The sequence below is a fragment of the Ptychodera flava genome, chromosome 1, assembly GCF_041260155.1.
Source record: "Ptychodera flava strain L36383 chromosome 1, AS_Pfla_20210202, whole genome shotgun sequence".
Classification (NCBI taxonomy): Eukaryota; Metazoa; Hemichordata; class Enteropneusta; family Ptychoderidae; genus Ptychodera; species Ptychodera flava.
This window is the reverse complement of record NC_091928.1, coordinates 60,108,306-60,381,662: the sequence shown is the minus strand read 5'-3', so window position 1 is coordinate 60,381,662 and position 273,357 is coordinate 60,108,306. Positions and strand designations below refer to the sequence as shown.

The 273,357-nt window shown below is 37.1% G+C and overlaps 4 protein-coding genes and 2 long non-coding RNA genes across 7 annotated transcripts in view; 4 read left to right on the top strand and 2 right to left on the bottom strand.

The window, feature by feature from the left end:
* Nucleotides 1–1,985, top strand: part of LOC139142198 (uncharacterized) — an 11,535-nt gene extending 9,550 nt beyond the window's left edge. Inside the window, exons 6-7 of the mRNA XM_070712057.1 lie at nt 150–446; nt 1,395–1,985. Of these exons, the coding sequence (XP_070568158.1) occupies nt 150–446; nt 1,395–1,738 (641 nt within the window). The 3' untranslated portion in view covers nt 1,739–1,985. The remainder of the gene's footprint in view (nt 1–149; nt 447–1,394) is intronic.
* Nucleotides 1,986–4,910: 2,925 nt separating this feature from the next.
* Nucleotides 4,911–14,686, top strand: LOC139142181 (perforin-like protein 1). 2 transcript variants are annotated; one of them, XM_070712044.1, is made up of 9 exons: nt 4,911–5,000; nt 5,777–5,889; nt 6,546–6,749; nt 7,232–7,273; nt 8,391–8,602; nt 9,388–9,477; nt 11,002–11,343; nt 12,756–13,052; nt 13,749–14,686. In XM_070712044.1, the coding sequence occupies exons 2-7, from the start codon at nt 5,778–5,780 to the stop codon at nt 11,077–11,079; spliced, it is 738 nt and encodes a 245-aa protein (XP_070568145.1). In that variant the 5' UTR covers nt 4,911–5,000; nt 5,777; the 3' UTR covers nt 11,080–11,343; nt 12,756–13,052; nt 13,749–14,686. The 2 variants fall into 2 exon arrangements, with proteins under 2 accessions (XP_070568145.1, XP_070568137.1); XM_070712036.1 differs by lacking the exons at nt 4,911–5,000; nt 5,777–5,889; nt 6,546–6,749; ... (1 more) ...; nt 8,391–8,602; nt 9,388–9,477 and having other exon boundaries at nt 11,065–11,343.
* Nucleotides 14,687–18,686: 4,000 nt separating this feature from the next.
* Nucleotides 18,687–23,326, top strand: LOC139146292 (uncharacterized). The gene is made up of 4 exons (XM_070717703.1): nt 18,687–18,961; nt 19,872–20,015; nt 20,967–22,475; nt 23,079–23,326. The coding sequence occupies exons 1-4, from the start codon at nt 18,736–18,738 to the stop codon at nt 23,324–23,326; spliced, it is 2,127 nt and encodes a 708-aa protein (XP_070573804.1). The 5' UTR covers nt 18,687–18,735.
* A 6,541-nt stretch (nt 23,327–29,867) lies between these two features.
* LOC139142172 (synaptonemal complex protein 1-like) lies at nt 29,868–61,221 on the top strand. Its single transcript, XM_070712027.1, has 10 exons — nt 29,868–29,967; nt 49,346–49,682; nt 50,309–50,779; nt 50,893–50,975; nt 51,483–51,543; nt 51,847–52,101; nt 53,361–53,840; nt 53,974–55,207; nt 56,244–56,552; nt 57,802–61,221. The coding sequence occupies exons 2-8, from the start codon at nt 49,346–49,348 to the stop codon at nt 54,738–54,740; spliced, it is 2,454 nt and encodes an 817-aa protein (XP_070568128.1). The 5' UTR covers nt 29,868–29,967; the 3' UTR covers nt 54,741–55,207; nt 56,244–56,552; nt 57,802–61,221.
* A 10,072-nt stretch (nt 61,222–71,293) lies between these two features.
* Nucleotides 71,294–154,498, bottom strand: LOC139144771 (uncharacterized). The gene is made up of 3 exons (XR_011554857.1): nt 154,231–154,498; nt 153,787–154,070; nt 71,294–72,268 (listed from the first exon to the last, which is right to left on the bottom strand). It is a non-coding gene; the product is annotated as an uncharacterized lncRNA (long non-coding RNA).
* A 21,049-nt stretch (nt 154,499–175,547) lies between these two features.
* Nucleotides 175,548–263,626, bottom strand: LOC139144708 (uncharacterized). The gene is made up of 3 exons (XR_011554847.1): nt 263,287–263,626; nt 262,826–263,111; nt 175,548–176,493 (listed from the first exon to the last, which is right to left on the bottom strand). It is a non-coding gene; the product is annotated as an uncharacterized lncRNA (long non-coding RNA).
* Nucleotides 263,627–273,357: the final 9,731 nt, after the last annotated feature.

Here is a 273,357-nt window from a genome sequence, read left to right as displayed (position 1 = left end):
CGTATCATTATCGGTGTCATGCAGCTTAATCCGTAGGCATATCATCGTTTTAGAACACTTATCGGTGTCATGCAGCTCAACTTGAATCCGTAGACGTATCACATTTGTTTTGACTCGGACGAATCGATGAAAATTCTTATTATTTTCAGATCCATCGGTGCAAACTCCAATCACGTGGCCAAGCGGCACATACGGTCTTCCAAAACCAAACTATGGTTGTCCATTTTCCTCTGGATTCAGTTGGTATTCTGGATGGCGTAAACACGATACAGAAGACATTGGAGCCAGCAATGCATGGTCTAATCCATATGACTTGATGGGACCCTACACTAGAACTGACATGCATCAGAATTTCTGTATGAAAACAACAACCCAAGGCACATCGTACGATTGGAAATGGACAAGTGGGGAGTATTGCATCTTCAAGAAAGGAAACTGTCCATCAGGTATTGTCCTGGAAATTTCTCACAATGAATTCTTGAGTTTCTTTCTTTCCATGATCATTATTGACACATACATCACCACTTCCATACCTGACCATCCTCATAGTAATTCTTGCCTCGAAATTGAAATACAGACTTTTGCTCAAACTTTGAATCATTCCCTTTCGAAACCAAGAATTAAAAACACTGAGGGCTCGGCTTGCAAAATGTGGTTCTTCAGAAACTAATTGGCAGATATTTACGGACATTTGAAATTCAAAATGGCCACCAACCTTTGTTTACTTCATCAGTGAAAATACATTTTTCGAGTTCTACAAAAATAAACCGGTAAAATCGTTAGTTACTCTATGAGCTTAAAAATAAGCCCACACAAGTCGTAAACTCAAGGATATCGTAAAATTCCGAGGCGCATTCTAGCTATATACATGATATATTAGATATCGTCCTCACATATGTACGGCCAATATGTTACATACCATACGAGAACAATCAAGCGTGGGTAACCTCATCGTAAAAAACGACTGTTTCATAGTTGATAAGACAGTAGCCGTTATTCAACAGTTGCAATTACAAAACTCAATGTACATACACAGGCCCAGTAGATTTGATTCCCCGTTTTTCGATGGCCTTTGACCTTTCAATACTGACAGCAGACAAAGTGACCTGACAGTTCCGACGTACTAGGACCCACTGCCCCACCCTACTCTTCGTGCGATAATTCATCAAATTTTGTGACGAGTTTTTTGCCGCAAATACTCATGTTCAACGCCAACATGATAAATTTACTTCGTACTAATATAGTTGAGATATACATTCACAGGTTTACGTGAACTAATTATACGCTGATCCACGTGTCGAATAAATAATGAAAGTTTTGTTTTTATCAGTTCCCTCTAGTAGATATCATTTTTCTGATCAAAGCTGATATCTTTCGTATTCTCTGTGTTCTAGGTTTTTCAAGTGGTTGGATATACTGGGACGACGAGGACGCTTTCAACGCGAACGATAAAGGTGGTACATTACCGGACGGTACGTACGACAGTAACACACTCATTTACTACTGTTGCCGTCAGGACGGACCGGCAAACAAACTGATGTATTTCCCGACAGACTGGCCATTCGTCCTGATCAAACGTACCCAAAGCTGCCCTAACGTGTATGGAATGTCTGTCAGTCATCAATGGTTCTATTGGGATTGTGAAGATGTCTTCCCAGCGACTGACAAGGGTGGATTTCATCCTCTGGAAGATGGCGGGAACGATGATGTACGCGTACATTATTGCTATTACTACTGAAAACAAAACACTGTGATGTCTGTGATTACTAATGAATACACTGCTTCTATGAAAATTCTCTGGCATTTTTTGACAAAAGGATTTTTCAATTCCAAATCTCTTCATAGCTAAATGTTACAGAAAACCTTGAAATAACTGTCACTTCTAGAAAACGTAATCGTACATTAGTCAGTCATCACGTGTTCACCTATGAATGTGTAAAATATTTGGAGAGCGTACTTATCAATAAAAATCAATAACAAATCCATCTATTAACACATCTATTAGTTGACTGAAACTACCGCTGCATATTGGTGTTCCTGGTTTAAAAGCTGAGATGAGTGTGTGAGAGTGTGTCAGACGAGCCGGTGGAACAAACAAACACCCAACAAACAACCCTATGTAAAGAGCGGAGTATGTAGTTGTCTGCATAGAAACCCTAGTTATCTGACTTTATAAGAAATTATGAATTGGAGGAGAAAATAGGGACAGTTTTTTCCCAATTCCTTCATAAATTGTTTTGTATACTTAAACTTACGGAGGAGTTAGCTTACATTTCGATAAAGATTACGAACACATGTCGAGCGTCGAACAAGCCGTAAACTCTTGATGTATGTCATCAATCATCTGTACTTGTGAACAACTACTTTTGAAGTCTGTTTCTATTTCTCTCCCTCTCCCTCCTAAACATTCGCTCAGAAATCAATGATTGAAGTGGTATCACTCACAGTGAAAGTCATGGTGTAAAAAGGTTTTGTCAAGGTCAATTAGAGACAATTTGAATGACAAAACAAGACAAACGGATACGTATTGTTTGAATCATTGAGAATCAAATATACCTCATACACGAATTGTTAATTTTCACAGCAGAATATTACACAGTCGTGCATAAAAGCCGATTGAGTTTTATGTAAAAGACATCTCCAATTACACCAGAAGATCTTTCCTGATTGTTCGGAATTGACGATTGAAGACCAAACAAACAATTAAAAATATTTGTAGCGCCAAATCTATAATCCATGTTGTTCTAGGAGGCGCTGTTGAATTGAGTCAGTAAAAATGAGTATTTGATTTATGCTTGAACCTGTTCACAGTGGAAGATTGTTGAATGTCACAGTGGTTAGGAATTTTAAGTCGTGGAGCCACAGATTAGAAAGGAGCCACTACCGTTAATGAAACTTAGATACCACAATCCTGAAACTCAAAGGTACATGGATTGTTGAAGTCTCGCGAGATCTAATGACTAGTGATGAAAAGTTTATCTATACCCACACGCCCGTTCATTTGGTCTTCAGCAACACATCTCCTTGGCAACGTTCATGATCCATCTTACAGTTTGACTTCTCAATAAACTAACTTTTCTAAGCGAGGTCCTCAGCTTGCTTAGGTCTGTAAGCCTTGGCAAGTATCAGTACAATACAGTCGAAACCAAGGCACTCACTACAGACCCCCAGGAAATTAACTAGAGAAATAAATGGATTCATGTATTTAAATTAAACGTTATTTCAGCGAACGGTGTTTGTTTATGCTGTCAGGTCAATATCAGCTATTATATCCACACCCCTATGTATGCTGACATTATGTGGTTGATGTAATGTCTTCAGACTTTCACAGGTCAAACTTAAAATAAATTATCATTAAGGGCGAGACTGAGATGTCATCTGTACTTTAAATGGTCCATATCGACCTGCCGTGTTAACATTCTTGACGTCATAAAATCTATTGCGACATTTTCTGTCATTGCGTCGGGAAGTTGACAAAGATTTTTCAACTGCGATATATCCCAGCCAGCGCTACTCTATTCCACAAACCTGAAATTTTCAACTCCATCCGTAGCGGCGTCGTTCAGAAATGTTACAAACCGTGTCGAATATGTCACACTTGTTTTTTGCCGAGAATTATGGCATTTATAAATATTTTTTGCCGTGTACATATGGAAAAGTGATCCATAAGCTTAACCAATTGGCAGTCATTCTGGTTGCTGTTTTCATGGCAACGACTCTGATTTCAGCGACTAAACTAATCTTTAAGTTAATGTGACCGTCTCTCCACTGTCAGACGTTTGGCGTTCTTATGGACGATATGATTAAAATAAGGTGGGTTAATTTGTGCATGTCCTGTGAGAAGGGCGTTGAGTCAGGTCGTACAAACACTACGTCACATGACAACTTTACCGTATCAAATGACAATCTTGTCTTATCGAACAGTTTATGAGAAATGGAAGCTGATGATGACAGTCATATAACTAACATGAAATTTAACCAGTTGTGGATGACAGCTTTTTGCTGATAATGTTATTGAGACACTAATATCGACCCACAAAATCGCCAGTGAATCAAATATGCTTGATAAAAAGCGGCAAGCTGTAAGATATGACAGCAATCAATCACTTGATATTGACACAAAGGTGATAATAATAATTTATCTGTGAAGAACATCGACATCCACAGCTCTGCTAGAATTTTGGTACACGGTATTTCGTTACAGCTCCTGTAAAATTGAAGTATGTTTAATTCATTTTGTTCTGTTTGAAACACACAGTTTCTTGTTCTTCTCCCAAAAATAAACAAATAAACAAATAAATAAACAAAATAAATTTTAGATAGATAAATAAATAAACAAATAAATAAATAAAACAAACTGTATTTAACCTTTGATGAAAGTTTATATATGTCTGTTATCGGCTTCTCATGCAACTTTCCCGAATTAACAAACAACCGTTGTGGTAAATGGTTTTATTTTACTTCTGACTCAGTTGATGATAATTCTAATGATATGAAAAACATCACAGCCGGAGACAGAGTCTCTGTGAATAGACATTTATTATTTGTCTGATAATAAAATGTCATTATGTAGTATTTTATGATAAAGCATTTAAATTGTCCTGAATGTCCTTTATAAATATCTTCATTTATCTGACGAATTGACATGGCATCGTAGAATGAAACAGGTATGACACCCTCTGTTACTGTATTTCAACTTTTTTTTCCCAATTGAGCATCGCTGTTTGGAGTTCACCGTGATTGTAACAATGAATACACACCCGATATTGCTGCAGTGTACGTCATGAACAGCAGTTAGTGATACTGACTGTACAATATAGAGTCACGCCGAGGCGTTTTCCCACGCGTGATAAAACGATAAGTTGACAGCGAATCAGAATGAGGCATGTGACGTCACAATTTAAATAATTTGGGAAAGTTGGGTGATAGTGAAATGTTATAATCACTTGAGACCAAGTATCGACAGACGAGTTTCATTTTTTATCAAGACGTTTCAACAAGTAAGTAGACTTATCTTTTGTAAAAATGAACTTTTGACATAGTCAAATTTAGATCTTTTTGAAATTTAAATTTCTACAAAAGTGCAAAGGTCTGCAAGTGCGAATTTCAAAGATGTCGCTTATTCGGTTTATACAACTTGAAAAATTATTTCCCGCGTTAACGGTCGGGAACTGGCTATACACAGTGACGAGTACTTTTAGTCAGACCTTTAATTGTTGTGACAACGGAAGTGAGATATCTTTTATAAAATATGTTGTCATTTGATGTCCAATCTAAAAAGCAGGCGATGGTATTTGTTTTCTATTTCGTGTATTTCCATATTTGTCTGTGGTCACGTCAATGTGTAACTAACTCCGTGTTTGTGTATTTCCATAGTTGTCTGTGGTCACGTTGATGTGTGCCCGACTCCGTGTTTGTGTAATTACCTTATCTTTAAAATACATCTCCATGTAAACTAGAAATGGAAAATCACTTTGAAAATGTTTATTCAATTTCTGTTTATGTTCATTTGTTGAAAGCTAATCCTAACAGAGTGTATTATTAGCAATAGTCTCCAACTTACGGATGCCGATTGACCTAACCTTTGTGACGTCATCAAGGGCTTGAAAAAACGCAGCATCATGGTTTTCATGTTCATTCACAGATAGATGTTTTAATTGAATGATTGACATACATAGATTTCACGTTATTAATCTCTTCATGTCACGCACATCACTGCATTTAACTACTTTCGGTATTCTCGTTACAACTTTGTTTCGCTATTTTGCACGTAAAGGATGCTCCGGTATCTAGCATTCCTTGTTCTGTTGTGGCGCGTGAGGGCGCAACTGCCTGAAGCAACCAATTACCTTGGAGTAGGCTATAATGCTATACAAGGTAACCCAGAAGGTAAGTTAGTATCCAATGATTTTAAAGCTAAGGTAGAACGCGCCCCGGGGACAGATATTTCGATTCAAAATTTCTACAATTCCTTTCTAATCTACCACTTGTTGGTGATTATTTTACTGCTCTTGGAGAAAGATAAAATTTTCACCGTCTCAGTATATCATGTATATAATGTATTTTTCACCATGCAGTTAACACAGGGTTGGCGGCCATTTTTTATTTTTAAATATCGCTAAAAGTTGAGCAATTTGTTTCTTTCGTTAAAAAGTCTGCACTTTGATTTTTCTCCTTGACTCGATAAGATAATGGTTGAAAGTTTCATGAAGAAAAGTTTGAGCAGAAGAAGTCTTTCACTTTCGAGACGCATACTACCTTAAAGAAATCTTCAGATATTCTTCCAACTACACTCTTGTTACTCTCTCAATATCTTGATGTTTTCAGAGAAATGATTTCACATTTTTGTGATCCTTGTAAGTGCTTACTTGCAATGCTTACTCGTGTGATAATTTAATATCCAGGAAATATAAATTGTTCAAAAATATGACTTGATGCACCATCACAAGACCAAGTATATCAAATTGATACACGTTATATTATAATGCATTGGTTTCTATCGAAGCTAGCAAGAAAACTCACAAAGGAATGCATTTTTTCTAAAGGTCGGCTTGGCTTTGGAGGTGGATTGGATCCAGGACTGTTAGGAACACGTGTTGTGTTTTTGCTGACATACGATAACGATGGTGTGAATCCTGACCAAGCTGAGACTTACTTCCCAGGAGGTTGTAACACTACTATTTTCAACGATGCTTCGGAAGGAACTGACAGATATCAAGAACAATTAAGTCAATACGTTGTAACTTCAGGTACGATACATCTTTCTTTAAGAAGATAGACGTCATCAAGAGACAATTTGATGCAAATGAATCGACGCAGTTACTAAAATGAGAGAAACAGAAGCGCATGAGGCTATTGTCAGAACGAGAAACAGTTACAACGTTCTCGATCACTGATATGAACGCTGTAAAATTTCATGGTGATTTTCTGAGCTGGAGAGATGTACTCTTCAGAAATGTCATTATCCTAACAATTTATTTTTAACTTCGTATGAGCATCGTTGTAAGATTGATTCCGATAAATGTATTTGATGATCTTGGATCATAACTTAGCTTAGAAAGAGCTTTAGGCCGAAACCAAACTATCCGCCATAAACATTGCTCAGTTATCGTGACCCGTTATAAATTATTACGTCACAAAGAAAGAATGAAGTGGTTTTAATGAGATGGAGATCCTATCTAAGATAAAATTTTCGTTTGCTTCATCAAGTGCATTTCTTTCGTTTATACAGCATCCTCTGGAGTCGACGGATTCAACTTTGTACAGAGTGAAGGTAAGAATAGTAATATTTCTGTTATTGTGACGTCACAACCGACTAAATAATTTCACTGAACAAATGCTGTATGAGCAAATGATACTCGGTTTTGTTGTAATTAGACTGTATCGTCATCGTATCAACACCAGTATTAATATTGCAACGTATTTCGTTCTGACTTTTCGCCATCTAGTACCTTAGGCCAAGAAAAATAAAAAGTTTGTTTCTCATCCTAGACATATTGCAAAAATGATGCAGTGATGCGATTTTTTTCTTCTCAATATTTTTTTATTCTTCAACCAACAGAACGCGCAAAAACATGAAAACAACATAGGAATGCACGCAGAGATAAATGCACAGCAGTGTTGCTTTAGTATTTTTGTGCAATTCTGTGGTTTGACATTTAGTGCACAGTTTTGACAGCTTAGTATAACAGTGACATATGTGTATAGTTCTGAATGGAATGTCAGTGTCAGCTATTTTGTTTAACCTGTTTTATACAGCACTGTGTTATGCAATCGTGTATTTTTGCGTTTTTTTCATTTTATTTGCTTATGAACAGAAAAAAAGTTGACGCTGCGGGTCTGAATTGACGCGAGCGAGGATGAGAAACAAACCTTTTTTATTTTTCTTGACCTCATTGTCCGTTCTTGCCTTGAAGAGTATTTGATGGTACATACATTCTAATCTAAACTGCTGTTGAGCTATTTTGATTTGTTCGTAGTTTCTTTGTCAGACAAAGATAACATTTCTAACAAGTTAGATATCTTTGAAAGGCCAGATGCTCTGGGGGAGAACCCAGCACGACGTATAGTTGACCTTGGTCATGATTAGGTCGATAATCGAACATTCAACGTAAAAAACTAATCTCCAAAGCCTACAGCTTGGTTGGTATACACCATGCAGGAAAGTGAATGGTAACATATTGTAAATATGCATTATAGAATGTCGATGTATCGAATATTGTGCTATGTCACATTACAAAAACATTCACCACAAGTAACGGTTCACCGTGACCAACAAGCCTATAGAGTCCTAAGGTTTACATTTATATTTTCATAAACAAAGCCATAAATGTCACGTGACAGGATTTGCCTGATAACTGCAAAGCAACCACTCTACACATTGTCTGTAGGATACGGCTACATTGACGAGACTAACAACAACCAGGGATTGGTCACTTACGATGACGTACAGGAGGACAAATGTGGTTACACACGTTATCGTACTGAAGATGCTTCAAGTGAGGAATTTCCACTGTCCGATGCATTTGCCAGCGCCGTCTGCTCCTTACCGAGGACTTATGACGAAGAGGTTTACATGGATTTCATTGACGACTGGGGCACAGTGAGTTACTTAAAAACGATCGCTAATTGAAAACAACAGAAATAAACAAAGAATTAATGTTCGTGTATAAATAAATTATAAATATCAAACGGCTTCCCTCGGTCATAAATTGTGTAGATACATCCTACCAATGTGATACCAATATGATAGGGTAATGTCCAACATTCTAAAAGCACGATAATGATAGGTATTCCTGCAGATATACATTCTATAAATGAATAAATTGATTTTGATCGTTAATATTTGTTTCTCCTGCCTGTATTTCCTGTCTGCCCCATTCCTGTGATCAGCTTCGTGTTTGCATACATTACACTGCTCCCCAACATCGACAACAACATACAATAACTTGTCCAACCCTTTAGCCATAATGAGGCTGATGAAAGGTTATGTCCTTTTTATCAGCATGACCTCAAATACAACATAGCTGACTTACGAGCGTCGTTGTCAATAATTCCATGAATTGATGCATGGCCTGATTGGTAAACGAGGTCACAGTTCAGTCTTGTGACGATTACTGCTATGGATTACTATGTTATGATGACGACAAAACGATACGAGGATGAGGTGAAATGACGTCACACCATGCTTCATGAAACTAAATAAAATTAAGCAATTCAGGCAATATAGATGGTCAGATACGACGTCACACCACATGACAGCGGCAACACAGACCAATCTTTTTTCATAAAATGAACATATCCTGTTAATTCGTGTACACTGTAATGACACTGAATATGATATATGACATTTAATAAATGACACTTATATCGTTTTTGTCTTTACAGCATGTCGTAATTGAAGTGACGTATGGATCACGTGTTACAAAAAGATACATGGATGAACGACCCAATTTTGTTTCTTACGCACAGAAGGAGGTAAGTCATTGCAATATCGTCATCATTGTCTGTCTCATACGTCATCATTGTCTGTCTCATGCGTCATCATTGTCTGTCTCATACGTCATCAAGACACACTCCATCTTTGCACCCGAGAAAAAGTGCAAACACAAGAAAAATATGAAATTAAAGATTTCGTATCGGCAAAAAATAAATCAAAGGTTTTTAGCAATATTGCTGTCACCAGCGAGAGTTTCAACTCGGCCAACCTAAGGGAGCGTTCAGTTATTATGGCCGGGGGTGGGCCGGCAAATTCTTCCTGCGCATCAGTCAAAATAAGTGAACCCCCCCTACCCATTGCACCAAAAAATTGATGACCCCCTTTTAAGATGACAAAAATTTCATGACCCCCCCCCCATTTTGCTTGCGTAAAGCTGCACACACAAACACCTCTGGAGGGGGGGGGCGATAGAATCAAAAAAAAATCTCAGATTTTTTCAAATGACCCCCTTACAAACTCACAAGGTGTTTATGTTCAAATTTCCCCTTCTGACTTGCTATAATTTTGACATTACCCCTCAAAGGGATTGGATAGAAATTACAGGTGGATTGCAATATTTTTGCGCAAGCGTGTGTGTACAAAATTTTGATATTTGGATTAAATTGATAATTAGCTGTTGATAATGTTGATTCACTATACATGGTAGTCTATAAGAAAACTATGAATAATTTTTTCCCAATACAAAACTATCTTAATCTGTGTATGTATAGACATTTGATAATTCATTATAAAGTACTTGGTTAGACTAGAATGCTTAAAGGTTGATATCTGTGCAAGAAATTGGATTTTTTAATTTCACCGAAATGTTGATTCACTATTCATTGGAGTCTATGAGTAGAATATGAATAACATTTTTACAATGCTAAACTAAATTAATTTGTGCTTTTATAGGTGTTTGACAATTGATACATATGAACTTGATTTAAACAGGGTATTTGAAAGTTCAGATGTTGACAACAATATTTATATTAGAATTTCACCTAAAAGTATCATTTCACTTTCCATGGTACCAGTAGTCTACAGGTAACTGTTTAGTAATTTCCCTGACAAAACTTGCTATATCTCTAATATGTAAGTAATAGGAATTGTACATTGCCCTCAGTGAGCTCAATTTACAATAAGACAAGCCTCAGAATTGCCAGGGCAAGATGTTCATGTGACAGATGATTATGCTTTTGTTCAGATTTACAGTTAAATGACTTCAGAGAATGAAATCATGCAGCGAATCATTTTTATCTCCCAGAATATTTCTGAACACTGAAACTGTTTTTTGACGGGACGGATACTTATGAAACTTAAGTGACCCCCTCTGAGCTGTTTGAAAAATACATGACCCTCCCCCTTTGCAGTTTTCAAATTTAAGGTGACCCCCCTGGATTTTGCCGGCCCACCCCGGCCTTAATAACTGAACGCTCCCTAATGAAAGTGTCTTGGATATGTCTCACACACAATGAGGGCAACAGATTCGGTAGCTTATATTTTTTCTGTCACTAATTCTTCAGTGTCCAATGTGCGTCAGTGAAGGTGGACCTACGGTTCGCACAATTCCTCCTTACTGGTTGACATGGACGCATTTATAAACAATATGGATGAGGAAACTGAATTTGGTGACGAAAAGGCTGTCATGGAAACAGGAGGCAATGGCGACATGACTGAACCTGTTGGACTTGTCATCATGCCGATATCAGACGCCCTTGGTATCAGCTATTGGCGCAGATTCTGTTTCTACGTCACCGACAGTTTGTGTCAGCTGGAAGATCTAGCAGACTTGTCAGCAAGACAAGGTTTCATGAGTACAGCTTTGAATAATTATGCACAATACAAAGGACTTGCATCACCCTCAAGTGAGTATAGTTTATTATCCTCTCACTGGCTAGCGATATATTTATCCTGATCCTTGCATCATTTAAGAAATTCTATGTTTAAGCAATAAAGCACACCCAGCGATGGTATACCACGAGATTTTGACCAGTTCACTTCATATATGCACTCGCTATCGCTCGTGCATATATGAAGTGAACTGGTCAAAATCTCATGGTATACCATCGCTGGTGTGAATTTATTGCTATTATATCATAACAGTATATTGAAATTCTTGCATAGAACGCCAAAAAAGGATTTTGGCTCTTGCCGAGAGCTCGCGCGTGTGCCAGCCGTGGTATATCGCCAATATACCACGGTTCTTTTCTCGTCTCGACCAATCAGATCGCTGCATTTGCGCGTTCATATACTGGTATGATATAATAGATAATAGCAAAGTATGACAAATCAATTCCCAATATTATGAGTGAAATCATTCATTGCTTTATCATACAACAGTAATTTGATAGTTTTTGCCTAATTTCACGAAATTTGTCATTTTTTGTGAACCTTGGCGGTTATAGCATTATATTAGCAGGGTACACTTACCCATTCCAGACACCTAGTACCAGCACTTAGCAGTGGTTCAAGAAGACACTTTTGTATTGTCATTTTCTGTTTTATTCTCGGACCTGGTAAATTATTTGCCTCGAATTGTATTAATTATTGGACCGGTTATTTCATATTTGCCCGGCTAACAAATCCACGTTCATCATTTCCGGGACTTGTAACTGTGTCTTACTTCTTAAAATACTTACCCTCTTTCTTATTTGATACATTGCCGTAGTTATGACATTCTGTCAACATAAAAAAATCAATCTTATCACTAGAGAAGGAAGAAATTTTAGTGGAGATAGTGTAAACGATGATTTAACATTGAATGTGACCAGAAGCAATTGTAACACAATAGAAGACACTCTTACAGACTGTTTTGACATGTGCCGACGACTTTAAATATAGTTTAAGTATGAGTGCGATGTGGGTAGAACAGATATATTTCAAGTGAACCACTCAACAGTCAATATATGACTTCACCTTTGGATGACTACAGTTGTCCTGTTTTGAAGTTGATGACGTCAGACTAGATGACAAGTGAGTTAGACTCCAGTATGGACATTTCCTTACCTGAGTGTGTGTGTGTGTGTGTGGTGGGGGGGGGGGGGGATATCCCAGTAACGGAATAGATATGACTGCTTAAGATTGGAACAATGCATGCATGCATTTGGCTTCTTCAAATATTTCTCCATAAGAAGAGATTTCATCTTATTTATGATTGTTAAAATGATCAACTGATATTTAGACCAACACTTATTTACCGGCAAAATATAAAGTTTAAAAACGTCTACCACTTCTGATGGCCGCCCGATTGTAATTCTATGCAAACACTTTGTTTTAGATCCTATCGTACAAACTCCAATCACATGGCCCAAAGGAGGATACGGCCTTCCAACGCCTCTGGATGGATGTCCAAACAGTGTTGGCTTTGCCTATGAGAGTGGTTGGCGTTTCCAAGACAACGAAAACGACGGTCTTGGTAACCAGTGGAGTTCTCCGTACAACCTGGAGGGACCTTACACTAATACCGACTCACAACAGAATTTCTGCATGAAGACACAAGAAATAGTAGCAACAGAAGACTGGGTGTGGGGACCTGGTGAATATTGTATCTACAAAACGGGGTTGTGTCCTCAAGGTGAGTAGCCATGGCAACACAAGGTAAAAGTTACTGCAATCTAGGATATTTATAATTTATCATTGATAGTGCAGTCATAATTCCATGGAATATCTACATCCAGTTTATGTACATCATATATCCTTTGTCAAGTAAGTGTTTCTCAAAAATGCCCCATCAAGTGTATTGATAGAGTCTCATTGAACTACAGCTGTGGCTGTGACAATTGTTCTTAGGTTTGACCAACATCCAATGTACAGAATAATGGAGATGATGTTATTGACAGCGGGTAAATTGAAAGCGCTCTCAAACATGCTGACAGCTCAGACTTTGGAGGCTGAACATGTCTGATGATACATTGGCGTTCCATTATGGGACTGATTCATGGTTAAAGAGAGAGCGCCCTCATACTGTAGATGAAACACCACTGTATCAGTTGCATGACTCCTTACTTTCTTAGACCTCCCCACACCACTGCTACTCATTAAGTTGCACTTGGTGTTGTGCCTTTTGTTATTCATATTAAATCACCTTGTATATTGTTTGTATTTAATGTGATCAGGGGCTTAAATACGAAAAAATGTTCATTTTGAAAACAACAAACAGCAATTGCAACAACAACAACAACAACAACAACAACTACTACTACTACTACTACTACTACTACTACTACTACTACTACTACTACTACTACTACTACTACTACTTTAATTGCAGGCTTTGCAGCTGGTTACGTTTTGTGGGACGATGAAGATGATCTTCCACAAGGCAATGCTCTGGGCGGCACCTTACCCGATGGAACATACGACAGAAACACGTTGATCTACTACTGTTGTCGCGAAGATGGTAGTCCCAATGATCCACTCTATCTACCAAAAGAAGTGCCATTTGTCTTGATTAAACGTTCCGCAAACTGCCAGGCTGTGAACGGCATGTCTGTCAGTGAAGAATGGTTTCTGTGGGACAATGAGAACATCTTGAACGAGGATGACGTCGTTGGTTTTGCCCCCTATAACACTGGTGGATATGCTCAACATCAGTTGCACTATTGCTACTATTATTAGCATAATTGCATTATTGCTAGTATCATTACCATAACATTGTTTACGAGAAAGTTGGCGTATAATTCTCTTAATTTGTTATTATTGTTACCATGACGACAAGTTAAAGACAAGTGAAGTAATGATCCAAAAAAGTCAATTACCAAAGAAAGTCTTAATTTTTTTCGAATGTATCTCGTTTGAATTTGATCCAGATAGAAAATGAAAATAAAACATGCAAGCATACAAGACTTGTTGCTTTATGAATAGACGATAATTTGTGGGTAAGGGTACGAGATATAGATTAATGTAGAGGCAAAATGTGGAAATAATTAGATCTTATCCGTTCGGAGTTTAATAAAAAGTCGACGCCTGTGATCAATCAATTTGTGTTCAATTTCGATAACGTGGGATTGAGAAGTCATAGCCTTGACAGCTAACCAATGGATATATCCATGATTTTCAACTCAATTCTCTACTTTCACTGTTCAAATCTTGACTCCTACAAATCAGATGTATTCATGTTACATCGAGGAGTGTTTCTCTGTGTATGAATGGAAGGAATGCATGTGAAGTGTAAACTTATATTATAAAATAAACAAACTTTTAAAAATGTTTCTGAAGTTTTGAAGGAATCACTTTTGGCAAACTGAAATAATCACAGCGACATACTGTCAGAGTTCTCTTTTTCATTGCCTTGGCATGTAGTGTTTTTGCAGAAAAGGGTATGTGGTTTTTGATATCATTTTAATTATCGTGAATAATGTCTAAATAATCGTTGTCGTCTGAACGACTTGAGGTTTCAGACAACGCATGCGCGATGCTCATGGATATGCTGATCAATGAATACACTGGGTATGTAGGTTGCCTTGGAAACCAAGTTTAAGGGCGTAGCTTATCTTCAGTAGTACATAGCAGCGTATGTCCGTGACGTCACTGACCAGATGATCGCCGAGATCAGTGAGTTTGAATTTTAGCCCATGCTGAACGTCTGGAAAGGCGCGGTAAATATGCATCAGTTGCAAAAAAAACCCCCAAAACAAAAAAAAAAACAAAAAAAAAAACAAAAAAAACAAGACTCGAAGAGAGTATACCGAGGCAATGTTTGGTACGGAAGACGATGACAGAGATGTTAAGATACATCCTACATTTGGTTCACGTCGTTGATTATGAGAAATAAAATCAATTCCTTAGGTTACAACGTAGTGATGATATTTTTATGTGAAACGCTTTAAGAGAGATGAACTAAACTCAGTGGGACCAGAACTTCGCTGTTTTCGCGTGTGATCGTGCGATGCATTTGCGCACGCGTGGAGTGAACGCGATCGTCAGTGAGCAACCATAACATCGCGGTCAGAAAACAGTCAAGATTTCTCTACTAAATCGCATTCACCAAAATATTTCATAAACTTGAGTCAAGTCTAGATATACCCGTATTCCAGTAATAATTTTAATGGTGGTTCTTTGTATTTTAATCAACAAAAGAAAGGTTTCAACTGCAAAATACTATACAGTAGTTTCACTAGATAATACTAAGAACAGATAATGATGCTAAGTATTTCATAATATTATTGCAGCACACATTATACATCAACTGATGGCGATAAATTTGTTTTACTTGCGTTACCATGCCAACTGAAGTACACAATCCAATCACATGTCTGTATTGGTAAACATGTTGAGTCATTGAACATTTGACGGTTTCCTTGACTACCTGGTAATGTGGGAGAAATATTCACTTTACCCCGTCAATGACACTGATTACTCGAGGCGTTGTGATACCAAATAATTTGCCCAAAAATAATTCAAATCATCAAAGTACATAATGCTCTTCGCCTGTTTTACAATTTCTTTGATGTTGATGATTCAGACTTTCACAGTGTTTATAATATGGGTTTCATTTGTCACGTTAAGAGCAGTCTTTGCTTTCACTGTATTTTATCAACAGTGCTAAAGAAAATAAAAGAAGAAAAAAAATACAATTACACAATAACGCCATATTCCGCATCAGATTAAACCACGTGACCAGTGAAGTCAATAAGGTCACGTGAACTTTGGCAAAGAGCGTCGTTGACCGTTCAGTCTGTACAGAGTTGAAATCAATGTAACGCCGTTGTCACGGGATTCCTACTTCTATTTAAAGTCTCATGTTGCTATCATTTATCAAAGTACAGTGGTCTCTACGTCTCAATTGTTTTACAAACTTTTACACACTTGTCTATCCTTCGTTCAAGAATAAAAATCGATAATCAATGACATGCATTAAGTTTTTTCTAATGTCCTTCACTCTTTGTGTCATGTGAAGTGCAATCTTAAATATACATGATGCCCGATTTTTTGAAAAAAATTACCTGAAATTAATCCTCATTTCATAATGTGTATTTGCTATAGCATGATTAGCATTGACGATAAATACACTATTGAAGACAATACACATTTCAAGTACATGTACATCACATAGTTAGAACCTAGATTACTTTAGTAAATGACGTCTGCCATAGTGTCTGCGACAGTCTTTGGTCATCGTTGTCGACAGACGCTCGCAGGTTGTACCATTCAAGAATGAAACAAATTACTGGCTCTGCTACTGTTTCCATTGTACGGCGTGACTCGGCATTTCGGTGAGACTATCGGCTCACATACTGCACATAGTTACGGTGTATGCCAGGGAGAGCAACGTTTGTTGACATGTGCAATCGCTTTGATCAATTTGAACGAGTCCTCTGTCCGTCGTACCGAATACCTGTGCCAAGTATCACTCATAACCAGAGCTGATGATGAGTGACGTGTACAGAGCTCACATCGATACCTGGAAGGTTTACTGACAACTTTGTCAATTTGATTACAAAAAGCCGCGTTCAGATTTGATAAAGCTTCAGACGCTTATGAGGGTAGCAAGGCGAAACCATTTCATAAGAGGGAAAGAAGGAAATGGTCGTCCAAATCTCTCAGTTACTCTGCCAACATTTTCACGACCCGTCAAGAGAAGAATTGATTATAACTGTCCACGTGATCAAAGCAGAGTAGTGAAAATTTGTCTTCATATTATTCTTTTTCATCTTTTCTAGACAAACGCTTCTCTGATTCGATGTTCAGATATTACTATACGATAACGAGACCACAAAGTCGTTGGCAGCAATTTGTTGTCTTGTCGCATCATATATCATTGAAATATACGGCATTTACCTCAACCACATGGTCCTTATCTAAGGGGGATCTTTATGTGATTTGAATATATTTTGATGCTGATCCGTTGTAATAGAGTGTCTCACTGGTCGCATTGCACCGGGGACGTTTAAACACCGAGTAAAAGCAAGGAATGTTGATTATGCATTTGTCGAGATCGGAGAAAATTATTAGTCAGCTATGCAATAATGGAATCTTGACTCATGTAATTCTAAATATGCACCTTGAAGAGAGCTAGAAATGTGATATAAATGTTACAAAATCAACCTGAAGTTGGCACACCCTTGGCTCAGATTCAAGTCAATATAAAACGTCCACAATGTCGCTGCCTCTAATCCAGCAATTTGTCATTTCCATGGGTAGAAGGGATTTTTTTGTCCTCTTAGATTGTTTTCAGAAACGCTGAAGCTCTCAGTACGTGTCAGGGTTCGGTTACTGGTACAAAATTGACGAACAGTCCTCATGGACTGTACTGTAAGGTGTGTTGACACACTGTATTGACCCCACAACTGTTGATTGATAGCGCTGCCATATAGCATTCTGAAATTTGCATAATATATAATTTAAACCTTATGAGCGTCGATGAAGTTGTTGTTGACAAGCAACACAATGTTGCGTAATTCATAACTCGTATTCATCATCGCAACACTTTAAATGCTTTCATCAAAAGTGATGTGTTCACCAACCATAATGATGTCAATTTTGAAATTAAGAATTTTAGACAGTTTATCATTCATATTTTTAATTCTGAATAAGATCCAGATCTACTAACATCATGACACTAAGTCAAAGTTCAACCCAGTCAGAATTTTACCATTGTCATAAAAGGCACGCAAAATATATTTGGCCTTTCAATAAAACCTTGTTGACAGTACTTCAAACTTAAAATACGAGTAAGTCCAGAAGATTAGATGCAGTTTAGAATCGGTGGATACTGGAATGGTCGTCGTACAGATCCAGGACTGATTGGTAAGTGTTTCATTGAAGTGTTTTCATGGTAAACGTTGAGAAATAAGAAAGATCAAGACAAAAGCATTCTAATCACTGTTAAGTTGAATGAAAACCTTTTTACAACTTGACGTATATTAATATATACAAACTTTGGAGTATCCTCAACGTTTGTACCGTAAAATGCAAATTTTGACGTGTTTTCATCGTACGATCATAGGCCGCTTTGATTTGAGGTGTGTTGGAAAGCACAGAACATTAAGACATTAAGTCCAAGGACACAAGAAACGTGCACATCAGAATATCCATATCTCACTCGGCATCCAGTACTTTAACAATACAAAAAAACTATAAGGAACGCCAGGAAACTGTTCAATCATATGTTAAGGCCTTTACAAATTTCCCAAAAGAGGAATATAAATTCTGATATTTTTCGTGAATGTACTTCAACAGAGTAGCAAGACAATAGTTATCTAGGAAGAATATAATCGTCATCAAGGTGAAAGTGTTCATTGCATGACGTCATCACAATGAACCCACAACAGATGATGCAGATGATGCAGATGATGAAACCAGTTCCAGATGGAGGCTGGGGATGGGTCATCGCTGTTGGATCATCTATTGTATTTTCAATGTGTGTGTCACTCACACAGTCTCTGTCTCCGATGCTACTGACCATACAACGGTATTTCCGAGTCAGTTCCACTGCCGTGTCTGGAATATTCTCTCTTCTTCTCCTCCTTATGTTCTTAACAGGTCAGTTATACAGCTATCTTATTCATTCAAAGTTATTCCAGTTACAAACCAATTGATATACACTGTCTATTAAAAGGCTGTACAGAAAATCTTAACAGTACCTTCGGAACTAATTTCCACACTGATTAAAAAATTCAACAGTTTTCATTGGACTTCGTGATGGAAGTGTTGTTGAAGTTCAAACCAAGATTTCTGTTTCAGTCGCTCAGCAGAAAGTATGTGCACAAGTGTGGGCCTCACAAGGCTTCGTTTCACAATCAGAAAGAAACATTTTTAACATAAATGTAGTGAAGTAAACCTTTCGTCTCTCTGCTTCTTGATATTACACCGGACCGGCTTTAATTACTGTCATGACAAAACTAGCGTTATTCACAAACTTGTACAACATAAGCAAGCTTAACAGCGGTATTTTCAATGGTGAATTGTACTATAGGGACAAGGTGAACACAATGAATGATACTCTAATCTCAGACAATTCTACTAACTACGACTGTTCACTGCCATATGTAACTACCACCTCACAAATATTTTACAACTGCTGGACCGCCACTCAACTTAAAAATGTCCGTACGTTTGGTTATAAACTGACATTAACTCAAGACATGACAAAGCTGGATTTATTATTGTAGGGTAAAGGCCCTCTGTTCAGTGGCCGTTATCTCGTATTCATATTCTGGAAGAGGTCAAAGGTTACAACCAGTGTGTTACCAGGTGAAAGATCACGCCTTAAGTAGGAAAATATTTGATCTCTCGATTAGATGTCGTCGAGGCGTTCTTGCTTGTTACGCTAGATACGAAATAAATTCTAAATTAGTCATTTAAAAAATAATGCAATTTTCCCTAAAGTAAGCAATGCGTTGATCCTAAAGTCGAACCTATTTGAAACTAACTTAAGGCTTCTTTTTGACAGGTAATATTGGAGTCGCGATATCCCGTATACGAAGTCATCGGTCGGCTGTGGTGATAGGGGGCGTCCTTTCATCAGCCGGTTACTTCATCAGTTCATTCGCACCAAGCATTGCTGTTCTGTATCTTACTCTTGGTGTTCTTGTCGGTAAGTTTGATTTTGTAACTCAGACTTTCTCCAAGTCTGTGGGTATATAGGTATCAAAACATAATAAATTGAAGGACTGAACATCAGTAATTTGTCTCGCTAAGTAGTAGGCTGTTGCATAGATGGTGGGGTGAACGCTGCCGAGAGAAGCCAAGCGTCTGGGGGCCAATCTAGTCTGCATTATACAATACATTGATCAAGTTTTGTGCATTTTGTAAATATTTTAACGACTTAAGACTGTGTTTATCCTTTTTGTTGTAACAAATATGAACTTACATTCTACCGTAAGGATTTCTACCATATTTTATGTTATTGAGTGCAAAGCCATGTGGAGTATTTCACACGTAATATAAATGTATAAATGAATAAATGAAACAACTGTAACAAAACAAAAACGTGGTTTTAATGACAGTGCCCCGCAAATGTCGGTCTCAGGAGGTTAGAAACTTATATGAAACAGTTATTATGAATTACTGTGAAATGTGCAAAGTAAGGATATCATTTTGGAGATAAACAGAGATAAGATAAAATTTCTAAAATAAAACTTTTATTTAAATTATTGGATTGATTCCATTGGCTAATCTCAAACCTATAACAGAAAGAACTGTAATACATACTCACTGCTAGTTTTCAATCGGGTTCGAACCCACAGCATACGGCATCAGTCGCCTGGCTGAGAGGCCACAGAGAGAACCGCTCGGCTAAATCTCCACTCCCAAAAAAGAGTGGTTCAATACTTCATGATGCAGCAGCCTTTTGTAGAAATTAGGTTCATAAACTTTGTAATTGTTACTCATTTGATATTTAATGTTAAAAGTTAGTGATTTCGCAAAAAGCCTTTATTTAAAAAAAAATGAAAATCGTAAAAACGTTAAGGAAAACATCTGATGGTGACGGTATTATTATTGATGTCCAATAATTGAATTCATTAGAATGTCATTTAACTTACAGGGATTGGATATGGTATTGCATTTGGATCAGCTCTTGCAATCTTTAATGTATACTTCAGGAAGAAGCTTCCCAAAGCCATGACAATTGCTTTAGTCATCGCAGGGCTCTTGCATTTTGTTCTTCCTCCGTTGCTGTCCTTGATTGTTTTAAAATACGGCTGGAAAGGCTCCTTTCTGATTATTGCCGCTTTGAATGCAAATATCTGTGTGTCAGCTGCTTTGTACAGAACACCTGCAAACAAGGGTCCTCCCCTTATGGGTCCTCCACCACCACATGTAATGGCTGCCATGATGGGAGGTCAAATGCCGCCTGGAATGATGGGAGGTCAAATGCCGCCTGGAATGATGGGAGGTCAAAGGCCACCTGGAATGATGGGAGGTCAAAGGCCACCTGGAATGATGGGAGGTCAAAGGCCACCTGGAATGATGGGAGGTCAAAGGCCACCTGGAATGATGGGAGGTCAAAGGCCACCTGGTCCAATGGCAGTACAAAGCCCACCCGGGATGATGTTGGGACAAAGACCACCTGGACCTATTCAAGGTCAAAGACCAACAGGTGCAATTGGTCAACCTGGAATGGCAGCAGGACAAAGACCACCTGGACCAATGAATGAACAGAGACCACAAGGTGTAATTGGAGGGCAGGGTTCGCCTAATGTCGGCAGAGGGCAGGGTCCACCTGGGGTGATGCCAGGACAAAGACCACCCGGGCCAATGGATGGCCAGAGACCACCTGGTGTTATTGGAAGTCAGAGTGCATCTGGTCCTACTGGAGGGCAGGGTCCCTCTGGATTGATGGGAGGGCAGGGTCCACCTGGAATGATGGGAGGGCAGGGTCCACCTGGAATGATGGGAGGGCAGGGTCCACCTGGAATGATGGGAGGGCAGGGTCCACCTGGAATGATGGGAGGGCAGGGTCCACCTGGAATGATGGGAGGGCAGGGTCCGCCTGGAATGATGGGAGGACCAGCTATTGGCATGATGGGAGGTGGTCCACCCATGAAGAAGCCACCCCCTCACGTTATGATTTTAAAATTATTCAATTTCCCCTTGTTCTGTCAATGTCCATTGCTGTTACTAGTGTCAGTTGTAGGTTGTCTATTCAGTATGTTGTTCTATGGTAGCATTTTGCACATGATGCCGCGAGCATTGAGTATAAATCCACGCAGTGGACTTAAGGCAGTCATCTTGGTATCCATCATCGGTTTCTCAACTCTGATTGGCAGAATCTTACAGGGTGTTCTCATGAAGCGTCAGATCGGTAAACCTATGAAAGTAATTGGTATATCTTCCTTCATTTCTGGAGTACTCGGTCTAATATTTCCTCTGGGGAATTTTTATCCTGGTCTGGTCGCCTGCTGTTTCGTATTTGGTGTTTGTAATGGTTTAATACAGGGCTTTACGCTGGCATTTTTGAGAGAGGCAGTAGGACTATTAAATCTGATGACAGCTAGAGCACTGTTCATGATATGGTACGGAATTGGTGGATTTCTAGGCCCACTCGTAGCAGGTAAGGATGCATCTCTTAAAGTGTCACAAAAGGGTCTGTATGCTGTTCAGGCTCTAAACAATGTCATTATCGTCACCAAATCTTGTGTAAATTGCTGCGCAGAATTTCTGATGTCCGTGCCATTAATTTGTGTGCGAACATGATTTTTGTATCAAACCTGTGCAGTTACATCAGAAATGCCAACTGCATAGCAAGTCACCGGCTCATCAAACATAGAGGGCGATGTTGCTCAGTAATTTTGAACGAATGACCGATAGTTCTGGAGATTTAAAAAGTAAACGACAGCAGAAGTACTACAATGTCACTCTGACTACACTGGATAAAAAGCACTGAATCGCATATTATTGTCAAAATTAACATTGTACCGAGCAAGTACATCAATGACGATATGTAACAGAAATTCTGCCATAAGAGAAATTATGTCAGTCGCAATAACAGACGAGTTCCATTGAGTTATAACTCAACATATTTCACAAAGCAAAATACATGAACGCGTCGAAAATAATAAACTTATGTAAAAAGTTAGTAATTCGTTGATCTGTATCTGATATGGACAGGCATCAAGACGCTGTGAATTATAACTTTTGCGTTGTTGACTTACAGGACTAGCCTATGACCATAGCGGTTCCCATATGATGTCGTTTTGCATTCTTGGAGGCTGTTCAGTCCTTGGTGCAGTACTGTGTTTGTTGACACCACGTGTTGCAATGAAACAGAAGCAAATCACTGAAACAATTCAACAGAAAATGCAGGCTGCTATGAGAGAAAGGATGGCCAACGCTGAAAGACCAACTCCGCCTGCAAGAGAAGATGAAAACACAGTTGTAGATGCATGTATTTCATCAGTCTAGTAAATACATTTACTGATTAAACTGTTATTACATTTTCAGACATACCAATTGTTTATTTCACATATGTACACATATATTCCAGTACTGGAGACTTGATTTTGCCCTGTCAGGATAATCAAAATACTGTTAACAAATTGAAACAATAAAATGACTGGTTTCTATAACAACGATGACAATTTTTACGACTATGCTAATTGTTTTCAACGAGTTATTTCACTTTTACAAGCTACAGATAGAAGACCAGAAATTCACTTCATAGTTCTGGTGAAAATAGTACAGACCTTGACTTTTGGTACCTGCATTGGTTCTCGTTCGGTTTAGCTTAGATTTGAAATATTTTTGCATTTTCATTGTATACCTGAATAAAAAATGCAGATTGCTGTGAAAGATGGCTTCAGCATTCTGTGGTAATATAGGGAGTTGTAATCACTAGCTCATAATTTCGATGGACTTGCTCGCGAGAAAAATTAATCACTTGCTAGGCTGACATTGACCTTGGCACCTGTCCAGAGGAATGTACCACTGAATGTTGTAGAATAGGACAATTTAACTCAACGCTACTGTGGTGGCCCATGGGACTTTAATTACAGGTCTTGTGTCTACAGATACAGCTAAAACTTACAGAGAACACTACATTAACCCGTCAAGCCATTTAGCAAAATGCCTGGTGAGACAGGGAGTCTTTGGCCAGATAACAAATAATTGGCGATTAACTTCACTGGTTGGGTACAGCAATTGCAAACACTAAAATCAGCGGGTAATCTCAATCGGTGTCAATTGTGAATTATTCTTCATTCGATTCAGTTTATTTTCTAAGATACACCATAAGAGAAATGGCTTGCACCACTGTGCGATATTTACGCAGCCTGTAGTATCAGTATCAATTTTATGGCCAGAGTTGGGCTTCCTGCTGACTTTTGTATTACAATCGCTGTACCAGACCACTGAAGTTGACCGCCAATTACTTGTTATCTGGCCAAATGACTCTCTGTTTTACAAGTTCTTGCTAAATGGCTTGACGGGTTAAGTGGCGTTCTCTGTAATTAACTCTAATATTTGGTGAATTTCTAGTATTTTTGTTCTGTCTGAAACGGTTTCTTTTTCTTTTCCACAAATAATTAAAAAAACCCTAGTGTTTAAACGTGTAAATACGACCTGTATGTGTCTAATGCTTCTTGTTATTGTTTAACATTGAATTTAGGTGTGTATTAGATTTCATTAGTCGCCTAATTGTATATTGCACGTAGTTTATTGCCTTGGCAGGACTTACAGCAAAAAACAGGATGGTTGAACAGTCTCATATACATTACGTTTACTTTTTTGTACGTGGCACACAAGTTTTGTAGATAACATAATGATTGTAGATAAAAAGAACCGACTCATTTGAGTGTCTGGACTGAACACACAAGGGAATTGCTAAATTACTGAGTGTGTTGATAGTAGAGACTGAAGTTAATTAGTACAGCACTCTGGCTAAACAAACCATAAAACAATGTATACCTACTGAAGCCAATCTGTTGTTATAGACATACAAGGATAAACAGTGGTGGAGTGTTACATGATTAGTATTTTACTCAAATGAGTCGGTTCTTCTTATCTACAATGTTATCAACAGAACTTGTGTGGGACATTCAAAAACGTAAACGTAATGTATATGAGACTGTCCAACCATCCTGTTTTTGCTGTATACATTCTACAATAGTAAACTTTAGGATAAAATAGATAGTGTAAGTTGTATGGAACACAATGAAATGTTCTTCTGCTTTGAAATTTGTATACAGTTTATCAATTTGTGATGAGAAAATGCAGATAACAAATCTGATAATAAGAGATAACCAGCCTGTCTATATCAAGCATATAAGAACAGTGTTATAGCGGACAGAGATAATATCTTTCAGTTTTATTCTCTGACCGTTAACTTCTATATTCAATTCACAACTTGCAATGGACTGTCACCAATAATCGTCACTGCCTTGAGTAGACGCTCTCACAGTACGTTCTAGGTAGACGCTCACGCATTGCTGAGTACACAACTGGTGTATCTTATCTAAACCTATGTATGACTTGCACAGTGATAAGTAAAAGGTCAGTGAACCAGTGAAATGGCGTGATAGTGGAGTGCCAAGCACAAGTCATAGGCCCCGTATTTACCTGGTTAGTGTGCTATGTATACTTTTATATAATAAACGGTACAGAAACCTAGGTTCTTTGATTGAGTACTGCAAAGACAGAAAACACAGAACAAAAGATAGAGTGAATCATCTCCCATTTAAACAGACAGCTGCTACTGTTAGCTACAACTACGAACAAGTCTCTATGCCTCTGACAACTTCCAAGTCAATTTATCTTGTTTATACATCAGTATGTTTGTATGACACGGCTGTTCTTACATTCATTGACAACGTTTGTTCCGTATCAAACATGTCTGCCTTGTCCAAATATTATTAACCTGACATATAGATACTCAGCGGAACAATGTAAAATAGACCCGGATGAGGGGCAACACCATTACTGACTCAATGCCCTTGACCTCAAAGAGAATGTTGAAATACCCAAAAAGTACAAATTCATCGCTCTATTTACAAGTGATGAGGTCATCCCATAAAGACTATTGTCGTAACATCATTGCCATAAGTAGACTGCATAAAGTCATTAGGTTTAATGGGGTCAGCATATTCAAATTCAAATGATGAGGTATGCGTACTTATAAATGATCAACATAAAATATCAGCTCATGGGATGATAATTGTCCCTGATTACACTACTATTCTAATGTATTATTTTATGACATTTGAGTCAGTGTATAAATAAATGATTTAATTAACTCATTTAAATGTCATCAAATGTCTAATTTTTGCGGTACACCATAGTCAGATTGAAGAACGCGGCATTGTAGGATATATCGTTGAGTTATTAGGAACCATGTTTTGGAGTGCTGTAGGGTGCGTCTTAGAGTATATCTTATGAATATGCAGATATGTCAATACATATTTATAAAATACGAACATTCGATGTATTGTGTATGAGCAGAACGCCTGCGTACTTAAATATGTCTTCTTATCATCAAACGATCAGTTGATGCTGTTGTTTAAACAGATTGGATGAGAAGCCTCTTTGGACAATTGGAACAACGAAAAGTTCCAAATTCCCTTGAAGTGTAGCAAAGAAACTCGAACTCTCAATGAGGCTTGGCAGGCACAACATTGCATAGAAAAATTTACCCATAATGCAGTTTGTCTCGATCATCACTCTATATTACCTTATACCTATAGTCCTTGCTTGGTTTACCCCGGAGCAAATTGTACATGGATGATTTCCATAAGTCCTACCGCTACCCTGTTTATTTCGAGCAATTTCAAGCTAAAATCACAGGCCAGACAAAAATATTGTTCCTTCGTCTTGGCTGGCAAACCCAAGAGATGCAGCCAATGATGAGTCGATGCATTGAACCAGAGAGAATCGCGCACGCGCAATAAACGTTGTTTTCGATGCATATGTTCATTTCTTGATGAAATCAAAACACCGTTGCTGATGGAGTGTGTGATTCAAAGAGATAAGTAGCTAAAACTATTGACAATATTTACGACAGCTTTTGTCCCGAAAATGCCAGAGATTTGATCCAGGGATCAATTTGTTCTAGTCTGTAATTATAAGAGGATTATGGATGTGTCATGGCTTTTTGTTTGCCATTAAAAATTGAAATTTAGTAAGTAGATTTGCTCGCAAGACAATCCGACGCCTGACACTGGCCTTCAAAATTCCCGTGAATCTGAGCCTAATGATGAACTTTATCACTTCACCTTGACCCTATGTGTCAGCCTGTCTACTTATATCTTGATACAGTTTACAAAACCGTCTAACAACTGTACCATCACCATAAATGACACTCTAAAATGGAAACAACGGGTATTCAAATGGTAAAGTTACTATTTGTTGCACTGTTGCAGGTATCTCAATTGGACTCTTGTAATTTGCGCTTGTAGTACAACAACGCTATTGTGAAATTCATCTTTGCTTGGAAGGAGGCAGAAAGTATAAATTCTCTGAGGTAAAATATGATGAAAACATGAGAAAGCATATGTGTCTAAAATTATCTCCGGCAAGTACCGGTATTATACAGTATTAAAACATACATATTTGAGGAATATTACAAAGTGTAACTTTAGTTTTATTTCTTCTGACATTAACTTTGAACTTGGTCGTTTTAATCGTAATGGTATGTTAGCCTTGTAAATGGAATTGAGACGTAGCGTATTGCGCTTTTAAGAAATATAATAAATCTTGGCAATCACCTCAGTGTGTAAAAAGGTCACATTAACATAACACTTTGATCAGAAACTTTTCAAAAACAAACTGTGTTAAAGAATTTCCCCATTCAGCCGTGGAAATCATTTGACGGAAACGAGAACGCCATTTTAAAAATAAACCATCAGATCATTTGGCTTTTGACAATTTTTTAATTGTTGACGCTGTTCATATTTTGCAAAATTTGATTTTTTGTTAACCGATGTCTCTGATTCTCTGTTTAATGATTGCCGCTAAAGGGCGTCCTTGACAGCCCCGCCCCTTCGAAAACACATACAGTAAACAATGATGCAAGACTTATTGTATTGTAACAGGTCTCATGGAGTGATAGGCGATTTCGAAAACCGTATTTAGTCAGTGCTGATTATAATAATTGATTTGAAAGAGGATGGAATCAATTATTATAATGATGAACTTGACAAATTTCACTGAATCTCACCACGACAAATGTATCGCTGAGGTCACATAAAATCCAGTGTCGTCACTTTTCATAGAGATACTATTGACAATCTGTATGCCAGGCATTAAATGCTCAGCATACATAGCGAGTCCTCTTCAAAACAAACGTACTGAGCAAAGACACACACACAAGCAAACACCAAAAGACTCGTGCCATAGTCCATTACGCGAGCCACATTCACTAGCGAGCCATGAACGTGCCAGGATCGTTGTTGTTCCCATACATGCAAGTCTTTCCTGAACATTTTACCAGGGATAAAGATATGGCTAGTATCTCAAAGTTAAGGTTTTTCTGTTTCTTTGTCGGATGAATTCTTTACGCTAAGCATCGAATTTCCGTTGATATATTTGCAGAGGTCCTTGTTTTCGCTATGTTTAATAAGCGTCTGTTATCATATAAGGTTTGAATTTCTCTGTTGATACTTTCATACTTTTAAATTGGAATAAATTATCTCAGCGTCTGGATGGCATTATTCTAGTCAATGCTGGTAAAGACATGGCAGGTTTGGTGCCTGGTCCTTCAGGGTATCTAGTTTGGGGGTGTTTTGATTGCATCATGACTCTGCGGTTCGTAGAATTCGTCCGTCGTTGTTGTACGCTTTATCTTAAGTACATCTTACAAAATATTGACGTCCAGACCATTTCTTCACGTGAGATGAAAGGTCATTCATTATGGCTATAGTTGTGCTGTCTCCATTTTGTCACGATCTGTACAAGCTGTCAAAGCAAAATACACAAACTATGAAATTTATCAACAAATCTGTTTGTTTCATTAAGATACCAAGTGGAGTTTATTTACTCACAGTAACTATTACTCAGATCTTTTTAAAATGTTTTTTGTTGCGTCTGTAAACCATACCGCTCGGATCAAATTGTTATGCTATTTCATGTGTGATCACGTCGTAAAAATGAACCAAAGAGAATATGTAGCTGTAAGCTATTTGGACCTACTACGTTGACGTGTTTGGTTTTGAGAGTGGAAAATTAGACATTTGCTTCGACTTTAATGGAAAATGAGATATTTGCCACGATTTTAATGGAATGTTCAAGCTTGCAATTGGCATTCGTGTAGATGGTAGATGGTAGATGTGCACTTTATAACTGTGAATTCTATTCACTATTGACAATACAAATATGACCAGAATAATTTATGGCTGGTCGGAACATTCATCACATGTAAACTGTCAAAAACACGACCATAATTTATCAAACACTTAGGCAGCTGTACCTATACAACTGTTACTATTTCTAAATTTAATCTTTTTTGTCAACATTTGTCATTCACTTTTAGTGTCCATCGATTTGTTCGGTTTCTCTATTTAATGTCCGGCAATCACTTTAATTGCAATAAATCTTGCTTCTCGAATGTAGAATCCAGCGGACCCTGCAAATGCTTGTAGAGGCGTACTTGACATTGAACTTTACTGTTGACCTTAATAGTGTCACTTACTTTTAATTCATGCCATAAAATATGGAACGATATCACCAAGCCAACTGTACAATTTTAGTGTTCATACATTGTAATTTGAACAATAACGTGACCAATGTGACGAGAAAGGATGAAGGTAGTGGATGGCAAAGTTTACGCAGGTAATATGTAACGTACAGAAGAAAACGTTTTAACGAGAACATGTGATGTAAACCAAAGCCAAACACTCTTTAATTCATATCAAATCACATCCATCAAGGAGCAGTATGATATCGCAGAGTTTAGCACGCACGGTTCATGTGACAATTTAACATTTGACCCAAGGTGACACACAACACTGATCTAGTTACATTTCTTTTGGAATTCGATCAGCTGTGTATGGGACTCAAGACTCTCTCAACAATCATTGAAGGGCTTACATTAACGAGATAGACAAACACAATCCAAGGTAAGTATTCTTACTAATTCTTTTTTGACATCTATACACCAGAAAAAGTTTTTTCAAATCAAATTCGATAATTGTTAACACACAAATTTTGAATGAGTTTCTACGAATCAAGTTTCTTGATATACAACGCATCTTGGTTCCACTCAGGTCAACTTGTTTTCTTGGCCTGAATCATTTCAATTGGCTTGCTATATTCGCTAGATATTATACTTAAGTTAATCCCCCTTAAGAAATTGGACTTGTCCTTGAAAGATATTCGTCGAATGTGTTTTTTGCCAGCATGATCTGTTTTTCTCATCTCCACCATGTTGATCGTCATGATGATCAAATACATCTGTTCAGAGTCTTTTGCTCAGTCTTGATTGACAGTGGAGTTGTATTGTCATCATTCATTGCGTAGTTCAAGATCATTTTCTATGATGAGAATGAAACTATCACTCAACTTAGAAAGGAAGTTAGAGGTCGTACACGTAAAATTTATGACGCCTTTGTCGGAAAATAAGCGGTGATATGAACGTCCGAAAGTATTCAGTCATACTTTGGGAGGGGTGTCAGTAATTGGGAGTTAATTCATACTTGGGGAGGGGGTGTCAGTAATTGGGAGTTCAGTCATACTTGGGGAGGGGATTTCTGTAATTGGGAGTTCAGTTATACTTGGGAAGGGGGGTGTCAGTAATTGGGAGTTCAGTCATACTTGGGGAGGGGGATGTCTGTAATTGGGAGTTCAGTCATACTTGGGGAGGGGGTGTCAGTAATTGGGAGTTCAGTCATACTTGGGGAGGGGGATGTCTGTAATTGGGAGTTCAGTCATACTTGGGGAGGGGGATTTCTGTAATTGGGAGTTCAGTCATACTTGGGAGGGGGGGGTGTCAGTAATTGGGAGTTCAGTCATACTTGGGGAGGGGGATGTCTGTAATTGGGAGTTCAGTCATACTTGGTTGTATTGTCATCATTCATAGCGTAGTTCAAGATCATTTGGTATGATGAATATGAAACTATAACTCCACTTAGAAATGGAAGTTAGAGGTCGTACACGTAAAATTTATGACGCCTTTGTCGTGAAAATAAGCGGTGATATGAACGTCCGAAAGTATTCAGTCATACTTTGGGAGGGGTGTCAGTAATTGGGAGTTAATTCATACTTGGGGAGGGGTGTCAGTAATTGGGAGTTCAGTCATACTTGGGGAGGGGGATTTCTGTAATTGGGAGTTCAGTCATACTTGGGGAGGGGGGTGTCAGTAATTGGGAGTTCAGTCATACTTGGGGAGGGGATGTCTGTAATTGCGAGTTCAGTCATACTTGGGGAGGGGGTGTCAGTAATTGGGAGTTCAGTCATACTTGGGGAGGGGGATGTCTGTAATTGGGAGTTCAGTCATACTTGGGGAGGGGGTGTCAGTAATTGGGAGTTCAGTCATACTTGGGGAGGGGATGTCTGTAATTGGGAGTTCAGTCATACTTGGGGAGGGGATGTCTGTAATTGGGAGTTCAGTCATACTTGGGGAGGGGTGTCAGTAATTGGGAGTTCAGTCATACTTGGGGAGGGGGATGTCTGTAATTGGGAGTTCACTCATACTTGGGGAGGGGGATGTCTGTAATTGGGAGTTCAGTCATACTTGGGGAGGGGGATGTCTGTAATTGGGAGTTCAGTCATACTTGGGGAGGGGGATGTCTGTAATTGGGAGTTCAGTCATACTTGGGGAGGGGATGTCTGTAATTGGGAGTTCAGTCATACTTGGGAGGGAGATGTCTGTAATTGGGAGTTCAGTCATACTTGGGGAGGGGGATTTCTGTAATTGGGAGTTCACTCATACTTGGGGAGGGGATGTCTGTAATTGGGAGTTCAGTCATACTTGGGGAGGGAGATGTCTGTAATTGGGAGTTCAGTCATACTTGGGGAGGGGATGTCTGTAATGGGAGTTCATCATACTTGGGGAGGGGATGTCTGTAATTGGGAGTTCAGTCATACTTGGGTAGGGAGATGTCTGTAATTGGGAGTTCAGTCATACTTGGGAGGGAGATGTCTGTAATTGGGAGTTCAGTCATACTTGGGGAGGGAGATGTCTGTAATTGGGAGTTCAGTCATACTTGGGGAGGGGATGTCTGTAATTAGGAGTTCAGTCATACTTGGGGAGGGAGATGTCTGTAATTGGGAGTTCAGTCATACTTGGGGAGGGAGATGTCTGTAATTGGGAGTTCAGTCATACTTGGGGAGGGGGATGTCTGTAATTGGGAGTTCACTCATACTTGGGGAGGAGATGTCTGTAATTGGGAGTTCAGTCATACTTGGGGAGGGAGATGTCTGTAATTGGGAGTTCAGTCATACTTGGGGAGGGGATGTCTGTAATTGGGAGTTCATCATACTTGGGGAGGGGATGTCTGTAATTGGGAGTTCAGTCATACTTGGGGAGGGGATGTCTGTAATTGGGAGTTCAGTCATACTTGGGGAGGGGATGTCTGTAATTGGGAGTTCAGTCATACTTGGGGAGCGAGATGTCTGTAATTGGGAGTTCAGTCATACTTGGGGAGGGGGATGTCTGTAATTGGGAGTTCACTCATACTTGGGGAGGGGATGTCTGTAATTGGGAGTTCAGTCATACTTGGGGAGGGAGATGTCTGTAATTGGGAGTTCAGTCATACTTGGGGAGGGGGATGTCTGTAATTGGGAGTTCAGTCATACTTGGGGAGGGGGATGTCTGTAATTGGGAGTTCACTCATACTTGGGGAGGGGATGTCTGTAATGGGAGTTCACTCATACTTGGGGAGGGAGATGTCTGTAATTGGGAGTTCACTCATACTTGGGGAGGGGATGTCTGTAATTGGGAGTTCAGTCATACTTGGGGAGGGGATGTCTGTAATTGGGAGTTCAGTCATACTTGGGGAGGAGATGTCTGTAATTGGGAGTTCAGTCATACTTGGGGAGGGAGATGTCTGTAATTGGGAGTTCAGTCATACTTGGGAAGGGGGGGGTGTCAGTAATTGGGAGTTCAGTCATACTTGGTTGTATTGTCATCATTCATTGCGTAGTTCAAGATCATTTGGTATGATGAATATGAAACTATAACTCCACTTAGAAATGGAAGTTAGAGGTCGTACACGTAAAATTTATGACGCCTTTGTCGTGAAAATAAGCGGTGATATGAACGTCCGAAAGTATTCAGTCATACTTTGGGAGGGGGTGTCAGTAATTGGGAGTTAATTCATACTTGGGGAGGGGGTGTCAGTAATTGGGAGTTCAGTCATACTTGGGGAGGGGGATTTCTGTAATGGGAGTTCAGTCATACTTGGGGAGGGGGGTGTCAGTAATTGGGAGTTCAGTCATACTTGGGGAGGGGGATGTCTGTAATAGGAGTTCAGTCATACTTGGGGAGGGGTGTCAGTAATTGGGAGTTCAGTCATACTTGGGGAGGGGGATGTCTGTAATTGGGAGTTCAGTCATACTTGGGGAGGGGGTGTCAGTAATTGGGAGTTCAGTCATACTTGGGGAGGGGATGTCTGTAATTGGGAGTTCAGTCATACTTGGGGAGGGGGATGTCTGTAATTGGGAGTTCAGTCATACTTGGGGAGGGGTGTCAGTAATTGGGAGTTCAGTCATACTTGGGGAGGGGGATGTCTGTAATTGGGAGTTCACTCATACTTGGGGAGGGAGATGTCTGTAATTGGGAGTTCAGTCATACTTGGGGAGGGGATGTCTGTAATTGGGAGTTCAGTCATACTTGGGGAGGGGGATGTCTGTAATTGGGAGTTCACTCATACTTGGGGAGGGGATGTCTGTAATTGGGAGTTCAGTCATACTTGGGGAGGGAGATGTCTGTAATTGGGAGTTCAGTCATACTTGGGAGGGAGATGTCTGTAATTGGGAGTTCAGTCATACTTGGGGAGGGGGATGTCTGTAATTGGGAGTTCACTCATACTTGGGGAGGGGATGTCTGTAATTGGGAGTTCAGTCATACTTGGGGAGGGAGATGTCTGTAATTGGGAGTTCAGTCATACTTGGGGAGGGAGATGTCTGTAATTGGGAGTTCAGTCATACTTGGGGAGGGAGATGTCTGTAATTGGGAGTTCAGTCATACTGTGGGAGGGAGATGTCTGTAATTGGGAGTTCAGTCATACTTGGGGAGGGAGATGTCTGTAATTGGGAGTTCAGTCATACTTGGGGAGGGAGATGTCTGTAATTAGGAGTTCAGTCATACTTGGGGAGGGAGGATGTCTGTAATTGGGAGTTCAGTCATACTTGGGGAGGGAGATGTCTGTAATTGGGAGTTCAGTCATACTTGGGGAGGGGATGTCTGTAATTGGGAGTTCAGTCATACTTGGGGAGGGAGATGTCTGTAATTGGGAGTTCAGTCATACTTGGGGAGGGAGATGTCTGTAATTGGGAGTTCAGTCATACTTGGGGAGGGAGATGTCTGTAATTGGGAGTTCAGTCATACTTGGGGAGGGAGATGTCTGTAATTGGGAGTTCAGTCATACTTGGGGAGGGAGATGTCTGTAATTGGGAGTTCAGTCATACTTGGGGAGGGAGATGTCTGTAATTGGGAGTTCAGTCATACTTGGGGAGGGAGATGTCTGTAATTGGGAGTTCAGTCATACTTGGGGAGGGGGATGTCTGTAATTGGGAGTTCAGTCATACTTGGGGAGGAGATGTCTGTAATTGGGAGTTCAGTCATACTTGGGGAGGGGGATGTCTGTAATTGGGAGTTCAGTCATACTTGGGGAGGGGGATGTCTGTAATTGGGAGTTCAGTCATACTTGGGGAGGGAGATGTCTGTAATTGGGAGTTCAGTCATACTTGGGGAGGGGGATGTCTGTAATTGGGAGTTCACTCATACTTGGGGAGGGGATGTCTGTAATTGGGAGTTCAGTCATACTTGGGGAGGGAGATGTCTGTAATTGGGAGTTCAGTCATACTTGGGGAGGGGGATGTCTGTAATTGGGAGTTCAGTCATACTTGGGGAGGGGGATGTCTGTAATTGGGAGTTCAGTCATACTTGGGGAGGGGGATGTCTGTAATTGGGAGTAGAAGGAAGGTGAATTTAATCTAGAATCTCATTCCAATCATCCCTCTGATACATTTTGGAGGCTCTACTACTATATGTAAGGAATGCATCTCCATGACCAATAGTAATTATTTCTGTGCGATTAGTTCATTTACTTCACGTATACACGGTCAAATACAGCTGATGATAAGGGCACTCTGTCCGTGTGTATGTTTATGTGTTAGTGTCCCGTCCAGGGCTGTACATAAAACGAAAAGTTTTTGTGCGATTCTGTACTTGGGAGATTGGGGACATATTTGTCTTGACCAAATTTGAGTGAATAATTTTTAGCAAGCATGTCGCTCTTCAGAATAAAAACCTCAAACAATGTGACCTAAAAATTTATTTAATCATACTCTTGTTATATTACCTTATATTTAGGTTACAGTTGGACATGTTTAAAAAATACTCTATCATGATCATTTTCACTATAAGGCCATACAAGTCAACATTAAATTATTGCGTAGATGGCGATGTAAAGCATGTTCATACCAAGGTCTAACAGGCTTTTGTGAGAAAAATAGCTGCTGCTAAAACTTCATGACAATTTCGGCAACTGATCAAACTCTGATCAGCTCCAGCCGTACTAACTGAGCATCGTTGTATAAAAGTTCACTACATTCTATTCAGATTTTGTTGAGTGTATTGTGCTCTCAAATACCGGTACACGCATTGCGATGCTGTATTACAATATATGACCCTTGAAAAGCACGATAGCACACCATCCGGGATCAACCTGTCACAGGTATTGATACAAGCTCAAGATTATAAAATATGGTCTGTAAATTTGAATTCAATGCCGTCATTGTTGACTCTGTAAAGATATTTTGTCCGTTTTGCTGATTTCGAATTGGCTGCATATTCCTAAGTCGTTAAATTGATCCATGCAAAGTAGTTAAACGAGTAAAGAAATTTGAATGTTAATTACATTTCATTAGAGAAATTTCATCTACACTGGTAACATTCTGTAACAGACAATATCAGCCTTCACGTGTTCCAAGTGTAGGACTGACTTCCACTCTCGTATTGTATGGCTTGTTCAGTGACACTCTACATCGACCTCATTCACCAGCCTGAGCATACTCCATGGTATCTCGGGACTGATGAATGCTAACAATTTATGCAGGTAGTTTAAGGGTGGACCACTTGATATCCTTAAGGGGGGGGAAACATTTTGAAAAACAGATTCCAAGAGGCTGCCTCTAGAAACAAAACGTACGGCCAAGATTGGCAGCAAAATAATCCCAGTAGACTTGAAGTAAAAAAATCAGCCACCGATAGTTACTTTCAGTTAATACTTTTCATTTTCTGTGCGCTGGCACCTCATTTGACACCACCTTTCATTTCCGACGCGTCCTTCAAGCGCCCTATTTTTTTAAATCCCCACTTTCAGCACACCTACCTTTCATTTCTTTAACGTCCTGTTATTATTAATATTTTAACTAACACCTGGGCTGTTGTTTTACAAATAGCCAGTTTTTCAATTTGACACAGTAAGTAAATTAAGGTTCTGCTACAGTTTCTCATCCTCATACCTGAAAATATTTTGAAGAGCTTGTCCCCATTGCCTGCACTGGATATTCTGTATCCATTGCTTTGTACAATGATATGCAAGGTGTGACTAGTCAACAAAAGTATCTGTTGCACGTAAAGGCGTTGCCGCAATCATCCACATACTAAATATTTCCAGAACTTCTCTTTTCAATTTCAAGCAATATTTGCAATGCAATTTGATGAGGGTTAGACAAGGGCGCAAGAATTTGCCTTCAAATAGACCATCTTAAATTGTCTTATTGTAATTCTTTAATGATTATCGTACGACACATCTGTTAACATCTAAAACAGAAGCTACACTCCAAAATGAATACCCCAAACTTAAAGACGTTTACCCTATAAACTTTTGAAAAATCAGAAATACCAAACACGTCTGTAGCCAATAGACGTTCAAAAACTATAGTTTGGTTATTTCTTTTCATTAACAAAAATTGCTGAAGAAGTTTCGGCGTGTCAGTTGCAGTGTCAAATAAAAACTTTTTTTATAATTTTAAGGATATACACTGAATACCTCTGTTGACAAGGTAATAATGGGAATCATTTTGTTTAATATAATTGTAAGTCTTCATAAATTACTTGTTTTAAACACTCACAATGACCACTAAATGACACAATTTTTATGTCTAATGTTTCTCAAATTTTCTGTATCAGGAAGGGTTCAACGCTCTCTAACCATCCCTTAGTAATTGGATTAAGTTTGTCATTTCAGTGTATATAATTCTACCCCCTCTGTTCATTGTGTTGTCTTTCAAATCCTAAGAGGGTTTTTGCTACATTAGATTAGCGTATTACACACAGGAACACAGAAACACACTAACCAGCCCGGGAATACTACCTAGAAAAAAACTTAATCACTGTCAGTGGTATTGTACAGATTGATGCCACGATGACTTCTTTTTTCTCATCAGTAGTCTTGCTGCAGTAAAGTTGGCTTCCATCCTCTTTCGAACTTTTCAGTTTCCTGAAACAGATACGCTGTCTGCCTTAGTTCCATGTCGACCTGTGCTGCTGTACATTTCTTTGCCAATTCACGTATTTCTTTCATATCATGTAAAGAACAGCATCTCATGCAAGAGAACAGGAAATGTTGAAATTTAAGGCACGCGTATGCTGGGACGGTTTTAGTCGGACAGATAAAGCACTCCTGAAAAAGATTCCTCTGAAAGAGCAAAGTGAAAAAAGTTGCTAGAATTCGCATGTCGAAAATACAAATTCTGAGTTAAGCTTGGAGAGAAAAAATTCTTAAAGTGGCAATAATCCAGACCCCTTCCCCGCCTGCCGGATATCAAAATGGTCCACCGGTTACTGCAATATGCCTGTAAAGTCGACGAATTTGATCGACAGATAAAGCGGAGTATTTTTGTAGCGACCTCAGTCCACGCCCTCCTTACTATTTTGTGTGTCCCAAATTTAATGATTCTTATGATGGCGAGATTAGCTGCCAAGAAGAAGCGATGAACAAGTAATTGTGTCTATTGCATCAGTGCTTAGCGCAGCAAACGTAGACAAGACCGGAAGGTCACTCGCCATCCCTTAAAGGACGGTTTGATATAACCCACTATGATGGTGATATATTTGCGCATGCCCACTGTACACGGCCCAGATTCAATAACACACTCAGACAAACACAGACGCACACTGACAATCACACATAGACAGATACCAAGACAGAGATACACACACAGAAACACACTCAAATCATGTCGGGAATAACTTTCCTTGTGCCTCACCTCGGTGACAAAATTTGTCCAACATGTCAGAAAAACCGAACAAGGACTTGCGGTTGTATCGAGAGTTGCATCCAGGTATATGTCAAGGGATGTGAATGTCAGTAGTCTGAAAGATCAGTTAATCGTAGATGTCAGTACTTGAGATCTATTGAACGTAGATGTCAATAGCCGGAGATGTCAGCTGGTCCATCAGGTGCAATTATCCACAACCTCTTCATTTGTATGTATGTAACCATCAGGAAATTTTCCATATATTATACACTCTTGGCCACGATATCCTGTTTTTGTCGTTCATTGAATCCCCAAAATCCACTACAATCCTTTTGTCTCATGCAAATTAGCAACCCGCCACACTTTTATTCATATGCTAAACATTAAACCCAAAACTTTTCTAGATAAAAATTATTAGTTTATCGAGAGAAGTTTCGGTTTTACTGAAACGTCTGGCGGTGTACTAATCTGTACATGAATAAGTAATGCATCACAATAAGTTGCGTAGAAGCACACACAAGAACATTTTAGGGCAAATATAAAATTCACTTGTTTATGGTCATATTTTCAAAGATGCTCACACAAATAAAAATATCACAGCATTAGTACATTAGTTATCATCTCTCCAAACTATAGATTCTACTTAGAAAAAACCAGTATACCGAAAACATGACTCACTTGCTTCAATATCCACAGTAAGAACAAAGCATTTTGTGTACATATTTCACTACTGAACAAGTTATACATTGGTTTCTATCGCGATCCCAGAATCCCACACTGAGACACCATTTCTTGGTACTCGTGAATGTTAGATTATAGCTAACTTCTCTACGCTAAATGACTTGGCAAATGTGGCAGTTCTTGTACTTTTTAAGTTTAGAAATCTTTTTGCAAGTCTTCCTCTATGGAAATTATCAAATTGGAATATGATAAATTGGAAAACATACAGGACAACGTCACTAACACTGTGATGTTGACTGGTATGTTATATTCACTTTTCGAAATGTCAGAAAAGTATATCACATCAATCCTTCACGAGAGTTTCGACTCCAATAAAACAAAGAACGTGTACATGTATTTTAATAAAAGCAGGTGTTATTTTAAACGAACCAATCCGAACAAAAAGATTCCTCATAATGCAGATATTTTCTTCTCTCGCCACCACTGACTAATGTGTAAATTAGTTTGATTGTTGCTTCCTGTGTTGTCATTTACCGGGATCAGTCGGTATGATCAATTTTATATTGCAAATGATATCATCCGTGGTATAAGTCGTAAAGAGCACTCGACCTCGCGAAGTTTTACAAGTTAATCACCAAAAGTAAGGTGTCCATTATAAAACCACCCTACTTCATGTTATTTCCTACACTTATTAAGTGTTACACCACAAACTTGGCTTCTGAGAATATGTCATCCCAACGTCAGGTTTGTCTAGACGAGCCCCCGTATCTTTTTACCGACTCTCTTCAGTTCTTACTACCTGTTGTTGTTGAGACATTGTAACGAGGAGTGGATTTGTTTGTACATGTAAGGCAATACGTGTCCCGAAACCCAAGGTGTTGATTTTTACTTTTACTTCGCTTCCAAAGAAGGGATTTTAAACCAATCTCTTTCGTAATCAAGAATAAAAATTATGACAGATCGAGTCAAAGTGAAATTCAAAATGGTCGATGGCCGCTTTGCCCTATACTAACTCTGCAAGTGTTAAAATTTCCCCGTCCTCTAATGCGTTATACACTGCCCCAAACAAACAAACAAACAAACAAAAAACAAACAAACACGAGACCCGGATCGCTCAATGTGAACTCAAGCTTCTGTATCAAATTTTGAGTGACAATAACCTCTTTCCCGAACTTTTGATAAAATATTCATATATTTTATATACCTTCAAGAAATTATTAATTATAACACAAACTCCTGAAGATTTTGGAGATCATAATAACTTTTCTCAGAAAATCACCAAAATTAAAATTTTCAATGGGCGTAGTCACCCTGACAATCAGAAACATGCCTTCCTGATCTGTGACTTTGTCACAGTGCTGAATGATACTTGAGTAACATGGACCTATCGTTTATTTGCCGCTGCTGACTAGTCATATTTGAGACAAATATCAGAAGATATTTTTCTTTTCAGAAGGGAGGGCTATACCCCGACAATCCAAGGGAGTGCTTTCCTATCTTTACTATTTGATGGAGCAAGATGGCCAAGCAGAGTGTCATGAGGTAGCACAAAGCTTTCAAGATGGAAATATGAAATATAAGTACATTCTTTAGACGCTTGTCAAGACGACACCACATTGCGTTATCAGTCCCGGCAGTCAGGTTGAAAAGCTAATGACGTATCTAAACCTATCGGCAGAACAATCAACACATTGACTGTATTGTCTTTTGTGACGTTTCCAGTCTATCTAGTAAGTGAATCCGTCAATATCTCAGATCAAGGGTACACTGCTTCACACCAGCCCCTCCCATCGATGAATTTTGTTTCATTTTGTCAAGTGACATTATTTTTAAGAATTGGAAATTTTGTGTGCGATAGAACACCGGGTACTTGCTGGAGCTATTTTACTGACGTGTCGAGTCGAGTCGATCGAGTACGTTAATCTTTGGTCATTTAGTCGGAAAGCAATTGGCAAATTTACATAATCGAGACTTTTCCTCTAATCGGCAATGAATACGTAACGTCAGTATTTAGGAACGTTACTGCATTAAGGGGAGAACCATTTGATTGGGGGTGGGAATGGGTATGGCAACAATTTTTCCCGCCATTGTGGCAGCAATTTATTTTCTATTGTCTGTCTTGCATCAATTTTTCAACATGTGGAAGCAAGCATTTGTCTTTCGTGATTACCATTTTTTTAATCCGCAATTCTTGAGTTAATGACATGTCACTGGGGTAACAACTGCACATCTAAAAATAATGAGTAGTATTCTATGTGAGCACAGGACAGATGGCATTAAATTGGAGGACAGAGATTGTGTTAAACAAAAGTAGTGTAATGAATCTTGTCATGTGTTTTAAATTTTCACTTCACTGGGCAAGTCCATCGAAGACGTCTCTATTTAAGTTTTGATCATGACAATGTTTATTGCAACATAAAATATGAAATGTGTTTGCCAGGACGTAGCCATACAACAAAAGCCTTATGTGGAACGAGTTTTGACCTAATTTCGTTGTGTGTTTACACGAATAACGGCAAAAAGGCATTGGACTCCTCAAGTATATTTTGAAAATGTTAGCGCCCCCAAAAGGCGGCGCACGTCAAGAGAATGAGAGAATGAGAGAGTAAGATTTCCCAAATTTTGTATTACTTTTTTTTTCTGTGGTTTGCCATGATCATTTTTTCTCTCAAGATATTACTTGATAATATTTTGTTCTTCTTCACCTGCCGACACAATTTTTTTTCCAAAAATCCTCCATCTCCCCCCCGAAAAATCAAATGGTACTGCCCTAACTCTGGGACAAGAATCCAGGGTCTATAGTTAATGGGACCGAGATTTGACACATACCTTAATTGGCAACTATACCTTATCAGCGATCGAAGCATCCTGTCGTTCCCACGTCATCCTGTCGTTCCCACGTCAAAGTCACGCGGTCATCAAAGGGACACCGATGTGATATACATCGATAAGAAACACACTCGCACTCTCAAAGGAACACGACTAAAGTGTATCACAGCTTTAGTCATTGCAATCACGGTTTGTGATGGGGCTGTGTTTCAAAGGCAGTTTTGCGATGTGCAAGACAAACGACTTCAGTATAGAATGTTCCAGCTATGACAATCAATATTCAGAATGAAGGCTAAACGATAGTGACCTGCACGAAAATCAAGATATCCATATATACTTAACGTGTTATTTCGAATAAACATTTGTGATTTTTATCAATGGCCTCCATTCTCTGTACTTAATTGCAGTCTCTGACCACTTGGCCATACACTGTGTGTTTGTCTGTAATCGTATGGAACTTTAATAGAGGTTTAAATCAGCCGGTCAACATCAGGCGACTTACTGATGACGCCTTCAGTATATTCATTGAGAGATGTTAATCGACATATCTAACCCCTGACAAGGTCAACTCAGTAGTTCATTATAGGCAGTGTGTGGTCAAGTGATCAGAGACACCAAGTGTCAAGCATAGTCCATCCACAGTGTGTCTAGTAAAGGAAAAGAGTTCGTTTTATACTAGTATACTATAGAAAATACAGTTCTTTAATGGACATATCACATATACTATCAAAGGATTACGTGAAATTCGTACTTCTCCCTGTGGCTAATCTTAACCCCCAATGTTCCATTGACACGTGATTTCAGGCCTCTGTTCAGAACGAAGCACTGTCCTCTGACTCACCTTCAAACACAGGTATCGTCCTAATTTAGAGATTTGTGGCACAGCACCAATCTGTTACTACGTGATGGCTGACCGAGTGTTAGAGATCACTTCACCCCCACTCCGTAACGAACCTTCACGTGTAAACTGCACTCAGAGTGTTTCATTTGAAAGAGGGCAGCTTGTGAACGCGTCAGTGGATACCATTACCAAATTTGATCGTTGATTGTCCAATAGTTGATATATGAATTAATGTCTCAGTTTTCATCACCTTGAATCGCTGATTTAAACGACTCACTGCGAAGATTCTGAGAGCTTTTCCGCAAAATCGAAGACGTACATTTACAGCCACAGTATAGAGATATTAATTGACACGCGAACAATAAAATTGCAAACGATCATTTTACCAGAAATTCTGAAGAAAATAAATGTTCATGAAGTTGCTGATAAGTAAGTAAAATTAACATTTATGCCACAAATACAATTTGACGGTCAAATTCAACTTTGTATTAGATCATTGCGAAAACGACAAGCTATCGCTAGCTCTTATCGGAAATTGAAATTACAGGAAAGCATTTTACGAGACCGCTGCGTTTTCCTGTTTCTGTTGAGGCAGCAGGCTTCTATCGTCGGTGGTTGAATCTCGTACAAACAATGTATGTTTTACCTTGTGGTTGGAAATATTCTTTAGGAATTTATCGAGATCCCCACCCCCGAGGCCAAGACTATCAAGAAAATCCCCTTCCAAAACAAGCAAATCCCCATATTTCCCCAATCCCAACACTATGGGTACGTGTAACCATGGTAAAACAGATTACGGACACTCAATGAGATAATTGGCAAATACAAGGCTAGGTTCATGGCAAATCGCGTGGAGTATCCAATTTGTCCCATGGTACTAGAGATAGCCCCTTTTGTGTCGTAACACGCAACATGTTGCTTAAACTCGATCACCCGATATGTAGAGCGTATGGGCGGCAACGCTGTAATGTTTGCTTTTTGATAAATCCAACAAAATCATGCAGAATATTTCATAAAGTACAATGGACAGTGTTGATATATTATGACTCAGTCCAGAGTATGAATCAAAAATGAAAAAAAAAACCAAACTGCCGACCAGAAGAACCAATAGCACTGTCTGACCGCTGGCCTAGATCTCTCATCACAGCGGTGGGTTTCCAGCACCCAAGCAAGATAAACTTTCAAAAATGTACGAATAACTTGCAGAATTAAAAATCCACTTTTTTTCTCTATCTTTTATATAGAGAAGTAGATTACGATGTAAGGCTGTTTACGTTACGCTTTTGTTTTTATTACCAACAACGTGGGTTTTGACAAATGTTTATGCACTACAGCATTGAAAAATCCAGTACATTCAGTGAAGAAAACTGTTTCAATACTCAAGCTGCGATTTCACACAGGTGGGTCAGAGTTCATACCAGATTTTCTGTTTGTTGTGAACCAATGCAACCAGTCTACGACGCTTTTTATAACTAGTAATGAACTGAACATGGTCACGTGTTTCAGAAAGAAATGTTCTGATAAGAAATGAGAAAACGAGAGCTAGTCTCTTCAAATGTAATTAACAGTCTTGTAATATACAAATCAAAATTAACGCCATTTGTGACAAAAGTTTCGAGAAATTTTGTCAAAGTTTGTCAAATTTCGGACAGTCATCGTCAACCATAGACGACAGAAATCAGTAAGTACACGTATAAACACAGATTATCAGGCCTTTGCCAGTCCAGGTCATTCCAATTCATTGAACGCAGTAACGATAAACCTTTACATCTAATTGCAATTCAATCTTATCGATTCATTTTTTTCAATGTTTGTTCGGAAATCACAAACGTACGGACAGACTGACGGAGAGACAGAGACAACCCGATACTAGCTCCCTTGTATAAACACTTGCGGTAAAATTGTGGTCAAGTAAACATGGAACAATAACCAATCTATCACTTTAACACCAAGGTAAATTTGAAATGTAGACGCACACACAACCACACCTGAAGGTCATGGAGTGTCAGACAGTAATTTACGACCATAAATGACATCATTGTTGGATGTCTTCAACAAGAATAAATCTCGCTGACACGGATGGTGCTGGTCTATATATATGTATTCCTCCTGAAAGATTATTTTGATCTGTGTATGCTGGTTGCGTTGCTGTATGGATTTGCCAAATCCAAAAAAGCCTCCATGTTTTTTTGTAAAATAACTGATTCAGATAATTGACTCCCTACCATTGGAAATAAAGTCACCATGTAAACTTGCCGGCTGTCAGGAACGCGAAAAATATGCTATTGGTACAAATCAGTGGAAGGGAAAACTTGAATTGTTTTCCATGGATGGAATACATAGAAGTCATTTCCTCAACGGTAAAACGAAACTTTGAACGACAAAGAAATTCATAAGTGCATCCGAGCACTTGGTTTTTTCGAGAACTTATATTTGGTGATTCAAGCTTCTGCACTTATTGTAGTTTTTAATTTATTAAAACAAGTTAAAATTTTATTAGGTGCAATCTATATTCTTGACTGACGTTTATATAATATAGTGCCGAGTATTTTTCTTTCATTATTACGTAGCGAGCCAAATTTGAAGGCTTCAAACTGCACTACACTACTCCACCTATTGGCTAGAGTCTCATTGGAATGCAATAACCATGCAAGATACATTTCCTTATGTTTTCTCAAAAGTTGGCCAAACACTGAATCACTTACCGATGTCAGAGAAAAGAGTGTAATCAGTTTTAAATAATGTAAAAGAGATAGACAGAAGATGGCTGTGACGCAAGCTCGTAATACGAATAACCAGCAGGGTATAAAAGCACTAGCTGTGAGCGGAAGATAAAAACATAAACGTTTAGGGTTCAACCCTTCGTCAGCGTTAAAACGACAAGAAACACCACTAGAAGAGTTGAACGCAAAAGAAACAAAAGAGAGCCTCCTCTCAAAAATCACTTAACAGAAAGATCAAACTCACTAAATTGAGGCTATGCACGACGAAACCATCTTTCTCAATTAGATAGCATGATAAAACTTACAAATTAGTGAGCATCAAAATAGGCATTCTCAGTTACTTAGTCAAAATCAATGTAACAGAGTCAAGAAATCGTGCAAGAAATGAAAGAAGTTGTGCAATTGTCACTGCTGATAGCTATATGATAGTTTGCAGGACAGAAACCTGTCAATATTTAATCTGAACAAAGGAATATGGTGGAAATAGGATATAAATTGTTGAATAGTGTTACGACAAAGAAGCCGAGTGTGCCCGCAGTTTAGTTTGGGCCGAAGCGTTCTGATTTGGTGCTCAACGTCACGAAGACGACCTCGTCTGAAGAATTTGAAAACTTTGTTTTGGCATCATGGTTTGCATTTTGACTGCAACGTTGTTCATTTATTAAAATGCTTTGGGTTGTTTGATAAGTAGTAATTGAGGCTATGCAAACAGAGTATGTTTGTGTAACCTAATTGATAGTAGTTTTCAGGTCAGACCAATATGGGTACACGACAAAGAGTGTACATTTGTATGCATGAGTGACACAAAACACAAATCAGACTCGATTTCCTCCATTGGAACGGTATTTTGTTGGCATGAATCCAATCAGTCCGATATACCTACATTTTGTCAGGCTTTATCAAGCGAGAAGTGGGAAGGTGGTTAGATTACGGATTGCATCTCATCCATATCTATCAATCCATCCATATCTATCAATCCATCCATATCTATCAATCCATCCATATCTATCAATCCATCACTTTATAACCTCGGTGCAATCACGGTTACTGGTTTCGATAATGATGATTATGATGTTGGCTTCATAAACATGCCAGTTATTTCTGCGATGCATAGAGGATATGGTGTTGTCGTTCGGTTGAAATTATGTTTTCGAGATTTTGGGTTCCCTCCATCTGTGATTCATGTGTGATTCAAACATGTCAGACCTGATTTTGATCAAATTCAGTTCAAAGACAAAGTATGCCACCTTTATAAATTGATAGGTTAAACACACATAAACTATCCAAACGGTATAAAAGCACTGTATAGTGTGATTTGTATGATAAAGAAAGTGAAAACAGGCGGAATCACATATCTGTTCGTTTTATATCGACAATTATTGTAACATGTCGTTACCTATTTTTGCTATTCCGTCCTTTTTCCATTTATGACATAACTAAGCTTTGATGGATTAAAAACAATAAGTTGTAAAAAAAGCTAGTCCGCTACCTTGAAATGAAATTTTGTGCTCACTCTTAAAATAAAATGTTTGATCAAAGACGCATGCGTATAGACAGCAGCTAGCTATAGTCTGAGATAGCATGAATCCGTTTTAATGAAGTGCATTATTTAAATCTAGTCTCATGGATTGATTGACGAGAAAAGTTTAAAAATAAAGTCAGATTCACCTGATACATTTAGTATAAACAACCTAACATTATGAGATAGTGATGTATCGATGATATAGTGAGAGTCTTACAAGGGAAGCTATAACATATCGGTGATACGCTATTCTAACATATTTTGAGCGTAAATTGAAAACTTTGAAGGGAAAATAATAGCTCATTGTCATATCTATTGCCCTTTTATTGGAATTTCTACCCAATCCAGTTTTCTCCACCCCAAAAAAGTTTTCAATTGCCCTTTTCCTTATTCCAAATACAAAAGTCTAAACTGCCATCTATTTACCACACGCCTTTGCGCCCCTATTGGCAACTTCACAGAAACAATCGATCACATGACCGACCTGGCGATGGGGCACTTTCAAGTTGCCTGCCGAGCAAGAAAATGACGTTTTGCAGAGTGCTAATTAGGAAACTTGCCCAAGCAATGTCGAGGAAATCACTAAATACGAAATGTCTTTTGCACAAACGGTCTTGTTAAATGCTCTTTTACACTTATTTGAATAAACAAATAAATTGGAAAGGGTAGGTCGGATCTGATTTTTACTTAACGCATCGGTATCACGACGAGTGTTTAACAGAAACTGACTTTCAACGAAGGCTGCACATTAGGTCTCTGTAGTGTAATGTTATCTTATTTATTATATCAAACACACAAGAAAGTTAAAAAAATTCATAAAAACACCAACAGTTATGTATTGCGTCATTATCAATGACGTCAGCGTGATGCGTTTATTTGCACGAAAACACACACCTACAGATTCCGGATATTTTACGAATCCCACATAACAATATACCGAAGCTACATATTAATCAAATTTAGCTCCACGATGAATTCACTAGTCTTTTCAATGTTACACATAGAAAAATTCTCCACGCATATCAACGGCAGAAAATCAAGTCAGTTCTCCCTTCACAGTTTTTCCCCTGTAGTTCTTCCGTCTTGGTTTCCACATTTTGTTGTCTTTCTGTTCTGGACGAATACGTACATTCTATATCGCATCATTTTAATCTAAAGATAACATCTCAATACGGTGATTCATATGTTATTATTTCTTTTTTAAATCATTTATTAACTCCTCAGCCCTGCAGTTCCGCATTTCTTCCTATATTGTCACGTGACCTGAGAATAGAAAACAGTGCGAGAATCTTTATGTGATTTCGACGTACGCACAATGAAATGAGCTCGCACGTCTTCTCACCTAGACGAAGATATTATGTAGTCGTGCATCAGATTTTATTATCAATGTTAACACTGTATTTTAACCCTGGATTTACGCCAGTATGAAAGGGCATATTTGGTAAATTAAATTTAGTGTCATTGACATTGACATGGCATTGCATTATATTCTTAGTGGTTCCAAACTAGTCTTACATAATTGCAAGTATTCTATACATGCAGGTGGTTGAATTCTCTGCTGTGTACAATGCATCACGGTACAAATTCAATTTCTAACATCAGTGATGCTTTGCTTTTTGAGTAAAGGTAAAAGGAAACTGTAGGTTGACTACTACGCAATCTGTAGAGTTGTTCACTTGTTAGTGGGATTTCACTGATGTGTACCTAATGTCTTCATCGATATTGTAAGCTATAAATTATGTTAATTTTCTTTATAAGAATATTAATTTCAGTTTTTTTGGCATTGTTTGTCTTCATAACGGTCGATTTGACTTGTGACAGTATCAATTTTATATATCCTCGTTCTATTGAATGTAGCTTCACTGTGAAATTTATTTAATGACCTCTTCGTTAATTTAGTGATATGCTAAGTTTTGCCAGGTAGTGAGTCATGGAATGTTGCCATTGGATGATGTAGTTTTTTGGTTTCGTGTAATGGCAGACCTCTAATACCTGTTTGTTCTTTTATATTTGGCCTTTTTTGCAAGACTAAATTAAGATATGTGACATAGTAAAGCCTTCGAACAAAAGTTGAATGTTGCTGGCATTGTGTTAATTTACGCTGACCATTTGTGAAATGGTTGTCCCGATCCAAAAATTGCGATCTTCATATCTGGACTACTGTATTGTTCTGTTAGATTATTTTCATACCAAAGTCATCGTGAGTACTGTCGGCTATTGTTCGATATGTTTGGTAATTAGTCGATTACACAAACGTCAAAGTTTGCACGCAGTGATAATTCTCACCAAGATGACGACAATAAGATAACTTTTCAGAACTGTAAAATGCTTATGTTCTCCTAGACTTGACTTTTTTCCAGTGAATGTGCTGAAGGGGCGATACTGTCAATGGAGATCGAGAGATCCAAAGATTTCAAACAAACCATTTTTTCGGGGTAACTAAACAAAATTGCATTGTTGTCCACTTACAGATGATGGTAAAGGAAGAATATGAGATGCAAAACTCAAAACCATGGCAGACTGTGATAAAGGCGATGGATGAGAATTCTGGGACACAGACAACTACACTTACACAACCTGAGTCCATAGGTGTAAAGAAAACTCAAGGAACACGAATGAACAATCAAACATTGGAAGAGATTATGGCCAACGTTGAACCTGAACGAAAAGAGTCACAGAAAACTATATCTACACATTCGACCAGAAAAGAAGGGATCAGTGCAAGTGTGGAAGTTACGCAGCCACGATCTGAAGTGGTCAGTAAATCTGGAAAATTCAAAATGTCTGAAAAAGAACAAAGTGGCAAAGGTAAGTAAACGGCATTCTAAAGAACAGAGATTTTGTCTTTACAAAAGAAATGAATACTTAACCTATAAGTACCGTCGATTGTAGAATATTGATACGTCACCACTCTTCTGAGCAGCATTTCTATTTTGGAGAAAACATTTGAAATATTACAATAACACACCCCTCTTCCTTCATTACATGGAACAAAAGATTATGCTGTTCCGATAACCCGACCTACCCTATTTTTTACATGCCGACCCTAAACTTTTTAGAGCTAGCTAAATACGGAAGTAAAATAATGAAAGAAAAAAACCAGTAAAATCAAGCGTTCGTTACTTGGCATTTGATTTTTGCTTGAACGAGGATGTCTTTTATGTTTTTTTTCCTTTTATATGTATGGTACATTTTTCTGGAAATGTTGTGGCCAGTGTTTGACCGCCCGGAACCCCTGAAAAATGCATATTTAAAAATAAAAGTATTTTGGAAAAGAAATTCCTGCCGACCTACCTACCCCATCTTTGAAAACCATGGTATCGAAACAGCACAATTTTTTTCCCTTATAATCTGAACATTCAATATAGCGCTGTATTAGTGATTGCGTCCCCTCTCTATGATTAAGAGTTCTGTTTTAATTGACATATTAACAGACTCCGTAGCTGTACACGTAGGACTGGATGACACCGTTTATGACAAACGTCTCAGTGAGCTGCAAGCCATGTCAACACATCAAAGACAGGAACAGATGGATGAAGAGATGAACGAACTCAAGGATGCATGGAAAGACTGTAAACAGGCACTTACCAACTGGATAGGAGAATTAATAGCTGATAAGGACCGCTATCAAGGACTAAAGAAAGTCTGCAAGAAAAATCTTGGTGATGTGGTCACATTATCTTTAACAGCCAAGTCCTTAACAATCTTGTTAAAGCTCCTCACACTTTATAATATGTACAGGTTAAAGCAGACCTGTAGATGTGGCAGTCTGGCCAAGGCATTGGAGCTACTACTTATAACAGATGAAATGAGAGAGATTTCTGCCAAAGTAGGAATGACACTGCAACTGAAGGCGACCTACGACCAAAAAAAGTTGGAAGAAATTGAGCTTTTCTTCATCAAAAGTAAGTATGATGAAGCACGAAACTATTTGTAAAGGACGTTTGTGACGTGACTGGATATGTAGATTTAGTGAACTATTTTGACTTAACTCATTGTATCATTCACTTTCTTTCAGGAGATTGCGGTGGAATTCAACCAATGAGAATCTATGATGTCATGACAGAAGACACTGTCGATGAAATCCAGGTTCGTTTTGAAGTGAGTAAAATCATGATTCTATATCATCAAGCTACGAGTACGACACTCTCTGTAATGGCAGGTTGTGCCAAAAAATGGTATTGTTTTAGAGTGAATTAGAAATTTATTGCTTTTCATGTTTAAAAATTACCGCGATATAGAAAGAAACTAGGATCTCTTGTCCCTTCTTTTATCAGCTTAGTACACCTTGTGCTGAAATAAACAAATTTACAGTAAAATTCTTTATCTAAGGAATTGAAATTTTCTGTTTGACTTAATTCTGCTTGACATACATCCATGAAGATTGATGTGGTAACAATTACACTTTACAATTACACTTCAAAATTACTCATATTCAAACTTCGTTGACTTTGAATTTGCTGTATGAATCATAGAATAAGGAGGCAGGACTGTCAACACATAAATATCATATTTGACAAAAAAAACTTGCTGTCTAATGTCATAAGCAAGATTGAACGTCTTCATTAAGCAAATATGAGATAAGAAGTAACGTTTGTATTTTTTAAGGTTGGAGAAACATGTGTTGAAGAAAAACTGACAGACATTGCACAGGATGACCTTGGACAGAGTAAGTACTATCTTTGCTGGTTTGGTTGTGACACTATAAATCACCAACATTTCTCTCTAAATAACTGAGATATTTCAGTCACCTATTTTGTACATGAACCATTAAAAACTTGTACTTATTCTACAAAATGAACGGTCCCATAGTTTTTCAATCGCATTCCAGGTTGTTAATCTAATACCTAGCATCTGGTGCACAAATAATGATGACTCGTAAAAATATCATAAAGTGTGGCAAAATTGGAACAGATGACAGTATACCTTTGACTTACCCCTTTTAATACCTGATATTTATTTTGTTTTGCAGATGAAGAACAAGTGAAGTTGTTGCTGATAGGACTTGATCCTGATCATGATATCAAGTCATCTACTGTGCGTACACTGTTTAAAGCTGAGAAGTGTATCAGACTTAAAGGGAAGCAGTTTGATATATTCAAAGTGATGGTTACAATGACAGACACAGTTCAACATATCCTATCCTGTAGACAGGATGTCTTAGCACTACTGGGTGTTACAAGGTATCTCTTGACTGTTGCACCAACTCAGGACCATGATACTCAAGGTAACAATGTCTGCTTTTTTGATCATCCATAAAGATTCAGTTGGCATTTAACTTCTATATGTTTACGATGGCAGATTGTTCAAATTGAGTTGTCTGCATTCTAAGAAGAGATGCATAATTTACTGCAGTTATTATATGTGCCAAAAGTAAAGAACTAATTTTGGGATAATTTGACAGTGAAGTAATGTCGGTTTAATGTGCAAATGTAAGCTCATCTGCTTTTTTAAACAATACACTTGTTTTAATGAGTAATTTGTAATGTTGAAACATTCAGCTTTACGGCACCTAACACTTTTGAAACATTTGTCCCAAATTAGTTCCAATCGGTAATTCTATGCAAATATACAGAGGTTTTCCTCATGGCTATCAAGTCACTATTTCGTTTTCATTGAACTAAAAACCATAAATGTTGAAACTATCAAACTGGTTTGTAAAGTCCTGAATCTAGGTCAATTTTGTGTTTGATATTTTGTCCTTTAAAAGATGTAAGACCCTAATGTTTTACTTTCCAATATAAACACTTCTATCCATGTTTTTTATCAATCGAAAATACAATTCATGAGTTTCAGGAGAAATGCTAGAGGCTAAGTTCAAATTACTTTGAGTACATTTCTTGTACTTTTGGGATATTACATTGATGTTATTATTAACTAAATATAACATATCAAATAACAGATCATGTAACAATCTTTCTCTTCTAATTTGTCTCAGCCAGGCTTTCTTTAGCATTCTCAAAATGTTATTCTTCAATATGAGATGATTTTTGACGTTTAATGGATTATGATGTATAATGATGACGCCTTTCATTAAGCATACATTTTATTGTCCCTGTAATTAGGGAAAAAGGTGGAATGGAAGTTGTCTCCTTATAGTGAATATTCTATTTGCTGTATTTATGAATGGAGCAACACTTCTCCCAATGCAACCACGATGAGCGATGAAAATTTAATTTATATGAAAAGTATTGATTAGTAGTATTCTAAAAATAGTTCCAAAAGTACAATTTAGTATTAACAGGCAAGTAATACTGATACATGTAGGTAAGTAAACAAACGCTTTACAAAGTATCACACCCAACATAGAGAAGAAAGGCTGCACCACTGTTTATTTCAAATTTCAAAAGTGATATATCATTTTTGATTTAATATGCTTTCAAGGAGTTCATGGAATCTTTATATGTCATACCGTAGAGTGGCTCCCAAGAACGCTTACAGAAAACTCTTCACTTACATGCAGTTGTCTTTTGCCTTTTCTTGCAGAGCTTGAGGATCAACTCTTTACAGATGGACAACTCCTTTCTCAACCAATAACCGACGAAAATGTCAGTTTAGTTGCTAGAAGTTTACTTCCGTATCAAATTAGCAACATAAAAATTTCAGAGTACAAAGCAGACCGGCTGTTAACACTAATAAGTGAGAAATACTCAGACATAGACATTCAAAAGTCAGTTATAAAGAATCAGCTGGTTAAATCTAGACAGGAAAAGGCTATTGTGGAAAAGAAGATTATAGAATTGACAGAAAAGTTAGATAGAACTAAAGAGACGTCTATCAGACAACGTGTTGGAATAGATTCTCTGAGAAAGAAATATTCATCTGAACTGGAACAAAAGAATGAAGTAATTAACGATCTCCATGCAAAGCGTTTGGACTTTGAACAGACTCAGACAGAGCTCAGACGACAAGTACTCGAAGACATCAAAACTGGAATATATTCCAAAGACAGAGGAGATATTAAAGGTGACCTTTTCCATTATTCATGCTCAGAAGCATAAAGAACATTGATGGGGCTAATGTTTTACATATTATAAAGCAACTGAAACTTAAAGTATAGCAAGAAAAAAATTAACTCAAAGTATCTATTTTTTGTCAGTGATCAAATTCCAACAAGACAGTGAAGGTGGTAGGAAAACAATGACCAAACCATCACAACCTGAGACAGCTGATAGAGATGGAAGTGAGATGAGGAAAGGCAAACCAACACAACCTGAGATGACTGGCAGGGAGGGAAGTGAGATGGAGACAGCCACATCAACACAGCCTGAGATGACCGGCAGGGATAGAAGTGAGATGGAGACAGCCACACCAACACAACCTGAGATGACTGGCAGGGATGGAAGTGAGATGGAGACAGCCACACCAACACAACCTGAGATGACTGGCAGGTACGGACGTGAGATGGAGACAGCAACAGAAACACAACATGAGGTGTCTGCCAGGGATGGGCGTGAGGTAGAGACAGCCACATCAGCAAAACCTGAAATTACTGCCAGAGATGAAAGGAAGATAGAGCCAGCAATCTCAACACAACTTGAGATGACTGATAGTTATGGACGTGAGAGGGAGACAGCCACACCAACACAACCTAAGATTACTGTCAGCGATGGAGGTGAGATAACAGCCACACCAACACAACCCAAGATGACTGTCAGCGATGGAAGTGAGATGGAGACAGCCACACCAACACAACCTAAGATGACTGTCAGCGATGGAAGTGAGATGGAGACAGCCACATCAACACAACCTGAGATGACTGGCAGGGAGGGAAGTGAGATGGAGACAGCCACACCAACACAACCTGAGATGACTGTCAGGGAGGGAAGTGAGATGGAGACAGCCACACAAGCACAACCTGGATGACTGGCAGGGATGGAACGCGGGCGAGACAGCAACATCAACACAACCTGAAATGACTGCCAGGGATAGAACTGACATTGAGACAGCCTCACCAACACATAGGGATGGAAATGAGAAGGAGGCATCCACATCAACACAACCTGAGATGACTGACAGGGAGGGAAGTGAGATGGAGACAGCAACATCAACAAAATCTGACATGACAAACAAGGAGGAAAATGAGATGAAGACAGGGTCATCAACACAAAGGGATATGAGCTGCAATAAAGGAAGTGATATAGATACAGTCACACCAAGACAACCTGAAATGAATGGCCGAGAAGGGATCGAAATGCAGGCAGTTTCAGTAGCAGAATCTGAAATGATTAGGAAAGAAATTTGGAGAAAGGAATCACCAACAACATTTCTAAGAGAGAAAAGAATAGTTGAGAAAGAGGAACTAAATAATGCAGAAACTGAAAACGTGAGAGGTAAGTTTTAATGTACGGCTTTTCTTATTGGAAGTGATAACTATGGTATATGGCATTTCAAGTCATTCCTTATTCAGGCTGTGCCCTCTAATATTCATGGTTCAGGGTTTTTTCTAAAATTCTCTGAGTCAACCTTATAGTACTTACTGAATACTATTTTGTAAAAATTATCTCGAGTACAAGGGAAATGGGGGAGTCAATGGAGTTTCAAAGTTGCCCATAGATCAACTACTTATAATTCTCTTCAAGATGTAATGTCAATGACAGATCTAGGTGAATATTAGCAAACACATATCAGAGCAGAGTTACAGGATGTATCAGTGTAGCAGCCAGAATGCACCCTTGTGACAATGTCCCCAAAACAGCTAGAGAATACATTGTCTTGCATTTTCACATACTTTGGCTCTCCTCTGGTCAACTGTGTTCAATGGGTGTAGTATTCAAGTAATATCTGATACTGACTATGATCTTTGTTTTGCATGATTATTTTGAAATTCATATTTATGTTTCAGAGCTGCGATGAGGCGTATCTATAATGCTGCATTTCATATAACTTATGTTTAGTCGGCCTGAACAAATACTTGCCTGAAAATAAAGCATAACAATGCAGTCCTTAAATTTTGTGTTGTGACACTATTTTGATACTAAATAACGTAAACTTTGACTAATAAAATGCATGTTGTACCTAATGTACAAAATGTCCCCGAAATAAATAGTGATGGGACACAGTCTCCCTTATTGAAAATTACTGGCTGCAACACTAATATATGCATTGGGAAACTAGCTTTATATGGATAGAGTACAATATTATGGATAGTATGACTTGTATAGATCATGTATGGAGCACAGAAAGAGAAGTAAGAGTCCATCTATTTGGACAGAGATAGGAAAAGATCAGCAATAGCAGTCTGAGAGAGGTCCCTTTATATGAATCAAATTTTTGGAACAAGTGATCTTAAATTATAAGTCCTGCATTTGCCAAAATCATAGGTCAGATATTTCTCACAGTTGACACAGATTTCTGATCAATCCTCAGGGAATGAAGATTCTGAAGGTGTTCTGAGTAAGATCTTCAAACGTCTCCCCTGTCGTAAATATAGGAGCTTTGCATGTACAGTAATGCCGAGAGGTAATGATGGACATAGTGATTTAGTTACTACTGGTAGAGAAGAATTGTCAAGTGGTTCTGTGTTTGCTGACGAGGTGACTGCTTGTGTAGTGATTCCTGGTAGTGCAGAGGGACAAAGTGGTTCAGATAGTGATGATAGTGAGACGACAACTGATTCAGAGTACTTAGATGAGATGTCTGGTGATATAGTAACTCTGAAAACTACATGTTCATCAAGTAAGTATCAACAGTCTCAATTAAATTTATGACTCTAGAATTTTGACTTTCTGAATCTAAACAGCTCTTCTGAATAATTCTTTGATTTTAGAAAGTCAAGCGCTCTTTGGTGTCTCCCAAAATTTGGCAGACCAAAATGACCCTTCAAATGTATAAATTGAACCCACATGGATCAATCTATTGGCTATATTGACCAAAAGCAACACATTACGGTGCAAAGCTGGCAAAAAGCTGCATTATTGCAACTACAGGCCACTTTTGGCACCAGGTACCTACATTACCATTGACTAATACATGGCTACTCTACCCCACCACGGGGTTACAGTGACAATGGCGGGACAAGAAAAAACTCCTATGTACAAGAATGAAAAGCAAAGAGGAAGGGTGGACCATTAGGAGACCATCACTATTTACTGTTGTGGAATCAAAGGGACTAAAACATGATGAACAGTATGGGGGTATACATAAAAAGTGACAAACAAACAGGGATAGTGCATAAATGTCACGGTACATGACGGTAATTGTACCACCAAATATGAATTTGATTGCCAAATTGTCAAAAGTGTTCTGCATCAGGAGAGACTGACTTACCCTAGTTCATGGTGTTACCAATCTGGTACCCAAACACACATATCAATATCGGTTACTGTAGTAACACCAAACGCTACATCTTGCTTCAAATTTTCCTTAACCTATGCAACTTATTTGAAAGAAATAAAGGCAGTTTTGCAGAACTTGTAAAAACTGTATTCTCTTTAAAAAATTGTAGACTGATTTGTCAAATGGGAAAAAGACAATCCCAAATATATCCAAATACCAAAAGTTAACATATGCCAGATTTGGATAATGGGCGCCAAACAGTCATCAGTCTGATAAGCTCCATGATGTACCTGATGTTGACAGCAAAATTGAAAATCCACAGAAACATGTATGTATTAATTACTGAAGCAGCTGAACTTGATTTTCCGTCACCATAATTCTTGTTTCATTTAAATTCTGAACAAGAGCTCAGTGATGCATGTTTGTACCAAATATTAAGCTAACCCTAACCTCTGCACTTGTTTCAATACTGATATACTTGTACTGTGACGTATGGTCATGCATCAATTATTGACTTTTGAGCCTCAAAACAGCTGTTGATTCAATTTTATAGAGTGAAAATCAGTAGATCTTGAGTTGAAAGCCTGATTTTAATTGTGCTTACTTCACATTGACTACCTTTATCAAATTTTTACTTTTGACTTTTCAGGGTATTGGTCTAAAATTGTTCTGGAAGGTACTCAAGAAGAGCAAAACCAATTCCAAAATGTATGCGGACTTGCTTTCCATAATGATAAACTTTTTGTGTGTGACAGAAACAAGAACATTGTGCACATACTGAATCCAGACTATTCATGTGATAAGGTATTGGGCAGTTTTAGCGGTCAGTTTACCAAGCCATTTCGGCCAGTATCCATTGCCGTCTCTCAGGACAACTTCTACTTCATCCTTGATGACAAAAATTTACAAGTTGTTGTTTGTAATCAAGATGATAAAATCATCAGATTAATCAATCTACCTGAAGACACAAAACCCTGGTGCATAGCTCTTGTGAAAGAATTTGTTTTTGTAACAGAGGTCATAGGTCACCGCATCCTCAAGTACACCCAGGGTGGACAGTTTGTTGCAGAAGTTGGTGGTCAAGGTCATGGTAAAACCAAATTTAACTTCCCCTACTTTATTGCTGCAAGCAGCAGGGATGTCATCATGGTGTCTGACTATTGGAATCACTGCATTAAGTGTTTTGATACTGAGTTCAATTACCTGTACCAATATGGTCAGTATGGTGGTGGTGATGGTTGGCTTGGTAATGCACACAGCATTGCTGTTGATGGCAATGATAATGTTTATGTTTGCGATGAAGGCAATGATAGGATTGCTAAGTGGAGTAGTGATGGAAAGTGGATCTGTAATCTATTTCAATATGAAGTGAGATGGCCCTTGTACATAGCAGTCACTCCTGCTGGTGATAGGATTGCAGTTAGTGGACAACATGGGGATAAAATTGTAGTCTTTTCTCAGTAGACAGACAAACAAAGATGACATCATTTATAAAAATTATGCAGACTGTTGAGGTGCTGTTTGTTTGTCTTGTAGCTACTGGCATTTGCCTGTTTCCAGAAATGGAATGTTGTTATTGTGATAGACCAAACTTTACATATCAAGCATATATATTGATACAATTTTCTCCAATTTTTTATGTAGATTTTGTACTGAAGGAAAACACATCTTCTGTTAATGTTAAATGCTGCCACATAAACAACAGAAAAAATAGGCAGAGAAAAATGCAGTGGTACATTTCTGTGTAGCATATACAGAGAGCAGCTGTCTATGTCAATAAGAAAAATGAAGGCAAATTTTGTGGAGTTTCACCAACGACCAACCTCCACCTCTGCAAACTTGAAATAAAGAGAAAAAAAAGGATACTACAATGAATAAACGTCCTTGTCTGACACACATTTGTCACAAGGTAAAATATCACCACTGATTCATAAAATTCCAAGCTGCTGCATTGACATGAATTTTCCCTTCTTTTACATGGAATTCAATGGCTGTCGCTAAAAAGGAAGTCTTGCACTTTGTAATTTCATGGTTTTATATCCCATATAAACAGTAAATGTTGACTGGAATAATGCCGGAAGGGTAACCAATCAGAAGAAATGCCTCGCAAACATAGGAAACCCAATACAAAATCACTGTACAGTGTAGGCAAACATGACTGCCGTTTTACTTCTCATTATAAGTGTTACAAATGTGAAATGTCAGAAGTTTAAACGTTTTACAAACAGGAGGAACAGAGGGTGAAGAACATTTTTTGTGAGTGAAAACCTGTCAAAATGTGGCAAAATATTTAATGTAACATATTTCTATACATGCTTCATGCCACCTATGTTTGCATGACATTTCAAAAACAATTACCACTGACGTCTTGAATTTAGAGCTAATATTTCGGAATAAATATTTTGACTTTGCCAATTGTCTCCTGAGCATGGGTTGTTTAAATGTGGTCATTTTTGACACATTTTCATGGTTGAATTGATTTTCTTTGACAAGAAGTGTAAAGAAATCAAGTGTGATTTGTTTACAAAAACATATGAACATCATGTCAACAAATCAATATGAGAGTTATCTTTTGCAGTATGAACAGAATTGTACACCAAAATGTTTTTATTCCAGCCATATTATCTCCGCAGGAGCAATACTCAAAGAGTGAGTTGTTGTGAAGATTTTTCAGATATTTTGGTTGCTTGAACAAGAGGTGGTATTCAACATATCATACATGTTATGCAGATGAAAGAACGGATGGACCAATAACATCTCAACTGGCAGAGAACAGCTACAGCTAACAGTTATAATGACAATGATCCTTTGTGTTTTCAGGATTATGATAATCAGTGTAATCAATGTAAAATTAAATCAAATAGAGCTAAAAAATTAGATCTTTTAATTTCGAATTTTAACAATAAGATTAAGTTTTATGAAAATAAACTACACAGTAAGAGATCAGAGTCGTGTCATTTTGGGTATGACCAGATCGACAGTGACAGTAAATGTAAATTTACACGGGCATTGAAAACAAAACAACTTTTGAGAATTTGTATGGCCAGATTTCAGGAAAGTTTCCCAGACTTAATTACTGGAAAAGGCCCTAATAAGATACCTTTAAAGGTGCGACGACGTTTCATCAAACCTCCCAAGACGTTCGGTATATCAAGGAAGTTGTCCGGGAAAGATGAATTTTTACTTGTATTAATGAAGTTAAGTTTAGGCCTTCTACATAGGGATTTAGCGTACGGATTTGGCATTTCTGCTTATACTGTTAGCAAAATATTCTAACATGGCTAAAATTTTTGTTAAAAGAATTGAGAGTTATGATTTTTAACCCCCCAAGACATGTTGGTTGGCAGCATCTTCCACAGAAGTTTTCGAATGTTCAGTTTAAAGATTGTCGCCATGTCATTAATTGCACCGAGATTTTTATTGAAACACCGAGAGATTTGCAAATTCAGGCTGCCACATGGTCAGATTATAAACACCACCACACAATCAAATATCTGTTGAGTATTATACCAACCGGGCATTCAATTTGTATCATGTGGGTGGGTGGGCGTACTTCCGATATTCATACTGTAAAACAGTCGGGTTTTCTTGATATAGTGGAAGAGCAGGATATGGTAATGGCTGATGGGGGTTTTCAAATAGGGGATGAACTTCTCATTCGGCATGCGCATCTGTATATACCACCAGGTCGTAGGGGGACACAACAAATGTCTAAGGCGAATGTCCAAAAAACAAAGAAAATTGCAAACCGTAGAATTTATATAGATATGGCCATAAGGAGGTTGAAAACGTTCAGAATATTAAACATGACTTGCAAGTTTACTCTTAACATTTAGATGACATAGTTTATTGTTGTGCTGCTCCCTGTAATTTATATCCGTCTCTGTGTAAATAACAAAAAAATTGTACTTTTTATTACATTATTCTGTTGAACCCGCTAGACTTTTACCCAATATACAAACGCCTATAAAACGTATCAGCTGCTTCTGCCACTATGTACATCATATCTGCAAATAAGATGTACACTGTACTGTTTTATTAAATGTAAATAAATTCTATGGTATGTTTAAATTCATATGGTACAAATCTTTTATTTCACTGACATATAAAATGTAATAGTTTTTATAAACATTATTTACACGATTTCTTCCGAGTTTGACATAATTATCACATGACTTCGTGATATGACATCAAATAGTCCTAGGCCAAGAAAAAAATGTGTTTCCGGTAACCCGACCTACCTAGTGTACCCCCCGACCATGAAATATTTATAGCCTTTAAGAAGAATATCCTGCTAGATTACGCGAAATTTGTTAAAATATGATATTAAACGTAATTTTCATTTATTTATACAATTCCGACACGATTACTGCCCCAATCTCATTGCAAACATGTTCCTCGCATGGTAACATATTTTGTTATATTTTCTTTAGGCCGAGTCATAATAAGAAAAAAAATAAAAACACATAAAAACCCTAGCTACCCTATTTTTGAAGCGCATGTTACAGATAATATATATTTTGGCCCTGAACATTCAATATTGACGGCTGAAAGTCCACATGCAGTCATCTACAGAGCACGTTTCACTTTGCCAGTAATTAGTTCTACAGCAATACTTTAATCAAGTCTTTGCAGCATATCAATCCAGTAACTTTGATCAAACTCAATTCTTTCAAGGTGGTAACCGGGGATGTATTTACAAAAAATCACACCATATATGTCCAGTTACTCCCATCTGTCCCTGTATCTGGGCGTAATAGCTATGGTTGTGTTTCAATGTGACTTTCTCATTTTCCGTCACCAGATAATCAGGACTCCCAGCCCCTAGAGCAATGTGAGCATTATTCGAGGACACTTAATTTCAACGTGACCTTGGCGCATCACTCGCATGAAATCAACAAATCAGGGTGGCAGCCAAGTAGGGTCTATTTCTATCGATAAATATACCACATTCCTACTTGTGACATTTCTGTGGTTCTGAATTAAAATACTGGTGTGTTTTGTTTTGCGACTGGTTCCATGTTGCGGCCTTGTTTAATAAGAGCAGGTAAGTCTCGATTTACAGGTCTGTAACCCATCAACCTAGCCACTAAGCTAGTCGTGTCTTTAGAGCGATTTGATTTGTCATTTCGCAGTGTATTAACTCTAGTGTATACAGAATAAAAATTAGAAGAAGTAATTCTTCCAGCTCTAATGTCATGCCACAGTACACTCTGATTTTGTAACCTTGTATAACTTTCGATCATATTAATATCATCTTCTGAATATTTTGGAAATAAAGAAAGAAAAGACCTTAAATTACTTTCTAAACTACGATCTTCATTCGTAGAAGCTTCAGCTAAACTAATTAAATTGATTGCCTCTGTGCACTGTAAACTGCTACGCGGTCATCTAGACCAGGCAAATCAGTGTCATTTTCTGAATTTGGAATAGCTGATATTTCAGCTATGGCTCCGCAGTCCGGGATAGTTGTGTTATCACCATGTCCTGCTTCGGGATCATCGCTAGTCATAGATGGCTCTTCAATCCATGGTGAATAAACGTGACCTTGGAACAGATTCGCGGAGTTGTTGGTAAGATTTTGTTTCTCAGCACTTGAAGTTTCATGTCTCGCATGAACAGAAGAAAATAGCCGTTTTTTTTGAGTCGATAAGTTTAGTCTTTTCATCTCCTAAAAGTATTTGAACAACGGATTAAAACGAACAGATTAAAACAAACCTGAAAGTTACAGACATCAGGCTTTTTAATTGAAAAAGCACTATATGTTATGTAGAATAAAGTTAATAGCTAATGTTCGAATATATTTAGGTCAGTTTCAATTACATGTAGTGACATACTAAATATAGATTCCAGCCGTTGATATACTCACTGGTGACATCACGCACATGGCTATTATACTTTAAGATTTCCCATAAGCAGACATTTAGTGTTAAGTCATTATACATTTATGAAGCTATCAAAGACATATCATATAAAGCAGTCATAGTTTACTGACCTGAAGCATTGTATTTGGCTTGTTTAAAATCCATTTCTTTCACTCTAAGAGGGATTATTTCTGTTTTCCTCTTGGGTACATCCATTTGCATTTCAATTCTGTACATGGAAGGTTTGTCATACCAGTCCTGTTGACAGCTTCCACCCTGAACAGCATTGTTGTCACGTGACTGCAAGTCTCCCCTGAGCTGAGAAACATAATACAGAATAATATTAAAATTGAGTTTTGTTTCAAAATACTTAAAGTAGCAAATGACCACTCTTATTTTAAGTGTCCCCCGATTGACCGCGAAAGATGAACCACAACACCATCCTTATGCTGAAAACCGATACAGATAGATAGATATATAATATTTTATTATAGTGACACGGTTTCATATTCAACACAAGATTCTTATTTGAAAAAATACAAGAAATTTGTTTGAAACCCAAGCCGAGTTGTCAGCTTATGAGTCACTGGTTCCTATAAATTAAACTAACCGCACTGTGCGTCTAGATAACATATTTTACAGTATAACATAATTCATAAGGAAAGTATATTAAGTATTTGAAATTACATTTCTCCTTCTGATATACATTTCGTGAATACACTTAGCAAAGTTTCTGACATAACTGTGTGAGAAAAGTTGAACAAGTTTTTCATTTGATGGCAAATCATGAAGAACATCTGTAATCGAGGTGCGAATATCGTCGTACTGTTCGCAATCAAATATAAAATGAAATTCGTCCTCAACAATATTACAGTTACAGAGTAAACATATTCTCTGATCAATTTGCAAGTTAGAATACCGACCAGTTTCAATCCTCAAAGGTAATGTCCCGTTACGTAATCTTGCCATAACTGAGCGGTATTTATACGGGATATTAAGACGACTATGAATAAATATGCCCACTCCACCAAGCCGCGTATGGCTCGCCTTGAAATAAATTTCCTATTCTGACGAAAAAAGGTGTAATTATTCATTTTGAGAGTTTCATCGTCCCGCAGAAATGTTTCACAAACACAAATAATATCTAAGTTCATCTTCTTCAGCACAAGTTCTCGATATTCGGAAGAAACGTCAGACTTCGACCACCCGTTTACATTCCAACAACCAATATTGATACTCGACTGGTCTATCTGCTATTCTGTCTCTTTTCTATCGTCGTGTACCACTCTGCCGTATTTCCATTTTAATTTATGGTCGTCACCAATGGCTCGTAATATACTGCGGAAATTTGCATGGATTTGACGGGTATCTCGAGAAACGTCATTCTCAATATACACGGATTTGTAGTCAATGGACTTACGTAAGGATCGCTTGGCTTGGAAATAGCTCGTTTCTGTTCCATGGACTCCAAAGTTACCAACACAACCCCTGGATTCTTACCGTACGATTTCTTACGAGTAACATTAAGGCAGTTGGTATCAGTTTCCTGTAGTTTCAATCCGTCTCGAAATAAGGCTTTCAGTTTCTCAGCGATATTTTCCTCGACACGTTGTTCCAAGCCACGGACTACATTCACGCACCTGTTGGTATTCTCACCACTGCCTGTAGGATTTTCAAGGCTGTTAACTCGTTTCACAAGTCGTTCGAAGTCACCTCTCAGCTTTGATACTTCCATCGTTATTTCATCTCGGATCTCTCTTATAGCAGTATCGATAGATTTCGTAACCTTTGCTTCAGAAGATTTCATTTTTTGTGTCAGGTTTGTTTGTACACGTTGAATCTGGGCACTCAGGTCAGCCAGAGTAATGTCTTGCTCATGACCGGTGTCATGGCGGGTGTCACTTCTTCCATCAGCGGTGTCTTGACTGTTTGACAGAGCGCGGGTCTGTCTTTTCGCAATATTTCTGCTGGCCATACTTGGCAATTGTGTAATACAGATATGGTAATTCCGTTCAGTGGAAAATTTTGCTACGTCTTGGGTTTAGAGGAGATAGAAGTATCCTCAAGAGCGACTGCAAAACACGTCGCACACGTGCGTGTGACTATAAAACCACAACTCGTTAGCTTAAGACATGATCATATATATATATATATATATATATATATATATATATATATATATATATATATATATATATATATATATATATATATATAATTAAATATAAATTAGACAAGTAGAAAACCTTTTATATTCAATTTTATTCCGCTCTCTACCCGTACATTGATATGTATATCACAGGAGAGAGAGAGAGAGAGAGAGAGAGAGAGAGAGAGAGAGAAGAGAGAGAGAGAGAGAGAGAGAGAGAGAGAGAGAGAGACTGAATTTATTCCCAACTTGTTAGCTTCGAACGGCATTATCACGACGACGCTTGTTAAACGAGATTCACAGAAGACGGGTACCCTATTACTTTCACGGTGAAAGTCAACATGATGACGAACAATCACTATAAAATAACTTGGAAAGCTTACCCAGCAGTACATGTACAGTATGCAGAGTGTATTGAACCATCTCTCTTTACACAAATCCAACAATGATGAGGTGGACAACCTATTCTCTGCGATGGCGTGCAGTTCGCACATAGAAACACGTATTCAGTTTTAGCGGATGTATCTAGTAGAAAGATTTTCGTCATCCACTCAGCCTGAAATACCCCTACGCCTTGCCCTCCTTCATTAAGCATTCGTTTGGTGATGTCACCATTTGATGTCACTATTTCTGCCCGGGTGATCAACCATCACAAATTGGCATATGTTATTGAAATATAAGCTTATAGGAGGCCACTTCTTCACTCCACCCTCAGATTCTCCCACCCACCCATCCTTAATGAGAAGGGGATTTGGTAGTTGACCCGATGGGGTTGACAGGAGAGTAGAAACTCTTTTTCCTTTTCTTTAGTAATTTCCTGTTGTGTCTTCTTCAAAGGTATTCCCGTTTCCCATGCGGCAAATGCTCTCGCAACGAGCATAGCTTATGTCCCGTCTTTTTAGTCCCCTCTTAAACACATAGTCCTGAAGCGCGCAAATGTCCAGGTCTGGAAAATTTTTGGTGTCATGACTTCTTTGCATTCACGGTGCTCCGTATTTTTTCTGGTGGAAAACGGTAACGTCATATGTAGTTTATAAAAAATCCAGAAAGTCAAATAATCGTGATTGAACTTCGGAATTCAAGCTTGTATCACAGTCAAATTACTTTTGACCTCTCCCAAATAAAAGTATGTTATTCTGCGACAAAAAATATATGACTGTGTATATTACTAATCTACAATAAGCATGGCTTTACCGGCTACATTTTCACCGTACACTGTTTCTCTGTACGCTGGGTAGGCTTACACGATAGTTTATCGCAGCTTTTTTCACTGTAAACAAAATGTATTCTGTGACATTAAATGTCCTCCCACTCTCCAGGTCAAAAGTAGATTATGTCAGTCGGTTACGGTACACTTTTGATTAAAAATATAATTTGTTTGTTTTCTTTAATGAGCATACCGTATATTGGCGTAGCCGGCACTGCCAGCGTGAATGAATGAAACAAAGCACACAACACGAAGGCGTCGCAATCTGAAATGTCACGGTGCAAAGGAAAATAAATTTGGCTTGGATTCATAAAGAAAGTATTCAACAGGGGAAATTATGTTCGATATATCTGTTGTCATAAGAATTCCTGTCACGTACTGATAAATTATGAAAGATACTTTGCCTTGACGCAGTTTGAAGTTCAGCGGAACGATGGCGCCGCTCTAATTCTCTAACTGCGGATGCTGAGAGCGTCTTTGGCACGAATGACCCCGTGACTCCTATTTTATTCACCGTATTACCGCGCCAGCTGAAAGTAGTGGGTGCGGGGGATATAAACATCGACGCCTACGGCTCCTCGCTGCCATTTATTGTTCATGCCCCAGCACCCCTCATCCTCAGGACTGTCACACTACACTAAATTAGTGGGTTCCAATTACCAGTGCCTGCAGCTCCTTACTGTCATCTGTATATTTCTTCATACATAAAAGTCAGTAGGGGCTCCATAATAGCAGCGCCTGCAGCTCCTCACTACCATCTGTCTGGTACCACCCTATAGTTGCCATGTTCAAATTTCTTAAATTTAAGTAGGCCAATCAAAGGGAGCCAGTTACGGTGCCATTAGTTCTGCGTACTGTGCGGTGTGTTCCCGGCGTTACACGGCCTGGTGGTAGACTCTCTCACAGCCCCTCGTCCGCTACGCAGCTCTATCCTCAACCATATGGTGATGCGCCCTCAACGGTCTTTCTAGCAAGCAAGGCTCACCAAGCCAGCCGGGTTATAGCGCAGCGGAACTTGGGGCTGTTAACACTTGTTTTTTCGATTTTTTTTTATTTTTCTGATTGGCTACTTGCAGACGGGTTTTCCGTCCAACGTAGGGCTTTCTTTCCACCCATATCGTGACTGACAGGCTGTGCTATCTATCGAACGTAAGCATGACGCAGCTGTGAAGTTAATTAATTAAGAAGGACAAACAACTCAGTCTCCTTATCTAAACATAGGAGCTTTATAGTTGCCAGTCTACGTAGTCATAGTCCAGACTGTGATACCATTTTACATCCATGGTGATACTACTGCAAGAGCTGTGCATAGTTACATGTTAGAGCTACTTCTCCTCAGAGATGGATACTTTAAATTTGCGTCTTTTCTGTTCAATGACAGTCCTTCGATACTCCAGTTCTGTCTACTCAACTGTAAGTGTTGGTTATATAGAATATACAAACGTTGCATAACATTTCCTTGCAAATTTTGACTAGTCACTGAGTGAGACAGTTCAAGCACAGGCGACCCAATAAGTTCTGACTTTTTCACACTGTTTTCTCTATCATTTTCTCTTCTTTCTTCATGCTCTGAATGATCGGAATAAATAAAATAAATGGTTTATATAACCTAACCTAGCCTCTGTGACTCTTTATTTATTTTACACTCCATTACAAGGACGTATATCTCTCATACACACATGCTGTAATTAATTAGTCAACACAACTAATTATGCTAATCCGTGGACTTATCAGAGGTTGGTCAACATCGGAAAGATAGTGATGTTAATGAAAAAGGGGCGTTTTAGTAACCATTCCTATCTTTCGCGATGTTGACCAACCCGTAAAATCCCTGATAAGTCCACGGATTAGCATAATTAGTTGTGTTGACTAATTAATTACAGCATGTGTGTATGAGAGATATACGTCCTTGTAATGGAGTGTAAAATAAATAAAGAGTCACAGAGGCTAGGTTAGGTTATATAAACCATTTATTTTATTTATTCCGATCATTCAGAGCATGAAGAAAGAAGAGAAAATGATAGAGAAAACAGTGTGAAAAAGTCAGAACTTATTGGGTCGCCTGTGGTTCAAGGTCCAATTCAGTTAATGCACAACTTCATAACAGTCCAAAAGTTAGCAAATAATTCATGTTAAAATTCCAATTTAATGGGTCCACCGTCCAGTACTATCAATATCGACAACTGTCTAGTCATCAGCAATCATTGTCAGTGCTTGATTACTAAATTTGTATTTATATATTTCTGTCAAAACTTAGAATCTATAACATATTGTCATGTGCAAATAACCAGTCAGTCAGTCATTCAGCTGAAATACTGAAAATGTTTTAATAAATTTACTGAATTTACTGCCATTGGCACATGATGACAGGGCTTCTATTAAATTGCTTGTCTCACAACTTCCCGATGTGACATTTAAATTTTGTCAATGCACCGGCGTTTTCAACGCTTCACTGTAGACTTTTTGAGCCATGAACATTCCACCCCAGTGACTATAATAGCACAACAGCTAAAGTTAGTATCTATTTCGGTAATTGCGTAATAGTACAAGCCTAAGATATCTAAGTAGTGTGCTACCAACACTGATATCACTTGTTATCTCATAGGAGGCATGTCTGTCTCGAAAGCTGGTCCAATGGCAGGCAAAATGGAAAAAGTATGGGTGGAGTTTTGACAACCAATCAAAAAAATCGAAATAAAATCGAAAGAACAATTGTTAACAGCCCCTCGCCGGCTTCGCCGGCTCGCTGAGCCGAGCTTCGCTAGACTCACCCTCTGAGGGCAGTATTATGGTCAGAGGTGAAGCAGGCGAGGGGCTGTGAGAGAGTCTAGGCCTGGTGTAACACCGGGAACACACAGCAGATTTAGCAGGGCTACGGTGCCACCTATTACTACTTTTGTAACCTTGAATCAAGAAGGTATATCAACAGTTAAGAGGCCAAGGGTGTATTCTAGATTTATTTAAATCGTGCTTTCTTAGTATTTGCAAGACATTCATGAAAGTTTAAAACTTCTAATATTACAACTAAGGGCTGATAAACACAAAATCCATGTACAATGCACTCAAGGTCCTATTCACCTAATTCACCGCGGATCTTAATCGAAACCGATAATGCGAGTGTGTTAGCAAGTTGATGATTTTTTGTATTATCGCGGCATTTACAATTGACCAGTATGGCTATGTTTTGACACAGGATAGGACCAACAATCGCTGGCACAAGATCACTAATTCACTTCCGTTCGGCAGAAAATAGTGCAGACCTTGAAGTTTTGATATCTGCATGGATGCTTGTTTAGTTTGAACTTTAACGTCAAGAATTTTTGTAAAGATATTTTTCTGCCTGAATCAAAATGCAGACTGTTGTGAATAATGGCTGAAGCATTTGGTGGTAATATGAGGAGTTCTTGGGCTAATAGAAATCATAACAATAAGCCTGAAATTTGTCAAAAACACCACTGAGGGCGCTATTTTCATCGCTATCTCAAAATTTCCGTGGACTTGCCCACACGAAAAATTAATCAGTAGTCAAGCTGACATTGATCTAACACCTGTTAAGAGGATTCGTGCCGCTGAATGTTTTAAAATAGGAATCGAAAATCGAGCTCAACGCTACTGTGGTGGCCTATGGGAAAGGAATTAGTGGTCTTGTGCCCGCTATAAGCATATATCTAAGATTATACCTGGAAATACGGAAAAGGGACTTGAAGCACGATATATGCAATGCACTGAATTCATATTGATAAAGTATTTCACTTGACTGATGTAAATCAAACAATCTCTGGAAACAGACGTGAAAATTTTGTGAAAGCTTTACTTGAAATAAAATTATTTTTTCGTTGGGAACTGAACATAAATGCATTTGGTGGACGTAAAGCACTTCCCTTTTTAGGATGAATCCTATCGTATATCTTGTAAACACAAAATCGCAGGAGTAAAATTCGAAAAAAGTTACAAGTAAAAACCTTTCACAAATGGAGACATAATTTCTTTAAAATGAAATAGCAGTTAGAGTAGGAATACGGTATTTAAAATGGGTGCAGCAAGATTATAGTGACTATTTTCCTTTCGGTACGGTCATGCAATCTTCAATTTTGCATTATTTTCACAACTTTTATTAGGTTCTTGGGTTCTAGAAGTAATTTAACTTATTTAGGTTCTTGGTTCTAGAAGTAATTTTAACCGACAGAAAGAGCCAGGTGACTTTCCTGATTGTAAATTTTTGTGACTAGGCTACGAGCCCATACGTAGATATACAGCATTTTTAAAACCCGACAAAAAGGGAACGAGGGGCTTATAAATAAGCAGAGGCTATACTTAGGCAAATACGGTATACTGCAAAGGGTAACAGTGTCATTTTGCTAATAAATCACTGCCATGAAGTAAAGTGAAAGGCTTTGAAAGGTTTCTCTTTGGGGTTTGACCTGATGCAACACAAATTAAGGAGAAAGATAAATCTCTATAGTATTGAGCTTATTTCATAAGTTTACACCAGAATATTGCCAGGAGGAATCATTTGAACTTAGTGATCAACCCGGGCGACCAAAAGAAAGCGGCAAATATGGTGTTTTAAGAATCGATATTTGCTGAAATTCTCAGACGATTCTAATCAGTCAAGTGCCACTTTGCGTCTTGTGCTATTTGGCTATTTCAATGGCATGGCGTGGCTATTAAACGTGTGAAAATATTTGGTTCCTTGATTGAAATTTGCTTTTATTATATAGTATGACGTGCACTTCATACATATCAAGACGATATCCTCTAAGTGTAACTAAACGTTTGTAGTAAATTCAATGAGGATCGGTGCTTCAAATAAATCCTTGCATTCCATGAAATATCTCACACAGAAAAGCAGTGGGATTTGTTCCATTCATATAGTCACAAAAAAGGATGGAAACATTATTTTGTTCAGATTTTTTATTTTGTCGAACTTAGATATTGTAATCAACTCACCTAAGAATAAGATATAAAGGTAGTTGAAACCAATATAAAAGAAAGTAACAATGGAAAGCATTCTTTTTACTTGTATGTATGTAACATTTATGAGTTTATATGATTTTTATCTAATAAGGTAACACTAATTTAAAGCATGCCAGTGAAATGGTAGAGACAATACAAATGTCAAAAGGAAGAATATTGGGCCAATAGGTATAATGTGCATATAAACTGTAGGTAGAAGATAATTGTTATACTGTAAATTAGCTTGATCTAGAAGCCAGTGGACAAATGTCTATAAAAGTAGGCTAGTGTAGGTGACCAGTACACAGACGTCCGTCTTCCTGGAAGAGATTTCTGTGGTTTCAAGTAGATCAATAGCTACGTCCTCTCTCTCTCTCTCTCTCTCTCTCTCTCTCTCTCTCTCTCTCTCTGAAAATTTCCCTTGCAGATCTCCTGAATGTCTGCTGAAGAACGTCTGCGGGTACTTCTGTCGTCAGTAGATACAACAGTTCCTCAAGGGGTAGTACAAGACATCAGAGGCACGAGCTTTAAAGAATTATCTTCCTTGTCATATGTTTACAGTAAAAGTGAGTGTTCGACGTCGCGTTTTTGTGGCATATTATTGATGGCCTTTTTCTTAGTTTTGTCTCTTTTTCCATTCATCGCGAACTTCATTACCTTCGGGCGAAAATATGTTGAATTTACCACCATCCGTCAGTTTAACTATAAAGTCGTAGTTTGCAAATGCTGTGCAGCACGCCTCCGACTTCTTATCGCCGTCGACGTCCTTAAGCAGGGACAGTGTATTACTACCCCAGGAGTATGTATGCAAGTGATTTCGTCTGACTTGAGGGTTATTGTTGTATTGCGGTTGTCTGTATTAGTCAAAACCATCTCTCTGGTTATCCTTGTCTTGTTCCAATATAGCTGTAGTTTGCACCCATGCTTGGCAACTTCGTTGCTAAAAAACAAGAATCGGGAAAAATGATCGTCATGGTGAACTGATTTGTGACAGCTCGTATGCATTGCAAAATTTATTGACCTCTTTTAAGATTGTCAGAGATGATGCATTGTTTATCTGAACGATTTGATTGACCTGCATTTTCAACCAAGGATCTGCGATCTTCTAGAAATTGCGTCTATTCCCTCCTCGCGGTTATTTTACTAAATCTTCCAGTCAGAGACCTTTTTCGGCATGCGCTTTTTTGCTGTGGATTGCACTGCCTTTGGAAATTCGCTGCATTTGTATCATAAAATGGTCAATCTTTTTGCTCTTATTAAATTTCGGACCTTAGATTTAACTTAGCTCTATGTTCAAACCAACCCCAAGTCCAAATTCATTTCAAATGTTTATAGAAGATAAGAAATAACTATCCTCTTCAGAGGGCGCCAGATTACATTATGGAAATTCATATGTAGTTCTTTGGTGGAAAATGTTAAAGTATGATCAGCATAAGGATGTGCTCGGGTAGAGATGGCAGTTCTTGCCTGAGAATCGTTCACAGAGTGGCGGATGAACTTTGAAAACATTTTACAGAATGGCACGCTTATCTTCCAGGTATTTACAAACATCAGAAAACTGATAACTATGAATTTACTTTGGACTATGTACATGATGTCACGTGAATAAAATGATACAGTCAGCGCTGCCAAAATTTCAAATGAAATTTATCGTAGTATTGTGAAAACAGTCAGTCCATCTACAATTTTGAAGTTATGAGTGGAGTTTGGGAACACACAGACCATAGCAGACGTGTACAGTACAGAGCGAGGTAGTTCAATCGATCTCCAATCTTCAGAAAATGTTGTTAAATTATACCGACAAGTCTGAGAAACGTCGGTATTATTCAATAAAATTTTCTTCTGATTAAACCCTGATAACAATAAAATGTATATTTACAGTTACAAAAACTACATAAAATGAGAATAAGGTTAATTTTCATAGATGCAAAGATAAAGCACAAAACAGTAATACATGCGAGGCGTAATTATCTTTTGACAAAATCTTGCTATACTTTGAATTTTGCTTCACTGAATTACGCGTAATTTATTAATGCAACAATTTTTGAAGTAGGATACCACTACATTACTGCAATTATGTTTCGTTGATATGATATTGGGAAACAGTCTGATGATGAACGAAATACCTCTGTCGTTACTGTTCACGGATGATATGTCCTCTATTTAAACAGTATATTTTTGGATAGAAACCTGCGAAATAATTGTACTTATGATTTTACATCGATATTTCGATTCATATACTTTAGACTTAACCTTTTAGCGTGCAGAGTTTATATGAATGTCGGAACCCAAATGTTCCTTTTCCTTTGTGCGTGGAACATTCTGGGCGATTTTAAACTGCATGTCTAGTTCACTTTTGAAAACGCATTTTATAGCTTCACATCAAGGTTGTTTAAGCATTAACCAGTGATTGACTTTGGATCGCGCAACTGAAAGTCAAATATAAATTTCATATACAACGAAAGGAAACAACAAAATCAACAACAAACAATAAAACAAACCATGACAGGTGACTGCATTGACGAACAAGATTATGGGAAATGGATTTAGAATGCCGAAGGATTACTAAATAATGATTAACCCTTTATTTGTCTTCTGTGTTTTATAGACCAGGGTCGCGTTGAATAATTGCCAATTTGAGATATTGTTAGTGTATCCTCAACTAAACAATACAAGCATTCGCATAATAGTGCACCAAACGACAATAATACAGCCGAATGCTCGCTAATTGTGTTGCCTATTGGATTCTTGAATGTATTTATTTTGTATATTTACTATTCCGCCATTACACATCACGAGAATACGACACGGTATCGCCCAAAATTCGTGTACTAACCCCTTATCATACATAAATACTTTAGTTATGACTGTTTTCCTACGGACGCTCCGAACTTTGCGTTGAAATCAACTGAAATCCATCTTGCTTGCTCATGGCTGTACTTATAAAGAGTTGGTTGCTAAGGAGTGATCAAAACCGTATGAGTTCTTGACATTATTCCGCTATTGGGCCATTCTACTTCAACTTCAAAGGAGGGTTTATGGAGCACTTTTAAAGCGAACAATTTAAACAGTACGATGTCAACACAGGTTTGCACAATTTGAAGAACATTTATTTTTAGTTTAAAAGACGATGGACGTAAAACATAGGCTGGAGTGTGTTTTCGTGTTTTTATACATACCCTCATCCCTGCATGACAGGTATGAGGACGCCAAAATCGGGTCAAAATACTCGCACCACGCCAGTGTTCGATTTCTAACTCGATCGAGTATGAAAAGCTTAGGGCATAGAGCAAGCAGCTCTGCAACATCTATGAATGCACAGTGGATATAATAACCGTACCAGTCAGTTTATCTCAATCGAATTATACATGTCCCCAGACGTCAAATATGCCGAATTTACCATCTTAGAAAGGGCTTTGTGAGCGGATAAGAGACAACTTGAAGTGAGTACACCGCAAGCTGTAGTGTCGTAACTTATTCGTGAATTTGTTACTGTAGGAATAAAACATTTCAAAGGTATTTCCGTCGTCTGCTCGTATATTTTCGTTCCTGGCTTGCTTAAACACAACCAAACTTCCTTTAACAACCTTAACAAAAGTTTGACTTTCCCTAGATCTTACATTATATCTGGAATCTGCACCGGTGCCACCAGACACGATCATGAGCTGTGAATCTCACTGACAGGTACAAATCGGAAATATTATGTGCACTTCAACCTTTAACGTTCAACAATGCTCACCAAGTTCATCAACAGGAAACCTGTCGTAAAGCGGTTCTATCATTATGCTCTGCCAACTGGTATCTTAATCTTCAGCAGCGTAGACGACATGAAACACTGCACTGCATGGGACCAGCCGTGAACGATGACAGGTGTCGGCAAATGATACAAATTTTCAATACGTTTGTTTGTATGTGTTCGGTATAACTTTACTTGTGCCTAAGTGCACTGCCCATGAACTGACTGCAAACAACAAAATTTTGGCCACAATCATAAAACATTTCGGATTACATTTGTCTTATTCTCTCAGCTTTCTTTTATGTACATATACCAATGAAGTTCAAGCACTCCAGCAATGGTCACACGTACGCGTAGCTGTAAGTAGTTCGATTACAGTGAAAATATAATTCGTATTTCAACATGTTAAAATACGGGTCAATATCAGTAGCTGTCTAAAACAATAGGAGAATGGCAATGCAGGCATAGCATGTATGATAATAGCTGTGACTATTATGGGGTTTCATGCAGTATAAGGAATTCTGCATGCTTCCAATGACATCATAAATTATATTTGATGATGGACCAATTCACGCATCGCAAATGAAAACAATAGCAGCAATTGTTGGCACCTCTAGAACATTTTAATTGATCTAAAAGAGCAAACCGAATTCCATGGTGTGACAAAAACCATCTTGAAGGCAATTTCATGACTTTCCCACCTTACGCTCAGAGCCACATACTCTTATTACAAATCAACCACACACTACATAATTTCTCAAACAATGATAAAATTATGATAATTTTTAAAACACGAGAAACGAGTACACATTTACAACTTTGTTTAACAGGTCCAATCTTTAGTCATTAAAGTACTTCTTCCAAAAATCGAAAATGATCAAATATGTTAAAAAGCCAGTCTCTCTAAATATGCTAAGTTTTACCCTATCGCCGCCAATAGCGCAGGCTATGTCGAAGTGCGATTTTATACTCTCACACCCTAGACTTTAAGAAGTAAATTTTACATATGAGACAAGAATACAAATTCCGTCAAAGACGTCTGGAAGAACATTGAGTCAAAGTATATCTTATCAAAACGTGCATAATGTATACTCTTATCTGTTAGTAATAGAACATTTGTTTTCTTCATTGAAACATGGAAATCGAATCGATGAGAAGCTTAAAATTATATTGCCAAAAAACGATTTATAACGATGCGTTGTTTACATAGAAGATATCTTTCCAGAAGAGCCTATCCACGCTTTTCATAAATATACTCTCAACGTGATGTGTGATTGTATGCCTTAAGTGGGAGCTGATATAGTAGCCAACACCAACACCTCTGTTTTGTTTTAATCTACAGCAATACGAACACAAATCAAAATTTCCTTAGATAGAAGATAAAACATCCAACATTATCATTTTATTCCTAGTCAGCATACTGCGTGGAACAAAAATATCAATTACGATGGGTTGTTACGTTATTAGGTGCAAGCTTTGCAGCTTTAGACCTCTGGCTACATTTGGAATTATGTTATATGCCATTGACGGCTTGCAAAAATAAGGTGATGGCAAGTCTGAAATACTTTGGATGCTACATTGTTTCAATATCAAGATAAACCAGCCCATTAGGTTTCGTCAGTTTGTATGTTTTACGGTATCAGCAATGAAAAATATTAGCTTTTACTATTTGATCATCGTAGCAAATATCAGACAAACATTAAAATCGCCCGACGGATGTCTTCCCTATCGATGGATTGTTTTTAGCTCTCGGTCAATTTTGCAACCTTCTGAAAAAACGCGCTACTGTAGACATTGAAATCGAAAATGCATATTTCGTGAATAATGCATTCACACTCTTCTCAAGACAACAGTAGAAAACAACAGGTAGGATTATTTTCATTCTAAGTCACATAGAGGCTGAAACTTACCAGCGCTTTCAGCTGAGTCAGATAATAGGGCGAGATCTCGAATGAGACAACCTTATTCGGGACACTCTCTCTTCAGGTGTACTGATTCTCAGAAGAGTGATATGTCTTTAGAGATTTCATAAGAGGAACCAATACACTCGCATAATGAGGGTTTTCATGCGTAAATAATTGTGAGTAAAAAGAGAGCAACCATCTGAAAAAGGGGTTTGGTGTACATGAGAGGGAATGGATTACATTGGACTTTACCTCTCAAGAAAGTAAAAGGTTATCACTTCAACACCAGAAAGTGCTGCTATTAGGCAAACTAAAAGTTTATGATCATTAGAATACTTCAGCATTTTAGCCTTCTGCAAAATGTATCAAGAGAGACAACATGCGTGGCTTTTAGCTCAAAGGATATATATCTTTTGAAGTACAAGCTATGAAAAGTAAATTTCTATGCTTGTGGCTGACCAAGTTTACTTAACCTTCCTGTAAATGGAATGGTTCAAACCATCCTGAGCAACGAATCAGAGCGATGCAAGGAAAACTGTCAAAATTGTTTACGGACCATTAAGAGGAAACAGAGCAAACAATGCTGTCAACACTAATGGTAGTATACCATAATAGTAAAAGAAAATGATCGCTGAATTTGGAAACCTTTATAAATTTGCATTCGTGTTAATGCTAGTGTTTTCTCTTCTAACAGGGAAATAGAATAGAGAAAGTATATGAGAAAGAATGACGTAGTTGGCGGAGCAAATAGAAAATATACGCATATTGTAAGCTAGCCTGGGTTTGGGTCGAAAAGTGAAGAGGAAACTTTTTACGATAGCACTACATACGAAAACAATACATGGATAATATAACTTTATATTGTGTATGACACTAAACTTTCTGGTTTCTGAAAAAATTAGCATATTTTCAAAGCGTTTAGATAAACTTATCTGAGTATTACTAAATATAATCGCGGTCAACAACACAAATGTATGAGTGAAGGGACGGCTTGTGCCCTTTAGACAAGCTAATGTGGCTGTAAATGATCTGAAGTTTGAGAGACATAATGTTAATATTAATTAGACCTCGTTAATCCCCCATTTCAAAACGTCTTCTTTCATGACAGCTCTGCGCTCACACAGAATTTGACGGGTTGCAAACCGTCAGCCTGGCCTGAAAAGACGTTCTGCACCCTGTCTATTAGTTATTCATAGTTTACTCTATTACTCTAATGGAAGATGCGATTGGCACCTTCAGATCGTCTTACCAAACGATCGGCTGTTCCAAATATACGGTTTCCACTGGATTAAAATTTACCAACAGAGCCACTGTCTCAAGGCTTCAGAAACAGCCAATCAAAATGTGACATTCCACAACAAAGCATAATCGCATACAAAAGAATAAAAAACATGAGTGAAGGCAAAACTTGACAAATTACCAAACAGAAACGACACTTTAACAGCGTCTTCGACACAAGGTTCCACCACAGACAATGCCAACAAGCCGGGACAGCGTTTTTAAACACTTTTTAAACATTCTAACAACACTGTAAGCAGAGCACAGCAATCTAGCATGAACCTAGAACCACATAATGTCAAGCGATTGATGGTCAATATATCTTGATCAACACGTATTCTTAAACTACAAAAGTCAATCAACGAGAACAAACAAACCAGAAAAAACACGCTAGTGAAGGCAAGACCTCACAAACTAACAAACGAAAGCAACGACACAGTGTTAGCGTCCCCTGCACAAGCTTCAGCACGTCAAAATATAAACTAACAACACTATTAGAAGAGCACAGCAATCTAACATGAACCTAGAACTACGAAAAGTCTGGCGAATGGTGGGCAACATATCTTGATCAAAAACACGAATTCTAAGATTACGAAACTCGATCAAAAAGAAGAAACAACAACATAAAGGATACATTGGTGGACTGAAGACCTCATAAACAAACAAACTAACACCAAGGACACGATGAAAGCATCTTGAACACAAGCAACAACAAATTAAAACAAGACATTCTGAACAATATTTGTAGAAATGTAAACCTATCAAACGCAAACCAAAAACTACATTAACTCAAGCGACTGATGAAGAGACATCTCAGGGTTCCGAAACAAAGCATCAAAGGATACCAATCCGGCTTCGTCTTGCCATGGCACACTCGTTTTATGAATTGCCAAATCACCGTATAATGGAACACAATCAAACAAACAAACAACAAAATGGCAAAGAAAACAGTACACGCCAAACACTCAGCAACAATATTTGTGTGGCTGCAGGGCTAGAATGTTATACGATACATTATATTGTCATTTTAAAGTTTCAGTCAAATAATGTAATCGTCCTGTTGTTATCGAATGATAATGCTTACTTTCAAGGGACGATGAAGCCCTACGCACTTCAATGCCAAACTTTAATGCCAAACTTTGCCAGTTCGCCCTTGTGCGTGCTGTGCTTGTTTGTTGGATGTTTTCGTCAATTAGCGTAGATATTCAGAAGGCGTGGCCATTTATTTGTATTGTACATGCTATACTCTATCCTGGGGCGCATTCTAGCCTACAAAATGTAACAAGACGTGTGTCGTTATTGTGAACGAAGGGGTGGAATGAAAGCAAAGAATTTTATGAATACTTTTTTGTCTGATTTGCTATAACTTTGAAATCCTAACCGCACCCCTCAAAAAGATAGAACAAACATTACTGGTGGGTTAAAATTTATCGACAAATAGAATGGTTCGTCCGAATCATATAAGAGTGTCAAGCTAGTAATCCTTCACTTCTATCTGAGGATGGCTGGATGCATGAAACTTATGTAATAGATTTCATTACTTTGTATTTGAAGTAATCTGTTTATATATATATATATATATATATATATATATATATATATATATATATATATATTACACACACACATATATATATATTAAACACACACACACACACACACACACACACACATATATATATATATATATATATATATATATATATATATATATATATATAATATGTTTGTGTGCGCGCGCGTGTGGGTTTGGAATATTTACTTCTAGGATGAAACCAGTACCTGATATAAAATAATAACTCTCTCTGTACAAGTACAATCAATACTGAAAATGAAGGTAAATATTACACCTATTTTCGCTTTTGAGATACACATAAGAAAGGTTAGCAAACACGATGACTTCCATATTTGTATAGAGGGACATTAGTTGTACCATTTGACAAATGAATCAAGTTGGTTTTGTTTTTATATGTCGACTGCAGCTTGTTGTCTTACTCCCACGACATGCTAGAATAACGAAATTCTGTTTGGCAAATACCGTATATGCATGTGATAAGACTATAATCATTTTATTGATGACAAATGAATTCTAGTTAGGACGTAAATTCAATTTCAAACAATAATATAGCTGCAAAGCAGCAATTACCTGGTTTCGAGACATCTCAGTGCACAGGGCCAATAAGAGATATATATTCTTGAACCTAATTAATCAAACTTGACTATTCTTGCCATCTTTATATCTCCTTTAAAATGGTTGGGTGGGTAATTTGGAAAGCAACATTGTAATTAGAAGTCTCATTAACAATTTAGCGAACACACGAAAATGACACATTACAATTAAACTAGGGGAACGCGGCTCCACACATCGAGTATTAGATTATGTTTGGGTCGTGTGGTTTGACGTTCTGTTGTATGTTCTGATTGTGGACTAGTGCAGGACGGATGTTCAGGTATTAGGCATTAGCCATTAACCAGGGAAGACGAATCAGACATATTATGTCTAAGACACTGTGATCCTTTGCTTTGACGCTTTCGTTTCGGAACCCTGAGCAGATCCTATATCAGTGACTTGATTTATGCAATTCATATAGATCATGTTCGACTGCTTTGCTTATTAAAGTGTTATTAGGATACCAATGTTTTGATTTGTTAAAAGCAGGGAGGTAAATTTTTTACGTCCATGGTTGAAGCTTGAGTGGAAGACACTGTTACCATGTCGTTGCTGTCATTTGTTTGTTTAGTCTTGCCTTCAGTAATCTTTCTTTTATGTTCTGTTTCTTTTGTATGCGATTATTATTTTTTGTGAGAATTTGTTTCAGTATTTCATGGTATATCTTGGCATGATCTACTCACTCAGGCATTAAGTTTAATGTTGCTTTACTGAGTGAGTGTGAATATGTCTTCAAAAGAGGATTCGCAGTTCAGTTGATGTAGTATGCTTCAGAAAAATTAAAAAGGAGAGTTCATTTTAGACTACTCTCGGTCTTTAAACCGTGGACTTCTGTCAACGTAGGTGATATCTACCTTGCTCTCTGTGCGTCTCTGTACATATTCCTTACACTATTGTACCCTCCACCACAATAGAGGGATCACCGTACACGAACTTAGGTAGCTGCAAATTTTGTACCCCTTTGGAGTCTACACGCGCACAAGTCCTCTCTGGTGACAGGGCTGATACGGCTACGGCGCAGTCATAGCCGATTAATCTTGACTGATACCGGCCGTAGGGTTGATACCGAGACAGAATTTCCCTTCGACTTCATATGAGTAGTAACCGCCGTGGTTATATGTTTTCGGTCAGGCGTATGCTAGTCAATGAAGGTAAAATAATTCTCTTCTACCTCCATGGCTAGTCCTTCGCTACGATCATGGAGCCATAAGCAGAGCTAGTACCTTTTTGCTATATTGCACGAATTGTGAATATTTTTGCCTTTACATGCTCACTCTGTTTCGATTGTCGTTACAAATGACTTTGCTAGGTCTGCATAGTTTTCCCTGCTTGATGAACGTAAGTGTTATTATTACATGCAGGGACATTTGTTACACTAACACAGTTTGTCTTCCTTAATTCGGAATCGCAACTGTCTTACAAAGAATATTTTTAAACACTGCCAACGTGTGGGGTTGTTTATATGATGTAATAGCCATTCCCCAGATTTCAAATCGATTTGAGTATGTGCGTGAACGAAAAAGTTTACTCACGAATTTTAATAGTCATTGTGGGTATGGCCGACTTGCATATCAGCCATACCCACCATGTCTAAAGCTTTGCTGGGAAAAGTTGTGATCGTCTATACAACACAGGTCTTCTTGTTGAGAATATAACACTGGATCCGGCCAATTAGATGACCATGTTTGAGCTAGGCATATTATGATGTTAAATTTAATACTTCTTTCATCGAATTACTTGAAACTTTGCATAAAGCTTATTATTTGTATAGAAGAAGTATTCATTGAAATTTCGAAGGTCAAATGAGAAATGTCAAATAAAATTAAAGCTGCAAGCAGTGGTGTTACGGGGCCTAAGCAGTTGCCCTGGTTCCAGGTGCTTGCAATAATGATACTATGTGCAAAAATTGAGTTTTCAATGGTCTTTTGGTTCTTGTAAAGAATTCTGAACATCATTTCATGGTTATTGTAGGTTTCGTATGATAGTCATACATTTTTCTCAAAAACCAATTTGGCCGCCATACCACACGATGGGTCCAAGTGCCCTTCCGAAACTTAAAAGTGGTTGCACTAAGGATGAGACGAGTAAAATTTCAATCGAATCAGTGCTTTGGTTCTGGAGGAGAATAATTTAAAAGATTAATTGCGATTGCGAAAAATCCTATATGGCCGCCAAACCACGTGGCCAGTCCAAATGCCCTTTGCACTAAGGATTGCATGAGAAAAATATAAGTTCAATCGGTATGTTAGGTACGGAGAAGAAGATTTTTAAATTTTAAATTTGAATTTTTGCAAAATCTAATATGGTGGCCAAACAACGTGACCGATCCAATTGCCTTTCGCAAATTTGAAAGTGCTACTACTAGGGATGACACGAATAAACTTTCAGTTCAATCTTTAATTGGTTCTTGAGAAGACTTTTAAAGATAAATTGGTACTTTTCGAAAATCCAATACGAATGTATTGGTCACGTGGCCGCCCGTGGTTTTGTTCGCAAATTCATAGGATCTCAGGTCATGCTTGCTATATAAAAATAATCAAATTAGCGAGACCCCTAGGTCATCAGGAGAAGCAAAATTTAAGTTTTTAGAAAATCAAATATGGCCACCAGGTCACATGACTAATCAAACTTTCAAGGGTCACGAGCACGAGTACTCATTCGTGCGTAATAGCTCTGCAAGTTTGAGAAGTTTTCGTTCAGCGGTTTAAGATATCTATGTCGACAAAAAACCAGCGGAAGAATAAGAAGAGGAAGAAGTGGAACTCGAGCAATAACAATAGGGGCACCAGCCTGCTTGGGCCCCTAAAAGTTATTGATGGTGATCGTTGTTTCTTGCAAACACTATCCAAGGGTCACTACTTTTTGCACAGCATCATTTGGAAAGCACTGGCTCCCTTCCCTACGACCACCTCTTGCCTTATAATTTCCATACAATGCCTTAGCCATGTAGGTGTGCTGTCCTAAGGGACAATGAAGATAGTGAGTGGCCAAAGTGATACATAGAATCGACAGTCTGTTTCGGTGTTTGTCGAATTATTTTTTGTATACATTTCAGTTTCTTTATTTGTTTGAATTTTTCTCCTCTTTTGAGTTTTTGATTTTTTCATTTCACAATTTCGTCGTTTATAATTAGCGTCAGTGGGTTTTCTAAATCAAGATGTGCATTTAGTCCCGTAATTGTCATTCTTTAACAGACGAGCCCTTTCGAATCTCATTTGGCAATAATAATATATGACTGCAGCTAAGCTGTAATCTTCTTCTAAAAAACGACAGGGTCAATGACCTTGCAAATTTGTATTACCGTCTAAGCCTTTAAAGTTTGCAAAACCCTTGATATAGCTGCGCAGCAGGAATGAGTGTGTTTCGAAACATATCAGTACATATGTGCAATAATAGAAACAGATATGCACTAAGCTAATGAGTTATGGGCGTATTTGTAAAATTGAGATCTAAGGTTCTCATTATCACATGACTTTTTGGCAAAAGACTTTGCTGCCATAGTTATCTCCATATACCAACCAGATATGAACTGAAAATTGCTCACGTGTTTCATTATATATTGCATTTATGTGCAAGTTTGAACCTTTGCTACATGCTTTGCTACATTTAAAGTGTTATGATCAACATAATGAATTCACCACAGATCAATTCTAAAGGTCATTAAGTATTCAAATATGTAATTAGCTGAAATAAAAATAATTAATTTCTTCGAGTACTGTCATTGTATCACAATATCCATGTGTAATTGCCTTTGGTCAAGTCCTTCAAGCTCTATATGCCAAACCGTAAAAGCTTGTTAGCTATTTATGCAAATTATGAATTAGCTGACATGAAAATGCAAATGACTTTCAATACTGTTATAACCCGGTATAATGATCAATGTACACAGAATGTTTCGCCAACTTTTATCAAGTAAATGCCAGTATATATCCCTAATTTGGAAGGTTCATTAAATATGCATATTGGGAATTGGCTGAAAAAAATGTCAAAAGACTTTCAATAATCTTGTATCATAGTATCTTTATGTACATAGCAAGTTTTGTCAACTTTGGTCAAGTCAATACAGATAAATATCGCTAATTAAGAAAGTTCATCAATATGTAAATTAGAAATTGGCTGAAGCAAAAATTCTTCACAAATTTCAATAGCATGTATTATAGTATCTGAAATATATGTAGCAAGATTTATCAACTTTGTTGAGTCAATTCAGATATATATATCCTAATTAGAAATGTTCATTACATATGCAAATAAGGAATTGGCTGAAATAAAACTAGTTAATGACTTTCGATAATGTTATATCATAGTATCTTCAATGTACACTATGCCATCGTGTGGGCCAATCAGGTGGCCCACTTTTAGGTCCTTGGCAAACAAAAAGGCTTCCAGCAATACAGATTTCGCATACTCAACTTTAACGCTTTGAGACAAAAAATTTCATCGGTGGCCAAATTTTCCCGCATGCAGAAAATGATCTTTGAACTCTTGCTTGCAAATGGACCGCATGGTTTTGATTTCTACTGTTGTTTTCAGGAGTTAGAGGTGATCTTTAAGGGCGCAGTACAGAGAAAGATATAGATTTACATTCCCACGGCTTCCAATCCTGGAAAAACCTCTCCGATAAGCAGTGAAAGCAACTAAAAATGACAACAGAGTTGAAATACGGGTTTCTTGTAATCTTTCTAGTGGTCTCATGCCTTATGTGGGATATCGGACCACAGGCGGGCGAAGATTGCATTTTATTACACCTCACTCATTCAGCGTGCACTGCCATTGGTTAAACACGACTCACGTGACATGTAAAGAACGTGATGATGCCCTCTGCGAACGTGATGATGCCCTCTGCGAACTTGATGATGCCCTCTGCATTTGATATTACATGGATGACGTCATTTTACTTACTGCGCATCCTTTCTGCGCATAACAAATTGTCGTTCGCTTGTACTTGCTACTATCGCTGCGAAACGTCATGCAGAGCTGTCACCGGCACAGTTAGACGATATTTTGATGCAAGTAAACAGCAAACGAACGAAAATGGCAACAAGGAATGCAATTTCTGTGTTCAGCGACTATGCAAGCAACAAATTTGGATACGCGACCGAGGAGATCGGCAAACTTTCAGCGGCAACCCTAGACTTGGCACTGACAACATTTTACGCTGAGGTCCGGACTCATGCAGAAAGGCGAACTGTACTCGAAGAAGTTTGTTCGGTGTAATAAAAATAATAACACATGAGAGCTAGGGCAAGATCACGATTTTTTGCCTGCCCAAGGGATGGTGGTCATGATCGAAATATTGATGATGCCCGAGCCGTAGGCATCATCAATATTTCGATCATGACCACCATCCCTTGGGCAGGCAATAAATCGTGATCTTGCCCTCGCTCTCATGTGTTATTATTTAAATAAGCGCGCCAACCCAAACTCACTGCATGGACATCACATTTACGAAATCGAAGTCCAAAGTCAACTACGTCATTGTTAGAATAAGAGAGGTTTTCTATCACACGGGAGCATACCACCACAAATTTTGCACAGATAGCGTTGCACTGGCATTGAAAAAGGTGCATGGGAGCATGGGAACACGGGCAGTTTCCCTCGCTATGGGAAGGAAATGCATTGAGCAAGACACACTTCCGGGTTCGCAAAAAAACGAGGATCCCATTAAGGGCGCTCAAATATAACTATTTGCTGTGATACATAGCAGAGGCGTATATGTTTGTGATGCTGAGAATAACATCAGTAAATAAATGACGGGTTTTAAAAGTTGACGTTTTTTTTGCGATGAAACAGACTTCTGAAGGTAGCTCGCTTGGGGAACACGTCATCCCGACCGCTGTCCGCTTTGACCCCAGTAATTCACACTGGTTTTGGTCGACCCCAGGTACCCAAGTCACTTCGACCCCGTCACACTTTTAACGTTATGTGACATTTTACTGAATATTTAACGCAACTTGCTAGAGAGAATCGATGGTGTTTCTTTGATAGAACTGTTTGCTTCGAAACGATAATTTGGCCGCTGAATGTTTGCACCATGGCCTAGTGCCTACATGTCCACGGAAACGATTCAACAGGTTCCACAACAAAGCCAAGACAAAAATTGAAAATATCAATAAAATGGCTTCACAAAGGCTGAAATACACGATACTCGATGAAGTATGAAGTTTATGAAATGAAATCAAAATTGACAACACAATGTTTGTCTCGGTAGTACCACTTGAAGTTGAACTATTCTACAGACTGTTTTTTTCCATACAGTGCAGTATTTGTCAGTGACAAATTAATCTTTGCAATACATTTTTTTGCGATGAGCTGGAAATTTGATTAATATCGAGTTAATGTACATAAATATTCCGTTATTTACTGGGACACGTTTATTTTCTCAATCCGCTATCTGTGGACTACGTGCTGAAGTACATTGACTGTTCATGTCAACGATCGTTTCTCCCTCTGCAGAGTTTCTGTATCCCGTTCAACAACGCTTCGTTTCTTCGCTTCGATAAAGTGTGTATGTGCGATGTATGATAGTGAGCATGCGTGCGTGAGTGCTTCACGAACTCTACAACGTGTTGAAAGGTCTCAGTCAGAAAAATGTAACAACTTAGCCGGCTATTGAACCACTCTTTTTTGGGAGTGGAGATTTAGCCGACTGGTTCTGTCTCGGGCCTCGCAGCTAGGCGACTGTACCTCGATCACACGATAGTGACGCTATGTAGCTGTGCAGTATTGAAACTTATCATAAAATGGCCACCTCGTCTAACAGTAACACGTATTGTCGGGATTATCGTACGGAAAAAAGACTGCAAAAGTAAGACTTATGAATCTTCATCGGAATTGAACACATCATGATTGTACATGAGTATCAACCGTGAATGCACGTTGAGCTCGGCAGTTACACAAGCATGGTACGCTACATGTACTGCCGCGATGCCGATCGTATACATTCCAAGGCCTATCCCGGAATTTGTATCACAAACAACCTCACCTTTTTAATGGACACAGTCAGAATTTGAAATGGTTACAAAGGAGAGCAAACATACTTTTATGGACAATGGCGAGCACGTTTCTTGGCGAAGCAAAATCAAAACACGGCAGAAGTACATGAAGTAGGTCATGGCCTTGGACTCTGTGCACGAACCTGATTGGACACTTCAATACCTTTGACCCAAAGTTATTATTCATCAGCACTTCCATATTTAGGGATCGGGGCGAGTGATAATGCCATGCCATGAGGCTAGGTAGAGAACATATGTACTCATTTCTGGCAATCGAGCACCGAGAGAAACAATCAATCACCAAGGGTAAAGCTTATTTGCTAAACGATATTTTATCTTGATTAGTGAGTTGAATGAGTAATTAAATATCATATTTTTAATGTTCAATACGAGGTTGAAACATGGAGGGACCGTGGTTGAAACCAGAGCTATCCAGCTGTAGCCAACCTGGACCAGCTCATTTCACAGCGCCCTCAAACAGTCCATTGTTTTCGTTGCGTTATAGCAAAGGATGATCAATTACTGAAAAAAAACTAAGCAAAATTGGACTATATAAACACCAGCATCTTATGCAAAATGGCTATGACACTGAAGCTAGAGCGAGACGGAGAGAATTGGTGAAAAGGCAAACAGGTAGCTATATCACTTGTAACATGGGGAAAAGAAACCAATTAAATCTGAAAAAAGCACAGTTATGTTATTGACAGAAGGCAAGATGCGAGGTGCATGAAAAATCTCAACCGAATAGGAGAAAACAAAACAAACTTCCAAAACAACAAAACAGCTACAGAAATTTGCAAAGAAAAAGAACAAGAACACCTTACATCTTGCAGGAAAATGCCGCCTAACCGCCAATGAGAAGGAACATGCCAATTAAGAATTTTCTCAACCGACTAATCCCTCTCAATCAGTGAGGAGTACGGTGCCCAGGACGAGTTAGGTTTACGCAAAAGGGAAAGTGTGCTTAGAGGTGAAAGCACACAAAAGAAAGAAGTGTTCATAACAAAATTAAATCAATAGTAATTATTCCATCAGTGTATACGGAGGCAATGACATCACTAACACACCAAACGTTTTTGAAAGCACCTATGTTTGAATTGTGCGTGAAGTAGTTGTATTCTTCTAAAATGCGTGAACAAACTCGCCTTTTAAAAACAGAAACAAGCATATTACTGATTGAGGGATCATGACCATTAATTGCATTTCGTCTCGTCACATAAATTGCAATTTTAGCTTTCTTAAAAACAAAATTTAAAAGCGCCAAAGTATTCTTGTCCATGTACGATTTATCAAAGGGTGGGCCCAAAACAAACCACCAGTATAAAATCTTACATTCCTGACCAAGAAAACTGTGGCAGAGTTTATGAAGGAGAATGAACAAAGGAGAAAGACGAGGGCATTCTAAAAATATATGTAAAAGATCATCTTTGGCACTACAGAAAACACAATCAGAGGATGAGCTATAGCCAGAATGGAACATAAACGAGCCAATTGCATATGACCATAGAAAAGACGCCATTGAAGATCTCCTTCTTTTTTGGGAATTTGACTGAGATAACAAGAAGTGAACAAAAGGTTTAATATTTTCAGGAAGTGAAAGCAGATCTCTCCAAACTGTATCTTGACGTTTATTGTTCCCATGCTGCTCTCCAAACTGTATCTTGACGTTTATTGTTCCCATAAAAATTGGACATAATCAAAAATTTATATATGTAACCCTTTTCAATTTATACAAGGGACAATCCAAATAATATGGTCATCAGTGCCTTTACATATAAGTTCAAAAGAGTAGGAAGGACGATGATAAGAATTTACGTCATCCAAATCAATTTCCTCTTCAAAATAACTTTTGATTTTGTTTTTCCAATCACAGGGAATAGAATCAACCAAAGTCTTGTCAGTATTTGTTAAAATTCTATCTGAATGAATAGAAACAATGTTTTTAAACTGGCTTGAGGAGCGCCAAGGTTTTTGGACAGAGTATAAAAGATCACCAACTTTGTAATACCAGCACTGATAAAGTGATTAACAAGAGTACTCGCAAGAGGATTTGTAAAACTAACACTATCGTTGAAAAAAGGGCTTCATGGAAAGTATCTTTAATTGAAAGGGGCCACCTTTTCTCAGGAAAGTACATGACTTCCAGACTTTCAAATGAACGTTTATTACTAAAATTAAACTCGTGTACAGAAAAGTACATATCAAATCAATTCAAATTTTGAGACGAAAAGCAAAAATGAAATCAGACAAATGCGTTATAGCAAATGATGGTCAATTACTGAAAAAACTAAGCAAAGTTGGACTCTATAAAAACAGCAAAAACTGCAAAATGGCTATGACACTGAAGCTTGAGAGAGACGGAGAGAACTGGTAAAAAGGCAAACAGGTAGCTATAACACTTGCAACATTGGGAAAGATACCAATTAAATCTGAAAAAAGCACAATTTTGTCATTGACAGAAGGCAAGATGCGAGGTGCATGAAAATTCTCCATTGAATAGGAGAAAGCTAAACAAAGTTCCGAAACAAGAAAACAGCAACAGAAATTTGCAAAGAAATAGAACAAGAAACATCTTACATCTTGCAGAAAAATGCCGCCTACAACGACATGAAAAGAAGTCGAGCAATAACAATGGTAACTACCCTGGGCCCGTACAAAACACTAGAACTGAGAAATAACAAATGGATCTCGTCTATTTTGACTAGGGCCCCTAAGAAGAAAACAATATTAGATTCGCTCGAAGGTGCCCTGACTTTCTGGGTGATATGCGGAGGACCTATACTGTTTAATGCCAAACTGATCCTTGACTTGTATAAAAATTCCAGACATAAAGTTGGATCCTCGTTCGGACTGGACACATTTAGGAAGGCGAAATAAAGTGAAAATTCTGACTACAGCTCTAACTATAGTCTTTGTCTTTATATTTCTCAATGCTAGGAACCGTGTAGATGTACACATCGTTGTCAACATGTACTCATTTACTGATCTTCTTTTTTGTACGGGTCCAACACAGTCTTTGAGTATCCTTCTAAATAGGTCTTGAAATGCAAGAATTTGTTGTAAAGGGGTCTTTGGAATGGTCTTATTTGGTTTTCCTACCATTTGACATGTGTGGCAAGTTTTAATGAATTGTGCTAAATCCTTCATGAGACCAGGACCATAAAAATGACTGAGAAATTATGAGAGGTCTTCCTGGCTCCAAAATGACCGGTCCAGGGGGTTTCATGGGCCAGTCGCAATATTTCAGCACGATAGGTCCTTGGAAGCACAATTTGATGTTTAATAACTCAATCGTCATAAACAAAGACATCTTGAGGTCTCCATTTGAGCATGAGAATACCAGACTTTGTATTGTAATAATAGGACTCTCTGGAGCTCCAGTGCCGTCAACAACTTTGTCAACAACACAAAATATCTGGGTCTTTGTGTTGTTCTGCAATAAGATTTAATCTAGAAAATGTTTGACCTTGACTAGCAAAAGTTTTACTGGAAGTTTCGAATACACTTATGATAACGGAATGATTCGTATCAAGCACCTGACTTGGAAAGGTGTCATTTAATTCAACATCTGTGACATCATTTTGAGACTATTTGATTGTCAGAAGTTTTCTTTAACATGGCTTGAGGATACAACACTGGAGTTTCCTGTTCAATTGGCTCTGGATCCTGATTTAAACTAGGCCTATTAGTCACAAGTGGATCAGTAATGAACTTGTCCCCGGCAAGGTCATTTCCAAGAAGTTGAATTTCTTCAAAAGGGCAAAAATGACCTGATACCTAAAGTCACTGATCCAGGAACATAGTCCGAAGACAAATAAACATTATGGAGAGGAACAGGAATATATTCACTACAAACTACCCCTTAATGAAAACTTTAGAACCTGAAAATGAATTTTTAGAAAATGGCAGGGTATCTGCCAACAAAATGGACTGGAACGCCCGGGTAGCTCTTAAAATTTTGACAGGGGTAGTGGAAGACAAATTACTAGAAAGTGATATTAAACCATCATGAATAAATGGTTCGAAAATACCCATAATTCTTCTTGAGAAGAATTTACCTTGACCTCATTAATTAGGGATGATGAAGAAATAAAGCCGGTGGGCTATAAAGATGACTTTGACCACTTTAACTTTAACGTCTCCTTTAATTTTTAGGCAATCTGACATAAACTGCCATCTTTCTTACAATAATGACAACAAATAGTACCTATATTTTGCCAGAAGGGGATTGAGACTCGGGATCTGATGAAGTGGGAGTGTTACTGAAATTTGTGAACAATTGCCATTTTAATTTCTAGTCTCCTTTCAAAAAATTTTGATGAAAAGTAGGAGTTAAATTTCTGTGCATTGTTTCGGTATGGAAAGGACTTGGATGGTTTGCTGAAAATGAAGATTTATGAGTCAATGAATAATCATTGGCCTTACGTGAAGCAGCCACTATTGTATCTGCCTTTTGTTCATCGAGAATGTCGTTATGTCACTTTGAATACACCTTTTAAATTCCTCAATCAGAATGAATTCACTGAACTTTGTATGATCCTGACAAACATTCTCAGAAGAACACTGACGATCAAACAGTTGTTCTTTTGTTCGAGCATATTCAACACAAGTTTGATCCCTCGCCTTCTCACAATCCCTAAATTTCTAATGGTAAGCTTCAGGCACCAATTCATAGCCCTTGAGTATCAATTCCTTCACACGATCATAATCTGAAGCCTGCTTTACTGACAACTGAATGTAAATTTCTCTGGCTTTACCCACCAAATCACTCTGCAAAAGCATTGCCAGGACTTCCTGGGCAAAGTCAAACCCTTGAGCAATTTTCTCAAAATGAAGCAAATATTTTTCAATATAATTTTCTTGAAAGGGGAACTATCCTGAAATGGTTAGTGATTTCAAAATTGTCAGAAGGGAGAATTGTCCTGTATGTCCGAGCTCTAAACGTTTCTCTTTTAACTGCTATTGATGTTTTTTCTAATTGTCTATCCCTTTCTTTTTCATCTCCATTTTTTTCTCATTGTCTTTCTTACATTTCTAATTCTCGCTCTTATTGTCTTTATTCCATTTCTTTCATCGCTGATTCCGTCCGTAATTTTTCATTTTCTAATCCCAGTTTCTTGAGCTGTAGATCTGCCCGCATTTCTATTTTTTTAGTTCTATAGTGGATTGTGGCACATAATCACGTAATGTGGATTACTCAAATTTTCCTGTACTAACTAACGGTTTCACAATATTGTACTGAATTTCCTTCTTCATTTTTGGTCAGCAATCCTGGTGAAAGCTATGAAAGATTTCCACCTTCCTCATCTACATATGTGTCACAAATTGTTACTGGTATTTTCTACTAAACAAAGTGCAGCTCTATCGACTGAAATCATTTTAATGAACATTTTAATATTAGTATTTGATTTTAAAGAATTGCTACAACAGGATGTCAGATTTTTAACTTGTAAGGCATTTTGTTTTCCCCTAATCCATGTGGCCAACATTTTCGTAATCTGCTATAAAGTGACTACATTGTCCCTCATCGTTTTGACATAATGAGTAAAAGTCCCTGTCTCAAGGGATGTAAAATATCCTTATTAAAAGTTTAATATTTAAACAAATATAACCCTGTCATTTCAACGCTGGTTGAATACCACACAATGTGAGCATGTAAATTTTAGAAAACTATAAATCATTTGCTCTAATATTGTTTTACCATGGAGACTGAGATACTTTTCTATATATATGGTTACGTAAATTTCAAATTGTATGTAGCAGATCCTCTGAATGATTTCACTGATTCAGACATTAGATGGTGGAAAGCTTTATAGAATAGTTTACGGAGGCACCGCGGACTAGTGGTTAGGGTAACAGACTCACTATCGGAGGATGGTGGGTTCGAGACCCGGTTCAAGTCCCGGTAGATCCAGAGTAGCGGATTCACTGTCGGAGGACGGTGAATTCGAGACTCTAGCTCGGTGTTGTGCCCTTGAGCAAGGCACTTTACTCCTAAGTGCTCCATTGGGGTAGTGGGTTATGGGTACCTAATCCTGTAAATGGGCTAGCGCCCGTTGGATGATGGACTAAATAAAAAAAATTATTTCAAAGTCTATTATAAATGACTATTCATGAAATTTGAATGAATATGAACCATCTAATGCTAGAAAATTTGCACTTACAGTGTTTGCAATGTTATCCAAGGAGATAATAACGATTTTGAGAAATGTTGACACAAGATTTTTCAGTACATGTATGTTGCCATTTTTGATTAATTGCTATTTCCATAGTTCAAATCAGTGATCATGTTGTATCACTGGCGATGACATGAATCATACTCTATATATGATTTCAAAAACTCTGTCCCTGTTTTGTTTGTGTTCTTTTTTCAATGTAGATAAAACAGTACATGCTGTGTATTAATACACTAGAGGTTATTGTAATTCAGTTTCAAATTCACAAATTGACTTATCACCTTTATTCTATGATATGTACATCGTTGGTTGGGACTTATTCATGGCACTCAGTATGCATTTTTCATAGCATCAGAAAGAGTAAAAGCTTTTCACAGTAGTTTGTGAATGATACTGTTGAATGACATGTAGATGATTGTATGAAAAAATCAAAAGCGAAGGTATTTCTCTTCAGTCAGTATTAAAATTCATTTTGACGGGCTTATACTACTTTCTTATCACAATATTTCCTGAGATTTCATTTTGTGTTGAAGTTTGAATTTTGTATATGAAGTCACGTTGTGATAACTTACATTCCTGTTTTCAGTTTGTTTTATTTGAATTCATGGTGACACACATTTCTGCAATATGTTGTGTTTTGTCAGGGTATTTCTCAAATTCAGTATCACGGTCAGTATGCTAAGGCTCATTTGTATCGGTATCAATACTTAAACTGGAACAAAAGGACCTAAATTCATTTGATTCAGACCAACTTGTTTGAGGGATGAAAACTTGTGAATACTTAACTTCATTTAAAGTTCTGTACTATGAGTATGGTGTTTCAATTTTCTCAGAATATTTCAGGTGATACACTACGATCATTGGTACGCCTGTATATGACATTAAACTGTTCCAAAAACCATTTCCATTCAAGTAATACATTATCAGGTCCATGTGACATTTGTGATTTACAAATTTAAGTAGACCATCCTGAACCACTAATAGCTAGTGGTTCAGCAAAGTATTAAAGCTGTGTATTGTGAGATTATCTTGTTACTGCATACTGATTTTGTACACGGATCACATTCTTATCCCCGGTCATCAGGACTGTCATTCTAGTTACATAAAATGTATACTTTCAGCTTCCTCAAATGTAAGATTTCATTGAGTCCTCTGCTAGGTCGAAATACATTTCATTTGTAAGTTTTATTATTTAGGGAAAAACTTTTGTCATTTATTTATCATTGCCTGTGGTTGTAGGAACATCATGTTGACTGTATACTGATTTCTCTGGTACAAAGTATAAGAGATATTGGTATGGTATATAAAAGCTCCTTACAAGTTTTTATACAGTATAACATTTGTTTCATCTCTTTCATGAAAGTTTGAAAATGTGTGTGTGTGTGTCTCAAGTGTATTGTGACTATACTTAAAGGTCTTGGGAAGGTTAAAAATGAAATCTTTATTGCTTGTTTAATTTGACGAATAAATGGTCAAAAAAAGATCTGCATTGGAATTTTTCAAAACTGCGCTCCCAGTTCTGAATAAGGCCCTAGCGACGCCCATGGCAACAAAGATACAAATCTTCGGTAATCTTCCGATCTCGAAATCCATCGTCAAAACTTGTAACAGTACCTAGACGTTGTGTCGCTATGCATTGTTCTCATTCAGTATCAAATTGTTTCAATGGCCGAAGGATGAAGATCTGGCCAGAAAATGGACCAAATTTGCATGAGCAAAGCGGGTTAATTTTACTCCTGTAGCCAGGAGCGTACTTCGCTTCGAACACTTCACATTCGATTGTCTTGCCGACCTCATGGAATACGAACACAGATTTTTTCAGAAGGCAGCCCTGATTTATGAGATTATTAATAAAACTACTGATTGGCATGATTACTTTGGTGATGTAGTCCTACTCCACGTGTTCTACGTATTAACCAAAGACGACGAACGAGTGCTGTGATTGCTTTGTAAGCATGTCTATGTGGCCAAACCATGTGTTACGCAACATCGTAAAACCATGTACCTTACGGAGAAACATATCTACCGTTCGACTTGATGACATATTCAGTGTACAATTTACAACTACCACAGACCTAAGCTTACATTCTCAAAAAAAATTAACCTTCGAAAAATATGATTACTTCAAGGCTGCATTAAAAAACGTAAGCAGTAGGATGATTCATTGAAAAAAAACTTTATGTGCCCTACCTCGGCATGCCTAGCCTGGCAGGGCGTGACCTTTGACACAGTACAGAAAGTCCATCAACGTTTTCAGATCGCTGGGAATAATATAAAGTGAGATACTGAGACAGGATTATGTTATGGAGAACACAATTTTCCACGTCTTATACGGGCACAAATTTGAAGGCTCTGACTCTCACGTCAAAACTACGTCAAAGATTCGAAATTGTGGGTGTACATGATTCGAAGACACCGCAGCTCACGCAATGTCTTGCAACATATCATACATAACTTTTTAAGGGTGTGTAGATGTTTTGGCACTTGTAAGTTTCAGCCCGAATTGTTTTTGCTGGTAATTTTCCCAAGCCCTGTTTAATCGCTATGACAGTCTAGCCGTTGCGGCCTTTACCAGCGGCACAGCCTATAGCCCATATCATTTTGTCAGGACTGATATGGAAGACAGTACGATGGATAATATGGCCAGTGCTAGTGAGCGTATTGTCAGCACGACTGACATAGCAGTGGAAGACAGTACGATAGAGCCGGCCAGCGTTTTGTCTGTTTGACTGACACAATTTGCTAGAGACCTACACTTTCCATTTAAAACGAATTTATTACGAAAATAAAGCTAATTGCTAAGTCAGGGATAGAATACCAACTGAAAAAGTGTACAGGCTACGTATCTCAGCTGGGACGACAAAGCTCCAGTCTCAGAGTTGTAACAGTCAGTCGGATGAATGAACAGTCATTTGGCTTGCAGGCTTGAAGTTGCACAGTCCACAGTATAAATCCAGCGTTGGCAGTGGAGGTTTTGAAAAGTCTTGAAGTTAATACTGTGGGGTTTCCAAAGAGTTGATTTAACACACAAGAGACACGATCCAAAAATGTCTGACGGCAAGGTTTTAGGACTGAACATGTTATTTTTTGATACGAGTTTCAAACGAAAAGTTGGATGCATTTAAAGTTTGTTAATGTGCGTGTTGAATTCATTGAACATGTGTGTTGCATTTCAATAAAGAAATACTCAGTCTCGGAATCTCAGCAAAAAGATATTTATTACACATGTGTCTGTATTATTCTTGTTTCTGTTTTGAGAAATTTAATGACAGCTATTTCCGGTGAAACTAGAAATCGCGTACATAGTCCCAGAATTCATTGTTAGCTTCGGAACTGTTTTTCTCTAATTGATTTCTAGCATGGCTGGCATATTTTTGTATGTGGTTTCCCGATCATACAATCGTTAGGTAACTTTTCCTGAATGAATGCCCTGTTGACCTGCTCTTCCAGTTGTTGCTAACATTTCCTTATGTTATCATCAGCATTTAGAGCTGCTGTTCCCCGATATCTTTCATATGTTTAATTGCTATCTTTTTATTTTAGATACTATTATCGATGCCTTGCGTTCTGTTCATGTGATTTTTCTGTTTTTAAGGGGATATTGACAAGTGTCAGTTTCTTAGCTTTCAGATAGTTATCAAACCTTTAAGTTTTCTGTTGTTTTGTGTGGTCGAATCCGATTTCAGTATGAAGGGGAGTTTCATGGTTTGTTTAAGGCTCGTAATATATCGAAGTATCTTTTTTCCAGATGTGCAAGTTCTTGTCGTGTTACATGTTGATTCTGTTGGGTTGATTAGGTCTTTGAACTAATTGTAAAACATTGCTGGGCTAGCAGTTTTCAATTATTGTGCATGTGTGTGTTGATAGCTTATCCAGGAGTCTGACATTATTTGAATAACGCCCAGGTTTATGTGTTTGGTCTTTATTCTGCGTTTTTAATAGCTTTGGCGTGTTTATTGTATTTTTGCTTTTACATGTGATGACTTCTTGCCTATCATCTAGAGGAATCAACTAAAGATAGGGTTCAGTCTAAATTGAAAATTAAAGATTTTGTACACGTTTCTTTTTTTGAGCGGTAAACATTACAGATTACATTGTTTGACACTGTAAACACCCATGCAAATTGCAAATAATGCCATACACAGATGAATCGTACGCTCCGTTCAGAAAGAGAATATATTATTAAGACGACTAAAAATCATTAACGGATTTCATAAAGTGAAAATAAAAAAAATAATTTAAATCGCATACTTTCTACATCTCAATAGTAAAAGCGCATCACATATACTTATTCAAATCATTTTTAAGTCATATATAAGTCCGCTAGATATGCTCTAATATTCTTAAAAAAACTATATTTATGGAGTATTTTAACATATTCAGGTATCACAGACACCTATTAAATGAAGTGTCTTCTTAAATGGATCGTCATTATAAACAGATTGGTAACATATTTTTCAAATTTTAAAAAAGATGACTAAGGACTTAAGATTTTCTTCTTGACAGTTTACAATGCTAAAAATTATATCAGGGAATTATTTATTTAAAAGCTATTAAACAATGGGGCATTAATTTGACGGCCATACTTAATTTATGCAAAGTGTAAAAACGCCTTCTTAAAACATTGAACCGCCAAAGATGTTTCATCATGCCCAAGATATATATTAAAATTTTAAAGTCACTGAAATAGCTGGTTAAAACATGGTTGTATGACCCAAAAATAACCTATGTAAGCATGTTGGCCGCCATATTAGATTTCTACAAATCAATAAGGTGCCTATGTTAAACATTTTACCTCGAAAAGTGTTTGTCCATGCAAAGAAATATACTTTTAAATTTAAAATCACTGAAATAGCTTGTTTAGTACGTGGTACATTACAGACAATGACTTTTGTAGCCATGTTGGCTGCCAGATTGGAATAATGCGAATTACTGAAGTTCCTATATAAAAAATGAATATCTCAAAAATGATTATCGTGCCAAATAAGTAAATGATCTCCGTGCTAAATAAGTAATGTTAGACTTTAAAATTACTGAAATAGCCTTTTTGACATATGATATATGACCAATTATGATATTTTGTCGGATGGTGCTGGCAGCCATATTTGATTTGTGCGAATTAGACATATTTCCCAAACCTTGATTGGAGCAAACTTTTAATATGGATACCTCTCCAAAATGCATTCTGAAGAAAACAGTTCTGTTGCAATGTGTGGTGGGTCTCACCCTATTTTGATTGGACTGGTACCGTACCTGCTTAGATAGCGTATACAAATTAGGACACCAAACTTTCTTCTTCTGAATGTTGCAGGTTAGCCTGTTTGACTTTGGCGAATGACGTAAAGAAACAAATGCGCATACCCTTATCGATAAAATATTTTTATATTAAGTAACTATATCTTGTGGCATTGGCTTAGATATCGAATAAATTGAATTGAAGTCAAGCCGTTAGCTTGCTAGTCTACGTTTCGAATGTGATCAGCTGCGGGGAGACAAGTATGAAAGGTCAGGTTCAACGTTCCTGATCTAAATTGGGAGCGATCGCGAAGCTCACAATACGCAAAAGAGCTATCATTATCGTTACGCAGCAGGGTGGAATTTATTCAACATTACTTTGAATACAATGTATCTGAGTGAAAAGTTAGACTCCGCAATTCTTGATGAGATCTACTGCAACATTTGGCGTTGATTTCTGGCATCTATTAAATCGTTTCATTGGTAAAATTCAAGTACGTTGTGTCGCTTCTTTATATTGTGCCGTGTTCTTTTATTTTCGTGGCGATCACAGCCCTAGATTGACTGTCGTCCTCTATTATTCCTCTGAATATACCAGTGTTTCAATCAAATTATCCAAAAAAATAACAAAAGAAATAACAAAAATCCCCCGCAAAAACGAAGATTCATTTCCTGTTGACGAACATGTCTTACTTTTATTACTAATGCAGTAAAAATATATCCTCAAGCAATATTAGTGGCCCTGCAAATCCGCTAATAAATTCCTATTCTTCATTTTGTTCCTTTTCGCTGAAAATGTAGATTCAACTGAATTCAATGAATTGCTTAATTTTACAATGCAAGTCACGAAAAGCGAAATTTGGATCAAGAAAAAAAGTCACAAATTGATCTTTCAAAGTAAATAACAATAACTACATCGACAAAAAAACACCAACGGCGTAAATATTGTCGAACGCAAGATAGGATGGTTAGTATCATTGATTATGAATGGACGCAAGTTCGACATAATTTTGCGCAAAATAGGTTTGGAATGCATTGGAATGATTTAATTAGGAAATAATCTTTCATGCCATGTTCACTTCTGTTTTCTTTACAATTAGGTCTCTTAATCATTTGCTGTGAATTGTCTATGATGTCTTTTAATCTTCGTCAACCAATTAAAACTGAGTGATCACATTGTATTGAAGCTTGAAGGAGAACTTTCTAAAGTTTACAAATTCAACAGTTTGTCAACAAGTGTCTTAAAATCATGTTAGATCCTGATACCGAAAATGAATAGACTTTAGTTCGACTTATTTCGGCGCCAAAATATTTGGAATGCATGGAAACTTTGTTTGACGACATAAATCTGTCATGCATTTTGTCTACACCAATATGTTTTTACAATTTAAGTCTTTTAGCGTTCGCTATGAATAGTCGATGGTGAATTTTGACCTGCATCAGTCACCTGTTAAACTGAGTGATCACACTGTGTTGAAATTTTAAGGAGAACGTCTAACCTTAGCGATTCAACAATGTGTGACTAAGTGACTTAAATAATGACAGAGCATCATACAAACAACCTTTTCAATTCACGGATTTATAAAGTCACGGCTTATCAGACTTACGACAAAAAGTACCGGCTCTATAATTTTCTGATGATTACTTTTCGCAAGACAGTTTGCCTTAAATACGTTTAGAGAAAAACAATCTTAAAATATATCGCTTACTTTTTATTGAAATCAAGCAAATTAGACTTTTGCTCGAACCTTAAGCGTAGAGTGATAATTCTCCTCACTTACCATTCTTACTACTTGACGATGCTACCGGGGGTTTTCTGAAATGTGCAGTCTTTTTTCACCCGTTCAAATTGATTCCCTCTACACAGGTCAGTATATAAAACAATGTTTTCAAAGATATAGGATCAAGATATTGTAATTGAAGAGCAATAGGACCATATGAAGACAAGCGTGCCGATGCCATTTGTGTTTTCATAAGCCCATACGAGATTTTTTTACTGTTATATCAACGATTATCTAATGGAGGTCAAAGTGCTCTATCTGCAATGTTGAGAAGTACGCCAAGTAAATGCTTTCAGCCAAAGTATAGTACAATCAACTGACACAATAAACATGACATATTTAATACGATTCGACTGACAAGTGTTAACTGCACATTTACATCATATTCGAGTTCTGTTACGTGCACAGCTTTGTTGAAGCAAAGTGTTGTACATTTTGTAAAGAAAATCGGGCAGGCGGCTGAATTGAAAAGGATAATGCTAACAACTTGCAAAAATGTACTCGTTTTGTGTCAAGTTGCTCCATTGAAGCGTTAACACTAGAATTACTAGTTGTTCGTTATACTGAAGAGCTAGGCTTTACTGTTTTTGCATTGTCATGATGAAAAATACAGACTGCAGTTCTTTTCTATCCACAAAATTGAGGACAAAAGACACTTTTTCGTCAACAAATGAAAATGCGAGCAGCTGGTAACAATGATTTTTGAGAACCGCAGCGCTATACGTTTTTAGCAGTGGAACATTTCCCTCGTGTAACCAAACCATCAGGAATACACAGTGATCGTATTAATATTTTTCTTCTTTCTTTTAGTATTCTTACTGACCATATTTTTGGTATTGTCCATGCAACCACTGCTTGATTGGATACAAATGATATTGAATCAGTCTGTCAAACAGTGCAGCTTGGTAGGGCGTGTCATGGTGAAGGACTTCGTCCCCTGAAACGGTAGCGTATCTGCTTAGCTACCAAATACAAATTAGGACACTACTCTTTCATCTTCTCAACGTTTCAGTTTGGTCTATTTTATGTAGCAAATTTCATTAAGAAACAAACGCGCATACCCTTACCAAAAATATTTTTCAAGTAAGTAACTATCTTTTGTGACACGGTATTCGATAATGAACAAATTTAATTGAAGTTAAACCGTTAGCTTGCTAGTCTATGATTTGAAAAAAACAAATATGATTTGTCAGGTTCAACTTTGCTGAGATAATTGCAAGCCATCGAGAAGCTCGGACTACGCAAAAGAGCCACTCTTTTCGTTACGAATCAAGGTGGCATAGATTCAATATTGCTGTGAATAAAATTTATTTTTGTGAAAAGTGTAGGCTAAAAATTGTTGATAAGTTTAACTGCAACATTTATCGTTGATTTCTCGCACCTGCTTAATTGTTTTATCGGTAAATTCAGGTAAGGTGTCTCTGTCCTTCATATAGTGCTCTGTTGTTTTGTTTTCTTTGCGATCACAGCTCCACATTGACTGGCATCCGTCATCATATCCCTTGAACATACAGAGTTTAAATCAACTTTGCAAAAAAGCTAAAAACAAAACGACAATTCATTTAATGCTGATGAATATGTCTTTACTTTTATTTAGTAATGCAGTCAAACAAATATTCACAAGCAATATTAGTAGCCTTAAAAATCCTCTCATACATTCCTAGTCTTTACTTTGTTCCTTTTTGCTAAATATTGAGATTGAATTACATTGATTGCATTTCAAAGAATTGCTTATTTTAACAATACAAATTACGAAAAGCGACGTTTTGATCAAGAAAAAAGTCAGAAATTGATATTTCAAAGTAATGAACCATGGCTACATCAACAAATAAAAACCAACGGCGTCAGTGTCGAACAGTAGACTAGATTGTGAGTATCATTGTTTATGAATAGACGCATGTGCGACATAATTTTGCTCAAAATAGGTTTGGAACGCATTGGAATGTTTTAATTAGGAAATAAATCTTTCATGCCATGTTCACTTCTGTTTTCTTTACAATTAGGTCTCTTAATCATTTGCTGTGAATTGTCTATGATGTCTTTTAATCTTCGTCAGCCACCTGTAAAACTGAGTGATCACATTGTACTGAAGCTTGAAGGAGAACTTTCTAAAGCTTAGCCATTGAACAGTGTGTCAACAAGTGTCTTAAAATCATGTTAGAGCCTGATACCGAAATGAATAGACATAAGTTCGACTTATTTCGGCGCCAAAATATTTGGAATGCATGGAAACTTTGTTTGACGGCATAAATCTGTCATGCAATTTTGTCTACACCACAGTGTTTTTACAATTTAAGTCTTTTAGCCGTTCGCTATGAATAGTCGATGGTTACTTTTGACCTTCAACAGCAACCTGTTAAACTGAGTGATCACATTGTGTTGACGTTTTAAGGAGAACGTCTAACCTTGGCGATTCAACAATGTGTGACTAAGTGTCTTAAATTAATGGCAGAGCTTGATACAAACAACCTTCTCATTCATAGATTTATAAAAGTCACGGCTTATCAGATTTACGGCAAAATGCCGGCTCTACAATTTTGTGATGTTCACTTTTCGCAAGACAACTGGCCCTAAATAAGTTTAGAGAAAAACAATCTTAAAGTATATCGCTTACTTTGTTATTGAAATCAAGCAAATTAGACTTTTGCTCGAACCTAAAGCGTAGAGTGATAATTCTCCTCACTTACCATTCTTACTACTTGACGATGCTACCGGGGGTTTTCTGAATGTGCAGTCTTTTTTCACCCGTTCAAATTGATTCCATCTACACAGGTCAGTATATAAAACAATGTTTTCAAAGATATAGAATAAAGATATTGCAATTGAAGAGCAATACGACCATATGAACACAAGCGTGCCAATGCCATTTCTGTTTCATGAGCCATACGAGATTTTTTACTGTTATATCAGCGATTATCTAATGAAGGTCGGAGCGCTCTATCTGTAATGTTGAGAAGTACAACAAAGTAACTGCTTTCAGCCAAAGTATAGTACAATCAACTGACACAATAAACATGACATGTTAAATACGAATCGACTGACAACAGCAAGTGTAAACTGCACATTAACATCATATTCGAGTTCTGTTACGTGCACAGCTTTGTTGAAGCAAAGTGTTGTACATTTTGTAAAGAAAATCGGGCACATGAGAGAAAATGCCGAGAGAGTTGACCGGTTGACCTCGCTGTTAATTTTATGCAGGAATTACAATAACAATGCTTGGTCGAATGACGCAGTGCCTTGAGGGTGGGATCACCAGTGGTATATGGGGAGGAGTACCTTCCCGATGGTGATAAGTGGTGCAGATTACCGTCGCCTAGGTGACTGGCGTATACGCGTGCCAAAAGACACCTATGTTTGATTTCCTGTTGACCAGTCGGATGGCAGAGTTGCAAATACCTGGACTGAACCATTTGGTTTTTTGTGGGTGTCGGTGGTACTTTGACAATATAAGTAAAAATGCACATATATTGAGTTTATTGTCTTGTTTATGAGCGGCCAGTATTTCCAACAGCATAAATTATGTGCATTTGCCCTTGAAGGAATAAATAATTTTCGAATAAAACATCGCGAATGTAACTACATTCCTTAAGCTCGACGTACACTTAAGTGCCCCAAAGAACCATGAAATCGCCCGACTTTCGATTGAAGAGATGAGTTTTGCCAAACCGCGTATACAGAAAAGTGGCAGATGACTTTATTTTTAGAATCATAGACAGTATAGCGAGATGTAAAAAATGTGAAACTGGCTCCCCACCTAACTATCCTAAATGTTTTTGTGTCGAGTTTGTGTTTGATTCGTTTCGAAAATGTGTTCCTACATTCTTATCCGATTGTTTGTGTTAATGAAATGTTTGTTTCGCTTTGGATATTTGTAGAGAAGTTTGGATTAGTGTGTGCGGTAATGTTTTGTTTGTGTGGGGAAAGCTTCTGGCGAGACGTAGCCGGACCTATGTTGTTACAAAAGTTGATAGAGTCGCCCTTTGACGCTTGCGTTTCGAAACCCGAGTGTGGTTTCTCATCAGTCGCAGTGTAGATTCTTTCCTTAGTTTGTGTTTGTGAAAATTTATTTTAATGCATTTTAGTGGTCTTGCTTTCCGATTAGCGAGGCAAGTATATTAATTTTGGTCACGTTGTGAGTCCGTTTGGTGGTTCGGTTGTTTGTTCTATATTTCTTTACTTCGGTAAATTTTGTTTTGACTGGTGTGTCTTTTAGATTTTTGCGGAGGTTTGTGAATTTTTAGGCAATAAGTACCACTGCGGGGTACGGATTTTATGTTATTGGATCAAGATACTTACAAGTATCCTGGTTGATGTGCTTGTTCTCGTACATTTTAATTAATAGTTCATTTACTTTGTTTACTGTTTGTTCTGGCTTGTTGTGTATAATACTGAGTGTTACGTAATTGCCTTTCGCATTCGAGTACGTAATCGTTTGTGTTGACAATAACGAAAAACCGACCCTTGTCGAAGGGTTATTTTCCCAAAATTTGTCCAATGTTTGCAAGCTGGTTTATCGCGATTCTTTTGGCACGCGACATGTTTTGTTTCCTTGTTTGAAAGGGTATCTCTAGAAGTGCGAGTTTAGCAGCTTCAGATAGCTTTCAAGTTTTTGTTTTTTTGTTGTTCGTGGAGTCCAATTTGACTTTTCTTTGAATTGGTGTTGTTGCGATTGTTTGTGTCTCACGATGTAGCGTAGTCACATTATACGTCTTTATTTGTTGAAATCCTGAGGTGGTTTTATTCTGTTTGGTTTTGTTGGTGTCCGAATGAATTTTAAGGCTTTTGCCTAGTACTATTTTTCGGAGTTTCATAGTTTGAGCGATGATAGGTTGTTGTTGAATTTCATGTTGTTGTCGGCTTTTCTTTGGAAATAGCTGATTTATTTCCACGGCCATGTTTTCTGTTACGTTACTGTGATTGTTTATTTTGTATTTAATTTTGTGTTTCAGTTGTTTGTTATGTGTACGATTTTGTTATTTCTTTTAAGTGTTTGTGTGTTCTATGTCATCTTATCGTATTTTTTGGTAGTTCCCTTTTTGGAGTATTTTGTGGCCCTGAAAAGGGCCGCTTGGTATGGGTTTTTGTTAGCGCTTGGCGCGTTTGTTTTGGCGATAAGCCTAGCTTTTTATGCTTCTTTTCGCCGATTCGATGTGCTTGGTGAGTAGGTTTGCCGCCTTCTTGTCACTGTGTGTGCTTACATGGACAGTCTGCATAGCCCTTGAATGTGGTCTCGATTTTGATCAAACTTACAATTTAGGAGTATATATCAAAACTGATAAATGATTTATGTGATTACTGTAGCTATAGATAGGCTACATTCAGGACGGGCAGCGACGGGCAGTAATTAGTAGGCAAAACAGGTGGTTTTCACCGGGCAGAACTCGGTGCAATGATACTGAACATTAATAGTAAGCCTGTCACCTTGAAGGTAATGCTGTAGGTGAAACAAGGACACACGATGGTACAAACACCACCACAAGTGAAACGTACACACAGAAATACACGCGTTCCTACGTTGTGCCCACCCGTGCCACGCGATTAAAATATGACTGATACTGCTGGATAGTGTTAATTGGGTCGGTAAACAGTCAATTAATAGTTTAATTGACTACCTGGGTGATTGGCAGGTCGTGTCCAACGACGCATATGCAAAGCAGGCCAAAAGACAAAAGCCCCCAAAGTTATTGACAGCTGGCCAGGGGTCACCATGAATACGTAATGAAGCTTCACTACGCAGAAACTGCGTAGTCAAGCCCTTGAAACTGCGTAGTCAAGCCCTTCTTAACCGGTCAAACTCTCTCGGCATTTTCCGGCATGGGCGGCTGAATTGAAAAGGATAATGCTAACAACTTGCGAAAATGTACTCGTTTTGTGTCAAGCTGCTCCATTGAAGCGTTAACACTAGAATTACTAGTTGTTCGTTATACTGAAGAGCTAGCTTTACTGTTTTGCATTGTCATGATGAAAAAACAGACTGCAGTTCTTTTCTATCCACAAAATTGAGGACAAAAGACACTTTTTCGTCAAGACATAAAAATGCGAGCAGGTGGTAACAACTGATTTTTGAGAATCGCAGCGCTATATTTTTTTGCAGTGGAACATTTCCCTCGTGTAACCAAACCATCAGGAATACACAGTGATCGCATTAATATTTTTTCCTGTCTTTAAGTATTCTTAATGTCCACATTTTTGGTATTGTCCATGCCACCACTGCTTGATTGGATACAAATGATATAGAATCAGTCTTTCAAACAGTGCAGCTTGGTAGGGCGTGTCATGGTGAAGAACTTTGTCCCCTCAAACGGTAGCGTGTCTGCTTAGCTACCGGATACAAATTAGGACACCACTCTTTCATCTTCTCAACCTTGCAGTTTGGTCTATTTTATGTAGCAAATTTCATAAAAAAAAAACAAACGCGCACACCCTTACCAAAAATGTTTCTCAAGTAAGTAACCATCTTTTGTGACACGGTATTTGATAATGAACAAATTTAATTGAAGTTATCAATAGCTTGCTAGTCTATGATTTGAAAAAAACAATATAAATTTTCAGGTTCAACTTTCCTGAGATAATTGTCAGTCATCGAGAAGCTCGGAATACGCAAAAGAGCCAATATTTTGGTTACGAATAAAGGTGGCATAGATTCAATATTGCTGTGAATAAAATTTATTTTTGTGAAAAGTGTAGGCTAAAAAATTGTTAATAAGTTTAACTGCAACATTTATCGTTGATTTTTTGCACCTGCTTAATTGTTTTATCGGTTAATTCAGGTAAGGTGTCACTGTCCTTCATATAGTGCTCTGCTGTTTTGTTTTCTTTGCGATCACAGCTCCACATCCGTCATCATATCCCTTGAACATACAAGAGTTTAAATCAACTTTGCAAAAAAGCTAAAAACAAAACGACAATTCATTTAATGCTGATGAATACGTCTTTACTTTTATTTAGTAATGTAGTCAAACAAATATTCACAAGCAATATTAGTAGCCCTACAAATCCTCTCATACATTCCTAGTGTTTACTTTGTTCCTTTTTGCTGAATATTGAGATTGAATTACATTGATTGCATTTCAAACAATTCCTTATTTTAACAATACAATTACGAAAAGCGAAGTTTTGATCAAGAAAAAAGTCAGAAATTGATATTTCAAAGTAATGAACCATGGCTACATCAACAAATAAAAACCAACGGCGTCAGTGTCGAACAGTAGACTAGATTGTGAGTATCATTGTTTATGAATAGACGCATGTGCGACATAATTTTGCTCAAAATAGGTTTGGAACGCATTGGAATGTTTTAATTAGGAAATAAATCATTCATGCTATTTTGTTCATTTGTTTCTTTCTTTACAATTAGGTATCTTAATCATTTGCTGTGAATTGTCTATGGTGACTTTTAATCTTCGTCAGCCACCTGTAAAACTGAGTGATCACATTGTATTGAAGCTTGAAGGAGAACTTTCTAAAGTTTAGCCATTCAACAGTGTGTCAACAAGTGTCTTAAATCATGTAAGAGCCTGATACCGCAAATGAATAGACTTTAGTTCGACTTATTTCGGCGCCAAAATATTTGGAATGCATGGAAACTTTGTTTGACGACATAAATATGTCATGCATTTTCTCTACACCACTATGTTTTTACAATTTAAGTTTTTTAGCCGTTCGCTATGAATAGTCGATGGTTACTTTTGACCTTCAACAGCAACCTGTTAAACTGAGTGATCACATTGTGTTGAAGTTTTAAGGAGAACGTCTAACCTTGGCGATTCAACAATGTGTGACTAAGTGTCTTAAATTAATGGCAGAGCTTGATACAAACAACCTTCTCAATTCATAGATTTATAAAAGTCACGGCTTATCAGATTTACGACAAAAATACCGGCTCTATAATTTTCTGATGATCACTTTTCGCAAGACAGCTGGCCCTAAATAAGTTTAGAGAAAAACAATCTTAAAATATATCGCTTACTCTGTTATTGAAATCAAGCAAATTAGACTTTTCCTGCAACCTTAAGCGTAGAGTGATACTTCTCCTCACTCACCATTCTTACTACCTGACGATGCTAGCGGGGGTTTTCTGAAATGTACAGTCTTTTTTCACCCGTTCAAATTGATTCCCTTTACACAGGTCAGTATATAAAACAATGTTTTCAAAGATATAGGATAAAGATATTGCAATTGAAGAGCAATAGGACGATATGAAGACAAGCGTGCCAATGCCATTTCTGTTTCATGAGACTCTACGAGATTTTTGTACTGTTATATCAGCGATTATTTAATGGAGGTCAAAGTGCTCTATCTGCAATGTTGAGAAGTACGCCAAAGAACTGCTTTCAGCCAAAGTATAGACCAATCAACTGACACAATAAACATGACTTATTTAACACGATTCGACTGACAGCAGCAAGTGTAAACTGCACATTTACATCATATTCGACTTCTGTTCCGTGCACAGCTTTGTTGAAGCAAAGTGTTGTACATTTTGTAAAGAAAATCGGGCAGGCGGCTGAATTGAAAAGGATAATGCTAACAACTTGCAAAAATGTACTCGTTTTGTGTCAAGTTGCTCCATTGAAGCGTTAACACTAGAATTACTAGTTCGTTATACTGAAGAGCTAGGCTTAACTGTTTTGCATTGTCATGATGAAAAATACAGACTGCAGTTCTTTTCTATCCACAAAATTGAGGACAAAAGACACTTTTTCGTCAACAAATGAAAATGCGAGCAGCTGGTAACAACTGATTTTTGAGAATCGCAGCGCTATACTTTTTTTAGCAGTGGAACATTTCCCTCGTGTAACCAAACCATCAGGAATACACAGTGATCGCATTAATATTTTTCTTCTGTCTTTTAGTATTCTTACTGTCCATATGTTGGTATTGTCCATGCAACCACTCCATTGAAGCGTTAACGCTCGAATTACTAGTTGCAAGTTACACTGAAGAGCTAGGCTTTACCGTTTTGCATTGTAATGATGAAAAGTACAGACTGCAGTTCTTTTCTTTCAACAAAATTGAGGACAAAAGACACTTTTTCGTCAACAAATTAAAATGCGAGCAGCTGGTAACAGCTGCTTTTTGAGAACTGCAGCTTTATAGTTTTTAGCAGTGGAACATTTCCCTCCTGTTACCGAACCATCAGGAATACACAGTGATCGTATTAATATTTTTCTCCTTTCTTTTAGTATTCTTACTGACCATATTTTGGTATTGTCCATGCCACCACTGCTTGATTGGATACAAATGATATTGAATCAGTCTGTCAAACAGTGCAGCTTGGTAGGGCGTGTCATGGTGAAGGACTTCTTCCCCTGAAACGTAGCGTATCTGCTTAGCTACCAAATACAAATTAGGACACTACTCTTTCATCTTCTCAACGTTTTAGTTTGGTCTATTTTATGTAACAAATTTCATTAAGAAACAACGTGCATACCCTTACCAAAAATATTTTTCAAGTAAGTAACTATCTTTTGTGACACGGTATTCGATAATGAACAAATTTAATTGAAGTTAAACGTTAGGTTGCTAGTCTATGATTTGAAAAAAACACAAATATAAATTGTCAGGTTCAACTTTGCTGAGATAATTGCAAGCCATCGAGAAGCTCGGAATACGCAAAAGAGCCACTCTTTTCGTTACGAATCAAGGTGGCATAGATTCCACATTGCTGTGAATAAATTTATTTTTGTGAAAAGTGTAGGCTAAAAAATTGTTGATAAGTTTAACTGCAACATTTATCGTTGATTTCTCGCACCTGCTTAATTGTTTTATCGGTTAAATTCAGGTAAGGTGTCTCTGTCCTTCATATAGTGCTCTGTTGTTTTGTTTTCTTTGCGATCACAGCTCCACATTGACTGGCATCCGTCATCATATCCCTTGAACATACAAGAGTTTAAATCAACTTTGCAAAAAAGCTAAAAACAAAACGACAATTCATTTAATGCTGATTTTATTTAGTAATGCAGTCAAACAAATATTGACAAGCAATATTAGTAGCATTACAAATCCTCTCATACATTCCTAGTCTTTACTTTGTTCCTTTTTGCTGAATATTGAGATTGAATAACATTGATTACATTTCAAAGAATTGCTTATTTTAACAACACAAATTACGAAAAGCGAAGTTTGATCAAGAAAAAAGTCAGAAATTGATATTTCAAAGTAATTAACCATGGCTACATCAACAAATAAAACCAACGGCGTCACTGTCGAACAGTAGACTAGATTGTGAGTATCATTGTTTATGAATAGACGCATGTGCGACATAATTTTGCTCAAAATAGGTTTGGAATGCATTGGAATGTTTTAATTAGGAAATAAATCTTTCATGCTATGTTCACTTCTGTTTTCTTTACAATTAGGTCTCTTAATCATTTGCTGTGAATTGTCTATGATGTCTTTTAATCTTCGTCAGCAACTGTAAAACTGAGTGATCACATTGTATTGAAGCTTGAAGGAGAACTTTCTAAAGCTTAGCCATTGAACAGTGTGTCAACAAGTGTCTTAAAATCATGTTAGAGCCTGATACCGAAATGAATAGACATAAGTTCGACTTATTTCGGCGCCAAAATATTTGGAATGCATGGAAACTTTGTTTGACGACATAAATCTGTCATGCAATTTTGTCTACACCACAGTGTTTTTACAATTTAAGTCTTTTAGCCGTTCGCTATGAATAGTCGATGGTTACTTTTGACCTTCAACAGCAACCTGTTAAACTGAGTGATCACATTGTGTTGACGTTTTAAGGAGAACGTCTAACTTGGCGATTCAACAATGTGTGACTAAGTGTCTTAAATTAATGGCAGAGCTTGATACAAACAACCTTCTCAATTCATTGATTTATAAAAGTCACGGCTTATCAGATTTACGGCAAAAATGCCGGCTCTATAATTTTCTGATGTTCACTTTTCGCAAGACAACTGGCCCTAAATAAGTTTAGAGAAAAACAATCTTAAAGTATATCGCTTATTTTGTTATTGAAATCAAGCAAATTAGACTTTTGCTCGAACCTAAAGCGTAGAGTGATAATTCTCCTCACTTACCATTCTTACTACTTGACGATGCTACCGGGGGTTTTCTGAAATGTGCAGTCTTTTTTCACCCGTTCAAATTGATTCCACTCTACACAGGTCAGTATATAAAACAATGTTTTCAAAGATATAGAATAAAGATATTGCAATTGAAGAGCAATACGACCATATGAACACAAGCGTGCCAATGCCATTTCTGTTTTCATGAGCCCATACGAGATTTTTTTACTGTTATATCAGCGATTATCTAATGAAGGTCGGAGCGCTCTATCTGTAATGTTGAGAAGTACAACAAAGTAACTGCTTTCAGCCAAAGTATAGTACAATCAACTGACACAATAAACATGACATGTTAAATACGAATCGACTGACAACAGCAAGTGTAAACTGCACATTAACATCATATTCGAGTTCTGTTCGTGCACAGCTTTGTTGAAGCAAAGTGTTGTACATTTTGTAAAGAAAATCGGGCAGGCGGCTGAATTGAAAAGGATAATGCTAACAACTTGCGAAAATGTACTCGTTTTGTGTCAAGCTGCTCCATTGAAGCGTTAACACTAGAATTACTAGTTGTTCGTTATACTGAAGAGCTAGGCTTTACTGTTTTGCATTGTCATGATGAAAAATACAGACTGCAGTTCTTTTCTATTCCACAAAATTGAGGACAAAAGACACTTTTTCGTCAAGACATAAAAATGCGAGCAGGTGGTAACAACTGATTTTTGAGAATCGCAGGGCTATACTTTTTTTAGCAGTGGAACATTTCCCTCGTGTAACCAAACCATCAGGAATACACAGTGATCGCATTAATATTTTTTCCTGTCTTTAAGTATTCTTAATGTCCACATTTTTGGTATTGTCCATGCCACCACTGCTTGATTGGATACAAATGATATAGAATCAGTCTTTCAAACAGTGCAGCTTGGTAGGGCGTGTCATGGTGAAGAACTTTGTCCCCTCAAACGGTAGCGTGTCTGCTTAGCTACCGGATACAAATTAGGACACCACTCTTCATCTTCTCAACCTTGCAGTTTGGTCTATTTTATGTAGCAAATTTCATAAAAAAAAACAAACGCGCACACCCTTACCAAAAATATTTTTCAAGTAAGTAACCATCTTTTGTGACACGGTATTCGATAATGAACAAATTTAATTGAAGTTATCAATAGCTTGCTAGTCTATGATTTGAAAAAAACAAATATAAATTGTCAGGTACAACTTTCCTGAGATAATTGTCAGTCATCGAGAAGCTCGGAATACGCAAAAGAGCCACTATTTTGGTTACGAATAAAGGTGGCATAGATTTAATATTGCTGTGAATAAAATTTATTTTTGTGAAAAGTGTAGGCTAAAAAATTGTTAATAAGTTTAACTGCAACATTTATCGTTGATTTCTTGCACCTGCTTAAGGTAAAGGGCGACGAATTCGGACGCGCACACGCTTAGAACGTTTCTGCGCAGATTTAACTCCAGCCTGCCGCAAATGGGTTATTTTGTAGCGCATGTATTTAACATCACCTGTCATTGTTGAAATTGCGCTTTTACCTAATTTTTTGACCCAGTGTCTTAGAAATACATGTGACCTATAACCTTGCCATATTTTGACCCCCTAGGAAGCTGGTTTTTATTCAATATGAGCGAAAAATTAACATTTCTCTCCCATTTATATGGCGCAAATTACCCATTCACCTGGAGATATTGTAAAAAGTAGCATGGTGACACCCTTTTATTAAAAGTGTAAACTAAATGGTATTATGTCAGGAGTTCATTAGCCAAGTTTGGTCAAAATGACACCATTCAAAGCGACAGGAACAAAGTTCGAAAATTATGTAGTGATATAATTTTGATATTGTAATTTTGTAATCGATACTTATGTTAAAATAGTTTCCCAAACATCATGAAAACTATGCATTCGATAGATATGGATCTTAAGTCTTGGTATTTATTAAAATTAACTCATTTGCTAAGCGTTTTATAATTGCTTTCTTTAGTTTAAATGAATTATATCATTTTTATTTATTTCTAACGACGCCATTTTAACGTCCGTTTCCATGGAAACGAGCGTGGTGACCCCCATTTTTTATTTCATTTTTGCACATGCACACTTCCAAGAATATTTGTGCAAAGTTTCAAGAAAATGACACCACAACTTAATTTTGACGTAATTCGTAGTACTTCACCTTAATTGTTTCATCGGTTAAATTCAGGTAAGGTGTCTCTGTCCCTTCATATAGTGCTCTGTTGTTTTGTTTTCTTTGCGATCACAGCTCCACATTGACTGGCATCCGTCATCATATCCCTTGAACATACAAGAGTTTAAATCAACTTTGCAAAAAAGCTAAAAACAAAACGACAATTCATTTAATGCTGATGAATATGTCTTTACTTTTATCAAACAAATATTCATAAGCAATATTAGTAGCCTTACAAATCCTCTCATACATTCCTAGTCTTTACTTTGTTCCTTTTTGCTGAATATTGAGATTGAATTACATTGAGTGCATTTCAAAGAATTGCTTATTTTCACAATACAAATTACGAAAAGCGACGTTTTGATAAAGAAAAAAGTCAGAAATTGATATTTCAAAGTAATTAACCATGGCTACATCAACAAATAAATACCAACGGCGCCAATATTGTTGAACAGTAGACTAGATTGTGAGTATCATTGTTTATGAATAGACGCATGTGCGACATAATTTTGCTCAAAATAGGTTTGGAACGCATTGGAATGTTTTAATTAGGAAATAAATCATTCATGCTATTTTGTTCATTTGTTTCTTTCTTTACAATTAGGTATCTTAATCATTTGCTGTGAATTGTCTATGGTGACTTTTAATCTTCGTCAGCCACCTGTAAAACTGAGTGATCACATTGTATTGAAGCTTGAAGGAGAACTTTCTAAAGCTTAGCCATTCAACAGTGTGTCAACCAGTGTCTTAAATCATGTAAGAGCCTGATACCGAAAATGAATAGACTTTAGTTCGACTTATTTCGGCGCCAAAATATTTGGAATGCATGGAAACTTTGTTTGACGACATAAATCTGTCATGCATTTTTGTCTACACCAATATGTTTTTACAATTTAAGTTTTTTAGCCGTTCGCTATGAATAGTCGATGGTTACTTTGACCTTCAACAGCAACCTGTTAAACTGAGTGATCACATTGTGTTGAAGTTTTAAGGAGAACGTCTAACCTTGGCGATTCAACAATGTGTGACTAAGTGTCTTAAATTAATGGCAGAGCTTGATACAAACAACCTTCTCAATTCATAGATTTATAAAAGTCACGGCTTATCAGATTTACGACAAAAATGCCGGCTCTATAATTTTCTGATGATCACTTTTCGCAAGACAGCTGGCCCTAAATAAGTTTAGAGAAAAACAATCTTAAAATATATCGCTTACTTTGTTATTGAAATCAAGCAAATTAGACTTTTGCTCGAACCTAAAGCGTAGAGTGATACTTCTCCTCACTTACCATTCTTACTACTTGACGATGCTACCGGGTTTTTCTGAAATGTGTAGTCTTTTTTTCACCCGTTCAAATTGATTCCCTCTACACAGGTCAGTATATAAAACAATGTTTTCAAAGATATAGGATCAAGATATTGCAATTGAAGAGCAATACGAACATATGAAGACAAGCGTGCCAATGCCATTTCTGTTTTCATGAGACTCTACGAGATTTTTTACTGTTATATCAGCGATTATTTAATGGAGGTCAAAGTGCTCTATCTGCAATGTTGAGAAGTACGCCAAAGAACTGCTTTCAGCCAAAGTATAGACCAATCAGCTGACACAATAAACATGACTTATTTAACACGATTCGACTGACAGCAGCAAGTGTAAACTGCACATTTACATCATATTCGACTTCTGTTCCGTGCACAGCTTTGTTGAAGCAAAGTGTTGTACATTTTGTAAAGAAAATCGGGCAGGCGGTTGAATTGAAAAGGATAATGCTAACAACTTGCAAAAATGTACTCGTTTTGTGTCAAGTTGCTCCATTGAAGCGTTAACACCAGAATTACTAGTTCGTTATACTGAAGAGCTAAGCTTAACTGTTTTGCATTGTCATGATGAAAAATACAGACTGCAGTTCTTTTCTATCCACAAAATTGAGGACAAAAGACACTTTTTCGTCAACAAATGAAAATGCGAGCAGCTGGTAACAACTGATTTTTGAGAATCGCAGCGCTATACTTTTTTTAGCAGTGGAACATTTCCCTCGTGTAACCAAACCATCAGGAATACACAGTGATCGCATTAATATTTTTCTTCTGTCTTTTAGTATTCTTACTGTCCATATGTTGGTATTGTCCATGCAACCACTCCATTGAAGCGTTAACGCTCGAATTACCAGTTGCAAGTTACACTGAAGAGCTAGGCTTTACCGTTTTGCATTGTAATGATGAAAAGTACAGACTGCAGTTCTTTTCTTTCAACAAAATTGAGGACAAAAGACAGTTTTCGTCAACAAATTAAAATGCGAGCAGCTGGTAACAACTGATTTTTGAGAACTGCAGCTTTATACTTTTAGCAGTGGAACATTTCCCTCCTGTTACCGAACCATCAGGAATACACAGTGATCGCATTAATATTTTTCTCCTTTCTTTTAGTATTCTTGCTGACCATATTTTTGGTATTGTCCATGCAACCACTGCTTGATTGGATACAAATGATATTGAATCAGTCTGTAAAACAGTGCAGCTTGGTAGGGCGTGTCATGGTGAAGGACGTCGTCCCCTGAAACGGTAGCGTATCTGCTTAGCTACCAAATACAAATTAGGACACTACTCTTTCATCTTCTCAACGTTTTAGTTTGATCTATTTTATGTAACAAATTTCATTAAGAAACAAACGCGCATACCCTTACCAAAAATATTTTTCAAGTAAGTAACTATCTTTTGTGACACGGTATTCGATAATGAACAAATTTAATTGAAGTTAAACCGTTAGCTTGCTAGTCTATGATTTGAAAAAACACAAATATAAACTGTCAGGTTCACGCAACTTTGCTGAGATAATTGCAAGCCATCGAGAAGCTCGGACTACGCAAAAGAGCCACTCTTTTCGTTACGAATCAAGGTGGCATAGATTCAATATTGCTGTGAATAAAATTTATTTCTGTGAAAAGTGTAGGCTAAACAATTGTTGATAAGTTTAACTGCAACATTTATCGTTGATTTCTTGCACCTGGTTAATTGTTTTATCGGTTAAATTCAGGTAAGGTGTCTCTGTCCTTCATATAGTGCTCTGTTTGTTTTGTTTTCTTTGCGATCACAGCTCCACATTGACTGGCATCCGTCATCATATCCCTTGAACATACAAGAGTTTAAATCAACTTTGCAAAAAAGCTAAAAACAAAACGACAATTCATTTAATGCTGATGAATATGTCTTTACTTTTATCAAACAAATATTCATAAGCAATATTAGTAGCCTTACAAATCCTCTCATACATTCCTAGTCTTTACTTTGTTCCTTTTTGCTGAATATTGAGATTGAATTACATTGAGTGCATTTCAAAGAATTGCTTATTTTCACAATACAATTACGAAAAGCGACGTTTTGATAAAGAAAAAAGTCAGAAATTGATATTTCAAAGTAATGAACCATGGCTACATCAACAAATAAATACCAACGGCGCCAATATTGTTGAACAGTAGACTAGATTGTGAGTATCATTGTTTATGAATAGACGCATGTGCGACATAATTTTGCTCAAAATAGGTTTGGAACGCATTGGAATGTTTTAATTAGGAAATAAATCATTCATGCTATTTTGTTCATTTGTTTCTTTCTTTACAATTAGGTATCTTAATCATTTGCTGTGAATTGTCTATGGTGACTTTTAATCTTCGTCAGCCACCTGTAAAACTGAGTGATCACATTGTATTGAAGCTTGAAGGAGAACTTTCTAAAGCTTAGCCATTCAACAGTGTGTCAACCAGTGTCTTAAATCATGTAAGAGCTTGATACCGAAAATGAATAGACTTTAGTTCGACTTATTTCGGCGCCAAATATTTGGAATGCATGGAAACTTTGTTTGACGACATAAATCTGTCATGCATTTTTGTCTACACCAATATGTTTTTACAATTTAAGTTTTTTAGCCGTTCGCTATGAATAGTCGATGGTTACTTTTGACCTTCAACAGCAACCTGTTAAACTGAGTGATCACATTGTGTTGAAGTTTTAAGGAGAACGTCTAACCTTGGCGATTCAACAATGTGTGACTAAGTGTCTTAAATTAATGGCAGAGCTTGATACAAACAACCTTCTCAATTCATAGATTTATAAAAGTCACGGCTTATCAGATTTACGACAAAAATGCCGGCTCTATAATTTTCTGATGATCACTTTCGCAAGACAGCTGGCCCTAAATAAGTTTAGAGAAAAACAATCTTAAAATATATCGCTTACTTTGTTATTGAAATCAAGCAAATTAGACTTTTGCTCGAACCTAAAGCGTAGAGTGATACTTCTCCTCACTTACCATTCTTACTACTTGACGATGCTACCGGGGTTTTCTGAAATGTGTAGTCTTTTTTTCACCCGTTCAAATTGATTCCCTCTACACAGGTCAGTATATAAAGCAATGTTTTCAAAGATATAGGATCAAGATATTGCAATTGAAGAGCAATACGAACATATGAAGACAAGCGTGCCGATGCCATTTCTGTTATCATGAGACCCTACGAGATTTTTTTACTGTTATATCAGCGATTATGTAATGGAGGTCAAGTGCTCTATCTGCAATGTTGAGAAGTACGCCAAAGAACTGCTTTCAGCCAAAGTATAGACCAATCAACTGACACAATAAACATGACTTATTTAACACGATTCGACTGACAGCAGCAAGTGTAAACTGCACATTTACATCATATTCGACTTCTGTTCCGTGCACAGCTTTGTTGAAGCAAAGTGTTGTACATTTTGTAAAGAAAATCGGGCAGGCGGCTGAATTGAAAAGGATAATGCTAACAACTTGCAAAAATGTACTCGTTTTGTGTCAAGTTGCTCCATTGAAGCGTTAACACCAGAATTACTAGCTCGTTATACTGAAGAGCTAAGCTTAACTGTTTTGCATTGTCATGATGAAAAATACAGACTGCAGTTCTTTTCTATCCACAAAATTGAGGACAAAAGACACTTTTTGGTCAAGACATAAAATGCGAGCAGGTGGTAACAACTGATTTTTGAGAATCGCAGCGCCATACTTTTTTTAGCAGTGGAACATTTCCCTCGTGTAACCAAACCATCAGGAATACACAGTGATCGCATTTTTTCCTGTCTTTAAGTATTCTTAATGTCCACATTTTTGGTATTGTCCATGCCACCACTGCTTGATTGGATACAAATGATATAGAATCAGTCTTTCAAACAGTGCAGCTTGGTAGGGCGTGTCATGGTGAAGAACTTTGTCCCCTCAAACGGTAGCGTGTCTGCTTAGCTACCGCATACAAATTAGGACACTACTCTTTCATCTTCTCAACCTTGCAGTTTGGTGTATTTTATGTAGCAAATTTCATAAAAAAAACAAACGCGCACACCTTACCAAAAATATTTTTCAAGTAACTAACCATCTTTTGTGACACGGTATTCGATAATGAACAAATTTAATTGAAGTTATCAATAGCTTGCTAGTCTATGATTTGAAAAAACAAACAAATATAAATTGTCAGGTTCAACTTTCCTGAGATAATTGCCAGTCATCGAAAAGCTCGGAATACGCAAAAGAGCCAATATTTTGGTTACGAATAAAGGTGGCATAGATTTAATATTGCTGTGAATAAAATTTATTTTTGTGAAAAGTGTAGGCTAAACAATTGTTGATAAGTTTAACTGCAACATTATCGTTGATTTCTTGCACCTGGTTAATTGTTTTATCGGTTAAATTCAGGTAAGGTGTCTCTGTCCTTCATATAGTGCTCTGTTGTTTTGTTTTCTTTGCGATCACAGCTCCACATTGACTGGCATCCGTCATCATATCCCTTGAACATACAAGAGTTTAAATCAACTTTGCAAAAAAGCTAAAAACAAAACGACAATTCATTTAATGCTGATGAATATGTCTTTACTTTTATTTAGTAATGCAGTCAAACAAATATTCACAAGCAATATTAGTAGCATTACAAATCCTCTCATACATTCCTAGTCTTTACTTTGTTCCTTTTTGCTGAATATTGAGATTGAATTACATTGATTGCATTTCAAAGAATTGCTTATTTTAACAATACAAATTACGAAAAGCGACGTTTTGATCAAGAAAAAAGTCAGAAATTGATATTTCAAAGTAATTAACCATGGCTACATCAACAAATAAACACAAACGGCGTTAATATTGTCGAACAGTAGACTAGATTGTGAGTATCATTGTTTATGAATAGACGCATGTGCGACACAATTTTGCTCAAAATAGGTTTTGAACGCATTGGAATGTTTTAATTAGGAAATAAATCATTCATGCTATTTTGTTCATTTGTTTCTTTCTTTACAATTAGGTATCTTAATCATTTGCTGTGAATTGTCTATGGTGACTTTTAATCTTCGTCAGCCACCTGTAAAACTGAGTGATCACATTGTATTGAAGCTTGAAGGAGAACTTTCTAAAGCTTAGCCATTCAACAGTGTGTCAACCAGTGTCTTAAATCATGTAAGAGCCTGATACCGAAAATGAATAGACTTTAGTTCGACTTATTTCGGCGCCAAATATTTGGAATGCATGGAAACTTTGTTTGACGACATAAATCTGTCATGCATTTTGTCTACACCAATATGTTTTTACAATTTAAGTTTTTTAGCCGTTCGCTATGAATAGTCGATGGTTACTTTTGACCTTCAACAGCAACCTGTTAAACTGAGTGATCACATTGTGTTGAAGTTTTAAGGAGAACGTCTAACCTTGGCGATTCAACAATGTGTGACTAAGTGTCTTAAATTAATGGCAGAGCTTGATACAAACAACCTTCTCAATTCATAGATTTATAAAAGTCACGGCTTATCAGATTTACGACAAAAATGCCGGCTCTATAATTTTCTGATGATCACTTTTCGCAAGACAGCTGGCCCTAAATAAGTTTAGAGAAAAACAATCTTAAAATATATCGCTTACTTTGTTATTGAAATCAAGCAAATTAGACTTTTGCTCGAACCTAAAGCGTAGAGTGATACTTCTCCTCACTTACCATTCTTACTACTTGACGATGCTACCGGGGGTTTTCTGAAATGTGTAGTCTTTTTTTCACCCGTTCAAATTGATTCCCTCTACACAGGTCAGTATATAAAACAATGTTTTCAAAGATATAGAATAAAGATATTGCAATTGAAGAGCAATACGAACATATGAAGACAAGCGTGCCGATGCCATTTCTGTTATCATGAGACCCTACGAGATTTTTTTACTGTTATATCAGCGATTATGTAATGGAGGTCAAAGTGCTCTATCTGCAATGTTGAGAAGTACGCCAAAGAACTGCTTTCAGCCAAAGTATAGACCAATCAACTGACACAATAAACATGACTTATTTAACACGATTCGACTGACAGCAGCAAGTGTAAACTGCACATTTACATCATATTCGACTTCTGTTCCGTGCACAGCTTTGTTGAAGCAAAGTGTTGTACATTTTGTAAAGAAAATCGGGCAGGCGGCTGAATTGAAAAGGATAATGCTAACAACTTGCAAAAATGTACTCGTTTTGTGTCAAGTTGCTCCATTGAAGCGTTAACACCAGAATTACTAGCTCGTTATACTGAAGAGCTAAGCTTAACTGTTTTGCATTGTCATGATGAAAAATACAGACTGCAGTTCTTTTCTATCCACAAATTGAGGACAAAAGACACTTTTTGGTCAAGACATAAAAATGCGAGCAGGTGGTAACAACTGATTTTTGAGAATCGCAGCGCCATACTTTTTTAGCAGTGGAACATTTCCCTCGTGTAACCAAACCATCAGGAATACACAGTGATCGCATTTTTTCCTGTCTTTAAGTATTCTTAATGTCCACATTTTTGGTATTGTCCATGCCACCACTGCTTGATTGGATACAAATGATATAGAATCAGTCTTTCAAACAGTGCAGCTTGGTAGGGCGTGTCATGGTGAAGAACTTTGTCCCCTCAAACGGTAGCGTGTCTGCTTAGCTACCGATACAAATTAGGACACTACTCTTTCATCTTCTCAACCTTGCAGTTTGGTGTATTTTATGTAGCAAATTTCATAAAAAAAACAAACGCGCACACCCTTACCAAAAATATTTTTCAAGTAACTAACCATCTTTTGTGACACGGTATTCGATAATGAACAAATTTAATTGAAGTTATCAATAGCTTGCTAGTCTATGATTTGAAAAAACAAACAAATATAAATTGTCAGGTTCAACTTTCCTGAGATAATTGCCAGTCATCGAAAAGCTCGGAATACGCAAAAGAGCCAATATTTTGGTTACGAATAAAGGTGGCATAGATTTAATATTGCTGTGAATAAAATTTATTTTTGTGAAAAGTGTAGGCTAAACAATTGTTGATAAGTTTAACTGCAACATTTATCGTTGATTTCTTGCACCTGGTTAATTGTTTTATCGGTTAAATTCAGGTAAGGTGTCTCTGTCCTTCATATAGTGCTCTGTTGTTTTGTTTTCTTTGCGATCACAGCTCCACATTGACTGGCATCCGTCATCATATCCCTTGAACATACAAGAGTTTAAATCAACTTTGCAAAAAAGCTAAAAACAAAACGACAATTCATTTAATGCTGATGAATATGTCTTTACTTTTATTTAGTAATGCAGTCAAACAAATATTCACAAGCAATATTAGTAGCATTACAAATCCTCTCATACATTCCTAGTCTTTACTTTGTTCCTTTTTGCTGAATATTGAGATTGAATTACATTGATTGCATTTCAAAGAATTGCTTATTTTAACAATACAAATTACGAAAAGCGACGTTTTGATCAAGAAAAAAGTCAGAAATTGATATTTCAAAGTAATTAACCATGGCTACATCAACAAATAAACACAAACGGCGTTAATATTGTCGAACAGTAGACGAGATTGTGAGTATCATTGTTTATGAATAGACGCATGTGGCGACATAATTTTGCTCAAAATAGGTTTGGAACGCATTGGAATGTTTTAATTAGGAAATAAATCATTCATGCTATTTTGTTCATTTGTTTCTTTCTTTACAATTAGGTATCTTAATCATTTGCTGTGAATTGTCTATGGTGACTTTTAATCTTCGTCAGCCAACTGTAAAACTGAGTGATCACATTGTATTGAAGCTTGAAGGAGAACTTTCTAAAGCTTAGCCATTCAACAGTGTGTCAACAAGTGTCTTAGATCTTGTAAGAGCCTGATACCGAAAATGAATAGACTTTAGTTCGACTTATTTCGGCGCCAAAATATATGGAATGCATGGAAACTTTGTTTGACGACATAAATCTGTCATGCATTTTTGTCTACACCAATATGTTTTTACAATTTAAGTTTTTCAGCCGTTCGCTATGAATAGTCGATGGTTACTTTTGACCTTCAACAGCAAGCTGTTAAACTGAGTGATCACATTGTGTTGAAGTTTTAAGGAGAACGTCTAACCTTGGCGATTCAACAATGTGTGACTAAGTGTCTTAAATTAATGGCAGAGCTTGATACAAACAACCTTCTCAATTCATAGATTTATAAAAGTCACGGCTTATCAGATTTACGACAAAAATGTCGGCTCTAAAATTTTCTGATGTTCACTTTTCGCAAGACAGCTGGCCCTAAATAAGTTTAGAGAAAAACAATCTTAAAATATATCGCTTACTTTGTTATTGAAATCAAGCAAATTAGACTTTTGCTCGAACCTAAAGCGTAGAGTGATACTTCTCCTCACTTACCATTCTTACTACTTGACGATGCTACCGGGGTTTTCTGAAATGTGTAGTCTTTTTTTCACCCGTTCAAATTGATTCCCTCTACACAGGTCAGTATATAAAACAATGTTTTCAAAGATATAGGATCAAGATATTGCAATTGAAGAGCAATACGAACATATGAAGACAAGCGTGCCAATGCCATTTCTGTTTTCATGAGACTCTACGAGATTTTTTTACTGTTATATCAGCGATTATTTAATGGAGGTCAAAGTGCTCTATCTGCAATGTTGAGAAGTACGCCAAAGAACTGCTTTCAGCCAAAGTATAGACCAATCAACTGACACAATAAACATGACTTATTTAACACGATTCGACTGACAGCAGCAAGTGTAAACTGCACATTTACATCATATTCGACTTCTGTTCCGTGCACAGCTTTGTTGAAGCAAAGTGTTGTACATTTTGTAAAGAAAATCGGGCAGGCGGTTGAATTGAAAAGGATAATGCTAACAACTTGCAAAAATGTACTCGTTTTGTGTCAAGTTGCTCCATTGAAGCGTTAACACCAGAATTACTAGTTCGTTATACTGAAGAGCTAAGCTTAACTGTTTTTGCATTGTCATGATGAAAAATACAGACTGCAGTTCTTTTCTATCCACAAAATTGAGGACAAAAGACACTTTTTCGTCAACAATGAAAATGCGAGCAGCTGGTAACAACTGATTTTTGAGAATCACAGCGCTATACTTTTTTTAGCAGTGGAACATTTCCCTCGTGTAACCAAACCATCAGGAATACACAGTGATCGCATTAATATTTTTCTTCTGTCTTTTAGTATTCTTACTGTCCATATGTTGGTATTGTCCATGCAACCACTCCATTGAAGCGTTAACGCTCGAATTACCAGTTGCAAGTTACACTGAAGAGCTAGGCTTTACCGTTTTGCATTGTAATGATGAAAAGTACAGACTGCAGTTCTTTTCTTTCAACAAAATTGAGGACAAAAGACAGTTTTCGTCAACAAATTAAAATGCGAGCAGCTGGTAACAACTGATTTTTGAGAACTGCAGCTTTATACTTTTTAGCAGTGGAACATTTCCCTCCTGTTACCGAACCATCAGGAATACAAAGTGATCGCATTAATATTTTTCTCCTTTCTTTTAGTATTCTTGCTGACCATATTTTTGGTATTGTCCATGCAACCACTGCTTGATTGGATACAAATGATATTGAATCAGTCTGTAAAACAGTGCACTTGGTAGGGCGTGTCATGGTGAAGGACGTCGTCCCCTGAAACGGTAGCGTATCTGCTTAGCTACCAAATACAAATTAGGACACTACTCTTTCATCTTCTCAACGTTTTAGTTTGATCTATTTTATGTAACAAATTTCATTAAGAAACAAACGCGCATACCCTTACCAAAAATATTTTTCAAGTAAGTAACTATCTTTTGTGACACGGTATTCGATAATGAACAAATTTAATTGAAGTTAAACCGTTAGCTTGCTAGTCTATGATTTGAAAAAACACAAATATAAACTGTCAGGTTCACGCAACTTTGCTGAGATAATTGCAAGCCATCGAGAAGCTCGGACTACGCAAAAGAGCCACTCTTTTCGTTACGAATCAAGGTGGCATAGATTCAATATTGCTGTGAATAAAATTTATTTCGTGAAAAGTGTAGGCTAAACAATTGTTGATAAGTTTAACTGCAACATTTATCGTTGATTTCTTGCACCTGGTTAATTGTTTTATCGGTTAAATTCAGGTAAGGTGTCTCTGTCCTTCATATAGTGCTCTGTTGTTTTGTTTTCTTTGCGATCACAGCTCCACATTGACTGGCATCCGTCATCATATCCCTTGAACATACAAGAGTTTAAATCAACTTTGCAAAAAAGCTAAAAACAAAACGACAATTCATTTAATGCTGATGAATATGTCTTTACTTTTATCAAACAAATATTCATAAGCAATATTAGTAGCCTTACAAATCCTCTCATACATTCCTAGTCTTTACTTTGTTCCTTTTTGCTGAATATTGAGATTGAATTACATTGAGTGCATTTCAAAGAATTGCTTATTTTCACAATACAAATTACGAAAAGCGACGTTTTGATAAAGAAAAAAGTCAGAAATTGATATTTCAAAGTAATGAACCATGGCTACATCAACAAATAAATACCAACGGCGCCAATATTGTTGAACAGTAGACTAGATTGTGAGTATCATTGTTTATGAATAGACGCATGTGCGACATAATTTTGCTCAAAATAGGTTTGGAACGCATTGGAATGTTTTAATTAGGAAATAAATCATTCATGCTATTTTGTTCATTTGTTTCTTTCTTTACAATTAGGTATCTTAATCATTTGCTGTGAATTGTCTATGGTGACTTTTAATCTTCGTCAGCCACCTGTAAAACTGAGTGATCACATTGTATTGAAGCTTGAAGGAGAACTTTCTAAAGCTTAGCCATTCAACAGTGTGTCAACCAGTGTCTTAAATCATGTAAGAGCCTGATACCGAAAATGAATAGACTTTAGTTCGACTTATTTCGGCGCCAAATATTTGGAATGCATGGAAACTTTGTTTGACGACATAAATCTGTCATGCATTTTTGTCTACACCAATATGTTTTTACAATTTAAGTTTTTTAGCCGTTCGCTATGAATAGTCGATGGTTACTTTTGACCTTCAACAGCAACCTGTTAAACTGAGTGATCACATTGTGTTGAAGTTTTAAGGAGAACGTCTAACCTTGGCGATTCAACAATGTGTGACTAAATGTCTTAAATTAATGGCAGAGCTTGATACAAACAACCTTCTCAATTCATAGATTTATAAAAGTCACGGCTTATCAGATTTACGACAAAAATGCCGGCTCTATAATTTTCTGATGATCACTTTCGCAAGACAGCTGGCCCTAAATAAGTTTAGAGAAAACAATCTTAAAATATATCGCTTACTTTGTTATTGAAATCAAGCAAATTAGACTTTTGCTCGAACCTAAAGCGTAGAGTGATACTTCTCCTCACTTACCATTCTTACTACTTGACGATGCTACCGGGGGTTTTCTGAAATGTGTAGTCTTTTTTTCACCCGTTCAAATTGATTCCTCTCTACACAGGTCAGTATATAAAACAATGTTTTCAAAGATATAGGATCAAGATATTGCAATTGAAGAGCAATACGAACATATGAAGACAAGCGTGCCGATGCCATTTCTGTTATCATGAGACCCTACGAGATTTTTTTACTGTTATATCAGCGATTATGTAATGGAGGTCAAAGTGCTCTATCTGCAATGTTGAGAAGTACGCCAAAGAACTGCTTTCAGCCAAAGTATAGACCAATCAACTGACACAATAAACATGACTTATTTAACACGATTCGACTGACAGCAGCAAGTGTAAACTGCACATTTACATCATATTCGACTTCTGTTCCGTGCACAGCTTTGTTGAAGCAAAGTGTTGTACATTTTGTAAAGAAAATCGGGCAGGCGGCTGAATTGAAAAGGATAATGCTAACAACTTGCAAAAATGTACTCGTTTTGTGTCAAGTTGCTCCATTGAAGCGTTAACACCAGAATTACTAGCTCGTTATACTGAAGAGCTAAGCTTAACTGTTTTGCATTGTCATGATGAAAAATACAGACTGCAGTTCTTTTCTATCCACAAAATTGAGGACAAAAGACACTTTTTGGTCAAGACATAAAATGCGAGCAGGTGGTAACAACTGATTTTTGAGAATCGCAGCGCCATACTTTTTTTAGCAGTGGAACATTTCCCTCGTGTAACCAAACCATCAGGAATACACAGTGATCGCATTTTTTCCTGTCTTTAAGTATTCTTAATGTCCACATTTTTGGTATTGTCCATGCCACCACTGCTTGATTGGATACAAATGATATAGAATCAGTCTTTCAAACAGTGCAGCTTGGTAGGGCGTGTCATGGTGAAGAACTTTGTCCCCTCAAACGGTAGCGTGTCTGCTTAGCTACCGCATACAAATTAGGACACTACTCTTTCATCTTCTCAACCTTGCAGTTTGGTGTATTTTATGTAGCAAATTTCATAAAAAAAACAAACGCGCACACCCTTACCAAAAATATTTTTCAAGTAACTAACCATCTTTTGTGACACGGTATTCGATAATGAACAAATTTAATTGAAGTTATCAATAGCTTGCTAGTCTATGATTTGAAAAAACAAACAATATAAATTGTCAGGTTCAACTTTCCTGAGATAATTGCCAGTCATCGAAAAGCTCGGAATACGCAAAAGAGCCAATATTTTGGTTACGAATAAAGGTGGCATAGATTTAATATTGCTGTGAATAAAATTTATTTTTGTGAAAAGTGTAGGCTAAACAATTGTTGATAAGTTTAACTGCAACATTTATCGTTGATTTCTTGCACCTGGTTAATTGTTTTATCGGTTAAATTCAGGTAAGGTGTCTCTGTCCTTCATATAGTGCTCTGTTGTTTTGTTTTCTTTGCGATCACAGCTCCACATTGACTGGCATGCGTCATCATATCCCTTGAACATACAAGAGTTTAAATCAACTTTGCAAAAAAGCTAAAAACAAAACGACAATTCATTTAATGCTGATGAATATGTCTTTACTTATATCAAACAAATATTCACAAGCAATATTAGTAGCCTTACAAATCCTCTTATACATTCCTAGTCTTTACTTTGTTCCTTTTTGCTGAATATTGAGATTGAATTACATTGATTGCATTTCAAAGAATTGCTTATTTTCACAATACAAATTACGAAAAGCGAAGTTTTGATCAAGAAAAAAGTCAGAAATTGATATTTCAAAGTAATTAACCATAGCTACATCAACAAATAAACACCAACGGCGTTAATATTGTCGAACAGTAGACGAGATTGTGAGTATCATTGTTTATGAATAGACGCATGTGCGACATAATTTTGCTCAAAATAGGTTTTGAACGCATTGGAATGTTTTAATTAGGAAATAAATCATTCATGCTATTTTGTTCATTTGTTTCTTTCTTTACAATTAGGTATCTTAATCATTTGCTGTGAATTGTCTATGACGTCTTTTAATTTTCGTCAGCCAACTAAAACTGAGTGATCACATTGTATTGAAGCTTGAAGGAGAACTTTCTAAAGCTTAGCCATTCAACAGTGTGTCAACCAGTGTCTTAAATCATGTTAGAGCCTGATACCGAAAATGAATAGACTTTAGTTCGACTTATTTCGGCGCCAAAATATTTGGAATGCATGGAAACTTTGTTTGACGACATAAATCTGTCATGCATTTTTGTCTACACCACTATGTTTTTACAATTTAAGTTTTTTAGCCGTTCGCTATGAAGAGTCGATGGTTACTTTTGACCTTCAACAGCAACCTGTTAAACTGAGTGATCACATTGTGTTGAAGTTTTAAGGAGAACGTCCAAACTCGGCGATTCAACAATGTGTGACTAAGTGTCTTAAATTAATGGCAGAGCTTGATACAAACAACCTTCTCAATTCATAGATTTATATAAAGTCACATCTTATCAGATTTACGACAAAAATGTCGGCTCTATAATTTTCTGATGATCACTTTTCGCAAGACAGCTGGCCCTAAATAAGTTTAGAGAAAAACAATCTTAAAATATATCGCTTACTTTGTTATTGAAATCAAGCAAATTAGACTTTTGCTCGAACCTAAAGCGTAGAGTGATACTTCTCCTCACTTACCATTCTTACTACCTGACGATGCTACCGGGGTTTTCTGAAATGTACAGTCTTTTTTTCACCCGTTCAAACTGATTCCCTCATGTTAAAGTCTGATACCGAAAATGAATAGACACAAGTTCGACTTATTTCGGCGCCAAATTTTTTGGAATGCATCGAAACTTTGTTTGACGACATAAATCTGTCATGCAATTTTGTCTACACCACTATGTTTTTTACAATGAAGGTCTTTTAGCCGTTCGCTATGAATAGTCGATGGTGACTTTTGACCTTCAACAGCCACTGTTAAACTGAGTGATCACATTGTGTTGAAGTTATAAGGAGAACGTCAAACCTTCACGATTCAACAATGTGTGACTAAGTGTCTTAAATTAGTATGAGACCTTGAAAAAAAACAACCCTCCCAATTCACAGATTTACAAAAGTCGCGTATTTCTGACAAAAATGTCGGCCCTTTAATTTTCTGATGATCACATTTCGAAGACAGATGGCCTTAAAAGAGTGTAGAAAAAATGCATTCTTGTATAATATCCTTGACTTTCGTATCGGAATCATGCAAACCTCGAACCTTAAGCGTAGAGTGATACTTCTCCTCACTCACCATTCTGACTACTTGACAATGCAACCGGGGTGTTTCTGACATGTACAGTCTTTTTCGAGCGTTCAAACTAATTCCTCTACCCAGTATATCAGACAATGTTTTCAAAAATATAGGATAAAAATATTAAAATTGAAAAGTAATAGGACCATGTAAACTTAGCGTGCCAATGCCATTTCTGTTTCCATGAGCCCCTACGAGCTTTTTTTACTGTTATGTCAGCGATTATCTAACGGATCTAAGATCGCTCAATCTGCAATGTTGTTCGCCAAAGTAATTGCTTTCAGCCAATTTATAGTACTGCCAATGACACAAAATCATAACATGTTTCATACAGTTCGACTGACAGCAGCAAGTGTAAACTGCATATGTACTTCATATTTGAGTTCTTTTATGTACACAGCTTATTCTTGAAAAAGAAAGTATTACACATTTTCGGAAGAAAATCGGGCCAGCAGCTCCATTGAAAAGGATAATGCTAAGAACTTGCAAAAATATAATCGTTTTGTGTCAGTTGCTCCATTGAAGCGTTAACACTCGAATTACCAGTTGCAAGTTACAATGAAGAGGTAAGCTTTACTGATTTGCATTGTAATGATGAAAAGTACAGACTGCAGTTCTTTTCTTTCCACAAAATAAAAGACAGACACGATTTCGTCAACAAATTAAAATGCGAGTATCAAGTAACAACTGATTTTGAGAACCGCAGCGTTATGTTTTTTTTAGCAGTGGAACATTTCCCTCGTGTAACCAAGCCATCATGAATACACAGTGATCGCATGGATATTTTTCTCCTATCTTTTAGTATTCCTACTGACCATATGTTGATATTGTCCATGCAACCATTGCTTCATTGAATACAAGTGATATAGTGTGAGTATTTAAAACAGTGCGGCGTAGTAGGGAATGTTATGGTGAAGGATGTTGTCGCCTCAAACGGCAGCGTATCTACTTAGCTACCGTAGACAAATAAGGACACCGCTCTTTCATCTTCTGCATAATGTAGGTTAGCCTGTTTGACTTGGAATCATGCAAACTTGACTTTTCCTGCAACCTTAAACGTACAGTGATACTTCTTCTCACTCACCATTCTTACTACTTGACGATGCTACCGGGGGTTTTCTGACATATGCAGTCTTTTTCAAACTGATTCCCTCAACATAGGTCAGTATATCAGACAATGTTTTCAAAGATGTAGGATAAAAATATTGCCATTTAGGAGTAATAGGACTATATGAGCATCGGCGAGCGAATGCCATTATTGTTTTCGTGAGCCCCTATGAGATTGTTTTACTGTTATATCAGCGATTATCTAACGGACGTAAGAGCGCTCTATCTGCAATGTTGAGAAGTACGCCAAAGTAACTGCTTTCAGCCAAAGTATAGACCAATCAACTGACACAATAAACATGACATATTTAATACGATTCGACTGACAGCAGCAAGTGTAAACTGCACATTTACATCTTATTCGAGTTCTGTTACGTGCACAGCTTTGTTGAAGCAAAGTGTTGTACATTTTGTAAAGAAAATCGGGCAGGCGGCTGAATTGAAAAGGATAATGCTAACAACTTGCAAAAATGTACTCGTCAACAAATGAAAATGCGAACAGCTGGTAACAACTGATTTTTAAGAGAACCCAGCGTTATACTTTTTTCTAGCAGTTCAACATTTACCTCGTGTTACCAGACTATCAGAAGTACATAGTGATGGCATTAATATATTCTCCAATCTTTTAGTATTTTTACTAACTATATTTTTGGTATTGTCCATGCCACCACTGCTTGATTGGATTCATATGATATAGTGTGAGTCTTTCAAACTGTGCAGCTTGATAGGGCGTGTCATGGTGAAGGACTTTGTCCCCTCAAACGGTAGCGTATCTGCCTAGCTACCGTATACAAATTAGAACACCGCTCTTTCCTCCTCTGAACTTTGCAGGTTAGCCGTTTGAGTTAAGCGAATTTCGTTAATAAACAAATGCGCATACCCTTATCGATAAAATATTTTTCAGGTAAGTTACTGTATCTTGTAGCATTGGATTTAATATTGAACAGAGGTAATTGAAGTCAAGCCATTAGCTTGCCAGTCTACCTTTTGAATGTAATCAGCTACCGGGAGCATAATCATAATCATAATTATAATCTTTATTTCGTATAGAGGGCATTACATATTTAAATATCTCAATGCGTTTTACATTAAAAACAAACAAGAGAGTGACAAATAATAACAGTAAATTTAAAATGTTTAATAAAGTAAAAGCCGGTACAACTCAAGAAATGGTTTAATTAGATCAACAAATAAAAACTCAGGTGTAAAAATGACTTAAAAGGGTATAAAACTCATGTATAAAATGACTTAAAAAGGTTAGTTTTTAACCCGACTTTAAAATTATCGAGTGACTGAGATGCACAAACGAGGCGCACATATTGAAAAAAGCCCTATCACCATAGTAAGCTGTGCGACCAATGGGTTGATCTAACTTTATTTCCCCATTTGAAAATGAACGCAATGTATGACTCGTACTACGTCTAATCAAAAGCTCATCAAGGTAAGATGGTACAGAACTACAAAGTTCTTTGAAAGTAGTACACAGAATTTAAATTATATACGTTGTTCAACAGGGAGCCGATGAAGGTCACGAAGAATGGGAGTAATGTGATCACATTTTCTCTTCTTGGTAACAAGACGAACTGCCGAATTTTGAATTGTTTGCAGTTTTCGTATTTCAAATGAAGGGAGGCCGAAAAGTAAACTGTCGCAATAATCCAAGCGAGATGTGATAAAAGCATGTACGATTTTCTCAGTTGAAGGCTGATCAAGTATATTACGGATTTTACCAATCTTCCAAAGAGCATGAGAGGCCGATTTACACACATTGTCAACATCTGCTGACATACTGCCACTAGAATCCATCGTGACACCAAGATTGCGAACAGTGTCAGATGGCTGAACAATGACATCAACATTATAATATCACAACAAGGAACAGGACCTGCACCTGTAAATTTAGAAGAAAATGAATGACCTCGGTTTTACTATCATTTAGAGCGAGCATATTGTCCTGCATCTATGCCCTGGTTTCATTAACACATAGCTCAATTGAAATTGTTGGGACTCGATCTGATTGGCAAGTGATTTACGATTGCGTGTCGTCAGCGTACATCATGCAATGTAACTTACGCTTGAAAATGATATCCTCCAAGGGTGCTGTGTACAGATTGAATAAAATTGGTCCGAGAACAAACCTTGAGTTACACCACAATCGTGAGATTGTGCCTCGGACACGACTGACCCAACACACACTGACTGCGTTCGCCCCCACAGATAGGATTGAAACCAATTTCACACTGTCTCCGTGATACCAAATCACGCAGCCTGTGTAATAAAATATCATGATCAATCGTGTCGAAGATAGCAGATAAAACGAGTAAAATTAAAATAACATCTTTGCGTCTATCAAGAGCACGTAAAATATCGTTCCGGACTCTCAGAAGAGCAGTTCCTGTACTATAGCCTGTTCGATATGCTGATTGACATTTTGCAAACAAATTGTGATGGCAAAAATAAGCATTCAATTGACAAAAAACAATGCACTCAATAAGCTTTGGAAGTAAAGGCAAATTCAAAACGGGGCGATAGTTTTTCAGAACATTCGGGTCTAAGTTAGATTTCTTGAGAAGAGGGCGAACAATTGCAGATTTACAAGACTGTTGGAACACTCCAGAAAGGAGAGACTTATTGATTATTTGAGTTATAGCTGGGACCATGATTTCAATAATCGGTTGGCAATGGATTAGCCCTACAAGACTTGGGGGCAGGTGTTAATGAGTTTTGACACAAATTCAATAGACAAAGGTATAAAAGAGCTTAGACAGTGATTTAAATTGCAAGAGTCAGAAGGGACGACTGATGGTAAACCACGACGTATTCTGCGATCATAGACTTGAAAAAGTTAGCAAAAATATTAGGCAACTAAGAAATTTCAATGTCAGGAAGCATTCTTGCGATAATCTTCTTATTTCGTATCATGTCATCAATAACAGTAAAAAGAAACTTCTGATCATTATGCTGGATTCTTTCTCGATGGGTATTAAGCGTGCATCTCATGTAGTTTACCAGGGTATACAGAACGAGCAGCTTTGAAGATGTCCTTACGTACGACAAGTCCTATTGTTTTCCATTTTCTTTCTAACCGACGCAGTTTATTCCGTTCGCTCTTTGCTTGTTGATAAAAACTTTGGTAACAGAAGGAGTAAGTTTGTCGATCACAGCACGAAGTAAATCATTGTAGTTTTCAGCCAAATGAGTAGCACTCTCGTCATCTGAAGGCAATATAGATAATGAAGATGATAGATTCACATTTCCAATTCTTCTTGACGTGCGCATAATTGTAGGTGGTAGCGGTGCATTTAACATGATGTTGAGAATTGTAGAGATGCGTGATCTGACGGTAGCAGCATTTCGTTGGCGATTGTAGAAGTAAAAGTGTCCGACGATCTGGTGATGACGAGGTCCAGCGTGTGTCCTTTGTCATGGGTGGAAAACTGGACATGTTGTACTAGTCCAAATGAGTTCAGACAGTCAACGAATTTCAGGGCATCACGATCATGAGGGTCATCAACATGGATGTTAAAATCCCCGACGATAATTAGATTACCTTTTGCATGTAGAATAACTTTCAGCAAATGAGTGAATTCGTTAGGAAAATCTGAATTGGGGCGGTAAATCACAATTAGACAAATCATCGCCGATGAAAGGCGAACGTTCGCATCGAGAATCTCGAAAGTTTTAAACGGAGATGACTTGTTCAGAGAGACCTGAAGATTGGCTTACTCTATGACAGAAGTACCACCTCCGTTTCGACGAGTTCTAGGTACTTAGTGTATGGAGTGTCCAGGAAGAATAGAGGAAAAACGAGCTTGAACGGTGTCATCAAGAGCACTGAACCGGTTTCAGTCACAATGAAAAGATCAGTGTTATTCTGCAAAATAGAGTCAGCAACTGCGGGACGTTTGTTTTCGATGGAGCGAGCATTCCATAACGTGCAAGATAAATTCCGTTTGGAATTTGTGCTCGAAATCATACGCATCTGTCTGAGGTTTGACTTGCTAACCGAGAGAGATGAGCAATGGTGAAAACCGTGAAAGTTCTGGCGCGGGAAAAAGTTCATAATCACCTTTATTTTGTAATGCCTCCTTCCAGCACGTTTTCCTCTGGGTCTTCTTCGACGAATGACTTGCTGAAGTCGACGTGAAGCTCGTCTTGCATACGTGCATTGTTGACTCTGCAGAGAAGTTGTGTACCGCAATGTTAACAATTCTTCTCTACTGTAGTGAATCCTGGCGGCCATCTTGAGCTTGACAGAGTGGCGAGTGGAACACCTCACGATGTGCGAATTCTCATGAAAGTTTGAGTGGAAACTATCTAAAATACAGCTGGTAATTTCCGTCGTGGCTATGTTGAGTTAATGGCAGAATAAAACGAAAAGACAACTGAACGTTGTGAAAACAATTAAAATGCGGAGCGGCAAATCATAGTGGGCTGCAATTACGGCGCCCTGAAATGTTCACAAGTATGAAAGGTTAGGTTCAACTTTCCTGAACTAAATTGGGTGCGATCGCGAAGCTCACAATACGCAAAAGAGCTATCATTATCGTTACGCAGCAGGGTGGAATTTATTCAACATTACTTGGAATAAAATGTATCTGAGTGAAAAGTTAGACTCCGCAATTCTTGATGAGTTTAACTGTAACATTTGGCGTTGATTTCTGGCATCTGCTAAATCGTTTCATTGGTAAAATTCAAGTACGTTGTGCCGGTTCTTCAAAATGTGCCGTGCTCTTTTATTTTCGTGGCGATCACAGCCCAATATGGACTGTCTTCCTCTATAATTCTTCTTGAGTATACCAGTGTTTCAATCAAATTTGCAAAAAGAACAAAAATCCCCAACAAAAACGATAATTCATTTCCTGTTGACGAATATGTCTTTACTTTTATTTACTAATGCAGTAAAAATATATTCTCGGGCAATATTGGTAGCCCTACAAATCAGCTCGTGAATTCCTAGTCCATACTTTGTTCCCTTTTGCTGAAAGTTTAGATTCAACTGAATTCATTGAATTGCTTAATTTTACAATACAAATTACGAAAAGCGAAATTTGGATCAAGAAAAAATTGATCTTTCAAAGTAAATAACAATCACTACATCCAAAAACAAACACCAACGGCGTCAATATTGGCGAACACTAGAGATGATGGTTAGTATCATTGATTATGAATAGACACATGTTCGACATAATTTTGCGCAAAATAGGTTTGATATATCATTGGGATGTTTTTAATTAGGAAATAAAACCTTTCTTGCTATGTTTGTTCACTTCTTTCTTTTCTTTACAATTAGGTATCTTAATCGTTTGCTGTGAATTGTCTATGATGTCTTTTAATCTTCGTCAGCCACCTGTAAAACTGAGTGATCACATTGTATTGAAGCTTGAAGGAGAACTTTCTAAAGCTTAGCCATTCAACAATGATTTCGATTTATTTCAATACAAGGCCTCAGGCCCATCGTACATTTCAATTGAAAATAATATGAAAAAGAGACTGTCAATTACAAGACATCATACAATAAAAATTAAAAATTTTACAATGGTGATCATACATTATTTAAGACAAAAACAAGGACATATTAATACAAAATGAAATTCATTTTCAACAATATCAACACCACTAGCATTTTTACAGTATAGACAGATCCTGTGTTCACGTGATATCTTTAAATGGCGACCAACCTCAACATTACGTTTGGACTTGAACAACGAAAATTTGCAAGAATGATTTTATGAATACCACTGAGGTGATTTAAATATCTTTCTGGTTCAAGTTGTGACTTAAATTGACAATACAGACTTAATGTTGATGAATGTGTAATATCAAAATGCCATTCTTGTCGATAACAGTCCTGTACTTTCTGAGAAAAAACATATAAAAATAGTTCTGTATTCCCAACCTGCTGTTCTATCCAAACTATACCGAATCCATATCTGAAAAGCAGATTTTTTACATGGGTAGCCCACGTTATTCTACCCGCATCATCCAGTCTTTTTAACAAATTATAGCAAGCTTTTGATTGTCTATTTTCCCCCATTTGTAATAATTTTAACCAGTGCGAAATACATTTCTTAAAATAGAAACAACATAAAGGTAACCTGCCACATTCACCAAGAACTGCTTGTGTATTTACAATACTGTTCCACACCAAGTAAGTATCTACAGAATTTTAAATGTACCCGTTCAATTACATCTGAATATTCATATCCCCACAATACACTGCCATAACAGATGGCTGGGGCAATAACAGAATCAAACAATTTAAATTAATTTTGTGTTGAGAAACCGCCGAGTTTTCTAATAATTGCTTGTAATGAAAAAAGACCCTTTAAACCCTTTGCTGCAAGATTTTTCTCAGACAATTTTAGTAGCCTTACAAATCCGCTAATAAATTCCTAGTTTTTACTTTGTTTCTTTTTGCTGAAAATGTAGAATCAAATAAATTCATTGCATTTCGAAGAATTGCTTATTTTAACAATACAAATTACGAAAAGTGAAATTTCGATCAAGAAAAAAGTCTTGATCTTTGATCTTTTAAAGTAAAATAACATTGAATAAATCTTAAAAACAAACAACAACGGCGTCAATATGGGCGAACACTAGAGATGATGGTTAGTATCATTGATTATGAATAGACACATATTCGACATAATTTTGCGCAAAATAGGTTTGATATATCATAGGAATGTTTTAATTAGGAAATAAACCTTCCATGCTTTGTTTGTTCACTTCTTTTTTCTTTACAATTAGGTCTCTTAATCATTTGCTGTGAATTGTCTATGATGTCTTTAATCTTCTTCAGCCACCTGTAAAACTGAGTGATCACATTGTATCGAAGCTTGAAGGAGAACTTTCTAAAGTTTAGCCATTCAACAGTGTGTCAACAAGTGTCTTCAAACCATGTTAGAGCCTGATACCGAAAGTGAATAGACATTAGGTCGACTTATTTCGGCTCAAAATGTTTTGGAATGCATGGAAACTTTGTTTGACGACATAAATCTGTCATGCAATTTTGTCTACACCACTATGTTTTACACATTGAGTCTTTTAGCCGTTCGCGATGAATAGTCGATGGTGACTTTTGACCTTCATCAGCACCTGTTAAACTGAGTGATAACATTGTGTTGACGTTTCAAGGAGAACGTCTGACCTGCACGATTGAAAAGTGTGTTTCTAAGTGTCTTAAGGTAGAACGTACCTCGGGGACAGAAATTCGGGCCTTCAAATTTTATCAATTTCTTCTGACCTACCACTTGTTGGGGCTCATTTTGAAGCTCTCGGCGAAAGAAAAGTTTTCATGGTCTAAGTTTTCGAAAATCGAAAATTTTATTTTTCTCATAAGGTTAACACAGGGATGGCGGCCATTTGGATTTTAAATATCGAGAAACCGCAAGTTATTTGCCTCTGTATTACCAAAGTTTGCAAGGTGACCCCTGATTTTTATTCTTTTTTTGGTAAGATAATGGTTGAAAGTTTCACTGAGGAGAGTTTGAGCAAAAGTTTAAGTCTTTCACTTTCGAGGTACATATTACCTTGACCGTTTTAGGGCAAAAGTCAATTGCTATCGCCTTTATAAAATAGACCCCGGTCAAATTTTCCCAGATTTTTGCCAGAATTTTGATAGGAAACTGTCGCGGATGAAATATGATGTCCATTTGGCCCAAAACTATCAAAATAATTACAGAAAAATTCAAAAAAATGGTAAAATGTTGCACTAAAATTTTGGTGTTAAAAATTACAGCGCTCAAAGGGTTAAATTAATGAGAAAGCTTGATACAAAGAACTTTCTCAATTCACAGAACTACAAAAGTCACGGCTTATCAGATTGACGACAAAAATGCCGACTCTATCATTTATGATGATCACTTTTCGCAAGACCGATTGCCTTAAAAGAGTTTAGAAAAATACATTCTTGTAGAATATCCCTGATTTTCTTATTGGAATCATGCAAACTTGACTTTTCCTCGAACCTTAAGCGTAGAGTGATAATTCTCCTCACTTACCATTCTTACTACTTGATGATGCCACTGGGGTGTTTCTGACAAGTGCAGTCTTATTATGAGCGTTCAAACTAATTCCCTCTACACAGTATATCAGACAATGTTTTCAAAGATATAGGATAAAATTTTGCAATTGAAGAGAAATAAGACCATATAAACTTAAGCATGCCAATGCCATTTGTGTTTTCATGAGCCCTACGATTTTTTTACTGTTATGTCAGCGATTATCTAACGGAGGTAAGAGCGCTCTATCTGCAATGTTGAGAAGTTCGCCAAAGTAATTGCTTTCAGCCAAAGTATAGTACTGTTTCATACAATTCGACTGACAGCAGCAAGTGTAAACTGCATAATTACTTGATATTTGAGTTCTTTTACGTGCATACCTTATTCTTGAAAAAGAATGTATAAAACTTTTTCGGAAGAAAATCGGGCCAGCGGCTCCATTAAAAAGGATAATGCTAACAATTGCAACTCGCAAAAATGTACTCGTTTTGTGTCAAGTTGCTCCATTGAAGCGTTAACGCTCGAATTACCAGTTGCAAGTTACACTGAAGAGGTAGGCTTTACTATTTTGCATTGTCATGATGAAAATACAGACTGCAGTTCTTTTCTATCGACAAAATTAAGGACAAGAGACACGTTTTCGTCAACAAATTAAAATGCGAGCAGCTGGTCACAACTGATTTTTGAGAACCGCAGCGTTATACTTTTTTCTAGCAGTTGAACATTTCCCTCGTGTAACCAAACCATTAGGAATACACAGTGATCGCATGAATATTTGTCTCCTATCTTTTAGTATTCTTACTGACCATATGTTGGTATTGTCCATGCAACCACTGCTTGATTGAATACAAGTGATATAGTGTGAGTCCTTCAAAGAGTGCAGCGTACTAAGGAATGTTACAGTGAAAGACGTCCCCTCAAACGGTAGTGTATATGCTTAGCTACCGTAGACAAATAAGGACACCGCTCTTTCTTCTTCTGAATGTTGTCGATTAGCCTGTTTTATGTAGGCAAATTTATTTAAGAAACAAATGCGCCTACCCTAACCGAGAAAATATTTTTCAAGTAAGTAACTATCTTTTGTGACATAGTATTTGATATTGAACAAATTAAATTGAAGTAAATCCATAAACTTGCTAGTCTATGCATAGGCGCACGACGAATTTTAAAATCACTTATCTGAATTTTTAATGTTGAAACATGCATTTTATAAACAAATGTGCAGATTTTGAGGCATACAGTGAACAGTGCCCATCAGTGCAGTGGACGGCTGTGACCGTTTAGCTCTGCTTTTACTTATACACTCGACGAATTTTAAAACCACTTGTCTGTAATTGAATGGTGAAACATGCATTTTATTAATAACAGTGCAAACAGAAATCATGCGGACGGCTTTTGAGACATACTGTGAGCAGCACCCAGAACACGGCTGTGGCGCGCTTATTGTCAGCCGTAGATAGGGCCGATGTTGACTTTACAAGTTAGGAAGCCGATCGATCGATTTTTGTAAGTATTCCCTTGATTGAATTTCAGTTTGAATCTCGAGGATGTCTAATAACTGTAATTTTGTCTAATTTAAAAATTATTTTCCAAATACTTTCGTACCTTTAGAGTAATCTGTACAAGACAGCCGAGCGGCCACAGCCCTGTTCTGGGCGCTGCTCACTGTATGTCTCAAAAGCTGCCTGCATGATTTCAGTTCGCATGTTTCAACATTAAAATTGTAGACAAATGATTTTAAAATTCGCCGTTTGTATAAAGTTAGGAACGTTAACAGTAGAGCTGAGCGGCCATAGCCGTGCACGGGGCATTCAGTTCACTTTATGTCTCAATAGCTGCCCGCACGATTTCCGTTTGCACAGAATTTAATAAAATGCATGTTTCAACATTAAAATGACAGACAAGTAGTGATTTTAAAATACGTCGTGCGCCTGTGGTCTATCATTTGAAGAGAACAAATATGAAATGTCAGATTGAACTTTCCTGAGCTAATTGCCAGCCATCGAAAAGCTCAGAATACGCAAAAGAGACACTCTTGTCGTGACGGTACAAGGTGACATAGATTCAATATTTCTTTGAATAAAATTTTTTTAGTGAAAATTGTAGGCTCGGCAATTCTTGATGAGTTTAACTGCAACATTTGGTGTTGATTTCTTGCACCTGCTTAATTGTTGTATCGGTTAATTTCATGTAAGGTGTCTCTGTCCTTCATATAGTGCTCTGTTGTTCTGTTTTCGTTGCGATCACAGCTCCACATTGATTGTCGTCCTTCATCATTTATTCAACATACAAGTAAAGCCATTAGCTTGCTAGTCTATGATTTGAATGTAATCTGCTGCCGAGAAGAACCAATTTGAAAGGTTCCCGGGACAAGAAATCTTTTCATACTTTGAAACTGAGAAAAACTAAAAAAACATTTTCCGGGACACTTTAATAATAATAATACTTTATTTCAAGAACAAGCTTATATGACACACTAATTACAATTACGTGGTTTGGCTACCATATTGGATTTTGCAAAAATCCCGATTCAGATCTTTCAAATTTTCTTCTCAAGAGCCAATGCACCTATTGAATGGAAATGAAACTCATACCATCTCTAATTTAAGCAATTTTAAAAGGTATTTTGATTGGTCACGTGGTTTGTGCAAAATGCCAGTTTAATATTTAAAAAATGTCTTTTGAAGAATATAGACGCGGATTGAACTGAAATTTTACTCATATCATCTTTAGTGTGAGTACTTTTAAGTTTGAAAAAAAAAACATTTCTAGCACCGCTTCGATTTCATAAGGGAGTCTTCATTATTTACCGCGTAGGGTAGATTAATTTCATCTGAAACTTCGAAAATTTCGAGTACTCCCTGTCAACCATGATGAATTTAAGTACCCCCGTCTAACACAGAAATTTTGACTGACCCCTCCACCACTTAGAAAGATAAATATCAAGATGCATGTTTATGTTTTTGTAAAATTTACAAAGATACAGCAACACTGACGACCTTTCAAATCCTGATGTATCCTACTTGACCTTTCAAATCCTGATGTATCCTACTTGATTATCGTCGGTTATCTCTTCAAGAACTGAGTAACCCCCTTCTTTCTCTTTAAATTTTGAGCACCCTTGTAGCTTTCACACTTTTGGGTGCAGTAGTGACCTCTCAGATTCCTCCGAAGCCAGGCAGTAAAAACGACGACTCCCTAAGAAAACACCACACCGGGTGTAAGAATGAACAACTTAATTCCGTCTCTTATCTACTACGGGGTTAGGGGTTGTTATTTTTACTCAGCGTAGCTGACCGACACTAATTTATTACATACATAATATAAAAGTAAATGTATAATTTTTTTTACTGAGGCATGAAACATACTATGTAATTTCTATCAAAGTGCATGCTGATACAGGAAAGCGATTTTGTCGTAATCATGTACAGCAGCTCTGCTAAGTAAGCCCGGAAAAAGATTCGTAGAAGAAAAGTAAGCCTTTATTTTAAAAAAAAAACGATGCCGTTTTCGTAACGATGAACGCCTGACCGACTTGTCTCTTTTCATTCATTTTGTTGGAAAAATGAACTGGTGTATTCTGAGTGTCGCAAGTGTAATTAATGATACGAAAAATGCCCTTAAAAACAATGAATTTTGCAGGAGTGGGCCTGCCGGTACATTGTTGATCGCTCGCTTCATTTTATAATTCAAGATATGTATTGCATCAGCTAGAGATGTAAAACTCAAGGCCTATAATCTTTAGATAATGTGCCACAATGTAGTGTTTTTCGATTTTCGAACTTTTGGGGAAAAAGGCATTTTTAGCTTTTTTGATTATTCGCTGGTCCCTTGCAGATTACTCGCTTAAAGATTATTATTTTTTCATTTATTGATATAAAAGTATACCTATAATCTTGATGCAATGTAATACAACTTTGCGGTTGTCGTTTTGGTCCACTTTTTTAAATTTTACATTGTACAGACGTAAGTTAGCGACTTTCATGCCGAATAGTAACGACGGCTTTTGCACCAGCAGCAATTCTTTATAGACCCCGTGAACATCGCTCGCCTCATTATACTTACTCTCGCCGCCATAGTTATAAATAATTACACATGTTACCGTGAGATCATATGCTTTCTGTTGTTTTTATCTTTGAATGTCAACGTCATTTATTCATCTCTTTTACATTTGTATTGCTGGATTTCGGCGACATAACATGCCTTACGTGGTATTGTGAACATTGGCTGTACTCAGTCTGCAGCTGCATTTCAATAATCAAGCATCTTTTGGTAACATAACGTAGCCGAAACAATAATAGTATATCGTGTTTCGAAATTTCGCCATTTTCGCCTACCATATTTCAGTTTCTGATATATAACCCGATATCTCAAGTTCTTTTTCTCTGCTCCAACATTTAGGAAAAACTGTTGCTATTGACAACAGTACAGCTTATAACGGTGATGGCAGTGAACAGAACGAAAATAATGTGATCAGTCTTTCGCAGCAACAGCTCCAATACATGTTTTAAATTATATATTAACTCTAACATTATGACCGTCTGGATTGAACGGTCCTAATGATTTTTCTCATATACGCTATTTATTGAAGTTTATCCTGAAATTTTTAATTTAGTTTGACATGGGTTTTGTTTTTTTAATGGTATATCTATTTCTTAGAAGAAACCGACTTTAAGAGTAGCTATTAATGGATCGGTCGGTTCGTTGTGTTTGATTGGCTCTTTAAAATAGGTTATATATTTGCCGTAGTTAAGTGGATTGTTTGCTTTCGTAGTGTTCGGTTTGAGCTTCAAAAACAACAGATGCCTTTGTTTCCTATTAAGGCATCTGTTTTGATCGCGTTTTCGGTCTCCTTTTCTGAATTGGATCCTCGATTTCATTGTTTCCGTTGTGAGGAACGCCGTGAAACTCACGATGGAACTGAAAAAGATCATCGAAATGTCCTTTTTATGATTTTTTTCCTCTTTATTGATAATAGTTTCTGTTAGAACATGTTCAATTTGTTTTCGGGCTGCAGTTTTTAGGCATTTATCATGGTATCAGTTAGTTTGCGATTAATTGAATATATTTATACGAACTGAAATCTCCCTATCACAGAAATCATAACTGGTTATAATAATAATTGACAAAAATTCTACTGTTTTCGAATCTATTCCTATTGATCGTCACTGAGGATACGGATGTCACGATGCTTCGTAAACTTGATTTCTGACCAAAAACATCAACAACTGCAGTAGTTGTCTGAGCATATAACATACGCCTACACTCATCAATGCTACAATGCTTGTTTTACGACATACTATACCCATGCTTGAGCATGAGCAACTCAGATCTATCGCATACCAGTTGTTTGCCGCAGAACTTCATACACATTAAAGGCAGTATTTCTAAGCGCTCACAATTGATCTCAAACATTAAGACCGTCTTGACTGAAGGCAAATATCGCTCGTTTTTACACAAATTATTTATTAAAGTCCAACTTGAAATGTTGAAATTAGTCTGGAATATCTCTTGTGTTCAGTGATATGCCCATTTCTTAGAAGAAAAAGCTTTATGAATACCTTTTAAGGAATCGTTTGCTATCGTTGTGTTCGATGGCTCTTCTCAACAGATGATGTCATTGCTTCCCTTTAAGGAATTGTTTGCCATCAAATTGTTGGATTGGCTCTTCAAAAATAGCGATGCCTTTGTTTCCTATTAAGACATCTGTTTCTCTAGTAGGTTCGAATAGACGATGCCTTTGTTTCCTTATAGGGACTAGATAGAAATTATAGGGGAGAGGCGGTTTTTTATAAAAAACGTTGTGCAAAAGAAATGTTCGCGCAAAATCACGTACCATTCCCTGCATGTCAAAGTCTGTATGAATAATCTCTTATTTGACATATAATTTGACCTTTGAACTTTCAAAGAATATATTTCAACCTTACGATGAAAACGAATCGTTTGATAACAGAGGTAAGTTGTGACAGGTTTTCTGACTGCGACCCTTCCACACGCTGTAGAGTTTATGAAGCATTCTCACTCTCATACTCTCTACCACAAATCGCACATAAACTAACATATTATAGTTTTCTCATAGACGTACATGTAGCGTGGATCAAGGGTTTTGATGAAATTCAAAAATCAAATTTCTTGTACGCATATGTACCTGTAACCACCTTATTCTGATAAGTACATTTATATAAATGTCCAAACGTCTGTTAACGCACAGACATTGCCAGCTCTACATTGAAAAATGTTCGTAGTTTCTCATAGACTACCATGTGTAATGAATCAACATTTTGCTGGAATGCATTATCTAATTTCTTGAATGCACATTAAATTTTTACTTCCTCCTCCGAGCATAAATTGTCAAACAAATATAAATGTACAGCCATCGCTTGTTTTGTAGCAGAAAATTTTTAATGCTTTGCTCAATAGACTCCAAGGTATTCAAATTTGACATTTGTGGGTGAAGCACTTTACCACATCCTGTTTTTTACATGGTTTTGTATAGTTAGGCAAAAAATGGTGACCCTCCAAAGGCATGAGTGAAATTAATGAACCTTTAAAAATGCTTGCGCGAAATATAATGATCCACCATCTAAAAACACCGGCCCTATCCCCCTGTAATTTCTGCCAAGTCCCTTATGGTATCATTTTGTTTTATTGTGTTAGCACTTGCCCTATAAATACCTGTTTTCTTTTATCACGCAAATTGTGATAACTCATTTTAGTTGGTGTACCTCATTTATCACAAGTGTCACAAATGTTTCTCGATAAAAGGGGGTCCAACGTAGTAACTGTACAGTCGGTTAAATGTTCTCTTCCTTCCTGACTACTAAGCCATCTGCCGAATTCCTCTGATTTTAAGGTGCGTATAGTTAATAATTTGATTGAGACAAAGTATTCTTCCCTTAATACATCATGTCTTTCATCCTCGATGTGTACGATTCACAGCTGTAAACGCAAAACAGGTCTTCGCCATCGCTATTGTAAACTGAGTCTTTGAAACTCTTATCATAATTTTGAAATTATAAATCACATAACAGGGAATCGAAGAGAGCGAAGTACAGTTTCTGTTATTCTTTAAAGGATTTGGTTTTCGTCATCTGTGTGAATGTACTGTAAACGGTCGTTTTTAACAAGTACCTGGGCAGAAGACTTAAGCTTGTAGTACCATTGTTGACATTTATTCCTCAGAAAGCGGACCCATCAATGCTGATAAACTTCAGAGAAACGTCATATAAGGATATTTTCATGATTTATCTAAAATTAATTTTCAAGAAGTCTATCAGTAAAAAATGTCTTGCACAACAATTTGTTCAAGAATTTGTGAGTCACGAAACAAATCTCAATGATGAGAGTGAGTGTTTATTACAATTCGCCGGTGCTAACTCGCCAAATTTCGGGTTAGTTAATATGCTAAGCCGGTCGGAAGGTGTGAATCACGTACACATCGATAATACCTAAATCAAACGACTCGAATGTAGCATTTGCATGCAAGGCAGTGTATGGAAACGGCGACTTTTTCTCCTGTGAAGTTTGGTGGAGGGACTATGATTGAATATTGTTTTCGTCACAGTCTCTCCACGAGGGAATATGGTTTCGTGGTATTTTGGAATTCTGACATCACTTGGTAATTGCGACATCGGTACAACAAAACTAAAAAGACGCTTCGTTGTACCAACACCTGGCACAAAAGCTGAAAATGGTCGAACGACTTAAGCACGGTCACTCCAAAAAGAGCGAGTGGAATGAGCGTGGTGTACAAGACATCGCTCAACTTCGATAGCTTGTAGTATTGACTGCTACTAAAATTCATATTTTAAAAGTATATCTCCTATACTTTCCTTCGGCCCGTACTTAAGACATAGCGGCAGCTGTACACCTTACCTCACCTTCCTCACAAGAAAAACAGAGACATTGGCTATGTATTTGACTCGAGTGCATTACATCCTGATGTAGCCTCGCCAGTCACAATCGTTTTATCAAACGTAAATCAGACAAGGACTTCCGTCAGAAGAAATCGTATTGACAATTTGTACCATTCTTGAGGTTGCTAATTCCGCAAACAACACAGGCGATAATTTTGATCGTCTCTGTCCTCAAACACTCCAAGCAGAATATTTACATCAAGCAGTGGAGAACGAAATCAATGTTTTAAATACCCCTAAAGCTGAACATAGCTTACAAACTGCAATTTACCGGTGGTACACGTTATTTTTGAAAAGTCTCCTATAAAACTAAAAGCACAGTTAGAGTGACAGTCAATGAAGGAAGACAATTTTCGCGGAAACAAGGATATCTCTTACTGCGATTTGTCGTTGAAAGGCAACCAACGCCAATATCGTAATCCCCATCCTATGTTACTGCAGACATGCCTTCAAAATGACTCAGCTGAAACAGTTTTGTGATCATCGCTGAATTTTTTAAGGGATATATGTCACTTTAAAATCATATCATTTAATGGCCAAAACAGTGACCATGAAGTTTGAATTTCCATTTCCACATTAATGTTGGTATTTTAGTCCTGTTGGTGTAGCGTAGCCTCCGTCGATTTTAAATTTCACTGAACGAACGCGGCGAACAATGATTGCTTCCTTTCTCCCTGTTTCTCTTCGTCTCTTTGTCCCTCAACATGTATCTTCTCTGTCTGTATCTTCATACACAGTCACTGTCACCATACGTCCATGCTGTAACACAGAGAATCTATCTATCCACCCACATGATCTATCTATCTAGCTCTTTGTCTTTTTTTTTAGTTATGCTAATGGCAAATATAGCTTGTTCCTTTGTGAAAAAACACTCGGAATGACAATCACTGGAAGAAACTGGAATGCGAAATGAATTGCCCGGTCAACTTCCGGTTCATCTAGTCTCGAGACAAAGACGATCTCGCTTGTGTGAAACACTGCCGTTCTGAAGATACACAACGTTTTATTCAGATCAGAAGGCATTCATGACCCACCGGGTTTAATCTCCGCTCCTGCTAAACAAAAGCATCTCGTTGGCGTGTACACATGGTAAAAATAATCGATCTTTATTTCTAAGTTTCTCGAAAGAAGTTCAGCATTGTAATAAAGTGAAACTTTGATCATGACACACTGCAATAATATCAATAGATTGTTCGGAAAACTGGTAATGATTGGATCAGGTGATCATAGCCTCGTACTTTCAGAAAATTATCTGATAACATCCACTTTCTCGTTATCCCATGGAAATTTGAAAAAATGATTAAATCTGCCTAGTAGTCGTTTTCGGGGCTAGGATATGGTGAACAGTAGGATATTCGTTGCTTCATTGCTTGTCAACACTCCACGCGTGTTGCAAATAATCTGCCATGGCGAAACCGACACTGAAGTCAAAACGTTGAAAAAACAGTGCCCATTGACCACTGACCACTGATACCAGCATACAAGTTTTTTCTTTTGATAAATATTACACATAACTAGGTTTGAAAAAGCTGCATGAAGTAACATCATTACAGAACATGGTATTTTGTACAAAGTTTGAGATCACCCCATGTACATAATCTTTACTGTGTGGTTCACAAGAGTCTTCAAAAGCACTCAGCGACTCATAAAAAGTCAACTTTACAGTCTGTCTTGAAAGCTCCATCGAAATTCGAGACAAGATGACAAAATTGTACAAAGCTTCATGAAGTTGAAACTATGGTAAATATCGTTCAGATAATAAATCACCACAGACGGCACTTCAGCATGTAATCGCCCATCTCATTCTCAGTACAATTGCCCAAAACATCCTTGAAGGCCACAATCAAAAAGCTTGACATAACCTGCACAACTAGTTGCTTAATTTTTTGTGGCGGAAGTCAGTAAAATATATTGACAAAATACTTTTTAGAACACTTGTACTGTAAAAAACCAGCCGGCAATCAGAACGGTGTTCAAGGTACTACACGATGAACTGAGCCACACATGTAAAATCACTACCAAAGTTCCCTCTGACCAGCTAAATCACTGAAACATAAAGCAGACAGAAGATTACATTATGGTTCATCCATGTATCAGATCACCATTGTTGGCTGTAAAACTTGTTACCCGCTGTGTTAGATTTCATTTTGCCGCTCCAGATCGGAAGACAGATTTTGGCTTAGGAAGTTCCCTTGGTATATTGCAATATCCCTAGCTAAATTGGTAGGTAATTACCAATTTGCCCCACCGAAGAATAATGGCCTCAACTGTAAAAGCATAGGCAATGCAGGATCAAAACGTCAGAAAATAAAATCTTTCGGGGATGTTACTTCACTACATTACAAAGTTATTGATGCTGTGCTCGGACATAGACCCTCGAGGGTCTATGGCTCGGAGAGGTGTTTTAATCCTTCACAGCAGAACAAGGTCGATCGACACCCTTTAGCAACAGTAAAATTACGCACATGCACACGTCACTGATAATGAAAACCTAGTTTTACGGCTGGGAAGAGTGTGCTTATACGATAAGTGCAGGTATAATGTCATTTCAAAACAATGGAAAAAGTCCATGTTAATTTGCCGTGTAAATTTTCTCCTGTAGTATGTTTGATGCGGACCATCGCTGGTGCAGTAAGTCAAAAATAAGTCGTAGTCTTACACCATGGAGCTAGAACGGGTCTGCTTCATGCTTACACCGATACGTTGTACCGCTGTATAAGCCACTAATGATCTTTACAAGTCTAGGTACACGTGGTCATGTGCCAATGTACTCTTGCATTGCACGGCCAAAATCGGTATCGATTTATCACTGTGACAATCCCTCCTCCAAGCTAGTGACGTCCTTTTCTAGCTCCATTGGTCAACCCATGGAGGTAAGGGTCAGCAATAGTCCGTATCGTGTTTAGCGATTGACAACATTGAGGGTGAGTATATCATGGTCCGCATTGCCATAATGCTGGCCAGAAAATTCATCGTCAATAATCCCCTCATTACCTAATACTGTGAGCAAACTAACTTCATTTACACTTCGCCGCGAAATGCATACAGGTGGCGCTTTTCGCATCTGATTAACAGGCGTTAATAGGTGTACATGTTAGCATCGGCGCAGTTGTAATGTAGTCACTTCAAATTAATCTTCAACATACCGTATGCTACCTCCAAGATTCTAATGGTGAAATTAAATGAAAGAAGTAGCAATGGTCAAGGAACCGTTTTGTCAAGGACTTTAAGGCGATACCGAAGGATTCAAATTGCTAAGCAACAGTTGCTAAGGGCAATTTCAAAATCAATCAAAATGTAAAGTTTTCATGATCTTTTGCACATAATAAAGATAAGATTTACATAAAGTACAAATCAAAAAGAGGCAGGTTTGTCGAGCGGTTGGTCAGTGACGTCACGTATATACAAATTTTCACCGCTCTATTTTAAAATGTATTAGCTCCTACAATTTTGCACCAAATTTTCCAAAATTTCAATATCCAACACATTAGATACCAGTTTAGACCCCCTAGCATGGATTAAGTTATCTGTTCAAGTACAAACGATTTTTGAACAGGAAAATATCTACTGTGTCATTTTGTGAAATTTGATGGTTTTACAGCAATATCTCATAAACGGCCCGGGATTTTTTAGAAACATATGCTTATCTATATTCTCATATATGACATCAATAATCCTACCTAAAATCAGCTAAATTGGTTTACAAATGAGAGAGTTAAAATATTTTGAGTATTTTCAAAATACCAGGAGTCGAAAATCCATAGAAAACAACGGAACGGTAAGATTTTGCACGTGCAAAAGTACGCGTTTGGAACGTTGCCAGCGATAGCAATCAACGCGTGCTTTGAATCCTTAAATTCTTTTTTGTGTATCTTTATGGCTAGTCAATTTTTTGCAGTACCTTGGCAGTCATAAAAGCGCCTGATTTTTGGACTGCTTAAAAAGCTAACTTTGAAATATTAGAAAGTTATTTAGCTAACAGAGTTCACCAGTGCCTGCAAATATCATATTATTGATAAGAAATGTAGCCGGGATAGTCTGTTGATGCACAGAGTAACATAGACAGAGTCGCAACACTTGCATGCCTTTTGTTCCATGGTCGTCTCGGTAGACTATTGGCTTTTCATATTAAAATGAGCTCCAAAGGTGTTAAACTTTTTGGAGGCTTTGTTTGTGGTTGATAATTACACGAGATTATGCGAAAAATACGACGAGATGGCATCGTACTGCCAGTCGCGTAGCAACCATAGTTACTTTGTGAGCTCTCAGGCCAGAAACACTGCTACACGCCAATCAAAACATAACACGCTAGCAGTTTCATAAACATGTCCTTCCTTGACGCACGTGTAAAAGAGGATATGACTGACCGTAAACCATTGGGTAAAACCAGACAGTATCGATAAAAGACTTTCAAATTTGGTTGAAACACACTCATTATATATTCATAAAAATATGAGAGGAATTTTAAAACTGTAAAACTCATTTTCCTGAAGCTCAAAACACTCCCGTTTTCGCCAGCACGTCAATTCTGCTCAGCACCACACGACAACAACAACACAAACTTTGCCGACATACTTTCGCTTAACAATTGGCGAAAATCCGAAAATTAACGAAGGATTCATGGTCGGCACTCTTCGGAAAAGAGAGGCGAGAGCAACCTGAGGCGAGGCGAACATGGATTGGTTACGTAACCGCTTCACGCCTTAAACAATACCCGTTGCCACTCTATTTATGTTTCTCTATGGTTGATGTTAAAACTCAAGGGCCGCCTGTGAAAGCCCGCTTAGCCCGTTTACGATTCAAAATGCCCTTTGAAAGACGAGACTCGAACAGAGTAATGTCACTACATCGACGTTTACCATGATCTTTCTATAAACACTTAGACCATACAAATGTTTGCAAAATAGTACTTTGTTTTTTTCGGGAGATTTGCAGCAGAAGAAGGGGAGGGACGACTGGAAAGGAATCTTTCTTTAGGCGATTCAAACACCAGCGAAAAAATCTCATAGTAAGCCTCTCAACATTGCCAACCCAACACATTTTGTTCCATTTCTGCCATGTTGTGCTATGCATGTTATTTTTGTTTAGATGGATAAATTAATTAGTAAACTTATTGTAGCTCTTGAAGACTCCAAGACTTTCTTTAATTTGTAAATTTTGGACCAATAAACTTGTTACACGAGCCCTTTCTCAAGCGCTTATGTTAGCTCAGATTTTTTAAATAAAATGTTGAGTAATTAAGGATGGCAAGAAGGTAAAGGTTTTGGTATTCTACCAGTTACAACTTCAGTGCGAATAATTTCAAAAACATTGTATCATTGATGGATGCAGTGTTGGACACTGCAATGTGACTGCATTTGGCGTTCATCTTGAAAGAAAACGTGCTACTTTTCCCCGGGCTTTACCTTCTTTATATAAAGTCAAAATACCGACGTGTTTGCGTAACTTTAATCAATAAATGCATATCGTTCTGTTGATAGAACGTTTGTGATCGATAATGAATAAGGTCATTTAATACAGAGATTTATGTATTTCGATCCTGTGTATTTAAGGTACAGGTCACATGGTATCACTCAATCTATTGAAGTCCTTGTACACAATGTCTGTCTAAATCTCGAATGTTGTTTAGCTTTATAGGTTCTGATTCTCCCTTACAATGTCCCTGCAATAGGTCAAGGGCTGATAAATTTACTTAAGCACATGTTACTGTGTATTTTATCCGTGATGAACACCGGTAATGCACAGAAGTAAAGCCGGTGAGGTTATTTCTCCGTCTCAATTTTAAAATTAGTATTTCAAGATAAAATTGAGCCTCTTTGGTATTGCCTGACTGAAACGTTTGTAACAGACACTGTAGGTACATGGATTGACCAATTTCGTTCTGTACATATATTTAGATATAACATATATTTAGATATGTGGCTTGAGTTATGCAGGTAGTCAATGAGTACAATCAAAGTAAGTATGAGGTTGATGCTTGAGCATTCAAGTCTTAACACTTAACATTTATGTCACTGTCTTGAATAATGAAACGAGTATACACATACAGAAGTGTGCTTGAATATTGAAGCAATTACAGTCCAATCTATGAGAGATACGACTACACGCACAGAGATCTGCGATTGAACATTCAAGCAAGTGAACATAGTCTATGAGGTCTATGGCTTAAAATTTCGAGCTAGTACATGCTAAGTGCATGTAAAGAAGTGCCTTGGACATTCATGCAATTCTAGTCCACTGTATCAGGTCAGACGCGTGAATATGCAAGCGAGTGCACTCATGGATGTCTGTGATTGACCATTCAAACAATTTCTGTCAGCTATTTAAGTCAGAGGCTTGAACATTCAAGCGAGTACATGCATTCAGACTGTCTACATTAGTGTACATATGAGTTTAATGTCTGATTACAATTATAGTTCATTGGAAATTGTGTTTAGATTGAAAGATCAGCTGTTTACCCACCGTTAAAGAAAAATATGGCCACAATAACACAATAAAAATACATGACAGAAGTTTTCAAAAAGCTGTCAATTTAAAAACGCCCAGAGGATTTAGGTATTATTTTGCAAACAGACAAATATGAATGAAATCTAATCTCATGAATACTATTTTTGAAGTGGGTAAGTATCCTTAGTCGAAGTCGAAACAATCCCTTTAATTGTATCTTCTCAAATGGCGATTGAATGAAACTTATTATACATCAATGAATGTGAACTTCATCATGTGGCCGAGACTATCGGAGCTTTGCAAAGGCCTAGCTGCTGTCAAGGTTTACCTGGTTATTTTGGTAGGACGGCAAATGCCCGGGCAAAACCTCGAACAACAGTACTGCAATTATGTAGAGGTTAGCTAGCAATGATAGTAGATACACTTTGCATCTCACATTTGGTTTTGTTGAATACATGTAAATCTGCCGAGATATGTACTTACACACTGTACGTTGAACTGTCCCTTTGTAGTAGTGTAATGCCTTCGCCATCCCTTCCTCGTAATTTTAGTTGTTTAATATTGACCAATAGTAATCAAGTTGGCAGATGGTAGCCCGCAAGACAACGAATGTGGTTCTTTGCTGATTCCCCTTAGAATTGCAAGCAGACGTGGCTTCCTGTTGTTTACTTTAACTTTGTACTTTCAGCCTTGAAACAACCGATTATATTGCCATAAGCGCTGTCTCCTTTCATATGTCAGCTTCAGTAACTGAAAGCATTACGATCCTAGATTGGTAGAGACAGTACGAACATTAGTGACAATATCACGCGAAAAGGCAGTGAAAGGTACTTGGATAGCAGAATTGAATAACATTCCAAGCTCATGAAAAAAAACAACAGTTATTAGTGAGACAACTCATTAGAAGTTATATTCAATATTACCTACCGTCAGGCTTTGGCCCTACACTATCTTATGTGCATTGTATGTGTAGTACCGTTAAACGCTGCGATATCTGATCTCTGCACGGTACTCAAGATGATGATACTAACGCATTGTAAACACTTTCTGCAGTTTTCATACGAAGGTAACATGTGTAACCATCATGACGATGTCCTGCGACAATTTTAGGTGAAAAGTTGTAATATTCAGAGTCACTAAGCGACGGCAAAAGTCTCAGCCACTGTCCCTGCAGTGACTCGACAGGTCGTAAACTGTCCTAACCGCTCAAATCTGGCCTATGACGTTTGCCAATATGACAAATTACAGAGAGCCCTTCGAAGGTCTAAGATGTTATTTGTCGTGATACTGTAAAATTTCAGTACAATGTCCTGACGATGGCAAAGATACTGTAAGGAGAGTAGTCAGTATTTACGGCCTGGGGGTGTTGAGGAATTTGGTCGGAAACTCCAAAATTTCGAGTAACCTCTTGCCAACTACGATGAATTTGACGGCAGGGTAGCGCATCGTAGCGCCCCAAAGGGCAAGGAACGAGTCTAACCTAGATTTTGCTTGCTACGCGCGTGGCTACCCGCCAAGGTTCCATTCGTACACTAAGCCACCGCGAGATTAGGAAAACGTCTGCTCGCTTAGATCTTAGTTGCACGTGACAAAGTGAAACCGCGACCGTGGCTTATATTTCTCAATTCTAGCGATATCCTGTGTATACTGAGTGCGTGCGCGTGCCTGTTCAGTACACTCAGTGTGACAGTTTTCGGACAGGGTAGTGAATTTCGCTCAAGCCGTTTCATAAATGACGAGCAGTACGAAATCTTATTACCACACCCTTCGAGAGTTTTTGTTTATCCTCAAACTGTTAACACGACGGAAGTGGTATTTAGGGGCTCAGGGTTGCAAAATTGTTTACCCCCAAGTTGAGGGCGTAGTAATCGGACTGCTATCGCAGTAATAAGACGTCGTACTTTGAATATGATTGTAGGGCCTAAATATTGATACTTAAAAACTTCAAACTTTCGATTTTTAATTTTGATGTGTTTAGAAAACTGTATGTAAATATTTCGTGATAAATTAGTGACGTTTAATCCATAGACGTCACAACCCTACTTCGACGTGTATGCCGCTTACATATCGGACAAGGGCTGTCTCTGTGTGTTGCGTTTGACCACAGACAAACATAGACTGTCTATATTTGTCTGTGGTTTGACACTTTGTATCGTACGGTGTTGCTGACTTCGCCAAGTTTGTAGCGCCCGAAATAGCTTCTACCGAAAAAACTATCAAAATCGGGACAGCAACATCACCTGACTTAATATGATGCCACATTACGCTTATCAACAGAGCGAAGTGCGTACATCGGACAGCAAGTCATTAATACCCAGAAACTGAGGTTGTCCGAAAATGTTTGACTGAATGTATGTATTACAATAAATTGACATCACGCTTTTGCCCTTCTTACACCTCGATTTCGGCCTGGATCTCTGTTAGTCACGTCCTGGAGCGCACTTTGCTTTGCGCGATTTAGAATTCTACAGGTAAACAAACGACGTCATTAGACAGGTTTGGCTACAAGTTTTAGGTGAACGTGAACGCGTAGAATCAACGTTGGCGTTGGCGTACACGTTTGCGTGCAAAAATCCGTTTGGCTACACGTCACGCCACCCGTTCTTTTGGCACGCGCAAGAAATGATACGGCTCGGTTTGGGTCCGCGTAGCCTGTTTCCGCACCACAGGGATAGCTCAATGGTTGACAGGTATGCCTCGAATCGACGAAGAAATTGAACATAAAAAATAACGAAAATACATGAATATCTTTTAGGATGTCACAATCATATATCCAACTAACAATATGCATGAATGATTCACAGTTTATATCATGTTTGATACCTGTAAGAGAGGGAACTTTTATTGATCGACAAGAAGGGGAATGAGAAATAATATCGTCAAATAGTTAGGTTCAAGATTGACTACATCAGTAGAACAATGTAAGATATTGTGGTAATATCCAGCCGTGTTTTTGTTAAGGGTGGTACCTAGGTAAATGTTACCGGAGTTCCCCAGTCATTTACCAGGATTACCCTTCGTATATCAGTGCAGTCATTATAGTGGACAACAGAAATTTACCAGGGTTCCCAATGTTCTCCAACCTTAGCAAAAACACTGTCCAGTGTTTATTAACAAAACACACAACATGTACAGTGTGCAGCTAGAATGCCACGAGTCATTCTCTTTAATATGTTGGGTTAGCTGAGGAACAATAGATTGGATTCGTAAACTTAATGGCGATAAGAAAAGCAACAAGAGAGACAATCCTGTTTAAGATAATGGTGGGGAGAAATACGCAGAGAGTTGGGAATGAGCGTTTAGCCTAATATAAAGTAAGAGGCAGGTGCAAGTGATTGCATGCGATGTCATGTGAGCAATTTGTCTTTACAAACAATTTGTTTTCTACTTTTAGTGCATCAACAACGTGCCCAAATCTTTGTGACCCTCCCCCTCAGAGGAGCTCAAAAATGGTGACCCCCCCAAATCCCAGCTTTTCCCCTGCTAGTTTACGTCCAGTCCCTTAGTATCGCGGCTATACTATTATTCAATTTGATCATGACAAGGTTTCACAAGGATATCTGACTGAGAAGAATTTGAAAGTACAGGGGGTGGGGGTGGGAGAACATGTGAGAGGCTCAGGGGAAAGTTTCAGAGGGGATGTCCCCTATCTTGCATGGAAAATTTTGAGAACTTAATGTGTTCATTGGTGCAGCAGCAGTCTGGTGCAATCTGAGGGTGCTTTCAATTTTTTACTAAGAAAAACTGATAGAACACCTAAGGAAGAGCACGAGAGGCATCGAACGGGGTTCCCCTCTCGCATTAAAAAGTTTGAGAAATTGATATGTCGTATGGTGCAATCTGAGAGGTGTTCCCATTCATTTTGCACTCATTAAAATTGTTTCAAAATGGCATTGAACACTGATATTGTTATTACATTTTTACATGATCAATGTTTGAGGCCCAATACTCAACAACCAAACAATGACAGTACATTTTGTAAAAAGCAGTTCATAGTTTGCCAGAGATATGAAGACCAAAGAATACGCAAGCATGGGAAATCTTTGACTTTCTTGTGTCATTTTTTCCAACTGCATGCTTCTAATGAAAAACCTGGATGCTGTATGGTTAAATGTCAAAATGATTATTGAACTAGAAGAAGTCACTCAAAATACATATTTCTGTGATAATGAAGGATTAATTCACAACATTCAGTTTTGTCCTAGATACTGTGTGCAAGGGTGCAGTCTGGTGCAATCTGAAAGGTGCTTTCCAATTTGTTGACAAGTAAAACTGTTAGAACATCAAAGGAAAGAGTCCGTAATAACCTATTATTATTATTATTATTATTATTATTATTATTATTATTATTATTACAAGTATAGGGCTATAAGTATTATAGAAATCTAATAACAGTTCATTGAAGCTGTGGGAATTCTGAAAAAGAGGTGTTCGAATGCAGGCCCATCGTGGCAGTCGTGGGCGCGCACAAAACAAGGCACAGCGACTGTGGAGAGTCTATGCCAGTGTATTTGCTGCAAGTATACCTTCACGCATGCGCACTCGTTTGCCAGTGTAGTTTGCCAATATGAGCATGCGCAATTATGTTTACCTGCGCGTGAATGTGTAGTCTGTACACTACGTCTCGTGCTATAATCTTGTCGTTGAGCTTTGCATGTTGACAGAAACTGGAATTACTGCAGAGAATACTTTTCAGGACATCACAAGTGAGTCCCTAAGGTAACAAGTAGGACGTTTAGGAAATCCTTTCAGAAAGTTCACGCCGCCTGTGGCCATTTTGTGGAGTATAAGCTTATATGTACCTGGAGCGACGGTATACAATATTTCTACTGTACATATTGCCAGATAATATGCGATGGAATTTTGCGTTTCACGTCGTTCAATCATTCAGATGGAAATGCTGGCCTTCTCCAAACTTTGAAAAATCAGGGTGACAGACTTTGGAATGCTAACTCTTGTATAACAATGACGTAATTTAATAAGAAGACATTTGTATTCGAGCTCGGCAACATTTTTTGATTTGAGAACTCTCATCATGGCGGATTCACTGAAACAGTGGGTATTCAACAACTTTTTCCTATGTCCATGTAGCACTTGTTGCAAAAATAAGCGAGTCCACAGGCCTTTGGAGAATCAATAATGCGTTTTTCACCCAGCTTAAAGGTTGAAAGATGCGTCTGTCACTTTAGGACGAGCTAGATAAATGCAGTCAAACCCAGCTGGGCATAGAAATTTGCCATAGTATGACTCTACTCTGGAGACGACCGGCTGTGCGGTGGAACTTTGCAACAAAGTTTCCATAAATGCAGTCAAACCCAGCTGGGCACATAATGTGACTTTGTTCTGGAAATTACGAAGACGACCGGCCGTGCGGTGGAACTTTGCAACAAAGTTTCAATATCTGAACTGACGTACTTGAATGACAGGCACAGGAAATGATGGCCAATAAAAACCCATTGTCGTTGCATTTTGATAATAATGTATCAATCACAATGACACGGAAATTATGCCTCCTCCCAACAGAATGGCCATGGTCTATTTTTAGCCCTGCTACAGTATGTCTCAGTGCTGAAAAGGCCATGTTGTTGTCAGGTTGTCATGGCGACTTTTAAAATTTGCATACAACTCTGAGAGTGAAACGGGTTGTTAATAGGTCACAAAACTTTTGAGTCCCACTGTCGTCCATTATACCTGTTTCCTTGGGTATTAAAGGTGTGCAAGTATACACATCAAAAGACTAGAAAATTCACTTCATGGGCAGAATCTCGTAAAATAGCCTTTTCTTGTCTGGTTAACGAAAAAATATACCCCTGATCTAAAATATGCATGGTCTTAAATAAAAAAAACTGTGGTTACCTAAATGGTTACCATGGCAACATGAAACAAAACTGAACATGGAGTTCATGCTGTGATAAATACACTTAGGAGAGCATTTGCATAGTAACAGGGATTACTTTTAATGGCGTTTGGAAAAAACTTTGAAATTTTAAAACGCAAATAGGTTACTATGGAAACACAGGGCAGTAAAAATGGATATCATGTTTTGTCTTTCTAACCCAAAATAAACCTTTTGTATAATATTCTGTGGATTACTGGATTTTTACACTGGGTATTTGGTCTTTCTAACCCAAAATATCCCTTTGATATAACATATTCTGTTGATAACTGGATTATAGGTGGAATCTTTGAAAAACTGGTAATTTTTACTCCTGAATGTTTGCGATTGAAACATCTCACATTGAAATGACAGTGAATTTTTTTGTGTGCTAACCAGAAAAACCCTTATGATCAATTTTTACATCAATGAATAGTTCTTTAATAGGAATTAGGGGAAAATTAACATTTTCAATCCAAATAGTTACCATAGCAACTTGAAAGATTAAAATACGTCTGGTTTTTGTGTTCTCTGACCCTAACTCCCCCATTAGATAATGTTCATATCAATCAAAGTAACTTTTCATGGGATATTATTAAAAAACTGAAATGATTTTACTTTTTAGTTTCTCTCTTATTTTTCTGAAATGACGAGTTATAGATCGTTTGGCAGTTGACTGTGTTTTCACCTTTTTCGGCACATGAATATTATCGCTTGGGTATTTTTTTAATTCCTCCATGAAATTCTTGCCAAAATACTATGATGGAAAGGGCAACAAGTAAGGCAAATGGAATCTTCAACTCGTTCATAAATATTTACCTTTGCAGCGAGGAAGTTTGGCGAAGTTTTTAACATGATGTGGAAGGTGGATTTGACCCTCTGTAAGTGTACTTTCGCGTATATGTGGCGAAAAGTTGGGACGCTTTTTATTGTGCAAATGAGGGGCTTTTGGGCTACAGTGACAGATTTATAGGCATTAGGTATGTTAGGGGTCAAAGGTCATCGAGTTCACATGACAATTTTTAATAGGTCTTTGCTTCATAGTTTATCCCTGTATACCAAAATTCAGACTTATAGCTGTATTTCTAAGCCCAGAATTAGATATGCACATAATGAACGAAGCACATGATGTGACACCATAAGGTCTATTATCTCATTAAATATAAAGGCTCTATCCCTTATGGCTACTAATTAATAGGCATAGAAGTATTTAAGGAGTCAAAGGTCATCGAGGTCACATGACAATTTGTCATAAATCTTTGCTCATAGTTATCCCTGTATACCAAAAATCAGAATTCAGTCTCTATTTCTATCAGAAAATCAAATATGCACATAAATAAATGAAGCACATGATGTGACACCATAATGGGTATCATCTCATTAATACGAAGGTTATAGCCCTATGGTTACTGAATAGGCATATAAGTATGTTAGGGGTCAAAATTCATTGAGGTCACCTGACAATTTGTCATAAATCTTTTATCCCATAGTTATCACCATATAGTTAAAATCATACCGATAACACTATTGGCTTGCCCAATATGATATATGCACATAATTAATGCGGCACATGATGTGAGACAGTAAGGTCTATCAACTAATCAAATATGAAGGCTCTGGCCCTTATGGCTACTAATTAATAGGCATATAACATTTTAGGAGTCAAAAGTCATCGAAGCCACATGGCAGTTTGTCGTAAATCTTTGCTCACATAATTATCCCTGTATACCATAAATTAGACGTCAACCTGTATTTCCTATCCAAGAATTAAATATATAATTAATGAGGAGCATGATGTGACACCATCAAGTCTACCAGCTTACCAAATATGAAGGCTCTACCGTTTATGGCTACTGATATAGCACTATAAGTATATTATGGGTCGAAGATTATTGTCTTCAAGTGAAAAATTTGTCATAAATCTTTGCTCCAATAGTTATCCCTGTATACCAAAAATAAGATTCCGAGCTCTATTTCTTAGCCAAGAATTAGATATGCACATAATTGATGAAGCACATGATGTGACACCATAAGGTCTATCATCTCATCAAATATAAAGGCTCCAACTAGCCCTTCTGATACACTCTCTCACTGCCCCTCGCCAGCTACGCCTTCGACGATACTAGCGCCCCCAGCAGTTGAGCCGAGCGAAGCTCGGCTCAGCAAGCGGCGAAGCAAAGTTTTGCTACGCTACAGCATGGCTGGCTCGGTTAGCGTGGCTTGCTAGAAAGACCGTTGAGGTCGCATAACTGCGTAGCGAACAAAGGGGCTGTGAGAGAGTCTAGCCCTTATGGCTACTAATTAATAGGCATAGAAGTATTTTAGCGGTCAAAGGTCATCGAGGTCAGGTGATAAGTTGTCATAAATCTTGGCTCCCATAGTTAAACCTGTAAATAAAAATCAGACCTGTTTGCTCATACAGTATAAGATATGTACATAATTGATGAGGCACATGATGTGACACAATAAGGTCTATCTCTCATCAAATATGAAGGTTCTAGCCCTAATGGCTACTAATTAATAGGCATATAATTATTGTAGGAGTCAAAGGTCATTGAGGACACCTGACAATGTGTCATTAATCTTTGCTCCCATATTAATTTCTGTAGACAAAATAAGATTTCTACCTCTATGTCCTTGCCCAGAATTCAATATGCACATAATTAATGACGCACAAGATATGACAACATATTTGCTACTTAAATAGGCATATAAATATATTAGGGGTCAAAATTCATGGAGGTCACGTGACAATATATCATAAATCTCTGCTCCCATAGTTATACCTATATATGGCTTGACCAGTATGAGATATGCATATATTTAATGCTCACATTATGTGACAAAATAATGTTCTATCATCTCACCAAATGTGCAAGTTCTAACCCTTATTGCTACTGATTATAAGCATATAAGAATATTAGGGATCAAGGTCATAGAGGGCCACATAAAAATTTGTCATAAATCTTTCCTCCCATAGTCATCCAGCATACCAAAAATCAGTCCCATAACTCTATCAGCTAGCTCGAAATTCGATATTTACATAATTACTGAGGTATAGGAGTGCTGGTCATGTGATTTTTTTAAACAACTACTCTCCGATACTTGTCTCTGTGTACAGGAAACCAAACTTCCAGGTCGATTTTGAAGTCAAGAATTAGATATTTGGCAACAATAATGAGATGCAGGAACATGCCTTGGTCAAAGGTCAAATACATTCTCAAATTTTTGGTGTGCCAATAGGTCCCCTACCTGACATTGTTCACGAGAAAAAAACCCCTCCCGCCACTCTTAAATAGGCCAGAATCGCCATCGATTGAATTCGTTGCATAAATAAAGGCAGGGAAAAGGTCATCTAAAAATCAGAAAAAATAATACTTCAAAATCTTCTTCTCAAAATCTCCAGGGTCAATTTTCTTTAAATGTGGTATGTACTATCTAGGTAGTATGGCCTACAAAGTTAGAGAAGAGATTATAGATCGGTCAAATTTTATGCAAATTAGATGGAATACAATATTTACATTGCAAATTGTAGCCAGGTCAAAAGACTAATTAAAAATTCAAAAGTAATTTCATCTACCGCTCATTAATCTTTTACATTGTACCAAATTTGAGAAGATTTCATTCAGTAGTTTCTGAGATTAAGGTGGACGAAAAAACGGCAGAAGAAGAAGAAGAATATAGTAGAACTCCTTCAATAACAATAGGGGCCTCGCCAATGAGGACTTAGGCCCCTAAGGGACTGGTCAGTTTCTTCGGCCTGGGGGGGATTGGGGGTGGTGGATTATTTTTTGCCAACGTCAAAAAGTGGCTGACCCCCCCCCCTATTCCAACTTTCGAAAACAGGGTGACCCCCCTATTCCAACTTTCAAAAACAGGGTGACCCCCCTGCGCGCAACAAAGGTAAAACAAAAGGTTGAATATAAATATATATATATATATATATATATATATATATATATATATATATATATAATATATATATATATACACAAAATGTATACAATGTGCCCTCCATATATATATATATATATATATATATATATATATATATATATATATATATATATATATATATATATATATATATATATATATATATATATAATTTTAAATTTTTTGGGAAATATTTTAAATATTCAGTCATTCTGTGTTTTAATGGAATTGTTGTCCGTCAGTTGTAAGATAGGAACTTTACTGTGTCAATGCTAAAGTTTGAATACAGTATTTTGAATGAGCTGTGAATGTACTCCACTCTTTTTATGCATAACTAGATGTCCAGAACTATTGTAAGAAAACTGGGATTGTGAAATATTAGTGCATGTTGCTTTCTTATACTGAATTCTCATAGAGAAAACAGACAATTATCAGGAACTTGTCATGCTTTTCATATGAACTTAAGATTTCATAATGATTAGTACATCCAGATATCTCTGATATATATATATATATATATATATATATATATATATATATATATATATATATATATATATATATATATTATCAGAATATATATATATATCTGATATCAGAATGTCATGCAGCTGAAGGTCATGCTGGAAAATATTGTTTTATATTATAAAGAAATGCGCCCAAAGGGCGCGCCGAAAAATGTGAAGCATACAGATATCTCAGATATATATATATATATATATATATAAATATATATATATATATATATATATCTGATATATTAAAGTTATGCACTAGGATGGGGGTCTATGACAGAACCAAATGGCCTGTGATTGCAAGCGCGCCGTACTAGTGGTATTTGCACGAGTGCTGCAGTGTATTCGGCGGCAGTCCTTACACGAGCGAAGTGAGTGAAAGGACAGCCGAATATACTGCAGCACTTGTGCAAATACCGCTAGTACGGCGTGCTTGCACTCACCGGCCATGTGATTCTGTTATTATTACATATGTTCTATCTTTTGTTTGCATCATTTATCGAGAGAAACGACGATTAGTCGTGCGTATTACTTGTCTGTAAAAGCTTCAGGGCGACCCTGCCGAGTTTTATATAACATTGACATACTGTAATGAGGCATCAAATCAGCTTTCACTTTTCATTGTCAGCGCCGTCACACCCTCTTTTTTGATTGGCTAAACTATTGTTTACTTGTTTATCAAGGATGACGTAAGAGGAACGTCGGAGGGCTCGAACTCTGCTTGCGATCGCTCACACATACATACGTAGCCACAGATAGCCAAACGAAGAGAACTTTGAACATGGAATGCTTTTGATTTTTTCACATTTTGAGCTTGAAATTCTTCTAAATGATCGATACAAATAACAGTTCGAAGATTTTTACGGGAAATTCAAGAGTAAGATACAGCAAAAGTAACTTGTCGAACGATCACAGTGTTTACCGTGCACAGCGATCACTGTTATCATGAGCGTATAGGACACACAAACACAGAGTAAACTGCATGCAAAAGTGACTTTCTATTGTGAAAAGAGAATGTCCGGTGAGAAAACTACTGGCAAAAACGTCTCTGAAAATGTTAACTGTTTAATTGGCTCCGCTGCTTCCACAGTTACGTGTGTTTCGATGTATGATGGCCGCTGTGGTACGGCACGGCAGCCACCGTGTATCCATGGAACTAGAAACAGACGTCGCCAGTTTGTCAATGTTTTTGCTTCGCTGACAAACAAACTGCTCTTCCGGATAATAAAAATCATCCTCACACTATAATAAGTACAGAAAATTTTCTTTGTCGTAGATTTTAATCGGTAATGTCATGCATTTTATTATAATTAGCATTGAACCAAAGAGAAATAAAATCATGTAGAGGACATTTTTTGTGTTTACAAATAAAAATAGTTCTGGGTCAAAATTGGTGAATACTCATTAACATAAGGAATGGCATAATGTTTTTGGTATTGCACTGCAGTGCAAATACCGGTGGTACGCGCACGCTTCGATGTGAATATACTGTGGTACATATGTAATAATGAAAAATATGTCTTTATTTGTATTAAAGTTACACGCTTCGCCAAAATATGCAACTGAAGATGAAATTTGTGGGTGACACAATGCATTTCCGCAAGTATGAGCCCTGTTGAAATTCAAAAACACACTGACCCCTCCATTGGGCATTTCAAAAACATGGTGACCCCCCTATCACCAAAGTTAAAACAGGGTGACGCCCCATGAATCCACAGCCCCCGAGGCCGAAAAAACTAACCAGTCCCTAAGAAGAATATTGAACTCATGTATAACCAGTAGTGGCCCAAGCGGCAAGGCTTGGGCCCTTAATATTGGACTCCTGTAAAACAATAGGGGCCCAAGCCTACCTGCTTGGACCCCTAAAAACTCCATAGGGGCGACGCCAACAGGTTTTGGCCCCTAAAAATGATTGTAGTTTATATTATTATGTTGTATACGGTAACACTAAACGAATTGAATGTGTTGTCTTTATAAAGTTTGCATCACATTCCCAATATCAGAGCACCAGTATATATAAATTTGATAAAAAGATGAAATGCTTTGAAAAGTAAAGAAAAATAATCAAATTTGCAAATGAAAAATTAATTACTAAGCAATGCTCATCAAACTTTTCGCATAGTAATTCTACAAATGATAAAAGTATGTGCAAAGTCATATCATATTTGCTTTAGAAATTCTGTAATATAAACTAATTAAAAATCATACGTATACAAATGAGAATTAAGAAATTGCTGCACAAAACACAGCGTATTTTGCTCAAAATTCATTCAATTTTTATACGTTGCTAACCTAAGATTAAAATATTGCTTCGGTTCACCTTTCAGCTTGTCAAGCAGTCGTAAATTGCGTGATAAAGAAGTGTTAATTTATGCATGTATACGTAAATCACCCGATTTACTGGCTTCTCTTTTCCACCAATTCAAGATTTCCAAAGAATTTAGCTCAACCGGCTCTATCATTTTTTCTGAATTTTTCACTTTATGTCTTTAAATGCTATAACAAAACAGGTATTACGTTTGGCAATAAAGTTCTTACATGTTTTATAAGATGCATTTTAATTTTGCTGATCATATTTTCAATCATTTTGAGTGCCAGTCTTTCAAGCCATGCCATTTGAGAAAAAAGAAAGATCATACAAAATAAAGTAGCTTTTTTCGTTTACATACTCTTCGTTCCAGTAAGATATTAAATTTCAGAAAATAGCATCAATTTTTGGCCTTTGACTAATTTTGATCATTATATACCCCCAATACACTATCCCTACATCCTTCGAGTAAATTATTGCTACCAAACTAAGTTTTATAGATTCTACCTTTTGAAAATATATAGCATTAGGGAGTTTCCTTGTCATATTAGATGAGAAATAATCCTTTGAAAAAACCTGTGTTGACAACGCACCCCTCCACCTTAATCAAGCCAATATCACTTAACTTTCAGCAAAGTAATATTATAGGGTAATCGAAGTATGTGCACAGTCAGATCAAATTTGGTTGATTACTTCTACAGATATGGCCGGATTAAAATTATTAAAGGTACGGTAATGCACAATTATCTTGAAAGCCACACCCACCAAAATCTAATCAGACCTAGATGTTATCATGTCAATGCTATACAAAAAATTGCATGAAATGGGGCCCAACGGTTCTTAAGAGGTCGCTACACCAAACACAGTGTATTTTACTCAAACATCACCTTTTTGCAAATATTAATTCATTTTGGTTAATTTATGAACCAAAGATTGGTAGGGTTCACTCTGAAGCTCGTCAAGCAGTCGTAAGTTGCGTGATAAAGAAGTGTTAATTTGTGCATATGTATGCAAATTACCCAATTTCCTGGCTAGTTTTTTCCTCTTAATTTCAAAATTTCCAAAGCTCCGCTCTAGCTAGATCAAATATTCTAAATTTTTCACAATATGTTCTTAAAATACTATGTAATAAAACGGCTATTTTGTTTGGCAATAAAGTTCTAACATTTTGAATAAGAGGCATTTTAATTTCGCTAATCATGATTTTAATCTTATTTGAGCTTTGGTCTTTCAATTTTTACATTATGTTTTTCTTAAACTACAAAGCAAAACGACTATTTTGTTTGGCAATAAAGTCCTTACATTTTGAATAAAAGGCATTTCAATTGTGCTTATCATGATTTAAATCACTTTTTTGAGTTTTGGTTAACCCTTGCCATTTGAGAATAAATGTAGATAATTCAAAATAAAAGTCTTTTTTTTTCCTACATATACCCTTCTTTTAAAATAATTGTTTTCAGGTTTTTACCAGAAAATATACATTTACTTCATCCTGCAATTTATATGGCCGGCCAAGATTTTATCAACGAAAACTGCACTCGGAGTTCATCCATTGTAAGTGAATCTGCGAGTTTTATTCACGAAAAGTGCAAACCAATTCGGTCGGTTCTCGCCCAGTTCCAGTTCATCTGCTGCAACCACTTATAACGATTTACATCGTTCCATCAGCTGCAACTTTCTTTCCGCTTGTGCCGTGATCACTGTCGCAGTTTTTTCTCATTGTTCTTGGACAACAGGGGTTGACGCGAGAATAAGTCTTCCATTTTTGCGCAGTAATCGATTTGGACTTGTAAAACTTTGCCTATCCAAATATTCCAATGTAATAATATTCCAGGCATTATCGAACTTTAAAATTACAATTATTCAAAGTGTTTTTCTACCGTCAAAATAAGGAGATTCAGAAAGCTACTCAATCTTAGTTTTGCGAACTTTTTTCCATGTTTATTTCGTTACACATTTTAAAGAAGTAGATCCCTGTTTAATCACAAGTTACACTTAATTATTTAATTACTTTTAATCAAAATATTAAATTGAATGCATTTCTGTTGTATGACTGTCTTTATACTAGTGTGAATGGTAGGTGTAATAAAAGTAATAACACATGATAGCTTTGGCATCATCAATATTCCGGTTTCGAGAACTGGTAGTTACTGTACAATGCGATGATTCAACTTGTGCATATGTTAATTTGGGTATTTGTATGGTTATACCATTCATCTTGCAATGGCACTCCACCTGTATTTTGTGCACATGCATCTGTGCATTGTATATTTATACATTGTGGAAATAAATAAATCTGGTAGTCAGTGTTGAGTCACGTCATCTTTGTATCAGCTCCTAATGTAAGTACGTGTGTGCGTGCCTCTCCTCTTTGCCATTCCCAATGCTACAATTACCATCCCTATAGGTAAACAATAAATTGTGATATTTACAAAGGCATCGTGTATTAATATTTAAATGTCACTTATGTTGATTTTTCCTGCTGTCGTCGAATTTGGTGCTACCTTGTCTGAGTTTTCCATGGTTAGATTCCAAAAGTAAAATGAGGATCCAAATACAACAACAACAACAACAACAACAACAACAACAACAACAACATCTATTTCTTACATTAACGATAACATGACCACTTTCCTTACTCCCTCCAGGATCACGATAGGACTGAGAGATACAAATGACCACATTACGACACTTGTCCTTGAACTAGACGGTGTTGTGTTGTCTGTATTCCCAATCCTGAAAGAAGAGACACAGTATCTGTGCGTAACAAATTGAGGGACTACAACTTAAGTCAGATTGCAGTTACAAGCCTCACGGACGATCAAGATCGCTGCTCACAATTGAAAAAGAATGCACACATTTCAACACATACAGGGCGAGGTACGCAACCGTGTGTTTTAAAGACGTAAAGCTTTGTGAAGCTTTGTTATTATCCAAAGGAACAGAAGAATAACAATTTCCACAGACACCAAGACTTCGAATAATCTTATAAATTCTTACGTATCGCACCAGTAAATCATGTCTGGAGCCGATTCTGTCAGTGAAGTGCAGCTAGAGGATGGTACTGTAGCGTATGTTATACCCGATGATATCTATGACAAGAATGTAGCTCAAACGCTCGCCTCTGATGCGATTGGATTTCCGGTCATCAAATCATAAAAGAGATGGGGGTGAAACGAGTGTATAGAAAGATGTGTTTGAATGAGCTTGAAGAAACACTTCGGATGCGTGGTCTTTCAAACCCCGCAAAAGGATACGCTCGTGGCGAGAAATGGATAACTGAGAATCTGGCACACACGAGATTATTTCAGAACAGACTTGTCGGGGCTGACACACCAGAAGGAGTAGTCGCGGTTATGGTTAACAGAAATGCTTACAACACACATGTTAGGGGTCGTGCTATACCTCAAGCTGGGTCAAAAGCTGTTAATACACAAATGCTTCAGGAAGGCATGCCGCTGTTTAATGTTTTTAACAAAGAACACCTAGGGAACTATCCAGGGGATTTAAATATTGGACTTAAAGGTCCTGATAATGTTAAAGCTTTTAATGATAGTGTTATTGCCGTGAAAGAAACAAATCCCCATGCATTCAAAAACAAAAACGCATTTACAAAGTGGGTTTCAAATAACAAGCTTGGGATTGGCATGGCAGCTGTGGGAATTGCTCTCGATGCTGTGAGTATAACAGTTGCTGTATTAAATGACAAAGGAGAATGGGGTCCACACGTCACTCGGACTATGTCCAGCATTGCAGGTGGCCATGCAGGTGCTTTAGCAGGGGCAGAATTGGGTGCGATTATTGGTTCAATATTTCCAGGAGCTGGTACCGTTATCGGGGGTCTGGTGGGGTCACTCCTTGGAGGGATGATAGGCTCCTTGGCCGCAGATAAAGTCGCCGGAATATTAGTGTCAATGAGTCGTGTTGCTCCGGTTTGGGCCCCCCTGAGCTTCTTATTGAACCATACCCCTTTGGAACCCCTGAATGTGATTTCAGTTTACCCGACAGAGGACCCCCCTCACTTCCTTTCAATGTACCTTCACAAACTGCGCCGAAATTAAAAGGACAGCCTATGTCTAAAGGACCCCCTCCTTTTTAGTTTAGCCGCTGAAGTAAAAACCGATAAACGTGTTTCCTGCTGCATTGCCTTTTTGAAAAGGTATGGGCTGGTGCCGAATATTATATTTTGAGGTCTGAGGCTTTTTGAAAAAGAGTAAAATTTGGCAAAATTGTACCCTGTGTTTTGGACGTATTTGCGTTTATGAATAGCGAAGAATATTCGTTTCCCTGAAATATATCCTCAGACAAGTGCCTCTGCTTATAGTTCAATTTTCATCAGTGTATATCATCATATATAGGATAAAAGATTAAGAAATGTAAAATTACAAAAAATGGTTATCGACAGCAACAGAAAAAGAACAAAGCTACACTTTCGAGAAAAAGTTTATTTAGGTAGATTTGTCGAAAATGACAAGCAAGCATGAACGACAATGGTCAAGATCACTTGATTGTTCAAACAACGGCGTTACTGTGTTTTATTACATTATCGAAAATTCATTCTATATCTCTGGACTACCCCCTAAATTATGGGATGAAATTTAAAATTCTATTGCAAGTGTGTAATAGATGCATATGGACACTGGATGCATTACGCATTCATTGACATTACTTTCAAGAAACAGGTAATCATACGACTATGCTTAAGATTACTATCGTGCGAAATTGAGTCTTACTCTGTTTTCCATTATCCACAATTACTACGTGTTATCGTTAATGAAAGGCTGATATATTATGTATACAATTTTATGGGTGGGATTTCAAACAATACACACCTAACACTGTCAGTTTGTATTTGACACTTTTGAGTAGCAATTTAAAGCAGAGAAAGTACTGTTTACCTTAATCATAGAGAAAATTCTCGCAAAGTTAAGCTTCAGATGTATTACACTTTACTTAAACAATTTTTGTAGATGTAAAGAAATAAATATGTTTATTATGAGTATAGCATCATATAGTCTTCAATGATATGTACATCTAAGGATTTACCACTGAAAAAACTTTTCGTAGGACGATAAGTGGGTTAAACTGGAGGAAATTCACTTGTCAATGTTTATCTGTTACGTCAGTGTTTTAAGATATGTTATTCTTAATTCAGAACACGAATACACCATATAACTTAACAACTATGGTGTAACACTACACGAGCTGTGTATGCTTTTTAAGGGTTTCCTATTTGTTTAGATTTAATTTTTTATATGTGAGAGTTGCAGCATCAAACATGGAAGTTTTTTTGATCATATACATTTTTTCAATTAGTTGAGGGATCTGACCAATTTCCTCAAAGAATTACAGTTTAAATGATGATGTGTTTTAAACGATGATGTGTTCATTGACAAAAAAAATTAAAAATATATATATATTATATATATATATATACGTTTCACATTAAAGTTTACTGAGAACATACGAGAGTTAAAGAATACGCTTTTTTTACTGTCATATTGCAATGTATACTATTCGCAGCGACTTGAACTGGAAACAGTACTCTTCAACACAACGTCACAGACAAATAGAACAAACAGACCAGCAACGCGGCATGGCTTTTGTTTCATGGTCGTCACGGTAGACTATGAACTTTTCATATTAAAATGAGCTTCACAGGTGTTAGACCTTTGTTCTGGGTTGATAATTGCACGACATTATGCAAAAAGTACGACGAGATGGCATCGTGCTGCCATACTTACTTTGTGAGCTCCCTTGGCAGAAGCACTGCTTCACGCCAATCAAAACATAACACGCCCGCAGTTTCATAAACACATCCTTCAATAACCAACTTTTAATAGACGATATGACTGACCGTAAACCATTGAGTAAAACCAGACTGTATCGATAGAAGATTTTCAAATTTGGTTGAAACACACTCATTATAATTCATAAAAATGTGAGAGGAATTTTTAAAAATCCTAAAACTCACTTTCCCGAAGCTCAAAACTTTGCCGTTTTCGCCAGCACGCCGATTTCGCTCAGCACCACGTGACAACAACAACACTAACTTGCCGAACATACTTTCGCTTAAAAATTGGCGAAAATCCGGAAACTACCCTAGGGTGCATGGTCGGCACTCTTCAGAATAGCGAGGTGAGAGCTACCTGAGGCGAGGCGAACATGGATGACTTACGTAACCGCTTCACGCCTTGAACAATACCCGTTTCCAGTCTGTTTCTATTTGTCTGTGACAACGTTTACAAAAACTAACTCCTATTGTTAAACACATAGCCAAAGCGTAATTGTGTATATATCACAGCAGCAAGGCAAAGGTCATTGTTTGGCTTGAGTATGCAAACTGTAGTTGTAGAGTCTTATTAAGCAATGTTGTTCACATAAAATGTATTTGTAAGCGCAAATTATGGAAAAAGCAGCCATTTTGTTCACGATTGGGCATTTAAGATATCGATATTACTATACTCCTTGATATACTTGATGCAGTTTTCTGTAACGCTTTCAATTTAAATGTCATGTTTTTCAATTCTTTTACTCCAATGTCGACGTTCCTAAAAATTTATCGCTCTGAGTGAATGAAGCGGCAGAAAATCACATAATTATAAACGATCATTTTACTTACTCTTTCTTCCATCTTAACAAATAAGAATACATATTCAAAACATATTCAAAACAAAAAAATCAGTTGGACACTTACACTTTTCTTATTTATTTTTCACATTAAGTTCCTCCCAATAAACTTATATATCTTTTAGTTGATTGCTGTATTGAGTTACGGTGTATAGCATAGAGAATCGTTGAATTTTGATAGTGTATCCCATGCACATATACTTTCTGAATCGGTAAGATATAAAATTTCTTAAATAATCATTCAGACTTATAGTATATAATCAAGGTATAATGTTGGGCCATAAAAGTTACGGTGATTTATCTCCTATCGTATGGTCGCGTTTTATATAGCTCTGATGAAGATGATGTAGAATATAATTAGGTATCTAGCTCTGCATAGCACACTATTGAAAACCGATAAAAACGTTACTATCATTTGCTGGCGGTCGTGCTCTTTCGATGCGTTATTTGATTTTGTAGTGTGAATGATGGACAAGAACTGGAATTGTTTTAAATTGCATTATGGTTTTGAGATGCTTTTGATTTAAGAAATGTATTTTTATCATGCATGATTGCTGAACCTTTTTATTCAGAGTAATTACATGATGAGAAATCAATTCCATATACATTAAAAAACTGCATCCAGTCTATCGATTGTTTACCGTTTTTAGCATTTCACTGTGAAAGAATTGAAGAAATTGGTTCATTAAGTTTCAAATAAATACTTGACTAACAACAAGATACAGCACTGTGAGACGTTCGTATATGGACGATTGTAGAAACATTTGTGTGAGTCTATATCCGTTCTATCTTGAACTTTACATTTTGAACATACGCGCACGCACGCATACACACCTACCTAGCTACCTACCTAGCTACCAACCTACCTTCATACATACATACATACATGCATGCATGCATGCATGCATACATACATACATACATACATACATACATACATACATACATACATACATACATACATACATACATACATACATACATACATACATACATACATACATACATACATACATACATACATACATACATACATACATACATACATACATACATACATACATACATACAAACATACAAACATACATACATACATACATACATACATACATACATACATACATACACTACAACATACATACATACATACATACATACATACATACATACATACATACAAACATACAAACATACATACATACATACATACATACATACATACATACATACATACATACAAGACAATCTCCAATAAAATATTCAATTACAATAGGGCATTGCGACACTTAAAAATTGATGAATTTCTTCAAACACCAGCATCCTGTGACTGCTCTACATCCCCCTTCAAATAACTTTAGGTGGCCATGTCATCAATGGTGATCTGAACTTAATTGAACATCACCACCTAAGTAAGATATTATCTTGTGGACCCAACTTCAGTGAACCTCGCAGGATCAACTGGAACCATAATTTTAAGATCATTATGGACTCTGTTGAAGAATTTGCCAGGAAATGGGCTAAAAGGGAGGATGTGGAGTTGGACACTGTTTCGTCCTTCGCGCACATCTTTCCGAACTGACATAATATGCAATCCATAGACAGGTCCCCTAGCTGAGTTTTTGAAGGGGAAAAGAACTTTGGAAATCATGTCATAGGCCCTTTTGGGACGCCAATCGAAGGAAGACTCTGAATCATCCATTGATCTTTGCAAAATTAAAACCATCAATTTTACACACACTTTAATATGTCATCCATATCTATAATTTTCATGGACTTGTGGGTCGACATCTGCTTCACCATGTACCACTGACCGAAACCTCACAGCATTATACTATCAACAAATAAGAGCCAATGTCTGACACTCAGCCTAAAGAGATGTGTCTCAAAAAGAGAGCCATACCAATTATTTCATCTGATTTAGGGAGTCAAAAGCATTAACACCTGTGGCTTCACCTTGTCAGCAATTTCTAACCTCTCATATGAGGGTAAATGCGTCACCGTTCTTCAAGATCTAGTGCAATCAAGCCATAACCCCCTTTTTGACTAAGCTAGGGTCCCAAACAAAAAGCAAAGGGGTCAGAAACATCGGCACTTGCAGCTTCTTACAGCACCTTCTGCTATGATACCCCAAACCTCACTAAAATGGGTACAGCAAGATGATAGTGTGCTATTTTCCTTTCGGTACCGTCATGCAATCTTCAATTTTGCATTATTTTCACACCTTTAATTAGTAATTTTGGTTCTGAAAATAATTTTAACCGACATAAAGAGCCAAGTGACTTTACTGATAGTAATTTTTTGTGGCCAGGCTACGAGCTCACACGTAGATATACAGCATTTTTGAAACTCCGACAAAAAGGGAACGAGGGGCTTATAAATAAGCAGAGGCTATACTTAGGCAAATACGGTATACTGCAAAGGGTAACAGTGTCAGTTTGCTAATAAATCACTGCCATGAAGTAAAGTGAAAGGCTTTGAAAGGTTTCTCTTTGGGGTTTGACCTGATGCAACACAAATTAAGGAGAAAGATAAATCTCTATAGTATTGAGCTTATTTCATAAGTTTACACCAGAATATTGCCAGGAGGAATCATTTTGAACTTAGTGATCAACCCGGGCGACCAAAGCGGCAAATTTGGTGTTTTGAGAATCGATATCTGCTGAAATTCTCGGGCGATTCTAGTCAGTCAAGTGACACTTTGCATCTTGTGCTATTAAAATGGCATGGCATGGCTATGGCTATATTTGGTTCCTTGATTGAAATTTGCTTTTATTGTATAGTATGACGTGCACTTCACACATATCAAGACGATATCCTCAAAATGTAACTAAACGTTTGAAGTAAATTCAATGAGGATCGGTGCTTCAAATAAATCCTTGCATTCCATGAAATATCTCACACAGAAAAGCAGTGGGATTTGTTCCATTCATATAGTCACAAAAAAGGATGGAAACATTATTTTGTTATGATTTTTTATTTTGTCGAACTTAGATATTGTAATCAACTCACCTAAGAATAAGATATAAAGGTAGTTCTAACCAATATAAAAGAAAGTAACAATGGAAAGCATTCTTTTTACTTGTATGTATGTAACATTTATGAGTTTATATGATTTTTATCTAATAAGGTAACACTAATTTAAAGCATGCCAGTGAAATGGTAGAGACAATACAAATGTCAAAAGGAAGAATATTGGGCCAATAGGTATAATGTGCATATAAACTGTAGGTAGAAGATAATTGTTATACTGTAAATTAGCTTGATCTAGAAGCCAGTGGACAAATGCTTATAAAAGTAGACTAGTGTAGGTGACCAATACACAGACGTCCGTCTTCCTGGAAGAGATTTCTGTGGTTTTCGGTAGATTAACAGCTAAGTCTCTCTCTCTCTCTCTCTCTCTGAAAATTTCCCTTGTAGATCTCCTGAATGTCTGCTGAAGAACTTCCGCAGGTAACTCTATCTTTAGTAGATACAACAGTTCCACAAGGGGTAGTACAAGACATCAGAGGCACGGGCTTTAAAGAATTATCTTCCTTGTTATATGTTTACAGTAAAAGTGAGTGTTCGACGTCACGTTTTTTGTGGCATATTATCAATAGCGTGTTTCTTCTCTTTGTCTCTTTTTCCATTCATCGCGAACTTCATCGCCGTCGGGCGAAGATATGTTGAAATTACCACCATGCGACTCGTAAACTATAAAGTCGTAGTTTGCAAATGCTGTGCAGCACACATCCGCCTTCGTTTCCCGTCCTCAACCAGGGACAGTGTATTACTACCACCAGGAGTATGGATAAAAGTGATTTCGTCTGACTTGAGGGTTATTGTTGTATTGCGGTCGTCTGTATTAGTCAACACCGTCGTCGTGGTTTTATTTGTCTTGTTCCAAATATAGCTGAAGTTTGCACCCATGCTTGTCAACTTCGTTGCTAAAAATAAGAATCGGGAAAAAATGAACGTCGGGTTAACTAATTTGTGACAGCTCGTATGCATTGGAAAAATTTATTGACCTATTTTAAGATTGTCAGAGGTGATGCATTGTTTATCTGAACGATTTGATTGACCTGCATTTTCCAACAAGGATCTGCGATCTGCTGAGAAATTGCGTCTATCCCCTCCTCGCGGTTATTTTACTAAATCTTGTAGTCAGAGACCTTTTTCGGTATGTGCTTTTATGCTGTTGAATGCACTGCCTTTGGAAAGTCGCTGCATTTGTATCATAACATGGTCAATCTTTTTTCCCTTATTAAATTTCGGACCTTAGGTTTAACTTAGCTCTATGTTCAAACCAACCCCGAGTTCAAATGTTTATGGAAGATAAGAAATAACGAAGAATCTCTTCAGAGGGCGCTAGACTACATTATGGAAGTGCATATGTATGTAGTTCTTTGGTGGGAAAATGTTAAAGCATGATCAGCATAAGGTAGTGCTCGGGTAGAGATGGCAGTTCGTACCTGAGGATCGTTCACAGAATGGCGGATGAACTTGGAAAACATTTTTCAGAATGGCACGCTTATCTTCAAGGTATTTACAAACATCGTTTCATGCCAGGAAATGCCAAGAGGATTTGACCGGTTGACCTCGCTGTTAATTTTATGCAGGAAATTACAATAACAAAGCTTGGTCTAATGACGTATGCCTTGAGGGCGGGATCGCCAGTGGTATAGGGGGAGGAGTACCTTCCCGATGGTGATAAGTGGTGCGGATTACCGTCGCCTAGGTGACTGGCGTATACGCGTGCCAAAAGACACCTATGGTTGATTTCCGGTTGACCAGTCTGATGGCAGAGTTGCAAATACCTGGACTGAACTATTTTGTATTTTGTAGGTGTCGTTGGCACTTTGACAATAAAAGTAAAGATGCACACATATTGAGTTTATTGTCTTGTTTATGAGCGGCCAGTATTTCCAACGGCATAAATTGTGTGCATTTGCCCTAGAATAAATGATTTCGAATAAAACATCGCGAATGTAACCACATTCCTTAAGCTCGACGTACACTTAATTGCCCCAAAGAACCATGGAATCGCCCGACTTCGATTGAAAAGATGAGCCTACAGAAATTTTTAAAGCTCAACAAAATTTGATTCACGAATCCCGTTCGTGTCCCAGTTAGTTTTTCTAAAAACTTGGACTATGGTCTTGTATGCTTTTTTTTCTCGGCCAGACCAAATTTAATACCTACCCTGACAAAAGTGTCGTAATGTTTGTGTATCCAACAGGCGCACTGCAGAGTAAATCAAAGTTCTATCGCCCAATGGCCATGAAATCATTCAGGATCACCATTTTGCCTTGACTTTTGACAATGAACGGACATAGACGAATAGAACTTTGCTTTTAATACTCCTTTATTTCCCCGTATGATCGACTTCACTATTACGTACATTTGGTCACAGGTCACCCAGAAAAAAATGAGTGGGTTCAATGATACTGTGGCCGGAAATTTTTTCAGAACGAGAAATTTTCGCAAACTTCGCGAGGGCAAAAGAAAGCGAAAATTAATCCTTGCGATATATATAAAAAAACATTGCGTGATTTACATCATGAAATGTAACACACTCAGTGCCATGATCACTGAACTTTTATAGTAAGCCTGTCACCTTGAAGGTAATACTTGAAGATAACACGAGGGCTTCAAACGCACAATGGTACAAACATGGAGGTACGAAGTTCCTACCTCCATGGTACAAACAACACCACAAGTGTGGCCGTCCCCGTCTCGGGGCTGTTCTCGGAGCGGGACCGTTTTCTCTGGTTTTCCGTCAATGTTTTCCACCATGGACAAATGGTAACAACACTGAACAAAAACCTGAATTATCTGCTTGTCAACCCAGTTTGTGTCAGTGCCGCCGGTCACGCGCACCACCCAAAAGTTTGACCGTCACTTAATATCGAACAGTATTCAAAGACTGCCCGTCATTCTTCTAGCACTGTCCGTCACGAAATTGGCCTTTCAATACAGTAATAGGTCGATATCTTAATATTCCACAACATTTACTTGTGATATAAACTTATAAAATCATTGTCCAGGACCCCCAAACCGCCGATCGATTGACGACCGGATAGTTATGCCGCTGACGCTGATATTCACCGGTGGTTGCCTGTGTGTGCGTACATGGACAGTCTGCATAGCCATTGAATGTGGTCTCGATTTTGATCAAACTTACAATTAAGGGGTATATATCAAAACTGATAAATGATTTATGTTTTCACATGGATTCACAAAAAGTTTCGCCCGGTGTTTATTTTGGCCCTAGAATTCCATCTACCCACCCTTTGCAGAGTAGTAAGCTTATTGGGCAAGTAAACATGGATACGCCGGTGCGATTCAACGATCAACCTGTATATCGGATCGAAAGTCAACAATTTTACGGCTCGGACTATTATTTTACAAGTTTATATAAAAAGTATAAGGCGCGGGGTATTATATATTGACAGATTACTGTAGCTATGATAGGCTACATTCAGGACTGGCAGTGACGGACAGTAATTAGTAGGCAAAACAGGTGGTTTCACCGTGGGCAGAACTCGGTGCAATGATACTGATCATTAATAGTAAGCCTGTCACCTTGAAGGTAATACTGTAGGTGAAACAAGGACTTCAAACGCACGATGGTACAAACAACACCACAAGTGAAACGTACACATAGAAATACACGCGTTCCTACGTTGTGCCCACCCGGGCCACGCGATTAAAATATGACTGATACTGCTGGATAGTGTTAATTGGTCGGTAAACAGTCAATTAATAGTTTAATTGACTACCTTGGTGATTGGCAGGTCGTGTCCAACGACGCATATGCAAAGCAGGCCAAGAGACAAAGGCCCGCAAAGATATTGACAGCTGGCCAGGGGTCACCATGAATACGTAATGACGCTTCACTACGCAGAAACTGCGTAGTCAAGCCCTTCTTAACCGGTCAAATCCTCTTGGCATTTTCCCTCATGATTTCAGAAAACTGCTAATCATGAGTTTACTTTGGACTATGTACATGATGTGACTTATATAAAATGATATCGTCATCACTGCAAAAATTCAAATGAACACTCAGTTTTGGAATACACAGGCCATAGCAGACGTGTACACGACGGAGCGAGGCAGTTCAACAGGTCTCCAATCTTCAAACAATTTTATTGAATAATACTGAGGTTTCTGAGACACGTCGGTATTATTCAATAAAATTGTCTTCGGAGTAAACCCTGATAACAAAAAAGCGTCAATGATTACACTGTTGCTCCTCAGTGCATTTAGTTGCAGGATGCGTGGAGAGAGGTTTTGGGAATGTTGCTGAGAAAGATGCAAAGAAAGGGTTGAAATGTGAAACTAATAAAACCTATTGTTTTTTAGCAGTTAGCGTCCAGCTTGGTAAATGTGCCATCTCGTACATGAAGGCAAAAAAACATAATTTTCACATGTCCACCAAACTTGGAATTTGCATAAATCAACAATATAACCCAAATTGTTTGATTTGCAATATTTTGTGCGTTCCTTGCTAGAAAATTCTGACCTGATTGAATTATTCCAGGAAAACTTGCACTCATGACTGGACAGTGTTGACTGTGTATTGCATGCACTACATCTGCTGTGATTATGGATTGACAGACAACCACACTGCATCAAAGAACTGTAAGTTTACGAAGAAAATATAATTCCAAACAAACTTTTTTGTCATTGATAGCCTTGACTTTCTTTGGATATTGAATGGACATATTTATGAAAGACGTCACTTTAGCTTGTCCATAACACTGAATGATTTTTGCGGAAACTTGATCTGCTCAGCAAGTACACATGCTTACTCATAACGGCTGGATCACGATGATCACAACAGTGTTTTGTGATTTTCCGATACAAAATTAAAATATTGTGATTAATATTTCAATTGACTATGAAGTTGCAAATTTTTCTTTGGGTGTTGAAACATTTTAGAACAATATGTCACAAATCAACACACCAAACAGCGATGTTCATGTAAAAACAACCTGCTGATTTTCATGGACTTTCTGATCGCCCACTAGTATGCCTGTGTTTCCTCTGGCTTCTATAAATTCTTAGCATATTTTATGGATTTATCATGCCGAAGGGTTACTAAATAATGATTAACTCTTTATTTGTTTTCCGTGTTTTATAGACCAGGGTCGCGTGAATAATTGCCTATTTGATATATTGTTAGTCTATCCTCAACTCAGCAATACAAGCATTCGCATAATAGTGCACCAAACGACGATAATACAGCCGAATTGTCGCTAATTGTGTTGCCTATTGGATTCTTGAATGTATTCAATATTTTTATATTTACTATGTATTCAATATTTTATATTTACCATTCCGCTAAAATACAGACAACAATCCATGATAATAGTTCGAGGTTATTACACGAAGTTTCGGTGATACCGCGTCGTATTCTCGTGATGTGTCCGTATTTTGACGAGTTGCGCAACAACTCGTCAAAATGCGGACACATCACGAGAATACGACACGGTATCGCCCATAATTCGTGTACTAACCCGTTTATCATACACGCATGCTTTAGTTAAGACTGTTTTCCTACGGATGCTCCGACATTGACGTTGAAATCAACTGAAGTCGATCTTGCTTGCCCATGGCTGTACTTATAAAAAGTTGATTGCTAAGGAGTGATGACAACCGTATGAGTTCTTGACATTATTCCGCTATTGGGCCACTCTACTTCAAGGAAGGTTTATGGAGCACTTTTAAAACGAACAATTTAAATATTACGATTTCAACACAGGTTTTCACAATTTGAAGAAAATTTATTTTTAGTTTAAAATGACGGAGGACGTAAAACATAGGCTGGAGTGTGTTTGGTGTTTTGATACATACCCTCACCCCTGCGTGAAAGTTATGAGGACGCCAAAATCTGGTCAAAATACTCGCACCACGCCAGTGTTCGATTTCTAACTAGATCGAGTATGAAAAGCATAGAGCATACAGCAAGCAGCTCTGCGGCATCTATGAATGTACAGTGAATGCACTGTGAATATTTTTCAAATCAACAATTATTGTTTACCATCATTAACTTGCTACTGCATAGAAGCAAGCAATCATCACTACCATCAACTGGGTCACCAAAAGAACTCACTGAATGTTTTGCGACATTCTACGATGAAAAGATACAAAAGATACGGCATGACCTGCAACTCAACCTTTCCACTGGGAAGATACATGGAGTACAGCAACATAGAGATATGTGTAACTGCTTAACATCTTTTAGGACAGCTACAACTGATGAAATCAATCAGATCATAAATTCTTCTCCAAATAAACCCTGTAGTCTTGACCTGCTGCATTTCTGATACAGAAATGTCTCAACATCCTTTCTCCGACATTAACTGAATTAGTGAATCTATCAATTGTCAGGCACTTTTCCAAATAAACTCAAGACTGCTGTTGTGCATCCAATCTTGAAGAAATCACACTTAGATCGTGCTGACCTTAAGAACTATAGACCTGTATCAACCTCTCCGTTCTTTTCCGAGATGATTGAAAAAGTTGTAGCTAAACGATTAACTAGTCATCTACTTTCAAATCAGTTGACCGAACTCTTGCAATCTGCATATAAGAAATCACATAGTACTGAAACAGCACTGACCCGTGTTCAGAATGAGATATGAATGGCACTGGATCGACAGAACATTGTCATGCTTGTACTTCGCGATCTGTCAGCAGTGTTTGATGCAATTGACCACCAAATACTTCTCTCTCGTTTGTCCCATCTAATGGGTGTTCGTGGTACCGCATTAATTTGGTTTGAATCATACCTTGAAGATCGTCAACACAGAGTTTGCATAAATGGTATGTTTTCCGACCTTAGGAAAGTCAACTATGGAGTTCCTCAGGGCTCTGTTCTTGGGCCTATCTTGTTCACAATTTACACATCACCACTCGGTAACATCATTCGAAGATATAACATAGAGTTTCATCTTTATGCGGATGACACCCAGCTCTATCTTTCCTTCAGGCTACAGAATATCAACATGAGCATATCAAAAATGGAAAACGCGATCGCAGAAATTCACAACTGGATGACCATTAACCTTCTCAAACTGAACTTGGATAAGACGGAATTTTTTTAGGTTCGCAGGCAAACCTCCATAAACTGAACATACCATCCCTGCGAATTGAGGGCTGTACCATCATTCCGACAACGTGCGCTAGAAACCTTGGCGTTCTCTTTGACAACACAATGAGCGTGAACAACCACGTAACTGCAGTGTGTAAATCATCATACATGCATATCTGACATATCAGCGCCATACGAAATATTAACAGAAGACGCAACAAAGCAGATAGTTCACACATTCGTAACATCCAGACTGGATTATGCTAATAGTCTACTTTATGGTATGACCAAGTTAAATATGCGGAAGCTTCAACTCGTCCAGAACACTGCAGCTCGTCTGATTACAAGAGTAAAAAAATCGACAACATTACTGATGCTCTTTGTCTGAAAACCAATGTCTGTTAGTTGTTTCGAAAGTTGTGTCTAAGACCTTTAGAAATCGGGCCTTTTGTTCTGCTGCTCCAATCTTATGGAACGAGCTTCCACTTGAAATTAAAACCTGCAAGTCGCTTGACATTTTTGAGAAGAAGTTGAAAACTCACTTTTAAGCTTTCTTATACGCTGTGATGCTTTTTATACTGTGTACCAGTTCTTTATTCATTTTTTTTCCGTGTTGTTAGTTTTATTTCCACAATTTTATCTTGGTTACATTCTTAGTTACAGTACTGTACAGTGCAAGAACAAACTTGGTAGAATAGTAAACATCTGTAGTAAAATAATTGGAGTACAACAAACCAGTCTCAGTACATTGTATAAAAAGCAAGTTTTACACAAAGCCAATTCTATAGTCAGGAATCATCACCACCCACTTTACAAGTAATTCAATATTTTACCATCTCGCCGGCGTTATAGGGTTCCAATAACTAGAACAAATAGATCAAAACATTCGTTCATTCCCACTGCAATTTCTGTACTGAATCAAAACAGAAACGACTAGTCATCTCTGCTTTTAATGTGTACTGACCTTTTTTAAATATTTTATACATGTCTTATCTTTGTAACTTTTTAACTTGCCCGCTGTCGTACAAAGAATTGCCCACGCTTTTGGATAATAAAGAGCTATTGTATTGTATTTTATTGTATTGTATCGTATTGTAGTTTTTCCTTTTATCCATTTTCCTTCAATGTTCTTTTATTTTTATTGTTGCCATTTCTTTTAAGCGCCTATGAGCACTTTTGTTGATATATGGCGCTATATAAGTGCTTAATTATTACAATTATTATTATATAATAGCCGTACCAATCTGTTTATCTCGAAGAAAATTTACATGTCCCCAGATGTCAAATATGCCGAATTTACCATCTTAGAAAGAATTTTGTGAGCGGTTCGTGATTGTGTTACTGTAGGAATAAAACATTTCAAAGGTATTTCCGTCGTCTGCTCGTATATTTTCGTTCCTGGCTTGCTTAAACACAACCAAACTTCCTTTAACAACCTTAACAAAAGTTTGACTTTCCCTAGATCTTACATTATATCTGGAATCTGCACCGGTGCCACCAGACACGATCATGAGCTGTGAATCTCACTGACAGGTACAAATCGGAAATATTATGTGCACCTTCAACCTTCAACGTTCAACAATTCTCACCTAGATACTTAAGTTCATCAACAGGAAACCTGTCGTAAAGCAGTTCTATCATGATGCTCTGTCAACTGGTATCTTAATCGCAGCAGCGTAGACGACATGAAAACACTGCACTGCATGGGACAGCCGTGAACGATGACAGGTGTCGGCAAATGATACAAATTTCAATACATATGTTTGTATGTTTTTGGTACAACTGAACTTGCGCCTAAGTGCACTTCCCATGAACTGACAGCAAACAACAAAATTTTTACCACAATCATAATGACGTTTCGGTTTGTCATTTGTTTTATTATCTCAGCTTTCTGTTATGTATATATACCAATGAAGTTCAAGCACTCCAGCAATGGTCACACGTACGCGTAGCTGTAAGTAGTTCGATTACAGTAAAAATATAATTCGTATTTCAACATGTTAAAATACGCGTCAACATCAGTAGATGGCTAAACAATAGGAGAATGGTAATACAGGCATAGCATGTATGATAATAGCTGTAAGTATTATAGAGTTTTCATGCAGTATAAGGGATTCTGCATGCTTCTAATGACATCATAAATTATGATAAAATTATGAAAAATATTGATGCTGGACCAATTCACGTATCGCAAATGAAAACAATATCAATCCTTGGCACCTCTAGAATATTTTAATTGGTCTAAAGGAGCAAACCGAATTCCATGGTGTGACAAAAGCCATCTTGAAGGCAATTTCATGACTTTCTCACCTTACGCTCAGAGCCAAATACACTGATTACAAATCAACCTCACACTACATAATTTCTCAAACAATGATAAAATTATGATAATTTTTAAAACACGAAGAACAAGTACACATATACAATTTTGTTTAAAAGGTCCGATGTTTGGTCATTAAAGTCATTAAAGTACTTCTTCTACAAAAATCGAAAAATGATCAAATATGTTAAAAAGCCAGTCTCTCTGAATATGCTAAGCTTTACCCGATCGCCACCAATAGCGCAGGCTATGTCAAAAGTGCGACTTTATACTCTCACACCCTAGACTTAAGAAGTAAATTTTACATATGAGACAAAAATACAAATTCCGTCAAAAACGCCTGTAAGAACATTGTTAGTCAAAGTGTTTATCTTATCAAAACGTGCATAATGTATACTCTTATCTGTTAGTAATAGAAGATTTGTTTCCTTCATTGAAACATGGGAAAAAACGATAAGAAGCTTAAAATTATATTGCCAAAAAAATATGCATAACGATGCGTTGTTTACATAGAAGATATCTTTCCAGAAGAGCCTATCCACGCTTTTCATAAATATACTCTCAACGTGATGTGTGATTGTATGCCTTAAGTGGGAGCTGATATAGTAGCCAACACCAACACCTCTGTTTTGTTTTAATCTACAGCAATACGAATACAAGTCAAAATTTCCTAAGATAGAACATAAAAAATCTAACGTTATCAGTTTATTACTAGTCAGCATACTGCATGGAACAAAAATATCAATTACGATGGGTTGTTACGTTATTAGGTGCAAGCTTTGCAGCTTTAGACCTCTGGCTACATTTGGAATTATGTTATATGCCATTGACGGCTTGCAAAATAAGGTGATGGCAAGTCTGAAATACTTTGGATGCTACGTGTGTTCCATATCAAGATAAACCAGCCCATTAGGTTTCGTCAGTTTGTATGTTTTACGGTATCAGCAATGAAAAATATTAGCTTTTTCTATTTGATCATCGTAGCAAATATCAGACAAACATCAAAATCGCCCGACGGATGTCTTCCCTAGTCAATTTTCCAACCTTCTAATAAACGCGCTACTGTAGAGATTAAAATCTAAAATGCATAAACAACAGGTAGGATTATTTTCACTCTAAGTCACAATAGAGGCTGAAAATTCAAACTTACCAGCGTTTCAGCTGAGTCAGATAATAGGGCGAGATCTCGAATGAGACAACCTTATTCGGGACACTCTCTCTTCAGGTGTACTGATTCTCAGAAGAGTGATATGTCTTCTCAAGTTTTTAAGGGATTTCATAAGAGGAACCAATACACTCGCATAATGAGGGTTTTCATGCGTAAATAATTGTGAGTAAAAAGAGAGCAACCATCTGAAAAAGGGGTTTGGTGTACATGAGAGGGAATGGATTACATTGGACTTTACCTCTCAAGAAAGTAAAAGGTTATCACTTCAACACCAGAAAGTGCTGCTATTAGGCAAACTAAAAGTTTATGATCATTAGAATACTTCAGCATTTTAGCCTTCTGCAAAATGTATCAAGAGAGACAACATGCGTGGCTTTTAGCTCAAAGGATATATATCTTTTGAAGTACAAGCTATGAAAAGTAAATTTCTATGCTTGTGGCTGACCAAGTTTACTTAACCTTCCTATAAATGGAATGGTTCAAACCCATCCTGAGCAACGAATCAGAGCGATGCAAGGAAAACTGTCAAAATTGTTTACGGACCATTAAGAGGAAACAGAGCAACAATGCTGTCAACACTAATGGTAGTATACCATAATAGTAAAAGAAAATGATCGCTGAATTTGGAAACCTTTATAAATTTGCATTCGTGTTAATGCTAGTGTTTTCTCTTCTAACAGGGGAAATAGAATAGAGAAAGTATATGAGAAAGAATGACGTAGTTGGCGGAGCAAATAGAAAATATACGCATATTGCAAGCTAGCCTGGGTTTGGGTCGAAAAGTGAAGAGGAAACTTTTTACGATAGCACTACATACGAAAACAATACATGGATAATATAACTTTTTTATTGTGTATGACACTAAACTTTCTGGTTTCTGAAAAAATTAGCATATTTTCAAAGCGTTTAGATAAACTTATCTGAGTATTACTAAATATAATCGCGGTCAACAACACAAATGTATGAGTGAAGGGACGGCTTGTGCCCCTTTAGACAAGCTAATGTGGCTGTAAATGATCTGAAGTTTGAGAGACATAATGTTAATATTAATTTGACCTCGTTAATCCCCCATTTCAAAACGTCTTCTTTCATGACAGCTCTGCGCTCACACAGAATTTGACGGGTTGCAAACCGTCAGCCTGGCCTGAAAAGACGTTCTGCACCCTGTCTATTAGTTATTCATAGTTTACTCTATTACTCTTATGCGATTGGCACCTTCAGATCGTCTTACAAGCGATCGACTGTTCCAAATATACGGTTTCCACTGGATTAGCATTTACCAACAGAGCCAATGTCTCAAGGCTTCTCAAACAGCCAATCAAAATGTGACATTCCACAACAAAGCATAATCGCATACAAAAGAATAAAAAAACATGAGTGAAGGCAAAACTTGACAAACTGCCGAACAGAAACGACACTTTAACAGCGTCTTCGACACAAGGTTGCACCACAGACAATGCCAACGACGCAGTGACAGCGTTTTAACAACGCTGTTAGAAGAGCACAGCAATCTAGCATGAAACTAGAACCACAATAAGTCAAGCGACTGATGGTCAATATATCTTGATCAGACACGTATTCTTAAACTACAAAAGTCAATCAACGAGGACAAACAAAACCAGAAAAGACACGCTAGTGAAGGCAAGACCTCATAAACTAACAAACGAAAGCAACGACGCAGTGTTAGCGTCCCCAGCACAAGCTTCAGCACGTCAAAATATAAACTAACAACACTATTAGAAGAGACAGCAACCTAGAACTACGAAAAGTCTGGCGAACGGTGGTCAACATATCTCGATCAAAAACACGAATTCTAAGATTACAAAACTCGATCAAAAAGAAGAAAATCAACATAAATGAAACATTGGTGGACTGAAGACCTCACAAACAAACAAACAAACTAACACCAAGGACGCGATGAAAGCATCTTGAACACAAGCAACAACAAATAAAACAAGACATTTGAATAATACTTGTAGAAATGTAAACCAATCAAACACAAACCAAAAACTACATAAACTCAAGCGACTGATGAAGAAACATCTCAGGGTTCCGAAACAAAAGCATCAAAGGATGACATTGACTCAAACATAACCAATCCGGCTTTGTCTTGCCATGGCACACTCGTTCTATGAATTACCAAATCACTATACAATGGAACACAAACAAACAAACAACATAAAAATGGCTAAGAAAACAGTACACGTGAAGTCCCGCATGGAATATATATATATATATATATATATATATATATATAATATATATATATATATATATATATATATATATATATATATATATAATATATATATATAAAACCGTACTCTCTGTGCCCAAGTTCAGAGGTTGCCATAAAGCCATTATGGTGATAACCGGGAGGGCACATTGTATACATTTTGTGTATTTCGCTCACTGCTTTAGTAGTTAGAGCACTCTGAGATTGTTTGGGCAGCCTCTTGCGTAATATAAGGGGCGTTCACTGTTGGCACTATGCTTCGCTCATGGTATGTATTGCCATTGGAGCACTCTGGTGAGTCCATATTTTCAATCCTCAACAATGTGTAACGTACTCTCTGTGCCCAAGTTCAGAGGTTGCCATAAAGCCATTATGGTGATAACCGGGAGGGCACATTGTATACATTTTGTGTATTTCGCTCACTGCTTTAGTAGTTAGAGCACTCTGAGATTGTTTGGGCAGCCTCTTGCGTAATATAAGGGGCGTTCACTGTTGGCACTATGCTTCGCTCATGGTATGTATTGCCGTTGGAGCACTCTGGTGAGTCCATATTTTCAATCTTCAACAATGTGTAACCGTACTCTCTGTGCCCAAGTTCAGAGGTTGCCATAAAGCCATTATGGTGATAACCGGGAGGGCACATTGTATACATTTTGTGTATTTCGCTCACTGCTTTAGTAGTTAGAGCACTCTGAGATTGTTTGGGCAGCCTCTTGCGTAATATAAGGGGCGTTCACTGTTGGCACTATGCTTCGCTCATGGTATGTATTGCCGTTGGAGCACTCTGGTGAGTCCATATTTTCAATCCTCAACAATGTGTAACCGTACTCTCTGTGCCCAAGTTCAGAGGTTGCCATAAAGCCATTATGGTGATAACCGGGAGGGCACATTGTATACATTTTGTGTATTTCGCTCACTGCTTTAGTAGTTAGAGCACTCTGAGATGGTTTGGGCAACCTCTTGCGTAATATAAGGGGCGTTCACTGTTGGCACTATGCTTCGCTCATGGTATGTATTGCCGTTGGAGCACTCTGGTGAGTCCATATTTCAATCCTCAACAATGTGTAACCGTACTCTCTGTGCCCAAGTTCAGAGGTTGCCATAAAGCCATTATGGTGATAACCGGGAGGGCACATTGTATACATTTGTGTATTTTCGCTCACTGCTTTAGTAGTTAGAGCACTCTGAGATTGTTTGGGCAGCCTCTTGCGTAATATAAGGGGCGTTCACTGTTGGCACTATGCTTCGCTCATGGTATGTATTGCCGTTGGAGCACTCTGGTGAGTCCATATTTTCAATCCTCAACAATGTGTAACCGTACTCTCTGTGCCCAAGTTCAGAGGTTGCCATAAAGCCATTATGGTGATAACCGGGAGGGCACATTGTATACATTTTGTATACATATATATATATATATATATATATATATATATATATATATATATATATATATATATATATATATATATATATATATATATATATATATATATATATATATATTATGTGTTTGTGCATATGTGTTTTTGGAATATTTACTTCTAGAATGAAACCAGTACCGATATACAATAATAACCTCTCTATACAAGTACAATCAATACTGGAAATGAAGGTAATATTACAGCTATTTTCGCTTTTGAGATCACATAAGAAAGGTTGGCAAACACGATGACTTCCTTGCCTTTAGAAAAACTGGACATAACTAACATATTTGCATAGAGGGACATTAGTTGTAGCCTTTGACAAATAAATCAAGTTTGCTTTGTTTTCATATGTCTACTGCAACTTGTTGTCTTACTCCCCACGACATGCTAGAATAACGAAATTCTGTTTGGCAAATACCGTATATGCATGTGATAAGACTATAATCATTTTATTGATGACAAGTAAATTCTAGTTAGGACGTAAATTCAAATTCAAACAATAAATATAGCTGCAAATAAGCAATAATCGGGTTTTTGACATCTCAGTGCACAGGGGGATAAGAGAAATAGATATACACATATCTTATGACGTATGGGTATATTTGTGAAATCGAGGTCAAAGGTCATCCATGTCACGTGACAGTTTGTCCAAAAATGTTCCTCCCATAGTTTTCCCTATCTACCAAAAATCAGTTCTCTAGCACTTTTTGGCTTGCCCAAAATTACATATGTGCATAAATAATGAGGTACAGGATGTGGCATCATAAGGTCTCCCATCATACTAAATATGAACGGTGTAGCACTTTTGGTTACTGAGTTATGGACAAATATGTATATTTTAGGTCAAGGGTCATTGAAGTCACATGACATTTTGTCAAAAAATTCCTATCCTATAGTTATCCCCATATACCAAAAATCAGACCTCTAGCTCTATTGGCTTTCTCAAAATGAGATATACGCATAATTAATGAGGTCTGGTCATGTGACATATTGACAATAGATTTCTATCCCATACTGCACCCTGTATACCAAATTTGGCTCTCTGGCCCTATTGATTAGCCTAGAATTATATATGCACATAATTAATGAGATTTGATCATGTGCCATATTGACAATAGATTTCTATCCCATAGCACTGTCTGTGTACCAAAATTCGATTCTCTGGCCCTATTGATCAGCTTGAAATTAGATATGCGCATAATTCATGAGGTCTGGTCGTGTGACATATTGACAACAGATTTCTATCTCACACTTCTCCCTGTGTACCAAACTCCGGCTCTCTAGCCCTTTTGGTTAGAATTAGATTGTAGTTACTGATATATAGGCATGTTTACTTTTTCGAGGTCAAACGTCATCCTGGTCATATGACATTATGTCAAAAAACTTCGATTGCATACTTATCTCTGTGTACCAAAGATCAGACCTCAGGCCGAAGCTACTAAGTGGCCCACAATTAGATACGGACATAATTAATGAGGTTCAGGATGTGGTGCCATAAGGTTCCGGATTTTACCAAATATTAAGGGTGTAGCAATGGTGGTTACTGATTTATAGGCTTATATGAGAAATCAAGGTCAAAGGCAATCCTGGTAACGTGAAATTTTGTCAAAAAACTTTGCTCCCGTACTTACCCCTGCTTACCGAAAATCCGACGTCTAGGTCTACAGAACTGAAAATCAGATGCCTAGTTCTATTTGCCAGTTCATAATTAGAAATTTGCATAATTATTGAGGTATAGGACATTTTGCAATGTGCAAATGCTTATCCCTGTGCACCATAAATTAGATGTCTAGTTCTTCTTGCAGGCCTAGAATAGATATAATTAATGAGACCGAGAATGTTGCAACATATGGTCTCCATTATAAGAAACATGAAGGGTATAGCAATTGTGGTTACCCATTTATAGGCATATATGTAAAATCAAGGTCAAAGGCCATCCTGGATACATTAAATTTTTCAAACATCCATATTCCCCATAATTATACCTTTGTACCAATAAAAGACCTCAAGCTTTATCAAGTAGCCTAAATTTAGATGCGTACATTATTTATAAAATACAGTATGGTGTGATGTTCAAATCAATCAAATCTCGAAACAGCGTAATAGCAAAATGTAGAAATAAAAAACCCAAAAACTAGAGAAATTGGCATGAAATATGCCTGATGCTATCTCATAACAATTGTTGTTACTTACAATATCAATAGAACTTAATTATTATTGAATGTTATCTTGAATAAAGCACATTGACATGGGTAAGACAAATTTAAACGCCACGGGACGCTTGCTTGGTGCCGTTTGCAAAATTTCATGAATCACGTCCTGCAGTTTAAGCTAATAAGAGATGCATTTTTATGGCAATTTATATCATCGATTTATTTACACTGATAAATCACCATGCGGCTTCAACATAATCATAATCTTTATTTCTTATATAGCGCATTACATATTTAAATATCTCAATGCGCTTTACTTAAAAACAAAAAAAGAGTGACAAATAATAACAGTAAATTTAAAATGTTCAATAAAAGGAACAGATGGTAAAACGCAAGGAATGGTTAAAAATGATAAACAAATAAAAACTCAGGTATAAAATGACTTAAAAGGGTATAAAACTCTTGTATAAAATGACTTTAAAAGGTAAGTTTTTAACCGTCTTTAAAATTATCGAGTGACTGAGATGCACGAAGGTGCGATGGCAAGAATTCCACAAACGATGCGCAAATATTGAAAAAGCCTATTACCATAGTAAGCTATGTGACCAATGGGTTGATGTAACATAATTTCCCCATTTGAAAATGAACGTAATGTATGACTCGTACTACGTCTAATCAAAAGCTCATCAAGGTAAAATGGTACATAACTATAAAAAAATTTTGAAAGTAACACAAATAATTTTAAATTGCATACGTTGTTCAACAGGGAGCCAATGAAGGTCACGAAGAATGGGAGTAATGTGATCACATTTTCTCTTCTTGGTAACAAGTCGAGCTGCCGAATTTTGAATTGTTTGCAGTTTGCGTATGTATTTCAAGAAGGGACCAAAAAGTAAACTGTTGCAATAATCCAAGCGAGATGTGATAAAAGCATGTATGATTTTCTCAGTTGAAGGCTGATCAAGTATATTACGGATTTTACCAATCTTCCAACGGGCATGAGAGGCCGATTTACATACATTGACAACATTTGCTGACATACTGCCACTAGAATCCATCGTGACACCAAGATTGCGAACAGTGTCAGATGGGTGAACAATGATATCACCTATTTAAATATCACAACGAGGAACCGAACCTACACCTGTAAATTCAGAAGAAAAATGAATGACATCGGTTTTACCAGAATTTAGAGCGAGCATATTGTCTCGCATCTATCCCCTGATTTCATTAACACATAGTTCAATTGAAGTTGTCGGGACTTGATTTGCTTCGCAAGTGATAGACGATTGCGTGTCATCAGCGTACATCATATAATATAACCTTTGCTTGACAATGATATCCTCTAAGGGTGCTGTGTACAGATTGAATAAAATTGGTCCGAGACGGAACCGTGAGGTACACCACAATCGAGAGATTGTGCCTCAGACACGATTGACCCAACACACTGACTGCGTTCGCCCCCGCAGATAGGATTTAAATCACTGTCCCCGGGATACCAAATCTATGACACAGCCTGTGTTATAAAATATTGCGATCAATCGTGTCGAAGGCAGCAGATAAATCAAGTAAAATTAAAATGACATCTTTGCGTCTATCAAGAGCACGTAGAATATCGTTCTGGACTCTCAGAACAGCAGTTTCTTTGCCATAGCCTGTTCGATATGCTGATTGACATTTTGCAAACAAATTGTGATGGCATACATAAGCATTCAATTGACAAAAAAACTATGTGCTCAATAAGCTTTGAAAAGAAAGGCAAACTCGACAAGGGGCAATAGTTTTTCAGAACATTCGGGTCTAAGTTAGATTTCTTGAGAAGAGGACGAACAATTGCAGATTTACAAGACTGTAGGAACCCTCCAGAAAGAAGAGACTTATTGATTATTTTAGTTATAGTCGGGAAAATCTGTTCAAATTATGATTTCAATAAATCGGTTGGCAAAGGGTCAGCTCCACAAGACTTGGGAGGCAAGTGTTAATGAGTTTTAACACAAAGTCAATAGACACAGGTATAAAAGAGCTTAGACAGTGATTTAAATTGCAAGAGTCAGAAGGGACGACTGATGGTAAACCATGACGTATTCTGCGATCATAGACTTGAAAAAGTTTGCAAAAATATTAGGCAACTCAGAAATTTCAATGTCAGGGAGCATTCTTGCGATAATCTACTTGTTTCCTATCATGTCATCAATAACAGTAAAAAGAGACTTCTGATTAGCATTCTGGATTCTTTCTCTATGGAATTTAGCGTGCATCTCATGTAGTTTACCCGATTATACAGAACGAGCAGCTTTGAAGATGTCCTTATGTATGACAAGTTCTGTTGTTTTCCATTTTCTTTATAACGTACGCACTTGCTTCCGTTCGTCGATTAGCTCAACAGTGTACCAAGAGGCTCGTTGCTTGTTGATAAAGAATCTGGTAACAGGAAGAGCAAGATTGTCGATCGCAGCACGAAGTAAATTAGTGTAGTTTTCAGCCATATGAGTAGCACACTCATCATCTGAAGGCAATATAGATAATGAAGACTATAGCATTTCCTTAAGGCTGTCTAAATTCACATTTCGAAGTCTTCTTGAAGTACGCATGATTGTAGACGGTAGTGGTTCATTTGACATGATGTTGAAGTGTAGAGATGCGTGATCTGAGGGTAGCAGCTAGTCATTTGTAATTGTTGAAATGAAAGTGTCCGACGATCTGGTGATGATGAGGTCCAGTGTGTGTCCTTTGTTATGGGTGGAAAACTGGATATGTTGTTCTAGTCCAAACGAGTTAAAGCCCCAACTCCCGTATAAAAGCGCGAGAACCTACGAGAGTGGTCATAATGGTGGGATATTCAAACGTACTCGGTACGCTCTGGACGCCGTCCATAAAAACCGTTAATTAAGAAATCTAACGATTAATTTTTTCTTGGAAATTGAGGGATATGTGTATAAGTATTTGGGGCACAATATACTTGGTTTCTGACGAAATTAAATTTGAAATGACGTCTGGAACCAGAAAAAGGATAAAATATTTGCCGGTAATATCGCCGGTATAACGTTCGATGTTCAGTTTGAATCTGCATGATTGACATGATATGCAAATTGCAAATGAGTCATTAGCGATACGTTGTTTACTTTTTCCGTACGTAGCGTTGATTGTTCAAGGCGGGGAAAAACACCAAATACTCGGAGCGTACCGAAAGATACAAACGCGCACACACACTGTGTATAACAAATACATGCAAACACATTTGATTCGGTAGTTCTCTTTTTGGAAAATTTGTTGGTCCTGAAAAGGACCGTTTTCATTTGTGTTGGCCTACCTGAGCCGTACATTTTACAGACAGGAAGGCCTATACTGTCATTCATGCCCGGCATAAAGTACGTCTGGTATGTTCGGGTTGAGACCACGGACAAGTACCAGCACAAATTCTGGCATGATCTTTCACTTTGTTACACTGTCTGTATATCTTCTATCTTCTTTTCAAATGTCAAGTTTTACCCTCTAGTCAACGTACTGTTGAAAGCGCAATCATCGCAATGCGATATGCGTAACTATCGCTTCTTTATAGCTGTTTCCAAAAGTGATATACATTTTTTTCCCGATCTAAAGCCGTGCATGCCTATGCAACACAAAGCGAACAAAGTCAAAATTCAAAAAGACAAGTAGCCTCCAATGTGCTGACAAAACCGGGATTTTTTTGACGCCTGCAATCGCCTTCGGCATATTCGGTCGTCACTGTGCTGGGTCACTTATACTGATCTCAGTGATCACACGTCGAGTTGACAAACGTCGCCGGCGGCAGCTGAGGTCACCGTACTAATCAGTCCCATAAGTTGCACTCAAATGTCCGCGCTCGATCCCCATCACAGTTAGCTCCAATTCATTCCTGGCAAAGAAAATTCCCGTGGCTACCTCTAGTGCTCATCAGTGACCGCTATCTTCATAAAGCCAGCTGACATAGTGTGATTAGCAGTCTGACTCTGACTACCACGCGTTTGTAATGAATAGTATCGCGACTGCGTGGAGAGTGTAGAAGTGCAGTGCACTCGATTTTGGCGGGATCGTTCAAAGTAGCGAAATACTAGAACTCACCATTTTATAAGGAGGGATGAACATTGAAACGAATGCTCGGAGAATTTATGAAATCACTTTATTCTGATTTTTTTTGGTGATTAAATATTAACAGGTTTGATTTCTAAAATAAGTATTTTTCAGAAGCTTTTTGAAATAATCATAAGACAACAAATCGACACCACATTTCATTTCGGTCACCATAAAACTTGTAATCGAAGCCGGGGAATAGTCGTCGGTACCCTCCCATCCGACAGCGCCGAGTTCATGAGACAACGAAAGTTTTGAAAAGGAAACTACAACTACCATCCAAGAACTGTGGAAAACTACGTTTTATAATGGAGACACAGCCCTGCCTCGCTGAACTAAGGTCGAACGAGGAAAGGATTGTTTGTAAGACAAAAGCTCTACAAAATTTGGTAGACGACTTGGCCGTTGAGCATTGTGGTAAATGTCCGTGTCCATTGAAATAACCACACTCGATAAATTTGGACATCTAGTAGGCGAATTTGCTGTTCTTTCAGAACTGTTTTGATTTTTTCCCGTTCTTTCCTGAAATGCGGCATTTCTAGGACGGCGTTTGGACAAAACGGTGCTTCATTATTATCTTCAATCAAGACTCCCTGCAAGAGTGATGTACACTATATATACTATGACTGAGCCGAGGAAAACCCGATAATAGATCCCGTGGCAGAAAACTACATTTTCTACGATTTCTGCATCGTTTACCCGTATACAAAGATGCGGATAGCTATTGCCACTGTCATGATATGCATTATGTTGAATCATTCAAAAAGGCGCTGAATACAATGACAAACGCTTCGTTTTCGGACGAGAAACGTATACCATGACGCATGAGAACTAAGGAGTGTCGATCGATCGCCTGGCAACGTCATCACGGTTTGTACAAATCCGAGGCGACGCCGCGCCGAACCTCTGCTCCAGTAAGACTTCGAAAAAGTCTATGTTCAAGAAAAACCTATTGGGGAAATGAGTGGATGTAACGTATGGAAAGTAAACCGTAAAATTGGGTGAAAATAGTATACGTAAAGTCACCGTGCAGTCAATGTTTACAGTATGTGGCGTGCACGTTCTATTTTTGGAGGTGTTCAACCAGCTGTTTTAATTTGCTACTTTTTGTTCACAAAGAAACCATATTAGTTATGTTTTGCTCCGCCCATTTTCATCGATTTTTCTCGGTAGGGCCCTACCGAGAGTTACCGGTTTAAGGACAGTCAACGAATTTCAAGGCATCACGATCACGAGGGTCATCAACACGGATGTTAAAATCTCCAACGATAATTAGATTACCTGCATGATTGAATAACTTCCAGCAACTGAGTGAATTCGTTAAGAAAATCTGACACAGTATGCTGGCAGGAGTTCGGGGAGGGGAGGTAAATCACAATTACATGAATCATTGTTGATGAAAGGCAAACGTTCGCATCGAGAATCCCGAAAGTTTTAAACGGAGATGACTTGTTCAGAGTGACCTAAAGATTGGCTTTACCTATGACAGCAGTACCAACTCCTTTGCGACGAGTTCTAGGTACTTGGTGTATGGAGTACGTGTCCTGGGGTTTTCGAGGAAAAACGATCTTGAACGGGGTCATCACGAACCAGGTGTAAGTCACAATGAAAAGATCAGTGTTGTTCTGCAAAATAGAGTCTACAGGAAGTTTTTTTTCGATAGCGCGAGCATTCTATAACATGCAAGATAAATGCCGTTTGGAATTCGTGCAGACATATTCCATTACCACATATATACATGAAGTTCTGACCTGCATATGTGCATTTGAACAAAGTCTATGACAAATAGGGGCCTAGGCTAATAGAGTAAGGGACTAGAAATAAATCACAGGGGTAGGGCCGGTATATATGCAAGCATTTTTGAATATCTTTGCTGAGGATTCACCAGTTTGAGCTTCTTTCCCAAGATTCTTGAACCTAATTGATCAAACTTGACTATTCTTTCTATCTTGATATCTTCTTTAAAATGGTTGGATGGGTAACTTAGAAAGCAACATTGTAATTAGAAGTCTCATTAACAATTTAGCGAACCACACGAAAAATGACACATTACAATTAAACTAGGGGAACGCGGCTCCACACATCGAGCATTAAATTATGTTTGGGTTGTGTGGTTGGACGTTCTGTGGTATGTTCTGATTGTGGACTAGTGCAGGACGGATGTTCAGGTATTAGGCATTAGCCATTAACCAGGGAAAGACGAAGACAGACATATTATGTTTGAGACACTGTGATCTTTGACGCTTTCGTTTCGGAACCCTGAGCAGATCCTATATCAGTGACTTGAATTTATGCAATTCATATAGATCATGTTCGACTGCTTTGCTTTCTAAAAGTCTTATTAGGATACCAATGTTTTGATTTGTTAAAAGCATGGAGGTAAAATTTTTACGTCCATGGTTGAAGCTTGTGTGGAAGACACTGTTACCATGTCGTTGCTGTTCATTTGTTTGTTTAGTCTTGCCTTCACTAATGTTTCCTTTATGTTTCTTTGTATGCGACTATTATTTTTTTGGTCGGAAAGATTTGTTTCAGTATTTCATTGTATATCTTGGCATGTTCTACTCACTCAGGCATTAAGTCAAATGTTATTTTACTGAGTGAGTGTGAATATGTCTTCAAAAGGAGATTCGCAGTTCAGTTGATGTGGTATGCTTCAGAAAAATTAAAAGAGGAGAGTTCATTTTAGACTACTCTCGGTCTTTAAACGGTGGGCTTCTGTCAACGTAGGTGATATCTTGCTCTCTGCGCGTCTGTGTACATATTCCTTACACTATTTTACCCTCCACCACAATAGAGGGAAACATAGTGGCCGAACACAAATCACCGTACACGAACTTAGGTGGCTGCAAATTTTGTACTCCTTTTGCGTCTACACGCGCACTAGTCCTCTCTGGTGACAGGGCTAATACGGCTACGACGCAGTCATAGCCGAGCAATCTTGACTTATACCGGCCATAGGGTTGATACCGAGATATAAAATTCCTTCGACTTAATATAAGTAGTAACCACCGTGGTTATATGTTTTCGGTCAGGCGTATGCTAGTCCATGAAGGTAAAATAATTCTCTTCTACCACCATGGCTAGTAGCTCGCTACGATCATGGAGTCATTAGAATAGCTAGTAACTCCATGCTATATGGCACGAATTGTGAATATCTTTGTCTTTACATGCTTACTCTGTTTCGATTGTCGTTACAAACGGCTTTGCTAGGTCTGCATAGTTTTCCGTGCTTGATGAACGTAAGTGTTGTTGTTAAATGCAGGGACATTTGTGACACCAACACAGTTGCTTGCTTTATTCGTAATCGCAACTGTCTTAATAGACATGGTTAGTATGGCCGACTTGCCCCACATCAGATATACCAACCATGTCTAAAGCTGTGCTGGGAAAAGTTGTGATGGCCTATACAACACAGGTCTTCTTGTTGAGAATATAACACTGGATCCGGCCAATTAGATGACCATATTTAAGCTAGGCATATTATGATGTTAAATTTAATGCTTCGTTCATCGAATTACTTGAAACGTTGCATAAAACTTATTAAAGTTAGTGACCCTTCAAAAGTTCATGCACAAAATTAGTGACCCTCCCCCATATCCGTGCATGAAAATAAGTGACCCTCCCTGTTACACAATACCGCCCAACAAACCCGCAATGAGTTCAAGACCCCTTCTGACTTGCTATACTTTTTAAGTCGCCCTCCTGAAAGGAAGGCAAAATGTGGCCGATATAATGCGTTGTCCAAAAAATATAAAATGATATGTGTGTGATAAAATTCATGTAAATGTACTTTGCTTGAAGTGGCAGGTAAAAAGTGCATGCCTGTACAAAAAATGTAAATTTTAGATTTCATCGATAATGTTGATTCACTATACATGGTTGTGTCTATAAGAAAACTACGAACGTGTATTTCCATTATAAAACTAGCAATATCTGTTCATCTGTAGATGTTAATAACTGATATAGATATTCTTGATTAGCATAGGTTGTTTACAAGTGCACATGAGAATAAGATATTTGATTTTGGAATTTCGCTCAAAATGTTGATCCACTATACATGGGAGTCTATGACAAAACTGTAAAAAAAAATTCAGAATTAAAAATATGCACTATTTTGTGCATATATGGACCCTGGGTAATTGACATAATTGTGCTTGATTAGAAGAGGGTGGCAACACGTGCATCTGTGTACAATAACTTTGTTTTTGGAATTTCGCATAAAATGTTGATCCATTATACATGGTAGTCTATGACGAAACTATGAATAATTTTTTTAAAATACAAAACTTGGCAAATCTGTGTATTTATGTATGCTTGATTATTGATATTTATGTTCTTGATTAGACTAGAGTGGTTACAAGTCCATGTGTGTGCAAGAAATTTGATTTTGGAATTTCACCGAAATGTTGATTCACTATACATGGAAGTCTATGATGAAACCCTATTAATAATTTTTTTCAAATACAAAAATAGGAAAACTGTGCATTTATGTACACTCAATTATTGGTAACAATGTTCATGATTAGACTAGAGTGGTTTCAAGTCAATGGTTGTGCAAGAAATTTGATTTTGGAATATCACTGAAATGTCGATTCACTATACATGGCAGTCTATGATGAAACTATGAATAATTTTTTTCCAATACAAAACTAGGTAAATCTGTGCATTTATGTACACTCAATTATTGGTAACAATGTTCATGATTAGACTAGAGTGGTTTCAAGTCAATGGGTGTGCAAGAAATTTGATTTTGGAATTTCACTGAAATGTCCATTCACTATACATGGCAGTCTATGATGAAACTATGAATAATTTTTTTTCCAATACAAAACTAGGTAAACCTGTGCATTTATGTACACCTAATTATTAGTATTAATGTTCATGATTAGACTAGAGTCCTGGTTTCAAGTCAATGGTTGTGCAAGAAATTTGATTTTGGAATTTCACCGAAATGTTGATTCACTATACATTGTAAGCTATGAGGAAACTACAAATAACTCATAGGTTATCTGATCCTAAATTGCTATTCAAAAGTTGTTCGACCTGAAGCTTCTAGTTGTTATTGATGACACTATGAACTATTCTGAATAGTTTATATTCTGTCAATGTCCCCAAAAAATAAAAAATGTACATACACCGACATGAACATTTGACACAGACCTATACCCAATGTATTGTTAATGGGACAATGATGTCAAATAAGTGATCTCCCAAATTGTTATTGAAAGAGTCATTATAGGGGACAGTTATGCACAATAGAGGAGTTGAATAAGTAGAAATCATAACAACTTAAATCAATGTGGCTGCTCACATTATAAATACATTGTTTATTATACCTGAAATTTGCGCCCGAAGGGCCCGCCAAAAATGGAAATGGCAGAAAATGAAAGTGCCAGGAGGTATTTTTTCTTTTTTCAGTATTCCATATTCTTAATACCTGCACATGCAATTTCAGCTTTGATGCATGAAAAAGGTGACCCTCCGCCATAGGCTTGCACAAAATTTTATGACCCTTCGAAAATGCTTGTGCGAAAAATGGCAACCCACCCTCAAAAAACACCGGCCCACTCCCACCCCCGTAATTTATGTCCATTCCCTTAAAGAAGTATTCGTTGAAATTTCGAAAGTCAATGAGAAATGAAAAATAAAATTAAAGCTGCAGGCAGTGGCGTTACGGGGCCTAAGCAGTTGCCCTGGTTCCAGGTGCTTGCAATAATGATACTATGTGCAAAATTTAAATTTTTAATGGTCTTTTTTATTGAAAAGAAGAATTCTGAACATCATTTCATGGTTTTGTAGGTTTCGTATGATAGTCATACATTTTTCTCAAAAACCAATATGGCCGCCATACCACATGATGGGTCCAAGTGCCCTTCCGAAACTTAAAAGTGGTTGCACTAAGGATGAGACGAGTAAAATTGCAATGGAATCGGTGCTTTGGTTCTGGAGGAGAATAATTAAAAGAATTAATTGTGATATGCGCAAAATCCTTTATGGCCGCCAAACCATACGACCAATCCGAATGCCTTTTGCAAACTTGAATGTGCTCACACTAAGGATGACACGAGTAAAATTAAAGTTCAATCGGTGTGTTAGGTCTTCAGGAGAAGACTTTTAAAGATATTATTAGGATTTTTGCCAAATCTAATATGGTGGCCAAATCATGTGATCGATCCAAATGCCTACACGAGTAAGCTTTCAGTTCAATCTGTCATTTGGTTCTGGAAGAGACTTTTAAAGATAAATTGGAATTTTTCGAAAATCCAATACGGTGTTTAGGTCATGTGACCGCCCGCCCGGTTTATTTCCAAATTCATAACGGCTCAGTCACAATCAGGGTGCTCTAGAGTGTTTCACTTTGTCAAAATTTCATCTTGTAGACACATATCTAAATTTACAAAATTAACAAAGCTTAAGGTTTGGTACATATTTGCTTGAAAAGTTGTGAACCAAACTTTCTCAGTATTTCCATGGCAATCAGTTCTTTATCGTGTTGACACACCGTCACGGACACTACAAAATATTATGAGTTGATGGAGAAATATAACATAGTAGACTATACAAAATTTGTACAAATATTCTTTTAAAAGTTTAACCAGAAAATATATACATCTGTTGTAGAAAATAAGGTGAATGTATCAGGATTTTACCCAGCTTTGCATGATTTCCTGCAAAATGATTTGTTACGAAAAAAAAGAATTTTTCATTTCTTTCTCCCCATGAGCTTACGATTCCTCTAGTTTACAGATTTGCCCTTTAGTACATTTAAATTATTTTTTACTGCAATTGTTGAAGTCTTTAGAAAACATTAATAGTATTTGCAGCAAAATTTTGCTCATTTTTTGTTAGTTTTCTAGTCATTTTTGTAGTATGGTAAAAGCGTCACGGACACTACACATTCAGGAATATGGTGTGTGAAAACAAACTATTGTTTATTATAACCAGTAAACCTGTAAAAACAGTGAAATTATGACAAGAATTGATTACAAACAAATCAAAACATATTATTAAGGAAGTTTGACATAAAGAATATTTGTAGTACTGGTATTTTTCAATAACCAGAAAATTTTATCAGAAATACAACACTAAATACAAAAATTCTTGAGATAACTGGTATGTAGACAATGATAACTGGTATGTAGAAAATGCTATACAATGCAAAACTGTCCTAGTAACACTATAAAGTGAACAATAAATGATTTACTGAATATTTGGTTTCCAACATATTATTGTGATCTGTATTTCAGTAGCGTCACGGACACTACACATTTGAATACTTAAAGGGGCAACTTCTTTATCAGTTTTAACAGACAATATTAAACACAAATCCTCTATATCAGAAGTCTAATTAAAGTCATGAAGAGTATAATATAATACTCTCTTGCCACTCATAGTGTTATATGTAGGTGACTGGAGTATTTTAAGTATTTGGTCAGCATCTATTGTGTATAAGGGGGGAAAAGGTTGCAAATCTGACTATTTATGGTGATACTGCAGTAGTGTGGGCTCCATTATTGATCTTTGTCAATAGTGATGTTTATAAGGGGAGGATTTATGTCCCGTAATGTTATTTTTCTGTTTTATCCCCTTGTTTGCATTATAAGGTTGTATTATTTGTGTTTGATAAAATTTAAGTCGTGTGCTGTTTGTTTATGGAAAGCTATGGCGAGACATAGTCTGATCTAGCATCTCTGAATACCAAAATGTGATTCACTTTTTGAAAAGATTCAGAACTTTGCGACTGAGGAGAAACCACACACTTTGGTTTCCAAACAGATTCCAGGATCACAGCATTCAATTGTCACCACATGATCGATCCGACTATGTCTAACCATAGCTTTCCCTTAAAAACCAACAGACGATTGAAATTTCATCAAACACTTATAATACAGCCTTATAATGCAAACAAAGGCTTAAAAGAGAAAAATAATTTTAAGGGATATAAACCCTCCCCTTATATACATCACTGTTGATATAGATCCTTAACGGAGCCAACTCTCCTGCAGCACCATGATAAATAGTCAATTGTGCAACCACTTACACTTCTTATATATCGCCAAAGCTTTCCCAAACAACGTACGATTGAAATTTCATCAAACACTAATAATACAACCTTATAGTGCAAACAAAGGGTTTAAAACAGAAAAATAATTTGAAGGGACATGAACCCTCCCCTTATATGCATCACTGTTGACACAGATCTGTACTGGGGCTAACACTACTGCAGCATCATCATAAATAGTCAGATTTGCAACCACTCCCCCCTATATAATTCAAAACCACATTTTCTTTTGTTTTTAAAATATTTACTATGGTCTATGAAGTTTACTTCAGATGTCAGGTGAATTTAAATGTAAATGTAGTAAAAATGGTTAACCACTTGTTAGTGTGTAGTGTCCGTGACATGAAGCCAGTTGCAAATATTTTAATGGAAAGTGGTTTAATGTGAAAGTAAATTAGTTTGTTCAGTGTTATGCCTTAATTTCACTATAAATAACATTTCTATCTTACTTTATATATAGGGAAATAACTGATAACACTATTTCTGTTCCTTTTTTAACCCCCATACCGTTATTTCATAGGACAGTTTTTTAACATTACAATCTTAAAAGGTAGAAAAAACATCTTTCACTGGTTTAATTTATTTCATTGATGTCTTACTCAAAAACTAAGTTACTCTCTTATAAAAATGTAACTTCAGCTGGTAAACAATAGAATTACCAGCTTAAATCACTGTAACAAGTAATGTATGGATTCGGTGTCACGGACACTACAGCTGTCACGGACACTACTTTTGGCCCCTTTTTGATACACTGAAACAATACAAGTGGTAAATGGATTATATTTTTTAACAGATAAGGAAGGCAAACAGGGCCACTTTGGCTAATGACATCAGATCTCTACTATCTGAATATGGCTGAAAGCTATGAGGGTGTCACGGACACTACAAAATTTGGGGACAAAAAAGTGGGCAACTTTCATGATTTGTCATTCATAATCAATACGTTGACCCTATAAACATTTAGTACCAACTAATCACAGTTGGTCTTCCAATCAAATAGATGTTTTAGGAAACATTCTATGGTAATGTTTTCCAAGTGATAATAGAGAGATAAATCAATGCTGTTGTCAAAATATAAAAAGCGTAACGACACACCAATTTCACTTGTTATCACGCCATTTCCATTCAAATCCATGTACGAAGATGAAATAACTTGCAAAAGAAAGAAGAAATGGTATGTGATACTTTAAATATTCTGAATAATCGAAAAAATTAATCTAACAGTTTCAAAAAGTGAGTTTACAAAATGTGCTATTTCAGATGAAACAGTGTAACGCCCATTTTGACCTATTTTTTGCGTACTTTTTTCACTACTCAGCTCAAAATCATCCCAGAAACTCCATTTTTTCGATGGGACCTGTTTGGTTCTACTGGTTGTTTCGTATTAAGAACAATGTTTCATTAAATTTTGCTCAAAATTTTTTTATATTAGAGCGCAACATGTCGAAATCTGTCTAGAGCACCCTGATTGTGACTGACCCGTAAGATCTCAGGTCATTCTTGCTATATAAAGATAATCAAATTGACCCCTAGGTCATCAGGAGAAGCCAAATTTAGGTTTTTAGAAAATCAAATATGTCCACCAGGTTACATGACCTATCAAAATTTCAAGGGTCACGTGTACGAGTACTCATTCGTGTGATATAGCTCTGCAAGTTGAGAAGTTTTCGTTCAGCGGTTTAAGATATCTGTGTCGACAAAAAACAGCGGAAGAATAAGAAGAGGAAGAAGTGGAACTCGAGCAATAACAATAGGGGCCCAGCCTGCTTGGGCCCCTAAAAGTTATTGATGGTGATGATGAAATGTATGGGGAAAGAGAACGGGGTGTCGTTGTTGCTTGCAAACACTATTGAAGGGTCACTTTTTTTTGCACAGCATCATTTTGAAAACAATGGCTTCCTTCCCTATAACCACCTCTTGCCTTATAATTTCCGTACAATGCCTAAGCCATGTGGATGTGCTGTCCTCAGGGGACAATGAAGAGAGTGAGTGGCCAAAGTGATAAATAGAATCCATTGTCTGTTTCGGTATTTGTCGGATTTATTTTTGTATATATTTCGGTTCCTTTATTTGTTAGAATTTTTCTCCTTTTTCTCCTTTTTTGATTTTTCATTTCACCATTTCACAATTTCGTCAAATAGCGTCAGTGGGTTTCCTAAATCAAGATGTGCAATTTAGTCTCGTAACAGTCATTGTTTAACAGACACGAGCCCTTTGGAATCTAATTTGGGCAATAATAATATATGACTGCAGCTAAGCTGTAGTCTTCTTCTAAAAATAACAGGGTCAATGGCCTTGCAAATTTGTATTACCATCTAAGCCTTTAAAGTTTGCAAAACCCTTGATATAGCTGCGCAGCAGGAATGAGTGTGTTTCGAAACATCTCAGTACATATGTGCAATAATAGAAACAGATATACACTAAGCTAATGAGTAATGGGCGTATTTGTAAAATGGAGGTCTAAGGTTCTCATTCTCACATGACGTTTTGGCAAAAGACTTTGCTGCCATAGTTATCTCCATGTACCAAAAGTCGGAGCCCTAGTTCTAATGGCTAGTCCGGAATAAGATATGTACATACTTCATTAGGTACAGGCGGTGCTGCAATAAGGTCCCACATCCTACAAAATATGAAGAGTGTAGAACTTGTGGTTCTAATTGCTAGGCACAACAATATGCTTAATTTATGTAAAATGTCATGGGGGTCACATGAAATTTTGTTCAACGAATTTGCATCCAAAAATTAAGTATGTGGAGAATTAAATAGTTCTAGTATTTGCAACATAAGTTCCCCTATTCTAGGAAATATGAAGGGGATAACAATTATGTTACTGATTTAAAGGCATATATGTGAATCAACGTCAAAGAACATTCTGGTAGCGTGAAACTTTGTCAAGACTTTTTCTCCATTCTTATCCCTTTTACGAAAAATCAGATCTCTAGGTCTATATGATGCAAAGAATTAGATATCTGGATTATTAATAAGTTGCAGTATTGTTGCGCTCAGAGTTCGGGTAATTACAAGTTATGTCTTGATCGTGATACTTCCAGTAACTGAAGCTTACACACCAAGATGTAGATTGTTGCACAACTTTTGATCTTTATTTACGATGGCGAGCGCAACACGCCGAGTGTCCAATTCTGATCTGTAATGTCTCTGGTGTAAATTCTCTACAAAGGTAAATACGTGTCAAAACTTACATAACTACTTTGGTTTAAACATGGTAATTTTCCCGCCTATCTTTGTTTACTTCTTAAGATTAAATAAGATCACATCATGGAATATCCCGTTCCCGATTGTTCTCATTCAACATTTACAAATAATAAAAGTATCACACTATCTCCTTTCTCCTTCTCGTACGATCTTGGGTCAACCTTCACATGCCTTACCAACCTAATGGAGGCTTCCAGATGATATCTCTACAAGGAAGGACGTTACAGTATGATGTGAGGTTCAAGGTTAGTGGATTCCAAATTTAGATGTGCCGTTTGGTTCCATGATTGTCAATGTTCAATAGACATGAGCCCTTTTGTACTCTCATATAGGACAGCAAGATGTAAGAAGACTTGAAAAGAAATCAAATATGGCCAAACCACATGACCGATCAAAACGTCTTTCACAAACATAAACGAGTTCGCAAAAAGAATGATGTGAGTAAAATTTCAGTTCAATTAGTGTGTGCTTCTGGAGAAGAAGATTTGTAAAGATTGAATTTGTTGGTTTTCGAAAGTCGACAATGGCGGCCAAAGTTTGGCGAATATTAAAGACCTAAGGTAATGCTTGCTTTATAAACAAATTAAAATTGATCAGACCAATAGGTCACCAGGCATGCCATTTTTACGTTTTTGGAAAATCCAAGATAGCCGCCAGCTCACGTAACTAATTAAATTTCAATAGTAACGTGAACAATCTTTGATTTGCTTTGCTCACTTCCAAGTTTAAAAGATTAAATGCAGTAGTTTTGCAGATCAGGGTTGAAAACAAATGGCAGAAGAAGAAGAAGAAGAAGATTTTTGATTTTTCAAATGAACGTTTATTACTAAAATCAAACTCCTGTACAGAAAAGTACATATCAAATCAATTCAAATTTTGAGACGAAAAGCAAAAATGAAATCAGACAAATGCGTTATAGCAAATGATGATCAATTACTGAAAAAAAACTAAGCAAAATTGGACTATATAGAAACCAGCAAAATCTGCAAAATGGCTATGATACTGAAGCTAGAGCGAGACGGAGAGAACTGGTGAAAAGGCAAACAGGTAGCTATATCACTTGTAACATGGGGAAAAGAAACCAATTAAATCTGAAAAAGCAGTTATGTTATCGACAGAAGGCAAAATGTGAGGTGCATGAGAATTCTCCACTGAATAGGAGAAAACACAATAAACTTCCGAAACAAGTACACAGCATCAGAAGTATGCAAAGAAAAAGAACAAGAACACCATACATCTTGCAGAAAAATGCAAATGAGAAGGGACATGCCAACTAAGAATTTTCTCAACTGACTACCCCCTCTCAAACCGTGAGGAGTACGCTGCCCAGGACGAGTTAGGTTTTCGCAAAAGGGAAAGTGTGCTTAGAGGTGAAAGCACACAAAAGAAAGATTTGTTCACAACCAAATTGAATCAATAGTAATTATTCCATCAATGTCTACGGAGGCAATGATATCATTAACACACAAACGTATTTAAAAGCACCTATGTTTGAATTGAGCGTGAAGTAGTTATATTCTTCTAAAATGCGAGAATACACTCGCCTTTTAAAAACAGAAAAAGCATATTACTGATTGAGGGATTATGACAATTAATTGAATTTGGTCTCGTCAGATGAATTGCAAATTCAGCCGTCGTAAAAAGAAAAAGTAAAAGCGCAAAAGTATTCTTGTCCATGTACGATTTATTAAAGGTTGGATTCAAAACAACCCACCAGTATAAAATCTTACATTCCTGACCAAGAAAACGGTGGCAGAGTTTACGAAGGAGAATGAACAAAAGAGAAAGACGAGGGCATTCTAAAAATATGTGTAAAAGGTCATCTTTGGCACTACAGAAAACACAATCAGAGGATGAGCTATAGCCAAAATGGAACTTAAACGAGCCAGTTGCACATGCACCATGGAGAAGACGCCATTGAAGACCTCCTTCTTTTTAGGTTATTGGACTGAGATAACAAGACGTGAACAACGGTTTGATATTTTCAGAAAGTTAAAGCAGATGTGTATAAACTGTATCATGTCGTTCATTATTCCCATAAAAATTAGACATAATCAAAAATTTATATATGCTACCCTTTTCAAATTTATACAAGGGACAATTCAAAATAATATGGTCATCAGTGCCTTTACATATAAGTTCAAAAGAGTACGAAGGACCATTACAAGAATTAACGTCATCCAAATCAATGTCCCCTTCAAAATAACTTTTGATTTTGTTTTTCCAATCAGAGGGAATAGAATCAACCAACGTCTTGTCAGTATTTGTTGAAATTCTATCTGACTGAATAAAAACAATGTTTTTAAACTGGCTTGGGGAGCACAACGTTTTTTGACAGGGTGAAAAAAGATCACCAACTTTTGTAATACCAGCACTGATAAAGTGATTAACAAGAGTACTATCAAGAGAATTTGTAAAACTAACACAATCGTTGAAAAAAGGGCTTCATGGAAAGTATCTTTGATTGCAAGGGGTCCACCTTTTCTCAGGAAAGTACATGACTTCTAGACTTTCAAATGAACGTTTACTACTAAAATTAAACTCATGTAAAGAAAAGTATATATCAAATCAAGTCAAATTTTGAGACGAAAAGCAAAATGAAATCTGACAAATGCGTTATAGCAAATGATGGTCAATTACTGAAAAAGACTAAGCAAAGTTGGACTCTATAAAAAAGCAGCAAAAAACGCAAAATGGCTATGACACTGAAGCTGGAGCAAGACGGAGAGAACTGGTGAAAAGGCAAACAGGTAGCTATATCACTTATAACATAGGGAAGGATACCAATTAAATCTGAAAAAAAACAATTTTGTCATTGACAGAAGGCAAGATGCGAGATGCATGAAAAATCTCCACTGAATAGGAGAAAGCAAAACAAAGTTCCGAAACAAGAAAACAGCAACAGAAATTTGCAAAGAAATAGAACAAAAAACCTCTTACATCTTGCAGAAAACGAAAGAAGTCGGGCAATAACGCTGGTAAACTAGCCTGGGCCCGTACAAAAAACTAGAACTCGAAAATAACAAATGGGTCTCGTCTATTTTTGCTAGGGCCCCTAAGAAAAAATAAATATTAGATTCGCTCGAAGGTTCCCTTACTTTGGGTCTGGGTCTTTGAGGACCTATACTGTTTAATGCCAAGCTGATCCTTGACTTGTAGAAAAAAATCAAGACATAAAGGTGGAGACTCTTTCGAACTGGAAACATTTAGGAAGGCCAAATAAAGTGAAAATTGTGACTACAGCTCTGACTATAGTCTTTGTCTTTATATTTCTTAAAGGTATGGCTTCCAGGAACCGTGTAGATGTACAAATTGTTGTCAACATGTACTCATTTCCTGATTTTCTTTTTGTACGGGTCCAACACAGTCTTTGAGTATCCTTCTAAAAGGGTCTTGATATGCAAGAATTGTTGTAAAGGGCCTTTTGAATGGTCTGATTTGGTTTTCCTACATGTTTGACAAGTTTAACAACAATGTGCTACATCTTTCATGAGATCAGACCCATAAAAATGACTGAGAAATTTATGAGAGGTCTTCCTGACTCCGAAATGGCCGGTCCAGGGGGTTTCATGGGCCAGTCGCAATATTTCACCAGGATAGGAATTTGGAAGCACAATTTTATGTTTAATAGCCCAATCGTCATAAACAAAGATATCTTGAGGTCTCCATTTGCGCATGAGAATACCAGACTTTGTATTGTAATAATAGGATTATCTGAAGCTCCAGCGCCGTCAACAACTTTGTCAAAAACACAAATATCTGGATCTTTTTGTTGTTCTGCAATAAGATTTGATCTAGAAAATGTTTGACCTTGACTAGCAAATGTTTTACTGGACGTTTCGAATACATTTATGATAACGGAATGATTCGTATCAAGCACCTGACTTGGAAAGGTGTCATTTAATTCAACATCTGTGACATCATTTTTGAGACTATTTTAATTCTCAGAAGTTTTCTTTGTCATGGTTTGAGGATACAACACTGGAGTTTCCTGTTCAATTGGCTCTGGATCCTAATTTAAACTAAGCTTATTGGTCACAAGTGGATCAGTAATGACCTTGTCCCTGCAAGGTCATTCCAAGAAGAAGTTGAATTTCTTCAAAAGGGCAAAAATGACTTGATATCTAAAGTCACAGATCCAAAAACTTAGTCCGAAGACAAATAAACATTATGGAGAGTAACAGAAATATAGTCACTACAAACTACCCCTTAATTAAAACTTTAGAACCTGAAAATGAATTTTTCTGAAAATGGCAGGGTATCTGCCAACAAAATGGACTTGGACGCCGGGTATCTCTTAAAAGTTTGGCAGGGGTAGTGAAAGACAAATTACTAGAAAGTGATATTAAACCATCATGAATAAATGGTTCGAAAATACCCGTAATTCTATCTTAAGAAAAATTTACCTTGACCTCATTAATTAGGGATAAGAGGGATTTAACCTCAAAAATATGTTGTAGACTCCTATTCAGATGATGAAAAAATAAAGCCGGTGGGCTATAAAGATCCACTTTGACCACTTTGACTTTAACGCTTCCTTTTCATTTTAAGGCATTCTGACATAAACTGCCATCTTCTTACAATAAGTACCTATTTTTGCCAGAAGGGGAATAAGACTTGGGAGTTGATGAAGTAGGAGTGTTATTGAAATTTGTGAACAATTGCCATTTGTGCATTGTTTCGGCATGAAAATGACTTGGATGGTTTTCTGACAAATGAAGATTTATGAGTCGATGAATAATCATTGGCCATACGTGAAGCAGCCACTAATGTATCTGCCTTTTGTTCATCGAAAATGTCTTTATGTCACTTTACCCTTTAAATTCCTCAATCAAAATGAATTCACTCAAGTTTGCATGATCCTGACAAACTTTCACAGAAGAACAGCAACGATCAAACAGTTGTTCCTTTGTTTGAGAAAATTCAACACAAGTTTGATCCCTCGCCTTCTCACAATCCCTAAATTTCTGACGGTAAGCTTCAGGCACCAAATCACAGCCCTTGAGTATCAATGCCTTAACACAATCATAATCTGAAGCCTGCTTTACTGACAACTGAATGTAAATTTCTCTGGCTTTACCCACCAAATCACTCTGCAAAAGCATTGCCAGGACTTCCTGGGCAAAGTCAAACCCTTGAGCAATTTTCTCAAAATGTAGCAAATATTTTTCAATATCATTTTCTTGAAAGGGGAACTATCCTGAAATGGTTAGTGATTTCAAAATTGTCAGAAGGGGAGAATTGTCCTGTATGTCCAAGCTCTAAACGTTTCTCTTTTAACTGCTATTGATGTTTTTTCTAATTGTCTATCCCTTTCTTTTTCATCTCCATTTTTTCATTGTCCTTCTGCCATTTCTTATTCTCTCCCTTTTTGTCTTTCTTCCATTTATTTCATCGTTGATTCCGTCCGTAATTTTTCATTTTCTAATGCCAGTTTTTTTTAGCTGTAGATCTTTCCGCATTTTTATTTTTTAGTTCTATAGTGGATTTTGGCACATAATCATGCAATGTGGATTCCTCAAATTTTCCTGTACTAACTAACGGTTTCACAATATTGTACAGAATTTCCTTCTTCATTTTGGTCATGCAATCCTGGAGAAAGCTATTAAAGATTTCCACCTTCCTCATCTACATATGTGTCACAAATTGTTACTGTATTTTCTACTAAACACAGTGCAGCTCTATCGACTGAAATCATTTTAATGAACATTTTAATATTAGTATTTGATTTTAAAGAATTGCTACAACAGGATGTCAGATTTTTAACTTGAAAGGCATTTTGTTTCCACACCAAATCCATGTGGCCAACATTTTCTTAATCTGCTATAAAAGTGACTACATTGTCCCTCATCGTTTTTGACATTATGATTAAAAGTCCCTGTCTCAAGGGATGTAAAATATCCTTTATTAAAAGTTTAATTTTTAAACAGATATAACACTGTCATTACAACGCTTGTTGAATACCACACAATGTGAGCATGTAAATTTTAGAAAAATATAAAGCATTTGCTCTAATATTGTTTTATCATGGAGACTGATACTTTTCTATATTCTGGTTACATAAATTTCAAATTGTATGTAGCAGATCCTCTGAATGATTTCACTGATTCAGACATTACATGGTGGAAAGCTTTATAGAATAGTTTACTAAATTATTTCATAGTCTATGATAAATGACTATTCATGAAATTTTAATGAATATGAACCATTTAATGCTAGAAAATTTGCACTTACAGTGTTTGCAATGTTATCCAAGGAGATAATAACGATTTTGATAAACGTTGACACAAGATTTTTCAGTACATGTAATCCATTTTGGATTAATTCCCATTTCCAAAGTTCAAATCAGTGATCATGTTGTATCACTGGCGATGAAATGAATCATACTCTATATATGATTTCAAAAACTCTGTCCCTGTTTTTTTTGTGTTCTTTTTTCAATGTAGATAAAACAGTACATGCTGTGTATTAATACACTAGAGGTTATTGTAATTCAGTTTCAAATTCACAAATTGACTTATCACCTTTATTCTATGATATGTACATCGTTGGTTGGGACTAATTCATGGCACTCAGTATGCATTTTTCATAGCATCAGAAACAGTAAAAGCTTTTCACAGTAGTTTGTGAATGATACTGATGAATGATATGCATGTAGATGATTGTATGAAAAAATCAAAGCGAAGGTATTTCTCTTCAGTCAGTATTAAAATTCATTTTGACGGGCTTATACTACTTTGTTATCACAATATTTCCTGAGATTTCATTTTGTGTTGAAGTTTAAATTTTGTATATGAAGCCACATGGTGTTGACTAACATTCCTGTTTTCAGTTTGTTTTATTGGAACTCATGGTGACACATATTTCTGCAATATGTTGTGTTTTGTCAGGGTATTTCTCAAATTCAGTGTCACGGTCAGTATGCTAAGGCTCATTTGTATCAGTATCAATACTTAAACTGGAACAAAAGGACCTAAATTCAATTCGATTCAAACCGACATGTTTGAGTGATGAAACGTTTTGTGAATACTTAACTTCATTTAACGTCTGTACTATGCAGCTATGAGTATGATGCTTCATTTTTCTCAGAATATTTCAGGTGATACACTACGATCATTGTTACGCCTGTAATATTAAATTTAACTTTTCAAAAAATCATTTCCATTCAAGGTAATACATTACCAGGTCCATGGGACATTTGTGATTTACAAATTTAAGTAGGACCATCCTGAACCACTGATAGTTAGTGGTTCAACAAAGTATTAAAGCTGTGTATTGTGAGATTATCTTGTTACTGCATACTGATTTTGTACACGGGATCACATTCTCATCCCCGGTCATCAGGACTGTCATTCTAGTTACATAAAATGTATACTTTCAGCTTCCTCAAATGTAAGATTTAATTGAGTCCTCTGTAGGTCGAAATACATTCATTTGTCATTTTTATTATTTTGGGAAAACTTTTGTAATTTATTAATCATTGCCTGTGGTTGTAGGAACATCATGTTGACTGTATACTGATTTTAACCGATTTGTATCTCTCTGGTACAAAGTATAAGAGATATTGTATGGTATATAAAAACTCCTTACACGTTTTTATACAGTATAACATTTGTTTCATCTCTTTCATGAAAGTTTGATAATGTGTGTGTGTCTCAAGTGTATTGTGACTATACTTAAAGGTCTTGGGAAGAGTAAAACTACAATTTTTATTGCTTGTTTATTTTGACAAATAAAATGGTCAAAAAAAGATCTGCATTATATTTTTCAAAACTGCGCTCTCAGTTCCGAATAAAGGTCCTAGCGACGCCCTTTGCAACAAAGATACAAATCTTCAGTAATATTCGGCAAATGTTGGGTATGACGTCATTTAGGACATTGACCACTGGCGCTATTCATGCCAGTGCTTTTGCCTAAGCCTTGTGTCTCTATGCTTTGTTCTCATTCAGTATCAAAATTGTTTCAAAGGCCAAAGGATGAAGATCTGGCCAGAAAATGGACCAAGTTTGTGTGAAAGCATAGTGGGTTATTTTTACTCCTGTAGCCACGAGCGTACTGCGCTTCGAACACTTCACATTCGATTGTCTTGCCGACCTCATGGAATACGAACACAGAATTTTCAGAAGGCAAGCCCTGATTTATGAGATTATACTGATTGGCATGATTACTTTGGTGATGTAGTCCTACTCCACGAGTTCTACGTATTAACCGAAGAAGACGAACGAGTGCTGTGATTGCTTTCTAAGCATGTCTATGTGGCCAAACCATGTGTTACGCAACATCGTATAACCATGTACTTCACGGAGTAACTTATCTACCGTTCGACTTGATGACATATTCAATGTACAATTTACAGCTACAACAGGCCTAAGCTTACATTGTCAAAAAAATTAACCTTTGAAAAAATATAATAAATTCACGGTTGCATTAAAAAACGTAAGCAGTAGGATGATTCATTGAAAAAAAACTTTATGTGTCCTAGCTCGGAATGCCTGGAAGTGTTTGACCTTTGGCACAGTACAGTCGGTCAATCAACTTTTACAGATCGCTGGGAATAATATAAAGTGAGATACTGATACAGAATTATGTTGTGGAGAACACAAATTTTCACGTCTTATACAGTCATAAATTCGAGGGCTCTGAATCTCACGTCATTACTATGTCAAAGATTCGAAGTTTTGGGTGTACATGATTCGAAAACACCGCAGCTCGCGCAATGTCTTGCAACAGGTCAAAAATAACTTTTCAAGGGTGTCTAGATGTTTTGGCACTCGTAAGTTTCAGCCCAAATTGTTTTAGCTTGTAATTTTCCCAAGACCAGTTTGCTCGGTTATGACAGTCTAGCCGTTTTTTGAGTTTTTCTCACTGTTTTCTCTATCAATTCCTCTCCTTTTCTTCGTACAGTCCCTCTATGGATAGAGGGACTGTGTCTTTATGATCTGACTGATCGGAGTAAATAAAATAAATGGTTATGTAACCTAACCTGGCCTCTTGACTGTTTATCCATATAAATAACTGTATCAAAGTAAATTGGCCGATTTAATTCAAAGGATATAACGAGCTAGAATATTCCTCTCATAGAGAAATTAATGTTTCTTAAAACTTAAATGAATTTTTTATGTTTCTGAGAAAAAATACAGCTAAATTATCGAAAACGCACAGGTAAACTGAATGGCAGACAAAACCTTAGCACACGACCCGATTGAGAGAACCACACTTAACCACACGAACTTTGACCCCAGTCAAATCAGACCTGGACCTGGGAAATATGTTTACAAGTTTGCCCACATATAATCAACGTAAAGGTCAAAGGTTTCAACTTCCGACTTCCTGCTTTACGGACGTCCACAGGCCGTGAATGGTCATGATTGGCCGCAATTCAGGAGAGCTTCTTAACTTCCCGTTTTTAGTAGTGTTGACTTATCAATTACAATATGTGTATATGAGAGATAAGCGTCCTTGTAATGTGGTGTAAAATGAATAAACAGTCAAATTGCTAGGTTAGGTTACATAACGATTTATTTTATTTATTTACTCCGATCAGTCAGATCATAAAGACACAGTCCCTCTATCCATAAAGGGACTTAACGAAGAAAAGGAGAGGGATCGATAGAGAAAACGGTGAGAAAAACTCAAAAACAAGCTTATTAATGGTGAGTGGGCCGCCTGTGCTGAGACTGGTGCTTTGCCGTCCCAGCTGAGATGAGTAGCCTGTACACTTTTACATTTTGTATTCTACCCCTTGACTTAGCGATTAGTTTTATTTGTTTTCGTAATAAATTTCGTTTTATACAGAAACTACTGAGTTAACCTTTGTTTGTTTTCTCTCACGTAACAACACTCTCTGCCAATCTCATCAATTTCAGTGTATCAGACATCAGTCATGGAAAGTCTTGATTTGTTTACGATAAAAATTAAGGACATATGTCAGTGTCATGAAAATAAACTTTTCCAAGACAAAAATCATTTCTACTTTTATGTAAAATAACACTGTATTTTTCAAAAGAACTACTCACATGCTGGAGCTCTTGTTCTATTATTTGTATGATCCCAAAGAAAAACCGTCTCCATCAACATTTTAAGGTATCGAAAATCAAAAATGCTTACATCTGTCAGAAAAATCAGATTTAGATTTATATCCTAAAAAGATCTTGTCAGACTTTCATATCTTACTAACAAAATTAAAGCTTACTGAGACCTACAGGTAGAAACATTATTTACAAATGGAACTGTCTAGTCAATCTACTTGATTATGGCACCGAACCCACCACAAATTGCAACAATTTTTTTTCCTTCAGAATGCATTCTACCCTGGGTTGGTAACACTGCTGGTGGACAGAGTTGTCCCCGAGGTTATCGTTCGCCCAGTTAAAGCGATGAAATTCGTTTCTTCGCTTCGATAAAGTGTGTATGTGCGATGTATGATAGTGAGCATGCGTGCGTGAGTGCTTCACGAACTCTACAACGTGTTGAGCGGTCTCAGTCAGAAAAATGTAACAACTTAGCCGGCTATTGAACCACTCTTTTTTGGGAGTGGAGATTTAGCCGAGCGGTTCTGTCTATGGCCTCTCAGCTAGGCGACTGATGCCGTATGTTGTGGGTTCGAATCCGATTGAAAACTAGCCGTATTTTGAGAGGTACCAAGAGCAAAATATTAAAAGTTTAATCGAATCTACATTGCATAAATCAAATATTGCTGCCAGCCTTCTGACAAAATAACATAATTGGCCACATATCCCATGTTAAACAGGGTAATTCAGTGATTTCAATGGCTGCCATTACTTATTAGGCAAGGAGAATCATTTTGAGATAAAATTGTATTTATAGGAGCTTCTTTGATTTGCACAATTCCAAGATGGCGGCCAACATTGCTACAAAAGAACTTTTCTGTCATATACCATGTATTTAACAAGCTATTTCAGTGATTTTAAGTTAAAAGTATATTTCCTTGGTATAAACAAACATTTTAGGAGGTAAATGTTTTACTTAGGCACTTTGTTGATTTGCTTAAATCCAATATGGCGGTCAGTATACTTACAAAGGACGTTTTTGGTCATATGCCATATTTTATACCAGCTATTTCAGTACTTTTAAAGATTAAACATATTTCTCGGACATGAAGAAACACTTTTGGATGTTCAATGTTTTATAAAGGCGCTTTTACAATTTGCATAAACCAAATATTGCCTCCAAATTAATGCCCCATTGTTTATAGTTTCTAAAGTAAATGAGGTTCTGGTATAGTTTTAGCACTTGGAATCTATCAAGAAGAAACCCTTAAGTCGTTGGACATTTACTTTTAGAATTGTGAATTTTCTTTATATGAAAAACATTAATGATTGTTAGTTGTCTGAATAATATATTCTGGTTCTGAATGTTACATTGAATTCATCTTTGTACGACGGTATTTGTGATTTGTATGGGTAAAGCTGTACAGGGTCAAAACATGTTATCTATAATGTTTACTGTTTTAAAAAATCGGCTTGTACAAAATATTTAATTTTTAATTTAAACTTGACACTCTTCTTACACTTGACAAAATGCTTGATATACATTCAGTATATATTTATGTATATTTACGTATATGGAACACAATACTAATTGCATACGTAACATAAATCTTTGTGTATGGAACATTCCAATACGTTGATATACGTAGCTTATATCTTTGCAGATCAAGAGTATACATAGTGCAGATCTTTACAAACTTAGTGTACACTGTACTTTTGCATTTTCTTAGTATACGTACGTGTATTCTGAACGAATTTGACACATGTACAGAATCAGTATATGTGTACATATTGTTGTATATCAAGCATTTTTTCCCTTTGTTATGGATGAGTAAATCAGAACTACATCTCGAAAAATGATACTTTGATATAGTATGAGACTTTAATAAAACGGTCTGATAGTAATTGTGTTTGCTCATATTTTTCGAAGTTAGGACCTTGGGTGGGATTGTGCGTTCTTATGATTTCTAAGTGTATTGTCTATGCTTCTGATTATTTTGTATGCAGCAATCAGTTGTTTTGGAAACAGATTCTGTTGGTGCTGTCCATGCAACCACTCCTTGATTAAATGCAAGTGTTATAGTGTGAGTCTTTCAAACAGTGCAGCGTGATAAGGCATGTCATGGTGAAGGACTTTGTCCCCTCAAACTGTGGCGTATCTCCCTAGCTACCGTATACAAATTAGGACACCACTGTTTCATCTTCTAAATGTTGCAGGTTAGCCTGTTTGACATAGCCAAATTTCATTAAGAAACCAATGAGCATAACCTAACAGATTAAATGTTTTTCAAGTAAGTAACTATCTTTTGTGACATAGTATTTGATATTTAAAAAATGTAATTCAAGTAAAGCCATTAGCTTGCTAGTCTATGATTTGAAGAGAACGAATATAAATGGTCGGGTTCAACTTTCCTGAGCTAATTGCCAGCCATCGAGAAGCTCAGAAGACATTCCGGTAAGGTGTCTCTGTCCTTCATATAGTGCTCTGTTGTTTTGTTTTCGTTGCGATCACAGCTCCACATTGACTGTCGTCCTCCATCATTTCCCTTGAACATACAAGTTTTTAAATCAACTTTGCAAAAAAGCTAAAAACAAAACGATAATTCATTTACTGCTGATGAATATGTCTTTACTTTTATCTACTGATGCTGTAAAACAATTATCCTCAAGCAGTATTAGTAGCCCTACAAATCCGCTCATACATTTCTAGTGTTTACTACTTTGTTCCCTTTTGCTGAAAATTTAGATTAAATTATCAAGAAAAAAGTCAGAAATTGATCTTTCGAAATAAATAAAAATGACTACATCGACAAATAAACACCAACGGCGTCAATATCGTTGAACACTGGACAAGATGATTAGTATCATTACTGATGAATAGACGCATGTTTGACATAATTTTGCGAAATATACGTTTGGGATGCATTGGAATGTTTTAGCTAGGAAATAAATCTTTCATGCTATTTTTGTTCATTTCTTTCTTTCTTTACAATTAGGTCTCTTAATCGTTTGCTATGAATTGTCTATAAAGACTTTTAATCTCAGTCAGCCAACTGTAAAACTGAGTGACCACATTGTATTGAAGCTTGAAGGAGAACTTTCTAAAGCTTAGCCATTCAACAGTGTGTCAACAAGTGTCTTAAAATCATGTTAGAGCCTAATACCAAAATTGAATAGACACAAGTTCGACTTATTTCGGCGCCAAAATATTTTGAATGCATGGAAACTTTGGTTGACGACATTAATCTGTCATGGAATTTTGTCTACACCACTGTGTTTTTACAATTTAAGTCTTTTCGTTAAGTTAAGTTCGGTATGAATGGTCGATGGTGACTTTTGACCTACACCAGTCACCTGTTAATCTGAATGATCACATTGTGTTGAAGTTTTAAGGAGAAAATCTAACCTTAGCGATTCAACAATGTGTGTGACTAAGTGTCTTAAATTAATGGCATAGCTTGATACAAACAACCTTCTCAATTCACAGAGTTACAAAAGTCACGGCTTATCAGATTTACGACAAAATTTCCGGCTCTATAATTTTCTGATGATCACTTTTCGCAAGACCGAAGGCCTAAAATGAGTTTAAGAAAATACATTCTTGTATAATATCCCTGACATTCTTATCGGAATCATGCAAACTTGACTTTTCCTGCAACCTTAAGGCGTACAGTGATACTTCTCCTCACTCACCATTCTTACTACCTGACGATGCCACTGGGGGTTTTCTGAAATGTACTGTCTTTTTTTGAGGGTTCAAAGTGATTCCCTCTACACAGGTCAGTATATAAAACGATGTTTTCAAAGATATAGTATAAACATATTGCAATTGAAGAGTAATAGGACCATATGAAAACAAGCGTGCCAATGCCACTTCTGTTTTCATAACAGATTTTTTACTGCTATTTCAACGATTATCTAACGGAGGTAAGAGCGCCCTATCCGCAATCAAGTGAGAAGTACACCAAAGTAACTGCTTTCAGTCAAAGTATAGTATTGCCAACTGACACAAAAACATGACATGTTTCGTACTATTCGACTGACAGCAGCAATAGTAAACTGCATATTTACATCATATTTTAGGTCTGTTATGTGCGCCGCTTATTTTTGAAAAAGAAAGTATTACACATAAAATTTGGCCCGCGGCTCCATTAAAAAGGTTTATGCTAACAACTTGCAAAAATGTATTCGTTTTGTGTCAAGTTGCTCCATTGAAGCGTCAACGCTGGAATGACCAATTATACATTATACTGAAGAGCTAGGCTATACTGTTTTGCATTGTCATGTTGAAAAATACAGACTGTCGTTCTTTTCTATCCACAAAATTAAGGATAAGAGACACGTTTTCGTCAACAAATTAAAATGCGAGCAGCTGCTTACAACTGATTTTGAGAACCGCAGTGATATACTTATTTCTAGCGGTGCAATATTTCCTTATTGTTACCAGACTATCTGAAATACACAGTGATTGCATTAATATTTTTCTCCAATCTTTTAGTGTTGTTACTGACCATATTTTTGGTATTGTCCATGCCACCAATGCTAAAATGTTGTAGATTGAGTCTATAAAACAGTGCGGCTTCCTAGGCCGTGTCATGGTAAAGGACTTTGTCTCCTCAAACGGTAGCATATTTGCCTAGCTACCAAATACAAATTAGGACACCACTCTTTCATCTTCTCAACGTTTCAGGTTAGCCTGTTTTGTGTAGGCAAATTTCATTAAGAAACAAAAGCGCATACCCTTACCGATAATATACTGCTCAAGTAAGTAACTATCTTTTGTGAAATAGTCTTTTATATTCGACAAATTTGATTGAAGTAAAGCCATTAGCTAAATTGCTAGTCTTTTATTTGAAGAGAACAAATATAATTGTCCGGTTTAACTTTCCTGAGCTAATTGCGAGCCATCGAAAAGCTCAGAATACCCAAAGTGCCACTCTTTTCGTTACGGCAGAACGTGGCGTAGATTCAATATTGCTTTGAATAAAATTTATTTTAGTGAAGATTGTAGGCTCTGCAGTTCTTGATAAGTTTAACTGCAACATTTGGTGTTGAGTTCTGGCACCTGCTTAATTGTTGTATCCGTTACATTCCGGTAAGGTGTCTCTGTCCTTCATCATTTCCCTTAAACATACAAGTCTTTAAATCAACTTTGCAAAAAAGCTAAAAAAAACGATAATTCATTTACTGCTGATGAATATGTCTTTACTGTTATTTACCTAATGCAGTAAAAATATATCTTCAAGTAATATTAGTAGCCCTAGAAATCCGCTCATAAATTCCTAGTCTTTACTTTGTTCCTTTTTGCTGAAAATTTACATTGAATAAAATTGAATACATTTTCAAGAATTGATTATATCTATCCACAAAATTGAGGAAAGAGACACGTTTTCATCAACAAATGAAAATGCCAGCAGCTGGTAACAACTGATTTTTGAGAATCGCAATGATATACTTTCTTCTAGCAGTGAAACATTTCCCTATTGTTACCAGACTATCTGAAATACACAGTAATGGCATTATTATTTTCTCCATCTTTAAGTATTCTTACTGACCACATTTTTGGTTTTGTGCATGCAACCACTGCTTGATTGAATACAAGTGATATAGTGTTAATCTTTCAAACAGTGCAGCGTGGTAGGGCGTGTCATGGTGAAGGACTTTGTCCCCTCAAAATGTAGCGCATCTGCTTGGCAACCGTATACAAATTAAGGCACCACTCTCTCATCTTCTGAATGTTGCAGGTTAGCTTGTTTGACTTAGGCGAATTTCATTTTTGTAATTTTGTAATTTATTACTTCAAGTCAATGCATCCATAAATGGATTTTCATGCATTGAATAAAATACATGGACATATACAGAATAAAAAATAAATAAATAAATAAATAACTCAATAAAAACCAGTAGTTAAAAGTTAAAAAACTACACATCAAAAGATAAGCATAAAAAGTTAGTGAGCACCGTGTAATTAATTAAAACAAGCAGGAAGTTGACATACAAATCGGCCAAGAATTGGCTCTGAAAAGAATAGACAGGCACAGAAAAGTAGTTTAAATTATAGTATTGGCAATGATGGATGAACGATATTTGAATGAGCGACTGTGGGCTTTAGAAACATGATATTTACTTCTGGTGTTATACTGGTGAATTGTTGAATTTTTTGTGAGAAGGTCAGACAAGTAGACAGGAACTTTTTTGTTGATACATTTGTGAACTAGATTTTTTAAGTGTTGGTCGTGTCTTTCCTGGATAGTTGGCCAGTTGAGTGAATTTCTGTAAGATGTAACATGGTCTGACTTTTTGAGTCCACACTGAATGCGAACTGCAAAATTAATTATGCGTTGTAGATTGCTTTTGAGAGTAATATTACAGTTGGAAAAGACAGTGTCACAGTAGTCTAAAAGGGAGAAAACTGTAGCTGAGATAACATTTTTGCGAACCTTTTCAGGAATACATCGTCTGACACGGGCCAATTTCGTCAGACGATAGCCACATGCTCGACGGAGGTAGGCAACATGGTTGGACCAGCTGAGTTCTTGGTCAAGTCTTAAACCTAAACAGGTAGCAGAAGGAGATGCTTTGATTGTAGTACTTTGATTGGAAAGAACTTTTATGTGATTTGGTATTTTCTTGAGTTGTTGCCTAGTACCGAAGAGCATGTATTGATATTTCGAAATGTTGGGTTTCAGAGAATTGGAATGGAACCAAGTAGTTAAATGATGAATTTCATGTTCCAGATCATCGTGAAGGTTGTCAATATCAGAAATTGTGGACGCTTTTAGGATGTTTATGTCATCAGCAAAACCATAATTGGTGTTGTGGAATGAAGCCATGTGGGGAGATCGTTAATGTAAAGTGAGAATAATATCGGTCCACAGACACTACCTTGAGGTACACCCGTTAAGAAACAAATGCGCATTCCCTAACCGATAAAATATTTTACAAGTTACAAGTAAGTAACTATCTTTTGTGACGTTGTATTTGATATTGAAAAAAATTAATTGAAGTAAAGCCATTAGCTTGCTAGTCTATGATTTGAAAACAACAAATATAAATTGTGAGGTTCAACTTTCCTGAGATAATTGCCAACCATCGAGAAGCTCAGAATATACGCAAAAGAGCAACTCCTTTCGTTACGATGCAAGATGGCATACATTGAATATTGCTTTGAATAAAATTTAATTTAGTGAAAATTGTAGGCCCTACAATTCTTGATGAGTTTAACTACAACATTTGGCGTTGATTTCTTGCACCTGCTTAATTGTTGTATTGGTTAAATTCAGGTAAGGTGTCTCTGTCCTTTATATAGTGCTCTGATGTTCTGTTTTCGTTGCGATCACAGCTCCACATTGACTGTCGTCCGTCATCATTTCCCTTGAACATACAAGTCTTTAAATCAACTTTGCAAAAAAGCTTAAAACAAAACGATAATTCATTTACTGCTAATGAATATGTCTTTACTGTTATTCACTAATGTAGTATCTTCAAGTAATATTAGTAGCCCTACAAATCCGCTCATAAATTCCTAGTCTTTACTTTGTTCCTTTTTGCTGAAAATTTAGATTAAACGAAATTGAATTCTTTTTAAAGAATTGATTATTTTAACAACACAAATTACGAAAAGCGAAAGTTGGATCAAGAAAAAAGTCAGAAATTGATCTGTCAATGTAAATAACAATGACTATATCTACAAACAAACACCAACGGCGTAAATATTGTCGAACACTGGATAGGATGGTTAGTATCATTAATTATGAATGGACGCAAGTTCGACACAATTTTGAGCAAAATAGGTTTGGAATGCATTGGAATGTTTTAATTCGGAAATAAGTTCATGTTATTTATATTTACTTTGTTTTTTTACAATTAGGTCTCTCAATCGTTTGCTGTAAATTGTCTATGGTGACTTTTAATCTTCGTCAGCCACCTGTAAACCTGAGTGATCACATTGTATCGAAGCTTCAAGAAGAACTTTCTAAAGCTTAGCCATTCAACAGTGTATCAACATGTATCTTCAAATCATTTAAGAGCTTGAAGCCGAAAACAAATGGACACAAGTTCGACTGATTTCGGCGCCAAAATATTAGGAATGCATACAAACTTTGTTTGACGACGTAAATCTGTCATGCAATTTTGTCTACACCACTGTGTTTTACAATGTAAATCTTTTAGCCGTTCGCTATGAATAGTCGATTGCGGGTTTTGACCTTCAACAGCCACCTGATAAACTGAGTGATCACATTGTGTTGAAGTTTCAAGGAGAACGTCTAACCTTTGCGATTAAACAGTGTGTGACTGTCTTAAATGAATGACAGAGCATGAAACAAACAACTTTCTCAATTCACAGATTTACAAAAGTCAAGGCTTATCAGATTTACGACAAAAATGCCGGCTTTATAATTTTCTGATGATCACTTTTGCCAAGACAGATGGCCTGAAATGAGTTTAGAAAAATACATTCTTGTATAATATCTCTGACATTCTTATTGGACTCATGCTAATTAGACTTTTGCTCGAACCTTGAGTGAGTGTGATAATTTTCCTCACTCACCATTCTTAGTAGTTGACGATGCCACTGGGGTTTTCTGACATGTACAGTCTTTTTTCACGCGTTCAAACTGATTCCCTCCATACAGAAAGTATACAAAACAATGTTTTCAAAGATATAGGATAAACATATTGCAATTGAAGAGTAATAGGATTATATGAAGACAGGCGTGCCAATGCCATTTCTGTTTTCTTGGTCCCATATGAGATTTTTTTAACTGTTATATCAACGATTATCTTCCGGAAATAAGAGCGCTCTATCCGCAATCATGTGGGAAGTAAGCCAAAGTAATGCTTGTTAACATGTTTCCTACAATGCTACTGACAGCAGCAATAGTAAACTGCATATTTACATCATATTCGAGTTCTGTTACATGCACAGCTAATTTTTGACAAAGAAAGTATTACACATACTTAAGGGCCAGCGGCTTCTTTGAAAAGAAAAATGCTAACAAATTGCAAAAATTTACTCGTTTTGTGTAGAGTTGCTACTTTGAAGCGTTAACATTAGAATTACTAGTTGTACGTTATACTGAAGAGCTAGGCTTTACTGTTTTGCATTGTCATGATGAAAAATACAGACTACAGTCCTTTTCTATCCACAAAATTGAGGACAAGAGACACGTTTTCGTCAACAAATGAAAATGCCAGCAGCTGGTAACAACTGATTTTTGAGAATCGCAATGATATACTTTCTTCTAGCAGTGAAACATTTCCCTATTGTTACCAGACTATCTGAAATACACAGTGATGGCATTATTATTTTTCTCCAATCTTTAAGTATTCTTACTGACCATATTTTTGGTTTTGTGCATGCAACCACTGCTTGATTGAATACAAGTGATATAGTGTTAATCTTTCAAACAGTGCAGCGTGGTAGGGCGTGTCATGGTGAAGGACTTTGTCCCCTCAAAATGTAGCGCATCTGCTTGGCAACCGTATACAAATTAAGACACCACTCTCTCATCTTCTGAATGTTGCAGGTTAGCTTGTTTGACTTAGGCGAATTTCATTAAGAAACAAATGCGCATTCCCTAACCGATAAAATATTTTACAAGTAAGTAACTATCTTTTGTGACGTTGTATTTGATATTGAAAAAAATTAATTGAAGTAAAGCCATTAGCTTGCTAGTCTATGATTTGAAAACAACAAATCTAAATTGTGAGGTTCAACTTTCCTGAGATAATTGCCAACCATCGAGAAGCTCAGAATATACGCAAAAGAGCAACTCCTTTCGTTACGATGCAAGATGGCATACATTGAATATTGCTTTGAATAAAATTTAATTTAGTGAAAATTGTAGGCCCTACAATTCTTGATGAGTTTAACTACAACATTTGGCGTTGATTTCTTGCACCTGCTTAATTGTTGTATTGGTTAAATTCAGGTAAGGTGTCTCTGTCCTTATATAGTGCTCTGATGTTCTGTTTTCGTTGCGATCACAGCTCCACATTGACTGTCGTCCGTGATCATTTCCCTTGAACATACAAGTCAACTTTGCAAAAAAGCTACAAACAAAACGATAATTCATTTACTGCTAATGAATATGTCTTTACTATTATTCACTAATGCAGTATCTTCAAGTAATATTGGTAGCCCTATAAATTTGCTCACTAATTCCTAGTCTTTACTTTGTTCCTTTTTGCTGAAGTTTAGATTGAATTAAATTGAATTCATTTTAAAAAATTGATTATTTTAACAACACAAATTACGAAAAGCGAAATTTGGATCAAGAAAAAATTCAGAAATTGATCTTTCAAAATAAATAAAAATGACTACATCGACAAATTAACACCAACGGCGTCAATATCGTTGAACACTAGACAAGATGGTTGGTATCATCGCTGATGAATAGACGCATGTTTGACATAATTTTGCGAAAAATACGTTTGAATGCATTGGAATGTTTTAGCTAGGAAATAAATCTTTCATGTTATTTTTGTTCATTTCTTTCTTTCTTTACAATTAGGTCTTTTAATCGTTTGCTGTGAATTGTCTATAAAGACTTTTAATCTTCGTCAGCCACCTGTAAACCTGAGTGATCACATTGTATCGAAGCTTCAAGGAGAACTTTCTAAAGCTTAGCCATTCAACAGTGTGTCAACAAGTATCTTCAAATCACTTTAGAGCTTGAAGCCGAAAATGAATGGACACAAGTTCGACTGATTTCGGCGTCAAAAATATTAGGAATGCATACAAACTTTGTTTGACGACGTAAATCTGTCATGCAATTTTGTCTACACCACTGAATTTTTACAATGTAAATCTTTTAGCCGTTCGCTATGAATAGTCGATTGTGGATTTTGACCTTCAACAGCCACCTGATAAACTGAGTGATCACATTGTGTTGAAGTTTCAAGGAGAACGTCTAACCTTTGCGATTAAACAGTGTGTGACTAAGTGTCTTAAATGAATGACAGAGCATGAAACAAACAACTTTTTCAATTCACAGATTTACAAAAGTCAAGGCTTATCAGATTTACGACAAAAATGCCGGCTTTGTAATTTTCTGATGATCACTTTTGCCAAGACAAATGGCCCTAAATGAGTTTAGAAAAATACATTCTTGTATAATATCTCTGACATTCTTATTGGACTCATGCTAATTAGACTTTTGCTCGAACCTTGAGTGAGTGTGATACTTTTCCTCACTCACCATTCTTAGTAGTTGACGATGCCACTGCGGTTTTCTGACATGTACAGTCTTTTTTCACGCGTTCAAACTGATTCCCTCCATACAGAAAGTATACAAAACAATGTTTTCAAAGATATAGGATAAACATATTGCAATTGAAGAGTAATAGGATTATATGAAGATAGGCGTGCCAATGCCATTTCTGTTTTCTTGGTCCCATATGAGATTTTTTTAACTGTTATATCAACGATTATCTTCCGGAAATAAGAGCGCTCTATCCGCAATCATGTGGGAAGTACGCCAAAGTAACTGCTTGTTAACATGTTTCCTACAATGCTACTGACAGCAGCAATAGTAAACTGCATATTTACATCATATTCGAGTTCTGTTACATGCACAGCTAATTTTTGACAAGAAAGTATTACACATACTTAAGGGCCAGCGGTATTCTTTGAACAGAAAAATGCTAACAAATTGCAAAAATTTACTCGTTTTGTGTAGAGTTGCTACTTTGAAGCGTTAACACTAGAATTACTAGTTGTACGTTATACTGAAGAGCTAGGCTTTACTGTTTTGCATTGTCATGATGAAAAATACAGACTGCAGTCCTTTTCTATCCACAAAATTGAGGACAAGAGACACGTTATCGTCAACAAATGAAAAATGCCAGCAGCTGGTAACAACTGATTTTTGAGAATCGCAATGATATACTTTTTTCTAGCAGTGAAACATTTCCCTATTGTTACCAGACTATCTGAAATACACAGTAATGGCATTATATTTTCTCCAATCTTTAAGTATTCTTACTGACCATATTTTTGGTTTTGTGAATGCAACCACTGCTTGATTGAATACAAGTGATAAAGTGTTAATCTTTCAAACAGCGCAGCGTGGTAGGGCGTGTCATGGTGAAGGACTTTGTCCCCTCAAAATGTAGCGCATCTGCTTGGCCACCGTATACAAATTAAGACACCACTCTCTCATCTTCTGAATGTTGCAGGTTAGCTTGTTTGACTCAGGCGAATTTCATTAAGAAACAAATGCGCATTCCCTAACCGATAAAATATTTTACAAGTAAAAAACTATCTTTTGTGACGTTGTATTTGATATTGAAAAAAATTAATTGAAGTAAAGCCATTAGCTTGCTAGTCTATGATTTGAAAACAACAAATATAAATTGTGAGGTTCAACTTTCCTGAGATAATTGCCAACCATCGAGAAGCTCCGAATATACGCAAAAGAGCAACTCCTTTCGTTACGATGCAAGATGGCATACATTGAATATTGCTTTGAATAAAATTTAATTTAGTGAAAATTGTAGGCCCTACAATTCTTGATGAGTTTAACTACAACATTTGGCGTTGATTTCTTGCACCTGCTTAATTGTTGTATTGGTTAAATTCAGGTAAGGTGTCTCTGTCCTTTATATAGTGCTCTGATGTTCTGTTTTCGTTGCGATCACAGCTCCACATTGACTGTCGTCCGTCATCATTTCCCTTGAACATACAAGTCTTTAAATCAACTTTGCAAAAAAGCTAAAAACAAAACGATAATTCATTTACTGCTAATGAATATGTCTTTACTGTTATTCACTAATGTAGTATCTTCAAGTAATATTAGTAGCCCTACAAATCCGCTCATAAATTCCTAGTCTTTACTTTGTTCCTTTTTGCTGAAAATTTAGATTAAACGAAATTGAATTCTTTTTAAAGAATTGATTATTTTAACAACACAAATTACGAAAAGCGAAAGTTGGATCAAGAAAAAAGTCAGAAATTGATCTGTCAATGTAAATAACAATGACTATATCTACAAACAAACACCAACGGCGTAAATATTGTCGAACACTGGATAGGATGGTTAGTATCATTAATTATGAATGGACGCAAGTTCGACACAATTTTGAGCAAAATAGGTTTGGAATGCATTGGAATGTTTTAATTCGGAAATAAGTTCATGTTATATATATTTACTTTTGTTTTCTTTACAATTAGGTCTCTCAATCGTTTGCTGTAAATTGTCTATAGTGACTTTTAATCTTCGTCAGCCACCTGTAAACCTGAGTGATCACATTGTATCGAAGCTTCAAGGAGAACTTTCTAAAGCTTAGCCATTCAACAGTGTGTCAACAAGTATCTTCGAATCATTTAAGAGCTTGAAGCCGAAAACAAATGGACACAAGTTCGACTGATTTCGGCGCCAAAAATATTAGGAATGCATACAAACTTTGTTTGACGACGTAAATCTGTCATGCAATTTTGTCTACACCACTGTGTTTTTACAATGTAAATCTTTTAGCCGTTCGCTACGAATAGTCGATTGCGGGTTTTGACCTTCAACAGCCACCTGATAAACTGAGTGATCACATTGTGTTGAAGTTTCAAGGAGAACGTCTAACCTTTGCGATTAAACAGTGTGTGACTGTCTTAAATGAATGACAGAGCATGAAACAAACAACTTTTTCAATTCACAGATTTACAAAAGTCAAGGCTTATCAGATTTACGACAAAAATGCCGGCTTTATAATTTTCTGATGATCACTTTTGCCAAGACAGATGGCCTGAAATGAGTTTAGAAAAATACATTCTTGTATAATATCTCTGACATTCTTATTGGACTCATGCTAATTAGACTTTTGCTCGAACCTTGAGTGAGTGTGATAATTTTCCTCACTCACCATTCTTAGTAGTTGACGATGCCACTGGGGTTTTCTGACATGTACAGTCTTTTTTCACGCGTTCAAACTGATTCCCTCCATACAGAAAGTATACAAAACAATGTTTTCAAAGATATAGGATAAACATATTGCAATTGAAGAGTAATAGGATTATATGAAGACAGGCGTGCCAATGCCATTTCTGTTTTCTTGGTCCCATATGAGATTTTTTTAACTGTTATATCAACGATTATCTTCCGGAAATAAGAGCGCTCTATCCGCAATCATGTGGGAAGTAAGCCAAAGTAACTGCTTGTTAACATGTTTCCTACAATGCTACTGACAGCAGCAATAGTAAACTGCATATTTACATCATATTCGAGTTCTGTTACATGCACAGCTAATTTTTGACAAAGAAAGTATTACACATACTTAAGGGCCAGCGGCTTCTTTGAAAAGAAAAATGCTAACAAATTGCAAAAATTTACTCGTTTTGTGTAGAGTTGCTACTTTGAAGCGTTAACATTAGAATTACTAGTTATACGTTATACTGAAGAGCTAGGCTTTACTGTTTTGCATTGTCATGATGAAAAATACAGACTACAGTCCTTTTCTATCCACAAAATTGAGGACAAGAGACACGTTTTCGTCAACAAATGAAAATGCCAGCAGCTGGTAACAACTGATTTTTGAGAATCGCAATGATATACTTTCTTCTAGCAGTGAAACATTTCCCTATTGTTACCAGACTATCTGAAATACACAGTGATGGCATTATTATTTTTCTCCAATCTTTAAGTATTCTTACTGACCATATTTTTGGTTTTGTGCATGCAACCACTGCTTGATTGAATACAAGTGATATAGTGTTAATCTTTCAAACAGTGCAGCGTGGTAGGGCGTGTCATGGTGAAGGACTTTGTCCCCTCAAAATGTAGCGCATCTGCTTGGCAACCGTATACAAATTAAGACACCACTCTCTCATCTTCTGAATGTTGCAGGTTAGCTTGTTTGACTTAGGCGAATTTCATTAAGAAACAAATGCGCATTCCCTAACGATAAAATATTTTACAAGTAAGTAACTATCTTTTGTGACGTTGTATTTGATATTGAAAAAAATTAATTGAAGTAAAGCCATTAGCTTGCTAGTCTATGATTTGAAAACAACAAATCTAAATTGTGAGGTTCAACTTTCCTGAGATAATTGCCAACCATCGAGAAGCTCAGAATATACGCAAAAGAGCAACTCCTTTCGTTACGATGCAAGATGGCATACATTGAATATTGCTTTGAATAAAATTTAATTTAGTGAAAATTGTAGGCCCTACAATTCTTGATGAGTTTAACTACAACATTTGGCGTTGATTTCTTGCACCTGCTTAATTGTTGTATTGGTTAAATTCAGGTAAGGTGTCTCTGTCCTTCATATAGTGCTCTGATGTTCTGTTTTCGTTGCGATTACAGCTCCACATTGACTGTCGTCCGTGATCATTTCCCTTGAACATACAAGTCAACTTTGCAAAAAAGCTACAAACAAAACGATAATTCATTTACTGCTAATGAATATGTCTTTACTATTATTCACTAATGCAGTATCTTCAAGTAATATTGGTAGCCCTATAAATTTGCTCACTAATTCCTAGTCTTTACTTTGTTCCTTTTTGCTGAAGTTTAGATTGAATTAAATTGAATTCATTTTAAAAAATTGATTATTTTAACAACACAAATTACGAAAAGCGAAATTTGGATCAAGAAAAAATTCAGAAATTGATCTTTCAAATAAATAAAAATGACTACATCGACAAATTAACACCAACGGCGTCAATATCGTTGAACACTAGACAAGATGGTTGGTATCATCGCTGATGAATAGACGCATGTTTGACATAATTTTGCGAAAAATACGTTTGGAATGCATTGGAATGTTTTAGCTAGGAAATAAATCTTTCATGTTATTTTTGTTCATTTCTTTCTTTCTTTACAATTAGGTCTTTTAATCGTTTGCTGTGAATTGTCTATAAAGACTTTTAATCTTCGTCAGCCACCTGTAAACCTGAGTGATCACATTGTATCGAAGCTTCAAGGAGAACTTTCTAAAGCTTAGCCATTCAACAGTGTGTCAACAAGTATCTTCAAATCACTTTAGAGCTTGAAGCCGAAAATGAATGGACACAAGTTCGACTGATTTCGGCGTCAAAAATATTAGGAATGCATACAAACTTTGTTTGACGACGTAAATCTGTCATGCAATTTTGTCTACACCACTGAATTTTTACAATGTAAATCTTTTAGCCGTTCGCTATGAATAGTCGATTGTGGATTTTGACCTTCAACAGCCACCTGATAAACTGAGTGATCACATTGTGTTGAAGTTTCAAGGAGAACGTCTAACCTTTGCGATTAAACAGTGTGTGACTAAGTGTCTTAAATGAATGACAGAGCATGAAACAAACAACTTTTTCAATTCACAGATTTACAAAAGTCAAGGCTTATCAGATTTACGACAAAAATGCCGGCTTTGTAATTTTCTGATGATCACTTTTGCCAAGACAAATGGCCCTAAATGAGTTTAGAAAAATACATTCTTGTATAATATCTCTGACATTCTTATTGGAGTCATGCTAATTAGACTTTTGCTCGAACCTTGAGTGAGTGTGATACTTTTCCTCACTCACCATTCTTAGTAGTTGACGATGCCACTGCGGTTTTCTGACATGTACAGTCTTTTTTCACGCGTTCAAACTGATTCCCTCCATACAGAAAGTATACAAAACAATGTTTTCAAAGATATAGGATAAACATATTGCAATTGAAGAGTAATAGGATTATATGAAGATAGGCGTGCCAATGCCATTTCTGTTTTCTTGGTCCCATATGAGATTTTTTAACTGTTATATCAACGATTATCTTCCGGAAATAAGAGCGCTCTATCCGCAATCATGTGGGAAGTACGCCAAAGTAACTGCTTGTTAACATGTTTCCTACAATGCTACTGACAGCAGCAATAGTAAACTGCATATTTACATCATATTCGAGTTCTGTTACATGCACAGCTAATTTTTGACAAAGAAAGTATTACACATACTTAAGGCCAGCGGTATTCTTTGAACAGAAAAATGCTAACAAATTGCAAAAATTTACTCGTTTTGTGTAGAGTTGCTACTTTGAAGCGTTAACACTAGAATTACTAGTTGTACGTTATACTGAAGAGCTAGGCTTTACTGTTTTGCATTGTCATGATGAAAAATACAGACTGCAGTCCTTTTCTATCCACAAAATTGAGGACAAGAGACACGTTATCGTCAACAAATAAAAATGCCAGCAGCTGGTAACAACTGATTTTTGAGAATCGCAATGATATACTTTTTTCTAGCAGTGAAACATTTCCCTATTGTTACCAGACTATCTGAAATACACAGTAATGGCATTATTATTTTTCTCCAATCTTTAAGTATTCTTACTGACCATATTTTTGGTTTTGTGAATGCAACCACTGCTTGATTGAATACAAGTGATAAAGTGTTAATCTTTCAAACAGCGCAGCGTGGTAGGGCGTGTCATGGTGAAGGACTTTGTCCCCTCAAAATGTAGCGCATCTGCTTGGCCACCGTATACAAATTAAGACACCACTCTCTCATCTTCTGAATGTTGCAGATTAGCTTGTTTGACTCAGGCGAATTTCATTAAGAAACAAATGCGCATTCCCTAACCGATAAAATATTTTACAAGTAAAAAACTATCTTTGTGACGTTGTATTTGATATTGAAAAAAATTAATTGAAGTAAAGCCATTAGCTTGCTAGTCTATGATTTGAAAACAACAAATATAAATTGTGAGGTTCAACTTTCCTGAGATAATTGCCAACCATCGAGAAGCTCCGAATATACGCAAAAGAGCAACTCCTTTCGTTACGATGCAAGATGGCATACATTGAATATTGCTTTGAATAAAATTTAATTTAGTGAAAATTGTAGGCCCTACAATTCTTGATGAGTTTAACTACAACATTTGGCGTTGATTTCTTGCACCTGCTTAATTGTTGTATTGGTTAAATTCAGGTAAGGTGTCTCTGTCCTTTATATAGTGCTCTGATGTTCTGTTTTCGTTGCGATCACAGCTCCACATTGACTGTCGTCCGTCATCATTTCCTTGAACATACAAGTCTTTAAATCAACTTTGCAAAAAGCTAAAAACAAAACGATAATTCATTTACTGCTAATGAATATGTCTTTACTGTTATTCACTAATGTAGTATCTTCAAGTAATATTAGTAGCCCTACAAATCCGCTCATAAATTCCTAGTCTTTACTTTGTTCCTTTTTGCTGAAAATTTAGATTAAACGAAATTGAATTCTTTTTAAAGAATTGATTATTTTAACAACACAAATTACGAAAAGCGAAAGTTGGATCAAGAAAAAAGTCAGAAATTGATCTGTCAATGTAAATAACAATGACTATATCTACAAACAAACACCAACGGCGTAAATATTGTCGAACACTGGATAGGATGGTTAGTATCATTAATTATGAATGGACGCAAGTTCGACACAATTTTGAGCAAAATAGGTTTGGAATGCATTGGAATGTTTTAATTCGGAAATAAGTTCATGTTATATATATTTACTTTTGTTTTCTTTACAATTAGGTGTCTCTCAATCGTTTGCTGTAAATTGTCTATAGTGACTTTTAATCTTCGTCAGCCACCTGTAAACCTGAGTGATCACATTGTATCGAAGCTTCAAGAAGAACTTTCTAAAGCTTAGCCATTCAACAGTGTGTCAACAAGTATCTTCGAATCATTTAAGAGCTTGAAGCCGAAAACAAATGGACACAAGTTCGACTGATTTCGGCGCCAAAAATATTAGGAATGCATACAAACTTTGTTTGACGACGTAAATCTGTCATGCAATTTTGTCTACACCACTGTGTTTTTACAATGTAAATCTTTTAGCCGTTCGCTACGAATAGTCGATTGCGGGTTTTGACCTTCAACAGCCACCTGATAAACTGAGTGATCACATTGTGTTGAAGTTTCAAGGAGAACGTCTAACCTTTGCGATTAAACAGTGTGTGACTGTCTTAAATGAATGACAGAGCATGAAACAAACAACTTTTCAATTCACAGATTTACAAAAGTCAAGGCTTATCAGATTTACGACAAAAATGCCGGCTTTATAATTTTCTGATGATCACTTTTGCCAAGACAGATGGCCTGAAATGAGTTTAGAAAAATACATTCTTGTATAATATCTCTGACATTCTTATTGGACTCATGCTAATTAGACTTTTGCTCGAACCTTGAGTGAGTGTGATAATTTTCCTCACTCACCATTCTTAGTAGTTGACGATGCCACTGCGGTTTTCTGACATGTACAGTCTTTTTTCACGCGTTCAAACTGATTCCCTCCATACAGAAAGTATACAAAACAATGTTTTCAAAGATATAGGATAAACATATTGCAATTGAAGAGTAATAGGATTATATGAAGATAGGCGTGCCAATGCCATTTCTGTTTTCTTGGTCCCATATGAGATATTTTTAACTGTTATATCAACGATTATCTTCCGGAAATAAGGGCGCTCTATCCGCAATCATGTGGGAAGTACGCCAAAGTAACTGCTTGTTAACATGTTTCCTACAATGCTACTGACAGCAGCAATAGTAAACTGCATATTTACATCATATTCGAGTTCTGTTACATGCACAGCTAATTTTGACAAAGAAAGTATTACACATACTTAAGGGCCAGCGGCTTCTTTGAAAAGAAAAATGCTAACAAATTGCAAAAATTTACTCGTTTTGTGTAGAGTTGCTACTTTGAAGCGTAACACTAGAATTACTAGTTGTACGTTATACTGAAGAGCTAGGCTTTACTGTTTTGCATTGTCATGATGAAAAATTCAGACTACAGTCCTTTTCTATCCACAAAATTGAGGACAAGAGACACGTTTTCGTCAACAAATAAAATGCCAGCAGCTGGTAACAACTGATTTTTGAGAATCGCAATGATATACTTTCTTCTAGCAGTGAAACATTTCCCTATTGTTACCAGACTATCTGAAATACACAGTGATGGCATTATTATTTTTCTCCAATCTTTAAGTATTCTTACTGACCATATTTTTGGTTTTGTGCATGCAACCACTGCTTGATTGAATACAAGTGATATAGTGTTAATCTTTCAAACAGGCAGCGTGGTAGGGCGTGTCATGGTGAAGGACTTTGTCCCCTCAAAATGTAGCGCATCTGCTTGGCAACCGTATACAAATTAGACACCACTCTCTCATCTTCTGAATGTTGCAGGTTAGCTTGTTTGACTCAGGCGAATTTCATTAAGAAACAAATGCGCATTCCCTAACCGATAAAATATTTTACAAGTAAGTAACTATCTTTTGTGACATTGTATTTGATATTGAAAACAAGTACTTGAAGTAAAGCCATTAGCTTGCTAGTCTATGATTTGAAACGAACAAATATAAATTGTGAGGTTCAACTTTCCTGAGATAATTGCCAACCTTCGAGAAGCTCCGAATATACGCAAAAGAGCAACTCCTGCGTTACGATGCAAGATGGCATACATTGAATATTGCTTTGAATAAAATTTATTTAGTGAAAATTGTAGGCCCTACAATTCTTGATGAGTTTAACTACAACATTTGGCGTTGATTTCTTGCACCTGCTTAATTGTTGTTTTTGTTAAATTCAGGTAAGGTGTCTCTGTCCTTCATATAGTGCTCTGATGTTCTGTTTTCGTTGCGATCACAGCTCCACATTGACTGTCGTCCGTGATCATTTCCCTTGAACATACAAGTCAACTTTGCAAAAAAGCTAAAAACAAAACGATAATTCATTTACTGGTAATGAATATGTCTTTACTATTATTCACTAATGCAGTATCTTCAAGTAATATTGGTAGCCCTATAAATTTGCTCACTAATTCCTAGTCTTTACTTTGTTCCTTTTTGCTGAAGTTTAGATTGAATTAAATTGAATTCATTTTAAAAAATTGATTGTTTTCACAACACAAATTACGAAAAGCGAAATTTGGATCAAGAAAAAATTCAGAAATTGATCTTTCAAAGAAAATAAAAATGACTACATCGACAAATAAACACCAACGGCGTCAATATCGTTGAACACTAGACAAGATGGTTGGTATCATCGGTGATGAATAGACGCATGTTTGACATAATTTTGCGAAAAATACGTTTGGAATGCATTGGAATGTTTTAGCTAGGAAATAAATCTTCCATGTCATTTTTGTTCATTTCTTTCTTTCTTTACAATTAGGTCTTTTAATCATTTGCCGTGAATTGTCTATAAAGACTTTTAATCTTCGTCAGCCACCTGTAAACCTGAGTGATCACATTGTATCGAAGCTTCAAGGAGAACTTTCTAAAGCTTAGCCATTCAACAGTGTGTCAACAAGTATCTTCAAATCATTTTAGAGCTTGAAGCCGAAAATGAATGGACACAAGTTCGACTGATTTCGGCGTCAAAAATATTAGGAATGCATACAAACTTTGTTTGACGACGTAAATCTTTCATGCAATTTTGTCTACACCACTGTGTTTTTACAATGTAAATCTTTAGCCGTTCGCTATGAATAGTCGATTGTGGATTTTGACCTTCAACAGCCACCTGATAAACTGAGTGATAACATTGTGTTGAAGTTTCAAGGAGAACGTCTAACCTTTGTGATTAAACAGTGTGTGACTAAGTGTCTTAAGGGGTAGACCCACCTTCCTTTAGTGATTTTGGTCATTGTTCGTTTCATGGTAAATTTGAATCTGTCTAATATGGCCTTTGAGTGGACGATAAGTTTGAAACCATAACATACTCGGAATGAGTAAGATTTTAACAAAAATGAGCATTGTAGGCCAGTTAGCGTGCCGTGTTTTTCTTATGTCTTAACGGTTTCCAGATTAGTCAAGGCTATCTCAAGAGCGTAAATAGATTACGTTAATTCCGTCAGGAGGAGTGCGCATGCGTCAGTCTTCTTCCCAGCTGGCGGCAGGAAGTATGTCGTGGCTACTGAACATGCTGCAGGTAGCCGTCGATTGCAAAAGCATGGTCCACATAAGCGAAATATCAAGCATATTGCCGTGAATGAGAGAACAGTTGAAATTGTCAGAGTTACAGTCAGGCTTAAAACTCCAGTTTCCGATGCGTTGAAAAGGTGTAAACTGGAAATGGTCGCAAGCGAGAAATGTAACGCAGAACGCTTACTCATTCAACACTAAACTGAGCTTCGAACAAAAACTGGTGATACATCTTGCGCACAACAGAGAGGCTGCTCATTGTAGTTTACGTTATTTTTACCTCGTTTTCCTATAACACGTATTTAATAAAACTGTTCCCGTACAAAACAAATAACAGCCGAAAATCCAAATAGTAGGTCTTTGTCTTTACATATTTGCTAAATAAAGTCCAGCATTCAAAATTAATCGCCGCCGAAAACCAAAACGTACATTTGTGTCCGCTAACAAATGACGTGGACTCAATGCAAAGTATAGTCTGACATTCAAAACTGACCCCGCCCCAATCAAACTAGGCTACTCCGAAAATCCAAAAATTACGTCTTTTTCTGATAACAGTTTACATGTTTGTCTGCACCTAATGAAGTCCGACATTCAAAATTGATCCCGCTCCGAACTAATTACGACTGATGATAAACTGTCAGATGAATTTTTACGTCTGCAAATGCCCAGTGAAGTCCGGCAACCAAAACTGTTACTGCTTACGTTACGGTTTACACCTAAAGCATGCAATGAAGATTACGTTCCTGTACGTCACTACAAGTTTTCTATCCTTTTCTGTGAAAATAATTGCGACGTCTTTTTGTTTCGACAGTTGGGCGAGCAACATTCCTCTCAGTAGAAATTAGAAATATGCCAATAGTTCAAAATTTTATAACGAGAAAATCGCGCCGGTGTCTGCTCTGCCCGGTTAGGAAACGTGAGCTTATATATTGTTTTGTAATTCTATGCGGACACAGAGGGAACGTGATGCGGATAATGCACGTACAGTTTAGAATGATGCCGTGATTTACAATGCAAACACAATGTTGACCCAGCATTTGTTTTTAATCTGTACCGGAGCTAATCATAGAGCATATATAATTTGTCTCGATCGACTGTGAGTCGAAGTCCAGGGTCGAAATCAATCTCGATTGAAAAGTATGCGATATTTCACAGCACAAATTCATGTCAGTATACCTTTAAAATCATTGCGATTTAATTGTTATTAGGTAATTATAAACTTATGCAATAAATTTAAAGAAACCAAAATTGAAAATGATAGAATAGTTTCCATGAAATTGAAAAAAATTAAACAACCATGAACGTGCTTTTTTCGAATCAGCAACTACTTTTTCTGTGGATAAACTCAATCACGCTGAAAAACAGCGTGCTGCTGGTCTGTCTATCGTCGTTATTATAGTAGTTCAACGGACAGTACAGTCACCACCGGAGAACGACGAATGCTCGTTTCCACATATCAGAGAACGCGATATTCAACTGTTTGACTGAAGTTCACGCATTTCATTACTTGTACAAAATTCGACCGTCGCGATTTTAGAATGACGTCTTCAGTCAGCGTGGTCACAGATTCACATCTGTTTTAGGTACTCGCCTCCATGGTATTCGCGAAGCCAAAACAAGTCGCTTTTAGAATTGTTCAAGTTTCTTGTCAAAATCGATTTATTTCAGTTTTTCGCCAACTTTTTATCTTCCTATTAGGAAATCGTTTTAGATACCAGATATTGTCATGTGTTGTGTTAAGTTTAGCCACGGTCTGTGGAGGGACCGTGGTTTAGCCTAGCGATGGGTTCTAACCTGGCACAACACAAAGTCAGCTCGGCAATGGTGCTCCTGAGGTCGGAAACCGCGTTCATGTAGCTGTCCGTTTTTAGCTCCATGCCATGTTCAAGGCGGACTGTGGTCGTACTTCAACATGCAGTACGGAACGTAAAAGCTAACGTCGCAACACGGCGTCTGAATGAACTTCGTCTTTGTCGGTATGTACCACATTGTAATTCATTGTCACGCGTCTCTCTCCGGGCAGGAAGCTGAAAACGCGGTGACGATTGCGCAACCAAAAGAGAGGAAAACACGATGTCATCGGACTTGGCATGCAAAATCACATAATTTTACGAAGTATATACGCAGCCAGCCATTTCTTCGCTTGATAATCAAATTTTAACTGGTACACAACAGTGCACAGTCAATACGCTAGTTTGTATTTAGCAAGAAGATTATCCCCAGATTTAGCTCGGAATGACAGTTGTGTAAATAAAGCATAACGCTTACGCCGCGAACTGGCCGTTTCAGTGTTCATTTTCTTCCAATTTTCACGCCATGTATCATTTCATTCATACCACAAATTCAGACAATTGTGTCAAAAGTCCTGTACTTCATTATGGGCAGGGAATTTCCACCGAAAACGTGAGCAAACCGGAATTTTAGCTGACTTTGTGCGACTCCAAGGGTCGCATACACATTTCTGCGATTTACTCCGTTCCGTTTTTGGCAATGTATCGCAACTTCTGGAGAGTGTAACTTGGCGCCGCGTTGACGGATTAGCCTTACCTTTGCACAGGTTGTAGTTAATGACTGTTTCTACATAACCGTGTCTCAGAATTCCGATAATGTTCCAAAAACAAAAGATATCGTGACAAACGTGGACAAAAGCCGTTAATTTATTCAGAATCCACCACTTCTCACTTTCAAGGCTAATTGTGCAAAAACAAAGCGGAGTATCAAAAATCCAAGACACGGTTTTTTACACACCTTACCCTGCTATCGATTGCAGTAAACCGCTCACCAATGGCCATCACCCTCTCAGACTTACACTTTTTTAAGTGAAAAAACTCAAAAACACACATTTTTGAGCAAAACATACACACGCAAACAGGTTTTGAAATATTCTTACAATATTTATAATCTTCAATTGTCGAGCTACCCAAACATATACTACATGTCGGGTTAAAGATTCATTTTAATGGTGAAAAATCAGATTAAAGAAAAGTGTCTGCGAATGTGGGTCTCCCCCTTAAATGAATGACAGAGCATGACACAAACAACTTTTTCAATTCACAGATTTACAAAAGTCAAGGCTTATCAGATTTACGACAAAAATGCGGGCTTTGTAATTTTCTGATGATCACTTTTGCCAAGACAGATGGCCTGAAATGAGTTTAGAAAATACATTCTTGTATAATATCTCTGACATTCTTATTGGAGTCATGCTAATTAGACTTTTGCTCGAACCTTGAGTGAGTGTGATACTTTTCCTCACTCACCATTCTTAGTAGTTGACGATGCCACTGCGGTTTTCTGACATGTACAGTCTTTTTTTCACGCGTTCAAACTGATTCCCTCCATACAGAAAGTATACAAAACAATGTTTTCAAAGATATAGGATAAACATATTGCAATTGAAGAGTAATAGGATAATATGAAGATAGGCGTGCCAATGCCATTTCTGTTTTCTTGGTCCCATATGAGATATTTTTAACTGTTATATCAACGATTATCTTCCGGAAATAAGGGCGCTCTATCCGCAATCATGTGGGAAGTACGCCAAAGTAACTGCTTGTTAACATGTTTCCTACAATGCTACTGACAGCAGCAATAGTAAACAGCATATTTACATCATATTCGAGTTCTGTTACATGCACAGCTAATTTTTGACAAAGAAAGTATTACACATACTTAAGGGCCAGCGGCTTCTTTGAAAAGAAAAATGCTAACAAATTGCAAAAATTTACTCGTTTTGTGTAGAGTTGCTACTTTGAAGCGTTAACATTAGAATTACTAGTTGTACGTTATACTGAAGAGCTAGGCTTTACTGTTTTGCATTGTCATGATGAAAAATACAGACTGCAGTCCTTTTCTATCCACAAAATTGAGGACAAGAGACACGTTTTCGTCAACAAATGAAAATGCCAGCAGCTGGTAACAACTGATTTTTGAGAATCGCAATGATATACTTTCTTCTAGCAGTGAAACATTTCCCTATTGTTACCAGACTATCTGAAATACACAGTGATTGCATTATTATTTTTCTCATATCTTTAAGTATTCTTACTGACCATACTTTTGGTTTTGTGCATGCAACCACTGCTAGATTGAATACAAGTGATATAGTGTTAATCTTTCAAACAGTGCAGCGTGGTAGGGCGTGTCATGGTGAAGGACTTTGTCCCCTCAAAATGTAGCGCATCTGCTTGGCAACCGTATACAAATTAAGACACCACTCTCTCATCTTCTGAATGTTGCAGGTTAGCTTGTTTGACTTAGGCGAATTTCATTAAGAAACAAATGCGCATTCCCTAACCGATAAAATATTTTACAAGTAAGTAACTATCTTTTGTGACATTGTATTTGATATTGAAAACAAGTACTTGAAGTAAAGCCATTAGCTTGCTAGTCTATGATTTGAAACGAACAAATATAAATTGTGAGGTTCAACTTTCCTGAGATAATTGCCAACCTTCGAGAAGCTCCGAATATACGCAAAAGAGCAACTCCTGCGTTAAGATGCAAGATGGCATACATTGAATATTGCTTTGAATAAAATTTAATTTAGTGAAAATTGTAGGCCCTACAATTCTTGATGAGTTTAACTACAACATTTGGCGTTGATTTCTTGCACCTGCTTAATTGTTGTTTTTGTTAAATTCAGGTAAGGTGTCTCTGTCCTTCATATAGTGCTCTGATGTTCTGTTTTCGTTGCGATCACAGCTCCACATTGACTGTCGTCCGTGATCATTTCCCTTGAACATACAAGTCAACTTTGCAAAAAAGCTAAAAACAAAACGATAATTCATTTACTGGTAATGAATATGTCTTTACTATTATTCACTAATGCAGTATCTTCAAGTAATATTGGTAGCCCTATAAATTTGCTCATAAATTCCTAGTCTTTACTTTGTTCCTTTTTGCTGAAGTTTAGATTGAATTAAATTGAATTCATTTTAAAAATTGATTATTTTAACAACACAAATTACGGAAAGCGAAATTTGGATCAAGAAAAAAGTCAGAAATTGATCTTTTTAAAAATAAAAATGACTACATCGACAAATTAACACCAACGGCGTCAATATCGTTGAACACTAGACAAGATGGTTGGTATCATCGCTGATGAATAGACGCATGTTTGACATAATTTTGCGAAAAATACGTTTGGAATGCATTGGAATGTTTTAGCTAGGAAATAAATCTTTCATGTCATTTTTGTTCATTTCTTTCTTTCTTTACAATTAGGTCTTTTATCATTTGCTGTGAATTGTCTATAAAGACTTTTAATCTTCGTCAGCCCACCTGTAAACCTGAGTGATCACATTGTATCGAAGCTTCAAAGAGAACTTTCTAAAGCTTAGCCATTCAACAGTGTGTCAACAAGTGTCTTAAATCATGTTAGAGCCTGATACCGAAAATGAATAGACATTAGTTCGACTTATTTCGGCGCCAAAATATTAGGAATGCATGGAAACTTTGTTTGACGACATAAATCTGTCATGCAATTTTGTCTACACCGCTGTGTTTTTACAATGAAAATCCTTTAGCCGTTCGCTATGAATAGTCGATGGTGACTTTTGACCTTCAACAGCCACCTATTAAACTGAGTGATCACATTGTGTTGAAATTTCAAGGAGAACGTCTAACCTTAGCGATTAACAGTGTGTGACTAAGTGTCTTAAATTAATGACAGAGTATGAAACAACAACTTTCTCAATTCACAGATTTACAAAAGTCAAGGCTTATCAGATTTACGACAAAAATGCCGGCTTTATAATTTTCTGATGATCACTTTTGCCAAGACAGATGGCCTGAAATGAGTTTAGAAAAATACATTCTTGTATGATATCTCTGACATTCTTATTGGAATCATGCTAATTGGACTTTTGCTCGAACCTTGAGCGTAGTGTGATACTTTCCTCACTCACCATTCTTAGTAGTTGACGATGCCACTGGGGTTTTCTGACATGTACAGTCTTTTTTCACGCGTTCAAACTGATTCCCTCCATACAGAAAGTATACAAAACAATGTGTTCAAAGATATAGGATAAACATATTGAATTGAAGAGTAATAGGATTATATGAACATAGGCGAGCCAATGCCATTTCTGTTTTCTTAGTCCCATATGAGATTTTTTGTACTGTTATATCAACGATTATCTTCCGGAAATAAGAGCGCTCTATTCGCAATCATGTGGGAAGTACGCCAAAGTAACTGCTTGTTAACACGTTTCCTACAATGCTACTGACAGCAGCAATAGTAAACTGCATATTTACATCATATTCGAGTTCTGTTACATGCACAGCTAATTTTTGACAAAGAAAGTGTTACACATACATTAGGGCCAGCGGCTTCTTTGAAAGAAAAATGCTAACAACTTGCAAAAATTTACTCGTTTTGTGTGTAGAGTTGCTACTTTGAAGCGTTAACACTAGAATTACTAGTTGTACGTTATACTGAAGAGCTAGGCTTTACTGTTTTGCATTGTCATGATGAAAAATACAGACTGCAATCCACAAAATTGAGAACAAGAGACACGTTTTCGTCAACAAATGAAAATGCCAGCAGCTGGTAACAACTGATTTTTGAGAATCGCAATGATATACTTTTTTCTAGCAGTGAAACATTTCCCTATTGTTACCAGACTATCTGAAATACACAGTGATGGCATCTCCAATCTTTTAGTATTCTTACTGACCATATTTTTGGTTTTGTGCATGCAACCACTGCTTGATTGAATACAAGTGATATAGTGTTAATCTTTTAAACAGTGCAGCGTGGTAGGGCATGTCATGGTGAAGGATTTGTCCCCTCAAAATGTAGCGCATCTGCTTGGCAACCGTATACAAATTAAGACACCGCTCTCTCATCTTCTGAATGTTGCAGGTTAGCTTGTTTGACGTAGGCGAATTTCATTAAGAAACAAATGCGCATTCCCTAACCGATAAAATATTTACAAGTAAGTAACTATCTTTTGTGACGTTGTATTTGATCCTGAAAAAATTAATTGAAGTAAAGCCATTAGCTTGCTAGTCTATGATTTGAAAAGAACAAATATAAATTGTGAGGTTCAACTTTCCTGAGATAATTGCCAACCTTCGAGAAGCTCAGAATATATGCAAAAGAGCAACTCCTTTCGTTACGATGCAAGATGGCATACATTGAATATTGCTTTGAATAAAATTTAATTTAGTGAAAATTGTAGGCCCTACAATTCTTGATGAGTTTAACTACAACATTTGGCGTTGATTTCTTGCACCTGCTTAATTGTTATATTGGTTAAATTCCGATAAGGTGTCTCTGTCCTTCATATAGTGCCCTGTTGTTTTGTTTTCGTTGCGATCACAGCTCCACATTGACTGTCGTCCTTCATCATTTGCCTTGAACATACAAGTCTTTAAATCAACTTTGCAAAAAAGCTAAAAACAAAACGACAATTCATTTAATGCTGATGAATATGTCTTTACTTTTATTTAGTAATGTAGTCAAACAAATATTCACAAGCAATATTAGTAGCCTTACAAATCCTCTCATACATTTCGAGTCTTTACTTTGTTCCTTTTTGCTGAATATTGAGATTGAATTACATTGATTACATTTCAAAGAATTGCTTATTTAATAATAAAAATTACGAAAAGCGAAACTTTGATAAAGAAAAAAGTCAGAAATTGATCTTTCAAGGTAAATAACAATGACTATATCGACAAATAAAGACCAACAGCGTCAATATCGTTGCACACTAGACAAGAGGGTTAGTATCATTGCTTATGAATAGACGTATGTGCGACATAATTTTGCGTAAAATAGGTTTGGAATGCATTGAATGATATTACACTCTTTTTCATCTATCATCGAACGCTCAACTTCATGTGAATATTGATACATCTCATGAATTCATCAGTATATTTCCTTTGAAACTTCATGAGTTGATAAGGAACTTCCTAAGAAGTTCCAGACGCTGGCGCGACAAGTTTATGTAAACATAGATACTTTGTAGCTGACTGTGAACAGTATCTGCTGTAAGTACGAGAGAACAGGCTCCCTGAACGCAGCCGGTGATAGACCAGTGCGAGAACGCACCAGAGTTATGGACAACGTTCTCCAACATATCGAGTTCTACAAAAGGCGGCAGCCAAGTATTTACTTACACGAAATCAGAAGAAAACTTCTTGATAATTAAAACGTGCCATCGCTGGCGACAATCCACCGAGCGATAACCAAATACCTGAGCATGAGTCGAAAGAAAATATCAAGTCTTGCCGCCGAATCAATGACTCCAGTTAGGGAGCATTCGTTATTTACGGGGAGGGGGGTGGTGGAATTTGAGCGACAAATGAAACGTAAAAAGCGACCCACCCCTCCAAATCAAATTTCTAAAATTTGAACCCCCCCCCTCAATTCATCAATTGTAAAAGTGACCCCCCCCCCCATGAAAAAAAAATTTCATCAGATTTGATTCATTAACCCTTCGCACCTGTGGCCCGGGCTGAAAAATTTCCATACTAGAGAATCAACATTTTTGGTGAAATCCCAAAATCAAATTTTTTGCACACACATGAACTTGTAATCGCTCTAGTGTAATCAAGTACACTAATATCAATAATCAAGAGTACATAAATATACAGATTAACCTAGTTTTATATTGGAAAAAAATATTCATAGTTTCCATATAGACAAGATAGTGAATCAACATTTCGGTGACATTCCAAAATCAAATTTCTTGCACAAACATCCACTTGTTACCACCCTAGTCTAATCAAGTAAATTAATATCAATAATCAAGCGTACATAAATACACAGATTTAACTAGTTTTATATTGGAAAAAAATTATTCGTAGTTTCCTCTGACAAGACAGTGAATTAACAATTCGGTGAAATTCCAAAATCAAATTTCTTGCCCACACATGCACCGCTAACTACCCTAGTCTTATCAAGTACATTAATATCAATAATCAAGAGTCTATAAATACACAGATTTAGCTAGTTTTGTATTTAAAAGAAATTATTCATAGCTTCTCATAGATTATGTATGGAGGACCTGTGTATTTTCTATTTTGCCTGGGAGTTCTTGTGTGGTATCACTGTATACCTAGGGAGTCCAAGACGGGAACTTTCCAGAGAGTGTTTTACGTTGCATGCTGCACTGGCACTGGAAGGTTTGAGTGTCAGCGTGTGCTTTTTAAGTCAGATATTTCTCTATTTTGAGTCTTACTCAAGTCAGCAGATACCCTATGTAAAGAAACCGGTGAGTGGCAGAGATCGAATTTTATGCGGATCGGACTGTTTATTTAAACCCTACGCCATCCTCTACTTTAGTCGATGGAACGAACATTGCTCACACAAGTGAAAGCCGTGCCGTATATTTGCAATATACACACTGCACGCTAAGATGATAATATCACCACAAGTTTAAAGCTGATCTTTCTGCAGCAAATTGTGTGTCAACTGTGGACGTTATTCCGTTTATGAGTTCAGTCAGATGTCTGAGATTGTCATGATCACATTATTTATGATCGTTCCACTGAACTTTTGTCGATGCGCGGAGTTAGCAGAGGAAGACTTCAGATTAGTTTGGCATGTCCCGACCGGAAGTGTAAACAAAGATCTAAGATGGCTGCTCCCGTGGTAGCTGAACTGGACGCTGCTTAGCAGTGAATTGCGTGTGTTGTCGCCGACTTTCATGTGCAGACATTACACGGGACTTACAATTGTGCTCATCATCGAACATTAGTTAAAGTCGCGTGTGAACTATTTGTGTTTCCCAGCCGCGTGGTCAAGTCTGAGGTACCTCTGCGGTAACGTTAAGTTTTCCATAGAAATTGTTAAGCATTTAGAAAGGGTTTGAACAGAGTTTTTGTTCTGAAAGTGTGACTCCTGCCGTCGGGAGGTCGATCAGTACGGTTACTGTTACCATGGAGTAATATTTATAGTTTTGAAGTACGGTTTTACTATTTTATATGTAGACCCCGATATTTGACACAATATAGTAATATACAGAAGTTGTTTGTTACATTATGACTGTGTGTTGGTTCCTCATTTCATGCCCCATGCTGTGTAGCCCTGCGTACAGGTGTGTGCACGTGTGTTCCCAGCATTATATGGCCTCTACCAAAGCCCTGCAATGGTCTTTGAACAGACTTGAGGTCTCTGCGGCCTGGATCTGGACCGCAATGAAGACTATAAACGGTCTTTTTGGCCGAAATTCTGCTCTATTGGGGCAAAATCCTTTCCCTGCCTACCTTTACATCCTAACCAATCCCAGAAAAGATGCGATTGACTTCTCCTAACGTCCAAAACACTCATTTTCTGAAACATAACATACTCGACAAGGTGTTTACCCATGGAGATCCCCATTTTGAATCTCGCTGCAGAGACCCCAGTTATCTCCACAGACCATTGCAGGGCTGTGGTGGAAGCCGTATACGCCAGGAACACACAGATCTGTAATCAGGACTAAATGCTTTGTTGCTGCTCTAGAGAGGTTAACGCCAGTCTCGGACTTGTTGGCCCTTCTAGAGAAATAAATTTGGCTGAGCTTCGTCGGTTATTATTCTGCCGTCTCGAAACATAAGTTACACAAGCAACATTTCGGTGAAATTCCAAAGTCAATTTTGTTCTCCATAACTCAATACAAACCTTTGTAAAATTTGACCCCCCCTTTCAATCATTGATTGTAAAATTTGACCCCCCTAAAAAGCGGTTTTGTAAAAGTCAACCCCCCCTGATTTCCACCAACCCCCCCCGTAAATAACGAATGCTCCCTTATCGAACAATATACACTGGAGTTCATAGAAACTGTTTCTGACTACAATATAAATCAAATTCATTCGTTTGATGAGTCTTCGGTGATCTGAACTTCAGGCAATCGTCGTTTGGATGCGCAGAAATCGGAACACCGGCAGTTGAAATACAACGGCATGCATCGAACGCTACATACACGATCAACCTCCTTGTCAGTGCTACGGGTGTCGATCATTCCGATGTGATCGTTGGACCATCAAACGGGTTGGAGTTACTGAACCTTTTCGATGAGGCTGTTCAAGTTACGGGTAATTTTGGAAATCCGTGTTTGGCCGTCGGTGACTGTGTGATTATGGTTTCCACCACTCGCGATGTGTTGAACAAAATCCCAACGACTATTGCATGAGAAAGGGTTCGACTGATTTACCACCCAGTTCAACGCTTGCGAGCCGTGTTTCAACTATATAAAGAGTGAGCTTAGATCTAATCAAGATTTTGCTTACAGGTTCACTAAACTAGCGACTGCTTATGCCATAGCAAACATTACTCCCGGTGCTTGTCGTTTCTTTGCGAAAGAAAGTGGTTTCATTTGGGACCATCATCATTCATAATCGTCACGATAAGTTACGCATATACATTTGTGCCGGAAATGAACCAGCGCGATGTTGACTTTCAAAATGAACCAGCGCGATGTTGACTCTCAAAATGAAAGTTCGACTACAATTCTTGTTTGTCTCTTGAAATGTGAATCTTAGTTTCCAATTTCACACATTTTAAAGCATTTCTCTGTCGGCCAGGACTCTGCACACATAGACTCTCGCCAGTCGCTTGGTCTCGCGTATTGGCGTAGCTTCAGTATTTGCTTGTACAACAAGCCTTCGGCACTCGACTCACGCCTTCGGCGCTCGATCGCCTATGTTGGATTGCTACCGCACTAATAATAAAGTGACTCCGGTCAAAAGAAGGCACGAGGGACTGTCGACAGTCTACTGCACACAGTGCAGAGCATGATATTTACTAATCTCTCAGCATGGCTAAAAATAGCAGTAGAACTGGACTCGAAGTTGACATTTGTTGACTGTGAACACGAGATTTCTGATAGTATTGGAAGTGAACATTATAATAAACAGAAATTCCGATGACATTTTCAAGTTAAACACTCATTGGTACCATGTACAAACCATAGATTGTCTATGTACAAACCAACGAAGTCTAAAGCATCGAGTGTTCCACTTTGCATTCTATGTAAGCAAGAATAAATGTGGCGCACCCGTGTTGTGTTGTTGGCGACGTTTTGTCTAGTCTGGTGAGTTTGTAGCTGTTGAAAAGGTGAACTCTTTGAGGAAGTTCCAGTCAGCTACAAAGTATCTATGTTTACATAAACTTGTCGCGCCAGCGTCTGGAACTTCTTAGGAAGTTCCTTATCAACTCATGAAGTTTCAAAGGAAACATACTGATGAATTCATGAGATGTATCAACATTCACATGAAGTTGAGCGTTCGATGATAGATGAAAACGAGTGTAATTCGGAAATAATTTCATGTTATTTATATTCACTTTTGTTTTCTTTACAATTAGGTCTCTTAATCGTTTGCTTCGAATTGTCTATAAAGACTTTTAATCTTCTTCAGCGACCTGTAAAACTGAGTGATCACATTGTATCGAAGCTTCAAGGAGAACTTTCTAAAGCTTAGCCATTCAACAGTGTGTCACCAAGTATCTTAAAATCAGTTTAGAGCTTGATGCCGAAAATAAATGGACACAAGTTTGACTGATTTCCGCGCCAAAAAATATTAGGAATGCATGGAAACTTTGTTGACGAATAACTTTGTTTGACGACATAAATCTGTCATTCAATTTTGTCTACACCACTGTGTTTTACAATGAAAATCTTTTAGCCGTTCGCTATGAATAGTCGATTGTGGATTTTGACCTTCAACAGCCACCTGATAAACTGAGTGATCACATTGTGTTGAAGTTTCAAGGAGAACGTCTAACCTTAGCGATTAAACAGTGTGTGACTAAGTGTCTTAAATTAATGACAGAGTATGAAACAAACAATTTTCTCAATTCACAGATTTACAAAAGTCAAGGCTTATCAGATTTACGACAAAAATGCCGGCTTTGTAATTTTCTGATGATCACTTTTGCCAAGACAGATGGCCTGAAATGAGTTTAGAAAAATACATTCTTGTATAATATTCCTGACATTCTTATTGGAATCATGCTATTGGACTTTTGCTCGAACCTTGAGCGTAGTGTGATACTTCTCCTCACTCACCATTCTTAGTAGTTGACGATGCCACTGGGGTTTTCTGACATGTACAGTCTTTTTTCACGCGTTCAAACTGATTCCCTCCATACAGAAAGTATACAAAAAAATGTTTTCAAAGATATAGGATAAACATATTGCAATTGAAGAGTAATAGGATTGTATGAACATAGTCGTGCCAATGCCATTTCTGTTTTCATGGTCCCATATGAGATTTTTTGTACTGTTATATCAACGATTATCTTCCGGAAATAAGAGCGCTCTATCCGCAATCATGTGAGAAGTACGCCAAAAGTAACTGCTTGTTAACATGTTTCCTACAATTCGACTGACAGCAGCAATAGTAAACTGCATATTTACATCATATTCGAGTTCTGTTACATGCACAGCTAATTTTTGGCAAAGAAAGTATTACACATACATTAGGGCCAGCGGCTTCTTTGAAAAGAAAAAATGCTAACAAATTGCAAAAATTTACTCGTTTTGTGAAGAGTTGCTACCTTGAAGCGTTATCACTAGAATTACTAGTTGTACGTTATACTGAAGAGCTAGGCTTTACTGTTTTGCATTGTCATGATGAAAAATACAGACTGCAATCCACAAAATTGAGGACAAGAGACACGTTTTCGTCAACAAATGAAAATGTCAGCAGCTGGTAAGAACTGAATTTTGAGAATTCAAGCGTTATACTTTTTTTAGCAGTGGAACATTTCCCTCGTGTAACCAAACCATCAGGAATACACAGTAATCGCATTAATATTTTTCTCCTGTCTTTTAGTATTCTTACTGTCCATATGTTGGTATTGTCCATGCAACCACTGCTTGATTGAATACAAGTGATATAGTGTAAATCTTTCAAGCAGTGAAGCGTGGTAGGGCATGTCATAGTGAAGGACTTTGTCCCTCAAACGGTAGCGTATCTACTTGGCAACCGTATACAAATTAGGACACCACTACTTCATCTTCTGAATATTGTAGGTTAGCCTGTTTGACAATTGCAAATTTCATAAAGAAATAAAAGCGCATGCCCTTACCGATAAAATAATTCTCACGTAAGTAACTACCTTTTGTGACATAATATTTGATATTGAAAAAAAATAATTGAAGTAGTCTTTATTATTATTGTTATTATTATTATTATATCTTTATTTCAGATTATAAAAATCCATAGCAAACAACAATACATTTTAAAATATACGCTTACTCCAAATCCTCCTCAGTCCACTGTGTGATAACACTGATAAAGATAAAACACTCACCACAAGCGGGTTACTTGATAGGTGGAGTCTGCTCAGAAAACTAAATGATTTTTTCCGAAGGATTTCATCAAAAGTTAAAATCGAAAGACTGACAAACATTGCACTGTTACTCTGAATAAAAGAATATTTAAAACCAGATAACTTACGAAAAACATGGGAGTAAGCTCGTCTAACTGCATTAAACGTACATAAAGAAAACGTACTCCACAAGTAAGAACAATAAGGAATATCACAAAAGACAGAAAATAAGTGACATTTAACAGAAAGAGACGCGAATTTAAAATCACGAATTATAGCATTGCCACGAACATAAAATTGCCGAGTCTGAGCCTGAATCCCTAAGGTCACAAGTGATTAAGTGACCGAGGTATTTATAAACACTAACATAATTAAGCATTTTACCATTAAGATAAATTGGAACTTGTCTAAGCTTACGAATACTTGAATTATCATACAAACTGTCTTTTGCTCATTGAAAAATATTGAATGATTGTCACCATAATGACCACATATATCAACAAGCATCTGCTGGCCATAGGCTCCAGTAGAAATAATAACTAAATCGTCAGCATAAATCAAATGATTCACCTTATAGTCACCAATAAGGCATCCATAGGAGAGTGTGGAGAGATTCTTACTGATATCATCCAAATAGACGGTGATAAAAGAAAGGTGACGTAATGCCGCCCTGTTTTACCCCATTTAGCTTGCTAGTCTATGATTTAAATATAATCTGCCAAGGAGAACAAATATAAATTGTCAGGTTCAACTTTCCTGAGATAATTCCCAGCCATCGAGATACTCAGACTACGTAAAAGAGCCTGTGTTTTCGTTACGATGCAAGGTGGCATAGATTCAATATTGCTGTGAATTAAATTTATTTTAGTGGAAAGTATAGGCTCTACAATTCTTGATGAGTTTAACTACAACATTTGACGTTGATTTCTTGCACCTGCTTAATTGTTGTATTGGTTAAATTCAGGTACGGTGTCTCTGTCCTTTATATAGTGCACTGTTGTTCTGTTTTCGTGGCGATCACTGCCGTCCTTCATCATTTCCCTTGAACATACAAGTAAATTCATTAGCTTGCTAGTCTATGATGTGAATGTAATCTGCTGCCGAGGAGAACATTTATGAAAGGTCAGGTTCAACTTTTCTGAGCAAATTGTGAACGATCAAGAAGCTCAGAATACGCAAAGAGCTACTATTATCGTTACGCTACAAGGTATCATGGATTAAACGTTGCTTGAAAAAAATATATTGAAATGAAAAGTGTTGTCTTTGCGATTCTTGATTAGTTGCACCGCCACAGTTGGTGTTGATTTCATGCCCTGATAAATTGTCAGATTTGTTTAATTCGAGTCAGACGTCTGTGTGCTTTGACAGTCGTCCTTTATCTTTCTCCTTCAACATATTATTTCAGTCAACTTTGCAAAAACAAACCACAACGTTTACTACGGACCAATATTTCTTTACTTTTAATTACTAATGTAGAAAACGGCTACTCTTAAGCAATAGCCTGTAGCCCTGAAATTCCCTTCGTAAGTTCAAAGTGGTTAGTTTCTTCCATTTTACCAAAATTGATAATAAACTGTGTTCATCAAATTCCAAATAATTCCCTATTTTACAATATGCAAAATGAAAGCGAAATTTTGAAATTGATTTGTTTATAATGAACAATTGGGACTGCATTTTCAAGAAAAACTGACGTCGTCAATATTGTCAGACAAAATTGTTAGGATCATTGATTATGAATAGACGCGATTTTGACATAATTTGGGCCATAAAGGTTTGGAATCAATAGGAACTTTCTTTAAGGACAGAAATCTTTCGTGCTTTTTTCTACACTACTGTTTTCTTTTCAATTTAAGGTTCCGAGACAAGTATTGGACACTTCGAATTAATGAACTCTCCGCAAAACATTAGCTCGTAACCCAATCAAAGTATTTTCTGAAAGTCTAGATAATTGCGAGTACTGTGATTTGTATCATCTGTAATTTGTTTATATAAGGCTCAAGTGAAAATCAACTTTAATAACCTCTCAAAAGTCTGTTTTTAAAAATCTGTTTTTACATTTCCCTGCACTTACGCTGCAGTATTTCTAGTTGAAATTAGCTTCTTCAAAAGGTGTCGTGTCAATCTTCAAAAGTGTGTCATCGATATTGTTTTAGACTTAAGATCGTTTTTTGGACGTATAATGTTCTGCAAAAATAATTAATTCCTTGTCTAATACCTTTAAAGTATGTAACATAAATAGTATGTAACATAAATAGTATGTAACATAAATTGTAGGACAGATTTTAAAAATCCCAGGCATACATTTTGAGTTTAGTATGTTTGCAAATCGCTGGTGCAAATTTCAAAGACTTCCTGTGAACCGGGCAAATTAATGCTGTTCCAAGGACAAGGAATCTGTTCATACTCTGAAACTGAGATAAAAAACGTTTTCCGGGACACTTTAATAATAATAATAATAATAATAATAATAATAATAATAATACTTTATTTCGAGAACAAGCTTATATGACACACTAATTACGATTACGTGGTTTGCTACCACATTGTATTTTGCAAAAATCCCAATTCAGATCTTAAAAATTTTCTTCTCAAGAGCCAATGCACAAATTCAATTGAAATTATACTCATATCATCCCTAATGTAAGCAATTTTAAATTTTCAAAAGGTATTTTGATTGGTCACGTGGTTTTTGGATTATGCAACAATGCCAGTTTAATATTTAAGAAATCTTCTTCTGAAGAACTTAGACGCGGATTGAACTGAAATTTTACTTTTATCATCTTTAGTGTGAGTACTTTTAAGTTGAAAAAAAAAAACAATTTCTATCGGTTACGTGGTTCGGCCGCCATATTTTTTTTGCTAAAGTCGAAATTTAAATCTTTAGAAGTCCTCCCTTGAGAACCAATGCACCGATTGAACTGACATTTTACTCATATTATCCATAGTGTGAGTGTATTTTCAAGTTTGTGAAATGAATTTGGATTACTTACGGGGTTTGGCTACCATATTGTATTTTGCAAAAACCCAATTCATATCTTTAAATATTCTTCTCGAGAACTTATGTACCAATTCAACTGAAGTGCTACTCATATCGTCCATTGTGTGAGCTATTTTAAGTTTGCAAAATGCATTTAATTCGGTCATGTGGTTCGGTAGCCTTATTGGACTGTGCACGATGTCCTGATTTATTATTTAAAACTGTTTTTCTGAAGAAGCAACACTCAGATTGAACTGAAATTTTACTCATATCATCGTTAGAGTGATTACTTTCAACTTTGCCAAAAGCATTTCTATTGGTCATGTTGTTTGGTGGCCATATGAGATATTGCAAAAATCGAAATTTAAATCTTTAATTTGCAAAAGTCATAGGGGATTGGCAGTGTGGTACAGTCGCCATGTTTGATTTTGCAAAAAAAGGATTTAAAATTTAAAGTCTTCTTCTCCGGAAACAGCTCACAATTTAATTTTAAAATTTACTTGTACTATCCTTAGATTCGTAGTAGAAAAGTAGGCCTTTATTTCAAAATCAAAACGATGCCGTTTTCGTAACGATCAACCGCCGACCGACTGTCTCGTTTCTTTCATTTTGTTGGAAAAATGAACTGGTGTATTCTGAGTGTTGCAAGTGTAGATTAATGATACCAAAATGCCCTTAAAACAATGAATTTTGCAGGGGTGGGCCTGCCGGTACATTGTGGATCGGTCGCTTCATTTTTTAATTCAAGATATGTTATGCATCAGCTAGGAATGTAAAACTAAAGGTCTATAATCTTTAGATAATGTGCTACAGTGCTTTGTTTTTCGATTTTTGAATTCGAAGGAAAGGGGCATTTTTAGCGTTTTTGATTATTCGCTGGTCCCTTGCAGATTACTCGCTTAAAGACTATTATTTCTTCATCCATTGATATTAGAGTACACCTATGATCTTGATGCAATGCACTACAACTCTGTTGCTGTCGTTTTACTCCACGTTTTTAAGTTTACGTTGTACAGACGTAAGTTAGCGACTTTCGTGCCGAATAGTAACAACGGCTTTTGCACCAGCAGCAATTCTTATAGACCCCGTGCACATCGCTCGCCTCATCATGCTTACTGTTGCCGCCATAGATATAAATAAATACACATGTTACCGTGAGATCATATGCTTTCTGTTGTTTTTATCTTTGAATGTCAACGTCATTTATTCATCTCTTTTACATTTGTACTGCTGGATTTCGGCGACATAAACATGCCTTACGTGGTATTGTGAACATTGGCTGTACTCAGTCTGCAGCTGCATTTCAATAATCAAGCATCTTTTGGTAACATAACGTAGCCGAAACAATAATAGTATATCGTGTTTCGAAATTTCGCCATTTTGCCTCCCATATTTCAGTTTCTGATATATAACCCGATATCTCAACTTCTTTTTCTTTGCTCCAGCATTTACGAAAACCTGTTGCTATTAACAATAGTACAGCTTGTAACGGTGATGGCAGTGAACAGAACAAAAAGAATGTGATCAGTCTTTCGCAGCAACAGCTCCAATACATGTTTTAAATTATATATTAACTCTAACATTATGACCGTCTGGATTGAATGGTCCTAATGATTTTTCTCATATACGTTATTTATTGAAGTCTATCCTGAAATTTTTAATTTAGTTTGACATGGTTTTGTTTTTTTAGTGGTATATCTATTTCTTAGAAGAAACGACTTTAAGAGTAGCTATTAATAGATCGGTCGGTTCGTTGTGTTTGATTGGCTCTTTAAAATAGGTTATATATTTGCGTAGTTAAGTGGATTGTTTGCTTTCGTAGTGTTCGGTTTGAGCTTCAAAAACAACAGATACCTTTGTTTCCTATTAAGGCATCGTTTTGATCGCGTTTTTGGTCTCCTTTTCTGAATTGGATCCTCGATTTCATTTTTCCGTTGTGAGGAACGCCGTGAAACCCACGATGGAACTGAAAAAGATCATCGAAATGTCCTTCTTATGATTTTCGTTCTTTTTATTGATAATAGCTTCTGTTAGAACATGTATGGTTTGTGTTCGGGCTGCAGTTTTTAGGCATTTATAATGGCATCAGTTAATTTGCGATTAATTGAATATATTTATACAAACTTAAATCTCCATATCACAGAAATCATAACCGGTTATAATAATAATTGACTATAATTCTACTTTATTTCGAATCTATTCCTATTGATCGTCACTGAGGATACGGATGTCACGATGCTTCGTAAAACTTGATTTCTGACCAAAAACATCAACAACTGCAGTAGTTGTCTGAGCATATAATATATGCCTACACTCATCAATGCTAAAATACTTGTTTTACGAAATACTATACCCATGTCTTAGCATGAACAACTCAGATCTATCGCATACCAGTTGTTCGCCGAAGAAGGTCCTACACTTTAAGGGCAGTATTTTCTTAGTGCTCAAAATTGATCTCAAATGTTAAGACCGTCTTGTCTGAAAGCCAATATCGCTCGTTTTCACACAAAGTTTAACCTGAAATGTTAAAATTAGTCTGGAATGTCTCTTGTGTTCAGTGATACGCCCATTTCTTAGACGAAAAGGCTTAACGAATACCTTTTAAGGAATTGTTTGGTATCGATGTGTTCGATTGGCTCTTGTCAACAGACGATGTCATTGCTTCCCTTTAAGGAATTGTTTGCCATCACACTGTTGGATTGGCTCATCAAAAACAGCGATGCCTTTGTTTCCTATTAAGACATCTGTTTCTCAAGTAGGTTTGAATAGACGATGCCTTTGTTTCCTTATAGGGACTGGATATAAATTATAGGGGAGAGACGGTCTTTTTAATATAACGCAGTGCGAAAGAAATGTTCGCGCAAAATCACGTACCATCCCTGCATGTCAAAGTCTGTATGAATAATCTCTTATTTGACATATAATTTGACCTTTGAACTTTCAAAGAATATATTTCAACCTTACGATGAAAAAGAATCGTTTGATAACAGAGACAGGTTTTCTGACTGCGACCCTTCCACACGCTGTAGAGTTTATGAAGCACTCTCACTCTCATACTCTCTACCACAAATCGCACATAAACTAACATATTATAGTTTTCTCATAGACGTACATGTAGCGTGGATCAAGGGTTTTGGTGAAATTCAAAAATCAAATTTCTTGTACGCATATGTACCTGTAACCACCTTATTCTGATAAGTACATTTATATCAATTTTCAAACGTCTGTTAACGCACATTTATTGCCAGCTCTACATTGGAAAAATGTTCGTAGTTTCTCATAGACTACCATGTGTAATGAATCAACATTTTGCTGGAATGCATTATCTAATTTCTTGAATGTACATAAATTTTTACTTCCTCCTCGAGAATAAACTGTCAAACAGATATAAATGTAGAGTCATCGCTTGTTTTGTAGCGGAAAATGTTATTGCTCTGCTCAATAGACTCCAAGGTATTCAGCTTTGATATTTTAGGATGAAGCACTTTACAACATCCTGTTTTTACATGGTTTTGTATAGATAGGCAAAAAATGGTGAGCCCTCCAAGGCATGAGTGAAATTCATGAACCTTTAAAAAATGCTTACGCGAAATATAGTGATCCGCCATCTAAAAACACCGGCCCTATCCCCCTGTAATTTCAGCCAAGTCCTTATTGGTATCGTTTTGTTTTATTGTGTTAGCAATCGCCCTATAAATGCTTTTTTCTTTTATCACGCGATTGTGATAAATTATTTTAGTTGGTGTACCTCATTTATCACAACTGTCACAAATGTTTCTCGATAAAAGGGGGTCCTAACGTAGTAACTGTACAGTCGGTTAAATGTTCTCTTCCTTCCTGACTACTAAGCCATCTGCCGAATTCCTCTGATTTAAGGACTTTAGTTGTGTTTTATTAATTTTTGTGTGTGTGTGTCTTTTTTGATAGTCAATTGTTTGCAGTACCTTGACAATCATAAAAATACATGATTTTGGACTGCTTAAAAGCTAACTTTGAAATATTAGAAAGTTATTTAGCTAACAGAGTTCACCAATCCCTACAAATATCATTTTATTGATAAGAAATGTAGCTGGGATAGTCTGTTGATGTTCAGCTATCTTAAAACTCAAGGGCCGCCTGTGAAAGCCCGCTCAGCCCGTTTACGATTCAAAATGCCCTTTGAAAGACGAGACTCAAACAGAGTAATGTCACTATATCGACGTTTACCGTGATCTTTCTATAAACACTTAGACTATACAAATGTTTGCAAAATAGTACTTTGTTTTTTCGGGAGATTTGCAGCAGAAGAAGGGGAGGGACGACTGGAAAGGAATCTTTCTTTAGGCGATTCAAACACCAGCGAAAAAATCTCATAGTAAGCCTCTCAACAATGCCAACCCAACACATTTTGTTCCATTTCTGCCATGTTGTGCTATGCATGTTATTTTTGTTTAGATGGATAAATTAATTAGTAAACCTTATTGTAGCTCTTGAAGACTCCAAGACTTTCTTTAATTTGTAAATTTTGGACCAATAAACTTGTTACACGAGCCCTTTCTCAAGAGCTTATGTTAGCTCAGATTTTTTAAATAAAATGTTGAGTAATTAAGGATGGCAAGAAGGTAAAGGTTTTGTTATTCTACCAGTTACAACTTCAGTGCGAATAATTTCAAAAACATTGTATCATTGATTTATGCAGTGTTGAACACTGCAATGTGACTGCATTGGCGTTCATCTTGAAAGAAAACGTGCTACTTTTCCTCGGGCTTTACCTTGTTTATATAACGTCAAAATAGCGACGTGTTTGCGTAACTTTAATCAATAAATGCATATCGTTCTGTTGATAGAACGTTTGTGAACGATAATGAATAAGGTCATTTAATACAGAGATTTATGTATTTCGATCCGGTGTATTTAAGATGCAGGTCACATGGTATCATTCAATCTATTTAAGTCCTTGTACACAATGTCTGTCTAAATCTCGAATGTTGTTTAGCTTTATAGGTTCTGATTCTCCCTTACAATGTCCCTGCAATAGGTCAAGGGCTGATAAATTTACTTAAACACATGTTACTGTGTATTTTATCCGTGATGAACCCCGGTAATGCACAGAAGTAAAGCCGGTGAGGTTATTTTTCCGTCTCAATTTTAAAATTAGTAATTCAAGATAAAATTGAGCCTTTTTGGTATTGCCTGACTGAAACGTTTGTAACAGACACTGTAGGTACATGGATTGAACAATTTTGTTCTGTGCAAGCGATAACATATATTTAGATATGTGGCTTGAGTTATGCAGGTAGTCAATGAGTGCAATTAAAGTAAGTATGAGGTCGATGCTTTAGCATTCAAGTCTTAACACTTAACATTTATGTCACTGTCTTGAATAATGAAACGAGTATACACATACAGAAGTGTGCTTGAATATTGAAGCAATTACAGTCCAATCTATGAGAGATACGACTACACGCACAGAGATCTGCGATTGAACATTCAAGCAAGTGAACATAGTCTATGAGGTCTATGGCTTAAAATTTCGAGCTAGTACATGCTAAGTGCATGTAAAGAAGTGCCTTGGACATTCATGCAATTCTAGTCCACTGTATCAGGTCAGACGCGTGAATATGCAAGCGAGTGCACTCATGGATGTCTGTGATTGACCATTCAAACAATTTCTGTCAGCTATTTAAGGTCAGAGGCTTGAACATTCAAGCGAGTACATGCATTCAGACTGTCTAGATTAGTGTAAATATGAGTTGAATGTCTGATTACAATTATAGTTCATTGGAAATTGTGTTTAGATTGAAAGATCCGCACTTTTCCACGGTTATAGAAAAATGCTGCCAAAATATTATCTGATTATATTTAATTGAAGATTTCATCGATGAAATATAAAACATCTAAGCTTCAATTCGATATATGCCATCAAAAAAGGACATTTTACATGTAAACACAATAAAAATACATGACTGAAGTTTTCAAAAAGCTGTCAATTTAAAACGCCTATAAGGTTCCGGTATGATTTTGAATGCAGACAAATGTGAATGAAATCTAATCTCATGAATACTATATTTTGAAGTAGGTAAGTATCCTTAGTCGAAGTCGAAACAATCCCTTTAATTGTCCCTTCTCAAATGGCGATTCAATGAAAATTATTATACATCAATGAATGTGAACTTCATCATGTGGCCGAGACTATCGGAGGTTTGCAAAGGCCTAGCTGCTGTCAAGGGTTGCCTGGTTATTTTGGTAGGACGGCAAATGCCCGGGCAAAACCTCGAACAACAGTACTGCAAGTATGCAGAGGCTAGCTAGCAATGATAGTAGGTACACGTTGCATCTCACATTTGGTTTTGTCGTATACATGCAAATCTGCCGAGATATGTACTTACACACTTTACGTTGAGCTGTCCCTTTGTAGTAGTGTTATGCCTTCGCCATATCCCTTCCTCGTAATTTCAGTTGTTTAATGTTGACCAATAGTAATCAAGTTGGCAGATGGTAGCCCGCAAGACAACGAATGTGGTTCTTTGCTGATTCCCCTTAGCATTGCAAGCGGACGTGGCTTCCTGTTGTTTACTTAGACTTTGTACTTTCAGCCTTGAAACAACCGATTATATTGCCATAAGCACTGTCTTCTTTCATATGTCAGCTTCAGTAACTGAAAGCATTACGATCCTAGATTGGTAGAGACAGTACGAACATTAGTGATAATATCACGCGAAAAGGCAGTGAAAGGTACTTGGATAGCAGAATTGAATAACATTCCAAAAGAATAACACCGCAAGCTCGTAAAAAAAACAACAGTTATTAGTGAGACAACTCATTAGAAGTTATATTGAATATTACCTACCGCCAGGCTTTGGCCCTACACTATTTGATGTGCATTGTATGTTTAGTACCGTTAAACGCTGCGAAATCTGATCTCTGCACGGTACTCATGATGACGATGACATTAACATATTCTAAAAACTTTCTGTAGTTTCATACAAAGGTAACATGTGTAACCATCAGACGATGGCCTACGACATTTTTAGGTGAAGAGTTGAAATAACTAGAGTCATTAAGCGACGGCAAAAGTCTCAGCCACTGTCCCTGCAGTGACTCGACAGGTCGTAAACTGTCCTAACCGCTCAAATCTCGCTTATGACGTTTGCCAATGTGACAAATCACAGAGAACCCTTCGAAGGTCTGAGATACAGTACAATCTCCTGGCGATAGCGAAGATACTATAAGGAGAGCCGTCAGTATTTAGGGCCTGGAAGTGTTGAGGAATTTCGTCGGAAACTCCAAAATTTCGAGTAACCCCTTGCCAACTACGATGAATTTGAGTTACCTCCTCTCTATCTCAGAAATTTCGACTGACCCCCCCCCCTTAGGAAAGTTAAACACCAGTACATATATTTGTAAAATTTACAAAAATACAGCAATGTAAAAGACCTTTCAAATGCTGATGTACCCTGCTAGATTGTCATCAGTATTCTTATGACGGTTGAAAAAGATGAAACTAACAATACAAAGTGACAACAAATCCCCATACAAATATAAAAACTCACGTCATAACTAGTATCATATACCTACGTTCATCTGCCCGTGTAAAGCTACGGGAAAGCGCCCTCACTTGCGTGCATTTTTTTACCTATCACGTCTCGGCCAGGTTCCCAAATATGGGCAATCGCGTGCGTTTCTGAACTACCGTGATTTAGACTCGCTCCTTGCCCTATGGGGGCGCTACACTGCTACGCTGCCGTCCAAAGATAAGGGGAGTACCAAATGTGTCATGTGGTTGGTGGGTACGACATACCCATATTTCGTACGAGCGTATAGTTGGCATCATACTCATCCTCATCCTCAGCCTCAGGTGACCTTTCCAATCTGATTAAAATCAAATGTAGAGTACGGCGACGTCTTCTTATGCGTACGCGGTATTCTCTCGCTGTCGCCTCTCACTACAGCGAGAGAATACCGCGTACGCATAAGAAGACGTCGCCGTACTCTACATCTAATTTTAATCAGATTGGTGACCTTTCTGGCTGACACTGAAAATGACGCTGCTCAGCGTCAGCTTCAGTGTCATATCGAAGATTGCCGAAGTTATGCTACCCGATGACGGATAAATGATAAAACTCACCCATAACCGAAGAAAATAACAACTCCATTCTTCTTAACTTTCATTTGAATCGTAAAACTGGTTCGCAGGTAATATTTTATCGTTAGAATATCTCATACAGACAAGTTTTTTGAAATGTTCGTAACTTTCAGCCCATGGATCCGTGGATGTGTTTGTTGGTATCCTCTCAACTCTTGTGTTAAGATTTTCCATAATTGGTGCAAACAAGGTATACATGGTCTGAAATATGTAAAAATCGCCACCATGAGAGGCGATATGAGATCCCTAATTATTCAGAGGACATATAAAACAATTAACTTGTACAATTATGACTTGAGGCCTCAAAAAGTCAAGGTATTAAACATACAACCTTTGAACTTTAAGGAAATTAGGGAGCGTTCAGTTATTATGGCCTGGGGTGGGCCGGCAAAATCCAGGGGGGGGGGGGCTGACCTCAAATTTGAAAAGTGCAAGGGGGGGTCATGTAATTTTCAAACAGCTCAGAGGGGGGTCACTTAATTTTCATAAGTATCCGTCCCGTCAAAAAGCAGTTTCAGTGTTCAGAAATATTGTGGGAGATAAAAATGATTTGTTGCATGATTTCATTCTCTGAAGTTATTCACCTGTAAATCTGAACAAAAGTATAATTATCTGTCACATGAACATCATGACTTGACAACTCTGAGGCTTGTCTTATTGTAAATCAAGCTCACTGCACTGAGGGCAACGAACAATTCCTATTACTTACATATTAGAGATATAGCAAGTTTTGTCAGGGAAATTATTTAACAGTTACCTGTACTGAGACTACTAGTACCATGAAAAGTTAAATAATACTTTTAGGTGAAATTCCAATATCATAATTGTTGTCCACATCTGAACTTTATATACCCTATTTGAATCAAGTACATTTGTATCAATTATCAAACACCTATAAAAGCACAAATTAATTTAGCTTAGCATTGTAAAAAAATAATTGTTAGTTTTCTCATAGACTCCAGTGTATAGTGAATCAGTATTTCGGTGAAATTCCAAAATCTAATTTCTTGCACACATATCAACCTTTAACCATCCTACGTTAACTAAGTACTTTAAAATGAATTATCAAATGTCTATAAATACACAGATTTTGAATGTTTTGTATTGTAAAAAAATTATTCATATTTTCCTCATAGACTCCCATGTATAGTGAATCTACATTTTGGTATAATTCCAAAATCCAATTTCTGGCGAACTCATCCATTTGTTACCACCCTAATCTAATCAAGTACATTGATATCAATAATCGAGAGTACATAATACATGGGTTTACCTATTTTTGTATTGGAAAAAAATTATTCATACTTTCCTAATAGACTCCATGTATAGTGGATGAACATTTTCAGTGAAATTCCATAAACATAATATGCACGTTTAACCATCATATTCTAATCAAGTAGAATTATGTTAATTATTGAACGTCTGTATATGCACAAGTATACAAGTTTTTCATTGGAAAAAAAAAAATTATTCACAATTTTATCATCACTGCGGGCCCAAAGGCCCTCCATTTTGTTTCGTATTGGCGTGTCACTTTTTCGCCACACATACGTCATGTACGCGTACAGTGAGTCAAATCCGCCTTTTATGCTGTGTATTAAATTTCACCGAATTTCCACGCTGCACAGCTTAATATTGATGGAAGAGTTGCAGATTCAATTTCCTCATATGTTGACCTTTCCATTATGATATTTTGGCAGTAATTTCATGAAGGAATTATGAAAATACATATGCGATAATTATTCATATGCAAAAATTGGTGAAAACACAGTCATCAGCCAAACGATCGTTAACTCGCCACTTCATAAAAAATAAGAGGGACACTCAAAAAGTAAAACGATAGAGTTTTAGTTAACCTTCATGAGATGTGCTATTTCAAATATCGTGAGAAATTACAGCGAAATGAAAAAGTTAAACCAACGGGTTTTTTCAGATATATTTTTCATTTTACGATGCGGCGAATAAGCTCGATTTCCCTTAGAAAACAATAGCGTCTAATATATCGAACAGATTGCACACTTCTCGTCGGTTCAACTTCCTCAATTTTGAACGAATAATGATTAAAATTCACATGGTGATCCTTTGACTACTATATAAAATTCCTATTGTTTTAGATTTTTGAATTTCTTCACGAAAATTGTTTTATTTGAATTTTATTTATTCCGATCACTGAAATATACTGTTGCCGTCAATAATTTGCCGAGCTGACGGCGTGTACACCTGCAGAACACAGGCCTTAAATTGACGCATTTTAATCAGTATGCGTCTCGTAAGGTGTACAGACCAAATGCATGTCATGTTGTTGTAATTTATACCAAATTTTGGCGAAAATCAACGATGAAAATTCCAGTAAATTTGAAAAATAACACAGAACGGAGGCGAACGGGCACAGACTCTCCACTGTAATCGTGCAGTGAACGTTATCGATCGATATCCTTTTATCGGAAATTGATACATTGTTGTCGTGCTCACTCACAGGTCATTCCCAGCGCCAGACTTGCAAAGAGCGCCAAAATGTGCTGAAACATGAACGCATCGCCAAAACTGTAAAAAAGGTGTCGGTGATTCAATCTATGTACAAGACACTAACGGATACGTTGATTTTATGCTATCTAAGTCAATATATACGGGTCAGACGCTAACGGATACGTTGATTTTATGCTATCTAAGTCAATATATACGGGTTATGTGGACATATTAATGATTTGACCTCTACACATGAGCCTGTACGCCACCAGATTTTGATCGATATTCTATTGAAAATAAATTGATACAATGTTCGCTGTCGTCACTAGCAACCGGCCAAAAGCGCTCTCAGGTAGAATATATGCTTCCTGGAATACGAAACATTCAGGTATACGTTCGTCCCGCAGTGCATTGACTCCCATGTATAGTGGATGAACATTTTTGGTGAAATTCTAAGGTCAAACTTTTTGTCCTCATGCCAGTTGTAACAACCCTATTTCATTTAAGTACATTTATGTAAATTATCAAATATCTATAAATGCATAGATATAGTTTTGCATTGAGAAAGTATTACATAGATTCCTCATACATGTATGAGAAAATATACGTATACCATGTATAGTGAATCAACATTATCAACAGCTGATTTTTAATTAAATGTAAATATCAAAATATGTACACACACACTTGCGCAAAAATATTGCGATCTACCAGTAATTTCTGTCCAAACCTTTGCGGGGTAATTTCAAAATTGTAGCAAGTCAGAATGGGAAATCTGAGCATTAATACCTTTGAGTTTGTAAGGAAGGTCATTTGAAAAAATCTAAGCTCTTTTTGGGGGGATTCTATCTCTCCATACCCTGAGGTGTTTATGTGTGCAGCTAATTTTCTCAAGCAATGGGGGGGGGGGGTGTCATGAAATTTTTATCATCTTGAAAGGGGGGTCATTAATTTTTTGGTACAATGGGTAGGGGGCTCACTTATTTTGACTGATGCGCAGGAAGAATTTGCCAGCCCACCCCCGGTTATAATGACTGAATGCTCCCTTAAGGGCTAAGAATGTTGCGTTGTAATTACATCATGAGAAACGGAAGTAGTATATATAATGTGTATAACTATGATAAATTGTTTTATTTATTCGAAAATAACTACAATTTCCTCCCCATTTACGCGTTTGCCTATTGTGCATGCGTGTAAGAGGGAATTCCCCACTGAGTCAGATATAGGTCACTCACGTTCCGAATGGGACTTGCGCAATGCGCTAGCTATGACTCACTGGGTATGGTCAACCTTGGTAGTTCATGGTCAACCATGTTTGTTAAATGGCACAAATTACCATGGTTGTCCATGTCAACCTTGGTAGTTCATGGTCAACCATGTTTGTTAAATGGCACAAATTACCATGGTTGTCCATGGTCACAAACCATGGTCAACCACGGTAAACCAAGGAAGTTAACCATGGTTAACCATGGTTGACCATGGGCATCAAACATGGTTGACCATGTTATTAACCTTGATCACCGACCAATGGTATTTGACGGTTTTTGAATCAAAACCTTGGGTTGAAAATTGTCAGAACGGAAAAAATCTTGGTATAAACCTCACCAAAACTCTGCAAAACACCAGTGATCCCTGACTGGTGTCATTATAACTTGACAGACTCGCTTAAGGATCAGCAAACTTAGCCTCCATTATAGTGTCCACTGCAATAACAGCCAAGCCCTTCAGATTCTATCAAAGATCATCCTCCAACATCTTCCGAATGTTTCCCTGAATGATCTATGACCTTGCCTATGTTGATATCATGTTTCGAGGCAAACATTGAGTGAGACTGAGATAGTCTTAACTTCCTGCCATTGCAGCAGTGCTTTCATGCCCTCCATGTCAATAATTCCAAGAAATTCAGCTCGATATTTGTCCACAGTCTTCTGACATGAACAAGAATACAGCAAATTGGTCTAAGCTTCCCGGGCAACGACATTAATTCTCTCTAACAACTGTGAATGATGTCAAGAGACTCAACTATGTAAATATAGGAGTGTATATACATACAGCCTATTATCAATATGATCATCAAGAAAATTGGGCATTAATATTAAACTACCATGAGTCATCAAATATCATGGTCAACCATAGTAGACCATCGGTAACCATGGTCATAAATACAATCAGTCATCAAATACCATGGTCAACCATGGTAGCTGATATCCATAAACAGGTCAGCCATGATAGACCGTGGTTAACTGTGGTAGACCATAGTATTGGAATGCCTACTGTGGTCTCATATCATAGCCAACCATGGTAGTTCATGGTCAAACATCAAAAACCATCAAATACCTTGTTGACCATGGTACACCACAGTTGACATTTCGCCGGGGTAAATACACTATCAGAACGTGACTGTCGGAACGGCATTCTATTATTGGATGGAAGGGAGATCATTTGTTAGATAGATTCTGACTGTGATGTAAGTAAAAAATTCTGCTCTTCCGAAGGCAACAGGAGAACTGTGCTGATTCTCGTCTTCTGGATGTAAGTATGTAGAATTTTATCAATATCTTCTGGCTGGTCCCTTTTCACTATGTTTGGAGTTGCATTAACACTTATGTTACAGTGATTTTCCCTACCCTACCGGAACGGGAACGCTGTTGCACAATACCTTTCCAGCAGGGGCTTTCCAGTAGGACTTTCCCGTTCCGATAGGCTTCGAGTGTTGCTTAGCAGCCTGTGATGTCATGTTACAAGTCTGACATTCTACAGTTTTCATGAAAAATTTCTACAGAATCGTTCCGGTAGGTTTTTTCTGAACTCGGGAGTTAACTTGCTCACGCGATAGATAAAATTTTAGAAATTTCCTCTGAACTTAAAATATGTCGGAAGACCATTACTTCAAATAATATGAGACATTTTAGATAAATGGTACTGATATCTAAAGTGCAAGTAGTATCTTTTCTAACAAATGAAATGTTGATACTTTCTTCCCCTATCAGAATGGAAGGACTACTACAAGCAACAATATCTAAATCTTTTTATCTTTATCTATAGTTATGATAATATTGCAAGGTGTTCTTGAATCTGTTTTATAGTGATATTTCCAACTAAATCATCAAACTCGTCTCCTGTACTCAATTTTATGCATTTGATAAAAACTGTACCATGCTCAATTATTTTCATATTATCAGTCATCTGTTGACTGGCCGTCTGTAAATTTAATTCAGCTGTCCCCTCCCCCACACTTTCAGACCCAGTTTCTTTAAAGTTGTGTCCCAAAATAATCTTACTGGAACTCCTCTAGCTGTATATGAACAATAATTCTCACCAGCATTTATCCACCTTCGCAGTGTATTATCTGTCTTCATTATTGTATTAAGAGGACTAATTTTAAGGTGAACCGGTATACCGAGTAGTGTAATGTACGGATTCTTAGGAGTAAGCCAACGACGAAAATCTAGCAACTTATATTTGTTAACATTGCTATCAAAATAAATCACATTTGGAGTTCCTGGCAGTTCATCAACACCTCCTGCAATTTCACTATCCAATATATCTAAGATGTTACGCGGTACATTATAAGGCATGAATTTCTGACTATCCCCATCCCATGTCAGAGCAAAAGGAGTAGGATCATTTGCAGCCTTTGTAGCGTCTATTACGGTTTCATCGACGTCTTTCAGTTCAGAAAATTCTACAGCATGCTCGTGTTTCTGCACTGTTGCAGCCGATAAAACAAACTGTTTTACACGGTCCTTGTATCGAAGGACGTAATCCTTAATATGATTACCATCTATCTTAGTATTATTGTTAACTTTAACGTCACTCAGATCTTTGAGCTCGAGATTTTGTCCGTGAATTGTACCTAGACTGTAGTTACTTGGGTTAGACATGATTGACTCCGTAGGGTCGTATATACAGTGAAAAATAAATAATACCTTGTAATAATATACAACCATGGCTTCAGCTATAGGAATGACAGTTCTCGGTGCTGTATTAAATGCAACGGCATTCACAGGAGGAAATATTATCGGTCAAAAGCTTTCCGGGAATGGTGAGGCTCTGCAAGCAGAGAAAGTCCGACATGATAAAGCATTAGAAAAATGTGAACATGATCGTGCCGTCTGGTCAGAAAAAAGATTACTCCAGGCTGATTGGAAAGAGAAAATCAAGCAAAGGACGCGCATGCTGCGGCTGAATTAAGAGATACAGATGCAGAAATCCTGGAAGAAGTAGCGGCGACTACGTCAGCACAAGCTAGCTCTCCAATAGGCGAAGCAGCGCAAGCGTCAGCGCAATTCTCAGATTATTATCAGCCCAGTCCCGAGCAAAAGAAATATGAAATGATTTATATTGCTGGAGGATTGGTCGTGGGATGGTTTATGCTTCGCTAGCTTTGCTGATGCGTTAGCTACAGCAATTCAATACAAAAGCTAGTTGGCCAGTTATTGAAATTGACTTCCTTTCCGTTTTGATCTGTTATCCAAATACGCATTGAAATCATGTAATCTGAGCCCTTTCTCAATGGCATGGAAATTGAGCTGTTTTTAAAATCATAGGTGACCTTTTCACTTATTTCTTTTGTATCCTGGACGGGAAGTATTTGTAAACAGTCCGATACTTCCCCCTGTATGTATTCACCCGAGCCAAATGAAATATAATTTCCAGTCACATCGACAGCATCTGAATGAACTATATATTTAGTGACTGTTAAGAAATCCGCTCTCTTCGGACTCATAGTACTTTTTATCACGGGGTTGTCATCTTGTGTATCTGAAAAGCCGACGAGGTTAGCGAAGTTACCTGTAGCATTAAAAAATACTTTAATATCTTTAGCCAAAGTTAGAAGAACGCGGTTTGTCGGCAGATGTTTTTCAAAATTAATTTTCTGCTTCAACCCGATTGCTTTGTTGAGTGTATCGATATTGTAGTTACCTGGACGTATTGATTTAGTCTTCTTCGGTTGGTCACCTTCTTGATATTTTAATATACTATTCGTCCCCGTTATGTTATACCATGAATTAAAGAGTGAACACTGTAATAGTCTTATTTGAGTAAACTGTGATATGTCAATGCAAGGGTTAAAATTAACAGTAACCGGTTTGCCTGTTTTGCTTTCAACCCAAATGATCATACTTACTGTATGTATATACATTACAAAGTATAAGGTTCTGCAGGAATAATATTTTTCTGTTCAAGGAGATCTTTTGTCGCAACCGCGGCAGCAGTCGCTCCACCTAATTTTACCCACCGAGTCAAATTTGGTCGACTTGGATCGCCAATATCCATTTTCAGAAATTTGCTGGAGATCATAAGATATCCCATCGTAAGTCCTGCGATTACAATACCATCATACATTGTGTTTACAACTGTTTTAGTATCCATGATTGCTGACACGTATATAAAATAGAAAAATAAAATAATTACGGAATTAATCCATCTCATACAATGTAGAGGGACCGGGACTTGGTTGCCCTATCGGAACCGTAACCGTAGGGGTTCCGGAGGGGGAAAACTTACTTTCCACTACCATTCCAGGCTCTGTTTTTGTCGCTTTCTGAAGCGGCTCATCTTTCCAGAGGGGACAATTATGCCGAGCACGCCCAAAATATAGCCCTAATGCAGTCAATGAAACTCCTATAACACCTAAAACAAGATAACATTTATTATACCAGCTATCACACTGTTTTGGCGGTACGTCCCGAAAGGGGCTTATACAGTTTGCTTCAGTCATACTATCATTAGTCATTGCTTTTCGTTTCTTCTCCTTGTTTTGCCTGTTCCATTCCGCTAATCGCCTGCCCGCAGCAACTCTCCCTGGATGCTTCGTCGGTAATGTAATTTTCTCTATATTGCGCTGTGGCTCGTTCCGAATGATAGTCGTCGGAGGGGCTTGTGGTGACAGAGTCGGCAGAGACGTTTCCATTTGCTCAGTCGGTGTTGGAACCGTTTGGGGTACTTTCAAAGTTGCATCCATTTATTTCGGGTATTATATGTAACCCGATTTTTTAAAATCTACATGTTTTCCCGTAATTAAACCGGTGGAAACTAGAGCAAGTAGGGGCCCCCATGTGTAAGCTATCCGTCCTGATAATCGTTTTATTTCACTGTTTAGAATAAAATCCTTTTTAAGATCAGTGGCATAGTTTGCTCGATCATCGATTGGAACTACCTGACTTATTGTTCTTGCTCCTAGATCTATGAAACTTTGAGTGATATTATCACTTATAAGAGAACTGTATTTCGCTTCATAGACTTTAAAGACCTTAATAACCGTTTCATCATTCCATCTTTCAACACTTTCGATTGTAATCTCCT

Excerpts from the sequence above, each read along its gene's own strand:
- LOC139142181 (XM_070712036.1), top strand. The coding sequence starts at position 11,085 with ATGGATGAGGAAACTGAATTTGGTGACGAAAAGGCTGTCATGGAAACA. Across the intron at positions 11,344-12,755 it reads AGGACTTGCATCACCCTCAA|ATCCTATCGTACAAACTCCA; the intron begins GTGAGTATAGTT and ends ACTTTGTTTTAG. Across the intron at positions 13,053-13,748 it reads AACGGGGTTGTGTCCTCAAG|GCTTTGCAGCTGGTTACGTT; the intron begins GTGAGTAGCCAT and ends CTTTAATTGCAG.
- LOC139142172 (XM_070712027.1), top strand. The coding sequence starts at position 49,346 with ATGATGGTAAAGGAAGAATATGAGATGCAAAACTCAAAACCATGGCAG. Across the intron at positions 50,976-51,482 it reads AAATCCAGGTTCGTTTTGAA|GTTGGAGAAACATGTGTTGA; the intron begins GTGAGTAAAATC and ends GTATTTTTTAAG. Across the intron at positions 52,102-53,360 it reads TCAGGACCATGATACTCAAG|AGCTTGAGGATCAACTCTTT; the intron begins GTAACAATGTCT and ends CTTTTCTTGCAG.
- LOC139146292 (XM_070717703.1), top strand. The coding sequence starts at position 18,736 with ATGAACCCACAACAGATGATGCAGATGATGCAGATGATGAAACCAGTT. Across the intron at positions 18,962-19,871 it reads CCTCCTTATGTTCTTAACAG|GTAATATTGGAGTCGCGATA; the intron begins GTCAGTTATACA and ends TCTTTTTGACAG. Across the intron at positions 22,476-23,078 it reads TCTAGGCCCACTCGTAGCAG|GACTAGCCTATGACCATAGC; the intron begins GTAAGGATGCAT and ends GTTGACTTACAG.